Source organism: Eublepharis macularius, chromosome 13 (genome assembly GCF_028583425.1).
Source record: "Eublepharis macularius isolate TG4126 chromosome 13, MPM_Emac_v1.0, whole genome shotgun sequence".
Classification (NCBI taxonomy): Eukaryota; Metazoa; Chordata; class Lepidosauria; order Squamata; family Eublepharidae; genus Eublepharis; species Eublepharis macularius.
In genome coordinates this window covers 68,786,804-69,022,653 of record NC_072802.1, presented here as the reverse complement: position 1 = coordinate 69,022,653, position 235,850 = coordinate 68,786,804, and the positions used below count along the sequence as shown (strand labels likewise).

The 235,850-nt window shown below is 44.6% G+C and overlaps 3 protein-coding genes across 5 annotated transcripts; 2 read left to right on the top strand and 1 right to left on the bottom strand.

Annotated features, from left to right (window-relative positions):
* The first annotated feature begins 2,967 nt into the window (after positions 1-2,967).
* OGFOD2 (2-oxoglutarate and iron dependent oxygenase domain containing 2) lies at positions 2,968-9,280 on the top strand. Its single transcript, XM_054996620.1, has 7 exons — positions 2,968-3,118; positions 4,184-4,240; positions 5,091-5,201; positions 5,405-5,504; positions 6,165-6,289; positions 7,194-7,451; positions 8,954-9,280. Exons 1-7 carry the CDS (start codon positions 2,975-2,977, stop codon positions 9,227-9,229), a joined length of 1,071 nt encoding a protein of 356 aa, XP_054852595.1. The 5' UTR covers positions 2,968-2,974; the 3' UTR covers positions 9,230-9,280.
* Positions 9,281-13,667: 4,387 nt separating this feature from the next.
* Positions 13,668-23,276, top strand: ARL6IP4 (ADP ribosylation factor like GTPase 6 interacting protein 4). The gene is made up of 6 exons (XM_054996412.1): positions 13,668-13,733; positions 16,538-16,746; positions 17,566-17,913; positions 18,775-18,892; positions 19,630-19,699; positions 20,932-23,276. The coding sequence occupies exons 2-6, from the start codon at positions 16,551-16,553 to the stop codon at positions 20,986-20,988; spliced, it is 789 nt and encodes a 262-aa protein (XP_054852387.1). The 5' UTR covers positions 13,668-13,733; positions 16,538-16,550; the 3' UTR covers positions 20,989-23,276.
* An 875-nt stretch (positions 23,277-24,151) lies between these two features.
* On the bottom strand, positions 24,152-124,607 carry PITPNM2 (phosphatidylinositol transfer protein membrane associated 2). 3 transcript variants are annotated; one of them, XM_054996354.1, is made up of 25 exons: positions 124,514-124,607; positions 105,239-105,453; positions 102,997-103,118; positions 97,749-97,982; positions 96,634-96,960; positions 89,828-89,923; positions 79,090-79,194; positions 76,437-76,507; positions 71,977-72,221; positions 67,325-67,514; positions 63,908-64,027; positions 62,418-62,629; positions 57,537-57,712; positions 55,631-55,801; positions 53,669-53,818; positions 49,197-49,361; positions 45,780-45,989; positions 43,187-43,335; positions 41,302-41,418; positions 39,643-39,759; positions 37,770-37,918; positions 34,823-34,972; positions 32,678-32,861; positions 30,661-30,789; positions 24,152-29,709 (listed from the first exon to the last, which is right to left on the bottom strand). In XM_054996354.1, exons 1-25 carry the CDS (start codon positions 124,589-124,591, stop codon positions 29,365-29,367), a joined length of 4,227 nt encoding a protein of 1,408 aa, XP_054852329.1. In that variant the 5' UTR covers positions 124,592-124,607; the 3' UTR covers positions 24,152-29,364. The 3 variants fall into 3 exon arrangements, with proteins under 3 accessions (XP_054852329.1, XP_054852330.1, XP_054852331.1); XM_054996355.1 differs by lacking the exon at positions 45,780-45,989; XM_054996356.1 differs by lacking the exons at positions 45,780-45,989; positions 53,669-53,818.
* Between the last annotated feature and the right edge of the window lie 111,243 nt (positions 124,608-235,850).

The window sequence follows — 235,850 nt, the reverse complement described above, 5'->3', positions numbered from 1 at the left end:
TAAGCTACTTTGGGTCCTCGATGGGGGAGGAAAGTGGAGTATTATTCAAAAAGGCTTTTTACTCAGATAGGAGGGCTGTATTGTAGGGAGGGGCTCTCAGATGCTCCACTAATGTTTTAGGGACCCTAGACTTCACCACTATGTTGCCTTACATATTATCTGTTGCTTTAAATATGTACTCCTATGTGCTATCTGCGCTTCACGTTTTTAGTGTCAGTCCTAGAACAGCTTATGTTCTGTTTCAGCATTTCTTCAACTCTGTATCAAATTCTTGCTAATGCTATGTCTTTGTAAACTTGTATTTATTTACCCTATGCTACGGCATCGCTTATGGAAATGTCCTTGATATTGATTGTACTAATCTTACACTGCGTAATCTGCCTTGAGTCTCAGTGAAAAAGGGGGACTATAAATGATCAATCAATAAATAAACTAAACAAGCAATCAAGCAAGCATATGCAGAATGCCTTTCCCTGCCACTCACAACCCCCCACTGGGACAAAACAGAGATCGGGACTTTCAGAAGGGCAGGTGAGCTCTGGCACTCTCTGGCACTCCTGAGCCGGGGCTGGGGATGCCACCTCCGGGTTGGGAAATTCCTTGAGATTTTGAGGGTGGAGGAGAGGAAGGGCAAGATTTGGGGACCTGACAGGAGTAGAATGCCACCGAGTCCACTTTCTCCAGGGGACTTGATTTCTGTGGCGTGGAGACTAGCTAGAGCTCTCCAGGCACTGCCTGCAGGTTGGCACCCCTGGTTGCCCCGAAGCTGTCAAAGCACTTGGGCGGCTGCCCTGCCCGCAGCACCCGGGGAAGGACCCCAGCCGAACTCCCCGGCCAGCCCCCCTCACCTTCCACCACGAATTTCTGGGCGTAGCGCTTGAGGTTCTTCCTCTTTATGGAGCAGAAGCCGGCGGGGAAGCAGCCCTCGCTGAGCAGGCGGAAGATGTCCTCGAACTTGCTGGGGGGGCTGCTGCAGCTCTCCACCACCTCCTCCTCGGCCACCTGCAGGGCGGCGTCCATGCTCAGCAGCGGGCCGGGCCGGACTTGCATGCGCACACGCCCGGGCTTGCATGCATGCATGCATGCTCGCTCGCATCCTGCTAAGGGGCCGGGGCGAAGCAGCGCGGTGCGGGGCTGCTGCAGAGCCGGGTGGGTGGAGAGCCGAGGCCTCACCCTGGGGCATCTCGGGCCACCGGGAATGGGGTTACCCGGGGAGGGAAAGCGGCAGAAAGCCAGGAGTGTGCGCAAAAGGCAGTTTTACAGTGAAATTCTAAGAAGAGTTACTCCAGTCGAAGCCCATTGAAATCGATGGGTTTAGACTGGAGTAACTCTTCTTAGGATAGTCAAGAGTCCAGTTAGCACCTTTAAGACTAACCAACTTTATTGTAGCATAAGCTTTCGAGAATCACAGCTCTCTTCGTCAGATGTATGATGAAGAGAGCTGTGGTTCTCAGAAGCTTATGCTACAATAAAGTTGGTTAGTCTTAAAGCTGCGACTAGACTCTTTATTAATTCGCAGCTACAGATTAACACGGCTGACTCCTCTGGATCTTTTTAGGATTGCACCATTAGTGGCACAAACGACCCCACCCCCCAGGCACAGAAGGAGATTAGTTTAGGGTAGTTCAGCTCGTTGGGTCATTTGGGGCCAGTCACAGCTTTCAAACTAACCTGCCTTTCAGGGTTGTTGTGAAAATAAAGTGGAAAGGGAGGAGGAAGAATTGTTTAGAGGAATTAGTATTACTGCTGGAGGTGGGATGGGGTAGGGTTGTCAGCTCCTCGTTGGGAAATTCCTGGAGATTTGGGGGTAGAGCCTGGAGAGGGCAGGGTTTGGAGAGGGGTATAATCCCATAAAGTCCACCTTCCAAGGCAGTCATTTTCTCCAGGGGAACTGATCTCTGTCTCCTGGAGACCGAATGTAATGCCAGGAGATCTCCAGCCATTATCAGCAGCAACATCCTTTCTCACTGAGATTCAAGGCGGATTACAACAGTGCGAGTGAAAAAAACAATATAATCAACAACAGCTAGTACATTCACTGAACAAAGTACAGTAATGAACAACAGAACTTTCAATGAAAAGAGAGTAGGGTGGCAGACTCTTCAATGAAAAGAGTATGGTACGGTGGCAGAACATTTGAAAGACAAGCATTAAGCTAAGCAAAGAGATGGCTTCTTTCTGAATCAAAGCATAACTCGTTTACATGGCATGCTTAGCAACGTGGAAACGCCCTAGTAGGCGCATGTCTCCATCAGCAGATAGTACAGCAGACAGCGCCCAACAGAGTAGCATATAGTCCCTGCCAATGCATTTCTCTGAGCTACTTCTTATGACACAGCCCTATAATCTGGGTAAGAAGCCCTTCTGAATAATTCACTTGCATAGTTTGCAAAAAGTGTGAGAAAAACGAGAATCCTTCATACAGAAGGTCACCCACCGACTTGGGGAATTCACTGCCCCAAAATGTGGAGATGATTTTATACATTTAAAATAGAAAAGAATCAAATTCATGGAGGGCTCTAGAAATAGCCAGGATGGAAAAATAGAACCTCCAGTTTCAGGAGCAGTATACCTGCCAATACCACCTGCTGTGGACAAAAGAAGGCTTCTGTGCCCGGCTTGTGAACTTCCAGGAGCATGTGAGGACGTGGTTGTAATCTACGGTGAGGTTATAGCAGAATACAACAAATATTGGATTTGAAAATACTATTTATTTTTGTTGGGGTCAGAACTGGTCATAGTCCAAATGAACGCTTGATGATGATAGTCCGAGGATCATTTGAGGCTAAGACCAAAACCAGAGATTTTTAAGCCTTTCGTCTCCTCCGCGCTGGGTTCTCCGCCCTTCGTGCCATCGTGTAATTTGTTGACGCTCCCTCGCATAGCTCACTTGTTTCCCACCGGAATGGTTTTCCCGACGATCCCACAGCCTGCAGAGCTTGGCTCCTACCCCTTTTAGGGATCGGGTGGAAACATGGAGCCTGGCGAGATGGGGCCGGGCCGGGGTCGCTTCCTGGCTTGCGCCTGCTTCTTCACCGACAACCTCTTCGTGCCTCGCTACGGACTCCACCTGCGCTACTGGGGGGACCCGCAACAGCTGCAGAGGGAGTACGGGCCGGTAAATGGAGGGCGCCGTGGATGCGCCAGGGCAGCGGAGGCTCGTCCCCTTTATCTACTAATAGGACCATATCAGTCCCGAGAACGCAGTTCTCCTGTCCTTGTTTTAATCCTTACAACAACCCTGCGAGGTGGGACGGGGTAGGGTTGCCAACTGGTTGGGAAATTCCTGGAGATTTGAGGGGAGAGGGAAGGAACCTCTGCTGGATATAATTCCATAAAGTCCACCTTCTAAGGTAGTCATTTTCTCCAGGGGAACTGATTCCTGTCTCCCGGAGATCAACTGTAATTCCGGGAGATCTCCAGCCACCACGTGGAAACTGGCAACTCTTATTATAGAGCCCACCCTCCAAAGCTACCATTTTCTCCAGGGAAACTGATTTCTGTGCCCTGGAAATCAGTTGTAATTCCGGGATTGTTCCCATCACCACCTGGAGATTGGCAACCTTACCTGCTGACCAGCCCAAGGGTCACCCGGTATCTGAACCCAGGGACCCCCCCCCCCAGTAAAACACTCTTAACCCCTGCACTACTCTGTGATTCATCTTAAAAGTTGCCAACAAAGGACTTCACTGGGTAACTCGTGTGAAATTGCTGGGTTAGAATCTATCAGGATTGATTGCACAGACAGGGATTTAAGCGATATAGTATTTTCCCACCCACTAAAGGCTTTTAGAAATCTACAGAGTTGATCTGGATTAAGGAGTGCATCAAAGGGTCCTAGGGCAGGTCTGTGAGCCCGTTCTTTGTGGCCACAAAAGAGATCCATGTGTATTTTTTAAAAAGGTATAGCAACAAGTCTTACTCTCCATGCACCCCAGGGTTCTAGCCGCTTTTGTTTCATCTGAGCTGGTGTGATTTTAATAGTTTCAGCTGGAGATTTACACAACCAAAGTCTTCCTCTGATCTTGGGCCTGGGATGAGATCAGAGGAGGGGAGGGTAACCTTGTCTAATACTGGCAGTTTTGCCTGTAGAATGACAATTGACATTGTAAGCGAAGTATGAGTGTGCAATCCATGTATGTATGTGCCACATAAAATCCAGAAGTGACTCTCTCCACTGCAGGCCTTAAGAGAGCGTGGCTGTAAAAGTGAGGAAGACTTTGAAGCTGTAATCCAAGAGGTACGGTCCAGCTAGACAACTAGTTTAAAGGGAAAACAAGATGGGGGGGACACAGACAGACGGGAGGCTTATAAAATCATGTGCAGTGTGCAGAAAGTGGGTCAAGAAGAACTTATTTTCCCTCGCTTATAATGCTGATACTCAGGATCACCCAACAGAATTGGACAAAAGGAAGTTCTTTTTGACACAAGATTTACAGTGAAATCCTAAGCAGCGTTACTCCAGTCTAAGACCATTGAAGTCAATGGGCTTAAACTGAAGTAACTGTGTTTAGGATTTCACTGTTAGTTACCTTATGGAACTCACTGCCGCTGGTTTATAAGGCTTTAAAAGGGGATTAGACCAGTGGTTCCTAAAGTGCGTGGTATTAACTCTGGGGGCCAGAGGGATTACTTAGGGGGGTGTTAAGAGGCAAGAGTTAGCAGGGGGCACTCCGATTATGTTGCTTGCTTATTTACAATTGACCAGGCTAGAGCCTTAAGCAAAACACCTCCCTTGCTTAAAGTTTCTCCCTCTGCATGATGCTGAAATCTGGCGGAAACTATTGTAATTTTTAGTAAACACGTACAGTCCTACAAAGAATCACATGTAGCTCTGCATAGCATCAGGTTGTAAGGCTGTCATGTTAGACACAATTACTTGAGTATAGTTCCCATTGCACTTAGTAGGACTTACTACTGAATTGAAGCGCACAGGATCTGCTGCCCACAGATTAGTTCCAATTATTATACCATGATCAAGGCTTACAGCTTAACTATGAGAGCGAGAGGGTGGTTTGTCCTCAGTCATAATGGATAGGAACAGGGCTGTAAGTCCCCATTTTATTTTCATAACCATGGATTTTTCCCAGGTTGAAAAAGAAGTGCAGAGGAGAAAGGACTTAGATCGCCACTCAAGAGAAAGAAAAACAATCATTTCCCAGAACTATAGACCAAAACATCCAGAAGTGTATACTTTACAGGTAAAGAATTCACTATACCGAGCTGGCATTAAAGCACATTAAAGATGCTTTAACAGCAATCCTAAGAATTCTTTCCTGGGAGTAAGTCTAATTGAATAAAATGGGACATACTCCTGAGTAGACTTTTTTAGGGCTCTCAGAAGCGACTATTTTTGACAGGGCGGTAAGTTCCATGCAGTTTCTCCCTTTCCTTCCCACATTAGGATTCATTTCTGGCTCCAGAATTTGTAGAAACGGTCAAGTACTGCACATCCGAAGGGGCGGATCTCCAGGGTCTGCTGAGCCATGTGGAATCTGTCTCAGGTAAGCAGAGCGGTTTCACATCACGTCTCCACCAGCACAGGGCTTTCAATTGGTTCGAACACTAAATTACTGTTTGAATCCTGACATTTACTTGCCAAGATGGTGTCCTGCTTAGATTCACCAGCTAAGTCACGAATTGGACATTCTTTCCCGTTATTCTTTCCCACATAGTGGGGCTATGTGTAAAAAGGATGCACTGGCATTTTGTGCAGCAATACCTTCATGTCTGAAAAAAGTTCCCCCAGGTCCTTGCTTGCTTGCTTTCAAAACTGAACTGTTACTCAACACATTTTCCCCGAGGCCTCTCTTGTTCTGATCTGGAAAGGGACACAGTGCCCAGCCCCCACTTTACCACAAGCAAAGGGATGCCTCTGCTGCTTTGCAGAACTTGTCACAACAAAAACACGGCTGCTCTTGTGATTTCGGCTGTCTGTAAAACAGCCCACAAAGAGATTTTACTAACCAGCCTGTTTGGCTATCCCATAGGAGTGATTTGTGGTGTAGTAGAAGGACTGAGGTTGCCAGTCGCTTCCAGTTTACAAAAAAACCCACCTTCCGTTACTGGTCACCTGGAGCCTATTTTTGCTCACCAAGAGGAGACCAAGCAGTTAGCATAGCAATATGTCCGCATCTTTTTGTTGCTGTTGTTTCCCACATCAGATAAGAGAATCTATCGACTCCCTGTATTCACTGAGGAATTCTGCCAAGCGTTCATCGAGGAGCTGGAGAACTTTGAACATTCCGAGATGCCCAAAGGGAGGCCCAATAGCATGAATAACTACGGGGTGAGCCTCATGTTCTGTAGACAGAAACGACTTACCAATGAAAAAGGGGACTGGGGCTGTGCTATGGCACCTTTCCCAGCAGGAGGCCCCAGGTGCACACCCCACACCTCAAAGTTAATAGGTGGCAGGAAAGAACTTTGGCTTAGAGACTGGCAGCTGGTCAGAGTAGACGAGGCTGAGCTAGATGGACCAGAGGTCTGGCCCAGCACACACACGACTGCTTCATAGGCCCAGACAGATGACTTAGCCTGCAGCGCTACTGCACAAGAGTATGTCCCACCAAACAGTGGGATTTAACATTCCTGAGGTGGATCTGTTAGGAAGATGCAAAGGAGAACAGTATCTGTTACGCTCTATGACCTGCTTAGCCCCTTGTAGCCACATTATTCTGGTTTTGGCCGGCAACCAATGTGTGCTGGAAAAGTCCTTAAGTTAAAAGGGGGTGGTACTTAGGGGTATACTGTTTTGGTACGTGTGGGTTCGCACTTGACTCTCATGGCTCATTTGGATTTAGCTTCCTTGAGATAGTGAGACTGAGGGAGTCCCCAGTGCGAATCTTACTTCAGCTATGAGCTCTTCAAGTGGCCTCAGGCAAAACATTCTCTCTTGAACTCTGCAGTACAGAGAGAATGACCTACCTTACGGATGGGCTGTAAAGATGAGAATCTACATGTGAAGTATTTGAACTCTCTAAAGCGCTCTGTTATGTTTATGCTCATTTGGATTCAGCCCCAGCACTTGTATCAACTTTTGTTCCCTGGAAAGGCAAGCACAGAACCTGTTAGGAACATGGGGCCATTCCCAGCCATAGGAAGAACCTGTCCAGGGCTAGAAGAGAATGCATCTTTTGCAATGGGGCTAGTTTTGTTACTCCTCTCTCACACCGTTGCACCCTCTTGTGCAGGTTCTCTTAAATGAGCTTGGGATGGACGAGGCTTTCATCACGCCTCTCCGAGAAAAATACCTGCAGCCCATCTCAGCGCTGCTGTACCCAGACTGCGGAGGAAGCTGCTTGGACAGCCACAAAGCTTTTGTCGTGAAGTACGCGTTGCGGGAGGACCTGGATCTGAGCTCCCACTACGACAACGCAGAAGTGACCTTGAACGTATCCCTGGGAAAAGAATTCACTGAAGGCAACCTCTATTTTGCTGAATTCAGACAGGTGCTTCTTTAAAATCAGAGGAGTTTGTGTTAGTCTGTAGTGGCAAAATAGTAAAGAATCCAGTAGCACCTTTAAGAATAACCAACTTTACTGTAGCATAAGCTTTCGAGAACCACAGCTCTCTCTGTCAGATGCTGTAGTTCTTGGAAGCTGATGATACATCTGATGAAGAGAGCTGTGGTTCTCAAAAGCTGACAATACATCTGACGAAGAGAGCGGTGATTCTCGAAAGCTTATGCTACAGTAAAGTTGGTTAGTCTTAAAGGTGCTACTGGACTCTTTACTATTTTGCTTCTTTAAAGTGCAGACCAGGATCCAATAGCCACAAGGCTCCCAGAGCTTTTGGTGGTTATCCGTCTTGCTTCTTCATGTCATATGGAACTAATACAGTTTTCTGGGACCGGAGGTGCAATGGCTGCTAGCTTCAGGGGCTTTAAAAACAGATTAGACAAACTGATGGAGGAGAGATCTATCAACAGCTATTAGCCATGACAGCTAAATAGAACCTCCATGAACAGAAGCAGTACCTCTGATTGTCAGGTGCTGGGGGACAAATGAGGATAGGCCTTTGTTCCTTGTTTATGAACTTCCAGAAGCAGTATTGGAAAAGAAATGCCGGTCTAGGTGGGCCTTCCTCCACAGCTCTGTTTAAATGCGGATGAACTTCTTTCTGGACCTCCATTTAAATGCTGCTGCTGAACCTTAAAACCGTAGGGCCCCCATTTAAATGATGACGACTTTCCTTCTTTGGAGGTTTTTAAGCAGAGGCTAGAGGGCCCTCTGACAGCAGTGCTGGTTCTGTGAACCTGGGCAGATCATGAGAGGGAGGGCAGGGAGGGTTGCATCAGGGCTTAGTTCTCTTGGCTCCTTCTTACATGCCCAGGGTAAGGCTGATTGCCACCATGGGGGTCAGGTAGCAATTTTCCCCAGGCCAGTTTGGCTAGGGATCCTGGAGGTGTTTTGCCATCTTCCGGGCATGGATCAGGGGTCACTGGGAGTGTGTGGGGGAATTCCTGCATTGTGTAGGGGTTGGACTAGATGATCCTGGAAGTTCCTTCCAATCCTATGGTTCTATGACTTAGCACAAATCTATCTGACCTTTTAAAAAGCCAAATATTCTAGCAGCTATTGTCGAAGGCTTTCACGGCTGGAGAACAATGGTTGTTGTGTATTTTCCGGGCTGTATAGCCGTGGTCTTGGCATTGTAGTTCTTGACGTTTCGCCAGCAGCTGTGACTGGCATCTTCAGAGGTGTAGCACCAAAAGACAGAGATCTCTCAGTGTCACAGTCCTGTGACACAGTCCCACTGTGACACTGAGAGATTTCTGTCTTTTGGTGGTACACCTCTAAAGATGCCAGTCAAATTCCATAAGCTGATTCCGTATCATACAAATAAGCGCTCCCTTGGAGGGTCTCACCTCCAGGGGTAGTCTCATCTGGCCATGCTTTGTGCAGCAGACAGTAGCTGCCTAACCTGGCGGTCTGCCTTTATTCTTTTTAAGGATCCAAATCCTGTGCCCCGCTACATCGAACTTGAGCACGTGCCCTGCCATGGACTGTTTCACCGGGGAGGACAGATGCACGGGGCACTCCCCATTGGGTCCGGGGAGCGCTGGAACCTGATTGTCTGGATGCGATCGTCTACTGTCCGAAATCAGCTCTGCCCCATGTGCAACAACAAGCCGGATCTGGTGCAAGCCGAGGGGTTTGGAGATGGGTTCACCAGGAACCCCTGCGACAACCAGCCTGAAACCGTGGATCTGTGCTCCTTAACATAGGGACTGATGACACAGGAACTCGATTTCAATAAAGTGTCGCCAGTAGCAGACAACAGCAGTCACCCCTACTCTCTCTCCCTGGGCAAACCGAGGGGGTTCCCACATGTATGGAACATCAATGCATGACCTAAGTGTGTGCATTTATGATACACAGATTAGCATGCCTGCATACTGAGATTCAGCATCATGCAGGATTTAAGGTATTTGGGCTTGGAGAATTGAAATCTGAGTTCAAATCTCTACTTGGGCCAGGGAACGTTCTGGGAGACTTTGGACTAGTCACATACGCTTAGTCTAGACTAAGTCAAAGAGTTGTCACCAGGGAAAAAGAATCATGGTGTCACCCCATCTGTGGACACCACCCTATAAATGCATGATGATTGAAACGCAGTACCGCCTAACCAGGCACCAATGTCAGCATACAGGCGAATCCTGCAGAAGTTACGCAGAGACTCCACAGCAGCCATCTTTTTGGCTGGCCTCACAATTGACCAGAGTTTTATTGGTGTCAGAAGGGGCACAGATGCCTTCCAAGCACAGAAGCTGGGAGTTTTGAGGCATGCCTGGAAAAGAAGCCTAGCTTGCCTGTGAGTCATCAGAGATCCAGAGGAGTTAGCCGTGTTAGTCTATAGTAGCAATATAGTAAGGAGCCCAGTAGCACCTTTAAGATGAACCAACTTTATTGTAGCATAAGCTTTCGTGAACCACAGCTCTCTTTGTCAGATGCATCATCAGCTTTCAAGAACGGCAGCTCTCATTGTTGGATGTGTCGTCAGCTTTCGAGAACCACCACTCTCTTCATCAGATGCATCTGACGAAGAGAGCTGTAGTTCTTGAAAGCTTATGCTACAATAAAGTTGGTTCATCTTAAAGGTGCTACTGGACTCCTTACTATTTTGTGAGTCATCACGCATTCCTCGAGGATGGTCTCTTTCAGGAGACTCCTATGATACAGACCAGAGTGGCACTATCCTGTGGTGCAGCCCGGGGTGTTAAAACAGCCCTGGAGCAAGCCGAGCCAAGTGGGCTCTGCAGGGAGTCTTAGGCGAAGCTTACGCCTATTGCCCTCAGTGCCAAGGCCCCGCTCTGAGCCAAACACATCCCGCTGGGCTCTGCTTGCTCCCGGCTACCAAGGTCCATCTGGGAACTTCCCTGGTAAATTAATGGGCCATCCTGGCACTTGCCTAAAAGGTTGGTCTCCACTGCCATGGACCTAAGGAAATTCCCAACAGAAGCTGCCCTCTTATGAATCGCTATCAGAACAGCGCCTCAATTCCATCTCAATGTTTAGGACACATTTCCACCACTGCGGCCAATTTGGTGTAGTGGTTAAGAATGACGGGACTCTAATCTGGAGAACCAGGTTCAATTCCCTACTCCTCCGCTTGAAGCCAGCTGAATGTCCTTGGGTCTGTCACAGCTCTCCCAGAGCTCTCTCAGCCCCACCCACCTCACAGGGAGATTGTTGTGGGGATAATAATAACATACTTTGTAAAATGCTCTGAGTGGGTGTTAAACTGTCCTGCAGGGTGGTATATAAATCAAATGTTGTTATTATTTTTAGGAATGATACTTTGTCTGAAAGTAGGCAGTCAAATTCCCCCCACTCAGTGCCAAATGATTTGCTTACCTAGAGAGAGGAAGTGAGATTAATAACAACAACAGTAATAACAGTGTAACAATAAGGAGCTTTACATACCTCTATTCTAGCCCGGGTGCTGAGATTGTGGCACTTGCCTAGTAAACTGTCCCAAGAGCTGCCATTTTTGTAGCTCCCCTTTATGGCCACACAAATACTCCAGCTCCCAATACAGCAAGGCCCAGGGGCTCCATCCAGACCCATACAAACTGAGATGCAAGCAAAGAGCTCTTTAACAGGCACTGCAGCTGCTTTCTGTGCCTTAGTCTGCATGTGCACAAGAGATGCATTTGGGGAGAACTCACAGAACATCTGTTGCCAGGTTGCATGTTGTGAGAGAATATTAACAGTTATTTGCTGGGTTTCAGAGGAGCCAAGGTACAAAACAGTATGTCAGAAGGGGAAGGGAGGGGGAAATCTATGGACTAAGAGCCGATACCAGGGGCTGGGTTTGTTCCCAGACTTCCCTTTGCCTATTTCTATGCTAAAACACCAAGAAGCCTCTCTTCACACTCCCTCAGAGAATCTCCATAAATTTGGTAACTCCAAACTTGAAAAAAAAACCCTCTTCTTTTTAGTTCTAATTGACTCCCAGGCTTGACCTAGTAGAAAACTAATTTAATGTAATTTGCAGGAGGGGGGGAGCTTGCTATTGTCTCATTTAGCACAAGCTTCTGTATGCAATAAACATTCTATTTTTGCTAGTCAATCTGCATGTTTTGCTTGTTTGCATAATTAACCTCTGGATAAAAGGAAGCAAAATCCAAATAACATTAATTTCCTTGGGGAAAGAGGAGAAATGTGTATATGAAAGGACCAGTCATTAATGCTCTGGGTCAATTATCTTTTTATCCATTTTGTATAACTTGTCAAATTTGCATTCTGAAAGCAGAATGGCCATAACAGCTGTACAACGAGCCCTGGGACATTTGGCGGAGTTGCTGATTTCCATAATAATAAGAGTTTCATCTTCTTTGCAATAGGGAAATGGTTGCACATACATTGAATTTTAAAAACCTTTTCATAAAGTTGTGTGTGTGTGTACGCCTGCACACACTTGCAGAATGGAAAGTTGGACCTGCCAAGTTTTGAGCACAGAAAATTAACCCAACCAGGCAGGCAAGACCCAGGGACTCTCTTTTGGTGTAACAGAAGAAAACCTGGAACTGAATCAAGGAAGCCCTATTCCAGTTCCATTTTCAACACCCAGACCCCAGTTCAAAGCAGCCAACCAGAAGATCCAGAGGCATGCCTCCTCCCACATTAACCAGCCTGACTAGCCACTGAGGTCTGCTTCGGAGGCGCTGCTCCTTGCCTGCTCTTTCAATAAGGGATGGGAAACTACTGCATCTATTTGCCTCTTGTCTGATCTTCCGAACAGGTCCCAGGTTCAATTCCCAGCATCTCCGGTTAAAAGGTTTAGGTAGCACATGACATGAAAGACTTCTGCTTGAGACCTCCAAAATGCTGCTCCCAGGTACAGTGGAAAAGGCTCTCGATGTATTGTCGAAGGCTTTCACGGCCGGAGAACGATGGTTGTTGTGGGTTTTCCGGGCTGTATTGCCGTGGTCTTGGCATTGTAGTTCCTGACGTTTCGCCAGCAGCTGTGGCTGGCATCTTCAGAGGTGTAACTGAAATTCACAAGCATAACATAAGCAAAACTTCAACAGGAAAGAAGAAACCTTAAGAATGAACAGAGCATGGTTTCCAGTTCTGAAAAACACCAGGCTAACAAAACACTCTATACCCGACAATAGCCCTGCAGAGTTTAGCACATCAAGCACCAATCCATATGCAAAAGAACCTCCTCAGGATACAGTGAAGCCTCCCGCCATTAGCATTCCACACCCTGGGAAACTCTTACAGGATGACTCAGATCAACCCCACCCCTCCTGAGTAGATACAAATGACCTGCCAACATCTTTTCCACACTGTGACACTGAGAGATCTCTGTCTTTTGGTGCTACACCTCTGAAGATGCCAGCCACAGCTGCTGGCGAAACGTCAGGAACTACAATGCCAAGACCACGAAAAGGCTCTCCTTGATATGCCGATGGTCTGACTCAATATAAGGCATCTTCATGTGTATTTAGCTAGATGGCCAAATTGCCAGACTTGGTGCAAGGCAACTTTTTATGTTTCCGCTTTAAAGCCTCATGTTTTTTGGTGACTTGTTTCTCTAGTTTGGTGGATGCACTCTCTAAATTTGTGGAGTTTATGAAACTGTTGTGAACCATCTTGAGAAAAATATCAAGAGGTGGAATATTAGTTTCCAAAACATTAAATAAGAGCAATGCCTGCATCGGGATCTTTTGCTTTTTTAACAATCACCATTCTGGGTAAAATTAAAGATCCATTTAGTTCAGCCCCCTGCCTTCAATGTGGGCCAGCACGACAGCTTTGAGGAAGCTCACGTGGAAGGCACAACAATGGTAACTATCCTGTATTTTTTGTCCCTACCGCTAGCAATCAGATATATCGTCTCTGAATATGGAAGTTCTATTTTGGCTCCCATTCACAGCAGCATGGGACTAATGCATGTCTCTATTTTGCAGATTTTGTTTGCTCGCTGCCACAATGTTTGATTATTGGAAAATGCCTTTCGGGTGGCAAGTGGTGGGAAATATGCAGCCTGCATTCAGCCTACGTCCCTCTTTCCCCCCTTCCCTTGATCTGATCCACTGCAAAACGACGCGACTGCATGAGTGATTCAACCTGCCAGTCAGTAAGAAACAAAGATACGCGACTTCAAGTTTCCCGCCGGACAGGTTTAACCAACGCACGGGAACAAACCGGAAGTAAGCGAGGAAGCTATCGGAGCGGTTGCTGGGGGGCCTGCTTGGTTTCCGAGGCTCCGGAGTTAAGGTAAGGTGTGTGGGGGGTCTGACCCTCAGAGCCGGGGCCGTTCTTTCCGCCTTCCCTGAGCGGCGAGTCCCTTGACCGGAGTCGAAAGAGGACAGGGCCAAATTGGGTCCACAACGGTTGCAGCCGACACGTCCTCAGTGCGCGTGCGCAAAGACTCCAGCTAGCAAGCCCTCCGTGCGCATGCCAGCTGATCGGCCGGCAAGCGGTGAGGCGGGGCTTACTACAGGGGCAAGAAACGAAACGTTGGGATTGGCCGAGAGGGCTTTGAAGGGCAGCAGAATCTGAGCCCCGCCCCTTAAAGGGCCAGGGAGATGATAATCTTGTGATTTTAAAGGGCAAAACCTCCTGCCACCCTTATCTCAGCCATACCCCACCCTTCCTCCCCAGTTCTTCCTGCACAACAACGCTGTGAGGTAGGCCACGCTGAGCGAGCGAGTTTAGCAGTCTATAGTCTCGAGGGCTGTAGATTAATGGGGATAGAGTTGCCAACCTCTAGGTCTGGAGACCTGGACTTAAAACTGATCTCCAGAACAGAGATCAGTTCCTCTGGAGGAAATGGTTGCTTTGGAGGGTGGAGTCTATGGCATCATATAGCTGCTAAGAGCCATGCCTTCCCCAAACTTTGCTTGCCCCAGGCTTCACCCCCTCCCCAAATCTCCAGGAATACCCCAACCCAGAGTTGGCAACCCTAAGAACGAGCAGGCAGACATCGAGACAGAATAAAAGTCCAGAGGCACCTTAAAAAACGTTTATTTCTATATGAACTTTTTTGAGTCAGAGCTCACTTCATACTTAAAGAAGTGAAACTAAGACGCGGGCTTACGGTGTAGGCATTAGGTTGCCTACTTCCAGGTGATGCCTGGAGATTCCTCAGAATGACAAGTCTCCAGATTACAGCGATCTGTTCCGTTGGAGGGAATGCCCATTTTGGAGGGCAGATTCTGGAATCAAATCCATTCTGAATTCCCTCCCTTCCCCAAACTCTACTCTTTGCAAGCTCCACCTCCAAATGTCCAGAAATTTCCTAAACTGGAGTTGGCAGTCCTAGGTAGTTTACAAAGGGAGGCGAGTTAAGGCAAAGGGTTAATCCAGTCATGAATCTTTCATATATGGGTTCACTGTGGGAAAAGCGATGCTAAAAAGGCTTGGCTCCTGTCAGAAAACTGAAACAGAATGAGCAGTTACAAAAAATGGGTGATGGCCCATAGTGAATCTACACTTAAAAGGCTCAGGATAGAATAACCCCTCTGCCTTAACCCCTCTTCCCCTCCCCCCCCGTAACCTGCGCTACAAGAAGGATTCTCAGTTTGATTTCCGTACGTGACTGAAGAAGTGAGCGCTGACCCACAAAAGCTCATCTTGAAATAAACGTCAGTCTTTAAGGTGCCCCCCGACTCTTGTTTCCTTTTGCTACAACAGACTAGCAAGGCTACTCCTTTGCAATCTGACGCCGAAAGCCTTGTTCACACAAGCAGGTCCCAGAGGCTGTGCTCCTAAGAGAACCCAGAAGCCTCCCCAAGCAAGAAAAGCGCTTTAATTGCACTTACGATTGCCAGCTGTGTTTAACTGGCCATGCAGGACACACCGAAACGAAGTGGGGGTGTGCGTTTCATGGCATGGTGAAAAAGTGATAGAGCTTCATCACCTCCACCCTTCATTTCTGCACATCCCTTCCTTCACATTGACAAGACTGCTAAAATGATGGCAACTTTAATGCCATTAGCCCCGTGGAAGATAATTAAATACATTTTAAAAATCGGTGATGATGTTTCAGAATGTAAAAGATTCTGCTGGCTTTTGAGAGGCGTCAGCAGCTGGGAATGTTTCCCTGTCAGCTGCTCCATTGGTGCGTGTCCTGAGCCTGCTGAAGCAAAAACATTTCCTGCATTTGAAGGGATGGTGGATTGAGTGAGTGTGTGCATTCACACAGCGGAAGAAAGTGTGCCCTGCCAGTGAAGAAAACCCTGGCTGACGGCTTCTGGGTGCTTACCTTTCCACAGGAGGCCAGGGACCATTCCAGAGTAACTGCGTGGATGTGAATGTTTTCCCTGATATGACAGTTCATACATCCAGACAGGGCCTGGGTTATTTCTAAGTCACCACCTAGGACAGTAATTCTGCTGTAGCAGCAGAAATAAACTCTCTTTCTGTTCCCACTACATGACTGTTACGGATCACTGGCATAACCCAGAAGTCAGCCTTTTGTCTCCCAGCAGTGGTTACAGAACCTGTTCCCTCCATCCTACACATGTTTACTTGGAAGTTCAATGAGACTTCACTTCCTTATGAGTATACGTAGGATTGCAGTTTTAGGATTTCCAAAGTGCTTCATATATATTATCTTGAGTCAGCCTTACAAATGTCCTGCACGGTTGGCCAGTCTCGTCATTTCTTACTGCAAACCACAGGGGCTGAGTCCAACATAGTGCATAATTAACCTGTGGGACTCTTTGCCACAGGATGGAATGATAGCCAGTCACTTAGACCACTTTAAAAGGGGCTTAGGCATATTCACAAATGGGAGATCCTTCAGTGTCTCTCAGCTGTGTTGGTTAAATGGAACCTCCGTGTTCAGAAGTAGCATAACTCTGATTACAACTTGTAACAACAAGGTATCTGGACTTCTGGTTGGCCGCTTTGGAAAACAAGATGGCAGACTAGATGAGCTCTTCTTGTGTACCACTGACTGATCGGTCAATTTGATGGTTGCTTTGGCATTCACATAAGACTGGGCCTGATCTTTGAGCACCGGATAGCAATTGATTTACGCTCCTACAAAAATAACCTCCCCTTGTTTGGAACAGGTCCGAAAGGAGAATGGCCCCCAGCCAGGCGAGGAAGAGGTCCAGGAGCAAGAGCAGGAGTAACTCTCGGAGCAGGCAAGACGTGGAAAAGAGGAAGGAGAAGAGGAAGAGGAGCAAAGACTCCCGGGAAAGGAGAAGCCCCTCTCCTGCCTGCAAGAGAGGACTTGAATCTCAAAGGCCCAGGAAGCATTCGGCCTCCTCAAAAGAAGGTAAGGGTGTGCTTGGACGGCACCTCCTGCTGCAACCGCAAGTTCCCTTTTGGAGATTTCCAAGGCTGCTGCATTGTTAATTAAAGGAAGCCTTAAAGGATGTCGTAGGGATGGTATTAATCAATTCAACTTGTGGGCTAAGACTGCCCAGGCTTTGATCTTTCTCCTAGGGGTGGGGGACTGAGTGATGCACCCCCATGGAAGTCAACTTCTTGTACTCCCAAGCGAGTTCTTACGCAATTGATCAGGGTCCCCAATTCATTTAACATGTAGGACACTGGGTATCCGATGTGGAAAAGTGTCTGGGGGGAGACACCCCCCCCCCCGTAGACCCTCCAGCTGTTCTCTCTCAGCATGCAGCCAGTGTGGTGTAAGCATTAGACCTTGTTTCTGCTCCCCACCTGCGGTGAAGCTCACCGATTGTCCGGGGCTAGTTGTTCCCTCTCAGCCTAACCTACTTCACAGAGTTGCTGTGACAAGGCAGAAGAGGGCTGAACCAAGCCTGCAGGAGGAAGAAGGCGAGAGAAAAAACCTGATAGAAGCCTGGAGAACTGTAGTTCTTGGGGCCACTGCATGTTCTCTGCTAGAGTTTCAGCCACCTCCCCTTTCAATTCCGCCATCCAGGATTCCTTAAAGGGGGGGGGGGCTGTGGCAGCTAAGCCCCGTTACACAAGTGCAGATAGACCTGAGCCTCTCTTGGACAAGAGAGAGTTCGCTCACGTTGTCATTGAGGCTGACAATTCTGGATCATTTGAGATTTTAGCATGACAGAATATTTCATGGCTTCCTTGCTGCTGTTAATCAAGTTCTGCCTTCCAGGGAAAAAGAAGAAAAAGGATAAGAAAAGGAGAAAAGCCAGTACTGCTTCTTCCTCGGACACAACCACCTCCTCCTCTTCTTCTGGGTCTTCTTCCTCCTCTGACTCCTCTGTGGAAGAGTCAAGCAATGGTGAGCCAAAGCCCAAGAGAAAGAAGCAGAGCAAGAAGAAACTGGCCAAAGAGAAAGAGAAAAAGAAGAGGAAGAGGAGGAAGAAGAAGAAGAAAGCCAAAAAGAAATCAAACAAGAAACTGAAGGAGAGGGTGAAAGAGGGGAAGCCCAGGGGAGAAGAGCCGCCTGGCCCTTCCCTGGAGCAGTGGCAGAAAGAGACGCCGGTGGAACCTGGCCCAGGTAAGGGTTGCATTTATGGCAGCGAAACCAGTTTAGGATGTGTTTAAAAAGGTAACCTGGCCATAGCCAGGAGAAAGGCGTCCTGCAATTAGTTTCCATTTTAATTTTCGCATCCTGATCTTGCTACATTGCTCACTGGATATCCTGTCTTGTTGACTGTATTGACTTTACACTGTATAATCTGCCTCGAGTCTCAGTGAGAAAGGTGGACTATAAATAAAGTAAATAAATAGATTAGAAAAAAGTTGTGCTTACTGAAGGCCCAGATTTGTTTGGCCAGCTGGCTGCCTTCACATTTGGATTGCTTCCTCTGGCCTCCTTCTCTTGACTTCCTTCCTGGGTGCTGTTTCCTGTCCCGCCTCTCCTCAGCCCCTCTGCTTCCCTGAGGCTGCTGTTCTGCCTGCCCTGCCCCTCTCCAGCATCTGAGCAGCTCAGCCCACGGCAGCCGGAGAACAGCAGCCTGCCTCTCTGTTCAGCTGATCATTTCCAGATGCTTTCTTCTCCTTGGTACCTTAAGCTAGAGATACAAGGTGTGATCTTATAAACCATTTAGGGGGGACCATAGCTTTTGTTTGGTTTTAAGCAGACGTGGAAGTCGTGGCAGGCTGCTGGAATAGTTGAAGGAAGAATGAGATGTGTGGTTTATGGATGGGTGGATATTTGGGGCACACAGAAGTATATGTGAGGCTGTGGAGGGACTGCGGTTCCTGCCTGAAGATCTATGAAGTGTAAACGCTTATAGTGGAAGCTGGCTGGTTCCTGTGTGGGGCAGAGAGGACTGCATTACTGGGAGATCCAGGCCTCCAGGTGGGTGGGTGGGGCCACCTTTTTCTGACAATGCTACTAAGGGTCGCCTTTCAGCCCTGACAGATGAGCAGAAGTCCCGCATCCAGGCCATGAAGCCTATGACAAAAGAGGAATGGGATGCCCGGCAGAGCGTTATAAGAAGAGTTGTTGATCCTGAGACGGGAAGAACAAGGTGTGCTGATGGGGAAGGGGTGTGTGTGAGAATATACCATCCTTACTCATTTTGCAGTCAAGCATGTGGTTTCTCCATGGAAGAATAATCTGAAACCAGATTGGTCTCCTATGCATGCAAGGAGCAGTGTGTGTTTTCCAGTCTGTAACTTGCTAATTAGTTGGAATTTTTAAGGCATATTTAAGATACAGAAGATCTTCACATTTTATCTTGTTCATTCTTGCAACATCTGTGCAATGTTCCATTGTTCCCGTTTTACAGAGAAGACAAACCAGCAAGTCCTTTGCTCAGTAGGCTTTTCAACTTGGAATAGGTCCATGATTCAGCACAGGCAAAAGAAAGTTCTCCTTCAGGTGATTCATAATTAACTTGTGGAACTCCCTGCCACAGCATATAGTGATGACCACTTACTTAGATGGCTTCAAAGGGGATTAAGCACATTCTTGGAGGAGAGGTTCATCAACAGCTGTTAGCCAGGATGGCTAACGGGAACCTTCAAGCTCAGAAGCAGCATATCTGTGAATATTAGTTGCTGAAGGAGGCCGTATGTAGTGTACATGTGGGGGTCTCTGTGCCTAGCTTGTAGGTATTGTGGGAGATGTGATTGGGCATTTTGAGAAACAGGTTGCTTGGTCCGATCCAGCAAACGGATTCGTGTGTTACCCTGTTCTGTTAAGGTATTTGAAGTCCAGTTTCATCAAATTAGGGGATGCTCTATGACTGTGCTTCTCTTACAGACTTATTAAGGGAGATGGTGAAGTCCTAGAGGAGATCGTTACTAAGGAAAAACACAAAGAAATCAACAAGGTAATGTGGCTCTTGATTGTTGCTGAAACTTTCCAGAATTCTCTATGGAACATAATCACTTTAAAGGAATTCTGTTTACTGTTTGGCAGAAATATTCTGGCTCGTAGCTCTCTTTTTTATCACTTATAACAACAGCATTCGATTTATATACCGCCCTTCAGGGACAACTTAATGCCACACTTAGATCGGTTTACAAAGTATGTTGTTATTCCCACAACAAAACACCCTGTGAGGTGGGTGGGGCTGAGAGAGCTCTGAGAGAGCTGTGACTGACCCAAGGTCACCCAGCTGGCTTCAAGCAGAGGAGTGGGGAATCAGGCCCGGTTCTCCAGATAGGCAAGTGCCACAATCTCAGCACCAGGGCTAGAATAGTGGAATGTAAAGCTCTTTATTGTTACACTGTTATTACTGTTGTTACTAATCTCACTTCCTCTCTCTAGGTAAGCAAATCATTTGGCATTGAGTGGGGGGAATTTGACTGCCTACTTTCAGACAGAGAAAGTGTCATTCCTAAAAATAATAACATTTGATTTATATACCGTCCTGCAGGACAACTTAACACCCACTCAGAGCAGTTTACAAAGTATGTCATTATTATCCCCACGATAATCAGCCTGTGAGGTGAGTGGGGCTGAGAGAGCTTCTAGAAGCTGTGACTGACCCAGGGTCACCCAGCTGGCTTCAAGTGGAGGAGTGGGGAATCAAACCTGGCTCTCCAGATTAGAGTCCTGCTGCTCTTAACCACTACATCAAAAGGTTCCTACCCACATGAATAAGGACAGACAAGCTTTGCCAGAGACTTTTCTCCTTTGTCATAACATGCCTTTTACAAAGCCACAGGGAAATTATAGTTAAGAAGTGGATGTGATCAAAGGGCTCTGCAAATGCCTCTATTGCTGCTGACCCTCGCTCTTAACCACTACACCAAACTGGCTCTTACAAAACTGGGCTGTGGGGGAGAAGGGGGCATATGCCGGAATGGCAGCTCCTAGCTGGTAGAAGCTGCCTTCAACCCCGGTCTAGTTGACAGACTTGCAATCTGCTCTTCCTCCATTATCAGCCCACTCCTTTGCATTCACAAGGGCCAGAAGCTTGATTTTTATCAGAGAAAGTGGAGCTTCTCTCTAGATTCTACTCCAGCAAGAGGACAGAGATTCTTCACATCCAAGGCATCCAGTCATGCTGGCTTTGTCTCCCTGTATATGTGACTTGTTTTTCATCTGTCTTCTCAGCAAGCTACCCGGGGAGATGGCCTTTCCTTCCAGATGAAGATGGGGATGCTACAGTAATGGGGTAGCCCTACGACATGCCGAAGACAGCTGCCTTCCCAGACACAAAGGCTTTGGAGCTTGTCTGGAGAGCAACGGGCAGACCACGAGGCTCCAACCTACAGCTGCTGCTCAGATACGTTGCCTGGGAGCAGGCCTCCCCCTCTGAGAAGTTACCTTGGTCCTGCATGATGCTTTCTGCTCACAGCTTGACCCATTGTCCAGCCAGAGTCCCCTTGGTAGCAAACTCGAAGAGTTTGTTCCCCCAAAGGAAAAGGAGAGTGGGGAAAACGGAACAAAAACTAAGGAAGGTTAGTATTGAGAGGGTCTGACAAAATAAGTATTGGAGATCCATGATCTCCAAGGTAGCCAGACAAACCGGAATGGCTGCAGCTAAGCCCTGCCTACTGAGAACGTGGAGGGCGGAGCAAATTCTGCCCGACTTCCTCCTCACACATTGCAGAGGCGACACTTCATTTAGGTAAAAGGAAGGGGGAAAGATGTCCTCCATGCTATGATTGCTACACTACTTAACTCCTGAAACAGCTAAGATTTGGGCTTGGCCCCAGAGCTTGGTTCATCACTGAAATGCGCACCGCTTGGCTTTTGCATGATGGTTGTAGAGCAGTAGGGCTCTGGTTGCTCTTTTGGGATCAGACGTCATCTCAGAGTTGCAGTTGGGGGTGGAGGTGGGGCTGTTGAGTCAGCACAGAATAACCCCCTACAGTCTTTTCTGAATGAAGAAAATCTGGCTAGCATATCAAAAAATATACCAGACTCCCTAGGGCTGTAGGGGAGCAATGAGGAGCGTAGTTGCTTAAGCACCAGCCATACCAAAAATGTGCACTTTTTGTTGTGGAAGGGGTGGGTGGGGACGGGTGTCTCTGTGTATGTGTTGTTAACTCTGGTCTGAATCCAGCCTGTGGTAGGCTGCCCCCTGCCCAATTAAATGCCACAGAACCTGATCAACTGACAGCATCCCTTGCATCTTTCCAACTGGCTTTATGTCAGCACGAAAGAAACATTGTAATATACAAGGGGGAAGGCACAGAGCAGCAGATGCAAAACCGGATGGGTGTTTATTGCTGACCCTGGAGAACAGCAATAATGCTGCAAAAGGCTGCCCCCCCGCCCAAGTCCAGATGTCTGTTAGAAAAGGTTCGATGTTATCAGAGATGCTGGGCTGTGAGTCATTTCCCTTTTACTGCCTGGGCGCTAAAAGTCCACTTCTGTTGCACTCCACCTCTAGCTTGGGTTCAGGCTGAGGCAGTGCCTAAAAATAGCAACTCTGGGCCCGTTTATGTGCTAGTGATGCCCCACTCCAGCTTCCCTGGTTCTTCAGTCGCCACTGCCCTGGACACAGTTCTACCTTATAGCTGAAATCGTCTTCAGCCAAGGCTGATAACGCTTTTGTCACAGGGCTAAACACCAAGTTGTTCTGCAACTCAAGCCTCCTACTTTTAGAGAAACACATGCGTTGAGAACATGACTCCTAAACAGAAGAGTGCATGTTAAAACTTAACATCTGTTTGCTATGCGAGCGTGGCTATGCGTTCAGGTGTCACTCCTGCAAGGAATTCAGACAGCCCCTGAGTTGGTAGGAAATGGGTTTGTGGACTCTTTCACATGCTTTCTCCGTAACATGAGGGGATCGCAGGTGTGGTGTGTGCCAACTTTTTGTGCAGTGGCCAGTTATGATTTATTGAGGGTCTTCTGCTAATTTTTTTTGTTTTGTTACTTCCACACACACACACCATCCCGTTTGGGCAGAACTCTTACCTGAGCAAACCTCTACACCAAAGGAGTGTCTGAACTATCCTTAGAAGGGAGAAGGCGGCTGTCTTAACTGATTGCTCATGACCTCTGCTCCTTTGGGAATCAAACAAGTGTTGAGTGTGTTTGTGTGAACTTCAGCATCGTCTAAAACAACTTAAATAACTTTATCTCTTGTGGATTATTCTCTCTGCAATGAACAGTAACTCATGCTGGCATCGTTCCAAAAGGAAATCTAAAAGAAGAGGGGGGGGGGAAGCATTTAATATTTTAAACAGATCTTGGGTGCATGCTTTGAAAGTTAAACACATTTGAGTTCCATTGATTCTGACCTGAGCAGAACTTTAAAATGCTTAACTTTGGCTAGGTGGTGCTCCTACAGTTTTTGGTTTAGTTTTCGAAAACAAATGCTTTTTGTTCAGGCTTACCTCTAAGCTAATCCAGCTAATGGCACTATTGTAGGGCAGAAACGGCTTGTAGTGTGTTGATACTGCTTGTGCAAAATCTGTCCATTAAAACACCTCCCTTGAAAATTACCTTTAATTTCAGAGAGGTTTTTCTTCAAGAAAGGAACGGGCTGCTCTGTCCTCAAATCCATTGGCCCATTACGGGATGCCTTGTCTCGGTGGTGCCTGATTTAAGAGGCACCGATTCTGTTTTGGGGAAGGTGTCACACTTGAAGTTTTGGCAGAGGGGGAATCTCGTAAATCGGGAAAAGACTGCCGATCCCATAGCTAAGTGGTAGAGCATCTTCTTGGCATACAGAAGGTCCCGGGTTCAATCCCTGGCACCTCCAGTTAGAAGGTAGTAGATGATGTGAAAGACGTCTCCTAAGAGAGCTGCTGTCACTTTGAGTAGACAATAGCTACCCCGAAGTATCAATGGTCTGATTCACATATTCAATTCCACCAGTATTATTTTGTCCATGACATGGGGAAGATCGGTCCTGGGACTAACTGGCTCTGCTCCAATGACTCAGGCTAGGCTAGAGCACATCTTTAACTCACTATAACTTCACACCAACGCTGTGAATTAGGTTTAACTTTGAGAAGCTAGGTCTTGCCTAAGCTAACCGTTTAAGCTTCTTGACTATATGCCGATTTGCACACAGATCTTGCATTCTGCACTTGTATCTCATGTGCAAAAAATTACTTAACGCTGTATTGCAAGCAGTATGTTCCTTTGCCTATTGACCAGCTATTGGACAGGGCGGCCAAATAGGGTGGGAAGGCCTTCGTGCCTTGCTTGTGAGTTCCTTGGAGGCCTTTGACAGCAGGTCTGGAAACAGTATACTGGATTGGCTGGACCTTTGGCCAGGTTCAAAAGGACAATGGCGCATGTTCATAAACACCAGCTCTTTCAACTGACCAAGAGCCCTGCAAAAAAAGCAGACGCAAGGAGCCTTCCCATTTCTTTTAATTGGTGTTAACATACAAGTGATAACCGTATACAAAGCACATCCAGGTAGCGGGATGAGGCGCCAGTAACAGTGAGGAGAAGGAAGTTGTATGTTTAGGTACGGCTGTCACATAGAACAGCAAGGAGATAGACGGCATCGTGCACACACAAACGCAGGAACAGAAAGATGAAACGCCAGCCTCAGCTGGGCTCTGGTTTTCCTCTCATGCCTTCCCCCACTGCAGCGTTTTGAATGTTTCTGTCCTTTCCCCTCTGCCTACTCCAGCTGCGTCCTCAGACTATTTTTCAGTCCAATGGAACAAACATTATTGAGTACAAAATGGACAAATTGGGAATAAAGACTCCTGAGGGCTCAACGACGGAGAGGGGGACAAAACTGTAAGGCTTTTGGAACTAACAAGAAACTGCAGCAACAGTGAAGATACCTGAACAAGTGGGACGACGACTCCGGTTAAGTGCAGGATGACCTGTCGGGATGAGGGGCTGGTTTGTCTGCACCCCCTTTGACAGCCGACTTCCCCTGAACTAGCATTAGGACACTGTAAACATTCTTCAAATTGGGGGCAAAAGGTTTTGTCAAAAAAATCAAACCACCTGACCCAGCATAAGATAACATGATTGGGCAAGAACGTGAAGACCAGGGAGGGTCTCTTTCCCATTAACGTTCAGTCCCATGCGAACTCTCCTTCAGCACTAAGAATTCCACATAGAAATCAAGCCCAGGTACATTATTATTTTGTGAACCTTGTATGACATTTTTGGACTGCAAGTTCTGCAAAAGGGTAGCAAGTATAGACAGCTGTGGAAGAGGGAGTCAGAAGAGCCTCTCTTGACTTTTTGGCAGCGTTAAGCTTTTGGTCTCGGCAGAAATGATGGTTCAAATGGTAAGTTGGGGAACCAAACCGTGTGAGTATGCATGGACCCAAAACAAGATGCTATCCTGCATGTGGCCTTTTGAATTGTTTGAGGGATAACCGTTCAGTAATGCCACCGTAACCATGTTCTTCTGTAGCACTTTCACCCAACTGCAGAAAATCTTGAAAGTATCATCCAATATGCATACAACTCAGGACTGAGGAAAAAAATCCATGCCAAGAAAGCTCAAAATTATGTAATCAGAAAACATGCAAACCACACAATTTTGCATTTATTATTTATAATTCTGTTGTCCATGGGGAGGGGGCAAAAACGGTAGACAAAGCACCCAATTGGTCCTTTGACCAATGATGGTTCTACTCAGATGTCCTAAGTTGTCAAATACCACCCCCCTTACAAGCTCAGTCATCGTAGCCATCTAGAAATTGACTCCTCCTGTGAAAGTGAAGATTCTTACATTGCTAAAATTCTGCGCCTAATAATAATGCTGTGGGATTGTCGCAGAATATACACAACCTTGCCTCCAGCAACAGATGGGGGTTCCTACAGCAAACTTTTCTAAATATTAGCAAAGGGGCTCAAGTATGTTCCTGGGAGAGATCCCAAACACCATTTTGTCCTTCCCCTCCCTGAATTACTTTTCTCTGGGGGGAAAAAAAATCCATGTTTCTTGGAAAACTTACCGGGGAGACTGATAAATGTTGAATTTATGTGATCCAAGCTAGAATAAGAATGCAGGCCTTGTAAAAGATCTACATGTTCTGAAGAATTTCAGAGACACGTCCAGGTGGTTCTAATTTAAAGCACAGTACCAAATCTGCTCTTATGGAACCACTGCCCATTCACACAGCTGATGGACTCTTGCAGGTCAAAAAACAGGCTCAACAATTTGCACAGCTGGGCTTTTCATCATGGACATAAATGGCACTACAGAAACCAGTCAGCCATGAGTCACAAGTGCAAGATGAACACCCTTGTACTATGTGTGTACCATGATGCAGAAGAAAAAATGTGATCTAGGATGTCGGTCCCAAGGAAACAAAGTAAGGAGGCATTCAGTACAATTCTATGCAGAATTACTCCAGGTTAAGCCTGTTTGGCTTTGGTGGTTTTAGCTCAGAGTTTGATTGTACTGTTAACCTCACAAGTGTGCTTATTTTATCAGACAAATGGCTAAAAGGTCCAAATTCCACAGACCAAGCCTGTGCATTTGGCCAAAAGGGATTTAGTTTGCCAGTTTTTTTTTTTTTAAAAGGCAGTTCTCCAAATCTATCCTTGAAAAACACCAACCAAGCCTGCATTCTAAGGGAGCTATTGCTATTGTCAAATGCTATAGAGTAGTAAGTTGATCTTTCAAAATACAGGACAACACAATGCGGAGAAGGATGCCAACAAAGATCACTGACCAGCTATGAAATCCAGGAGGGCTTTTAAAAAAACGAAACAAACAGGCAACCAACCCTGCCCACATATCTTTTGATACATGCTTGCATCATCCAGTATTATTGCAATGGCAAAGAATGGTGCTGAACAGAGATGTTTTTATCTCCTGAAATATGGACCATTGTGTGGAAATCAAAAAGGGAGAATTGGCTGGAAGATTGGCCAATGTTGGGGCCCACACAGGTGTGATTGTCAGTCTTGATGGGTTATTGGTTTCAGACACGGATAGATGTGAGGCGACGACTGCATTTCAGCATCCTTTTGACAATTACATTAAACTTGGTCCATAAAATCATTGTTTTGTACATAATGCCTGAAATCAAGAGGAAAAAAATGCTAGATTTCAAAATATTAATAAACCCTGTTTCTTTCCCTCCAGACATAATTTCTTTACATAAAATAAATAATGTCCACATCATATATACTCCCTTCTTTCCCTCCCCCCCAAACATTTACATTGTCCCTTGCTTTGCACAATCTATACACGCACACACACAATAAAAAGAGGACACTGAACTTCTCTGAAGTTTGAAAATGTTCATGTCACGCCTTGGCTTGTGGACTCTTCGGAGGGAGAGATTGATCTGTTGAAGGCTAAATCCTTTTTATGATTATGGTCTGGATAACTTTTAAGAATGGATTGTGGCTTGTTAGCTGGCTGGCACAACGATGACCCATCGTGAGCTAGCAAAGTTCTGTGATGTAATTCATGTTGATTTATTCCCCCAAGGTTTTGGATGTACATTCACAAAGAACTAGGCTGAGTGAACAGAAAGGGAAGCCAATAGTTTTTTTTTCCAGTAGTAAAAATCTGCCAGAATCTTCTCATTGACTTCATCAGAGACAAGTGGCTTAGAATCTTGGAGTATGGCTACCTAAACCATTGAGATATGTTTGGTGTTGTGAACTTCATTTCAAAACAGACGTGGTTTTTACCTTTTCAGAGAGACACACCTTCCTCAATGGCACACACCATTTAAAATTTGGTGTCGGAACCGAAGTAGCAAAACCAGTTGTGTTTGTTTTTTTGTCCAGATGAATTGTCAAAGCCCCACCGTGGCTTGAAAGAGGCCGCCTTCACAGTGCTGCAAGTCTTAGTATTGAAAAAAAAAGAAACCTAAGAAACAAAGCTGTTGGTTTAGAAAAAATTCTTTTTTTTTTACATAGAAGAGCTTTGTAAAGTAGAAAGTGGTACAAATGGTGAGAGGCAGGAGAGGAAAGGGGACATGGAGCCAGAAGGACGCCTGTGCAAATATAAAAAAATGCCAAAAGCTAGGCAACACAGGGCAACCCTGACATTTGGTGAATGGACCTTCCTTTCTCCCACCATAATGGTGTCCAGGGAAGGAATGGCCCTTGGCAACAGCTAGAAATTCTGAATCTCGACATGGGAGGAATAAGCAGCTTTCAACAGGCCATTCTTTATAGGCACTTTCCCCTTTGTACAGTTCCTCCCTTTCTACAACAGCGGAGAGAGGGCACTGTAAAGTGACTGTCCTCTAAAACTGGGGGAACCCATCACACACTCATACGAGCCCACTTCTCCCAGATGCTACTATCACACCGGAAACACCTGTACAGAGAGAGGCTTGAAGAATTTAAGATGCAAGTCTCTCATTTTAAATTTCCTTTTCCAAGCTGGGCTGCACAGCCTAGTACACTTAATCTTCATACTGTTGGTGGAAAACGGGGGACACCCTCAACCCCTCTACCAATATTCATGTGTGCGTGCATGTGTCATGTATCCTGATTTAGCAACATTTAACTGCCATGCGCTATAAATAGGGAGAGTGCAACTTTATAAAATAGTAACAGGCCTCCTTTTAAAAACATTTTCAGTGCAAACCAAATAAAAATGATGAGGTTTTACAGTTGCATAACTAAAGTTAAAACAAACAAAAAAAAGTTTTATCTTGGTCAAAAGACATTACCAAAGCTGGGAGGAAGGAACTGGTTTCCCATCTACAGGTGGCAGAAAAGAAATAGGGGGAGAATTTGGACTTTGCTTTTTTTTTTTTTTAGGCTGAGAAAATGTCACACTCAGTATGTTGTTTGAAACTTAGCTGTGGCGAGTTTCCAAAAGGCTTCTATACATTAATCATGTTTGGAGAATCTCTCCAAAATTCAGGACAGCTCAAATTGCTTATCTTCTTTTTCTAACCTTGCGCCGGCCATTTTCTGAACTCTTGGTTGAATTTTTTCTTTCCTGTGACTTTAAAAAAAAAAAAAGGAAGAAACTTGCCACCCAACATCAAGGGTTCATCTGATTCCATAGCGATCACATCAATGGCCATGATTGCGTCACTTTGCCCATACGTATCAAATGCTCCTGCATCTCTGAGTCTCCCAGGATTGCAGAAATAGCCCCTCCTTTCCCCTGTACAGTACCAGTGCCCAGTGGCACTCATGCAGTCAGCAAAGGAAACTCACATGAATGCTCCCCCTCGCACTCTTTCAGGGCTGCCCCCCGCCTGGCACCAGAGTGCCTCCCCTTCTATTGCAACTTTCTGACTGATGGCTAAGAAGCTGAGGAGGCACATATTTACAGTCGCTAAACCTCGGTAAGAAAAGGGAGGCAGGAAAGAGCGTGGGCTGCAGCCAGAGACTGTTGAGATTCTCGTTTCCCCTCTCCTAACACCCTTCATCGCAAAAGGCCTCCCTCCTCCTTTAGGATAGTGCTTTGCAAACCTAGCACCCTTGCTGTAAGGCCTGCACATGTTTTGTGTGGGGGGAAAAAACCCCACTCCGATCTCTCTCAAAGTTATCGCTGCTTCGTTGTTAATGAGTAGCACCATTTTTGCCTTTTGTCCCACACCGTAGGCCTCGGTTCTTTCACTGCTTCTGCTTCTGCCACGGGCATCTGTGGCCACCTGTCGCTAGCCCCCTCTACTTTTGCCCTAGGACCCCAGGTTCAAGTCTGGCGGCTGCGCTCCGACCCCAGCACCCCGTGGCCAGGCTCATGCTCCTCTGGCTGCGCTCCCGGTCTCTCTCCCGGTCGCTCTCTGACTGGCTTTGTGTCCGCTCTGGCCTGTGGCTGGTGCTCCCGCTGGCTGTTGCGGGCTGGGATGAGATGGTGCGCAGCAAGTGGTTCCGCTTGCGCAGGAATTCGGTCTGGCCAGGGAGGCCGAAGCTGCCTTTGCGAAGGGCCATCCGGGTGGTATTCTTGGCAGGCCGGGAGCGGTGGGTGTATTCCAGCTGGGCCAGGTGGGCTGCGTATCCCTCGGTAATGAACTGCAATTAAATTTTTAAAAAATTAAGAGAAGTTCACCAGCCTGCTTGCTTTGAAAAAAAAATTGTATTTCATAACTCCAATCTGGTTCTGCTGCTGAAAGTGATTTCACAGCTACTATTTCAGACGTTACTGAAAGTGAATATAAATAATCATTTGCCAAGAGGCAATTTGGCCAAGGATGTGGCCCAGAGAGCGATCGAAGGCATTTTAACTTCTGGAACTGAACAGGTGAGGCCCTGTCACATAATTGTTAGGCAAACCGTCTCACCCTCCTAAGCAGTGGAGAATTTTACCTGACTTCTGCACCTGTTCAGAAATCTGGGAAGGCAGGGATGATGGTGGTGGTTTAAAGTTCTTCACACAGCTCAGCAGGACAGTAGCTACCATATTTTTTATCCCATCCTTTAGATACCCTTTGCAATATTATTTTGGACATCCAGCTCACCCATCCCTACACCTTGGGTGGGGTGGGGTGGGGGGAGGTTACCTCATAAAAAGACATAAAAATTTAGAGAGTAAGCTTAGCTCCAGGAGCTGCAAGGTCTCAGAGTTTACAAAAGACAGGCAGGCTGGCTCGCTGCTGCAGAACTGCCCTTTCCCTTCGTGTTTCAGATCTCCCGGGCCTCTTGCCTGCCTTCAGGAGGCTTTTGGGGGTTGGGGATGCTGGCGTGCCTCTCCAGAGCATCAGGCCTCTCTTCATGTCTCACTGCTCCTCAACAGCAGTAGCACAGACATAAAGAGCACAGGACAGGTAAACATCAGCTCCGTCGAGTTGGTGCTGCAGTAGCAGTCCCTCCACCCTTGAGCTTCTCTAGGCACCCCGCCCCCCTTTCAAGAAGGCACCTGAGGCCCAGTAGCTGCACAGCAACAGGGTTTCCACACACTGCATCCAATAGTCTAGAGCTTCTTTAGGGATTTCCCCACTTGCATTCCGAGGGTTGCACCGTTACCTGACACTGGTTCTGCAGCTTCTTGGTTGGTCGTCCAACAATGTAGATCTGTGAGGGTGGCAGGCTGATCGAGGTGTAGACAGAGATGTCCTTGGTGGACCCGTAGGCAGCATGGATCTTCATGTGGACCTAAGGAGAATCAAATGCAGATTAATCCCAAACAGAACAACAAATGCAGAATGGAACGGCTTTTACTCAAGAACAGAGCCACACAGTACACTGTTTCCCCTTACTGATTACTTCTTTGATTTTGTTTTCATATATATTTTAATGTCATGTAAGCTGCCCTGAATGCCCCCCGCCAGTAGAACAAGGCAGCATCTACATGTCAAAAATAAAAATGAATGGAAAACGAACTTTTAAATGAAGAAATGATTAAAAAAATAAACAATGAGAACAATCCTGGCAAAAGTTACCCAGGATGGTGCTTTCAGTGGGAAAATGAGGGGGCAAAGCCCTGAGGTGGGTGGAATGGGCTGTACCACTACAGACACAGGGGGTAGATCCAGCTTTGATGGTTCCTTCTAAAAAACCCGCAAACAGCTATGCCCATTGTATAGCAGGAACATTTACTTGCTAGTCTGCTATTTACAGGGACTTCTTTTAAGGGTAGACTTCAAAATGGAATCTTCCATGAGCCTTCACTTGCAGTCTGAAGTGGAGCAGTCCATTCTACTACCTCATGTTCTTGCACTCTTGTGGATTGGGTTCAACATCTCAAGTTCAACATATTCTGTAATCTGATTACTCTATATAGTAACAACAGTTTCTTTGATTAAAAATGAAATTTATCCAATGATAAAAGCTATAGTAATACAAACGGATACAGTGATGATCGAAAGTTTCTTCTGTGAAGACAGACGTCACATTTTAAGAGCAGCCGGGGCAGCTGAATACAAGCATTCTGTCTCAAGTAAAACTCAGAAAAAGCACACCTCTGAAAGCACCTCTGGCCATTTTCACACTGCTTACCGGCCACAGAACATTGTGCCGAGCTCCCGGAACGACAGCGTCTTCCTGGTGCAATTTTGCACGAGAACAGCAGTTCTTGTGTGAAATCGCGCCAGGAAGACGCTGTTGTTCCAGGAGCTCGGTGCGATGTTCCGTGAAAACAGCTATATGTGGTCCAGATTGAGCTGCAGAAAACCAACTGTGGGGGCAATTACTGGCTAGTCCCTGTATCTTCATTTTAGGCTTGCCAGGTGCCCGCCAGTGGTGGGCGAACTCCTGGCGATTTGCCTCTTCCTGGCAATTGCTGGCAATCAGTGAGAGGAGGCAGGCGCCTAGACATTGCTCGCCACTGGCAGGCAGCCCAGGTAAATGGCTACGCATGATCCCATGTGGTGACATCACTTCTGGATACACCGGAAGTGATGGCATCATGAGAGGGCCAATTCTTTAAGCATCAGCCTAAAGCTGAATACAGTTTTATTTAGAGCTGGATTCAATCAGTTTGGTATTTGTTGACAGTTTTAGATTCGGATTTTAAATTGAGATCTTCTATGTATTTTTATGCCTGTTGAGTACCATCAGGTAGAAAGGCACTAATAAAATGTTCCAAATAAATAAAATCCTCCGTGCTGAAAAGTTGTAACATCTTTTATGGGGAGATGCCTGCTCAGTTTGGTAGCTGTTGCAGGCAGGCCACCTCCTTAACTATTGCAAGGACTGACTTTTCTTACAAATCACTCAATGACATCTCATCCCTCTTCCTGGAATTTTCATAGTCAGATGTTTTACTCTTTCTGCCCAGCACCAACCCTCATCAATAGATGAGCCGTCTAACAACCCCTCTGGCAGTTCTTTTCCTTTCTGTTCTTGCATCTAACCCTCAGGTGACATATGGCAATAGCATTTCAGAGCTCCCAAGGGAGCTAGCCCAGACCTATTTCCATCTGTTATTCTGACAGTAGCCTGAGTCTGGATGCAAACAGGGCCCGCCCTTGAGAAATTCTGCCCAGACGTGCACATCTTGGCCCATTCTATCTGAATCCCACTCAAGCTCTCCCTTGCTTACATCCGTGATGAGGGATTTCAGAAAATTGGCCTTGTGCCGCAGTGGGTCGTGTACCAGCCCGTCACAGAAAGAGACGATCCCGTGAGGAAAGTTGTGCTGTGCTAACCAAGCCACCACCCTTTGCTTCTGCATGTCGGGTCGGCCTGTGACATAGATGATGAGGTAGCCGAGATCTTGCCAGTGCCTGAGAAAGGAGAGAAAAGGAGGCAGTGGGATTAAACATGTATTGGGTTATGAACTCCTACAGCAGCGGTAGGCAATCTCCAACACGCAGACCCAGACCCTTCTGTTTGGCACTCAGGGCCAAGTCTCCACCCAAACAATCAAAGCATTGGCAGTACAGCTGGGGCCAGTGGTGTGGGAGAAGGCAACAGGCATGCCTTGGGCCTGCCATCACCTCCCAGTCCAGAAGAGCCTGCAGACACGTCTAAGGTGGATCCCTGAGATGGAGGCAGGGCCACTGGGGCACGGCTCGCTCCAAGTGTGTCTGGGCAAGTACAACACTTGTCTTCTCTCCCCACTCCACCCACTTTGTTTGCTGGCACACCACCATCTTCACCAGTAAATGTTGCAACTTTTCAGCACTTGGGCCAAAAAAGGTAGCCCTACTCTTCCCTAAGGAGTCACTTTTTTTTTGTTTTTTGGAAGGACCTTCTACTTCTTGTACACATACGTAACAGAACAAGAGCACTTCTCCTCTTTGCACATACACTAAGAGGAACACCAGGATGGTCATCAGCAATGGAGCGGTCTCTTATGTTGGCATAGGCAGGTTCTTCCCTATGAACTTCTCTCTCCCCTCTGCCTGCCACAGCAAAGCCCAGACACCCTACCCCACCAGCTGGACCTCAAATACTCTGCCTGCAGAACCCCAGCAAGGGAAGTCATCACTTTGGATTTTCCTGTCGCATGGCGTGAGTGACGTAACTGCAATGTCATCCAACTCTCTGTCATGTGCTTGCAACTCAGGGGGTCCCAGGCTGCTTCCCACAATTTAAGGCGTGTCAAAGGTTGACTCTTTTTTTGGTACAGAGATGAGACACAGTATATCAGCTCTAGAAGTCACCATGTTGGAACTTGTGACTGGCCCTGTGCGAACCCATGCTCTGATTAGCTAGAATTTCAATTTGCATTCCAGACCTTTGCCTGTTGAGAAACTTACACTTATAGTTTTGGTTCCTCTTGTTGTTTGGACCCCCATCTTCTGCTTCCTAATCTGTTACGGCCTACCTGCCTTTTTGCCTCTGGAGACATCTTGGCTTTTCAGCTTGGATCTCCCTGCCTTGCTCCTCTAGCACAAGATTTCTGCTTGGCTCTGTTCTTTGTCTGCCTTCCTGGCTGATCCCCTTCTACTGTGCTGGATGTGCTCCTGCCCAGGGTTACAGCTGGCCTTGAAATGGCAGCAAAAGTCCCCAGTCCCAAATTTCATACCGAGTAATAAAGGAACAGAATTTTTTCTCATCTCTATACCTATGGAATTATGAGCAAAACATCCGCAAATCTGCCATTTCAGACCTCAAATCCTGCTTACAACTGATTATAGAAATTAAGCAGATTTGTATCACACGTTTCCCACAATGTGTATGGTTGCATAATCTAATTTACTTTTTAGATGGCGATGATGGTGGTGATGCTTACACAGAATGAGAAATTTTGTGTTTTGTCCTTTTGGAGAAAAAGCGCAGTCTCATCGAAAAGTGGGCTGGGAACAAATGTCTATAAGACAGACTGGTGGCCGGGGTGGGTGGGGGGAGAGCATAAAGCAGGGCTGACAGCTTTGCAGGGCAGAAATTTTCACCTTTGATCCTGCCTCTGTCTCTGCTAGGCCAACCCATCCTTTTCCCAACCCCGTTTTCTATTTTCTATGTTTTTAGCAAAAAATGCCAAAACATGTTTAGGTTTTTCTCTACTTAGATGGGTAGCCATGTTGGTCTGCAGTAGAACAGCAGGATTTGAGTCCAGGGGCACCTTAGAGACGAACAAGATATTCAGAGTGTAAGCTTTTGAGAATTAGAGCTCCCTTCTTCAGACAGGGCTAGAAACTTTAAAAATGACAGAGGAAACTTTTAGGATATCTGCATTTGATGATATACTCAGCACCCCATGGCACAATAGCAGACACAAACATCTCCAAAGTCCTCGTACCTTACTACATCGACAGCTCCAGCTCGGACTTTGGGGTCACTGCCCATGATCGAAACACTGGCTGCGAAGGAACCATCAATGCTGAAGACCACAAATTCAGTCCCCTTGGGCAAAATGGTGATATAGCTGTCAGCAAACGTGTGGTCACCTCTAAAGCAAATGGAAAAGGAATTGTTTTGCTGGATGCTGATGGGGGAGAAAACTGCAACTGCAATAAGTAAGATTTTAGAAGGTCCCTTAACCAAGACTCGGAGTGTAATTCTTACCACTTCTTCCTGCCTCAGTGAAGGGTGTGTGTGTGTGGGGGGGAGAGGCTGTGTGTGGGGAGAGGCAGGCTGTGGCTCTGCTTCCTCCACCATCACATGCATAACCTCTTACCAAAGATTCAAGTACGTTATTCATTTTTGTATTTGAAACATGAATTTTAGCGAGCTTTATTATTTTTTTTAAAGTAATGTTACCAAACATCCAGCAATTGTCTGACTTGGTGGCATCAAAGCGGTTTACCTGCTTAGGACCTCTTATTTCACTAATTTTTTTTATTTTTGTTTTTCCACTTTGAAAAACACTCTTAGAATGCGAGGTGGGGGGCCAGCCAAGCTGCACCATGGAAATCTGGCTTCTGTTGCAACCAGGGCTTTTTTTCAGCTGGAACGTGGTGGAACAGAGTTCTGGAACCTCTTGAAAATGGTCACATGGCTGGTGGCCCCGCCCCCTGATCTCCAGACAGAGGGGAGTTTAGATTGCAATCTAAATTCCCCTCTGTCTGGAGATCAGGGGGCGGGGCCACCAGCCATGTGATTATTTTCACCAAGGGCAACCACCTCTTTACCAAGAAAAAAAGCCCTAGTTGCAACTGAAAAGCCAGTTTTTCCAAAGTGTAATCCAACACGGCACGTCTGTGTCATAACTGTGGTGACGGCAGTTCCACAGAAGGCTCACTGCAAAAACTGGGCATGTCTGGATGCTCCCCGGGTCACCTTCCAAAATAAATCCTGCTGGAGCTTACTTAAGTTACCAACAGCCCTCATTCACACCTACCTATTACAAGCAAAAGAAGAAAGAAAAAATGCGAGTGAAGTATCTTGGCCCAACTCAGAGGGTGCTGTACAGGGCGCGGCCCCTGAGTCTCGCTGAGGCTTAAAGCGAATTTCAACTTGCCTTGGGAAGCTCACCGCTGAGCAGTGGAGGCAAAAACCTTTCTGTGCCATCACTCCTGCTTGGGGCAGCTTGTGAACAGAAATGTGCTCCTATGAGCTACCTGTGCTTCATGTTGTCTAATGTCAGCCCTAGAATTGCTTATGTTGTTTTAGCATTTCTTCAACTCTGTATTGGATTCTTGCTAATGCTACGTCTTTGTAAACTTGCATTTATTTTCCCTATGGCATCATTTATGGAGATGTCCTTGATATTGACTGTGCTAATCTCACACTATGTAATCCGCCTTGAGTCTCAGGGAGAAAGGTGGACTATAAATGTCATATAAATAAATAAATAAAAGCTTTGAAGTCACTGCTGTGTCATTTTCTTTTTGTGTCTATTATACTCTAAAGAAACAGAAGGCAAAGCCAACAGAGCAAAACAAGTGAATTGCTGGGAAGATTTCCAAGTCTTCCCTATTCTGGTAGAGTAGCAGCGTTCCTCTGCCGCATCGAGAACAAAAGGAGTTCTGTGGCACCATGAAGTCTGACAGACTTATTGAGGCTGAAGCGTTCACAGACTAAAGCCCACTTCGTTCATACGATGAAGTGACTCCGTGTGCTGATATATGGAACTAAAGAGAAAAAAACAGTGACATTTCCCAACAGCACTAACTGGGATTAGTGTCTCTCTAGTTGTATTAGGGGAATTCCTTCTTGTTTCCTTCCTCAAGGGAACCTACTAATCAAGGAATTCATTGGTGTGTGTGTGTGTGTGTTGTGTGTGTGTTCTGGTTGTATTAAATTCTGGTGGTACAGAATCCTGCAGGTATGTCCAGGCGTGGCATTGCTGCACGTCCCAGACTCAGTGCCCCTGGCCCCATGGGACCTCCGGCCACCCACCGAGATGCCCACGATGGCACCAACTCACCTCAAGCCACCCACAGTGAGCCACCCTGGTGCAGATGCTCCCCCCACCCCGCCAGCCAGACTTAATTAGCTGCCTTTGCCAGCAGCCCCAAGCAAAACAAGGAAGGCATGCCATCAAGTTACGTGGCAGCCTTGTGTCCAGAGGACAGGGTGAGCATGTGGCCAGCTGGGGGCAGCAGAGAGAACTGCACCACCACTGATGCCAGCGAGAACAAGAGAGCAGGTTGCTCTCACACTCCAGCCTGCCTCAACGCCCTAGTTAAGCAGCAAGAGGCCATGAGAGGAAGGTGTGGGACCTGACTGCCTAAGGGCCCCAGAGAAGGGTGAAGGCCAGGGCTGGGGACAAGGTTTCTCCAGAGGTGTGCTCCAGCCCTGGCCCTTGGGTTGGCTCAGGTGTTGGGGGCAAGGCCAAAGAGGTGGGGCTAGGGATAGGAGAGTTGGATAAAAGGGGATCTGAGAGCCAGCCCAGGGAGGACCATGGAGGAGCTGGGGTGAAAGTGGCAGAGAGAGAGTAGTGTGGGCAGGTGACTGGTGACATAAACCAGCCCCACTTTTCTGCATTTGAGGCCTGGAAGAGCCCTCGAGGGAGAGGGAGCAGGATGGCGGATGGCTGCGAAACGCCCTCTGTGCACACTGGGGCCCACAAGGTATTTCTCCTCTGCTCCCCACCCCTGCAAGCCTGGGTGGGCTGCCTTGGAGAGATCATTCGGAAAGATGTTTACAAACTGAGGTTGCATTATCCCTCTCTGGTTGCTCTTCATAACATGCTCCTCCTTCTGTATGGGAGTAAAGCTTCTCTGTTTGATCTGCTGCTTTCTGACACTGCAGTCTTAGCTCGGTTACTCTAAAGGTCCAAAGCCTTCTGGGACAGAACTCACCTGACCACCATTTTGACAGGATACACACCAATCCCCAGCCGCCTATGCTCAGGGATTACATAGGAAATCCTCCCACTGCTGTTGCTGATTTCTGTGTCAAAGTAAACCCACTCTCCTGAAGGGGGTTGCGTCATGATGTGAATGTCCACCTGGATCACAAATGGGACAAAGCAGAACAACACAAAGTCATCAAAATGCACAGCGATTAACAACTCAGCAAAGTGTATTTCTCTTATTACTCTTGCCTCTCTCTTTCCTCTCTCCCCAACACTTCCTTCGCCCTCTTTGGGAAGGCTTCAGAGGTCAAGTAAGCAGCCTCCCTCTACCTGAGACTTTGGAGAGTCACTGTGGTCAGAACAGAAAACGTGGGGCCAGGTGGATCAGTGGTCTGACCTGGCAATTTCACATGTCTCTCCTATGTTTGACATTTCTGGCATTGTGCAGGGTTTGGACTAGATGACCCTGGAGGTCCCTTCCAACCCTGTGATTCTATGATTTAGAGTAGAGGCTTCTCAAGGGAGGGCCTTTATTACTTGTTGAACACTGATGGTTTAATAACACAACGGAGTATAGATCAGATGCAAGAGTTGCTCCAAATACTCTGAACAAAACTTAAGACAGAACAGACGTGCTATCATCATTCTAGTTAAAGACAGTGCAAAAAGCAATTGTCGTACAAGCAGGGAATTTCTAAGCAGAGTCCAACATTTGTAAAAGGAAGAGGCTGGCGACATTGGATCCCTGCCGGAGTAATCACCAGAACTACTGAGCAGGAGGAGGCGGAGGCGTGGGAGGGTAACAGTAACTGCAATAATGCCATTTTTATAAGAGAAACTGAATAGTGAAGTTCCCAGATCTTTGTGATGGTGTCATGCCAATCCCTGCTATTGATAGTTTACCCTTACCATTTTCTTGCTCTTAGAAAGTTATTTATTTATTTACATTATTTATAGTCCACCTTTCTCACCTCTGAAGCCTTCCCAAAGAGGGCAAAGAAAGTGTTGGGGAGAGAGGAAAGAGAGAGGCAAGAAGCAAGGTAAGACGGACCTATTAAACAGCATACAAACTATCCAATAGGATCATTCGTACTTAAAAGCAACCAACAGTACATAGCAGTACAGTCTATAATCCCTGTCCCTTTACTTGTGCATCTCTCTGAGACCACTTCCCTACAGTACAGCCTTCCTATCTGAGTAAAATGCCCTCTTGATTCAAATGATTCAATTTTGCACCTTCTGTGTCTATTAGGAAAAGGGAAGCCGTATGTTCAGGAGAAGAGCTTAAATATTAGCGGCAAAAAAGATGCATCATAACATGCATCTTTTAACATGCATGGGGGTTCACCAGTCCTCATGAATTAAACAGCCACATTTCCAGGAACTAGCTTTCAGATGAAAAAATTGTTTGCTGAGTTATAGGCCTTGTGAATATTATTGAACTACATTAGAGAGAAAAGTACCCTAGGCTGAAGTGACCACATCAACTCTCCAAGTAGACAGAAACAGACACCATTATTTGGTAAGCGGAATGTTATATAGTTGAACTTTCTTTGTTGGAGGCAATTTAGAGGAAACATGAAAGTCCTGAGTTCTGGTCTTGCTCAGGTCTGATCTGGCTGCGGGCAACTGCTGAATTAATGAAATGCTCATCGGATTATTAGTTTTAAACGGCTATTTAGCACAGATCAAGTGAGGTGTGTCCCTACTATGATTTTATTTGATCCAGACTTTAAAGTGGTAGAAAGTTGGACCATCAACATTTACATGATGCAACACCTATGATGATATTGTCCTAAGAATTTGTAATTATGATTATACAATGGCAGATTTAGATTCTCTTGTGTTTTATATAATCAGATTTGATCTCCGCATACCTTCTCTCCCGTGAGTGTGACCATATCTAAGGGACCGTACATAAACCTTCCATTTAACATTTGGAGACCGTCCTCATTGGCAATAGCATCGTTTATTCGATGGTTGGCTGCAACATTCTACATAAAGAAAGAAAAACAAGTTGAACACCCAAGGTGTGATAGGCAGGAAGATTAAGTCAACGACAGGAGGACTTTATTTAAAATATTTATACCCTGTCTTTCCACAATGCCCAAAGTGGCTTACAAAATATAAACATATACTATCAAAAATGTAACTAAAAACATGAATTAAAACACATCGTTAAAATAGCAACCGTCACTATCAGCTGCCAGAGAAATTCATTAGTTATTTCCAGTAAATGCAAACAGTCCCAATAATTCCGCTTTGCACCTTTTACGGAATGAAGAGTGTCGGAGCTTTCCGTTTCCTGTCTTGCAGGCAGTTCCAAAGTGTGGGCGCAGCCATTGAAAACGAGTGCACACAGGCTGTAGCAGCTCCCAAACAGAAGGGAACATATCAAGCGAGGCACTTGTATGTTCCCATTATGTTGGCATACGGAATCATAAGGGAAAGGCAGTCCCTTTAGCAGGGCTTTTTTTTTCAGCTGGAACGTGGTGGAAGTGAGTTCTGGAAGGTCATATGGCTGGTGGCCCCGCCCCCTGATCTCCGGACAGAGAGGAGTTTAGATTGCCTTCTGCGCCACAGGAGTGGCGTGGAGGGCAATCTAAAGTCCCCTCTGTCAGGAGATCAGGGGGCAGGGCCACCAGCCATGTGACCAGTTTTGCCGAGGGTGATTTAAACTTTTAAAAACTCCCCCCTTGTTCCAGCTGACCCAAAGTGATGTCATTGGCCCTGGGAGCATGCGTGCACTTTGAGCGCACACGTGGTACCAGGGGCACCACCTCCTGCCAAGAGTTGCCCCCTGTGCTGGCAACTCACTGAGTTCTACTACCTCTTTTCCCAGAAAAAAAGCCCTGCCCTTTAGATATGTACGTCCCAGGCCATATCTTGAATTGTGCCCAGAAGCAAACGAGCAACTAATGAAGCTACTGAAGTACAGGTGTGATATAATCATACTGGCATAAACCATTCAGTAACAGAGAGGTAGCATTCTGCGCCAGGTAAAGGTTATGCAAAGTTTTCAAGGGCAGCCCCACTTAAAACGCATTACAATAATCTAGCCTCGAGGTTGCAGTGGCATGGATCAGTAGGGTAAGGTCGGCATCTACCCACTCAGGGCCAAGCTACAAGTGACGAATGACACTTGCCTGGCAAGTGAACAGACTCACGTGTATTCCTCCCAGTTCACTTGCCATTCACTTGCGCTCCAAGTGGAGAGCAAGTGAATGGCAAGTGAACAGGGAGGAATACACGTTGAGTCTTTTCACTTGCCAGGCAAGCGTCATTCGTCACTTGTAGCTTGGCTCTCAGAGTTGCATTCTAGAGATGCTGGGGAGGGAGCTGAGTTTTGAAGAATGCAAACAACTTGCACTTACAAAACACTGACAAAGAAACCCCTCACCTCAGAAGACCAAAATAGGAACAAGACAGGGACAGCCCATCATCAGGACCAGCCTCCCGAAAACAGGGTCTTCTCCTAGAGACTCTCAGAACGAATGTGATAAATAATAGTAATAAAAGAAGAAATGCAGTCATACCCTTAGCTTAACGTGGGTCCTTTTGCGAAGCCACTTCTCTCTGGGCTTGGACGGGGTGAAGACAGAGACCTCCTTCCCATCCAGCTCCAGAATACTGGAGTTTTCATGCCTCATCACCTGAGAAAAAGAGCAGCCCGTTCAGTGATTGCTGCAGCAAACACCTGTTAGAAGAATCTCCAAGGAGTTTGCGAAGTACTTGTTTGCATCTGGGGATACCAGATGTGGTTCTGAGCGGCACTGGCCGTGTTTTCATGTGATGTCGGAAAGCCACTTTCCTGCCTAACTCTGAACCGATGCAGAAACCTGGTGCAAGTGAACGTAGAGCTGATTTTCTGTTTTTCACATGCGCAGAGCAACCGCAGCAGGAGGACTGAAAAGAGCTTTAAGGGGCACGTTTATGACTTTTGGCAAAAGTTTCCCAGACATAGTTCTTCAAGTTTCAACCCCTATTTCCTCACTGATCTACCCTCATCGGTCAAAAATTAACCTAAATGGATCTTCTAACGGATGCTCCAGCTCAAACTTTGGTGAGCCTCTAGGGGCAAGTGAGACATACATGAAACTACTGAAAACACCTCTCTGTAGTTCTTTGGATAGAAAACATGTTGTAATAATAATAACAATAATAACAACATTTGATTTATATACCATCCTTCAGGGCAACTTAATGCCCACTCAGAGTGGTTTACAAAGTGTGTTATTATCCCCACGGCAATCACCCTGTGAGGTGGGTGGGACTGAGAGAGCTCTGAGAGAGCTGTGACTGACCCAAGGTCACCCAGCTAGCTTCAAGTGGAGGAGTGGGGAATCAAACCCGGTTCTCCAGATTAGAGTCCCATGCTCTTAACCACTACACCAAACTTAACCAGAACACCAAACTGACTCTCTTGTAGCAGATACAATGAACATTGCATCTAACTTGGTAGTTAGCCCATAATTGATAGCTGCCCCGTTGAATTCTCTATTTGGGATAGGAACGGTAAAAGCATAGATTTCATGAGCTAAGAATGAGGTGTGTGTGTTGGTAACATTGTAGGCACTAGCCAATAGGCACCTGTCATACTCGGCTTTTTCCTGATTTGCTGGCAACTTGCAAAACAGTTGTCTTGTCTTTTTGCATAGGTTACTTCAGGAAAGTAGAGTACACATGTGCTTTCAAGGCATTGAAGGTGCATTCAAATCACCACCACCACACGTCCATTTTGAGTTTCACACACCTGCTTGCCTCACACAAAGCCCAGTCTTCATTCTGCTATCAGTTTTCTATCTTTCCAATCTCCCTCTATCTATTCTGGCTGTGTTGACTTCGCAGCAAGTGTTCCAGCGCCACTGAGTTCGGATTTAGCTTTGCAGGAGCAGCAGCATACTGGGAAATCTTAAAATCCCAGCAGGTGCTCCAATTTACCTGAAGTCAACTTCAGTTCTGGTGCACTGCATACCCCTGTAAGAACGTATTTCACAAGCTGAACTCCCTCCTACCGTTTGTTCGGCCTCTACTGCATTCTCAAGAAGCAAATATTCTGCAACTGCCATAAATTATACAAAGTAGGGGTTTTTGTCCGAGTAAATTAGCCGTTTTATTTTAGATATTGTTGGTATTTTTATATTTCCTCCAATAGTTTTATCACCTATGATCTGAAAAAAATTGGGATCTGAAAAATGTAAGGGTTATATAGGTTAGGAAGGTGGAGATTCACACACCTCTACTAATCCTCCATTCTTGTCTTTGCTGCTCCATTTCATCCTTTTCCTCTACCAATGTGAGGACCAGAAATTGGAACCCTCCATTGATGATATCAACAGAAGGTTCCAATCGATACCAACGTTTGCTTCAAGCCACATTTTTTATTCTATGAGACCTGCAAGGCACATGAGGAGCACTGACCTGTCTAAGCAGGAAGGAGACCACATCTGTCGATTCCCAGTAGCTTGCATGGAAGAGGTGCGGTAAGGCTACTGTGGGGAAGGCGGTTAGTGCATCAGGGCAGTAGAGAGCATAGTCTATCCTTTTAGCACCCCACCATTTGGCAGCAACTGAAAACAAAACAGAAGATGGCAAACCTCCAAGTTGTTTTTATTTTAAAGAAAAGAAGAAGGACCACCAATTAAAGTCCACGGCTCCTCCAGCAAAAGCATTTGAAGAATCCTCTTTCTAGGCATATCTTCACTGCAAACTTCTCTGTTTTGTACCAGTCAAGGCTTCCCCAGTGAATAAAAAAACCTTGGTGACTGTAGTTTGTTGAGAACTGTTAGAGATTTTCTACCCTTCCTGCCCAGAACTACAGTTCTGCGGGCTTGGTGGGGGAGGGGGGGGTCAGATCTCAAACTAGACAGTGATATTGAGACGCCGTCTGTGTTCTGAAGCCAGGTTTAACGGCAGTCAACCAAGGACAACATGAACTCGAAAGTATGGGTTAAGCCTTTATTAAATCAAGCAGAAGGCGAGAGTGAAAGACAGAGGCAACGAATTCACCCAGAGGATGTACTGAAGCACTCGCAAACGAAAGTTGTATGTTTCTGTACTCAGTATTCGCAACCTTTTTTACATGCCCAAGACGTCTCTCTGGGATACACGGGACAGTAATGAATTGATGAGCCTTTTTTAAAATAACGAGGCCAGATTTAGAGGAGATAAGAACAGTCTGATTGGCAGGAAGATCCTCAAATGAACCTGCCAATTCTCTCTTCATCCACGAGGAGTTAAAAGACTGCCGGCTGCCATTCACTGGGATGGTACGCTGGGTGTGTTTGTGAGTGAGTAAATGTCTCTTTCTCTGTGTGTGGCATTTATTACTGTTCCGATACAAGAAACAGGTGAATACTCAAGCTTTTGGATGACTGAAACCTAACAAGGGTTTTCTAGAGGAAATATATCAAGCTAAAGACTGAAGCCTCAGCAGCCTGCAGGTGGCAACTGTGGAGTGTGAAAGCTTCATGGAACCTGCTTTAAAAGCATGACTCATGCTCCCTTTCCCCAACTCAATTGTTTCATGTCAGAAAAGGCATGTTATTTTGTCATACCTAAAGAACAGTCTGATCCATGAACCTATAGGAGAATGCACACTAGCACTGTTTTTCTTCTGTTACAAAAAACACATTTTTTCCAACACAGAGACAAACTTCCATATGAAGACGATGAATGAGGAGGCAAAGGCCCTCCTTTTCATTATTAATTTAGCTTATGTATATCCCTGCCTTTCAGCAGGGGCTGTGCTGGTGCACTAACTATGCTCTCATAGCAACTTTGAATGGACAGCATTCCACGAGAAACAGCGTGCATGCAAAGTCCCATGGGTGAGTTCTTTTCCCTCGCCAGCAGGATATTTAAATCTGCCCTTAAGCTGGATTAACAATAACTTCCTTTCTCCAAAGAAACCGTGTGTCCTTCTATGCAGAGGGCTAGAGATTTATAACAAAGAGTTCTCAGCCTCCTAAATCAAAGTACAACTGCCAGAATTCTTTAGGAGGATGAATTCTTTCAAACACAAAACTGGAAGAAATTTGGGATAAACAAGCTGCGTGCCCCAATTTGTTCACTACAAATGGGAACTTCTGTAATCCCCCAAGCTCTCTTGTTCAACCTTCACTGCCCCTTCTTCTTGTAGTCTTCCATCCAGGGAGAAGACCATTTCTGTGGCTACTGCCCCACACTTACCTTTTAAGAGCGTCTCATTTTAAAAACACATTCTTGCACAAGCCCTTTCCAAATCAGTGACAGAGCATTGAAAGCAAGCCCAGGAAAAATCTTGATTAGGAAGAAAGCCCTCCCGTTCACTTCCTTATGAGGCCTCTTGCTTTGTGATTTAAATGCAGATACAAGAGGAAGAAGAGAAAATCAAACACTGGCCTGTCAGGAGAATTCTCATTTTATTTGCATGCATGTCACAATTTGGAATTCTGACAGCGAGCTCGGGGGGGGGGGGGGGTCTTGTTTGCTGGATTTCTTAGGTTTGCTTGTTCTTTTTTGCAGCTTTGATGTCTGCATTGAGATCTCCTGCCTTTTTCTTTGTATATGCATGTCCTCTTTTCCTTTGGCTGAAGACAGCCATTTTGGTCCCAGATTTTTGAAATGCAGAACTGCTGCGCTTTTCAGAATAAACTGACCATTATTTTCTGCATTTAAGAAAACAGTCTCCTTGGAAGTACAGGCTTTTCAACTTTGCCCCTTGTGTTCAAGACATGCATGCTCTCAGATTATCTGGGATTCTCCAAACAGGATGGTGAAATTTTACTCCATCCCTCTAAGGAACTGTGGTGAGAATTCTACACATGCTGCACAAAATGGTAAAAGTAACAATAGTGTTCCACAAGTAAAGCAGGCTGTTAGTAGGATGAAGGTTAACCTTCAAAGCAAAGCAAAAGTGTTTGTTAAACTGAATTCTGAAATTGCAAAGTGCCCTGGTGAAAGCAGGCCATTGATTCTGGAGACAGGCAATAGAGATGGTTAGTTAGGTGCTCCCCGTCTCTCTCCAGAATACCTTTCTTGATGTCCAGATCTGGGATCTGTGGAAAGGAATCCACTTCCTGATGGGAGAAGCTCCCAAACCTTCTTCTTACGGGATTCTGGGACTGCTCAGGTTTAGATGCCCTATGTCTTTTGGGCAAGGTTTGGGTGGGGGATTTGTGTGGGAGAGCAAGCTGGGCTAATAAGCTAAAGCCCCTGGAGTAGATGAGATGGTTTTTGTTTTCTAAAAGGAATATTAAAAGATAAAGCAAAACACAAAAGAAACATACCGGTTATCACACATGCACACGTGGGTCATGCAATATACAATTTAAATTTTGTTCTCTAACTACATCATTAGGCTATAAAAGAAATACATTGGCAGTGTGTGAATCAATATTCCCTTCTTGTACATGGGACCTAGCATTTTTACCCAGAACATTTCCATGTGTTGAGCAGCAAATGTACAAAAGTTGGTGACTATTGAGCCACGGGACAAGCAGAGAAGATACAGATCTCCCTCTGGGAGATGCTAAAGACCCCTGAACAGGGACTCTGGCAGGGCTCAGCACTTATACTCTACCCCATTGTGATAGTTTGGGGGGGGAAAGAGTACCTTCTGATTTGTTCTTTGTGGCACCACTGTAGCAAATAGTCAGCCGAGGGTATTGCAGCTACTAGTTTAGAAGGGGTCAGGTGACATGGGAGGCCAGTAGGGTTCCACCAGCTCTTACAAAGCTGCAAACTCAGGCTTGACTCTTCAGTCTATATAATTCGTTGCTCATGTGCAGATTAAGCTGGTCGTGTACTGCCCGTCTCCACTTGCCTGCTTGACCACTTACCTCCCTTTTAGGGTTAGCATGCTCAGATCCTTGAAAATCAGATATGGCTACGTACGGAAGAGGGAAAATGTGGTGGAAAACCTGCTGAAGACTCAGGACCAACCCCCACACGGGCAAGTGCATACTCACAGCATGCCTGCAACACAGCTCTGGGCACGCGGAGGGCACACACATCCTCTTGTATGTACTTTGCACACAATGACACTCCAGCAACTTGCTTGAATCAATAAACATTTGGTCTTTTTAACAGGGCACATTGACTGAACTCAACAAAAAACCAACAGCAGCCTGTATATGGGCTTTCTCTGTGGTTTCCCTGTGGAACGGCATGCCTGAGGAGGTCAGGAGAGCCCCCACCCTCCTGGCTTTCCGCAAATGATGCAAAACCGAAGTATTCAAAAAGGCTTTTGTACTGTAGGGAGGGGCTCTCAGATGCTTCGCTAATGAGTTAAGGACCATAGACTTCACCACTGTGTTGCCTTATGTCTTACAGACCTGTTGTCTTAAATACGTGCTCCTATGAGCTACCTGTGCTTCATGGGGTCTAATGTGAGCCCTAGAATTGCTTATGTTCTGTTTCAACATTTCTTCAACTCTGCATTGGATTCTTACTAATGCTATGTCTTTGTTAAATTGTGTTTATTTACCCTATGGCATTGCTTATGGAAATGTTCTTGAAACTGGCTATACTAATCTCACACTGTGTAATCCGCCTTGAGTCTCAGTGAGAAAGGTGGACTATAAATAACATAAATAAAAAAGACTGGAGGGGCCAGTAGCTCCTACTCAGACATGGAGGAGACAAAATCATGGTCCAGGACTCGAGTCTTTTCAAATGAACTGACCATGAAGACCAAAATCAAATATATGAGTATTCACACCATTCCACCGAATGCAGCATATAGAAATACCATCAGAATGCCGCAGGCACAACTTTTGTTACTGTTGCACAAACAGGACACTGGTGTGTAGGGAGTTCTCTTGCTGAGCATCAATCTCTGTTGGGAACAGGGCTGGAAAAATGCTTAAGTTCCATATAAACATGAAGCTGCCTGATTACTGAGCCAGAGGATGAGTCAACTTGATAGCAGGGCTGTTTCTACATGTTCTAAAAAGAGCGCTCCACTCAACAAACGCTGGTGGTTTTTCACGGGATTTCTGACGTCTCCGTTTCCAAAATGGATGCAGGTTGTTTTTGTGGCACTGCAAAAATGCAAGCAAAACTGCCTGCATCCTTTTTGGAAATGGAGACGTCAGAAATCCCACAGAAAAGTCGCCAGTGCGGCGGTCTTTTTAGGACGTGCGGAAATGGCCCTGGTCTCTAAGGTCACAGGTAGAGATCTTTCCAATATTTTTTACCCGTTTTAACTGAAGAAGTCAGAGACTGACTCTGGGACCATATGCATAGGAGAAAGACAGAACTGAAAACATTTAATCAATTAATTAGTTATGCTTAGATTGTTTTTATTATGTGTTGTTTGCCTCGGGTCTCAGATTTCTGGGGGAAAGATGGGCTTCTAAAAAGTAAAATAAATAATTCAATGCAAAACTGCATACTTCATCGAGAGATATTGATCCTCCCCATATAAAAAGGTGGAAAATTTTAGGCCCTCGGGGCATCTGCTTGCATGCGGAAGGGCTTGGGTTCAATGCTTAGTATCTCCAATGAAAAGAATCAAATAGTGGGTGAAGTGAAACAGCTCTACACCTGAGCCAATGCCAATCAGAGGAGACAAGACTGATCTTGGTTGACTCAGCCAAGGGTCCGACTCAGTAGAAGGCAATTTCAGGTATGTTCAGAAGCATTTTTCCATTCTGCTTGGGAATGAAACATGCGTAGTAACACACAAAGGCCTTTCTTTTCATGCAACTTCATTCCTAGACAGGAAGGAAGGTTACCATGTGGCAGGGATAAATTATTATCCCACCAATATTACTTATAAAAATTAAGACTGCAAGATAACATGCTTTGAGGAGGGTTGCCAACAGCATGAGCAAATAATTCACAATGAAACATTTAGATCAAAGAAAAACAGAAAGAAACTTTAAAAGTCATCTGGTCCAACTCTGTACTCCGTTAGAAGTAATTACAAATACCTACTAACAGAGTTGACAACAACAACTTAGAATTTATATAGAACTTTAAAGTGTTCCAGCCGCTTCACATACATTATCTCAGTCATCCTCACAGCAACCTGGGAAGGCAAGCTCACCTTATCCCAGTGTTGCAGATGCTGCTAAGAATGGAAAAATAGTGACCTGCTTAAAGGCTACCTTGTAAATCTAATATGAAACAAGGACTTCCTGGCTCACAGCACATACTCTTGACTCCCAGGCTGTAGCTTTGCATTGTCTTGACCACTGAGGGGCAAAACAAAATCAGATTTCAAAGGCTGCATTTTCCATGCAGTCTTGCGTCCGAGCACCTCTGTTTTGGAGACTGACTGTGCCTAGAGCCTTACACAGGGCTTGTTGTCTCAGGACTGAGACCTTTGGGTACAGGCAGACCCCAAAGAAGCAGTATTGTAGCTCAATCCCCCCAGCCACCTGGAGACTCGGCACAGGGAACTCAGAGGAAGGTCTTGTCTTGGATGGGGAGGAACACTTACTGTTGGCTATGTTGGAAGCAGTGTAACTGTCTGCCATTCCTGAAACCTGGCTGGCCATGCTTGCCTCGCTGGCTCTCCGGAATCCCCTGAACTGGGGGGCTGAAATGGGAGCAGAAGGGGATGCATTTTCCATGAAGACGCCACCATGAGACTGAACAACATCCGCTACAGAGACGAAACAGGGAAATTGAGAATATTAGACTAAACGGACACATACCACGGGGAGACAAAAAGGATCAAACCAAAGTGTGCACACACGCATACACAAAAAGGCAGAAGATTACGATGCAGACACCAAACCAAACCTTTTGGAAGGAATGAGTGTTTCAAAATCAGCTCCAATTGGAAAATGAAAGACACACCAGTACAGGCAAAACACAAAAAGGGTCAGCAGCTAGGTAGCCATTTCCCAAATGATGAAAGCAAAAGAATCATCTTAAAAAAAAACAGAAATTCAGAGATCTCAGTCTGAGAGCTGGAGGGACACTTGTATAGTTTTCCAACCATGACCTAGGGGAGTCTCGGTTCCCAAGTGAGACCATTAACTGGTGGACAAGCTCAGCTGGTAACACTGATCTTTTCCTCCTCCAAAGTTCACTGGGGGAGTATTCTTGAATTATGCAGTGTGATGGCCAGTTCCCCAAAAATCCTCTGCAATGCATAGGGGTTCTTCAGTGTAACTAGGCAAGGCGGAAAAAGCCCCCCAAATGCAGAAAGTTAAACATTCACGGGTGCAGAGTTAGGTTTAGCCAAGACAGCCGGTAAAAGAGGGTTAATTCTCTGTGCCTGTAGCTACTTGCCAAGGAATGGTCAATCTGCAACAGAACTGCCCAGCAATGCAGAATCGTAAGGAAGACGCTTTGGTGCTTTCTACTACAGGTCTCATGCCTTCACCTTGCAGATGTTTTATGGGAAGAAGGCTTTTGAAAAGGGGATAATTGTACCTTTCTTCCACCCATTAAGATTTTTTTTTTTAAAAAAAATTGGATCGTTAACCTAGTTAGAATTCAAGATGTCTTTTAGATTTGGTTGCTCTGACTAATTCTGATGGAACTACTTTAATTAGCTTAATGGATTCTCTTTGCCAGTGAAAACCCTTCGCAGTTGCTGCCCTTAAACAGCTAGATGGCTTTTCAAATGTGAATATTTCCTTTAATCAGCCACATTTAACTTTCTGTGCCAGAGGGAAGATGAAATTCTTTGAATGATATTGATCACAGAATGCAAGTCATAAAAGCCGCAAAGTGTGGGTTTATTGACAGGCAGGAGAAACAGGACCTGGTTTATCAGCCTATGGACTATGGCAGTTTCTAACTTAGCTGGATTCCGGTCCTGACAAAATGTCCCTTCACGGAGAAAAGGCACCTGCCCTCTGATGCGCCTGTTCTTATCTGCAGCTTGCTTTGATCTGCCAGGCTTCCACAGCTGTGGCCTGCTGCTGAGCTGTCGTGCAGCCTCTTGCTCCACGCCATGAAGCATACCAAGAGCCTATTCACACTGTGACTTCCTTTAGTAGAGAGGAAGTTTAGAGCGAAGTTGCTTAGCGCTGATAAAAAAGGTGTAGGACATCAGGTGTGTGATTCTAGATCGAGGGGGGACTGGGCTAGTGAACCTGCTGCAGAGAAAGTAAGTGGAAGTCATCAAAAAAGGACTCTTTCCAGCTCTGCATGGGACTTAAAAGAGTACATAACTTATGAGACAGATCAAGACGGGTAGCCGCGTTAGTCTGCAGCAGTAGAAAAGAGCAAGAGTCCAACAGCAGATATAAGACTAACAAAATTTGTGGTAGGGTAGGAGCTTTCATGAGTCACAGCTCACTTCCTCAGGTATCTTCAGGTATCTGAAGAAGTGAGCTGTGACTCATGAAAGCTCATACCCTGTCACTAATTTTGTTAGTCTTATAGGTGCTGCTGGACTCTTGCTCTTTTCTATTACTTATGAGGATACCTTTCTATTGTCTCGCATCTCCCCAGTCAACAACGACATGTGACACTCTCCTGTGCAGCATTTCCCCGCCCCTGAAAGCAGCAGCTAATGGGGTAGGGAATGCCCTGATGTCACGTCGTGCACCTTATTTTACTGGCTGTTGCAGGGAAGCTGCAAGCACCCATGCAAAACACATAACGTCTAGTTTGGGTTGCAGGCCTTTCTCTGGCCTCCCAAAGTTTTGCCTTACCAAATCTGAGTGCAAAGTATGAAGAGCAGCAGAAAAAACATAAGAAGCCCTGCTGGATCAGACCAGCGGTCCATCTAGTCTAGCATCCTGACTCACACACTGGTCAACAAGTTACTCTGTGGTGTTGTAAGAGTGTCAGGCAAGGATCTGGGAGACCCAGGTTTGAATCCCTCCCCTGCCATGGAAGTTCACGGGGTGACACTGGGCCAGTCACATACTCTCAGCCTAACCTACCTCACAGGGTTGCTGTGAGGATAAAATGGAGGAGAGGAGACCGATGCAAGTCACTTTGGGTCCTCAATGAGGAGAAAGGTGGGGTATGGATGAAATAAATGAATAAAACAAGGCAAAGGGGCTGAGGCCATTCTCTGATGTTGCGTCCCAGCACTGGTATTCAGAGGTTTACTGCCTCTGAATGTGGAGGTTCTGTTCAGTCACCATGGCTAGCAGCCACTGATAGACACATCCTCCGTGACTCTGTCTAAGCCCCTTTCAAAGCTGTCTGTGCCTGTGGCCACTACTATATCCTCTAGCAGGAGAAGAGGCAATCTGTTTGTATTACTCTCACAGGTCAACCTCAGCATCTTTCTGATGGATGGTTGGAAAAAAGAATGCAGCCATGCAGAACAGCAGCAGCGACGGCAACAAAAAGCAAATCGACTTGGCAAGCAGAAATTGCTAGAGAAACCAGGATCTTGTAAGCTTTCGCATATGAACAACGACTGTTACTCATAAACAGTGCCTGAATGGAATACTAAAGAGATTTGGGTATATTAGAAAGGCTCCAGGTGTCGAGACTGCCAGTGTGGCTCCACTGGCAAGGGAGAGACTCTGTTGTACGCACACAGCGCCACACAAGCAAGAGTCACCTCACTGAAATATGTGCATGCACAGATCAAAGATCTGGATTGGGCCTCATCACTGCAGAAAGTACACTTTGCATTGGTTTTAAGCCTCCCTAGTGCTTTTACTGAGAAACTTGTGATATTTCTGGAGTGTTCTTTCAAACCATGATGTCCCACAGGCCTATTTGAATTTTAAAATCAATTTTGCAAATGGCTGTGCAACTTTCTAGTCTGTATTTTTGCAGATAAATGCTTGAAAGAATATACAGACACTAGAGTATATAACCTGGCAGCTCCATTTTTTAAAAAAAAGCTATTTCACAAGTTACTTAAAAATGGCTTTTCTCCCCAATGTGGTTATAAGAAACTGTGAGCTGGAATCCAGCATGTAAAGTGGGACACAGTAGTGTTAAGTTGAAGATCACTGGCCGCTTTCATGCTTTAAAGTGGCTGTTGAGTGACACTCACAAGAGCCCTTCAGTAGAACAGAAGTGGGGCCTTTCTGTTCAGGGGACAAGGACCAAGAAGCATGCCCTGCTCTACTGCACAGCTTAGCCAGCAGGGAGCACCCCAGGGGCAGTGTCAGGTGCGGAGTACATCCAACATTTACCCAAAGTCAGGCCAACATTTACCCAAAGTCAATAGCTTTCTTTCCTTGCCATAGCAAACAGGTTGTCCAATGCACTCATGGTTGTCAATGAGTTTTGCAAGCTGTCACCCCATCCAGTATGGGAGCTTGTTTGACTGACTGTAGGAGCACGGCTTACACTTAAACTGACAGGTTCAGATGAGCCACTAAAAGGAGCGGCAGATCACAAGCCAATGTCTGTTGTGAAATGAGAATTACACAAGGCTGTTCAGTGCTACCTAAAAAGAAGGGGGGGAAAAACCCCCTTCCAGTGACTCAGCATTTAGCTGAATCACTTCCCAGGCTGCAATGCCAAAGGGTGAAATTCCTCTCTGGAAGCCAAGCCACTTCCACTGTTAAATCACAAAATGTAAAATTCTCCGCAAAGCTGGCATCCCCTCACATACGACCAGAATCCCCAGTCCTACTAAGGGCTTCAGACCAAATACAAATGGCAAAGAAAAGTAAGATATTTGTTTTAACTGATTTCCAGGTATCAGAAGCCAGAGGGAGCAAGCAAGGCGAGGCCTTTGTAACAGACCAGGAGCTTGGAGGCGAGTTTTTGAGTCACGCAGTACTCTTCTATAGTCACAGTGGTTCAGAGCAAAAACAAACAACCCCCCCCCAATCTAACGTAAGTAATTGAGTTAACAGTAATGATCAGATGCAATGCTGCCATTCTTTTATATGTTGACTTGTTTCAGAGAAAGCTTTCAGGACCCTTGGTTCAACCTGGTGCCTTTCAAGCACTGCCTGTGCCCCAAGCACATAGCCAAAAAACCAAAAAAGACAGGGGGAGGGATGAAAAGGGGAGATTACACACACTCAGCAAATCCAGAGTTTTTACTGGAAACATCTTGCCAGTTCAGGATGGGAACAGGGATACTGGTTTCCATGAAGCTGTCTTGGTTCTGGAGAGCAACCAGGGGGCTGCTTTCCACGAGGAGCAGAGGGTTGTTCTGGACTGTCTCGACTGGAAACAGATGGGGAAGAAAAACAAATTGGGGCAAGAACCGCAGACATGCGATTGCACAAACTGTAACGCAGACTTACAAACTGAGGTTAACAATGCCTCGGGGGCTGTTATCAAGGGTTTCAGACACAAGAAATGCTAAGGGTCTAAAGATAGGTCAGGTTGCATTACGAAGGGTATAAGGCAGGGAGGTAGGAGACAGATGAAAGGGGGGAGGGGAGGGGATGGCATGGGGTGCTGACCCTCCTCCCCACAGCTGCCTTTCGCCAGGCTGCTAGGGCAAAAGCAACTGTGCGGATGGGGTTCAGAGAAGAAAGCTGGGTAAGGGAAGAGCTCAGCAGCCCCCCACACTTCTGTCTGACAATGATCCAGGATCTATAACACGGATCTGCTCTTGTCACATCCAGCTAGACCCCAACTCACCTTCAGGATCATCCCACACAGCTGTGTGTGCAACACTTGGCAGCAATCCAGATTTTGGCTTCTTGGAGGTTGTGAGCCTACGCACAGGGCTTACTAGACAAGAATTTGAGACGTTCTCCCAAGCAAACGCTCGGCATGTCAGAATCTTAGCTTGTTCCCCCACTTAACCCCCAACCCAAATTAAACTCCCATACTTCAAGGGTGCAGAGGAATTATGTAGCTGGCGGTCAGCTGAATCCAAAGTGAGCCTTGGGCAGTATGGTACAGTGGTTGGAAGGTGCAGGTTTTGTAACTTAGGCACTCCCGAAGGGGGGAGGGGAAGAGATAAAGAGCCTGTCTGCCCAGACACCCCCACACTGTATGGGACTTGGCCAAGAGCCACCTTCCGCACACTTCGCAGGGCTTGCCCAAGTGCTGCCTCGCCCTTCTCACCACTGGTAGGAAGGCAAGCCACTGGCCCACCAGGGAAAGGCTCAGGGTCCGTAATGGCCAATCCACCCCTGCTTCCCAGGACTGAGCATGTCTCTGAAGCACAGAACCTCCCAACCGCGTCTGTCGACCCCCACCTAGGACCAGACCTGGGAAAAGTATAATGTGCTGTTGGGTCCTGAGACAAAACCGAAACTCTTTCCCTGGAAACTTGCTAAGGGTCCAAAATGCATTGTTTCATCCTTCTCATGTTTAGGACAACATCTGAGCAGGGCAGCAGCAGCGCCAAGGACTGAAACCCAAAAGGCACATGAAGCTTAAAAAGAGTTTGAAGCTGGTTTGCTTTCCTGAGAGCACTCTTGGAATTATTGCTTTGGGTGGGTGTTGACACACCTCTGTATCAGCAGGAGGTATTTTCTCTGCACTTGTATGCGAGCAGAGAAGAAAAAGTACCTCCTTGGAAAACAGCTGTTCAAAAGCATTCAACAGATCTTGCAAACAGTTAAATAAATCAACAATGAAAGCAGCTCTGAAGTTTGCAAAGTATTCTTCTCTCAGCTTCAAGACACTTCCTCCTCCCAGTACTTCCAGGATTAGAATACAGAGTCACAGCAAGGTCAAACTGCTCTTGACCCAGAGCACCTAATTTACCCATTGCTCATCTGCTCAAAGCTCCAGCTGATCTCTGAGCAACATGGAAAACCCCCTACCTTGTCGGTAGGTAGCCTGATTTTATTGCTTTTGTGACTCGCATGAACCACCCACATTACTATTAGATGGGTGCATTTCGTTTTAATGAGACGATTTTATGATCTGTATTGCATACTGGTTATAAACTGCTTTGAAACCACAAGAAACCCCACCTTGCTGCCTGAAGCAGTGTAACCTAAGCAAAGTTTGCCATCTTTGTACCAGCCGGGTCACCGATACTAGGTCTTAGGTGGTGGAAAGCTGACTCACCCAGGAGGGCTGAACTGCCATCCCCAAGAGGGAACCTCTGGTAGCGTGGGATACTAAAAGGTGGCAAAATGTGGAACTTCTTTTCCAAGAGGGGTTCCAAGCGCGAGGCAGATGGGTCTGCAGGGTGGAACAGATTATACACTTGCTGGCAGGCTGGTCTCAGCTGGAAGACTAAAAGGAGTGATGGGTGAGGGATGAAAGAGGAGAAGATATTAAGGCAGCAGTCCAACATGCTACATAAGCTGTAACATTCACTAGGCACAAAGACAATCATTCCTGGTTGCTAGCACTACTGGTCACAACTGCAAGTCAACTAACTTCAGTAAGCTGCAATTTATTTAAGAATGCTATGTTTGTTCAACTGTTTACTGCTACAAAAACAATTAACTCATAAAACCTTAAGGCTGACAAAAAGAGACTTATCTTTCAAGGAGAAATCAAAGTAGGTTCTTCACCCATACTGTGAGCCCAGCGTTGCAATTTGCCCGCAAAGTGTACGTTGTGTCAAGCTGAATGTCATGCCAGCTGCCAGTCTCAACCTTCCCCACATCCTTCAGGCAGGATGCGTGCATATGTGCCCTCAAGCCACAACTGACTTATAGTGTTGACCACTTCAGGTCTCCCTACCTAGCTAGTATTTCTCATTATAACCTCAGAGTCTCTGCTCTGCGCTTTCAGATGATGCAAACAGCTCTCTTGGCAGGGCGTTATTCTCGCATCCCTATGGATCACCGCAGCTGCATTTGTGGATTATCTACAGTGGAGAACCTTCCCCACTACCTACTTCATTGTCCATTATATAGTGTGCCCAGAGCTAAATTCTTGGCCAGAATCCTATCAGTCACAAACACATATTCTGAAATCGAGAAGATTGTGTTTTTGTTATCTGACACTGATAACCACGTGTCCTACAGAGTCTCTCAGTTTGCACTTGCAGCCAAAAAGATAAGATCTAAGGTGGTATTGAATGAGGCTGTTTCGTGATTCCTGGGACAGTGTGGTATACTGTACTGTTTTAATTAATTTTAATTAACCTTTTCAAACTGTGATACTGGATTTAACTATTAGTTGATGTTTGGAAAATTTGTGACGGCCTGTGGCTATAGACAATAAACTCTTTGGACTTATAGTGACCCCATCAAGAGGCTTTCAGGGCTAGAGAGAGGCAGAGGGGGTTGACCATTGCCACCCTCTGCAGAGACCTCCTTGGTGTTTGCCAATCCAATTACTGACCCTGCTTAGCTTCCAAGGTCTGATGAGACTGGGCTATATCATGCCACCTTCCCTCCCGCACATCTTAATTTTTTTTGAAGGATTACATGCATTCATTATTCCATTCATTATTTATTTGGAAATACTTTGAAAATAACATGAGGGAGGGAAATACCTGGGAGGTATCGCAGATGCTAGCCCATTAGCAACAGCCACAGCCAACTCTTGCTGCAAAAGTTTTCAAAACTTGAGAAGACACACTTGCATTGAAAACAGTAAAATCAAAGAGTCCAGTAGCACCTTTAAGACTAACCAACTTTACTGTAGCATAAGCTTTCGAGAATCACCTATATATCTGACCAGTTTCTTCTTACCCTCCACGCATCTGACGAAGAGAACTGTGATTCTCGAAAGCTTATGCTACAGTAAAGTTGGTTAGTCTTAAAGGTGCTACTGGACTCTTTTCGATTTTGCTACTACAGACTAACACGGCTAACTCCTCTGGATCTATTGAAAACAGTGAGAGTAGTTCCTAACTGGCCTCACTCCTGAAGAAATGTTATTCTTGTTTCTGTGTTCTATACTTTTATGAACTTTCTTTATGTGCTTATGGCTTTCTTGTTTAGAACATTCAAAACCTTCAGAAACATAAAAGTATTTTCAAACGCCCCTCGGTCCCATCCCAGAAACCTACTGTCAAGTGTTGGAATGACGGTTTTCCTCAATGCGAGGACCAGCCCCAAAGGAGATCCAAACAGGAAGAAATCAGTGATCTCAAACTCAAATTTCCCAAGGTTCCCACCATCCAGCATGATGGAGCTACTGGATCGCCTTGATCCAGGGTAGTTTCTCAGGATGCTAGAATGTAGACTACAGAGAGAAGGAAGCAGAGTATAAGCAACAATGAAGAAAGCAAGAAGCTGCCAGACAGACAACCATGAAAGGAGATCATGCTGTGGTTAACAGTGCATGCAGTTCTTAAGAGTTTTAATACAAGGGAAGGGCTTATTAGGAAACATACTGGTGATCTACTTAAACAAAATGGATTTCTTTTCTTCCATGGGGTGCACCCTGCCTAAGAGTTCAGTGTATATTTAGAACAATTTGCTTGGATTTAGAGCCTTCCACAAAATCAGGAAACATTTATTGCAGCTATTTTGTATTATCATTTTTCTCCGCTACAAGAGGGACTGGATGGAACCCACATAGTCCGAGAGGGATTCAGAAGTGGTTGAGCCTCGCGCTTCCCCTACCCAACGCACGATCTATTATTATGTAGGGCCGTTTATTGTTTTTGCTTTTAATTGTTCTTAGTTATTTTGAACTACCAGAAAAGTGGTCCACAAATATTCTAAATACATAAATATGTTTTCGAAGCACATCCTTATTATTTCCTTTTGATAACACAGGGAACTGAGACATGAGCAACAGTAACAACTGGCTTAAACAGTGCCTGGGAAGCTCAGAATCAGCCATAGACATTTCCGGTCTGAATGTTCCATAAGAGAATGTTGCTCCTCCAGAACAGATGAGGAAGAGGAAGTAAACACATGTCCTGGAAGCACTGGCCTGGAATGCAGGCTTCTACGAGGCCAACTCAGTTTTCCCGGGTTTTTTTTTTGTTTTTTGTTCCACCCTCCCAGCAGCCCCTGCAAAAATGAAGCAGGAAGATGCTGCCGGCTGGCAGGTGACCAACTCCTTTTAGTGCTTCATTGCAATGCCTCAAGCTGACTGTATTTTCTCCTGCTCCTGGCTGTTTTAGCCCCTGTTGCCACTTAAACTAGCCAAAGCATAATGACACTGTGTTGTTTCATTGTCCTAGATGCCACACAGAATTCAGCATCAAACGTAAAATAATTTCTGGCAGCAAAATAAATACGTTTGTCAAGGCAGCGTTTCCAGGAAAGCAGTCTCCCCACCTTGCCTTTTTAAGAATGCAAGCCTACAGTACTTGCACCTGCCACTCAAGCAAGGAGTCTCTGCTTGCTGATATTAACATTACGGAGTTGCTGCTATACTGGCCCCACAAAATGCAAGACAGGAAAAGTATTTTGGCAGTCCAGCTAGCTTTTTTCCTGGTGTTTATACATTTTGAACTGAACCAGACTTTATTTCAAGGTGAGATATTTTGGAGGAAAGCAGCTTTTGATTTTCATCCATTTTCCTTCAAACATGCATGGCTGAAATAGTGTATATTGGGTCTGAAAGTGTTTTAAGTAATTGGTCAGTCCAAAATGACATACCACCGTATCCTAGTCTATGCCTCAGAAAATGAGGAGGTGCTGTGGCTCAGTGACAGAACATATGCTTGCATGCAGATGGTACCAGATCGAATCTCTGAGATCTCCAGGGAAAGAATCTCATTTAGCCAGGGCCTTTTTTCTGGGGAAAGAGGTGGTGGAACTCAGTGGATTGCCCTCGGAGAAAATGGTCACATGGCTGGTGGCCCCGCCCCCTGATCTCCAGACAGAGGGGAGCTTAGATTGCCCTCCGCGCCGCTCGGCGGTGCGGAGGGCAATCTAAACTCCCCTCTGTCTGGAGATCAGGGGGCGGGGACACCAGCCATGTGACCATTTTCAAGAGGTTCCGGAACTCCGTTCCACCGCGTTCCTGATGAAAAAAAGCCCTGCATTTAGCAGATCTCGGTCCGCTCTCTTCTTGAGGCCCTGGAGAGCTGCTGTCTCCCAGAGCAGACAATCCTAAGAGGTGGATCAAGGGTCTGACTCGGTTATTCTTTTACGTACAGTCCCCCAAACGCTCTACGTGATGGAAAGCTGTGAATGGTGCTTACCTATTTCTTCCTCAAAGAAGTTGTTGGGACAAGTGTTAAGGGGTTAATAAAAGAGAAAAGAGAAGAGAGGAAAGAGAAAATAGAAAGATCACAATAGGCAGGAAGGGAGACTTGCACTTTTGCATGCTGCCGATCTCTTTTTACTAGCATAAAACATTCATACACTCATGCATGTTTGGGTGATATGGCAGGACCTTTCCACACGAGAACTTGTGCATTCAATTATAACGGCGTGACATGTTCTGCTCACTAACTATGCCAATGAACCCTTTTCGCATGAATACGGGCATGCCAAAGTACAAAGCTTGAGACTGCACCATGTCAGCAATACGGCTGAAGTCCACATTTGCCCCCAACTCCCTATGCATTTTTGTGTTTCCTTCCAAGTCAGACAGCAGGCAACTGAAGGAGGAATGATACTATAGCCAGGCCTGTCAATCATCCTGCCTCTGTACAAGAGTGACATAAGCCACTACTGCCCGTGCCACAGGCTGGCCCTTGAAAAATAAACTGGCTTTCAACCTGTTTGCCAGAAAGACCGAGAATTCCTTAAAAGTATATCAGGATTTTTTTCATTGATAAAATCAACATCCCTGAATGGCAGCCTACCCATCACCACCAATGTCTATGATTTGAAGATGCTGAAGAGTGTTGTGTGGCTCCTAAGGAGTACTCTCATTGCATGTGGGGCAATGGAGAATACCAATAGGCTTAACCTCTGTGAACAAAGCATGCGCTCTTACCGCATGCCCCAGGGCCACCTGCAATAAACAGGAAGTCCATGGCAGACACGCAAAGGATCTTCCGCAGAAGGACTTCTAGACTGTTGACAGAGGCTAAGCATTCTGAAGATATCCTCTCAAGGTTCATAACATTACACTGGCTGTCAGTTTGCTTCCATGTTCAATTCATGGTGCTGGTGATAACTTTCAAAGCCATTCATGGCTGGGGGACCTCACAGCTGCAGGACCATCTCCACCCATGTGAGTCCACAAGGCAGCTCCAGTCATCAGGCCAGGGACTATTCAGAGCTGCTGTATTCAGGTCAGCGAGAACTCTCTCATCTTGGGCTCATGCTGTCTCAGGGCCAAGCTACAAGTGATGAATGACACAGGTTGGACACTTGTCAGCTTCCCTCAAGTTTTGATGGGAAATGTAGGCGTCCGGGTCTTGCGGCTTGGGTCTCCGACTGCCGTCCAATGGACTTTTCAACTGTCACTTGTCCAACATTCCGCCAAGCTGCCTACATTTCCCGCCAAAACTTGAGGGAAGCTGACAAGTGTCCAACCTGTGTCATTCGTCACTTGAAGTTTGGCCCTCAGTCGCTGCACCTGTGTGGTTTCCTAAGGATGTAAGGAAAGCCCTAACCTTGCAAAGATTTTTGACACTGAGCAGGAGAAAAGCAGGATACAAATATTTCAGATAAATCAAACAAAATTGAAAGTAAAAAAAAAAAGTCTGTAAACTTGCTTTAATTCATCCCATATTATGTTTCGTTGGCTTTCAGATCTCCACTATTTCTACAGCATCCACCTGACCAGTCCCAGAAGCTCCTTCTAGACTAGGACAGGTGGGAGTTTTCCCGTTTTAATAAGATGCCGCTTCTGTTTATCAGAGTGTGAAATTTTAACATCAGTAGGCCGTTTGTGTGATTTACAAAGAGAGGAGGTAGTTAATAACTATGAGAAGGTTCACATGCAAAGCAGATGTAATTTTCCTGTTCCTCCAAGGCCCAAAGATGACAAGCCTACACTATTATTTAGGGCTGAGAGTAATACAAACAATGGCAGCAAAATCCATTAAATCTTTTTAATATTACCAAGAGAATTCTCCTACAGAATATATGGTGATAAATAAAACATATGGCTGCATGATTGGGAAGGAATGTTTTATGCACATCAGCTTGGAATAGCCTGCAATACAATTCCATAGCGCAGCTACATTTGTCAGTGTTTGAGGGCCTGTTGCGATATCAAGATCTGGGGTTTGGTGAGGCCCAGACTCCCTTACCATACCCTATTGCATCTCTTTTGCTGAATGCCCTAACAGTAGTTCATTATTGTACTTTGCTCAGTGAATGTCCTAGCTGTTGATTATGTTGTATTTTCACTTGTACTGTGTAATCTGCCTTGGATCTCAGTGAGAAAGATGGAATAATAATAATAATAATAATAATAATAATAATTCAAAGAACAAGAACAAGAAAAAATGATTAAATATAGAGATCTGGCAATAGAAACCACCTGACTATGGATGAAGAATACAACAGTAGTCCCCATTGTCATCGGGGCACTGGGAACTATTTCTAAAAGCTTCGTAACTTATATGGAAAAACTGCAGCTTTCTGATATAACACCTACAGAACTGCAAAAGATGGCGTTACTTGGAACAGCATACATTTTACACCGATACCTGGCTGATACTTGTATCAGCTCGGCAAGACCAATCAATGATAACATGTGATCTTTATTTATTACTGATTGTGTTGGGTGAAATAATAATAATTCTTGTAGGCCCCTATGCCCATTATCTCAGGCACTCAGACCGGTATGTTTTTGTGGGCCGTTCCATTATTTCATGGAATAACGGGAGGACTTCGTTCACAAGCCACACAGAAACATCAGAGAGAGTGCCTGCAAAATCAGATCTGAGTCACCCAAATTAAGGATTGCTATTTCGAACTTAAGTCTTTCCCCCTTCTGATCTCGCTCCTTCCTCCAGCCAATAACGTCAAAGGTCAAGACAGAGATTAAAGGGCGGCAGTCTCTTCCTTTGAAGACCTACCTGGAGAGGAAAGCTTGGTGCTGCTTTATTGTGTCCAGCTCGTAGGTGGATGAGTCACTCCTCTTTCGTGGCAGCTGCTTCTTGGAGTCCTCTCCGTTGCTGCGAGGGATGTCAATGTTGCTCCGGCTGAGGTGTCGGCTGGTTTCCAGGTTGGAGCTCCCCGAGCAGTAACTGTTGCTCACAATGATTCCAGGAGACAAGAGGTCAGAGTCCTAGAATTTGAAGGGCAGGCGGCCTAGGCGTCAGGCATCTGACAAGAGGCAACTGAGCTGACACTCAATTAGAATACAGTTATAGACCAGTCGGCCCCACAGCCCAACCACGAGCCCTGTTGGCTGCCACTAGCCTTGCCAGATGCCAGCGTCTCACCCCCAGCGTCTCATTTTGTGGGCTGCTTATCCCGCCGTGGGACCAGTACAGCCAGCATTGTCTGAGCAGTCAATAGGGAGACCACAGGCAGCATCTTCACAGGGATATATTACTATTAGAACAGCACCACTGGATCAAGACCAAGGCCCATCTAGTCTAGCTTTGAGCAGATGCCTCTGGGCGCTCATCAGCAAGGATACCAAGATGATAGAGCTCCGTTATGGTCTCTCTTACAGATGTGCAAACCCAGAATAAAACACACTGCATTCTTTGCTTCCTTCAAATGCATACAGATGTTCTGCTCCAGCAAGATCATCTAAATGCCCCTTGCCTTTTGCTTGTGGTGAGACTGGTGGACCGGGTGGACTGGCAAGTTCCAGCCTCCCCGCAAGAAACTTTGCTCACAGAATTGAAATTCTTCTCATCCCCTTGAAAATCCCGAAGAAGTTCTTCTCAAACTGAGCCTTACCAAGTCTACATAAAACATTACAAGAATAAGCCCTTCCAAGTTGTCGAGCAGCTACTTCCCTATGCTGTTTCTGAAGTGTGCATAGCATAGGGGAAATGCTATTTATGGAAGCACAAAAGGAGTTTTTTCTCTACTGGGAATAGCAACAGGTGTTAAGGAACCCATACCACCATCCTTCTGATCTAACCAGGGCCAAGAGGGAATAGTTTACAGCAGGGAAGTGGGAGGAGTGAAGTAGGATGATTAACTATTCCCCCCAACACACTTGCCCTCCAGCTACTTTTCCCCCAGCCACTTGATCAGATCTGCAGCTCCTGTAGCACAAGCCGCCGCCGTTAAAAACATCAGAGGGGTAGCAGGCAGCATCCCCTGACATGCCTTGTGGGTGGAGCACGTAGTAAAGGACAAGCCAATGCCTACAGGGTGTGCTGGCCTACACTGAAGGGAGAGACATGCTTTCTACTAGGGTAGATTGGGCATAGGAAACATCAGGCAGACTGTCTCTTTCTTCTAGAGCCAGAAGATGCATTTTGTGGACTGGGATTACATGGCAATTTACACCGTGTTTAGATCCCTTGAAATGTGCTAAATATTTATTAAGAATTATTCTATGATAAGCGGCGTTAACTCCTCGCTATCACAGTGTGTTTACCTGCACGCTCACAACACTCCCGCGCCGGCTACTATTTTGGCTCTCTGACATGGACTGATTGCTGTAGCACAGAGCGTCAAACCCCAGGATCCCTCCTACGCAGTCTCCTACCAAACACACCTGTGCAAGGGAAAGCAAAAAATGACGAATCAATCCTTCCAAGGAATACAAAGAGTTAACCTTCCAGGAAAAAAGCAACGTTTAATTTGGGTTTACAGATGTTAAGAACAAGCTAACTTTGTCTCCAGTGGTGTGTGCTTCCTAAAGTGGATGTCTCCAATTATTGGCCAATCACATCTTACTTGATCAACCGTATGTAACATAGAAGGTTTGCTGGAAATCAAGACAAGGGCTGCTAGCTAGGCCTGGGAGAAAAGCCAGCTGTTTATTACCGAGCAGGTTTTTAGCAGGCAGAAACGCCAAACATGGCTGAACAACCTGAGCGCTCTTAAGCTTCTGGAACTTTGGAGGCCCACACTGATGCTGCTTTGGAAAACATGCTGCAACTTCCAAACCAATCCTAGGCAACCCATCAATTAAGAGCAGATGGCACACAGCATCAGGGGATGGGACATGCCCCCAGAGTGCAGCAAATGCTTTGCATGCTAAAGAGTTCCCCCCACATTTCCAGGTAAAGGATCTCAAGTGGTGGGAAACACCCTTCTCCACTTCAGACCATGGAGAAAAGCTGCCAATTTGAGTAGGGTGTAACATATAAAGCATGATTGCTTTATATGAATCCATCGTATACTTTTAGTTTTCACTCTTCTGAGAAAAACTGATTTTACAAAAGCCATTTGTGCTGTGTGATGTCAATTACATGGACTGGGGGGGAGACATTATAATGTGTATATTATACATTATGTAGGTACAGGGCTTTTTTTCAGTGGGAACGTGGTGGAACGGAGTTCCAGCACCTCTTGAAGATATTTGGCAATAATGTGTGAAAATATTATTTCAAAGAATCCCATGTGCTTCTTCCTCATTTCCCTCTTGAGAGTTCCGCCACCTCTTTTCCCAGAAAAACCCCGTGTTGGTACATTATACCTACATTGGCAAACAGCTGGAACTGAAGGGCTCTCAGAGGACTTTATTATAACCCTCCCCCAACTCCTCCAAGGGCAGTTCACAGCTCTTCTGTGAGCCAAGCTATGCCTTACACAGGTTGGACACTTGTCAGCTTACCTCAAGTTTTGATGGGAAATGTAGGCGTCCTGGTTTTACAGCTTGGCTCTCCATTACAGCTGCAAGACCAGGATGCCTACATTTCCCATCAAAACTTGAGGGAAGCTGACAAGTGTCCAACCTGTGTCAGGCGTCACTTGTAGCTTGGCTCTGAGTGATGCCATTCGACTGATGCCACAGCATCCAGCAACTTTCCCTTTTGCAGGGGCCCAGCAGGCGGGGCACTCTCTGCATCCAGCTGCTTGTTGCAGGCATAAAGCTGTGAGGAGGGGAGGGGAGCTGACAGTCAGAAGTGGGAGATTCAGCAATAAGATGTTGGACTGGCCACAACTGACAAGACTTACCAAGGATCAGTGCGCTCAGAAGAGGAGTGGTACATGGAGAGGCAGGTGGGAGCGTGAAGTTATAATAGAGCTCAGTGGGAAGTGTGCTGTACCATGCAATCTGCAAAAGCAAGCACTGAGTGTGTGTCAAAACTCTTTTCTACACAAGGACGAGAGTGCCTTGACACACACGTCTCAATCCAACAAGCAAGCCAGGAGGCTTGTACATGACAAATGGGGGTTGATTTTGTGAAAACAGTGCAGTAGGCAGAATATGTTACAGCCTTCCAAAAGGAAGACAGTGTCTTCCCTCTCTACATATACCTTCATAAAATTGGAGGACGTGACTTGGAGTTTAATGCTACAGATTCCAAGGTCTGGACATGCCCTTACCAGCAGCTTTTCCTTACTGTTAATATTAAACACATACCTGCTTACTATTAAGATCAAATGATACACTTCTCAATCTTCGTTTCAGGTGGATAGCCATGCTAGTCTTTTAGCAGTAGAACAAAGTTCAAGTTCAGTAGCACTTTAAAGACCAACACATTTTCCAGGGTATACATTTTTGAGTCAAACCAAAAGTTGTCAGGTACAAATGATAATGAAGATCCATCGGGCCTGGCTGATCCTTAAGTTGTTGGGTTTTCATTACCATTTGTATCGGACAAAGTGAGCTTTGACTCATGACATTTCCTTGTACCCAGGAAACTTGTTGTTCTTTAGGGTGCTACTGGTCTCAAACTTTGAGGGGACTCGACAATGTAAATATTCAAAACTGTTTCAAATAATCAACAGCAATATGAAGAGATTTTGAATTTATGTGCTGAAGATGGGACAGCAGGATTAATATAAAATTAAGTCTAATTGAGATGGTAAGCAGAACTAATTAGCATCTGTTAAGGATAGGTCATGCTGAGTTATTAGCACCTATAGTGAGTGAGGAAACCGAAGTCCTTGTTCGAGCCTGGGGGAGACGGTGTAGAATCTCTTGATGAATTCTAATTCAGAACTTTCATATTGAACTGAGTCCTATTCCTGCTCCTCTTAAACAGTTAGGAGCAGGCCTCACCCACTCAGAACGGATTGATTTTCTCTCTGACTGGTAATTGTTTCAAACTGGCCTGTCTTTGTAATATCTCCCCACTCCTGATCCTCTGTCGCTTGTAACTTTTAAGTATAAACAACTGCTATGGATGTAGTCTTCATGCATCTGATGAAGTGAGCTGTCACTCACGAAAGCTTATGCTAGAATAAATTTTGTTAGCCTTTAAGTTGTCACTCGATTTATAAGTCTTTAAGGTGCTCTTTGTTGTTGTTTAGACTGGTAGAAGTAGTGGTTGCTTTAAGCAGATTTTTCTCTCAGGGTCCTTCTACCACAGTGCTAACTATCTCCTTTGGTATGATCAACCATCCCCTATGTCCATAAGCAATAAATGAGGCTCAATATTAAGAATAAACTGGTTAGTTAATTAATCAAGTAAAGGCCGTTTTAGCATTTAAAAAGTTCTCCCAATCAATCTGGGTAGCATATTTTTTAAGTTAATGTTTTTAATAACAGTACTTGTGAAAATGTGAGGCATTCTTATCAGAGGCATTCTTCTTCCTCTCTTACATGGGAAGGAATGCCTCTTCTAAGATGCTGGCTGCTGCAACACAGGTATGTGTCATCTAAAAACAAAGCACTCCCCCCTTTCAGAACCATTGTTTAATAACAAGGCAAATACATGAAGTTTTAATCAACGGATTAACCACTTTTCAATCGATTAATACAATTAATAACTTCTTTACTTGCATGACAGCTCTAGCATTAATCAGAAAATGAAATCATTCTGCATGAATTGAATTTTTCTTACAAACTTCCGTGCAGTCTTTGGTTTATCAGTGCCGACCAAGACCCACTGCTAACCTGGCCACTGAATGACATGCCTTCCTGGGACTTGATGAACTCGCTGTACACCTGATTGGCTCTCAAGATCACTGTGGCTACTGCCTCCTGGTACTGTGGGGATGACGTAGCCAGCAGAGGAAGCGCTGCAAGAGGAATGTGATCTTGGCTGTTGGAAAGGCAGCCTTCGTCGTAACTGTAAGGGCTGAGGCTGAAGAGGGGAGAGAAAGAGAAGGATTTTTTTCTTCTCTGTTTACGTATCCTGAGGAAGTGACCATTTACAATTCCAGGAACATCCATCTGACTGGCCAGGTTTGCGCTGTTATGCCCAGGCAGCTGCAGCACCTTCAGCAGATGCTGGACAATGCACAAGAATGCAGTCTGCATGCGTCTAAAGAAAGGCATGTTTTTCCACATCCTTTTCTCTATCATACACATTGCAAAAAGATAATTGGGCACACTGACAAATATAACATTTTACTTGTGCATTCCCATTTTCTCAAAAATATTCCCCCTAAATCTTTTTGTTATACACTACAGCGTACCACGAAGCCTTGGACCACTCTATTTCCCAGCCTAGCCTACCTCACAGGGTTGCTATGAGGATAAAGACAAACATGAGGATAAAAACAAAACAAAACAGCAAGAGCACTGCCCTGGACTTCTTGGAATGGCAGGACACAAACAGAAGTGACTCATCCCTCTGTCTTGCAATTCTCCTTGTGAGATAATTTTTAAGAGGTTACTTAACCACTTATGCATATATTCAACTTTCACCTTACTAATAAAAACAAAAACAAACTGCTCCAAGACTTGGTAAAAGGCTTGTTGGTGATGTCACTGGGACCAAATCAGGACAGAGTCCTCCTGAATAACATGGTTTTTGGTTTTCCATCCTGATCTGGAAAGAGGGATTTTAGGTGCTATATACGGTCTCATCCTCTTTGCCCCTCACTGATATTCCCTTGTCCCAAAGCTGTCCTTCCTCTTCAGCTCTGAGGCGAGGGAGAGAAGCTCTTCTACAGGTAGACTCCTGGAACAGGATGTGCTTATGCGCCACCCCTGAAAACTGTGCCCTGAAGGAATGTCTTGAGATTCCAGTACTGAAGTATGAACACGCTAGTAAAGGTGTGCTGCACCACTGCACCAACCATAAGCCATTTCATTTGTCTTGTAGATGAACCCTATCATAGCTTACCCTTGCACAGCTCAAAGCTGCAAATTTTCTATTTAAATGGCACCACAGGCAAGAGGAGATGAGTAGCTACAAATCAAAAGTCAATCAACCCCACTACGCATTCATGAGCACGGGAAGATTTCCCTGCGCTGAGGAATGATTTTTCATCGCAATACCTGGAACCACAGAGTGCGTGTTATTATCCGAGGGCCACTCACTCACCAAGGAACTCTGAAAATCCATGTTAAAGCTTTTATTTATCTGATTAGTTTGAGCAAATCTATTGCGGCTTTCCAAGTACAGTGTCATTATACTCGTTACAGTCAAGTATAACACTGACTGGATGGCTTACTGGATAATTAAGAAAGCGTGCTCTTGAGGCACACAAAATGGGCCCTTGCTGGAGTCGCAAATGGAGAAAACGGATCTTCGGGGTCTGCCGTTTTAGATATGCTTACTTAAGAGGATGTTCCATTGCTTCCACTGGTGGTTAAGTTTGAGGAACATCGGCATTCACGATCAATTCATGGCAAAGCAGCCTCTTGAGACAACAGAGGTGGCATTTTCACCCTAGTGCCCCCTCTCTAGCTTGCTTGGCCTATCCCTTCTCTGGCAAGCAGTCCTCCTTCTACTTTCTGTCTCTAACTGCAAGAGATGGTGTGGTCTCTGGCAACCATCGGTAGCACAAGGCAACGCTCACCAAAAAAATCTAAGTCCCTCCAATTATGACAGGTGCGAGGGAATGGAAATGCAAAACCTTTAGTCTTAGCCTGCTTGAACCATGCCCTTCTCCCTCTGGTGATAATCGGAGAGGCTCAAGTGTCACTATGTGCTCTTACCATTCTTGCTGAAGACAAAGGAGACAGTCTTTTGTGATTATAGTGGGAGAGAAATGGAGGGGGCAGCTGGGTACTGTTGCCACCTGTGCCCCAAACCGACAGTAGAGGAGCTGGAGCCTGCAAGAGCGGCATGGCAGAAGGAACATCCCCACCTCCTGGACACTGCAGTCCAAGACTGGGTGGGGTGGGCTGGCCCAGCCACATGGGCCTTGGGGCAGCAAAATATACTGAGCTGGCCCTGCTGACATTTGAGACTGGGCACCAATGGGAATCCAGAGGGACTGCTTGGGGACAAGCAGAATAGCTCAGTATGTCCTAGAGGGCTTTAACACAGACTTCAGATAACAAAACCCATGAGCAGGAACAAGGATTCCCAGCTTGCTTCAGCTACCCACCCTCTGACCCAATGTGCCTACATACAGGGTTTAAATGAGCTGAATTCTGAAGCTTGAAAACCTGCAGATCCAGAGCAGTCCCTGTAGACTTCCATTAGTTCCCAGCCCCAAATGCCAGTGCAATCTACATTGAAACTGCAAACAGCATCTCCGGTTCAAATGGACCAAGGTAGTCAGCGATGTGCCGGTCCTTGACCCGAGACCTTGGAGAGCTGCTGCCAGCAGAACAGTAGACGAGACTGACTTTGATAGACCAGTGCTCTGACACCGTCTGGCAGCTTCATGAGCAGGGCTTTTTTTCTGGGAAAAGAGGTGGTGGAACTCAAGACCGCACAATGACGTCACTTTGGGTCAGCTGGAACAAGGGGGAACAATTTAAAATTTAAATTGCTGTCAGTGAAAATGGTCACATGGCTGGTGTCCCCGCCCCCTGATCTCCAGACAGAGGGGAGTTTAGAGTGCCCTCTGAGCCGCCAAGCAGCACTCTCCCCTCTGTCTGGAGATCAGGGGGCGGGGACACCAGCCATGTGACCATTTTTAAGAGGTGACAGAACTCCCTTCCACTGTGTTCCTGCTGAAAAAAAGCCCTGTTCACGAGTATCTACATCTCCCAGCATATTACATAAGAAAGGCTTGTCCAGAGAAGCCTGAGGCGCCAAGTGCGGAATGAGGAAGCAGCTAAAACTCCACAGACATATCTACCCACCCACAACCTTTGAGGAACCAGGAAGGTGCGGCCACCCTAACTGTTGAACAGCCAGAGGCCATACCTAAGGTTCCTGAAGAGGTATGGTTTTGTAAGTCTCTTTAAGAAGATTTCTGTTTTAAAGTTAAAAATCAACCTATAAATATATTTGCTACATCAATCAACAGGACAAACATGCATTGAGTTTATAGCGCTTTTCCTGTCATGGCTTGTCCCAAAGAAGTCAGTTACATGAGTTTAATTGGGTAATGCAGCTGCTTTCACCCAGACTACCCATGAAGCTGTGCTCAATGTACAGACAGGAGATCGCACAGGAGTTTAAGGCTGGTTCCCCACTCCCTTTATGATCTCAGAAAAAGCTGCCCTGGGCGAGACGGAGGGGCTGTGACAGATTCTATAAGGCCTGCAGCTCTCTTACCTCTGGCATTTTTATCTACCTTTCCTCTAAGGAGCTCAGAGAAGCATTAATGGTTTTGCTCTCCTCCATTTTACTCTCACAACCACTCTTATTATCTACTTACTGCAGAATTTGCTAACCCTGCGAGGCTGGTCAGGCTAAGGAAAAGTGACTGGCCCAGGAACACACAGTGACACGTACAGCCAGGGCTTTTTTTCAGCTGGAACGCAGCGGAACAGAGTTCCGGAACCTCCTGAAAATGGTCACATGTCTGGTGGCCCTGCCCCCTGATCTCCAGACAGAGGGGAGTGTAGATTGCCCTCCACGCCGCCGAGCGGCGCGGAGGGCAATCTACACTCCCCTCTGTCTGGAGATCAGGGGGCGGGGCCACCAGACATGTGACCATTTTCTCCGAGGGCAACCCACTGAGTTCCACCACCTCTTTTCCCAGAAAAAAAGCCCTGCGTACAGCTATATAAAGACTGGAGCCCTGGTCCTAGTCTAGCACTCTCACCACTGCGGCGTACCGGCTCTCAGCAGCTGGTCTTTCAGAAAGGCCCTGGTTCAATCTCTGGTGCTTGTAGCTGAACACGCCAGAGAGCCAACGCCAGTCAGGTAAGACACTACTGGGTGAGCTAAGGTCCAATTCAGCAGCAGGCAGCTTCATATGTTCAAGCCCAGTGGGCTTGTGACCATCTGGAAGTTACACACCATCAATAACATTTGCTACAAACTACGTGGATCTTTGTTGTGGGTTTTCCGGGCTGTATTGCCGTGGTCTTGGCATACAGCCCGGAAAACCCACAACAACCATCGTTCTCCGGCCGTGAAAGCCTTCGACAATACGTATGTGGATCTTGTTTCAAAATGCATTTCCTGTTGGGTCTGTCTGGGTGCTATTTCAGATTTCAATGCACACATGTGGGGATGAGGGTGGGTATTACAGGCTCTCAACACAGAATGGCCCCAGAACACGGAACAGTTGCCCACGACATGCATATCCAACACCAAGGCCCATTTCACTCGTCAGCCAATCAGAGAGGAAGTATTCCTGATGGATAACCACACAGATTGACTGAAACACAACTTCCCCGCTATATGCCCTTCGTAAAGGGCGCCCCGCTCTCTCACAGTGTCTTTTTGAAAACCAAGAACTTACTTGGAAACGAGTGAAAAAGCTTCAGAGCAAATGGCTGGGCAAGGAACTAACTTAATGGCCAGGTGTCCAAGGGCCGCTGGGTAATGGACCCTAATGACTGTGTCAAACACGGTGGCGATGGTGTTAACGTCCCCTTGCTTAGAGCTCTGATCACCACTTCCTGTATCCAGAATGTTGCCTCCATGAAGGACCAAGAGCAAGACACGGATTTTGCTGGGCAGCACTAGAGGCGGTGCGACTTCATCCTGAAAGGGCGGGGTGGGGGGGAGGGGATAAAACAGAAATGCAAAATGGAGTTATCGGGATGAATTTGTTTCTGTGTCCCGGAATGTGCCTTCTGATTTAGAACAATTATGATTCTTGGCTATGTACCAGTTGTCTGGAAGCTTTCAGATCACAGAGTATCATATCGGTGAAGCATCTGGTACTTCAGTATCAGAATCCAGTCACCCCCAAAAGAGTTGCATGGCTCCTGCCCAGAAAGTCTGGGTTGGTGGAACATGAGAGGATGGCATATAAACAAAGGGGAGAGAAGGCAGCATGGTGTAGCCAGATCTCAGAAGCTAAGCAGGGTCAGTTCTTGGATTGGGGGGGCCACCAAGGAAGACTCTGCAGAGGAAGGCACTGGCAAACCACCTCTGTTTCTCACTTGCCTTGAAAGCCCTTTGCTGGAGTCACCATAAGTCGGTTACAATGTGACGGTGCATACATACATTCATATAAATGAAAAGACATACACTGGGGGCAGTTCCATAAATTATTGGGCAATTTCCCAGAACCATTTGTGGTGCTTAGGTTTCTCCACCTCCCCTAATTTTTTATTGTTTTTATGTTTCACAAGAAATATTTGCATCTTAATTGTATACTACAATTCTACATGCTTATTCTCATTGTAAGTTAAGCATCAGTGTCGAGTGAAAGTTGACTTTGTCATGCAACATGGGGATATCACTGGGAGGAAGGGAGGGCCAGGTGAAATATTAACTACTTTATAAAACCCAATAAAGTACATATTTTACAAAATTCCTTGTCAGCTCAACATATTTATTGTGCCCTCATCAGTTAAGGAACTTGTATCTCAGCGTGCTCATGTGCAATGGTGGACAACATCTTCTGTACCAAGGAGATTTCCAAAAATGCATTATGATTCCAGATTCTTGGCTCACAAAAATTGATTTCTTTTAACCCTTTTTAGCAACTGGAATGTGAAGCTCTGTGGGAAAATAAAGCAACTCAGGGAGCATCCTTAAGCAGATCTACTCAGAAGTAAGTGTGGGCTGCCCAAAGGAATGAGAGGGTCAGGTTTGTGGTTCTTAAAAAAACCAAACCTCTTCCCAAAAGAAAACATTTCCCTCTCGCTTGTGCTCAGATGGGATACCCCAATAGTTATGGCTCCCAGCAACTGCCTCCCCTCTGTGCTCATTTACTGGGGAAGAGGAAGACAGTGAGTGAGTGAGTGAGTGAGTGAGTGAGTGAGTGAGTGAGTGAGTGAGAGTGAGCGTGTGAGAGAGAGAGAGAGAGAGAGAGAGAAAGAGAGAGAGAGAGAGAGAGATGCAAGCATGAATTTGAGAGCTAAGCTACAAGAGACGAATTACATGAGGAGCACCTGAAGGGAGTCACAATGTCAGCCAGGAAGCTGAATTTTAAAAGAGATCGGAAGGCTTTGTCAATTTCCCCTCTCTACAGAGCCAGGGAGATTACTGCTCAGAGGGCTTGTTAATTTCGCCTCCTAGGAGGGGAGGTGAAACTGACAGAAACTTCAGGAAGCAAAGAGGAAATTAACAAATCCTCTGAGCAGCTATCTCCCTGGTTCTGTAGAGAGGGGAAATTGACAAAGCCTTCCGATCTCTTTTAAAACTCAGCTTCCAGGCTGACATTGTGACTCCCTTCACCTGCTCCTCCTGGTGTAATTTGTCTCTTGTAGCTTGGCTCTGATAGTTTCCCCTCCTTTTATGTCCTTGTTCAGCCAGAGCTGTCCCTTCAGCACTTGGCTCCTGGTCACATAGAGAACCACCAGCTTTTCAGATGAGATTCTAAAGGCAGTCAAATCACACACAAGGTCATTAAAAGAACAGATCTGAAATAACAAAGCATAAATCTTAAATCAAACATAGATAACAGATATTCAATTAAAAGCCAGATCACTAAAAGCAGAACACTAGGCAAAAAGAAAGTGAACAATGTGAGGCTACCTAATTCTCTGCTTAGAACAGGTACGAAGACCTTCCCGTTCCTCTCTTGGGAAAGGGTGTTTGATGAAGCATCCTGCCACAGCTTGCCTCAGAGATCAACACTGTGACACGCACAGAACACCCAACTAACAGTTATATTAGTATCACTGCAGTCTGGATCTTTGTTGACCCACTCAGATTTGGAATGGGTAGGCCCAAAGCCCGCCCCCCGCCCCAGCTGCTCTTGTTCAATCACCTCAAAAGTTTGGATAAGGATTTTAGATCTACAGGACAGGAAATTAAATATTATCCATACTGGCTCCTCTGACAGCTTCACCAAATGGCAAAATGAAGTGAAGTTTCAATTTCCTTCAGTAAGCCCCCTGATAACCATAAAGCTGCCACCCCTTTCCTGGAGTGCAACATTAAGACTTTTATTGTCCATCTTTGCAGATGTCAGTGTTTGTCCTGAGGCCCCTTTCCTTCTCTCACCTCAGGGCTTACTCCCAGGAAAGTGAGCTTCCAAAGCTTCATGACTTTCACTGATTCCATTTGGAGTCTAGCACAGCTGATTACGATTAGTCCATCCCTAGAATTTCTTCTGAATATGTACATTTCTAAAGAAAGGTTTTCACAAAAACCACCATAAGTTTCCAGTGCCCTTTGATTAAAGCAAGCACGGCCAACTTCACCATTCTAGGTGCCCACTGTATTCTGGAGATGCTAGTTTGAGGACAAAGAACAATATGCTCTGCTTAATAGATGACAATACCGTATAATAAAAAATGGCATAATCTAGCTGTAAGGGTTCCCAAGATATGAAACACATGGACTTTGTGTATGAAGTCATCTACAAGGGAGAGAGCAAAGATGAGGAACAAGTAAGATCCCTGAAAGATTCCCTCAAGAGACACCTTGGCAGCAGTCCTTTGCCTCTCCCAAACACTCAAGAGATAGAAGCCCAGCAACATGAGGAGAAGTTGGTTCCCAGTTCCTTTTTCACATTTCCAAATAAAAAACTAGGAACCATAAATAAGAAACTGGGGACCAGTTTCAGCTTCTTCAACAACACTCATGTGAAACATACGTTACTGCTTTTCTTTGCAAGCAAAACTGAGCAAAAAGTCTGTACCCTACCTAAACTAAAGCTAGGTAGGGCTCTCAGAACCCAAACAAAGCTGCTTCAAGCACAGGGATCTAGTATACAGGCCACCAGCTCCAGCCATTCCTTCTCTAAAGAACACTGATCCTGCAGAGGTTGGCCCGAACCTCTCCCTAAGCTGGAAAGATAAAGGGCTACATGCTTGCTCTCATTTTTACAGAATCAGAGGAAAATGGGAAGAGGCAAGGGTGAAGTGATAAAATTGGCTGCGCCATTTACTCACAATATTATACAATAAAGACACATTCATAATGCTGTTGATCATTATGTAATAAGTGGGCACGATGCATACTCCTTCATTGTATACTCTTGTTGAATGAGTGTTTTGTTTTGCTTCATGTGCTCTTGCCGTTCCGAAGATTCCAAGAATCACAAATGGCCCAAGAGATGAGGAGATGCCCAATAAAGTCTTATATGTTCCTCATTATGTTGGATTGCTGTTTCTGCCTGGCAACAGGCACCCCACATGCTGCTCTGGTCAACATTTGATTTTCTTACAGACGACCCTCAGAGCTAAAAGATCCAACCTGCAACTTCCTCACTGTACTCAAGGCTGGAAAGTCTGATGAGGAGGCTGTCTTGTAAGCCAAACAGTAAGAGCCAAGCTACAAGTGACGCCTGACACAGGTTGGACACTTGTCAGTTTCCCTCAAGTTTTGATGGGAAACGTAGGCATCCTGGTTTTATAGCTTGGATCTCCATTACAGCTGCAAGACCAGGATGCCTACATTTCCCATCAAAACTTGAGGGAAGCTGACAAGTGTCCAACCTGTGTCAGGCGTCACTTGTAGCTTGGCTCTAAGTTTCCTGTCTTTCTTCACCTCCTGCCCCTCTGGCTCCAGACCCATTCCCCTCTTCTGGACATCCCCCTCTGCCTCCCCAGTTCCCAGCCAATGGCTATACTGGCAGAATGTAGCTTGCCATCTTTTCTCCAACTGGGTCTATGAATCTGGCTGCAAAAACTGCAGCATTTCCTCTCCAGCTTGGGTTTCATGGCCACCAGGCAACACATCTCATTCGTAAGAGGGCTGGCAAGGTGTTTGTGCTCAAAGAGACCCCATACATGAGGCAAGCTGTTTGTTTCTTTAAATAACGAACAGACGAGGAAAGTTATGGAGATGCTGTACCTCAATGATGCTGAGTCTTTCCACACTGGATCCTACATTGTAATCTGCTGCTGATTCAAGACACGGATCATCTGGAAGGAAAAAAGTTGGCTATGTGAATAATTTATCCTCTCAACTGCTTGTAGGAAAAGATCTAGCTATACCTATCCTTCCATTGACCAGTTTCGTAGGAAAGGGACTACCCTTGAATACCAATTGCTGAGGAGCAACCACATAGTGGATCTGTTATCTTCATATTGTCTTTCATGGAAGCAGGCCACAGTGAGAAACAGAATTCTGGCTTAAATGAGCCTTCGGTCTAATCCAATAGGGCTCTTATGTTTTTAAGACTGCAGATTTGGGATTGTGTTTTATTTAGATGTTTGGGCTGTACCAAAACCTCCACAGAGGGCCAAGCTAGAAGTGACGAATTACACTTGAATGGCAAGTAAACAAACGCACATGTATTCCTCCCTGTTCACCTGCACTCCACGCAATTGCATGGAGTGCAAGTGGAAAGCAGTGGAGCGCAAGTGAACAGGGAGGAATACATGTGAGTGGGTTCACTTGCCATTCAAGTGTAATTCGTCACTTCTAGCTTGGCTCTTAGTTTTCAAAGTTGTTCTCGCTCCTACCAGAGGACAGGCAGGAGAGGAGAAGTCACTTGCTCTCAAGCCTCATTAAAGTACCAACGGTCTGGATCTAAAGTACCAACCATCAATGTTTGGAAATGCTAATGGCCATACTGGCCAGAGGCAATGAAATGGTCAGCTCATGTTTCCAGCTGGAAGCTGACATCTAGAAGGGAAATAGAGACTTGGGAGGTAAGAGACACTAGACTGTGTCTCCATAGAGATTTCAGGAACAGATTTTCTGATCCATAAGGGGATAGGCAAACTGAGAGCTAAGTTACAAGTGACACCAGGAATGTGTTTTTTAATGTGTCAGGGACACAATTTTACCTGGGAACTGTAGTTGAAAACAGCATTAGTGTGGGGAGGCAGGGGAGGGAAAGAGGTTTTGAAAGACCATTTTCAAAGACAGAACCATGTAGGATTGCTGGAGGAGAGGAACTAAAATTGTTTTCTTGCAATCTCAACAGAAAGAGGAATACAGGACCCTGTCCCTAGCGTGGGGAGGCAGGGGAGGGGAAGAGCTGGTAGTTTGTCTGACCATTGAGATTGCAAGGAAACAATTTTAAAATCCCTCTCCTCCAGTGATCGTGTGTGGCTCTGTCTTTGAAAACTGTTGTTGAAAAGTCTTCATCTCCCACCTTCCCACGCTAGGAACATAACACTGTTTTCAACTACAGTTCCCAGGTAAAATTGCATGCTCGACACATTAAAAAACAGATGTCTGGCGTCACTTGTAGCTTAGCCCTGAGATCATACAATTTCCTGGCACAGAGTGAGAGGGGGTCCATTTTGGTGGACTGTTCTGGCTGATTCCATCTGGGGGAAGGAGTTTTCACACCGGAGTTTCAGCTGAAGGTTGCCATTGCCTAGTGAAGCACACAGAGGGCTGGCTGCCTGAACAAAGACACCAAGGTAATGGGAAGCTTTTAGAACTCAGTAACTTCTAAGTTAATGAGCCTGCCTTTCAATAAGATCATATGGGGCATGTACAGAGTGAGGGGCAGAGAAAATACATATTTCCACCTTTCTTTTGTATTCCTTGCTCAATCTGTTGTTGTGGTGAGAAAACATCTGGAGACATTTTACTTTTAATAAATTGTTTACTGTTTTGAATGCTGATTTGTTTTTTCTGTACCACATAAGACTTCCCCACAAGGGGAAGGGAAGTGGTCAATTGGCAAATCCGTATCTCCCTGGGAGTGCATAAGTACAGTAAGCTGCCCCTGTGTAACCAGTCACTGGGTAGCAGGAGACACAGGCATGAAGTGGGGCCTTAGCATGGCAATGCAAGAAGGGAAGTAGGGAGTACGGGCCCTATCAGAGGTAATTCCTAAAATAGCCCGTTGGTATCAAAAGAGGGCAACAAAACCCCTCTGAGGGTCAGGTGGGCTGGGAGAGCAGCACATTGCTGGGCAGAGACTCAAGTGACTACTGGTGCCCCCCCTGGAGGGTCAAACAGAGAGGCATTTATGGGTCAGTGAGACCATTTTGCCACAGGGGCCAGGTGGCACTTGCTTACAGTCTCCAGTTTAGAAGCTCCATGAATCACAGTAGCGCAAAGACTGTGTGCATCGTTCTCCGGCCGTGAAAGCCTTCGACAATACATGTGTGCATAAGCTTAATGTGTACTTATGTAATTTCAACAGGTATTTAAGTTTATCTCATGAAAGTGCTTTTAACTGCCAGCGAGGTAGGGAAGACTACTTCTTTCACCATATTTTTATGACCATCGCTATCAAGATTACAATATAATTCTGGTCTAATGGTCATTACATCTTTGCAAGGAACTCTTGGAGTGTTAGTTCTGAGAAGGGGGCAGATCTCTCTTATGGAGAACTCTCTGCAGACTCACTGAACTACAGTTTGCAGGATTCTATGGGAGACATTAAACGGGTATAAAACCAATATTGGTTTGCAAAGCAGATACAACTTATTGTAGACTTTGAGGACTGTGTGTTCAGCCTATAGTTCGTGTCAGAGACATTTAAGAGAGTAATGGTACATTGTTCTCCAATGGTATCAAATTAAACAAAAATTACCAGGGACATCGTCCGATTCAGGGGTTTCCATCTTATCCATGAGATCATTTGAACTCCATTTAGTGATTTCCTTTGGGAACACCTCTTCATTTTCAGACGGATCCTCTTTAGAAAGAAAGAGCGAGAGAGAGAAAGAGTCATATTGACAAGCACAAATGGAACACAGTGCCAAAAGCTCTTTGTTAGCTTCTAACAAAGCTAGGCTGGCAAGGGGACACATGGAGATCCGGTGCTTGTAAAATCCACAGCAGGACAGGGGGGAAAAATCAAAGCAGCTTTGAAAAAAGAAGCCAACAAAGCCTTTTCAGATCAAACACTGCTCACATAAGGCATAGTAATTCTGAACAAACCTATATTGCCGCTGCAAAGCCTTCTTGCCTTACTCCACCGTAGTAAATGCCACTTGCTTTCTGGAAGCAGAAATGTATTTTCTTGGCTGCTACCAGAAACCCCTCCAACCCCTGATGTAAACATGCAACGGAACGCATACTGATCAACGCTGTACTCGACGTGTGGTTAGGCAAAGGTGTTCAATTTTCAGACTGCGCTCGTTATCAGGGTGCCTTGAACTAAATGTGTAACAAATGTCAGCTTTCTAGTGAAAGTACTCTGATCATTTGGGGGAACAGTTAATGACCCATTTTCAGTGTTTTCTACAATCAGTGTGTATTAAAAATCCCATTTTCCATTGGCAGTATCCTTCCATTACTCTTCAGGCATGCAGGTGGATCAGTTTGAAGAATTTCTATAGAATGCTAGCTTTTGCCGCTGCTCTCTTTGGCTAACCATGTTGGCCAGGAATAAACATTTACTACAGTAAGTTTACAAAATATATCTGTACTCAACTACATCTTCCTTGCTATGCTTGACCACAGTCCAGCAACCCTGCAGTTAATTACAGAAAGCTACATGGCCACAGCACTTCAACAACAGCACATACGTTCGTGTCACGGGGTGGCCTGAGTCACACAGATGGCAAATAATAGAGATGGCACAGGTGAGTGGCTGTTTTCCAGGCTGATTAAGCCTTTTGCTAAATGACAGAGAAATGACATTTTACCTTTGTCTGGGACTCAGCAGACGATTCTGCTTCCAGCAGTAGCATAGATATAGTGCTGCCCATCACTTACCATTGTTAAAGGATTGGGTCATCGGATCACATGCTTCTTCCCCTCACCTTATACGTCCATGAATATCTGTTTTCCATCCTCACCCCAAAAGATTTAACCATGGGCAAGCATTATGTTGGCACTAATGCAGCACTGGCTCAAGTTAACCATGGTTAATGCTAACCAAAGTTCATGGAGAACCAGGATCTGTAACCAGCTTTAATCCCTGCTTAAGAACTCTAGTCAGTTAACCATGGTTAAGAAAGTGGGACACGGGCAGGGCGAATCCACACATTAGAAGAGAGGGCTTGAGGGAGGGAATGTGCAATCCTAACCCTTTATCCCTGGCAAAAGACAGCATTACGGTAGCGTTGTTCTGGAAATCAGATCTGGTCATTTAGCACAACAGAAGAGTTAACATAAGAAAATGCAAAGCAAGCAAGTAATATCAAGGTCACTAGTTATTCTAATCAGCTGACAAGGTTCCTGGAACAGGAGGTAACTAAAGGGGAGAAAAAAGGAAACTTGCTGGCATGTTCCAAACTATCAGACCACAGCAGACTTTTGAAGATAAAAACAATGTCAGATCATGTGCTGGAGAAACAACTATTACTGGGAGTTCTCTTCCCAGTTAACCCAGGTCATTTCTCTCGTTAACTTGGCATATCCTCCACTGTAGCTCAGTCCATGCCCAATATTATTTCAGACCCCTTTGCACATTTGAGGAAATAAATTCCACACGCTTACTCCAGCAAGTCTTAACAGGGGCCAACCTACACAACTTGACAGACATTCAAAACTTTTGGAGGCAAACGGGGCATTTGGGATTTTAGGCAGCCCTCCTCCCCACTAGCAATGGCGTCTGACAATGAGCATATGGAAGTTGTTTTGTACAACTCATCCCACACTGAGAGTAAAATCCAAGATTTCTAACCCTTCGCAGCGCACAGCAAACAGGAATCAAACCTAACATTAAGGAGTTGGTTAATCAAGCACATGCATCTCATCGAATGTGTGGGATCTGAGCATCGTATGAATATATCTCATAGTTATACCTATATAAGTAAAATTGTCTTGTCTGGAGTACTGTTTTTATGTCCTTTTTTAACTTGTGGTTTGGGAAAAGCATTCGAGGATAATTTTGCATACTTGGATTAAAGACCGCTGGGCTAGTCTTTAAGGCAAAACAAGCCTGACTTCTCTGGCTCACCACAGATGCTCCTTGCGATATATTGGCTCTTCGGAGTCCTTTCTATTTACCTCACATTATCGTACCTGCCTGCCTCCAAGGGGCTTAGGGCCGCATGCATGATTCTCCCAACTATGCTGTAGCATCATGGTGAAGTGGTTGGGCTGAGAGTCAGCATTCTGCTTGTTTGAATCCCTCTACTTCCATGAGCTCAGCAAGTAGCCTTGGGTAAGCCACTCCTCTCAGCCCCAGCTCCCCAGCTGGATTGCATGGATAATAATAATACAGACTATGCTCACCACTCTGAGTGGACTCTGATCTATCTAGAAGAGTGGTATATAAACATTCTTTTGTTGTTGTTGTTGTTGTTGTTATTTATTCTCACAAGAACCTTGCGAAGTAGGTTAGCCTGAGAGGGAATGTGACTGGCACAACGTCACCTGCTGAACTTTAAGGCACAATGAGATTTGGCTAACACCACTAGTCCGTACCAGTACTGCCACAAACCAGTTGGTGCTCAGCTTCCTCAGAAATGATTTTCAGCATACTTGATACTGTACAGGGGATCAGGGTAGAAACTGATTTTGACAGGGCTACTGGCTACTTGCACATGAAGATGAGCCATTTGCAGTGGCAATCACATCGTCACCCATACAGCAATTTTTCTTGTAATTTCCTTGCCTGACCACCCTCCATTCCATAGCAGTCATGGGAAATGCTAGATTATAATGTCATAATGCCACAACAATGATACAATGCCACAATCTACTAGTTCCCAGCTTTCATTTTAAAAAGTCTCTACCCCTTTTCACTGTGGAGTTAAAAGAGAAAATGAGCAGTTTGCATCTTGTCCCTAATGCCTCTGCACTAAAATGGGCTAGAGACTGATTGTTTTTAAAATGAGAGGTGGCATCTATTAGATAGGAGCCCCATGGCACAGAGTGGAAAGTTGCAATACTGCAGTCCAAGCTCTGCTCATGACCTGAGTTCGATCCTAGAGGAAGCCGGATTCAAATAGCTGGCTCAAGGTTGACTCAGCCTTCCATCCTTCCAAGAGCAGTAAAATGAGTATCCAGTTTCCTGGAAGTAAAGTGTAGATGACTGGGGAAGGCAATGGCAAACCACCCCGTAAAAGTCTGGCAAGAAAACATTGTGATGTGACGTCCTCCATGGGTCAGTAATGACTCAGTGCTTGCACAGCGATTTACCTTTTTATCTATTAGATAGTGGCAATAGATCATCAATATGTTATAGTGATTTAGCGATCCCTGGATTTTTTAAAAGAGCCCCCCAAACCTCTTCAGTGTAGGAGGAAGGACTAGAAGCCATGGGGGCTGAGGCAAAGAAAATGGCACCAATGGGTGTGTGACCTGCAAAAATGTATGTCTTCTAGTCCATGCAGTGTCCAAAGGTACTTCAACTGCTTTCTTCCCCAAAAGACTGCACCAAACCAGGTTTGAGAAGGATTGCAGAAAAGCAAGGGAAAACATGGAAGCAGTATGAATAGAGAATGTAATATAGATGCTCCTGAAAACAGCGTTGTGGTAAGGAAGTCAAAGTAAACCAAAACATTCATGTGGAAACAGCCTGACTATCTTCTAACCAACCAACTAACCAACTAACCATTGGGCTTGTGAATTAAGACAATGCCCGTTTCCACAACACCACCTTGAGCCCAGTGGCTCTTTTGACTTGGGCCTTCTGAAGGCAGTGCTTGCGTGCATTTACATCGAGGCCTTCCCCTAAACAAACGAGGCAGAGCAAATGTCCATCTGTCCTCGTCATTTTCATCCCAACCAAGTGCATTTCTGAAAAAGAGCTTTATCAGTTATAATTCAGTTTCTCTTAGAGCCAAGCTGCAAGTGATGCCTGACACAGGTTGGACACTTGTCAGCTTCCCTCAAGTTTTGATGGGAAATGTAGGCATCCTGGTCTTGCAGCTGTAATGGAGAGCCAAGCTGACAAGTGTCCAACCTGTGTAAGGCGTCACTTGTAGTTTGGCTCTTACTCTCTCCTTTTCCCTCTCTCTATTGAGGTGCTGAGGTCCATAGAGCAAGAAGGCCTCGTGCAAGAAGAATGGAGGACTCACTACTGACCATCCTGATCAGCCAGCAGCAAAGAAGGGTCCGGGGCACGCCCCACTCATTTTTGGCAGGAAAATGCCATGTGTGCACTTTGGGAGGGGAGGCGCCCCTCTATAGTTCTAATGCTACAAAAAAACACCCTGCAATTGGCAGGCCTGCACATGCACAGTCCCATGTGGGATGACACAAAAAGACTGACAATGAACTATAAATGACAACATTTCAAAGTGCAATCAACATTTTGCGAAGGAAGACATTTATCCAGGATAAATACTATAGATAAAGCATTAATTGGCTCAGATTTTGCGCCTATCAAAAGAAGACTTGGATCTCTAACACTGCTGAGACCGACCACCCTTCTTATAGAGGAAGCAGCTCAGATTAACAATGCATATTTGAAAATCTGCAGTTAATGAATATATCAAACTGATTAATCCAACAAAGCTTTCTGCCCACTGTCTGATAATCTGCCGAGTGGAGCACACTGGGAGAAAGTGTGTTTTGTCAAATCTGTACGGGGAAGAGAAGGGTGAATTTACATTCCAAGCTTGTTCCTATAACTTAATCTAAATATTGAACTCATTTGCCAGGGAGGCTTAATTATAGGTCTTGTTGCTGCTTTCTGGGATTCACGAGCAGGCTTCTGATCCTCTTATTTGCATTTTTTTATAGCATAGGTATTAGGTATTAATAATTCAGTTTGTCAGACTTTGCCAGCAAATGGGAATGTGTGGGAAGGCTTCTAATGTTTTAAAAAATTACCAATTTACTTCCTGATTTCTTCAAAGTATGCTGAAATAATACCTATTTCTGCAGAAAAAAATCAGTTAGGATGTAGATTATTTGTGCCTGGAAGATCTAGGCACAACTGCCTAGTCCTGACGCGGGGATTGCATTGCATTACCCCAGCATAAATGGGCAGGACGTTTCAACTCGTCCTGATTTATACTTTTTATGTGCCTTATGCCCCACTATGACCCAGTGTGGGCTGTGTGGTAGGTGCACCGTTAGCTCCTTGCTCTGATCCACCCAAGGGCCAAAAGGTGGAATGTTGCTGAGAAACGTTCTACAGACAAGGGTTGGGCCATAATTTGCCTGACTTCCAGGGCTTTTTTTCAGCGGGAATGTGGTAGAACGGAATTCTGGCACCGTTTGAAAATGGTCACATGGCCGGTGGCCCCGCCCCCTGATCTCTGTCTGGAGATCAGGGGGCGGGGCCACCAATCATGTGACCATTTTCGCCGAGGGTGATTTAAACTTTACCCCCCCCCCATTCCAGCTGACCCCAAGTGATGTCATTGTGCGGTCCTGAGTTCCACCACCTCTTTTCCCAGAAAAAAAGCCCTGCTGGCTTCTGAGGATATATTATGGCCCAGCCCTTCCTCCACCCCTGGTCTGCAGGAGCTTTTCATTCGGCCTTCACACTGCTTAACAAGCTAGCTTTGAGAAACCACGCTGTGCCATTGGCTCCCCCAAATTATGAAATAGTTCAAGGCCAAGGGTCATTCAGAGCCTTTAAGAGTAGCACAGTGGGAGGGAGGAGGACCACTGCAAAAGGCTTAACTACATGAACCATTCCCCCCCCCCCCCCCGGTACCCCAAGCTGTGATAACAAAGGTGGTCTGAGAGTTCCATGCTTCCCAGGCATTTGGGTTTGGACCATAATGCAGGAGGAGAAGGGGCTTAGACACCCCTCCTCCTAGGCCTTTTCCTCATCCCGAAATGGCCCCGTGGAGCCACCACTGGGGAAACTTCTTAATGCATATCCCATCCAATGCACTGTGTGTCCAAGGTCAGATTTCCACTGGATACTACCTACCATGCCACAGAAATATCTTAATATTTAGAGTCAGGAACAAGGCTAATTGGACCAAAACAAAACAAGCCCAGAAAGTGATGGACATATTTCAAAACAGGCTATACCGAATGCTGCCAGCATTCATTCAGGATGAATATATTTGGCAGGGATATGGGTCAGATGACATTAATTGAATTTCTACGAACAAAGTCAGTCACTGCAGGATTAAAGTATAGAGGCCAGTGGGTGATTTAGATTTCCATTATCTTCTGTTACTGTAAGTACTTACTTTCCATTCAGTGGTTATAGACATTTTTATAACTAACAGCACAGCAAACAGACTGTCTTGCTCTGGTGGAGCACGGAGAGTGAGGTTTTGATTCTGAAAAGACTTCCCTTCCAAGTCTTTGCGCAATTGCAATTGAGGATCCAGTAGCACGGGTCTAATAAATCTCTGAGACATACTCAGGCATCATGACAAACTGCTGCTATGCTTTGCCCACCATGCACAGTTTGGGGGAAGGAAACAAACTTGACTGAAGTTTTTCCAAACCAGGAAGGTTTCAATTACGCTTCTTGCACAAGGGGAAAGGATGGGGGAGTCAGGACAGAGCAAGCAAGCAAGGCAAGAATCTGTGTCTGTACCTGTCATGTACAAATAGGAGTTTGCCACATTATTTGAAAATGGCCTAAAATGCAAAGCTGTCTTATGCATAGCACTTATCATAGCACTGGAAAAAGTACAGAGAAGGGCAACTAAAATGACTAAAGGGTTGGAACACTTTCCCTATGAGGAAAGATTGAGGCGCTTGGGGCTCTTTAGCCTGGAGAAAAGACGACTGAGGGGAGACATGATAGAGGTTTACAAGATAAAGCACGGGTTAGAGAAGGTAGAGAAAGATGTGTTTTTCTCCCTTTCTCACAATACAAGAACTCGTGGGCACTCTATGAAATTATTGAGCAGTCGGGTTAGAACAGATAGAAGAAAATACTACTTTACACAAAGGGTGATAAACACATGGAATTCATTGCCACAGGAGGTGGTGGCAGCTACAAGCATTGCCAGCTTCAAGAGGGGACTGGACAAATATATGGAGCAGAGGTCCATCAGTGGCTATTAGCCACAGGAGATAGATGGTATTCTCTTTGTGGGGAGGTGGTGCTCTGTTGTCTTGGTGCTGGAAGGAAGGCAGTGGGAGGGCTTCTGGTGTCCTGGCCTCACTGACAGTCCTTTAGATGGCACTGGATTTCTAGCCACTGTGTGTGACAGAATGTTGGACTGGATGGGCCACTGGCCTGATCCAACATGGCTTTGCTTATGTTCTTATGTTCTTATGCCAAGTTAGATCACTCACTCATCCAGCTCCACGTAATCTACTCAAGCAATGTTTCAGGCTATAACATAAAAGTACCTCCGAGCTTCAGTTTAGTGCCAAAGCCCAAATGACTGGGCTGGGAACTCACCTGATGTTTCTTTACATTTGCTAGCACCAATCAGATTTAAGACATGGTTTGGTGAACTCTTTCCTCCAACATTGTTCGTTTGTAAAACATTCTCAGCTTCAAAATTAACCTGCTTTGGTGGACTGTCAAGCCAAGAAGCAATGGTCTGATTTAGGAAGCTGATTTATGGACAGCTGGTCCATCCGGATTATTTCTGTTTACTCTGGCATCGGTTCCCTGTGGTCTCAGGTACAGAAAGATCTTTCCCAGCACCTGCTAGCTAAGATCCTTTAAATGGAGTTACCAAGGTCTGAAACCATCACATAGTTCCTCCCTTCCCAGAACTGTTTTTTTAATGTGTTCTTTTGAATTGTAAACCACTTTGAATACGATGGCAGAAACGCAGTATATAAATGTATCAAATAAATAAAAGGCATAATAAAACCTTGAACCTTCTATATGCAAAGCATGTGCTCTGAACCACAGCCTTACAGACAGAGAAGTGTATATGCACAGAGCACATGAAACTGGCTATATGGAATCAGATTATTATTATTGGCTCATCTAGCCCAGTACTGTCTACCCTATTTGGCAATATTTTAATATATATTTAAAATGTATTTCTTTGCAAAATTTATACCCAGCCTTTGAGCTAAAAGCTTCCCATTTTAATGGACAGTTGTCTCTGCTTATTTCAATAAAGCAAGTGCAGGTGTTTCAATTGGTCTATGGCCAAGAGGTTCTGAATAATGGAAGTTCCACCTTCAAAAATATTTGGGTTGGTTTAGAAGCACCCTCACTGCATTCAGCACAAATGTATCTTTCCTCCTTCAGCTTTGAAAAGGGCTCTCAAGGGAAGTTCTGCAAACCTGCAGCAGAACTCAGCTTCCGGGAGCACCTAACAGCCAAGTTCTTTAAATGTTTTCTTTCTTTCAACAAGGTAAAGGATGATCCTATTTATGTACACGTGGCACTTCTAAAAAGGGATGGTGTGTGCAGAAGGGCGCTATTCAACTTGATAAAAACTTGTCCTACCAATTTGCGTGGCTCGGAGGATACTGGGCTTATGCCGCTAGAACCTATCTTTAAATATTACCTCTATCCTCACCCTTGGTTAAGCCATGTGGAAAAAATGTCCAGACCTCAAGCCCTTCTGAGAATTGTCTCTTCGGATACTGATACCTTACTGATTAACTCGCTTAATGCTACTGATTATACTTACATCCAGGGCTTTTTTTCAGGGGGAACGCGGGGGAATGGAGTTCCGGAACCTCTTGAAAATGGTCACATGGCTGGTGACCCCGCCCCCTGATCTCCAGACAGAGGGGAGTTTAGATTGCCCTCCGTGCCGCTTGGTGGCGCGGAGGGCAATCTAAGCTCCCCTCTGTCTGGAGATCAGGGGGCGGGGCCACCAGCCATGTGACCATTTTCGCTGAGGGCAACCCACTGAGTTCCACCACCTCTTTTCCCAGAAAAAAAGCCCTGCTTACATCTTACCTTTCCTCTTAGGGATACAGGCACAAGGAACTTGCCATTTAATCCTCACACTTGCCCTGGGAAACAAGCTGATGCTAAGGTTTGAAACGGCACATGTCACCCTTTCTCCCCCTGTTGGTGTGCATGTATGGAAAATAGAAAGACAGCTCTGAGCAGATAAAGACTGCATTTTGGATGTGTGAATAAAGAAGCGATTTTAAATAAGTTTGGACCAGATTTCTGAACTGACTGGAGGCCATGAAGGAAAGCTGCTTTACAATCACATTTCGGACCTCCTGTGTGGTTTTTGGTCTCGGCCTTCACATCCTAAAACTGTTGAGAGGACTGGATTATTTATTTCTTATGGTTGTACTACAGTGAGTATTTTTAGATATTTCAAAAAATCAAACAGGACGGTGATGAGATGCAATGACTAACCTAGAATTAATTAATTTATTATCATTATTTATTATTTCACATTTATATCCTGCCCTCCCCGCAAGCGGGCTCAGGGCGGCTAACAACATTTTAAAACAATTTAAAACATTACAACTGTATAAATATTAAATATTAAAACACCATTTAAAACAGTGACATTTTGTACTGTGCGGTGGCAGCATCAGGAAGACTTGTAATATTTTGCACGCATACTGTGGTGGGCAGTTTTTCACGGGTGGGGGGAGTTTAAATTTCCTTCCCCCCCAGGCCGGCGGAGGCCCAACCTTAGCCAGGAGCCTGGTGGAACAACTCTGTCTTGCAAGCCTGACGGAAATACAATAAATCCTACCGGGCCCTGGTCTCACTAGACACAGCGTTCCACCAGGTAGGAGCCAGGACCGAGAAAGCCCTGGATCTCGTCGTGGCCAGGTGGGCCTCCTTGGGACCAGGGACCACTAATCGCTGTTTTGCTCCCGATCGGAGAGTCCTCTGGGGAATATATGGGGAGAGACGGTCCCGCAGATACCTAGTTACCTAGTGAATCTAGGCCTGCCTTGTCTAACTATAACATTATAACCAATGCGCAACACTATTTTGGCTCTCAATAATCATATTTTTTGCTAACCTCTCTAAACAGAAAGAGTATTGCAATACCCCAAAGCAGACAAATTGTCACTTTACAGCCACAGCTTTTTTTTTTTTTTTTTGCATTTAACCAACAGAGATCCTCCCATGTTCTGTCCCCTAATGAAACGTATCACGTACTGGCTGCAGGCTCATTGTACCTAAAACAAGATCTGATCCCACCATAAAACAACCTGTTTTGGGATATCATTAAAATGCAGCAATTGTTGATTATTGGTTTTCTATTTCTACCACCAGAGGTTTTTTTGCATCGAACACTGAAATGCTGGGGTCTTCTTCAAAAGGAAAAAACACACACACACACACTTAAATTTGTAGACATAATACTGTGTGCATGAAAAGTCCCCATATTAAGAAGAAAGACCTGCTGAGGGGGGAAAAAAATACACGCAGGCTTTCTATCATGGGCGCAAATCAGTTTCTGCTACCAATGTGACACAGTTTCAAATAAGGAGAATTTTTCTGTCTCACACATACACTCTCGTACGCGCACAGATGTGCATATATGTTCACACCCAACCCAATTTAGCAGCTGCTCTAATTTCGCTCCACCTACCATGTGCGTCGAAAAACTCGTCATCTGAGCTCTCGTCTGAATCTCTGGCGATGCTCTGCATTCTCCACTCCGATATGCTATGGCGCGAGGGGCTTGCTAGGAGAAACAGACAGGATTTAAGCAATAAGCCAGGGACAGAAAGCAAGGCAGTCTGTGTGTACCTTTCGCGACAGAGAGACCGTTGGGCGGTCCCTGCTGGAAATCCATCCCCTAAGTGTTAGCACACAGCATTCCCCGTGATGTCAATGTGATGTCAAACTTTCCTCCAAGCGTTGTTTATTGTTTGAGATGCCAGAGCACTGCGCTCGGCAATCCTCGGCTGCTGTTTCCAAAGGGCAGCTATTTATAAGCATTGAGAGGATGTGTAAAATCATTTCAGTTTTCAGGTTGGCAATTAGGAAAGGAAGTTGCCTGATTCTAAACGTTCCCCTTCCAAAGTCACGGTGACAGTAAAACAGTATGTGACACCAAGAAAACAGACGGCAAGCTTTCGAGTCACCCAGAATTCTTCCTTAGGCTTGAAATGGCCCAGGGGAGACGTTATGTGCCCTATGGCAGAAACTTATGTATACTGAGAGCTATAAGCAAGTTTCCCCAAGCAGAGAAAACAGTGGCTCCCTGTGGCATTTGAGGGCAGTAAAAAGGGTGTGTGGGGAGAGGGAGTCTTAAACTTGCTCTCTCTGTGCACCGCTGTTTGCCAACCCAAATCAGGGGTTCCAAGCCGGGAACTCCTCCACAACATGTGTCAACCAGTCACGTGGATGATGTCACGTGTAAATTGGCTCTCAGTCCAATACATGTGATGGCATCGGTGCCTATCGGATACTGGGTCAGACCACTAGTCCATGGAGCTCAGTGCTGTCACCTTTCTGGCAATGGCTCTTCCAACACCTGCTACTTGAGATACTTTAACTGGAGAGGCCAGTGACTGGACCTGGGGCTTTCTGCATGCAAAGCTGCCGTTGAGCCAGTGTTGGCCACTCAGTTCTGCATGGTAAGAGTCACACTTCTAATTCCAGCTCATCTAGTTGCTTCCTGAGGGGGCTGCCTTCACGTGACCCTCTGCCACCAGGTGGCGAAGTCTCTTGTCTTTGAATTACCATAAACCCACATGTCAATAGCAGGCTGCTTCTCCACATGGGGAGACAACACACAAAGCATGCACAGAACGGCGGCCATTGCTGCGGGGAGAAAATTACAGCACAGCCTCTACAGTTTGTGAGGCATGCTGCACAAAAATCATATGTTGTCCTCCATGGACAATACCTTGTTAAATGGAGGCTCTTGTGGGTCACCAGGCAAGTCACATCTTAACAAGTAAGTGTTATTCACCTTTTAAGTAGGCCCTCTTAATGAGAAGAGGTGGGATAGGCACCTATGGATTCTCTCACACTGTCTCTAACCTTCTTGACCGCGCCATACACTGAGAGGGCCAAACTAAACACTGCATGCAGTGGGCAAGATTCTTTCACCTGATATTTTTAAATTGAAAAGCTGTCCCAAATTCTGCAAATGAGAGCAAAAGAGCGGTGAGAGGAAAAGGGCTGCCTAGACCGATCCCTTGCAGCTAGACTAATAGGCTCAGCCAAAACCACCCTCCGCAACCAGATTTTCTCCACAAGAAGAGGGGCTTTCCCCCCACAGGTAAGAAAGCAGCTTACAAAAACTCTTTTGAACACAGAACCGGAAGGAAGGTTAAAGTTATGGAGTCCTTTACCCCCAATCTTCTGCTCCTGATCTATCAAGTTATCAAACCGGGGGTTGCTTTAAAATTAAAACTAAAACTTTCAAGAGAAAAAAGCATGCAACTGAGCATAGCATATTATTTGGCCTGAAGAATGGTGGCAGTATTGTGCCAATGGGTCCTTGAGAACCCTGCAAATATCTGGCCTCCCCACCTCTAAAGCTGATTTTGATTTTACTTCTTAAGTTTCACTCTCTGATGTCTGGTGCTGGGTAACACACAAGAAAACCCACACAATACCAGCAACCACATCTTTCCTAATCAAGACAGCGCGAAACGGCCAGAGCTTGTTAAATTCACATCAAGTCACTAGAAGACATCCAAGGGCTCCTGTAAACTGACACTGCAGCATGAAAACCTATTTATTATTGTGCCGCCAAAAGAAGGCCAAGCATACCAGCCAACTACTTTGGGATTCTAATTTTACTAATTGTCATGTGAAAGGCCACTGCCTCCCCCACTCCACACCCCCCCCCAATCTGTTGCAAGGCTAATGATGGCTTCAGAATTCTATTCACTCTATAGCTGCCATCTATCCCACCCCATCCCTTTGGTAATAAGGGAGCAGAGTGATTGACAAGACACAGCTAAATCACTCTAGACTGACGTCAAAGGTCCTCACATAATAGATGCTAAAAATAGAGCAGATAATAATACAGGCAAACTTGTCACAAAGGTCCCCACTTACACCAGGGGTCTCACTTAGACAGCATAAGACTGATCAGCCCTCATATAAAAAGGTGGAGCACCCACTTCCCCATCCCAATGAACCAGAAATCAGAGCAGTTCTTTCGGCATCGAGTGCAGCAGTTTTCTAAACCTAGCACAGGAGAAGATTACAATGCCCGTGTGATGTGCTTCCCGGACTTGAATCGCTGCCGTTGGCTTCTCTCACTACCTTCCCTAGTTAAATGGATCCAGCTTGAAACAAAAGGGAGCATCCTCTTAGCTAGAGCACGATGCTGAGGGTCAGGGAGATGCCAATAGTTTCTCACTGGCCACATCAGATGCAGAGCAACGCAGCCACCAGCTATAGCTTCTACACACAGGATGTGGGTTGGAAGAACAGGACGGAATCTCATAGAGGTAGCAGTGGATGTTTCATTGGTTACTTTTGTTATATACCAGATGCCTATGCCAATATATCTATGCTCATGAGACCATGGGAGGTAAATAGCTCTGAGGACGAAGCCAGTGCCCTGACATGCATGGCGCAGGCTAGCCTGATTTTGTCAGCTCTCAGAAGTTAAGATGGGACAAGTACTGGGTTAGTACTTGGATGGGAGACCAGCAAAGAAGTCCAGAGTTGCGACACAGAGGCAAGCGATGGCAACCCACCTGTGTTTCTCTCCCACGGGGTTGCCATAAAATGGCTAAGACTTGACAGCACATTACTCACACGTTGAGCCAACGTTTCTCAAACATTTGAGCACAGGCCATCGTTCTAAAATTATTCTACCTTCCCTGCTCCCCATCCTAGAAGTAAGTAAGAAGCTGGAGTAAGCATGGGGAAAATGAGAAGAGCATTTCTCTATTGATGGCAAGAAGAGTCCTCTGCCAGATGGTCTCAGCCAAATCATGTTTGGGGGTATACAAGGATGAAGGCCCTGCGTGGCTCAGGATCCTGTCCGTCAAATTTTGTGCACCTCCCTCCCAAGGTTCAGCAACATTTATTTATTTCATTTATACCCCACTCTTCTCTCCAATGGGGACCCAAGGTGGCTTACATGATTCTCATCGCCACCCATTTTACCCTCACAACAATATTTTGAGGTAGGCTGGGCTGAGAGTGTGTGACTGGCCCAAGGTCACCTTGCGTGGCAGAGGCGGGATTCAAACTCGGTTCTCCCAGATCTCCCAGATACTCAAACCACTACACCACACTGGCTCCCTCCTGTACTTAGCCACAGTCGTCTGGGGAAAACAGCAAGAACTGCACAACTGGGGGAGGATATTTGTATCATGGTCAGTATATTCCAGAGAGTTCCAAAACAGGAGATTATGAGATTCAAGCATTAATCACACCAGAGCTCCTTAAGCGCTGCTTCTTACGTGTCTAGCATTTCACATCAGATGAGCACATGTCTGGGCACAGCTCGTCACCAGAAGCCATCATGCCACAGTAGAAGTTTCCATGCCTGCAAATCTCAAAGGACTTTTGTTGCTCCTCTCTTGAGCTCCCCCACCCCAGCTGACCTTATGCCTTTTTCCACTGCATCCTTCGATGTTGTCAATACAAGTCCTGCTTTGCTTGCAGGCTAGGGGTTGTGTCGCATCAAGCTCAGGTGCAAAGATACGAGGGCCTTCATCCAATTAAAGGACTCTCCAGCTGATTAATCAAACAAATCTCTTTTTTTTTTAATTTCACATTTCTCTAGAACAAGCCACATCTCAGAAGCTCCACTGTAAGAATTCAACCAGAATTCTCTGTGCTCATACAAATGTTGGTTAACTGATTGATAAATCAATTAAGTCTATACAGGAGAAATAAAATGGTTCAAAAAAGGAAAATAAGGGTTTTTTGGATGAATGTTGAATCACTATAACGAATAGCAAAGCAGCTGACCGACCCACCATGCCAACCATGCCGCAAAAGCAGACCACCCACAGATAAGGTAGAGGTTTCTATACTTCAAACACTTGAAAGGATACTGAAAAATATGACACTGTAAGTTAACCAGAAGAAAAGACCCAGAAACAAACTGGCCTGATGCAGACAGAATATGCTATAGGAGCAAGGAAGGTTGAGCACAGCTGAGTAAAAGGAGAAGAAGCAGGGGAGGAGGAAAATTCAGCCTCCTCAAGTTCCTTAGAATTTCTGAACAAAGATTTGCGGTGGGATTTCTGAATTGTTCCTCCCTCGTGCAATTCTTCACGGATCCCCAGCTTGCTATCTTAGCAGAGGTGTTTCCTCTTCTTTCTCAGTCAAGGGGGAATGGCTGACTCTTCTAAGATGGCATTTGCCATCTGAAATTTTTAATAAATGTTTATAATAAAAATTAATTTTCAAATCAGCTGCCCAATTAAAGCAGGGTAAATTTTTAGCCTTTCCAAATATCTGTAATCGATTAATCTAACCAATCAGATTGACTGCGTGTTGCCACCCTTAACGCCAGCACTTAGGATTCTTCTTTGTTCCCATAATCCTGTCAGCCCTAGCAATTAGGACCCTCTCTACCTGCAGCTATTTGGGAAGAACTAGGGCAAGAGGAAGAGGGTAGTATGATCCAGAGCCACCAACAAACATACTCTGCACACTCATCCCATCAGCATCTTTGTTCATGTGGCGTTTAACTAAGCACCTGGACCAGAGTCTGGGACACCACACACGCACACTACATTGGGTCCACTCTGAAAAATGAACCTTCTTTCAAGTCATAGCTGACTTAGACGACCCCTGGTGGGGTTTTTCAAGGCATGTGGCTAACAGAGGTGGTTTGCCATTGCCTGGCTCTGCTACCCTGTCTTCTTTGGAGGTCTCCCATCCAATTACTAACCAGGGCCAACCCTGCTTAGCTTCTGAGATCTGTTGAGATAAGGCTCACCTGGGCTATTCAGGTCAGGGCTTCACCCTACCCCTGTCACTCCTCTGGAAAAGCTGCTGTTTATCTTCAGCCAAAGAGAGGCCGGAACAAAACACCACAGTTGAGGAAACCCGACCTGTTGAACATTTCCTTGGCCAGTCGTTTTTAAAAGGAACTTAACACCTCCAAGTGGTAGGCCTATTAAAAATGCATCCTCCTGTCCATTAGAGGGAGTATAATGTTCTGCACTGCAGAATCTGCCTTCAAAGCAACAGAACAGGAAGCTTTCAAAGGACTGCTTGCTATCCTCTGTGAGGACTAATCCAGCAGCAGAAACTTTTTTCAGCTGGAACGTGGTGGAACGGAGTTCCGGAACCTCTTGAAAATGGTCACATGGCTCCCCTCTGTCTGGAGATCAGGGGGCGGGGCCACCAGCCATGTGACCATTTTCTCCGAGGGCAACCCACTGAGTTCCACCACCTCTTTCCCCAGAAAAAAAGCCCTGTCCAGCGGTAAGTCAATCTGGAAACTTCTTGCATACTCCAGTTCAACATGTATGGTGTGCAATGCAGCAAGGTTCCTTTTCAGTGTGAGAAACCAACACCTGAAGCCGTCATGAAACACACCTACCATGATGAATACTACAGAGAATCAATGTAGCCCAAAGTGATCTGAGAACTGGAATTTGACGAACTGGGTTTACAACGAGGAACAGAGGGATGGGGAAACGATTTGGAAAATCTCCTCTCCAGTTATCCGGCCGCTCCTCACTTTTCCTTTCATCACTCTCATCACTCCATTACTCCCCAAAATGATTTGGTCTTCCTTAGACGGATTTCTGAAGATTTCTTGCTTTTGTTAATTTGCAAAGTTATGGTTATCTTTTTACCCTGGTGTTCCCTGAGTTGGCAGAGAGTTCTTCCTTGTCTTTGTGTTGCTTGGTTTTCTTGCTTACATCTTCCTCACAAGGGTAAGACATAAACTATCCAGGAAAGAGGGGTTCAAGTCCTTTATCCTCCAGAGGATCTTTTTGCTTGGCCACACTATAAAGGGCATAGCTAAACCTCATACCAGTTGGTTCTGTAGTCCATTTCTTCTCCCCAGGGAACTGTGAGATCTAAACACATTTACTAAGCTACAGTTCTCAAGATTACTTGAGAAAGCTATGACAGTTAAACTAGCACCAAGCCAATATAACCTTTTTCTCTGCATTTAGCTAGCGCTCTTGGCAACTGCATTTGAAGAAAAGCTAAAAATTACTTCTGCAAAGGGAACTGCAGGGGCACAGCTGGATAAGCACAGTGATAGCACATGGAGAGGGAACCGGCCAATGGCAGGCTTTTGCTCAGTTAATGGTGCATTTTAGGGGAGGGGGAGAGAAACATTCCTCCCGCAGACTCGAGACAGCACCCTAGCACTAGCGATCAGAGCACAGTATTGTGTGAGCCCCTCCAGCTTTGTATTATTCCAACATGTCCCAAAACGATTAACAAGATGACGAGACAAAACCAGTCTCACTGAAAGCGAACACAACTCACCTCCTCTTTTCGAAGAGGACTTGGAAGACGTCGACCACTGCTTGGTCAGCACACGCCCTGACAAGGCTTCACCGATATTGCTAGTGGAGTCTGCTGCCTCAGCAGACGGGGATATGGCCTTTATTTCCGTATCGTTGTCACCCGAAGAGTCTTTGGAAAGATGCTGCTCCGACTCACACTCGCTGTAGCTGAACTGGGCCATCTTCTGCGCCAGCATCAGTTGGGCCTCCTTCTCCAGCTGCCGGATGTCCTCGATGGTAAGCCCGTACCATTCGTCCTGCCAGCACCAAGCCTGCCGGTGGGCCCTCACCATCACCTTCCGCAAACCTGCAAAAGGACAGCGGGCCAGCAGTTAGGGTCCATCCAGCCGTTCGCCACATTTCAATTTACTACCACTGCATTCAATTTTTTTACTTTTTTCCCCTCTAGGTATGCGGATTCCTCCTCTCAGAATTGAAGTCTCATTGGCTGTTATTCCCTCATAAGCTCCAAGTGTCACAGAGAGCCTGAACTGTTGTCCAACAGACTAGCCGTTCTAACTTTGTTTTCTTTACCTGGGATTCTAGGGACAACATTCTGCAAGGGCTGTCCAATGTTCTCGAGACTACAAAATTGTGGTGCTGCTGTGTTTTTCCCCCCCGGGAGCAGAGCTTTGGCCTACAGCTACATTCTGATGTAACCACAAACCAAGGTTTATTATCATGGAGTCAAGCCTTGAAAGGGCTGAGCTTGTATCCTCTCTCTTCCGTCTCCCTCTTCCCTCATGTGTCGCTTGGAAATTGAAAATCATTTCTAACAAACCATTTCCCCCCCTATTGCACGCACACCAGTTACAAATCACATTTCAACACTGGTTTGTGAATGAGAGAAGAGGGGCGTAGGTGAGACTGAGAGCTCCCAAGGCTTGTTTCTGGTTTGTCATCGTATTTGAACACAGCCTTTAGCAACGAGGCCAAATCTGCTTTACACAGCAGTTTCCGGGAAGAAGGAGAGGTCTTTGGACCAGCTTCTCAGGACTTTTTTAGGACTGTCTGTCTGGTTGAGCCAGGGTCAAATGACCCTGACCACGGCACAGTGCCTATGCTCAAGAGAAACAACAGGGTGGAAATATTCACCAACGTCATGGATGAAGCGTTCAATTTTGGACTGCATCCCCCAGTATCTGAACTCCACTTTGCACAGCTTGTATGCACACATAATAGGGCTTCTGCCAGGGTTGTTCTTGTGCTCTTTGATCCAGTCTTCTGACAGAGGCCCTCTTTTAGTCTTCGCCGATTGATAAACCTTAGGATCCTCTTCGGACTTGTATTCATGGGGGGGGATGGGATCTTTAACAATGTCAATGGGATCTGAAGGCAGAAGAAATCAGGTTAAAAAACCCCAATAAAATATAAACTCTAAACATCAAAACACTCTTCCAAAGTCTGGTTTTATTCTAGGAACTACAGAAACACAATAGCCACTTAGCCTACTACTATTTAAATGGAAGCATCTGATATTTACACAGTTTGTGCCAGTCAACCCCTGTGTTTACTTTCTCTCCAGCAGCCAGAAATATAACCTCCTCTCAGAGATGGTATTTTCATGCAAAGATGATTTCTCTGTCACATCTGACTGCAGCATCTCTTCTGAACAATGCTACATTCCAGCAGAACTAAATTGGCCATTACAATATCAATCTCCCATTATTTCAAGCGCTGCCAGAGAACACAGATAAAATTCAAGTGAGAGTTCCACAGGAATTGCTACAGTCTGAAGATTAAACAGACAAAACCTGCAAGGAATGTAAATTCTATCACAGCTCCCACTTACAAATCCTTGGCTCTCGTTTACATATTCCAAGAATTATCTGTGGTAGGTGGGGCTTAGAGTGTACAAACAGCAGCTCCAAAGCAAGATTTTATCGCCATGCCCAGAACTGGACCTACCATGGGTTCTTACAGGAACCCCATTCAGGATGCATATTTGTCCAGTGCTGTGCCAGCTGAGTTCCAGATCCAGTTCAAGGTGTTGGTTCTGGGATTCAAAGCCCTCAACAGACTGAGGCTGACATACCTACGGGACTGTCTCTCTCATTATGTCCCCCACAGGGCCTTGCGCTAAGTGGATAAGCAATTACGGGTGGTCCCCAGCCCAAGAGACGTTTTGTACTCGACCAGGGCCGGGGCCTTCTTGGCTCTGGCTCCGGCCTGATAGAACGCACTCCAGTTGGAGATCCGGGCCCTGCAGGATATGTTGCAGTTCCGCAGGGCCTTTAAGATGGTGATGTTACACTGGGCCTTTTGTTGAGAACCGGCATCCATCCCATTTTCCATCTTTTTTCCTGACTGCAATACCCCGTTTTCTGTCCTACTCTGGTACCATTCCACAGCTGATCCTGCAGAATTTGAGTCTATGCCTTTTATAGCGGCCTGTGTATTTTAACAACATCTGGAATTGAATTACTGTGATAGGTGATAACTTTTATAGTTTTATGTGTGTTTAAGACTGTATTTATTGATGGTTTGTTGATGTTGGCAGCCCTGAGCCCATTCTCGGGGAGGGCGAGATATAAATCTAATAAAATTAATAAATAAAACCATAGTAAGGTATGGCAGCTGCCTTAGGTAGGGGGGTTGGCATAAAAAGAGTCCTGATGAATTAACCCCAAAGTCCATCTTGCCTATCAGCCAGTATCCAAATGACTCAGAAAAGTCCACAAGCTGGGCAGGGCATGTTTCTCACCCTAGCAAATGGTATTAATGACAGACTGTCTCAGTGCATTTTTCAAATTTCTGCTACTATACCCTATTGTATCTGTTTCTCTGAATATCCTAACTGTTGTTCATTACTGTACTTTGTTTAATGAATGTCCTAGATGTTGATTATATTATATTTTCACTTGCACTGTGTAATCTGCCTTGGATCAGTGAGAAAGGCAGATTAACAACAACAACAACAAGAACTCAGCATCTGCTTCCAACAGTGGCCAGGCAGATGTTTCTTGGAAGCCCAGAACCTGAAGGCAACATACTTCCCCACCCCTGCTCCCCAGCTACTGAAATGTCCAGCCTTTGAATCTGCGTGCTGCATGTCCAATGAGGCACAAGCAAACCCCAGGGAAGTGAACAAGAACTGCGCAAGCACGGGATAGGTTCCCTTCATTTCAGTAAGGCTTCCTGAGGAGAACTTCTTGCTGGATCTTGCCTCAAGTATTTTGAGGGAGGAAGGAGTGTCATATGAGTTTTCTGCCACAGGCACCAAACCACCCTGGGCTATACCCAGGATTTTGTTTGTTCATTCTTCACCACAAGCCTCACGCAGCCAGAATTCTCCATTCTTTAAGCCTTAGGCCTTAAGAAATGTTTCACAATGAAGGGGAGGGGAAAGAAAGTGGCTGTGCAAATGGAGCAGAACTAATTAATGGCTCTCTTAAAATAAGCCTGTAAGCAGAAATCGGAATCAGGAGGCAGTTAAATCTTAGGTCGAAAGCTTTTTAAATATCTGTGTTTATTTTCTCAGATAATTAGCTGGTCTTTAGGTTCCAAATACAGATATGCCCACCTGCCGTCACCATCCACACTGCACATATGCAGAAGGCATTACAGCACTCTGCTGGTATTAAGGTGCTTTTTGAAATGAGTTACAAGATATCTCTCATCCAGTGTCAGAGATCTGGTTCATTAGCGTGCGTGCGTGCGTGCGTGAGAGAGAGAGAGAGAGTGAGTGAGTGAGTGTGAGTGAGTGAGTGAGTGAAGTCAGGCGCATACATTAAGGTCCCCTCTTCAACTACACATCCAGCAGCATGTGAGTGACTTCCTGTGCTGTGATCTCATACCATTTAGCAGGGCTCATTTCGAGGGGGAACGCACAGGAACGCAGTTCCGGCAGTTCCCCAAAGAGGTCACGTCAGGTGGCCCCGCCCACATGACTCTGAGCCATTTTGGGCCCATTTCGTCCTGGACTGGGACCGAAACAGCCTGGATCAGGCCTCTGACGGGTGGTGGATCACTCTCCTGCTCATCAGTGGCCTGATCCTGCCCATTTTGTGCCCCTTTTCAGCCCCTTTTTGCCATTTTGGGACCAATTTCGGCCCTGAATGGCCAGGATTGGGTCCAAAACAGCCAGAATAGGTGATGCCAGGGGTGTGGCATATGCAAATCAGTTATACTAATGACACACTTCTGGTGATGGCAAGAGGCGTGGTATATGCTAATGAGTTATGCTAATAAGTCCCTCGAGCTCTTTTTCTACAAAATGACCCCTGCCATTTAGGAGTGTGTGTGAACATCATCACCATATGGGGTGGGTCTTTCTAGACAGTGTCATCCAAGGCGGATAGAGGCTTGAACTCAGTGACAGAGTCACTAAGTGGCCTAGAGCAAATCACTTTCCTCTTCTTCCCAGTTCCTTGGCTCCAAAGGGGAAACAGCAGCAACCTACCTCAAAGGGTTGTTGTGAAGACTAATAAGAACTGGAAACTGTTCTTGTTTCTAGGGTTGCTTTGATTCAAGAAATTGGAGGGTTACTTTCAGAGGTGAAAATGATTGCTGCAGATGAAGCACACTGCCAGAAATGCTGGTCCCTAGAACCCTCCACCATCCCAAATATGCATGGCAGTGCAGTGACTCAGATTGAACTCAAGAGCTACGTTTTATCCAAGCATGCACAAGTTTGATTACTAAGCCCTACCCCCAGAAGCCAACAATTTGTAGTAGGCTCCCCATACCAAACCATTGGAAGAGACCATGTGAATTGGCTGTTGGAACACACAAGATGCAGTCACTTGTAGTTTCAGTGTTCTAACACTGGAACCATTCCAACATACAGAACTAGAGGGCCATGAGCTAAAAATTATGCTCAGAGTTTCATGAAGGTGGGGTGATGGTGGTGCAGACTGGTGTGTTTATAAAAGCAGTTCCCCAGGCTGACTCCTCAACCAGTTTTGAAATGGAGAAGCACTTCTAAAATTGTGTTCAATGCAGCGCTTGAGTGGGAGTTTTAAAAAACAACAACACTGGACAAAGCTTAACAAAACACTGAGCACAAGTCCTTCCATGAACCTAAAATAGCTTCAGGGACCCATTTAGAAATACTTTAATGATTAGTCAAGGGAGCTTATATTTTATAAAGCCCAAAGCAAGTCTGTCAGCCCTTCCTTCCCAAATATTGAAATTATAGAAGCCAAAACAAGCCAGCCACACAGCTTGCTCACATCACTGGCTGCTGTACTTCCTCTCCGCCTTGGCCAGCAAGGGCTGGTGTTGGCCCAGCACAGGCAGCATGCAGAACTAATTAAACCATCTGCTGCCACTGGCACACACAAGCGCATAACCCACCCACCCCAAGTCCAGGCCTTGAAGTGAAAGCTGGCACAGTCCCTCTTTCCTGGGTACTCCTGGATGCCATCTCTCCTGGGTCCCACAGATTAAACTCACAGCCCCCAGTTAACAAAGAATATATTCTCATACTCAAGACAGTAGTAATTATTACCCTAGTAATGAAAATTCAGCTTTATTATACAGACATAACAGTGAATGTTCAAAATTTGAGGAACGGTCTCTCTCTCTCTCTCTCTCTCTCTCTCTCTCTCTCTCTCTCTCTGACAATCTTAAATTATTTTATTGAATGCCCCAAAATAGATCCATCACCATTTCCCCCCGATATACAACTATGAATGCTGACAAAAGAATTTATGCGAACGTCAACATTCACGGATGGACTTTTGATGGTTCACAAGATTTGTTTGTTACTGTCAAAATTCTTATCAGGACTCAGATCCAGAGGAGTTAGCTGTGTTAGTCTGTAGTTGCAAAACAGTAAAAAGTCCAGTAGCACCTTTAAGACTAACCAACTTTACTGAGGCATAAGCTTTCGTCAGAAGAGAGCTGTGATTCTCGAAAGCTTATGCCTCAATAAAGCTGGTTAGTCTAAAAGGGTGCTACTGGACTTTTTACTACTTATCAGGACTGTGGTATATGGGAAGAAGGAGCATTAAGGCTTCTCTTCCGCATTATTTTTCTGACCTGAAAAAGCCCTCTTTGTCCCAACTGGAGAATTTCACATGGAACCATTGGTTCCCAACAGATCAAACAGCAGCTCCCTGGGGCATTTCAGGTTGCGGGGGGGGGGGGAGCACAAGGGGAAGGGTGGAAGGAAAGCTTAAGCTCCCTTTCCCCTGTGTGCTGTAATCCTGATTCAACCAGGGCCCCTCATGCTGTCTTCACATTAGGTTCTAAGTTTTCTGGGTAAAGGCCTTGTTAACTTTTATTTGGAAAGGCACCACACACCTGGTTGTCCCACAGATGAGTTAAATAGTGACAAGAACTTACAGATAAACACATGCATTTACAACATCAGTATTTTGGAGAAAGTGATCCTTACCGAGAATAGTCTGCCTTTTCTCTGCAGGGGAAAGGTTGAACACATTGGCTTGCTCTCCTGAGTCAGTTATATAATAGGTTTCAATATCAATAGAGAATTTCTCCACAAATGGGCATGTGTACCTGAGAAAGAAAGCACAACAGAGAAACTCAGCCTAAAGCTGGCTTAGAAAGCATCACACCAGAGTGCTTCTTTTTTTAAAAAAAACCCATTTACCCAGCATGTTATATATACAGCTGCTTTCCAGAGTAGAAGCAAAAAACCTCCAGGACTTGCAGTGTAGCAGAGAATTCATTAACACCTTGTTTTTATAAGATGAAATGCCGATTTTTGCAAATTTACAGCTAGAAAGTGAAACACAGGAGTAGGAAGCAATAGCCAATTAGGCAATAACAAATTTAAGAAGTCAAAGGCATATATTAAATACAAAATATACCTTCATACATAATCAAAATTTCTCACATAGTCAACATAATATTGCAAGGTAAATGTCAAACCATTACAGTATCATGATGGTGCAACACAAATACAGTTAGGAACAACATCCCACAGGTAAGCTTCCACGAAAGATTATAAGGTAAGTTGTAAAAAAGTCCTTTTTATAATAAAGTGCAGTGTTTCTTTTCAGGTGGAGCTGGTGAAAGCCAAAGGCATGTCAGATCACCCTATGCACAGCGCCGGCTTAACTCCGGTGTTTCCTTGCGCAAGAACGCCGACAGCGATTCACTTGACTTCCGCATGGGATAATTGACTAGTTGGTGCTTGAAATTAACATTATTTATTGACTTGTTGTATGGTGGATGTTCTTTCGCCCAATGAGGTCATCTGATGAAACACCCAAGTCAAGCCAGCACTGTGTGTAGGGCGATCTGACATGCCTTTGGTTTTCACCGGCTCCACCTGAAAATAAACACTGCACTTTATTATAAAAAGTACTTTTTATAATAGGGATGTTCTTCCTGACTGTATTTGTGTTGCACCATCATGATATTGTAATTGTCTGACATTTACCTTGACTGTGTGAGAAATTCTGACTATATATGAAGGTATATTTTGTATTTAATATATGCCTTTGACATCTTAAATGTGTTAATTGGCTATTGCTTCCTACTCATGTGTTTCACTTTCTAGCTGTCACTTTTGAGTAGGTACCTCCCTTTGTTGTTTGTTGATTTTTGCAAATTTGGCAGAAATTAGGCATGCTCGAAATGCATGCTGACTCAGAGCTCATGGTTTATTCTCCGAAGGAAACAACTCTAAACTAAATAACTTGAGTTTTCCAAAAATGGCTGGTGTCTAAAAGAAGAAATGGCATTTCCCACTGACAGGTGTTGGACTTCTTCCTCACACAACTCCCGACAGAGTTTTCTGTAGTTTTGCATTGGGTGTTCCCTTCCATTGGTCTGACCCAGCCCTATCATATGTATCTATTCCTTTAGATGTTTAGACCCTGCTTTTCTCCGTAATGGGGACCCAAAATAGCTTAAACATTGTTCTCCCCTCCTCTATTTTAACCTCACAACTATTCTGTGAGTTGGGTTAGATTGAGAGAGACAGACATCAGATGGACATAGACAGTTAAAAGGTACAAGTAGAATTTAGAAGAGAATTAAAAGTCAGTCCCATATTGCAAACTGCAATTAAAGCTGGGATGAAGGACTGGGAATGTTAAATACTACAACTACAGCTCAGAACCTATACGTGTCAAGGTTCTCCTCTCCTGCATATTATCCTCAAAAGAGCTCCCTGTGAGGTAGGCTAGGCTGAGCATGTGTCTGGTCCAAAACTACCTCCAGTCATGGGGACCTGAACTTGGATCACCTGGAGTTCTAATCTAACACTCTAATCACTGTACTACACTGCCTCTCAACCACTGCTACTTCTGGTCAACAGCCATCATGAAGTGCAACACAAGAATCCCACCATTTTGTACAGAATATAACATTTTGGACATCTGTGATTTTGTACACCCCTCACAAACCTCCTAACTGGGGCTTGAGAGAAAGCATTCAAAGTTACTGCTTCTGTTTGTGGTAGATGAAATGATCCCTTTGTCTTGAGAAGAGCACCACCAAATCATGGGCTTCCATGAGAAAAGCAGTAATTCCCCTGCTATGAAATGGGAATCAGCATGTCCTACATCACAAGTCTAATGAGGGGACAAATCAAGGACAACCTTACAAGGCACTCTCTATATTCAATGTATTAGTGTAGCAATAAATGCATTAATGACAAATAATACCTTGTCCTTGTATAAGGATACGCATTCCAGGACTGCTCTTCGACTCTTAATGCTGCCTTTGGCAGTATAGACCGAAACCAACTAGGAATATGCATACCAATATGGTATACTTTATGGGTGTACTGCCCATTACCACCAGGACCATCTGTGTATGGCCTGTTTTCCAAAATCTCTACACCGCTGCCTTCACCACATGTCTCTTCTCGGCTCTTTTTCTGAAACAATAAAAAGATTATTAGCACATTCCGTACTCTCCTTATGATAATGCGCACACATGCGTATCTGTGGGTTTTGGGGAACTAAGGAAATGTGCAATTCAGGAAAAAGCCTCCAGTTCTGTGGTGGAGCATGTGCTCTGAATATAGAAGGTCCCAGATTCAATCTCCTAGAATTCCCAGCTAAAAGAAGAGTAGAACAGTTTACTGGGCTAGGAGGACAAATAGTCGTATCAGTATTGGGCAATGCGGACTAATAGTCTTATCAGTATTCAGGTGTGCAGTCACAGATAAAATGCTCATGTACCTTTCTGATGCACCCAACAGGAAGTATCTCACCCACGAATCACAACAGTACAATCTGTACAAATGTAAACTTTGGTTTAAATGGTTATTCCCTTTCTCCATAGAATTCTGGGAACTGCTGTCCCCCAATTGTTTTTTCCTCATAAAACTAATATTGGCAGCATAGATGGGCCTTGTCTATCAGGTACGAAGCCTTAGCTTATAAGAGAAAATATCCCACAGTACTTGTGGAAATTCTCATCTTTAAATAAGAAGAGTTATAATCAAAGCTTAAAATTAAAACGAAAGACTATTCATTCTTTTCAGTTCACGTGGTATCATCAAGGCTAGGCCAAGAATTTCTCTTTTTTTGTATCCAAACAATGCTCTCAGTGTTTTCTTTGATTCCCCCCCCCCCTTTGGTTTGCATTTTATAAGTGCTTTTGAGAGGCTGACACTTATGGAATTAAAGACACGCTGAGATTAGAGTTATGAATTGACTGTAAAAGACACTTCAGTAATGACCTTTTATTTTTGGCAGGCAAACGAGATGAAAAGAAACTCGTGTTTTAACAAAAAGAATGATTAATAAGATGCAGAAGATCCAAATCTTTGTCTGAGGACGTGATGGCAACAAAAACTGCTAATAAGAAAGGAGGAGAGCACACGTGTTTTTTCTTTCCAGGCAATATATTGTGTGTTTAAAGTTCTACCACATTTTTAAAAAAGAATGTAATAAGTTCAAGCAAGCCCGCATTTGAGCGTGGAATTGCCTTGTCCTCCATTAACAGATTTAGGTATCCTTGAATTAGTCAGTAACATTCAAGTTCAGATGTCTCCTGAACACATCTGAACTTTCAGGACAGGGAGAAAGTCCTGAAAAATGTTCAGGACTGCAAGACAGGAATTCTTGTCCTATAGATCAGCGATTTTAAAAAATTACTGCCTTCAAGAAATCCACGGCTGTTCAATGTAATGGCTAAATAAAACCCCCATTGTCTGATGGTAGTAAATACCAGTTGCTGTTGGGTAATAAATAAATAGCAAGGAGAAAGCCGTGGCTTCGGCATGGTCAGCAGGGAAACAGGTTGCTGGACGAGATGAACTTTTGGTCAGATTTAGCAGGCCACTGTTTATACTTTTCCCAGATGACTTTGCCTGCCACTTTCTTTTATTTACCACAAAATGTATGACGTCTATTTCCAAGTTTTATTTTTCCCTCTCAGGTGGCAAAAACATGTGCCAAGGTGGCGCTAAGGGCAGCAGCTTACAGTTCTCCGTCTTCCATCGATTGTCTACATGTGCAGCGTGGCTCGTAGAGAACTGAAACATTTATACACTTTTAATTTAATAAAAATGTCATAAAGTATAATTTCATATGCTAAATTATAAATGACACATTTTATACCGAAAAAGCAGTAAAACTGGATTGACAAGGAAGTAACAGGCCCATCTGTCCTAAATTGCTTAATTTGGCCAATTTAAGCAGGTCACTGAATTCAGCTTTCTTTGGCCCAGAATACAGCTTGCTGGGCTTTTTAAACACACGCTATCCCCCAGAAAATAAGCACAATGTAGTTATTTAATTTGCCAGTTAAGGAGAGACTGCTTCTTCCCCAATGCCTCTACAGAGGCCCTTCTATTAACTAAAGCCGTATGTGTGGCAGGTGGAACCTTCAGCACCTTGCCTCTCTGTCACACCTCCAGACTCTTCATGGAGACAAAGGTTGATGAGAACCCAAGCGTTAAGCTGAGATCAAGAGCAAGGAGAACATGGCCCCGCTGGAATCCCCAAGGGGAACGATCCCTCCACCAGATTGCAAGAGCAGCTCAAGGCTTTTAGAGGGACATCTAGGCATAATCATGGCAAACCCTCTTACATTGAATTACAAGAGAAAATCCAGTCATCCCCTTAGAACTCTCCCCCTGCGGCCGTCACATTGACTCCCAGCATTCTGAACGGCCCCCGTCAACAGAATTCCAGGGCAGATGGCGACACAGATCCATCCTGGCTAAAGTAATAGCATTAAATTACTAATAACAGGGAACCCGGAGAAGCAGATGCACTATGATTAGCAAGAACGGCAGTTACTAAAAAGCTTTTATTAAAACAAATCTCCCAGCAGAAGAGCATAAACATACATGGAACAGGACACAGCACATGACTTCGACACAGCCGTTATGGAAACAGCCATTGCAATGATACGTAAGGAGAACAACTCCTTACCCCGCCCCAAGCACCCCATTTATCTCAGAGCTGCTGTAGCATAGCAGTTAAGTGGTTGGGTTGTGAATCTGCTCTCTGCTGGTTCGATTCCTGCTACTGACATGAACTCTGTAGGTGGCCTTGGGAGGCCACTCCTCTCAGCCCCAGCTGTGTTGTGGGGATAAAAACAACACTGATTTTGTTCATTGCTCTGAGTGGGGCACTAATTTGTCTAGAAGAGCGGTATAAAAGTGCATTTATTATTATTGTTGTTGTCGTCGTTGTTATTCAAATTATCTGAAACACAATCGACAATAAGCAGAGGTCACATGTTATTATTGCTTGGCCTTGCTAAGCTGATACAAGTTTCCACCGGAGACCTAGGTATCAACCAGATATCGGCGTAATATGTATGCTGTTCCAAGTAGTGCCATCTTTTGCAGTTCTGTAGGTGTTATGTCAGAAAGCTGCAGTTTTTCCACATCAATTTCATCGTTTTTCGAGATCAGTGCCCTGATGACAATGGGGACTACTGTTGCATTCTTCTTCCATAGTTGGGTGGAAAAGTAGTGAAACACACAAACAAAGCACCTCCTGAGCTTCTTGGAGGAAGGGCAGCATACAATATGTGAAGAGGGTGCAGGTTACCAAGGGAAGAGGTGAGCAGGAGCTACATCTAGTGAAGTACGTCCAGATAATAAGAGAACATCTGAACAGCCTGTCCAGCACCTTGTTTTCCAGAGGGGTCAATTCCAAAAAATATAATTATAATCAAAGTTTTAGAATCCACAATGCATTGGGGAGATGGTGGCATTGTAACGAGCTTTTGCTCGTGTCTGAAACTAAGCTTCCACTTAACCAAAAGAAAGATGTATCTTTTCTCTTGGAAAGCTTTAAGCAGTTAGTTTTCAGACCTGTCAAACAGCTAAGTTCTTTGAACCACCTGTTTATCAGTACACTTATTTTATATAGGGTTCAATATTACTTTGCAGCTCCTTATCAAACACACAGACACCTGTCTAGAGTTTATTTCACTTTATTGAAAATACACCCTAGTTTTTTAATGAAACAAGTAATTAAAATATAAATGGTTATTAATATAAATCCTATAAAAACAGAACACAGAAAGGCAAGAAGAAATAAGTTTGCTAACATTTCCTAATAAATTCCAAGTTTAACATAATCAAAGTTTCTATGAAATGCATAGGTAAAGATAAAATCTCACCTAAATTCTCTCAAGAGATTTCTTCCATCAGAGCTCTGACATTCTATCTGAATTTGCATTTTTATAAGTCATCATATGCAAATATCTAAGAGCTTCTCACGTGACAGCACAAACAAATGATAATTGGTCTGATGCTTCATTGAATATTGATAGTTTATATTGTATAACCTTCCAATTAGTAAAAAATGACATTATACTCAAACTTGCAAAACAAAACTATAAATCTCTGAGAAATGTCAGAAAAAGTTGAGAGATCACTATTGGTTGAATCTCTGATAGAGGAACATTAATCTAGATAGAGTCCACTATTTTAATTAACTGTCAAAAGATTAAAGCACACCTGTTAGAATTACCTAACACTTAGGAAAAAAACACAGATGGCTCATGCAAAGTTTGAAAGTTCACCTAGAATACAAGTACATGGCATAGTATTGCTTAGTATTTATTATTGCTGTGCGCTTTTATCTATATTTGTGCAACAGCATGGATTCCACCTAAGGAGGAAGATATTTTTTAAAACTGTTTGCAATGGACCAGGCAACAAAAGTGTAACTGTCATGTTAGAGTGTGTGCGTGCACAACATTTACAGAAAAACCTATTTTTCAGTACAGAACAGCAACAGCTGTGCAAGACTGGGAGGCAATAACTGAGCTCAGTATTACCCTATACTCCTAGCCCAGACGATATTGTTCTCTCATTTACTGTTGATTACAGCTTCCAGATCAATGTTTCACAGTCATCCGAGTTAGACAACATTTGCAAATGCCTTGGCGTGCTTTTGTTTCCATGGATTGCTGAGATGTATTTATATAGCCACCTTACTCTGTTTACTGCAAATGAGAGGGATGGGGCTCATATCAGTATAATACTCCCAAATCTGACAGCATTAGATTTGGTTCTCCCTGTTGTCCATAAAGGGGAAAGCCTCAACACGGGCCACTCTCCAAGAACAAACAGCCAGAGACACATATTTTGCTTCTTAATTTCCAGAGGGACTACTTCATATTGCAGGGATGGAAATACTTCCATTTGGAGGAGATCAACAGATAGTATTTCTAAACATGCTGGAAACAATGCTCATGTTGACACAACGTCAGATGACTTTGACCTTGTGTGCCCCTGCAGCACTTCACTAACTCAGACTAACTCTGTCATTCACTATAATGACCTCTAACTTTCCCGAGGAAGTGCTTCCCAACACTGTACATGTCTTTCATTATTCTCTTCTGTATAGCTTCTTGAATTTTACTTTGCTATTACCCGCCCAGCTCTCCAGCTTATTAAATTCATTCCAGAATTGGAATGTCCTTGTTAGCACCCACAGAGTGGAGCCATGGCTTTTTTTACCCTTGGAAGTTAATTCAGTAAGAACAAAGTCCAAGCTTGACTGTTTCTACATGATGTATTGTCGAAGGCTTTCACGGCCGGAGAACGATGGTTGTTGTGGGTTTTCCGGGCAATACAGCCACGGCAATACAGCCCGGAAAACCCACAACAACCATGTTTCTACATGGTTTCCTTAAAGCCAGGCTGTTTTCTGGAGAATCTCCATGTGTTCTGCTTCAGTGTTCTCCCTTGCTTTGCTGCAATCCTTCTTGGATGCTGTGTGAATGGGAAGGTGTGCATTTATGTAGGTTCCACCCACATTAGTGCCATTTTCTTTACATCACCCCCATGGCTGCCATCCCTCCCTCTGGAGGCTTTTTTGAGGGCTTAAAAAAAAACCTAACTGACAGACCACTGTACTGTTATAAAATTAAAATTTTTGAAGCCCAGGGCTTTTTTTCAGCTGGAACGTGGTGGAATGGAGTTCCAGCACCTCTTGAAAATGGTCACATGGGCTGGTGGCCCCGCCCCCTGATCTCCGGACAGAGGGGAGTTTAGATTGCCCTCCTAAACTTTAAAAAACTCCCCCCTTGTTCCAGCTGACCCAAAGTGACGTCATTGTGCGGTCCTGAGTTCCACCACCTCTTTTCCCAGAAAAAAAGCCCTGTTGAAGCCTATGTTTAAAAACAGAACAAAGCTATCTAGACCCTGTCCTTAGAAACCACTTAGGAACATATGCCCCCAGGAGAGTGGCACAAATGTTGCCTAGGCTCACAAAATTCACGAGACCAGGCCTAACTGCCTACATGCCTGCTTACTCATAAAACTTGAAGATACTGCATTCTCTGTTTCTCCTTCATGCCTATCTAAACCAGATTGTTTCCCTCTCACCTATTTAAATGCAATTGTTGTGTTTTGTCATTGAGTAATAGCAGCATAAGTGAGCAAGTTGACAACATGGCAGGAATTATCATCTATAATAGGTAAAAATGTGCATTTTACAGAATATAGCTCTGTCTTTGGGAGAAAAAGAGCAACAGAAAACACGTGGGCCAATTCACATGTTACAAAGCCTCTGTGTTTTCCATTACTCCCGTCCATCACAGGTGTGTCTGGAATCCCATGTTTGCTACTTAATTCCCAGGCACGTGCTGGTCCAATTCAGACTGGAACCATGACACACAGGAAAAGGGCCCCCTGCACAGCTTTCTTGCCCTGAAAAGCCACTGCTTGTTCCACTGGGGAAGCCTCTATGCACTGATGGCTATACCTAAGTTCCCCATGAGGGCAAACAGCAGCTGTCCAGGGCCCTCATGGTGGGGAAATGGGGTACAGCTCCCTCTTCCTGCATGCTGTGGTCCTTACCCAAACTGGGCCTCCATGTGTCAGGGAATTGTTCTGAATACTGAACTCCCAGACCACATCTGTCAACTGGGCATGGAGGGGACACAAGGACTTCAATTAGCTGTTTAAATCACATTTTTCTCCCCAGAGGTGACCTAAAGCAGCTTATCATCACAACAACCTCATGAGGTAGGCTAGGCTGAGTGTGTCTGGCCTCACCTGGTGAGCTTCCATGACAGAGTGGGAATTTGACCTGGGCCTCTCAGATCCTAGTCACACTCTAACCACTACACCATGTTTCCTCTTTCGGCAAAAAACCTTTCCTTACCACAGAACTGGGAGTCTTTTTTCAGCCATTTATGGCCTCCATTATGGCCAGCCATCTTCAATCTTTCTGGCTTCAGCAAACCTGAAAGCTTTCCCAACTTTGGGGAATCCTTTCTATATCGACTTACATGTGAACATAGAAAGCTGCCTTATACTTGGAGTTTCCCTGAACCTTCTCCCTGAGGGTCAAACCACAAGTGACGAATGACACAGGTTGGACACTTGTCAGCTTCCCTCAAGTTTTGATGGGAAATGTAGGCAGCTTGGTGGAATGTTGGACAAGTGACAGTTGAAAAGTCCATTGGACAGCAGTCGGAGAGCCAAGCTGCAAGACCAGGATGCCTACATTTCCCATCAAAACTTGAGGGAAGCAGACAAGTGTCCAACCTGTATCATTCGTCACTTGTAGCTTGGCCCTCAGATTCTTTAACTGGAGTTTCCAGAGACTTGAACTTAAGACCTGTGTGCAAAAGGAGGCCTATCAGAGCACCACAACCGCTTCTTGTAATGTGGCGCCTCGGCCATTGAACTCTTGAGTGTTCAGAAGATGACTAGGGTACATATTCAATTCCTACAGGATAGTACTCAGGCCTGGAGACCACTGCCCCACACCAATAGACAGTGTGCCCTGGAACTAATCCAACATTCATCTGAAGTTGCACATTTTACAGGACAACCAGCTGTGATCAGCAAACTCTTTCAAGGAAGCTTGCTTACCTATAATGAATGTTCTCACCAGCTAGATTTCCAAGCACCTCCCAGGTTTACAGGAAGTTCTGGAGCAGTTTTCAAACCCAAGAAAAATCTTTCATTTTTTACAAATTCTTCTGTCTATCTGCAGCTGATCTGTATGTGTGGCAAAATCGTAAGATGCATGGGTTGTATCACATCACTACTAAATCAAAAGGCCAGAGAAGTGGAAAGCTGCCATAAGGGAGTGTTGACTCTTGAAATCTCATACCCTGGAAATCGAATTGGTCCTTAAGGTACCATTGCAGCCAGATAAATTGACATAGATTCTCCCTTTCCCTCTCCTTTTTATGGATGCAGAACTGCCTCTGCTCTGGGTGTGTGGATACTCAATACCTTGTAACTTTCTGAAATGCTGCCCAGAGCAAAAAGGAATGCCAACCAGTCAGCCTCAAGCACGCTAGTCTGTGTATTCCTCTTCCAACAATAAAATTTGCAAGGTCTGGCATCTAAGAGCCACAAATAAATGGGACGAAGATAGATGACTAGGCTAGCAGCTTCCTTTGCTTGGAGCTTTAATTAAAACACAACCCTAAAAGTAGAATCTCACAGAATTGGCAGAATTACCTGCAACTAAGCCACAGCCGGTTTTCAGTTAATCTTTCCTGCACAAGACCTCTGCATAACAACCTCCAATGAATATTTCTGTAAGCTGCACGTACACAAGAGAACCAGCTTTAAGACGGGCTGACTTTTTCCAATGGAATGAGTCAGACCACGGTACCATTAACCAATTCTTTTGGATCATTCAATCTGACATCCAATTCATTAGGTAATCTGTTTGCAGTGTTGGCAGCATTCTGATGGGGATATACAGCCATTTATTTAAAAGACCAGGTATTTTATATGTGGCCATGAATGAATTGAAGTCTCCCAGAAGCCACAAGCAGAGAAATCAGTTAGGTAGGTTGTGGGGGGCATTCCTATGCAATTATTTCTCAGAAGCCCCTGTCTTTTTAGTCAATTCTCTGGCTTGATACATGAAATACTGTTAGGAATGATTAAACAGACATAGGTTCTAGACATGAATGCTAAAGACACAAATCCTTTTATTTTTTAAAAAAAGCGACTGGCCTGTTTTGACAACATCGCTGTAAATTTTATGAAGTATAAAAATTAAACCAAAACAAATGGTCTTATAATAAACAACTTTTTAAACAGTTTAATATTTAACATACATAAGAGTGGACCTTGCTTGTAATCTTGTTCCCCTTTGCCCCAAACCAACTGTAATCGGAAAAGGCACCCCTGAGTCAGGGACATAACAGAGAACAACTCCTTAAGCGGCAGGAATATCCATTTTAAAATCTCCCTGTCAGAAGAATTGTTTAGTATGGCCCAGAAAAAACAACCTCCACCACTCATAGCTTTAGGTCACCACCCGTCCCAAGATCTCAGCTTGCAAGAACGTATGCTACAGGCAAGCCTGCGATCGTATCAGATTTTAAGGAATGGAAGTGCTCATACAGCGAGAGAGCAATTAGACAGTGTCCTTTTGGGACAGATATCGATCAAAGGTGATGTGGCAGAGAGGGCAGAGAGTTGGAAGTACCAGGGAAGGCGGAGTTTGAATGTCCACTCAGTGCAGATCACTTCTACTGAATATCCCTGGGAACACGGAGCTACCATATGGAGGGTGCAACTGTACATGGCAACAGTCGGGTTAGGATTCCCTGACTCGCATTCCCACATACATTGGAGGGTGTCACATTAAAAACTGCTCTGTCACTTGGTGCAGCTGGAAGTATTGCAAAGAGGAAGGAGGGGCTTTGTGTCTTCCCTAGTGTGATGTTTTCCCTCGTAGAAAAAGCCACGGTGGGGACTGCTGATCGGGCTACACATATCCGGAGATCATATGACCAAGGACACCTGAAGCCCAAGAAAGGGAAACAGTCCCCCCCATGGCGGTTTCCGTTAGGGAAAACAGAGTGGGAAGAAAGGCACGAAGCCACCCCACCCTCCCCTTTTATTGCTCTGAGTGGCATTGAGGACAGAGGGGATTTTAAGATCAGTCCGCCAATATACGTGCAATTGTGAGTTGGGCTGTAGGATGCTCAATCAACTTGTGTTACAACTTTCATATAATTAGGCTCTGGCCCATCATGCCTCAATATGATCTACTCTGACTGGCTGCGGCTGTCCAGGATCAAGGTCTTTCACATCACCAATTATGTTAGTTGTTCAAACTGACGATGCAGGAGATTGTGTGTGTGTGTGTGTGTGTACACACACACACACACATACACACACATACACACATATATACATATATACATATACATACACATATACATATATAAAAAAGCAGATGTCCTACCACTGAAAGAAACTCACTTTTTCTGATTAACTAGTTAACTCATTGTGAGACTAAAAAGGGATAAACTTGAAGAACACGCAGCTCTGAGCTCCCTAGCATGATCAATGAGGTCAGAAGACAAAACTAGGCCTGATACACAGCTTTGTTTTTATCTGGACCATTTATGTAGAGAGCAAGGGGGTCTTACTCGCACTCCAATCTGATGACATGGGAGAGGGGCACTGAACCCTTCTCCTGCCCACAGCTTGCCTCCTTTCCAGCTACCCTGTTCTAGAATAACTTAGTGCCAGGAGATAAGGCATGGAAAGGTTCAGTGCTCCTTTCCCACATAATCCATTCCCTTTTAAAATAGAACCTCCTCGTTTACATGTAAACAAGTCAGACACATAAAGCAGAAGTTATTTGGCCCTGAGCCTCTTTAAGACACATTGCAAGACCTGTTCATACTGTTCTTAACATGGAATTTAATTTTTTGGGGTGTATTTTTTTATAGTGCTTCCTGTCCCAAGATGACAGGGTTGCCAGTCTCCAGGGGGTGGCTGGAAATCTCCCGGAATTAAGCTGCTCTCCAGGTGACAGAGATCAGTTCCCTTGGAGAAAATGGCTGCTTTGGAGGGTGGCCTCTATGGCATTATACGATGCGGAGGCCCCTCCCCTCCCCAAACCCCGCCCTCTCCAGGCTCCATCCCCCAAATCTCCAGGAATTTCCCAACCTGGACCTGGCAACCCTACAAGACGGAAATAGACTAGATGCACAAATAGACAGATGATACAAAACCAATGCTTTCCAAGGGACAATTTAAGCACTGTTTTATTCATCACTTTTTTACCACTCGTCAGCTCACAAACGCACAGTCTGACCAGCAGGCGCTCAAGTGCAGTTTTAAATCATGCAGCCTATTCCTCCAAAAAAATTAAAGGTATGATGAAAGGGGATTTCCCACTTGCTCGTCTAGCTACCCATATTCTTCTCCTTTTAAGGTTTATCGGCATCCCTAGACTCTTCCATTTTATTTATCCAGCCGGCATCATGTTATAGATACAGGCAGCCTTAAGCTCCAACATCTGTTTCCATGGCAACACAATTGCATCAGCAATCCAATGGATTTGGTTGAGGCTAGCTTTGGTCAGGCTTCTGGGTAGCATGTAAATCATTAGCAATAATGGCAAATCAAATGATGTCACTGGCAGCCACAAATGAGATCTATGCACGCCACTGAGCGAAAGCATGCCTCTTTTAAAAATGATATAATTAGAATATATATAATTATTATGTATTTGAAGATAGAATGAATACAAAGAGGTCACTTTGAGCCAACTGGGGCTGAACTCAATTAAAGGGCTAAGAGGATCTCAGAATGACCTAGTTAAAACCTGGAAAAGTCCTACTAGTCCGATAACAGAAGTTTGATTTTCATGAACGTGGATTATTCTTGAAACGCACCAAAAGAGGATGTTGCATTGAAAACAATGTTTTATGATGCCTGGAATTCCTTTTACATTTTACTGGCATAGTTGATATCCAAGGCGTTGCACTGAATCACACATATTATCTCTACTGTGATCACAGCATTGTTGTTAGTTGTATTAGAATTAGAATGAGTAGCCTTTTTTCTATGTACGTTTGCATAATCTGTCTGTAGAATAATATCAGTTTGTAAAATACAATTAAAAAGCAAAGAACTCTGAATAAACCTGAACCCATGAACAGTTGCAGGGCAGCGCTGACGGGGAGGAGAGAGGCAAGGCACAATACCAGACAACCACGATGGCGCTGAAAGATGCCACAACTTTATTGATTTACAGCTCACAGAACACTGGCAGTGCACAGGACACAGACCCCAGCAGCGGCTGAACCACCTGCCCGCCAATAATCCTCATTGCCCCCTCAGACCACCTGCTGAGGGGGGAGGGGGCAAGGGATGATAGTTAGTGGGATACCATGCGGGCAGATGCCTCTGTGTGGACCCCTTGCCACCTGGGAGTGAGGACGCCCTGAGGATGCCCAATCTGGGCATGCACCTGCCATGCCTCACTCCCTAGATCCTTTAAGGGGGGTCCCCATAATAGGGAAACTGAGCTCGCATGCCTTCTTTCCCCTCAAATGGATCCACGCCCAATGCCCAAACTGCCAGTTCCAAAGTTGGGACAGAAAGAAGGGAAGCACAAGCATTACCCACATGCATCTCCCCGACAAGCCACAACCAACCCGAGTCCCATAACAGTATACTGCGAACAGCATCCCAGCACAAAGGGCCCAATGGAGGGCAGGGTGGGAAAGCCGGCCATAAGCCAAATGGTGCGGGGCAGGACCAGTCCCTCCTAAAGAGGGCTGGTGGTGGACCTGAGAGGGAACTGCGTCTTCCAAGTTTGTCGTCCTTTCCTCCCACCCCCCTGGCCAGCTTGCCCTGATTGGCTGGCGTGGGATTCAAACTGCAGCAGTGTGTGGGCTGCCCCAGCGGAGGCTGCTAGAAGCCTCCCCACATCTCCAGACAATGGCGGCCATGTGCATGCCCTTCCCACCCCTGCAGCCTGCAACCAGGGCCTGCAAGTGAGTCTGTGGGGGGGGGGACTTACAAATCTAAGTATGTAGGTAGGTAGGTAGGTAGGTAGGTAGGTAGGTAGGTAGGTAAAAGGTAAAGGTAGTCCCCTGTGCAAGCACCAAGTCATTACTGACCCATGGGGGGGCGTCACATCACGTTTTTTTGGCAGACTTTTTGTTACAGGGTGGTTTGCCATTGCCTTCCCTAGTCATCTGCACTTTACCCCCAGGAAACTGGGTAATCATTTTACCGACCTGGGAAGGATGGAAGGCTGAGTCAACCTTGAGCCGGCTACCTGAACCCGACTTCCACTGGGATCGAACTCAGGCTGTGAGCAGAGCTTGGACTGCAGTACTGCAGCTTACCACTCTGCGCCACGGGGCCCCTCATGTATGTATGTACGTAATTAAATTTATACCCCACCCTCCCCACGAACGGGCTCAGGGTGGCTAACAACATTAATTAAAACCATATACATATCTAAAAAAACATAAAAACAATACAAACAAACTGGTGCCATGATCACTTCAGGCTATAACAACTATCTAAAAAAAATGTACATAGCTGTGGCACAGCCCAGGGTGGCCGCCAGTGGAGCACGGGATGTGGCAAACAGGAAGGGGACAATTCGCTGGCTCTCAGCCAAAGCCTCTGTGGAACATCTCTGTTTTGCAAGCCCTGAGGAACTGTAACAGGTCTCGCAGGGCCCTTATCTCAAGTACATTTAGCATGGAGGACAATTCTATACCTAGCTGATCCACCACACGGATCCATGCTAGTAATCTCAAGGTTGGACTACCGTAACACAATGGACATGTGGCTATCCTTGAATACAACTCAGAAACGTCAGCAGGTAGTGAACATTGCAACCCAATTGCAACTAGGAGCTACACAGAGCGAGCTTATTATGCCTATTCTACAGTCATTCCATTGGTGACCAGTTAGCTTCTAGATTTAATACAAGGTGAACTTGTATTAAACTTTTCCAGAGGGCATTTTTACAAAGGGGATGCTGCTGTAGTTTTTAAGTTTGTAAATTGTTTTTACTGTATTTATTGGTGGTTTTTAATTTTAGCAATCTGCCCTGAGTTGGGAGGGGGGGGGGAGAGAGACAGAGAGAGAGAGAGAGAGAGAGAAAGGAAGGAAGGAAGGAAGGAAGGAAGGAAGGAAGGAAGGAAGGAAGGAAGGAAGGAAGGAAGAAAGAAAGAAAGAAAGAAAGAAAGAAAGAAAGAAAGAAAGAAAGAAAGAAAGAGAACATAGACCATACAAATATGTGATGTTGAGGTTCTCTTACAGATCTTTGTATCACATTTGAAATTAAAGGGACTGAACTGCAAGCTTAAATGCCCAGAGTTGCCTAATTATAACTGGATTGTGCTTACTATCAAATGTAATGTCATAACTTACTTATTTTTTAACTATATCAGATACTAGGTTTTGCACAAATGTTAAGTAGCCCCAATTATAATTCCTGCTGCTTTACAAATCAGAAAAAAAATGTGCATTCTCCAGATGGCCAGTCACACCAAAAAGACCAACTGCCAGTGTTAAAAAAAAAAAGAAAAAACACACATGAAAAAAGCAGAATGAACTTTTCAAGTCGATGTCAGTCACCAAATGCTCAGAGAAGCAATCCAAGCATAAATTCAAAGGCAGGCAGCAGATGATAATTGTTCCAGAGAGCTGAAGGTGCTTTGATAGAGCAATTGCTGCCCATGCAGTGCACACCTGCTTTTTCTGTCTATCTGTAGTGATCCAACAGCACAGTCCTTAAAGGACTAACGTATTTATTGCGGCATAAGCTTTCATGGACTAAAGCTGCAGCACAGCATGCATCGAATAGCCCCTGAAATTGGCAAGTGAGAGGAAGAAAATTTTGTAAAGAGTGGGCCACAAAGCACAAGGGGATGCAATAGGTCTGTTATATTTATAAGCAGTGCCAAAACACTGATGTGATAGCATATTTTCTTGCTAGGCTAATTGAACACTTAAAAAAGGGACAATTTATGTCTACAGTGGAGCAGATGCCCCAAATAAAGTCCTAGTGAGCCACCTGCAGACCTATCTGCCAGTAAGGAATCTACTGCTTTTCATTCAACGTGTTAAAATTTAATGCTAGGACAGGTCTTATTCATTCATTCATTCATTCATTCATTCATTCATTCATTCATTCATTCATTCATTCATTCTCTCTCTCTCTCACACACACACACACTTTTCTCCCCAACAGGGACCTTAAGCAACTTAAATCATTCTCTTCTCCTCTAGTTTATCGTCACAATAACCCTGTGAGGTGGGATAGGCTGAGAGTATGGGCCTGGCCCAAGGTCATCCAGCAAGCTTCCATGGCAGAGTAGGTATTCGAATCTGGGCCTCCTAGATCCTAGTCCAACACTCAAGCTACTGCGCCATGCTTTCTTGAGGGCTGTTAAAATAAGTTCATCGTTGTGACTTCTGTGCATGTCACATAGGGACTGTGTATGCGCAGGCCAATCTGCGCATGTGCAGTTCCCATATGGGACTGCACAGAACACTCAATGAACAACAGTTACAGGTAGGTGAAACCCTGTTTTCCTTTTTGACTTTTGAACACAATTTAAAACATTGTTTTTCAATTGTTATGCCTCCACTGAATCAGGGAATGCTTACAGACTGTCACTCAGCAGTGGCAAATATCATTCGTGTGTGGAAGAATCTGAGACCTGTCATCTCTGAAGCCAGCCAGACCATTCTCCCTGTAAGTAGCTGCTCAGCCAGGGGGGAAGAGGTGCTTCTGAGTCCAACAAGCAATACCCAAGAAGGCAGCCTCACCCTGTCTAAAATTTTCAGCTTCACCTTCCATCTATAGCTGCTAATGCTTGAATCCAGACGAGCCAAAAACTATTCCCGCTTGTAGCAGCTGAAAGTTCATAAAAGGCAGAATCAGCAAACCAATCCCGCCATTATCATATCTCCTGGTGGTCTCCAAGGTTAATGCAATGATTTCAAATCGCAAGGATTTGCAGGAAGTGGCTGTATCATGGATATGGAATGCTCTCCTTCCAAATATCGTCAAACCATCAGCATTATCTACAGATGATGTGGAGCGTTTTTGTTGTTTCAATGAACAAGGCTTTTTACTAATCCAAAACAAATGTTTCTATCTATTTTAAGTTATTGCTTTAAAATAAGCTTCCATTTTGATTGTATAAGGTCATTGCCTGCCTCAGCCTGTGTTGGTAAGAATGTATTATAAATCTAACCATATCAACATGAAGTAATTGCACCCATTAATCAAGCAAAGCTTTCAGCCCTAGCCTTGTCTCATGTCTTCTTGTGGCTTTTGGCCATCTTTATTACCACAACAATAACATGATGTCTGTAATTACAGATTCATCTTCATGGGAGAGGCAGAAGGCCAAGTAGGTATTAGCCATTATCCTAAATATGCAGCTATCATGAAAAATGGAAGCTGCCCATCTAGTTCTCCCTTTCTCCTCTGAGACATAACACAGAACATCTTGTGTTACGGTGTTCTAGGTTCCGCTGCCCTACACAAGCAGCAACCAATGGTATGAAAAAGCGGAGAACCATATTGGTAGGACATGAGATATTACAGAAAGGTGCTAGATCGGGGTATGTATTTTTTTAACATGGGGGGAGGGTCACATCTGAGCCTCTACCTACTTCAGGGCTCCAAGCTTGATGCCAGCTCTTCTTGTTTCCATCCCCAGCCCTCAAAATTGGGTGGAGATCCAGATGTGGAACACTCTAATTGATCTGGCCCCACAGCTGCCCATCTCTGAGCCAGATGCACTGTGTCTAGCTGCCACCAGCCTCTTGGGGGGGCGGGGGGGCACAGAAGACAAAGATCTCAGCTGGTGAGTTATTACAACAAATGGCACATACAAAATGTCTCCTTTAATGTACATATTGCACTAACAGTGTGACAATAGGAAGGCTCATCTGACACACACACACATGCACGCGCACACAGACACACGCACACGCACACACACAAACAAAACACCTTGTTGTTAGTTTTCAGGCACACGACAAAAACGTATTCCTTTTTACAAGCTTTTCCCCCTACTGCTAGTTCTGGTTCCCTAATTGTGTTTAGAAATGCTAATATTTAAAGTGTTTTGACATATTTGTATTATCCAAGCTTTGGGGGATGTGCATGAAGAACCAGACAGTCAGACAGACAGACAGACAGACAGACAGACAGACAGACAGACAGACAGACAGACAGACAGACAGAGCCAACATGTTCCACTGCTAAGCATGGTCAAAGGCCACCAATCCAAATTCTCTAGCATGCACTTGCAACAGGAAGTTGCAGATGGAAAATGTTGGTATCGACAGAGTCTAAAATCTAATAAAGAAAACCAACTCAAGTTCAGATCTGCAAGCAAGTCCAGGGTACATTAAGTCCACTGCTGTAATGTAATGTAAAATTAATTCTAATTGATGGAAGTTGTTATGTGCTCCTTACAGAACACCAAGCCACGCAGAAGGCAGCCGGCCAAGGTGCTGTGAAGAGAGAAATAAGGGAGGGAGGAGGGGGGAAGTGACAAATCCTGCAGAAGCTACAATTAATCCAACATCAGCATTTGTACACTTTAAACCGCAGCAGGGGATTCCACCGGAGGAGAAACGATGCATGAAAAAGAGATGATTCACTGCAACCTTGCATACCCACTGGAACTGATGAGCAAAGAGCAACACGACAGAGAACTGGTCCTGTACACTTTTATTTATTGCTTCCACCTGGGTTTTAAACCAGAAACTATTTTAGAACAGAAAAGGCTGAGGAAGGCAGCAGCAGCAGCCTCCCCTGGCTCCCAGTAGTGCTATTCAGATTCAAGGTTAAAAGGAGCTGGGGCTAGTATCAAAACTGCCTTGGTGAATTCGTCCAAAGTCAATCAAGTCCAGCACTCTCCTTCCAGACAGCAGCATGCCAGATGTCCTTGGGAACCCACACAGGTCTAGGGCTCAGTGGCCTTTCTCCACCACCCACACTAGACTTCCAAGTCAGCAGCAGACCATCCATCATCCTCCCTGCCGCTGTGGCTTCAGACACGAGACTTGGATCTCCAGCTGGCGTTCAGTTTCTTAGAGCCAAGCTACAAGAATTACACGAGGAGGAGCACGTGACGGGAGTTGCAATGTTAGCTGGGAAGCTGAGTTTTAAAAGAGACTGGAAGGCTTTGTCAATTTCCCCTCTCTACAGAGCCAGGGAGATCCTGCTCAGAGGGTTTGTTAATTTCCTCTTTGCTTCCCTAAGGCTCTGTCAGTTTCACCTTCCCTTCTAAGACAGGAAGAGGAAATGAACCCTCTGAGCAGCATCTCCCTGGCTCCATAGAGAGGGGAAATTAACAAAGCCTTCCCATCTCTTTTAAAACTCAGCTTCCTGGCTAACACTGTGCTCCTCCTCGTGTAATTTGTCTCTTGTAGCTTAGCTCTTAGAGACTTGTAGGCCCAGCAAAACTCATCTCTCTCTCCTTATGCAAGGGCAAGAAGTGTGAAACAGAAAAGTTGAAGGAATAGGTTGTGGAGCTAAACTTTTCCCCTAGCCTGCCATTCCCTGCTCCAAATAGCATCTCCTGGCAGGTTTTCTTTTGTGAATTCACGGTGGAGGGAGCCGCCTGGGACTGATTTGGAGCAGAGAAGCAGTATGTACTCTTCCCTCTCCTCCTAATTTCCTTCTCCTGAAGCTGCTTTACTATGGAATCACGGTTCTGTCACACAGATCCACCTCTGATAGATAGCCCCTGCCTAGAATATATGGGTAGTCACTAGAGGTTGGCCCGAACCGAAACACGAACCAAAATTCGTCACGAACCGAGCCAAATTTGTGGTTCGTGAACTGGCGGTTTGTCAGAGCTCATTTCTAACAAACCACCACGAACGATAGGCTGGTTTGTTTCGTTCGTTTTTCGATTTGTCACTGCAGACAGCCTGGCACCGATCAATCACTTTCCTAGGCAACGGGGCAGATGGGCTTTCTGCAGACCCAGAAGTGACTTTCTGCTGCCCCAGAAGTGACATTTCATAAACCAAATGAACCAGTTTGTGAACCGGGGCAAGTTGGTGAAAGTTCGTAGTACTTGAAATGCGATGAACCTCAAACTGCATAGTTTAGTATTTTCCTGGTTCATGCCCAGTTCTAGTAATCACCTACTATATATTCTATAGTGAAAAGCATGGAACTGGGAATTAAATATGGCTCAGAAGACAGACTACTATAAGAGAAGTCCTTCCCCCACAGCCACCAACTCCATGCTGAATTACTGTCTACTACTGAATGCCTCTCTTTGTATAGGTTTATGAGTCTGCTGATGAATATTTCATAGTTAATGAGCTTCCTCCCCTTCTAGTACATTTTTTTATTATTTAAACATCTAATTTAAATGTGCTAGAAAAGATTAAGAAGAAATAATCATAGCACATTTTTCAGAAACAAATCATTTTTGGTCAAGACCCTGTGAAAATGAACAAGTCCTTCTGAGAAATTACATGCTAACTTAAGAAAAAGTTTCATTTTTTAAAAGCCATTTATTCACTTATACACACAAACATGCACATGCAGTTACTCCTGCTTTGCCAAGAGGTAATAAAGAGTTTTGTGTAACTCTGAAGACGACATATTCTAACGTATGTTGTTCCAAAGGAAAGATATACCTTACTTATCTTTATCTTGTATTCCCTGTTCTTGGGTAAAGAGCATGTCAACAATTGTGTAGGTACCAACCTGTATCATGTACAGCTGGGCAATCCTATACTCATCCACACTCATCGGAAGAGGAATCCGATACTCCTTTATAAGCATCTTGAAGTCCAAGCAGCCCTTTGGTTCAGTCAGAAATGAAAGCCAAAGGTATTTACTGGAGGCTGCTTAAGTAACAAAGCTTGTGCATGGGTGCCCCCTGAAACAAAAGGAAAAGGAAAAAAATATGCATTTAATGTGTTTAAAGTATTTTTTTCTCTAATAACTTAGAGTGCATGATTCTTTCTGAAATTTCACTTTGGAATGATAGTACAGAAGAAGATATTTTTCCTAACATATCACAGAGCCACAGCCTGCATTTAGATGGAGCCCAAATATCGACATGATTCACAAGATAAATCCCCCAAAGGCCCTTCACCAACTACACATGTTCCATTCCAAGAGTCAAATTTCACCAGATTTGAGTCACAAGAGGTCTAGATAGCACCACCATACAAACTGAGTGCAGCCAAGAATACCCTGCAGCATGTAACTGATGAGTCATCCTGGAAAGAGTTCCTGAAGAGGCTAGAAAGACTACTGCCCTAGGGCAAGGGCAAGGGCTTCCAGCATTGCTTCAGCAAATGCTGGGAGATTCTCAGGGCACTGCCTGGGGAAGATGGAGTTTATGGAGGATGTGATTTCACTTCTGGGTGATGCTCTAGGAAATTTTCCATAACCTTTGGATTGTTAGGCCCGCACCTACAATTCTGGTGTGATTTTGGGGGCAAGGCTATCTGTGTCTGATTCCAAAAGTGACACCACTTACAGTTTACACTCTAAGAACTCGACCCCTTTCTCTATGGATAAACCATAAAGACTGGGGGGTGGTTGGGTGCTAGAGCATCACCAAAATAAAATGTCATTTTGGGGGTTGGGTGCCATTCCTCACCCTCTTTTCTCCCACTGTGACCATAAGCAGTAGTGGGCAGGTGAGCACAGCAGTGGGCAAAACCGTGCCAATTGTGGGCAGTTGGCAAGCCTTCCTCATCTCTATGGTAAAGACTGGAGAGATACAGAGAAATTCCTAGAGTATCACAATGGAGTATCACAATGGAGCTGCTGTAGCACAGTTGTTAAGTGGTTCAGCTGCGAATCAGCAGTTTGAATCCCGCTACTGCCATGAGCTCAGTAGGTGGCCTTGGGTCAGCCACTCCTCTCAGCCCCAGCTCCCCAGCTGTATTGTGGGGACAATAACAACACTAACTTGTTCACCGTTTTGGGTGAGGTACTAATCTGTCTAGAAGAGCAGTATATAAGTGCAGTTATTATTATCACTATACGGCCATTTTTTTCTCCCACTCCTCTATTTATCGAGGGAGGGGTTTACCTCCCACAGGCGAGCAAACGGCAAGCCTATCAAGGCCACTAAATCTGTGCTTGCTAGAACAGAACAGTCTGATGTGCTACCATAACAATTGTCAACATCACTGGCAGTGAACTTCACAGCACTGTCTGTAAAGCTTTTACAGGCTTCTCCTCTGTAGCTGAGATGAGACCAAGTTAAAAATGAACAACAAAAGCTTTTATCACAGCTTTACACTCAGTCATGACACCCTCACTCTTAAGGAGGCGAACTGTTTGCCAGCAAGTCACTAGGGAATGAAAGGTAGTCCTTGGTGTCCAATGTTCTTTTCCATTCAACCGCTGAGAAATCAGCAACACTTTTAGTCAGTTGTTTGCCTTTAATCAATCAACCCGTTTTAAATTATTCCATGTTTCCTTCGATATCACATAAAAAAATCCCCTATATGAGATGATGACTCAAGGGCAGAACACGTGCTTTGTGTGCCGATGATTTCAGGTATAATTGCTAGCATCTTCAGCCTGGGAAAGCTGTTGTCAGAACAAAGCTAGACAAAGGGTCTATGGTACAATCAAACGTGCGTTCATAAACGAATGTTCATATTATTAAAAGACTCATCATCGAGGGTTTTTTGAAATGTTAATGTGTGGGGAAACTTGCAATTTAGTTAACAAAAGCAACCGCTCAGTATTAAAAGGAATTGTTTTAATTGCATTTTTCATAACAGTAACACCCCACAGCGCCCCCCAACATGAACCCTTAACTCTGAGACAAGTGTGAATTGATGAGGCTCTTGTTAATTCAAACTGGGCCCTACCAGTTAATCTACTAAAATTTTAGTTAATTAAACTATGATTAAGTCCATTAAAGCAGATCACATCAAGATGTAAAAACAGGTAGCATAATAAAAACAATTCCAATTTATAAAACCCAGTGGCCACTCACATTGTCCCTCCCTCACCAAAACCCATGGAGAAGGTGGCAAACTGACAGATATTATACAGATTGGGGAGACAATGTCCCCCTCCTGGCAAGAGGCCGGTTGAGGGAGAGTCCTCCCACCTCAACCACCATACACCTGGCAGAACATCTCTGTCTTACAGCCTGGTGTAAGTTTTTCTGGGTCCTGTTTCCACAGACAGAGAGTTCCACTAGGTCAGTGCCAGGGCCAAAAAGGCCCTGGCCCTGGTCAACGAGACACGGACCTCCCTATAGAAGACAGGACCTTGCTATACAAGCAGCAGCAATGGATAAGGCTGCCACAAATTCTGGTATGCAAATAGCCCGATCAGCCCTTGTATCAAAGACAGAGTCATGAAAAATGAAGAAGGGGAAAAAAAGAGTTCAAAACCCAGTTGGCCATAACATCTTCAAGGTGAATCCTATTAGCCCCAGAAGGCGACACCCCCGCTTAAAGTAACAATTCATTAACGGATTGTACTTTCTTAAATCCAAAATATTCATCATACTCCCCCCTCTCCCTATTTGTTTCTGCATCCCTGCAAAACGCAATGAGTATTGATTGCCTAGAAGATGTCACAGGACTAGAGTCTTGATCCCGACCAAGCACAACAGGTAGCATCTGAAGAAACGTCCCCACACCCAAACCTTCTTGTTTTAGGGTGCTAGGAAGGCTGCTGGAGGAATAATGAGAGAGAAGACAAAGACTCTTTCTCCAGCAACAATGTCTGAGCCATGTGAAATCATCCCAACACCACATATTTATTAATGCTCAGTTAATGTTTTTGCATCCTGAGGGAAATCTCCTGGGAGAGGCCTAGAAGCTAATCTATAGAATGAGAAATATTGGGAAATTTTGTCCCATTCCAGATAAATGGTCTAGTGGTGAGGGAAATGCAGGTGACACTCAAAGTGCTTCATCAGTAAACTTCACATCACCCCTAAAAGGTAGGTCAGTATTATCTCCTTAATGCAGATGACTGAGGCTGACAGAATGGCTCACCAAAGGCCACCTAGTGAGCTTGGGGCCAAGGAGAGATTTGAATCAGGTCATTTTTTAAAACTAGCTTCCCCAAACCCTTGAGGTAGGCACATGGACCGTCAAAATGTGGAGGACTGAGGTTGCTTGCCAGTGCCCCCAGGCACAAGGAGGCCAGATTTGGTGATGTTACTATGGCGGCAACCACACCAGGAACTCTGGCTGCAAGAGTTTTTTCATTACGGCAGTAATAAAGCAGGCCTATCTTGACTCCTTCAGAAGTTCTAAATAAATTAGCTGTCTAGCGCCGCATGATAAACAACTTTTCCCCTTTCAGTCTCAATTCCTCATTTCATGCCCTTTTACTGCTTTTAAATTGCTATTAGATCTGTCAGCACAAACCCCAGAGGAAATTTCCCTGACACGACAGACCTGAGAGAAGCAGTTCCATCTGGGCTGCCCCCCCCCCCCATTCCCTCAGTCTGACCCAGAGAATTTCTCTGACAGTCCGGAGAACATTCCAGAACAGGGCAGGGATAATCTCATTAAACTGCTCTTAATTAATGTTATTGAACATGCCCATAACGTTAATAAACAGACCTCTAGGCCTCATTCCCCACACTTCATGGACATCGTACAATATTTTCCAGGAATTCTGACTGTTAAGGCCCATAAATCTCTCCTCACTGAGAGGAGGAAGTTTATTCCCTTCAGAAATATCTTTATTTTAAAAGGTTTAATTAAATAGTATCATCCCACTCTGGAGCCTTTTCTAATCTTGTGTGTATCTGTGTTTTTTTTTTAAAAAAACTATACCACTCTAAAACCATCAATTTAAAGGCAATAAACACTGCAGGGAGCAAGATGGGGCGGGGGGGGGGGGAGAGAATGTGTTGATAATGAAGTGAAAAAGATAATCTGTCAAGCAGATATGGGCATTCAAAGTGCAACATTTTACTTCAGACTGAAAAACAGACATTAGACCCAGTACTATTTGGAATCTATATAAATGGCCCTTATGAAACAGGAAAAATCAATTCCATCCACACAGAAGAAGTGAATTTATATTTTAACCATGCTCTAGGCAGAATCCAGTAGGGTTAGGCCTAAAGCCCAACACAATAGTCTGTTGAAGTCTTGCTATTATATTCAGCAAAATTAAGAACTGGTTCTTTCTTGGTGTGATGGCAAAGAACACACATTTTGTTGATGGGTAATTTGGTGGCTTTTATTTTGCCACAAACTGCCCTTAAAACACACCTTCAGATGTCATCCCAGCCAAGGAATTCCATTTTTTTTTTTTGTCTAGCACCAAAGAAATATCTGGCTAGGTTATTCAATCATAGTAGTTTGGGATTATTCAACACTTCAAAAGCATGCAAACCTGAAATGAGGGCAGATACTACGGGTAACGAAGACGATACTATATTATTCCTCCTGTCATGTCCCTAATCGCTCACTGGGAAAAGACACTGAGCAAAGAAGCAGAGGGTTCGAGTCCTGCCACAGGCAATTCAAACAGAACTCACCTGGGGAATTCAAACAGGACTCGCCTGGGGTATTATATGAACCTGTAGCAGAGCACCTTCTTTGACTGTAGAAGATACAATCCCTGCAGTTGCCTATTAATGGATCTTTGGTAGAATGTGGGGACCTGGCCAGCCCCTGCCAGTCAATACTAGGCTATTAAGCAGCTTCAAGAAGCACTATTAAAAATTTAGCATTTATAACTGATGCAGTTATTGATTTCCTCTGGAAATGTTTTTACACAAATGATGAAGAGGAAAAGAGGGAGAAATACTTGCCCTCAGCAACATACCCAAAGTCATATACATTAATAGGAAAGTTGTCTGTAGGGTGTTTACGGTTCTGAATATGATTTGTTCCCCCCAAATAGTAACATGCCGCTGTTCTTACAGGATGGGCCAGTGTTCCATTATGTGAGTCAGCAAAAATGTGCCAAGTCCAACATACACGTGCACACTGTGGTGAAAACTAGCACTGTCACTAAGAAGTCCACTTAGAGAACACAAGAAGAAGCCCATAGGATCAAACTAGAAAGGCCCACATAGTCCAGCATTCCCCTTATTTTATTTTTATTTTATTTGGCTTATACCCTGCCTTTCCCGCAAGTGGGCTCAGGGTGGCTTCTAACAGGATATACAACTAAAAGATACAATAAAAATATTATAACCACTTGACCCAAATAACATAAAAAAGTCCAGGCGCCACTAAGCAAATCAGGCTACTACAGAATCACTGTAAACCACTGCCATGATGCAGTGATGCAGTAGCTTGATGCAAATCAAGCTACTACAGAATCACTGTAAACCACTGCCATGATGCAGTAGGAGGGCATGGTAGTCAGAAGGGAACAAGATGCTGGCCCCTAGTCAAAGGACCTGTGAAACTGTAAAAGGTCCCGCAAGGCCCGGATCTCCATTGGGAGAGTGTTTCACCAGGCAGGGGCCAGGGCAGAAAAGGCCCTGGTCCTAGTCAAAGCCAGCCAAATGTCCTTTGGATCAGGGACCACCAGAAGCTGCTTATCCGCAGAGCACAAGGCCCTGCGGAGACATAATGGAAGAAGGGTCGTTTTCACACTGCTTACCGGCCACAGAACATCGCGCCAAGCTCCTGGAATGACAGCGTCTTTCTGGTGCGATTTTGCACGAGAACAGTAGTTGTTGCGTGAAATCGCACCAGAAAGACGCTGTCGTTCCGGGAGCTTGGCGCAATGTTCTGTGGCCGTTAAGGAGTGTGAAAACGGCCAAGCAGTCCTGTAGGTAACTAGATATTGCTGGGAACTCCACATACAGCGAACTAGTAACAGTTCCAGGTTGGGGGCGGCAGAGTGTGTCCAGGGGCCCCCTGTCCTCTGCTGCCTATGACTAGGTACACTGCTGATGACAACAAGTAATTAAAATGAGGAAGTATAATGATGGCTTTAAAAGGGGATTGGACAAATTCATGGAGGACAGGTCCATCAGTGGCTACTAGCTGTGGTGACGAAAGGGAACCTCAATTTTCTGGGACTGAAAATCTGTGGATGCCAGTGCTCGTAGGAAACACCATGGAAAGTCCTTGGCCTCTATGCCCTGTTTATTGGTTCTTTGGGGCAATTGGTTAGCCAGTGTGAACCAGGATGCTGGACTGGATGGCCTAATCTAGCATGGCTCTTCTCGTATTCTTCTTACTCCCTTCCTACCCACCCTCCCACCTGCCTTGCTATGCATTCTCAAGCTTCCCACAACCTGTGCTCATAACTATTTACTGGCCCTGGGCAATGCACACAGCAGGGAGTGCTGCCACCATGACTAGCAGGAGTACTGCTGCGCACATCCTGCATGCCCTTCCTGAAGACACTGGCATCACAAGCAGTCAAAAGCATGGGTGACAGAATTCACAAGTGAGCAAGTAGAGGACGGACACACAGGTAGGCAGGAAGGGAGGCACAGCAGTGGGCCCTGTGAGAAGCCCTGAGCCCTGGCAGCTGAGCGGAACTACAAGTGACAAAAGGCACAGATTGGACACTTGTCAGCTTCCCTCAGGTTTTGATGGGAAATGTAGGCAGCTTGGCGGAATGTTGGACAAGTGACAGTTGAAAAGTCCATTGGACAGCAGTCAGAGAGCAGTCAGAGAGCCAAGCTGCAAGACTAGGATGCCTACATTTCCCATCAAAACTTGAGGGAAGCTGACAAGTGTCCAATCTGTGCCTTTTGTCACTTGTAGTTCTGCTCTCAGTGTACGCCGACACTGACCCTGTAAGAAACGAACCACCTCTTTGTCCCTCCCACTAGCAAGTTTCCACGAAAGGCACACTTCCTCTGAATATGGAAGATCCAATTTGATGCCAATGCTAATGGAAAGGACCACAGGCCACAATGAACCTGTTATTCTTTAAGACACCACAAATCTTGTATTCGTTTTTTCTGCAACAGACTAAGATGACCACCCAATGGAATTTCTAAACACTACCTACTTTTCTAGACATGATCGTATCTTTAGGCTATGAGGGAAGGAAAAGGGAGATTTAACCCTGAGCAGTTTTTGTTAATTAAATCCAGGTTCCCTGTGCTGTTATTAGCACTTCAAAGGAGCAAGAGGATGGATTTCAAGACGTAGAATCATCCTTTTGATGATAAGTTCAACAGAGGAAAGAGTAAGAATCAGGCATGTGTACTTGCGTGCACACACACAGGGTCAACACAATTTTAAATGCTTCCAGAGGGTATGGTAACAAGGAGGGCTCTTATCTCACTGAGATGAAGCTGCCTTATACTAGGTAGCCATGTTAATCTGTCTGTAGCAGTAGAAAAGAGTAAGAGTCCAGTATCTAAGACTAATGACATTTGTAGTAGGGTATGAGCTTTCGTGAGTCACAGGTCATTTCTTCAGATACCACTTCTGAAGATATCTGAAGAAGTGGGCTGTGGCTCACAAAAGCTCATACCCTACCACAAATTTTGTTAGTTTTATAGGTGCTACTGGACGCTTGCTCTTTTCTACTGCCTTATACTGAATTAGATTATCACTCCATCAACGTCAGTATTGTCTACTGAGACTGGCAGTGACTCTCTAGGGTTTCAGACAAGAGTTCTTTCACATCACTGACTCCCTGGTCCCTGGAGATCCTGGGGATTCAACCTGGGACCTTCTGCATGCACAGCAGAGCCAGCTTGACATAGTGGTTAAGAGCAGCAGGACTCTAATCTGAAGAACCGGGTTTATTCCCTACTCTTCCGCTTGAAAAGTGGCCTTGGGTCAATCACAGCTTCTCAGAGCTCTCTCAGCCCCACCCACCTCACAGGGTGATTGTCATGAGGATAGTAATAACATACTTTGTAAACCGTTTTGAGTTGGCCTTAAGTTGTCCTGAAGAGTGGTATATAAAACAAATGTTGTTGTTGTTGTTGTTATCATTGGAATGGAGAGTGCAATAATTACTGGGGGGGGGGGGAATCCTAGGAGTAAAGTTTAACAGCTAAAAGAATTTTTCAGTCCATAGCAAAAAAATAAATATGGAGGGTTTCTAAACAAGGTATTACAATACAGTCCTTTTTATTTATTGTTCTTTGTGCATCTGAATGGTTTAGATAATCAGGGGTTGAGATAAAAAAGGACATTAAGCAAAAATGAAGCGCAAGAGGTAAAACACATGAAGCTTCTTTGTACAGAGTCAGATCACTGAGCCATAACTCGTCCTTGTCTGAAAGCTCTCTACGGCATAAAGGTCTTTCCCAACAATAGCTGCCCCGGAAACTGGAGACTGAACCTTGGACCTTCTACATACAAAATATGTCTTCTGTCACTGAGCCACAGCTCCCTCTCAAGATTCATAAGTGCTGCCCATTTTCCAAAGACTGGCATTTCCTACTGCTTCCACAGGGCTTCAACTTGACACTTAGCCACCACATGGGACCAGAGTTGTAAATGGACTCAGTCCTGAATTCACAAAGAACTTAATGGGTCTCCTTAACCTGAAAGTGCCAGGGTATGTCAGAGCTTGAAAAATCCCAGGCACCAGGTCACCATGGTGCCTAAAAAGTAAGTATTTTCAGCATTTCTAGATATTTTCAGCAATGGTTGTATTATAGCATTTCTCAGCAATTATCAGAAGTACAAAGTTTATTTATTATTTTGCATCCAAATGTTCTAGTGTATGACATAAAATAAATATGCATGAGATTATAAACGCTTGTTTATACATAAACGTAACTTTACAACATTCAGGGGTGGTAGATTAATCCAAGAATCAAATGAAGCCTTTAAAAATAATAATGGAATTACGAGAAATCAGTCTGGTTAAGTTGGTGTTAGCTTTTTGTGGTGGTAATCTCACAACCCTCTAAAGATAACCCTATAAAGTCCCTATTTTTGTTTACATACTACAATACTTGTTATAGCTTTAATCAAATTATGAGAAACTATGAAGCGGTTAGGAAGGGATTTTGTGCTAACCATAACTAGAAAAAAATGGTAAGTTAAAACACAAATCAGATGAAAAATGAGTTGGTCTTTCAAATTTTAAGGCTAGCTCTTAGGGTCAAAGAAAATTTGTCAGTGCTGCATGGTGATGGGGATGGTATGCAAACTCTCCCATGCTGCCTCTGTCCTTGGGTGCCTGGCATGATGTGAGGGTGGTGGAGCTTTTCTTCACTACCCTCTTTGCTATTACCAGAGCTGGCACTGTGAATCCAGTTTTTAAAACCGAGGCATATGTTTAGAGGTGAGCCAAATTGTGGAGAAAAGCCCACACACAACACAACAAGGTGGGCTTTTATCTCACTGAGCTGAAGCTGCCTTATACTGAATCAGATTATCACTCCATCAAAGTCAGTGCCGTGACTGCCTACGTACTGAGACTGGCAGTGGCTCCCCAAGGCCTCAAGTAGAGTTCTTTCGCATCACCTACTCCCTGGAGATAGGGTTGCCAGCCTCCAGGTAGTGGCTGGAGATCTCCCGGAATTACAACTGGTCTCCAGGCCACAGAGATCAGTTCACTTGGAGAAAATGGCTTCTTTGGGGGAGGACTCTATAGAATTATGTCATGCCAAGGTCCTTTCCCTCCTCAAACCCCGCTTTCTCCAGGTTTCATCCTCAAGATCTCCAGGAATTTCCCAATTTGGAGCTGGCAACCCTACCTGGAGATGATGGGGGATTCAACCGGCGACCTTTTGCACGCAAAGCAGAAGCTCTTCCGCTGAGCCACAGCCCTTCCCTTAAGGCAATTAAAGCTACAGAAGGAAAGCCAATTTGGCTGGGCCTTAGCATAACACATAATCCAGGCCTAGAATAAGAAGCATTTTCCTCATCCAAATTGCCAATTAATGGCCCCTGTGCACAGCATTAGAAAGTAGTAGAGATCACTGTTAACACAGAAAGTTCTGAACAAATATTTGAAGAGACCAAATATTGTAGATACAAACAGAGAGAAAGAGACAGGAGAATGGCCGCTTGAACAGAATACTAAGAGAAACAGCTGCATTTATGGGGTCTTAATCCTTCTGCTATTAGATGAGGTTTGACGTCAACTTGTGAATTTAAAAGCTCATTGGGAAGCCAACAGTTATTACAGAAGAAGGATGGAATCAGTCCAAATGCAATACTGCAGCTATTAAATCTTGTTACAGGTCACAGGGCAGTCAAATACCGACTTCTGGCAGCGGGGAATGAGAAAGGGAAGGGGGAAGCATTTACACACACACACACACACACACACACACACACACACACACACACACACACACACACACACACACACACACACACACACACACACACACACACACACACACACACACACACACACACACACACACACACACACACACACACACACACACACACACGTTTGAAATATGAAGACATGAAAACAAGATCTTATTTCTTCCATAACATTACTGGGAAAAGAATACTGAATTTCAGGTTTTCCTTGAAACATTGTGTGTGTCACCTGAGCATGGCGAGTCCCCACCACAATGTTCTCAGCTCGAAATGGGCATTTTTAAACTTTAATGGCAGCAAAGATTGTACTCCAAATGGCTACTGGAAAATTAGCATATAGAATTATCCCATGCCTGAAAATTGAAACAAAAGTGAAACGACAGGCATTATGAGGCTATTTTGTGTAAGGACAGTCACGAATCAGGTCAAGGAGGGGAGGGGGAAATCAAAGGAGAACTAATCTCCATTTGGAAGAACTCTGGCTATGAAAGAGAGAAGAACAAACCCACTGAGTGGAATGGGATATGGACAGGCAGCAGGCTGTGGCAAAGAGGCTGTCCTACCCCAATGCCCTGCCCTCCTCCCTTGGCACAGAGCACAGTAAAGAAAGCATCCTGCCGAATTATTCTCTCTCTTTGAGCGGGTGTGCTGGAAAAAGGAGGCAGCTCTGCGAGTTCTCCACTTCCCAAAACCCTGTGCAAAGTGAAAGAACTAAACACAGCCAGAAAATACTGTAGCATGCACACTGCCTGTTTACTTTTTGAGTCACAGGAAGTTCTCTGGCAATCCTGTCTGAACTTTTTAAAAAAAGATATTTTGAGAATGGCGTTTTGAGAATTTACACTTGAAGTTAAAGTTCCAGAAGTGCCAAGTTGTCCTTTGTGCCACAGGATATTTGTGACAAAGCTCTGCTTCTGCCCTCATTCTTTCCCCTCCCCTTTCTTCTATCCTTCCTCTCTTTTCTTTTCCTTCTCTTTCTCCCTATCCATAACCCACGCCTGTCTACAACATGATGCTAAAAATAACTGGCTAGAATTGTATGTGAACAACAAAGAAAGCAAAAGGTAGGAAGAGCCGAAAATAGATAGTCCAAAACAAAGCTACAGGGAAATAATCTGCTGGAAAGCCCATAAAATCTCCAAGGGGCGTTTTAAAGAGGATGTTATGGGATGGCAAGCTGTACTACTGAATAATTGCCAAAATGAATGTCATGGAGGAATTGATCCTTGCCAGATTAAATTGGTCAAGAACCACCTGTGGGGAAATGGAAAGATGAATTCTCAGAAATATCAAATTATAACTGAGACCTTGCTGTTCTTAGCTTGAACTTTTCTTAGCTTGAACTTTGGGAGAGCAATTCTGTAGCTATAGTGGTTTTGCCCAGTAACCCAATTCTCTGCTTTCTGTCTCACCCCCTTCAATGTGCCTGCTGACTGGGCTTCTTTGGGTGAGAAAGGCCCATGCAATTTTTCCCCATTGCAATCATGGCATAATTGTGAGATTACGATTTTAAAAGAAAATTAATGAAAAGTGCTTTGCTGCCAAGAAAAAAAAGCAGTAATTAAACACCACCCCCTATCTCCCAACTGAACAAGGACGGAGTAAGGAAAATCACCCCTCATTTAGCAGAAATCTCTAGCTGGATCTAACCACTATACTGTAAATATAATCAATATATAAACTGTGTAAAATCTATAAAATCCATGTGAGAAGAAATGAACCACTTGTATCAACAATTAAAATTGGCAGACTGAGCCAGTTCACAAAGTCAGCATCCAGAGGAAAAAAGGAATCAAAGAGAGGCATATTTGTCTATTCTTACTTTCAAAAGCATTAAAGTAGGAATGGTTTTTATTTATTTATGTTTACATTTTTGCCTTGCCCAGCACCTTTCAAGGTTGATTTCTTCACAAGTCAAATTAAATGCCAAAAAGAAAAAAAAAATCCAATTATTAAATCACCGAGGGTAATGAATCCTCACATAATTTAATTTGCAATGCAATTCTTCGGCCCGATTGCATGGCAATAGTCTAAATGTTTAATATCTGTGACTTCATGCCTGACGCTAATAGATTAGCAACACTGTCTTAACTCTCCGCACAACAGACCCCCAGTTTGTCCTGAAAATAATTATTGCTCATAAGTGTATTTAAACATTATTAGCAAAAATCAAAACAGTGACTTGTAGCAAGTAAAACGAGACTTCCGAATCAATTCGTGATCCAGGTTCTAAATCTTGCAAGTTCTCTGCTCCCTTTTTCACAGACATAGTTAAAAAATAAAATATAAAAGAACTTGGCCCAGTCTTATTGCCGCAGCAAATCACTACTTGTATTGACTGTGACATGAAATCCAGCCTCTAATAACTTATAAATAATTTATTGGCTTGCAGAATATTTCCAGACAAGCCTGATCATGACATGAAACAGGGGCTATGAAGACAGACAACGTAGAGATTTCTGTATCTGATTGACATTCAAATCTGAATGCACTGGTTTGAAAACATGCAAACAGGGAAGCCAGAGTGAAAGCTAATGGGATGAAATGGCTAATGTACTGGACCAGAATTCTTATCTCCACTCAGCCCAGAAGCAAACTGGATGGTCTTTGGGCTCAGTCTCTCCTACTTACTTTGGGCTCAGTCTCTCAGTCTATCCTACTTCCTAGGATTGCTGTGAGGCTAAAAATGGGTGGGGGGAGACCTTCGTACACCACCCTGATGTCCTCAGAAGACAAAGAGGATAAAAATATAAGTTATAAATAAGATTTTGTCTTGATTAACAACCATAACAGCCTTGATTTGGACATAACTTAGGTAAGTCTCCACTTCTAATGGTCTGTCTCCAATGATAATGGGATTTTAAAAAAACCCAAATAATTAAAAAAAATTAAAGAAAACTTTTATAAAATGATGTATCGGTGGTATTTGTCTCCAGATAAATTAGCAAAAATGAGTAAAGGTATGTCAAACAAATGCTGGAAATGTGAGCAACATGAAGGAACATTTCATCACCTTTGGTGGACTTGTCTTAAAGAAAAAAATTCTGGTCACAAATTCATGATAATACAGAAAATTTTGAAAATCAATATACAATTTAAACCAGAAGCCTTTTTGTTGGGACTAATGGACAGAGAGTTGGAAAATAGTTAGCAGAGATGGCTGAACTTACAGCTCTGATCAGAGATAAAACATTGTCTGCTTTTATAGTAAAGTGGAAACCTCTTAAGGACTTTCTGCACGAGACAAAAAAAATAAACTGATGATCTGAGAGTTTGATTTTTAAGAAGATAAATTTGGGAAAACGAAATAGAAGGGGGGCAGATCCATATATAAGTTAGAGTTAAAGAATTGGGAAGGAAAGTCAGAGTATTGAAAAGGTAAATTTTGGAGGTATCATATTCATAACTACAAGCAGGGGTCATGTCGTAGAAAAAGAGCTGGAAGAACTCATTAGCATATGCCATGCTCCCTGCCATCACCAGAAATGTGTCATCAGCATAATTGATTTGCATATGCCACACCCCTGACATCACCTATCCTGGCTGCTTTGGACCTAATCCTGGCCATTCAGGGCTGAAAATGAGCCCAAAATGGCAAAAAGAGGCTGAAAATGGCCGAAAAGGGGCCCAAAATGGTCAGGATCGGGCCGCTGCTGAACAGGAGAGTGATCCACCACCCGTCAGAGGCATGATCTGGGCCGTTTTGGCCCCAATCCAGGACGAAACAGGCCCAAAATGGCCGAGAGTCAGGTGGGCAGGGCACACCTGATAGATATGATATGATAGGTGTTGTAGATATGATAGGTGTTGTTGAGAAGATATGATAGGTGTTGTAGAGAAAAATGGAAAATGGAAATATGTATTATTTTTCTTCATTCTTTTTAATTTTTGTTCTCTTTTATTCTCTCCTTTTTATTTCTTTTTCTTTTCTTTCTCTTTCCTCTTTCCTCTTTATTGGGATTTTAAACTTATCAATAAAATAAAAAGTATTCATTTAAAAAAAAAACCCTCCAGCAGGCAAATGATTCTACAGGGTTGCTGCTGGCTAACAACCAAGCTACACTCCTTTAATAAGTGCCCTAGATGTCCAGAGGTGGCATCCAGATCTATTGCGAGGGGTCAGGAAGGTCTCAACTCATTTCTTTCCCTATTATGGATGAAGCAGCAGGAAAGGTTTAATCTCCAAACGGCTGGCTGCAAGTGACTTTCTATTATATAGCTCGAAACGGTCTCTGTACCTGGCAGGAGCTAGGGTAATGACCGAGTATCTGACTTCGATCTGGTTCCTCCTCCGCCTAACAAGAGCCTGCGACGGGAGATCTACAGCCTCATTTCGATGAGTAGCGTTTTCCTGTCAGATTTCCCAGACAGTCTATCAATAAACAGCCAATGACACAGCTTGGAAAGCAGGCAGAAAATTGGTATTTGACTAAATACAAGAGAAGGTTCCATTTTTGAAAGCCAATTTGCTCATTCCAGAAAGGAGAGAGGAGAGGAGGAAAGTCACATGGGACAAGTGAAGTGCTTGGTTTGACGATAACACGATGCAAACATCTTGCTGAAGCTAAGCAGGCCTGCTGGAGCCCCACAGATGAGAGGTCTCTTGGGAACCCACCCCCATAAGTCACCTTGAAGTAAGGCAATAATATAAGTGAGGTTAAGAACAATAATGGCAGATCATTCTTGCTTCTCAGCCACTTCAATTATGGGTGAGGGCAGGGCTTTTTTTCAGCTGGAACACGGTGGAATGGAGTTCTGGCACCTCTTGAAAATGGTCACATGGCTGGTGGCCCCGCCCCCTGATCTCCAGACAGAGGGGAGTTTCCATTGCCCTCCGCACTGTCTGGAGATCAGGGCCACCGGTCATGTGACCATTTTTGCCAAGGGCGATTTAAACTTTAAAAAACTCCCCCCTTGTTCCAGCTGACCCAAAGTGATACGATTGTGCGGTCTTGAGTTCCTTCACTGAGTTCCACCACCTCTTTTCCAAGAAAAAAAGCCCTGGGTGAGAGACTGAATATTCTTTTTTTAATTATTATTTTCAAAACAAAGAGGGGTATAAAAGAAGGGGGAATAACAGAGTCAGAGGGACATTAAGATTTTGCACTACAAGAGTTGTTATAATAAAATACAGAGTACACAGAACATACCTTAATCAGAGACTGAATATTCTTCCATGCAAAAAAAGACCACTACCATTCATAATTTGGCAGACTGGTTAAACTCATTATATTGCTCGGAACTACAGCTCTATGGAAAGGTGCAGGGATTGCCCCAAACTATAATTCCCCAGAAGACATGACCATTAAAATTTGCACAATGGCATTTTTATTCATTGTACATCCTGCCTTGCCAATTTAAATGTTCATAAAGATTCACTGTAAGAGCTTATAACGACGATTTCTTAAATCCTTTAAAATACAAAATATAAAACTCATCACAAACTTTAAAAACATTAATAAAGAACTATAAGAACCAGTAGGGAAAATCCCTAAAATTAATTAGGACAGGCACAAGAGAACAAAATATCTCTTATTGGGCTCCCAAACAAAACTATGTAGGTGCAGGCTTATTTCCTTGAAGGAAGTGTTCCAAAACTGGGGAACCACAACCAAGAAGGCCCTGCTACCTGTCACTACCTGCATAATTTCTGTAGGCTAGGACATCCAGATCAGAGCCTCCATCTGAAGGTGATCTCAATAACTAGCAAGCTTGTCCAGAAGACCTGGCCAAGCCTTCTCCTAGTTGTGCTAATTTTTCAATAAGCAGTTTTTGGAATTTTTTGTAAATATTAGCATGGTAGAAGTGGAGAGGGACTGGCCACAATTCAAGCCATTGCAGCATTATATGAATTTTAGAACTGAAAGTCTTCAAAAATATCTTTTAGGAGATACTTGGAAATCTGTATCCTATGCAGCAGCAAAATTTTGCACATTAGAAATTAGGAAGCGGAAATGCCTAACTGAGAGAACTCTGAATTAGCGCTCTTTTTTAAAAAGTTCTTAGGTGCACAGTCTAATTTTTATGACTTTTAAATGATTTTTAAATGTGTTTTAAATTTCAATTTCCTGTTGCTATTTTTAATGCTGGTTTCTTGACTGTAATTGACTGTAAACTGAATTGATTGATTGGCCAGTGTGACACTCTCCCCTCTGGGTTGGCAGTGCCCCTGGGTTTGGGGTCAGCCATTGTCCCTTTAATTGCAGTCCCTGCCTTCTCCAGGTACTCTGTCTCTTCCTCGTCTCTCCACACTTATCTGACTCCTTACTCTCCACCCCACTTGTAGGGGGGGGGGACTCCCCTTTTATCCCTTCACCAATCCCAGCCTCCATCTCCTAGCCCTGCCCAGCTGCTGCCTGGGCTACCTTAGGCAGCCACACCTGTGGCTGCTCTGCTGCTGGCTCTTCCAGGCTACTCCCCACCCCTTCTAGCCTGCCTGTTGGTTTGCTCTGTAGCTGCACCTCTCCTGCCAGCCTCTGGGTGGTAGTGTGGCCTAATGCCTCCTTTACTGCCTTTGGCCTGCTGCTTGAGTTGGCGCTGGCTGGCTGCCTCTGTCTCTTCTCCCCTTTGCTGGGCTGTTGTTCTTCCCCTGGGCTGAGGGAAAAGGCTGCCCTGGAGCCCTGACTGGGTAACTGGCACTCATTAGGACCCAGGAGGCGTCACCTAGCCTGCCTCCTGTTGTTGAGGCTTTGCCTAAGCTTCTTGCACCTGGGGCTTCTTTGGCATTCTTGGCCCTTGTTGGTGTCTCTGACGTCTGTCCTCTCCTGGCTGGGTGAGTGTTATGGGTGGTAGGGCTGGACTGGGAGGCTGCAAGCCTAGTTTCTGGGGTGGGTGTCCCTGGGGTGTTCCCTAAGTCCGGCCCCAGCACCGGAGAGCCAGAAATCACGCAGTCATCAAACTGGGCCTTTGTTTCAGCTTGTATCAGCACATATTGTAGGGAATCAGATAAGTCCTCGTAGCTCATTAGAGATCTGGATATGCCTTGAGGCAAAGAGGAGGAGCAACTTAAACTGGGATTGAAGCAACAAGTTTATGAGGTCCTGCTGCTAAAGCCCAGTTTTCATGGTGAGGTTTATGGAATCCGCAGTCCGCAATCATGTAGCAGTTTGGTCTAAGTTTGAGGGGGTTTTCTCTTCTCCCTTTGCTAACCCCATTTTATTTTCTCACTTTAATTTTGCTTTAAAAAAGGTTTTTAAGAATGCAAGTTTAAATACATGGTACAATAAAGTGTGGGAATATATAGCAATGGAAAAAATAACAAATATCATACAACAGATTATGTCAGAATGATAAATTTTACAGAAAAATGGCATCCTTTCTTAGACTATCTTGCCACTAACAATATACAAGGTGCAACAACTTTATATCAGAAATGTTTGAAATTAGAACTTGTATGCAATAGAACTATATTGTATGGATCTATATCACTTTTTAAGCTTTGAATACTCTAGTCTCACAATGATAAAGAAGTATGTACACTTAAGGAAAGAAAAATGTCACAATAATGTAATACTTATGCTGTTCCGGTATAATAATGTTAGTCACATGCATTGTTAAATTATGCTTTGTTATTGTACATATGTTTATTAGATTGCTGAGAATAAAAATTTATTTTTTTAAAAAAAGAATGCCAGTTAGTTCTATGGACTTTGGTAACCACAGTTAACACTCTCCCAAAAACTCATTATCTGATGCTTATCATGTGAGTTATTTTTCCCTGAGTTGATTCTAACTACGTGAGCAACAGAATTAAATGTAGCTGTTTGGAACTGGCAAACAGCATATGGTTCTATATAGCTTCTGATAATGAATATTTCAATATAATTGTATTTGTTCTAGTAAGTTGTTTATAACATGCATGCTTTTGGAAATAGCAACAGAATACAAATTTGTTCACAGTACACACACACAAAAAGGTGATAGCCGCCACACAGCGACGTTTGAAATGTCACTGGGAGGAGGGTGCATTATATATTGCAGAGGAACTGGATTCCCACACCCAGCAACGGGTGAACTTGGAGGTCAGGCACTTTCAAACATCACAGTCTTGCAGCAGCTACAGAAGAGATGTGACTTGAATAAGGGGGTATACACTGGGACAAGTACTGCTAATAAAGAGGCTGAAAGGATACCTCCCATGTTCTTGGAGCCCACCTCCCCTGCAAGAAAGACAGTATGAGTGAGTAAGAAATGCGAGTTACTTTCTCCTCTGGATTTAAGTAAAATAAAAAAAAGATGTTGCGCTGGAAGAATCCCTTGGCAAAAATAAATAAATAAAAAATGGGCACTGCTAGTGGAAAGAAGAAAAGAATTCATACCATCTTGCCTAACTACAGAAAGATACCTTTCAACCAGTTTTCCAGCAGAGCAGGGTCTGCAGTTCAGTGATAAGGTCATTCAGAACACCCCCTACCCTTTACCTGCTCTCAGGAAATGCCTTCATTTCCCCAGGATGAAACGGATATATGCTCCCCTCCCCAAAAGGAGCTACTGTTTTATCTTGCCCTTTCAGCTTCCCGGATGGCCACCCTTTTCCTCGCTCCTATTAGTGGCTGCCGGAAACCCAGCTCTGCTGCTAGAAGTCTGACCTTGCAAGCGAACCCAGCAATTACACGCCCTGCGGTTTAAAAATAAATAAATAATCCTGTTTCTTTTCATGGGCAGGGCGGAGGAAAGTTCCTCACTTTTCTACGTTGGCTTGATCCTTCCCTGAACAGCATGTGCCGTTCCAATATTGTCATCTTCCCCCTTGCGAGATGGGAAAAGGAATATACACAGCAGTGCTGGAAGAGCAACTGAGACAGCAAACTGGAAAGATGCTGGTTCAAATCTTACCGCATAGATATCAGCTCGCTCACAACTGACTTCAGGCAACCTGCTCTCCTTCAGCATCAAAACCCCCTACCTCTCCATTCGCTAACTAAAGGGCAGAACTGCCATTCTGAGATTTTTTCCCCCTGACTTTTTTTTAACAAACACAACACAGCCACGGGAGCTGCAATTTAAAGAGGGAAACCAATACAGAGGGAGAGAGGCTCTTGTGTTGTTTTTCTGCAAAAACTGCCAAACCCCCTCCTTGTTGCTTTTAACAACATGGGGGGATACATGTGCTTCTGTGCTCAGAGATGGTAATTTTTGGCAAGAAAAGGATGAAACAAAAAAAAGTTATATAGCCCATTGCACTTATTTAAGTTGTACTTCTTCTTAAGTTGTACACCCTCTGTATTTAAAAACATAACCACGCATCTACATAGTTTTGGCCCAATACAAGGATATTTCTAAGCTGGAATTGGCTGGAGTATTTTCCTGATTGCTAAAGACTATTTGAAAAACGGGACTGTTGCTCATGAGGTCTATGTACTAGCCTCGAAAGCAGGTTTTGCAATTTTTTGTATTGTTTTAAAACATGCAAAACCTGTTTGACCAGAGGCAGCAGCGGAGCCAAAGCACCACCACTCTCAAACCACTTTCAGTTCTCTTAAAAACTGCCGCCTGTCTCTCAACTCACACACACTACGGGACATGTCACACAGCTCTTCCTGCACAGGAGCAAGGGGTTTAATGCTTGAGCAGAATCTCACCATGCGCCCAAATCTTCCAAGTGACTCACAAAATACTGAAAGAAACATTTAAGCCTTTCAAGGGTTTCTTCCAAGTCTCACCCCACTCCACTGCACAAGCATCCAGCGCGTGCGTTGTGCACGCACACGCACACGCACACACACACACACAGTGAGCTCATACACTGACAAAAGTGTTGCATTTACTGGTTAACTGTTGTTCCTTTAGAGTCTTTTTTGCAGGCGCACATTTGGCCTGCTCAGTCCCCATCTGGGACTGTACAGATGACTCAAAGATTAACCTTTCCTAAGTAGAAGAAAGGGGTGGAGGTAGGTAAGTGTATATATTTAGGGCACTTCTGTGCTGTTTTTCTCCCCCAAAGGGATCCAAGGGTGACAGAGAAGGGAAGGGAGCAGAAAATATTCACCTTCATGTTCTATTTCTTTTTACCATTTCCCCCCCTGTAAGAAACAACTCAGCTTTTTATAAACTCCCATGCCAAAAGTACAAAGGCTTAGTTCTCTCTGCACAAACTTCATCCAGCTTTATATTAAAATACATAAAAATGAGGCTGTACAGCTAGCCAGCTATAACAACATCCTTCGATGTTACTCCATCTGTGATGACTCCCAGGGTGTCCCGGCTGCTGGCTTTAACATTCGGGAATGGGTGTTCCACTGTGACGCCATAATGGATGGGCAAGCGATCTCCTATTCTAAATTCTCCCCATGGTTTAAAATGTTCAAGAAGGACCATGTTAGAGTGCCCTATTTGGTCAACATCCTTCCTCACAACCTCAGAACAGCCCTTAGCTCAATCTGGTTCCAAACTATGCCCACAGCATTGCTAGCTGGGCGCTATGCCAAAACACCTCAAGCCCTCCGCTACTGTATTTGTGGTGCTCACGTTGTGGAGGATTTACCACATTACCGACTATCCTGCCCACTTTATGCAGAGCCAAGGAATAAATTCCTAGAAGAGTTTTTAATCGGTTTAAACTCCTCTTCAGACTCTGAGAAGTTGTTTTTCCTCCTGTCTGGCACTGCTGCATTTGTCTCTTATAGAGTCTCTCTGTTTGCCTTAGCAGCCAAGAAAATCCGGGCTAGAGTTGTGTCCAGAGACAGCAATGGTTTTATCTGACTGGAATTTTCTGCCTAGATCATTTTAATTTTTTTAATATTTGTACATTTGTTTACATGCTAGAGTGTTTTATATGTTATATCTGTATGATTGCGATGGCCTTTGGCCACAAACAATAAATTTATCATTCATTCATTATATTAAAATATGCTCTGGAGCTTTATCATAAAGGAACCAAGTGGTAAAAGGAAGCTGTGGCCACCAATTTCACTGTACTGGGAGCACCAAAATATCATCAAAGACAACACCAGAGAGTTTTCAGGTTTCTGCATCTCACCTCTTCTAGATTAAGATCCTCATCCTTCAAAAAAAAAATCTTGGAGACAGAGAGCTGCTGTAGCACAGTGGCTGTGAATCAGCACTCTGCTGGTTCGAATCCCACTACTGCCATGAGCTCAGTAGGTGGCCTTGGGGAAGCCCCTCCTCTCAGCCTCAGCTCCCCAATTGTATTGTGGGGATAACAACAATAACTTGTTCACTGCTCTGGGTGGGGCACTAATCTGTCTAGAAGAGCAGTTGTTATATTATTATTATGTTATGTTATTATTATGTTATATTATGTTATATTATGTTATTATGTTATATTATTATTATTATTATTATTATTATTATTAGAATTATTTGAAACACAATCAACAATAAGCAGAGGTCACGTTATTATTGATTGGCCTTGCTAAGCTGATACAAGTTTCCACCGGAGACCTAAGTATCAACCAGATATCAGCGTAATATGCACGCTGTTCCAAGTAGCGCCATCTTTTGCAGTTCTATAGATGTTATGTCAGAAAGCTGCAGTTTTTCCATATGAATTGCAAAGTTTTTCGAGATGGTTCCAAGTGCCCTGATGACAATGGGGACTTCTGTTGCATTCTTCTTCCATAGTCGGGTGGTTTCTATTGCCAGATCTCTAAATTTAATCATTTTTTCTTGTTCTTTTTCTTCTACTCTGGCATCCCCAGGCATTGCAAAGTCGATTATCCAGACTTTTCGATTTTCCATGACTGTTATGTCTGGTGTATTATGTTCAAGGTGCCGAACAGTTTGAACCCTGAAATCCCACAAGATCTTGACTCGTTCATTTTCCAGCACCTTTTCCACCTATCATCATCATCATCATCATCAAAAGCAGATGCCTAGGAGCATGGCAGGGACAGCTGGCCAACCCAACAGAGTAATGCAGTTCTACCCTCTAGAAAAGTTATTCATAAATCTTGAAAATGCAGGGACTGTACAGAGTGCATCACAGATTCCAATTCCCTTGGAAAAGTAATTGTTAACACAACAAAATATTACTTGACTCTCCTCTCCCCTCTGATTAAAAAAAGTTCTATTTTGCATGATGACGAAGAGAGGTAGAGCTATTCAGAGCAGCTGGTGCAGAACTGGACATGCATATTCCATTTTAATTTTTGCATAAACAAACAATTTGGAAACGCAAAAGGGAAGAAGGCACAGTGAATATTTTGAGATCTCCGGAGGGAAACATAATCCAAATATAGAAACTGGAGATGCAAATGACAACGCCTGGAGCAATGCTAACCTAAAGTCAGGGTGGGGATCCACAGGCAAATTGAGTTGATTTGAGGATATGAAGGCCCCTTCCACAATCCATGCAGAATGAGGTCATAGTGAGGCAGCGCAGCAATCAGGTGAGAAAGGCCCCATATATGTGGCTGGGGTATGTGCACACATACTATAGCTGCATGGAGGGATAGCACACCATGGAAAGTGGCTTCCGTATATGAATCTGGATTGCCAACCCCAGTTTAGGAAATTCCTGGAGATTTGAAGGTGGTGCCAGGAGATGATGGAGTATGAGAAGAGGATGGAGCTCATCAGGAATGTGATACCATAGACTCTCCCCTCTGAAGTGGCCATTTCCTCTAAGGGGACTGATCTCTGTTGTCTGGTAATCAGTTGTAATCCCAACAGAATACCATGCCACACCAGGAGGCTAAACAGCAAACCAGAAAGGCTCCTCCGGATGCAACTGAGCTTGCAACCAAATAAACAACCAACCGGAGGTAGAACAAATATTCCTACACATTCATAAATTATTTACAAATACATTTTTCTGCAAAGTACAAATATGCTAAAGTGCTTAACTATAAATATGATAATAAATAAGATATATTCAAGAACAATCCTAACATCTACTATATCTAGCAATCAATATTAATCAACCAATATGAATATAATACAATAAATAACATTCATTAAATATCCACAATGGGATATCCCAATCATTGGCATATCAATAGCATCAATGCTTATACTTATCTTTTCTATTTCTTCATTGTGCAAGAGGAATACTGGTCCTCTCCATTTAGAAATATTCTTCACCAGTTGGACATTTGTATGAGTTGGGAGTCTCTACAAAGATCTTATGGATATTTAATTAATGTTATTTATTGTATTATATTCATATTGGTTGATTAATACTGATTGCTTGATATAGTAGACAGTGGATATTAGGATTATTCTCCTTGAATATATATTATTATTATTATATTATTATTATTATCATCATCATCATATTTAGGGTTGAGCACTTTAGTGCATTTGCACTTTGCAGAAAATATATTTGCACACCTGGAGGCTGGGAGCCCTACTCAAGAGGTTTCCTCCCAGAGTCTAAAGCATCGAGAAACGGAGGAGAATGAAGTCAGGCAACCATGAAAATGAAGTCTGGTCAACACATGCTGCAAAACAGGGTGAGAATGGGTGGCAGAACAGGCTGCACCACTTCAGACTTCAAGAGATGAGCCAGAGTTTAATATCTACATGAAATCACTGCGAGAGGTCATCTGGCACCAGCATGCAGCTCTCTCTGTCCTCTTTCCATCTCACTGTTACTTGTCTTGGGCTAAACGTGGAAAAGAAGGCTATAAAAGTTTAATAACTAAATTCAGGTGGGGTTGTATATTAGCCAGATGATGGCTAATAAACAGAAGCTGAATCCAGATAAGACTAAGGGCCAAACTACAAGTGACGGATGACACAGGTTGGACACTTGTCAGCTTCCCTCAAGTTTTGATGGGAAATGTGGGAAGCTTGGTGGAATGTTGGACAAGTGACAGTTGAAAAGTCCATTGGACAGCAGTTGGAGAGCCAAGCTGTAAGACCAGGATGCCTACATCTCCCATCAAAACTTGAGGGAAGCTGACAAGTGCCAAACCTGTGTCATTCATCACTTGTAGCTTGGCCCTTAGGCACTGTTGGTTGAAGAGGTTGCCCATTATGGAAATGAACATCCTTCTCGGGATGGGGTAGCACTCTTCTTGAAAACAGCAGGTTTGCCGCTTGGGGGCGCTCTTAGATCCACATTTATAGACAGCTCACAGTGCCTTTAACCAGCTTACACCTGGCTGCAACCTTTCCTCGAGAAGCATGACCTCGCTGCCGGAAACCACACCCTTGTCACCTCCAGGCTTGGCTGGTGTAATGTGCTTTACATGGGGCTGCCAGTGAAGAGGCAAAACCGAACTATTCAAAAAGGCTTTTTATTCAAATGGGAGGGCTATATTGTAGGGAAGATGCTTCGCTAATGAGTGAGGGACCACAGACTTCATCACTATATTGCCTTACATATTATCTGCTGCTTTAAATATGTATTCCTATGTACTACCAGTGCTCCACGTTGTCTAATGTCAGTCCTAGAATTGATGATGTTCTGCTTCGGTATTTTTTCTACTCTGTATTGGATTCTTGCTAATACTATGTCTTTTAAACTTGTATCTATTTACCCTAGGGCATTGTTTATGGAAATGTCCTTGATACCGTATTAAAATGTACTTGATACTGATTGTACTAATCTCATACTGTGTAATCCGCCTTGATTCTCAGTGAGAAAGGCGGACTATAAATGACATAAATGAAATGAAAATAAATAAATACACGTTGAACCGTCTGCAATGAGTGCCTGTCCCAATCCAAGAAGCTGATTTTGACCGATAAAGACCTACAAGCTAGGTGAAGGGGTGGGTATTTCAAGGACCCCCATACAGTCCTGCCCTGACTCTGCATTCTTTATCCCAACCCCCCCTTTATGAGTCCCCCATCTTCTGAGGAAAATGGCTGTGAACTTTAGGGCCTTTCCAGGAGCGGTCCTCCACCTCTGAAATGCTCTTTCCCCTTCCCTGCACCTGCTATCTTCACTGGGCTTTTTTGGGGGGGGCAAGACCTTTTAAAAAAGAAATTCAATTGGGTTAAAGTGACTGATTTTTACTTTTCTCCCTTGGTTGCTCATATGTCCACATGGACAGGAGGAGCCACGGCTCCGTGCAGTGCATCTGCTTGATATCAGAAGGTCCTGGGTTCAATTCTTAGCGTCTTCAGTTAATGGTAACAAGTGATATGAAAGGCCTATGATCCTGCTGCCTTTCTAAGTAGACAATACTGATCTTGATGGACCAAAAGATCTGTGTGGTCTTGAGGGTGGTTTTTTTTAAGGTTTAATTATCACTGCTGTGTTGTGGTTGTCTTCAAGCGGATCCATGGTCTGAGGTAAATTTCTACCCCAGCTGGATTTTTTTTGGGGGGTGGGGCACAGAATGTATAAAGAAGTGGCTCTACAACTTTTCCCTCTTAGGACAATCTCACCTGCACCTTAAAATCAGTGCAAAATCAGTCAGCACATAAAATCAGTGCGATCCTAAGCAGTTACTCCAGTCTAAGCCTACTGAAATCAATGGGCTTAAACTGGAGTAACTATGCTTAGGATTGTACTGAATGTCCCTCAAGTACAGTCACTTGCTCTTTCGGTATACAAAAAAGCTAATGGGGTACAAAACAACTCTGAAATATAGAGATTTTGATTAGGGTTTGCCAGGTCCAGGTAGGGAAATTCCTGGAGATTTTGGGGGTGGAGCCTGGAGACGGTGGGGTTTGGGGAGGGGCCTCAGAATGGTATAATGCCATAGAGTCCACCCTCCAAAGCAGCCATTTTCTCCAGGGGAACTGATCTCTGTCACCTGGAAATCAGTTGTAATTCCAGGAGATCTCCAGCCACCACCTGAAAGCTGGCAACCCTACTTTTGACCACTGGGGTGTTTGTTTACCCCAGCTAATTAAATGTGATTGTGGTAAAAAAAAAATCTTATGGGGTCTCCCCTCTCCCCGAAAACACCACTGTCCCTCTAATATTCTGGAGAACATTTACCTCACCACAGAGAAATATGTTCCTGGTGTAGAAAAACACCCCAGCCCAGACTAACACCAACCTTTCACCACTTTTACTGTTGTTATTAATGTAGTTATTTTGTGAATGTGTGTTTTCAGGCTTGAGGTTCTTGGATACTGTAAAAAACAAATGACTTCTGCCAGCACAACTTCGTTTACATTGTGGGTCATTTTTTTTACCCACGATACATTGGAATTTGACTAGGGGCAGAAGTATACCTCAGAATACAATTAGTGTACGTTTTTTCAGAGAGTTGCCAATTTTTTTCTTAATAATGTGGGAGATTGTATTTGATTAGTGCTAATACTGGATTTCACTTTGCCACTGGTCTTTTACTGTTGACAACTGCCGTAAGTGTTCTGGTGGAGAGAGTATACACAAGTTTAAGGTAAATAAAATAATAGTTTTGATTGCTTTCCCACACAGAACATGATCAAGCATACTTTTATCCTGCCCTTCCTCCAAGAAGTTCAGGAAATACATAGTTCTCCAATCCTTTATTTTATTCTCTCAAATACCCTTCAAGGTAGGCTGGGCTAAGAAAGTGACCAGGTCATAGGGTTGCCAGCCTCCAGGTAGTGGCTGGAGATCTCCTGGAATTACAACTGGTCTCCAGGCCACAGAGATCAGTTAACCTGGAGAAAATGGCTACTTGGGGGGGGTGTGTGTGGACTCTATGAAATTATGCCATGCCAAGGTCCTTTCCCTCCCCAAACCCACTTTCTCCAGGTTTCTCCAGGTTTTACCCCCTAGATCTCCAGGAATTTCCCAGCTTGGAGCTGGCAACCCTACCAGATCACCTGGTAAGCTTCATGGCAAACCAGCAAGGATTTGAATGAGTCTTCCTGGTCGTACTCTGATACTCCAGCTCTCACAAGGAATTTTCTGAAAGCAGAAATGCTAGCATAGCAAAGCAGCAAGATGGTACATATCCTACTTCCTGGATGTACTAAAGTTTGGGGTAGATTTTTTTTCCTTCTGAGAGAAGCATTTAAAATATCCAGTTTCCTCATCTCACAGTTTGTTCTACCACCCCATTTGGCTTTATGTGCAGACCAAACTGCAACCTGCAAAAGTTCCTAGTCCACAAGCATCTATACCGGCTAGCCTTCAAACACAGACTTGATTGTAAGTCTGAAGGTGTGGAAGGAGAACCTTCCTTTCTGTAAAGGTTCACTACCTGCTCACCAGGAAGGCAATTCTAACTCACCACAGGTGACCAAATGAACAGCTATGTACAATCCTGGGCTCTGCAGGGACTGAATGAAGGCTTTGTTAAAGAAGCGAGTCAAAGGAGAACAGTATTGATAGCAGCAAAGGATGCAGATAACCCAGCACAACAAAGCAAAGACAGCATTTCCCCCCCATGGCCCCAAGATGCACAGGGAGAAAGCTAGGCAGACAATTCAAGCCTATAAGGGAGGCTCCCTCCCTCAACCCACAGCCATAGCGACTGCTGTTCAGAAGAATTATGTCAAGTGGCTCTTATAACTACTAGCGCATCTCTGCAAGGCCAGAACAATTCCCTACAGCCACTTCACCAATTCATTAGAACTAAAGCCAAACATGGAGGGGAGATAACACAGCAGTTTCATATCTTAGAGCACCCAGCCTCCAAACTTTTAACACTGTCATTGTTAGGGGGTGTCTTTTCATGGACTAGTTTTTTCCTCATATTTCCCTGCTCACCAAAAGGCAGGAAGGTCTCTAGGAGAAGAGTTTTTTCGTGGAGGAAAGGGTGCTTTCAGGGTGTTTTCCATGAACTCTCTCTAGTTACACATCAAGGAGGAGGGAAACAAGCAGGCAGCGTTGATTTCATTTACTTTCACAAGCTATCAAGACAGCATCAGCCCCCCCCCCAAAGCCAACAGCAGGCACCTGCCAAGGCTGTTTCCTGTGATCCAGCTCCAAAATGCCTCTGTTCCTGCTCCCCCCACACACACACCTTGCATCACACATGTACGGAGACTGAATGCTGGCCTACACCATCCTAACTGGGAGGCTGCCAGGGAAACTTTGCCAACCACCAAAGGCCATTAAGCAAGCAAGCTCAAGATGGATGTGCCCCTCTTCACAAGACACAACACAATGTGTTGGATGCAACAACTCCCCTTTCCTTTCAAGTCAGGGCCAATTCACACATTATGCATGACTTTGGCTCAGATATTTACACAGAGCTCAATGCTGGGAACACAATTCCCAGGAGCATGGGGTCCCAATTCAGACAGTATGTAGGGCAAAGGGCTCAAGCCTTCTCTTCTGAAGTGTTTTCCCAACCTGAAATGGTCCCAGAAAGCAGTTTGCCACATTGGAGAAATCTAACTGCAGCCATCAGTACAGGTACATTTCCCCAGTGGGACAAGCAGTGACTCCTCGGGGCTGTTTCAGGTCAGGAAAATGGTGCAGGGGCAAGACTTACGTGTCTTCCCTCCAATTCAGTCTCAATTTGAATTGGACCTGTGCACAGGTGATGATCAAGTTCCCAGCACAGAACTCCCAGAATACGTCTGCTGAAAGGTGGCCTTTGTAATGTGTGAACTGGCCTCGCAGCAAGGCTCCTCAATTAGCAGAATGATGGTACTAATTGGATCTAGCCCAGTGGCATTCCCAAATGCCAGGTTATTGCAGTAGCCATTTCAAAACTAAACCCCGTCACATCTTATCTCGCAATACGGGCACCGCCGATGAAAACCCCCACTGCATATCTTGCTTCAGTTTGAATCTATCACTTACCTAAAGGCAAACCAGTCAAATTTTGCCTAAAGCAAAGTTTTGAGATTCCTGCTCAGGTGAAACATCCAAGAATTCTGCAGGATGCCAAAAACGCTTCTTGAAGAACCACTGAATCAAGTTCTGATTTTATGTTTCTAAACACAGAGTGCCATTCCTTTTCTTCTAAAAGCCTTCAGTGCAAGTTAAAACCCATTACAGCCAGCACCAACTACTCCACTTCACCTTACTACACATCCTGCAGTGTTCCATTCTAAGACCCACAACCGGCAGAGCCGAGTCTTTCTACTGTGGCCTCAAACACCTTTTTCTCCTCCCCTCCCCCACTTTTGTTTTTTGATAAACAATCTGACATGATTCAGGAGAACTTGGAAGCTTGCTCACTGTTATGTATTGGGCTGAGTTAGGCCGGACAAGGCCTCTACTGTCTCATATTAAAAATTATGCATTGTGTTGAGCTTCAGTACTTATCAAGGTTCCTAACACACTTCATTCCCATTGGTTACATTGACTGCACTTAACTCTCATTGGGTACATTCACAAGCACATTCATTGGTTACTTTCCAGGGGCAGCAGCCGATCGGTCCTCAAATAAAGACCAATCGGTGGCCTGCCTGCACAATAAATTGTATATAGTTTATGCAAATGATGGTGTTCTAAAGTACACGTTCTTATTGGTTGCTGGCTATTATTGGGGTGGGGTTTCTGTATATATATTGAGGGCTTCTGTTCAGTCTGTGTTGTAGTAGTGTATAGAGTAGAGTAGTGTCTGCTGTTGTCTGCTCTGGCTTGCAATAAAGAACTTGTTTGGCTGAAATCACTCTGGGCTGCAATCGTCCTGAGCTCCAGGCTCAGTATACAATACTTACCATTTTGTGATATTTTGGTGTTCCCAATAAAAAGTATCACGTTACTTTTGTTTTTCAAGTTTTTCAATGTACTAACGCGGATATTCACAATCCTCACCAACTCTGGGGACTAGTTAAATTCTCAGGGGATTCTGCACCTCTCTCTAATGCAGGAATTACAAATTTAGGTCAGGGTAAAAACCAACAGCCCCGTCTCTTCCCTGTAAAACTCAGTAATGCATAAAAATGGCAAGACATTATCGCATTCAATACTCTACCACAATCCCACTTCATTGGCTGCTGGCTGCTGCCTATTGGAATGGGGAAAATGGCAATGCGGTGACATCCCAGGATGTGTTCTGTGTTATAAAATGTTCCTGGGGGAAATCCAGGTTGCTGCTTTCAATGGCAGCTACATGCTAGCTCTTAAGTTAGTCTAGTTCAGGCCTAAGGATGTTTCAGTTAATTTGGATCTAGCAACACTAGGCGATTATTCACCTCAATTTAGGCAGCCTCTGTCTGAGAGAGACGCTGAATTTGCCTCTTGTAACTCACAGTGCGATATCAAATGTAATTAACTTGAAATCCAGGTCAGTCGCATAGCATTAGTAACCTAAGCGTGTCAGCGTGAGTTCTAAAGATGTCAAATCCTCCAGCGCCTTTTTTAGGGAATAAACTGGCAGCTCTGCATGTGTGTGCGTTTGCAAAATACTTTGGGCTGGAAAACACACAACGCTCTGAGACTCACTTAGTACATGGGTCTTGGAGTGAACAGATGGCAGTCTGATAGTCATCGGCCTTTGTGCAGGACTCTGTTGGACTTTGGCCCCCACGGAACCAACTGGCTATATCAGGGAGCTCTCCTGGGTCCTGCAATACCTGAATTGCACGAACAAGATTCGCCCTGTTTCCTGAGACCTGCTTCTTCATCATGCTGCCCCCCTCCGGCTGCCCTCCGTTCCACTCTGACCCCCTTAGGGGAGGAAATCAGCAAGAACCCTTAGAATTCGCTAGCTGCGAACTGTCTACATACACCCTTCCACTGCCTTGGCATCTGGGATGCACAGCTGTCTAAGTCCAGCAGCTTTCCTTCACAGACCGTGATGACGGTAAGAGAAAGCCAAGGCAGAGCCTCCAGAGAGAAATGCAGCAGCCAGTTAGCATTTCCAGAGATGCTGTAAAAACATCAGAAGAAAGGCTCTTGGGGTGATTGGCTCGGGGAGGATTTTGCCCAGATTTCCCCCCCCCCTTCTCCCATCATTCTATTTCCACTCCATCCCCTCCAGGCATGCTGGTTTCTCTGGAGGGTGATGGGGGGAGTGGGAAGCTGTGAAATGACGGCAGGAGTGGAGGAAGGGAGATTTAATAAGGGCCCATGGGTATCCTTAACCCAAGAGCTCACAAATGCCTTCAGCTACTCCGGGGCCTCCCTCACCTCTCCAATGGCCACCTCCTCCCCTGCAGCTGAAGCACTTCCAAGACAGCACAGTGCATTCTGTGCAAAATTCCCCAAAAGGAAGCTGTATGTATGTCTTCTGTCACCCTGGGCAGCGCTTGCACCTACCACCAGCGCCTGATACTGGAGCTGCTACCGCTTGGGCCAAGAACAACGTATTTTGGGCCTGACAAGGCAAAAGGCCAGTCAAGCCAAGAACCATATATATTCATTCATTCGATTTACTTCTCTCTCTCTTTCCCATAAATTCAAGGCAGTTCACCAGCATGCGTGCACGCACAATCCCAGAAAATGCAAGGTTCAGATGATGTTAAAATCTGAGGAAGTGTGAGGATTGGTATGACTAAAGTTAAGGTTTAGTCACAGAATCCAAGCCAGATTTTATGGTGTACCTTATGCACACAAAGACAGATTTCCTGTTCTGCCTTTTTTTAAAAAAAAAAAACCTTAAGGAAGAGCTCTGCAGATATTCCCAGATGAGAAGTCAGAACATGATCAATATCTTGTGGAATATTACCACTGAGAGCTGAAACCCAGACAGAACTGGCAATCTCAGTTGGAGCAGAGGACGTTCATTTACTGCACTGTAGATTTTCTTCCTGTGCGTGTGTATCTGAACTTCTACCATACAGCACTGGTGCAAAGGGAATAGCTTCCAGTATGTGGAGCAATATTAAAAGACAGAACCCAGGGAACCTAAGATACTGCTGTATACAAAGTCAGACCATCAGCTCGTGTAGCTCAGTCTTGCCTATTCTGACGGACAGCTGCTCTCCAGGGCCTCCGGTAGAGAAAGCTCTTTCCAAACACCTATTTCCTGCGATTCTTTAATTGGAGATGATGTGGATGGAACCCGGGGGCTTCTGCATACAAAAGGAGAATGTCTACCCAGACTGCCAACAGTTGTCCAAGGCCTCTGGCGGAAATTTTTTAACTGGAGATGTGGAAGACTGAACACACGTCCTCACATGCAAAGCGTATGCTCTGCCCCTGAGCTGTGGCCGTTCTCCATTCTCCTGTACATTGACAGCCGTATCTGTGGCTCTTAATCATGATAGCTGAAAGGAACCTCCATATTCAGAGGCAATATATATACGAACCAGTTGTTGGGAATGTGGATTGATCGTACCTGATCCTCTTTGTGAGTGTTGCTGGCGGTCCTTCAGGAAACAGAGCGACAGAATATTTGGACCCCAAAGTTCTGCAAGACAGTTCTTCTGTTCTTAAGTTCAGAACTAGAACAGATGTCCAGAGCAATGCTGGCCAGTTTATAAACATAAGGAAGGGGCTTGATGCTGCATAGCTCCAGGGTGCAAAAGTCCTTCCGTCAATTCAACTCTTGCAGACTAAGCTAGAAGGCCCTCAAGTCACATACAGGATAGTGATTTCTCTGTTCCCAGCTGTTCCCAGTAGCTCCCCGTTACTGGCCAAACTGGCTCCTTGCCCTTGCCTCCAGCCCACAGCATTACGAAATCCGTCTCTCTAAAGTGTTTGATCTTTGAGCAGTTGAGTTCCCGAATTCAGAGCTGTCATAAATGCGTGTGAGAAGCTTGGGCACTCACAAATTTCAAAAGGCAAGAGGACGATAAACATGAACTAGCAAGTCATTAATCTGGGCATTTGTTTGACGCTGTAACTTAATTGCACACCATAAAATCGAAAAACCTCTAGAGTAACAGCCCAGTGAGTATTAAAAAAAACTTAGCAGCATATTCAACAATTTTGCACATTAAAAAGGGTGCTACTATCAAAGGCAGTTACTTTGATTTGTACAGGCAATTGCAGATTAGATTCCCCCCTGCCTTTTAAATTAGCAGTGCTAGCATTTTTAAAGGCTGGTTTTTACAGTGGCTCTGTTTTTTTTTATCCCGAAGCATAATATTTAGAATAGTATTTGTTTTTAAATCTCATCGAGTGATTCCGCACACGTTGGATAATGCACTTCCAGTCCTCTTTATAGATCATTTGGAACGGATTTTTTCGTGTGCGGAACAAAAAAATCCACCTCAAACGATTGATAAAGTGCATTGAAAATGCATTATCCAACGTGTGTGGAATCACTCATCATCATATGAGTAATATTTTTTTCCAGAAGCAGATACTGTATAATTGTGATGCAATTTAGTGGCCTTTCTTTCTTGGCTTTTTGCTCACAGGGCATGGTGGGCTCAAGTGTTTCATGTGGAGCTATCCCTGGGGCAAAGGCTTTTGGCATCCATAAGACACAGCTTGAGAAGCTAAAAAGATTTTAGATCCAGGGGAGTTAGCCATGTCAGTCTGTAGTTGCAAAATAGTAAAAGAGTCCAGTAGCACTTTTAAGACTAACCAGCTTTATTGTAGCATAAGCTTCCGAGAACCACAAATCATTTTGAAGTACACCAAGTTGTACAGTACAGGGAAAGTCTGGGCTATATTTAAATATTTGCACTTCAAAAGCCTCTTATCTCTTCAATGCACTCATTGAACTGTGCCAAATTTCAACCCTCTGCAGAATTAATTCATTCAAATCACAGTTGAATGTCAGAAAAGTGAAATATGGTAATTGTTTCTTTCAAACCCCAAGCATGTGACCCTGGCGCAAAGATGCTCACCAACTGTACTAGGATTATCCACATGAAGTGGTAGCATCACAAGTGAGCTGTTCAACTGTATGCATTTCTGAAGAGTTTTCAAGGCCAGAGACCTTCAGAGGTGGTTTGCCATTACCTGCCTCTGCAACTCTGGTCTTCATTGGAGGTCTCCCATCCAAGTACTAGCCAAAGCCGACCCTGCTTAGCTCCTGAGATCTGACGAGACCAGCCTAGCTCCTGGCCCATCCAGGTCAGGGCCCTTACATTGTTCACTAGATGTCTTACGTTGTGCAATTGTATTGTTTTTTATTCTATAATCTGACTTGGATCTCAGCAAGAATTGTGGACTATTAATAAAGGAGGTGAGTAAATAAATCTGCAGATACATAGGCCCTGGACTGATGAGGAGCCTCAGGCTGCAGCCATTGAACTTTAAAAGGCAACACTGAAGCAGTCCTGTGCAGAGGTGATTTGAACTTTAAAAAACTCCCCCCTTGTTCCAGTTGACCCAAAGTGACATCATTGTACAGTCCTGAGTTCCACCACCTCTTTTCCCAGAAAAAAAGCCCTGGTGATGGCTGTCAATACGCTGCAACTGACTCTTATCAGCAGGCATATTTATAAAGACTTCATCATCTAGACTTAGCAAATGGGGAGAGCCTGAAATCAGATTTTCTCTAACACTCAAGATATAGATGATTCTGTATAAAGATCTATGGCCCATCGTATAAAGATCTATGGCCTATCGTATAAAGATCTATGGCTGATGTCTTTGTATTGCCACTTTTTTTTACAGAAATAGATACCATGCATAAATAGTAGTGTGACAAATAGAAATCCAGGTAACAAAGCTTTCCCACCTGCTGAATCTCTGCTCTTGATGCAATGGCTAATGGTGTACAAGCCCAGGCAGGGGGAAAAACAGAGAAGGCTATCAACCGCGGGAGGACAAGCAAGCGGGAATGGATGTGTTGTGTGCAATTATGCATATGCATGTGTGTGCACACACACACACGTGCATGTGCACACACTAGGGTTGCCAACTCCAGCTTGGGAAATTCCTGGAGATTTGGGAGGAAGTGCCTGAAGAGGGGGATCAACAGGAAGGGATATCATGCCAAAGAGTCTATACTCCAAAGCTGCCATTTCCTCTAACAACAACAACTGTGCTTCTATACCACTCTTCTAGACAGCTTAGTGCCTCACCCAGAGCAGGGAACAAGTTAGTGTTGTTTTTATCCCCACAATACAGCTGGGGAACTGGGGCTGAGAGGAGTGGCTGACCCAAGGCCACCTACTGAGTTTGTAGCAGTAGTGGGATTCGAACCAGTAGAGTGCTGATTCACAGCCAAACCATTTAACCACTGTGCTACAGCAGCTCTAGGAGAACTTATCTTTGTTATCTGGAGATAAATTGTAATTGAGGGAGAACTTTTTTTCTCTATAATAAACCTTCTTTCTACAAAGGCATTTTTGGATTCCTTGGTACATTTCTCTGAGATATTTCTCTGACTCTTTTCCCTATGTGCCAGACCATTTGGGGGCTACCTAGCACACACACACAACACTAGGGAGTAAGTGTTGTAGGTTAAGTCACCTTCAAGAGAAAAACAGGCCAAACCTTTTTTTAGGCCTAACTTTTCCAGGACAAAAGCTGACCTAGTTTTGTCTCCTATCAATTAAAAGATGAGAGTTTCAGAAGAGCCTAAGGGGATCAGGCGTCATAAGGCCTGAATTTCAACAGGATTTCGGAGACTTTTTGGAACCTTTAAAGTATCTTGGCTGTGGAAAGTGACTTGCTGATGAGAATTAAACAAAAAAAGACCAAGTAATGACCATGAGTGATTTTTAAAATTCTTCACACTTCTCCAAGTCCTCAAGCTATGAACTGCGGCTACGATATTATATTTTGCTATTATTATCCATCAAATAATTAATACACGCAACAATAGGCCTGATGGAGGTGCAGGTAACTTTCATGGATTTAATTTGATAATTGAAACACCTTGTTGCTATGGTGACGGGTGCTATAAAAAAAATTAAATTAACATCTCCACGCATGCAGTAATGACTCAACCACACGTTCGTGGCCCCCTCCTGTAGCTATGTTGATTTGAGCATCTTGCAAGCCAGAGAGTACACTGGGGGGTAGAATAAGGAAAGGGGGGGGGGCTCCAGTTTACTCAACATCTGCCACGGTCACTGTTCTCCACCCATCCCAAATAACATTGTTTCCATAGTAACTAAAAAACGGAGAAGCATCAGGAATAAAAATAGCCCCGCTGTGCCGAAAATAGCCAGTATGTGTCATCAGCAAGGGATACGCTTTGAGCAGCAAGAGATATTTTTACCACCCCTTGTATTGCAAAGTCCCCACCAGATAGTTGTGATCACGGCGATGCAGCTGTTATAAACTTATATGCCAGGCTCTGGAGCAATACAAACACCATTAAATACCCATTAATACCGTCATGCTGTTCTCTGCGTAAACCCTGCCCTTTACAAGAACAAAGATGCAGAACTGGCAGAGTCCTGTTTTTTAAACCAGTTAAATAGCAGGCAAGATTTCCAGCTGAACAGAAATCTTCATTAGGCAAAATAGTAAAGGGTCCAGCAGCACCTTTAAGACTAACCCACTTTGTAGCGGCATAAGCTTTCGAGAGCCACAGCTCTCTTTGTCAGTTCTCTTCCTCTTCATTAGGCAGAAATGAGTATTTGACTCCTGCTTTACTCAAAAGTTTTATATAATATTTAACCAGGGTTGCTTATTTAGAGATGGGTGGGAGCAGTGCAAATGCCCCCTTTCCTCCATGTGTCGGATCACATGTGATTATTCTTTCAGAGCATCCCCTCTCCTCTGTAAAGAAGTACAAAAAATATACCATTTACAGTTACATCTGCTCAGAGAACTCTGGGAACTGTAGTTCAAGGGTGCACAAGTCAATGATGTCCACTGATGCGCCTCCACACATCCCTTTGCCCCCTTCCTTGATGCTCCCATATACCCACTGCGGTAAATTTGCGGCTCTCACATCAAGGGACTGGCTGCCCTTAGGACATCAGACATCTTACACAATGGAGACTCAATATTAGCCAAGAAGCGCAGTTTAAAAAGATGCAGAGAACAGCACAACAATTTCACCTCTCTACATTGTAAGCTCCTCACGGCAGGAACCTAAGTTTGTTCGTAGAGGTGGGGTTATTCGTTTTCACTTATATCACTACATAAAGCACCATACATGATTACATGGTGTAATCCATGTATTATTTATGTAATAATCCATGTAATGATTTATTTATGTAATAATACATCATGATCATACATGATGGATCATTATTGCCTTCAGCGAGAAACAAAAGCCTGGTTACTTTAACCCAGCAAGCTCTGATGATATAGCTAAAATGTCTTTAATCCAAGGCGACCAGCCCCAAATTGAGCCCTTCCCACAATGCAATGCAATGGCAATCAATTTCAATAAGCAAATCAAACCCAAGTAATGCAGAATGCTGCTTGTAACGGCATCTTTGTTCTGTCTCAGGTAGCTGCTTTGTACAGTTCTAAGGACAATCATTTCTTGCTGGCTGGTGAACTGCAGTAGCCAACAGATGTAAAGGAAAAGAGAATCAAAACCAAAACAGACTCCCAAGCTCTCAGCCAGAGGTATGCTCCTGGTTCCACAAGCTCCTAGTAGTAAACTTCACAATTAGATCACAATTTGCTGAAGTGTATTGACCCACCATCACCCCGCAAAAAAAAAACCCAGGTAGCAAAACACCTGTATTGTTGCAATCAGTTTTAAAAGTATTCATTATTCCCACAATCATGTACAAGGTAAGCTGAGTTCAAAAACACATTTGTAATCCACCAAATGCAGACCATCTAAAAGTTCACAGTTTTAGAAAATTCACTTCTTAAATATATGTCAAAGTGTAGCAAGCAAGGGCTCAATAAATGTCTTTTTTTAAAAAAGAAAGAAAAACTACCTGGGTTCTTTTAACATCATCATCTTTTCTGCCACTCAGAGCACTGAAAAAGCGAGTTTCAGGTAGGTAGCCGTGTCAGTTTGCAGTAGAGCAGCAGAATCTGAGTCTAGTGGTACCCTGTTGGACTCTGAAGTGCCACTGAACTCAAATCATGTTGAAAAAGCTCCCCTCCAGAGAGGAGATACGGACGGCTGCAGTACCTTAAGAGATATGTTGGTGTGTAGTACATTTTGGTACACAAACATACATATACACCAATACCACAAGATCCAGACAGGAAGGAAACACATTATTCTTTGTATTGCTGGGGAAGCAATAATCACAAAAGCAGAGCCGTAGTTGAAAACCTGACCTCTTAAAAACCCATCTTGTCATACTTTCCATTCATTTGTTAAATTTTTCTGCAAAACAAAAAAGCATTCAGATGATCAAACCTGCTTTTTACACAAAACAATCAGTGACGGAGAAAGAAAAAAGAAAACATGTTTCAGGGCAGAGATGAATCCTTCCCTATAATCTCCTTCAAAACATCTGGGAAGTTCTGCCAGGATAAATGATTGTTTAAACCTCCTACATATAACTGACCACAAAAGGATATATTAAAAATAAAACCTCTCCCCTTAACTTGTGCTTTCTCCATGTATTCTCTTATAATAAAGGAACTGGTTTTTTTTTCTTTTAGAGTTTTAACCACCTCTCACTGAGCAGCTTAAAAAAAAGTTTCATTTAAAGGGAAGGTAGATCCTAATTAAAGGCAGAGGAAGGGGGAATACATGCAAGGTTGGTGTTTTTTTTGGTATCTCAATGACCCCAATGAGGTGAAAATTCAAATTAAAACACAATTGCTACTTTACATTGAAGCAACTGTTAAGATATTCTTAACCATTTGGAATGTTTTATTCATGCTTTAGTGTTAAAAGAAAAAAAGGCATGAACCAAGGTGTTGAGGGACCACCAAGGGTTACAGACCCTCACCCATTCCACCCCTCTGTAGTACTTGTTCCATAAAATAAAGAAGCAATCCTTACTTCACAGTTAATATTTTAATACATTAAATTAGAACCACCATCAGATAACTCTTCTTTATTCCAAGTTATGACCTAATTGGGGTCTATTTGACCTCAGCATCAGGTCAGTAAAGTACCAGCTAAATCCAGCCCAAAGCACCAGCGATGTTGCAATCAAACAGGATTTTTTTTTGTTTCTTTTAAAGGGAAGGATGAGCAAAGAGATGCAAAGAAGTAAACATTTTTAAAATCATTATTTAAAAATACAAAAATGTTAAAACATGTTACAAATGTCTGTTAACAAACCTTGACTGTCAAGCTGCAGCGAGAAGCTCTCCATCTGCCCTCCTGGCTATATTTACTTTTCCCCGGCAACAAGTCATTTAAGGATGTACGAAGAATACATCTGATATTTTTCCATTACAAAACAATCTTGTCTTCCTTTCTTGCAGAACTGCCAGGTAACTGTGTGACAAGACCAGCCTTCTTTACAGCATCTTTCCTAAACCAGGTCCTATATGGTACCTGGTTTCCCCCTGGCCTGTGTACATTATGTATTTATGCATTTATTTTTCTCTCTCATTTCGAATCCCATTTGCAGCCAAAAAGACCTCAAGGCAACTCATAAAAAACCATAAAATGCACCTAGACTATGATTACAATAAAAATTCATACAATTTCCCAAACAGGACAACAACAAGTAAAAAGATGACTCAATAGACTAAAATTAAAAATAAAACCACAGCTAGCAGAACAACAGTTAAAACTGAGAGCACTCCAAGGGTTAATACTCAATTGGTGCCAAAGGCCTGCAAGAAGGCCTTTAAAAAAAAACAACTTTATTTATGCTATGGTTGTTTTAGCTGCAACTAAAAGTGGTATAATAGAAGGGCTTTTGTTGAAAGAACAGGTGCCAAGCAAGCACATGCAAGGAAGTAGTTCCACCATCACAGGGCCACCACAAAGAAAGCCCTGCCTCTCATAAACCTATGGTGCACGTGAATGGGTGTTAGAGTTAAAGCCGGGAAGTGTGAATCAAAACCTTGCTAACTATGATAACTATGCGAGGTTCCACTACTCCCTTTATCATTGTGCACTGATAATACACTCCCTAGTTCAGTACATCAACTAGACATATGCACAAAGCAAATGTAACTGTTTGGCTTCAGGGATGCAAGGCATAAATGGAGAAACTGTGGCATACTACCTGATTCTTCGAGATGACAAAGGTCTTCTGCAACCGTCACTACCTTTCAACTCTTGGTGAACCCAGTTCCCCCTAGTGTGCCTTCTTCCTTTCTGATTTCCCTACCAGAGCTTGAACTTTAACATATAGTCATTTAACATATAAAATGCGTAACAATGCAAGCAACATTGCCAGTTTGGTGTAGTGGTTAAGAGCAGCAGGACTCTAATCTGGAGAACCGGGTTTGATTCCCCACTCCTCCGCTTGAAGCCAGCTGGGTGTCCTTGAGTCAGTCACAGCTCTTTAGAGCTCTCTCAGCCCCACCCACCTCACAGGGTGATTGTCATGAGAATAACAACAACATACTTTGTAAACCACTCGGAGTAGGTGTTAAGTTGTCTTGAAGGGTGGTATACAAATTGAATGTTGTTGTTATGCATATAAGGAATAATACCACTGGATGCCGTGCTAATAAGTTCAGGATATTTTCATGGCCAGGGTCCATCCTGAAAAGATATCCCATCAATGATGCATAGTAAAATCTTCTGTGTATTGCTCTCTGTTTTCAAGTTGAATTTTTAGCATTCTTTTTAAGAGAGCTCTTGTAGCATGGCACGATTTGAGTCCTGTAGCATACTGGTTAAGTGGTTGGGGTACAAATCAGCATACTGCTGGTTCGACTCCCATTTATTATTAAGAGGAAAGAGCCATAGCTCCTTGGCAAAACAGGCCTTGCCCAAAGAAAGAAAGGAAGGAAGAAAGGAGTTGGCTGCAACATGTGTGCCTGCCCTTTCAGGGCTCTGGTAGGCAGGGGGGGGTAGCAGCTGGTCAGGCAGCTTTCAAGCACCCCCACCCCCTCTGGGGCACAGGCAGCAGCCTATTCAGTTGCCACTGGGCATGCCTATCCAACTTGCATAGGACAAGGGCTGCCCCTTTGAGTCTGGCTCAGCTAGGGGTGGCCCGTGATTTGGGGGGCCCATCCTTGAATTTTGCCCGAGACCTCAGAATCACTATACCCTTGAGTGGGGATTCGAACTTGGGTCTCTCAGATCTTATTCCGAAAATCTAACTACTACACAACACTGGCTCACACTGTCTGTGGATATAATACAAAATTATTCAGCTTTCACTAATCAAACAGGGGTATTCATATTGTGTGAGCACTTTGTGTTCAGCTAAACCCCTGACATTTGGTAACCATGTAATGCAAGCCAACCCAATATAGATTGCTAAAACCGGCAACCCATCTTGCTTAACACAACAAAAGCACACAAAAGCACAGAAGCTTCTTTCTGGGCTTTGCAAGCACAACTGCCAGAGTCCTACTTACTTAAAACTGAATCCCCAGCCAAATTCCCGCAACCCCTTTGGGGTTTCTACCCCTGTATTGGTATCGGTAGAATTACAGCAGACCCAACTGTGTGACAGTCCTGCTTATAATTCGTCACTGTGATTTCCCCCATTTCCCAGTTGTGAGCCTCCCACCCCACATTTATTTTATTTTATTATTTTTAAAAACATTTTAATGCTGCCTTTCCCCAAAAAGGTCCCCAAGGAGATGAAAACAATTTTTAAATATGCATGTATACAAAACAAAACACAAACGAAATGGAGGGTCAATGAAGGATCTCTACAGCCTCCAAAATAGCAGTTGCGCTACTTCTGACTTCTTTAAGGATGATGCAGCCGCCCGGTTCACAAGTTACAGTGAATGCACCTATAATCCGTGTTCAGGGTACACTTGATATTTCTTTGTACGGGTGTTGAGTAATTCTTATGTTACAGAATGCATGTACAGTTGAACATGTGATACAAATCCCACATTTATCCAGGTACTGGTCTCCAATTTCATTGGTAAAGTGAACAACCATTGGCTTTTTCTTATAAACAGCATGTTCACGCATTCACTGTAACATCTGAAGAGGGATACTGTAAAAAAAAAACTTTACAGATAAAATTATTCTGCCGGTTCATATATTATGCCATTTGGGGGGAAAACCTGAATATAAGCTATACAGTTTGAAGAACATTCAGAATATCTGGGGAAAGAGAAAAGTGCTACTATTAGCACTAACTCTGGGGAATGTGATGAATTTGCGTGACTCCATTTCCAAACACCGAGGTTTTACATGTAAGTACTTTCGATGGGGAAAAAAGTGAATGCCAGTTTCTCTTAAGGTTGAAAATTGGAAATTCGGTATTTTGCAAGATTCCATGCAACAGCCCAACTTTCTGGTTCTGAGACGGTACCATGCCATTTCATCCTTCCTATAGGCAAAGCACACATAAATGGAAAGAACACAAATTCTACCTGTTTATCTTTGCCTGCACCATGTTCCGCAATGCTCGTCTTAACATTTTAGACCGGGACTTATACTTGGCAAAGCACCATTTTTACTTTTCAGATGCAACTCTTTTCTAAGATCTATTTATTTAGGAAATGTTTGTGTCGTCTCTTCAGAGTTCTGCTCAAGGTAAAGTCCTGCTCAAAGTAAAAACTCCATGGTAGGTCACTTGAGAGACAATCATGCCACTACATAAATCACAAAATCCTTCAAACTTTACTTGAAAAGTCCAGAAAAACTGAAAACTCGTATTTTCCAAAACAAATAAAGCATTGAAGTTTTTTATCCTCCCACTTCCCTTAGGCAGACAGCCTTATATCTAACATTCAAGGGTAGCCCCAGCCCCGTATGGACCAAAAATACATAAAATGGAACCCGCCAGGGATACAACATCGATTTCTCCAATCCCAGGGAAACCTCAGATATCTAGAAAATCTAGGGGTTTTCCTGTTTAAAAATCTCCAAAACGATAAGAAATCTACCCATTATACAGAGGTCACCCCCCCCCCCCGCACAACACACACACACTCAAAGGAGATAGATCAAAACGGGTAGCCATGTTAGTCTGTCTGTAGCAGCAGAAAAGAGCAAGAGTTCAGTAGCGCCTGTAAGACTAATAATATTTGTGGTGGAAGTATGAACTTCAGATACCAAGTATCTGAAGAAGTGAGCTGTGACTCACGAAAGCTCATACCCTACCACAAATTTTGTTATAGGTGCTACTGAACTCTTGCTCTTTTCTTCACACCCCAAAGCTGGAGTACATTTTAGGCCACCCAAAAAGGCACCTAAAACTGGATAGTAAAGAGTCCAGTAGCACCTTTAAGACTAACCAACTTTACTGTAGCATAAGCTTTAGAGAACCACAGCTCTCTTCATCAGATGCATCTGACGTCATGCATCTGACAAAGAGAACTGTGGTTCTTGAAAGCTTCTGCTACAGTAAACTGGACTCTTTACTATTTTACAGTGTACTGGACTTTTTACTATTTTGCTAGAACAGACTAGCATGGCTAACTTCTCGGGATCTAAAACTGGATAGACACCATCAGGTAAGGGAGAAGAAGTGGGAGTCAAGGAGAGGACAGGGGTAGGGGAGGACAACTGGGGAAGGTGAGAGGGGAGCTGCTGGAGGGGGGGGGGAGAAGGGGGAAAGAAGCGGAGCTACATGGTAAGCAACAAGAAAAGGGAGCCAGTAGGTTGGATGGAAGGGAGAGACTGTGGAGCTAAAGACAGCAGAGAGGGAGACGGGTGTGGCAAGGGCATGTGGAGAGCAGAGCCAGTACATGGAGAAGAAGAATGGGATCTCCTCCCCCGCCCCCGCCCCACATGCACACTTGCAACATTTAAAAAGCAACCGCAGCAGTTCCCGTGGCAGGAACGTAGCTTCACACCTCATGCAACAAATACGGGATGAACAAATTAGCTTGCTTCCCGTGTCTAGCAGTTGCTTCAGCCGACTTCCACTTCTTGGGGTGGAAAACAGGCTGCTTGCTTGTTCAAACGGCACATATTTTTATTTATTTAAAACATTTATAACCCTGCCTTTCCTACCATTCAGAAGCAGCATGCAAACAGACTAAAATTCTTATTTAATAAAATAATAATAAAGCAACAGAAATTATATTATGCTACATCATATATAAAAGAAACGATTCTATTTGAGTTACTAAAATGCAAATTAAAAAAAACTCATTAGAACATCCTAAAATCCAGACAGAAAGTATAACCCCCATCACAATGGCCAATTTTAAGAATTTTTTTTTAAGGTATTTAAAAAAGAATATTTTTTAAAAGGTTTTTTATCTTGCAGATTCTTTGGGAACTTGAGAAAGAGCTCTCTGATTTCTTTGGGCAAGCTGTTCCATAAAGTTGAACCAACAACTGAAATGCTGAGTCTTCAGCGGTGGAATAAAGCAATTAAATAAATTAAAAGAGCAGCAGCTAAGAACTAACACAAAAATTTAGCTGCAACTGAAGTCTCAAAACTCAGCATGAAGGAATCAACAATCAGAAAAACGTCAAAAACAGAAAAGAGTCCAGTAGCACCTTTAAGACTAACCAACTTTACTATAGCACAAGCTTTCGAGAACCACAGTTCTCTTTGTCAGATGCACTGTCAGCTTTTGAGATCCACAGCTCTCTTCATCAGATGCATCTGACGAAGAGAACTGTGGTTCTCAAAAGCTTATGCTACAGTAAAGTTGGTTAGTCTTAAAGGTGCTACTGGACTCTTTACTATTTTGCTACTACAGACTAACACGGCTAACTCCTCTGGTTCAAAAACAGAGTGGAACAACATAGTCTTCAACTGGCTCCTGAACATACACAAAGAAAGTCCTGAGTGAACCTCAAGGAAGAATTCCACATATATAGGGCTACCACCGAGAAGACCTGAATAATGCATATCAATTTGGAAGGTGAGGCATCTGGAGAAAGGTTTTTCTGGACGATTACAAAAGACTGGGCAGAGTCATTTACAGGTGTTCATACATTCAGCCTTCTAACTGCAACCCTCCCAACCCCAAATTCACAAACCTTTTCAAAAACTGTTCCAGTGATGGACAAGCCAATATGCACCTATCACAGCTGATTTCTCCCCAGTTCAAACTGAACCAGTCATACTGGAAACCTGCAATGCTAATATTTCCCCCCGTGCTCATCCTGGAAAAAGAAATGCATGCAAGTCAAGGGCATCTACAGTGCTACCTGAAGGACTTCAGAAGCCTGAAAATGCAATGTACATTTTCACAATGAGGTACAGCAGATTTACAGACTTCAGCATCAACTACTCATCCTCGACTTTCTATATTGCAATGCATCCGAAGCAAGAACGGAATTACACAAGAGTCTCTTGGTTCCCAACGCTTCACCTGCTGGACAGGATGAACAATACAAGCCCATTCAGAAGTCTCTTTACAAAAAGCCACAGAGTTCTTGTATTGTTCCCTTTCCAACTCAGGTGTGTATATTTAGGATCAGAACGGCAGCTGATCTGAAAAAGAAAACAAGCCGGCATAGCCAACCCTTGCCTGACGAGATGACAAAAGCTACCGTATCATTATTCTGAATTTGCAAATTACCTTTTAAAATAATCCACCGAGAGCGTTGGCTGATCTTGTTTCTCGTCCTTGCCGGCTCCTGAGCGTCCCCTCGTTTTAGCATCAGTCAACAGCCACCAGCCTCCCCAGACCACAGCGGGCACCGGTTCTTTCATTCCACACCTTGGAAACCAACGAAGCCCGGCAACGCACCCATATCTCTCAGACAGAAAAGCCCCGTTGAACAGAAGGGGCGGGAAAACACACACACAAAGAAAACAGATTCTCTCCCCGGCAGGGAACACTAAGCTATGTTGCCATGGAGAAATAGGGAGGATGTACAAAATGCACCGAGGTACTTGCTGAAGAGAGCAGGATCGGCCCTGCCGTTGAACAGGCTGAGGCAGCTAGCAAAGATGCCACATCAGGGCGCCATCTCCACTGAGACACAGGCAACAAACTCCCATCAGAAACTAAAACTGTCCCAGCCTGTCAAGCATGTGGGCATAGGCAGCCAAGCACAAGCCCCAGTGGAATGGGACCAGAGCTAGGCAGAGGCAAGAAGCCCACGCAAGACAGAACAGCGAGGCAGGCAGGCAGAGGGACTCGGGCATAGACAGAAACAACAGGGAGCACTGGACAGTATTTGGAGGGCCAAACAGCCCCAAGACGGCATGATAGCCAGGCTAGACCAGGTGGAACCAATGGGCTGGCAGGGGATTGGGGCCTGGCACTTACCTGTTTTGGTGGGGGCTGCGGAGCGCGGAAGCGCTCCTGCGTTCCACAATGGCCCGAAACGGGCCTGATTCAGGCAAAAATGGGCACGTTTTGGGCTGCTGCGGAGCGCAGGAGGGCTCCCGCGCTCCACAGCGGCTCAAAACGGGCCTGATCCATGTCAAAATGGGCCCGAAAGAAGCCCAGTCTGGGCCAAAACGGGTGCATTTTGGGCCCCCGCGGAGGGGCCCAAAAACCAGGCCTGATCTGGGCAGCAGCAGAACATGGGAGTGCGCAGCACCGCAGGGGAGCTTGCACAGAAGGCACGCTCCCCCCCGCTAGCCAGGAAAGCAGGGGGCAGGGGGCGGGGGATCCCCCACCCCCAGTGGGGGTCTTGCATCCATTGCTCGGGTGGGAGGAACTATGTTGGAACCTCAGAGAACAGACGTAGTGCAAGAGGCAATGCAAAGCAACCCCAGAGTTATCCAGAAAATGGCAAGAAAACCAGCAGCTTAAGACAAGAGAACAAGTTTCACTTCACCACACTTTCACCTTCTTTGCAATTTTTGATCAAAGTCAAGCTATCTTAGAACACCTGCATTGATCAGATGCAATGGTTCTTTTCCTGCAAGGAATATGAAAGCAATGAACACATTTTACAAAGGAAAATAGATTCGCAGTGCAATCCTAAGAAGAGTTACTCTAGTCTAATCCCACTGATTAGACTGGAGTAATTTAGATTGGAGTAGTCTACAGAAAAAAGTCACATCAACAGATGAGTCAATGCAAGAGAATAATATGCTTACATCTCTTCAGTAGGGAACCCCAAAGAATGACAGGGGCCAGACCCCTCCCCTTCCCAGCACTGCTTTGTGGTACTAGTCTAGGCTGAAGTTCAACTCTCTGAGCTATTCCCTAGGCCTTTATACATTTAACTACAGGGATTAGTCATATTGATCTTGGCAAGAGTGAAACATTTCAGACTCTCCCAAGCTAACTAATAGGAAGTGGCGAGCATCCAATATAGACAGGGATGCCACCCTCTCTTCTACTGTCCTTTCAGGAAGAACACAGTTTAACACAGGAAAAAATACAATATAAAAAGACCAAAAAGAAAACAGGAAAAAATGCTCAGTCCTGGCCAGCTACAGCTGCATTACTGGGAGGCGGGAGGCAATACGGAGAAAAATCTACACACCATCCTAAACGAGATCAGAAGGGCTTTTAACATTGGTAGAGGGCTGTACTGTAAGGAAATGGTTCAAAGAGATGCTCTGGTAAAGAGAGAGGGACTTTAGATTATACTACTGTATACTGTCTGTAGCTGTAAGCATGTTCCTACTGGGTAAATTCTGCACCGTTTAATATGTCATGCTTAATTCCTTATGCTTTATTTCATCATTGTTGCAGCTCTAAACTGGATTTCTGCTCGTTTTCAAATCACTGCAAATTTTGCATTTGCCCACCCTATTGCACTGTTTATTGAATGTCCCAGCTGTTGATCGTATCAGCTTACACTGTGTAATCTGCCTTGAGTCTCAGTGAGAAAGGCAGACTATAAATAACATAAATAAAATTACAACTGTCTTCTTTGAATGCCACGTCAACGCCATCTCAATGGGAGATTCTTTAACGAAACCACATCACCGCTTTCATGCAGGTATGTGTGCGTGTGTGTGTGTGTGTGTAGAGACACTGAATATACAAAAGAGCTGGAATCCTGAACAAAAGACAACACAACAGTGAAGTCCCTTTGCTTGAGATGCCTTAGCCAGTCTCTTTTGACACAACTGGGTAAGACAGAGCTGGAATGGATCATCGTCATACTTTTCGCTCCCAAGCCTGCTCAATTTTCTTTTCTCAGCTGTGAGGGTGGTTGGATCTGAGGTCAAAGAGCTCTAGAGGACTGAAGTTGAAAGACACCTAGGAAGGGAATGTTCATTTTCTTCCAGCTGGTGGGAATTTTTCAAATAAAAAGCCAACACACACACACACAGAGCTAGAATAGCAGGGATGCTGTGCAGCCGAAAAGGTTATTCAGTTCAACGCTTTTAAAGATTTCTTCATCAGCCAAGTCAGCTCCGCCAACTGTTACCAGAAAGCCCATAAAATATTTTATTACTCTGCCTATATGGATCGTTGAGACATTCATTCCCGTCCTGGAAATTTCAACCGATGGCGTTTCTATTCTCTCCTTCCAGATTCTTGCCTCCATTTTATACTCACAACAGCCCTGTGTGGTAACTTGGCCCAGTCACTCTCTCCCAGCCAAGAGATAAGTGCTGATTTTAACTCCCCTCTTCTAGTACAACATTTAAACTAGTTTAGTAGCCACTTTTCTTTCCCGAGGGAACCATCACTCTGCTGTCTCATAACACAGAACTCTCAACCCTTTGAACAAATGACAATTCCCAGGGTCACTGGGGGGGGGGCTGAAAGTAAACTTTGATTTTATCATTAATTAACTTGACATTAACCACTAGACCTCACTGGCTCTGTTTTTAGAGACACATCATATTGGTTTCTTTAGAAGGAGGAGGGCAGCCAGTATAGGAAGGAGATGGCATGAAATGAGTATGGCCCAAAGAGGTGTTTGAACTACATCACCAAGAGTGGGGAGAGGCCATGGCTGAATGGTAAAGCATCTGGCTGGTATGCGGAAGGTCCTAGGTTCAATCCCCAACTGAATTCTCCAACTGAAAAAAGAGAGAATGTTAGGTGAAGGTATGTGAAAGCCCTTGGGGTGACTAACAATGAGATGGCTTGGATGAGAGAGGAGAAAGAAATTTCTGAGGTAATTGCTCTCTGGACTTATGGATGTCTGCTGCCAGTCTCTAGTCCCTTTTGTTTAAACCCCAGCCACCCACAATCAGTAAAATGGGGGACACAAGCTTTGATTAACTGGTTGGTAGCACGGTTGCTAAGCTTTATACTCCCTAAAGGGCTCTCATTTGGGAGCCTATTAGAGTAATGTACTTCATTGTGAAGTAAATTTAACCCTCCCCTTCACAGAAATTTTGACTGGACAGACAAGACACAGGTGGCGATGATGAACAACAAAGATGTATCTGTGGTTGTTGTGGATTTTCCGGGCTGTATAGCTGTGGTCTTGGCATTGTAGGGAACTACAATGCCAAGACCACGGCTATACAGCCCGGAAAATCCACAACAACCATCGTTCTCCGGCCGTGAAAGCCTTCGACAATACAAAGATGTATCTATTTATTGACTTTATTTATATGCCACCTTCCTCCCCCCCAATGGGGACGAGAAGTGGCTCACATCATTCTCCTCTCCTCCATTTTATTCTCACAACAACCCTGTGAGGTAGGTTAGGCTGAGAGGGTGAGACTGGCCCAAGGCCATCCACTGTACTTCCATGGCAGAGTGCGGATTCGAACCTGTGTCTTCCAGATCCTAGTCCAGCACTCTAATCACTACACCACCCTGGTTGAAAATGAGGTGTATAAGAAGTTAAAGGTTTTGTGTGAAATATTTCAGTATAGAATGTACAACTGGCTCTCAACTTCACTCTCCAGAGATTATAAATTTTCTTAACAGGAATTAACATGCTGAAACTGAGCCTCAGTTAATATACACAAACACTGAAGGGAGATTGGATTCCCCTTTCTTCAGACAGGTTATCTCAAAGGTGTACGTTTGCCCTTTTACCTCAGAGTCTCTAGTTCTCCGAAACTGTCCAGGTAGACTTGGTATTTCTGACTTTTACCAAGGTAAAAGTTTTATCACCTAAAAATAAGCTTTCTCCTCTATGCCTACAACAAATCCTACCTAAAAGCCAAATTAAAAGCCTGGCTAAACTGATGTTCTTATCCAGAGCCACAATATCCCCTAGTTTCTTCTCCCTCTTCTTAACCATGGCTGGCTCAACCAGAGGAGTTCCATAGACTCTCAGGGGCTGACAGTACTTAGATTTGCATGAGGCCAAAATCAAAAGTATTGGTTCTGAGCCCTGGGGAATAGGTGGATGATTGCCACAGACCTATACCTGAGACCCTCGAGAACCACTGCCACTGAGTAGACAATACCACCCTTGATTAAAAAATGAAATCCTGCCCTCAAGTCATAGTTGATTTATATGGTCTAATTCCGTATAAGGCAACTTCATGTGTCCAGTAACTGTCAGAGACTAGACATTACCAATCAAAAACTAGAAAGAATGTTCTAAGTACACAAAGCCTGTTGAACAATTTGTTTATATTCCAAACCCTGCAAATAAAAATATTCTTCCCCTCCAACAATAAACAGATTAACAAAGAATACAACCACAAACGCAGAAACAGGCAACAGAGACCAAACATCTGGATTGTATTCTCCCAGTAATTAGATGGCTGACAACAAGACAGGGCCTTGTCAAACAAGTTGCAGTTTATCCCATTCACAGGACAAGTCATCAGCCCAGCCGTTTAATTTTTAACACTGATTTGTGCACTCAAATAAACATGCTGTCTTCACAGAGAGAAGATGAAAAACACAAACCAGATGACAATCTAGTCTCGTTTCCTTTGATTCGGCATTCTGGGATTAAAACTGAATTTCAGTAATCACTTCAGTGGTTGATTTCAGAAGACATTGTAGCCATTTTCCAAATACAAAGTCCAAGGCAATCTTATCTTCTTCATAGATCCAGAGGAGTTAACCGTGTTAGTCTGTAGTAGCAAAATAGTAGAGTCCAGCACTTTAAAGACTAATCAACTTTATTGTAGCATAAACTTTCGAGAGTCATGGTTCTCTTTGTCAGATGCATCTGACGAAGAGAACCGCGATTCTCGAAAGTTTATGCTATAATCAAGTTGATTAGTCTTTAAAGTGCTACTGGACTCTTTACTATTTTATCTTGTTCAGTCTCTGGATGACCAGAATGCAATATAGAAAGAAGACAGTTGTACCTTTTAACAGCTGTGTAGAAGTAGGAATTGCAGTCTTGGCAGTTTATCACAGTCACAGTGCCATTGGGAAGAGAAAAGGTGAGCCAGCCAAAATTCCTTCTTCGTCACAATCACTCTCCACAAAAGCCCTCTTCTCTATTGCAATTGGTTAATTCTATCAACCACTGTTATTCTAACAAGAAACTGTTTGGTAATTGGGATCGTCCATCAGCACAAACCGGGGCTTGCCAATCCACAATTTCCAATTCTGGTTTACAGACTAATCACAAACTGTGGTTGGTCAGTTTGGGTGTAATGTCTCAGTATGGTTAAGCTATACAAACCACCATGTCCAACGTTGCCTTATGAGGGCCTATAAACGGTGTAGGGAGTTGAACACTCCCACATCCCTGCATAACGCTTCGCCCTTCCAGTTTCATGTCTTTTCTAAGCCTTTCCTCAAACACAACCTTGTTCACTAATGTCTTCCTGGCCACATAGACCCCTGGCTAATCATTTGTGGTCATAAAGAAGAGGTGGTAGGCAAAAGAACCAAGGTTTGTAAAAATGTCCCTCTACCTGGAGGCAATACTAGCTCACCAGAGGTGACAGTTCTTGAAGGGCTGTGACTCCATGGAACAACACCTGCTCTACTGTTCAACCCCCAGTATCTCAGGGCCAAGCTACAAGTGATGAATGACACAGGTTGGACACTTGTCAGCTTCTCTCAAGTTTTGATGGGAAATGTAGGCGTCCTGGTCTTGCAGCTTGGCTCTCCAACTGCTGTCCAATGGACTTTTCAACTGTCACTTGTCCAACATTCTGCCAAGCTTCCCACATTCCCCATTAAAACTTGAGGGAAGCTGGCAAGTGTCCAACCTGTGTCATTCGTCACTTGTGGTTTGGCCCTCAGTGTCTGGGATCCTGGACCGCAGTCAGTCACAGTATACACTACTGACTTAGATGGACCAATGATATGACTTCCATATAAGGCTATTTAAAATATTCAGGTTAATGTAACTATTTACAGTTTTTTGTTCTTTGGGGCATGTTACAGAGCCCTGTGGCGCAGAGTGGTAAGCTGCAGAACTGCAGCCCAAGCTCTGCTCATGACCTGAGTTCGATCCTGGCGGAAGCCGGGTTCAGACAGCCGGCTCAAGGTTGACTCAGCCTTCCATCCTTCCGAGGTCAGTAAAATGAGTACGCAGTTTCCTGGGGGTAAAGTGTAGATGACTGGGGAAGGCAATGGCAAACCACCCCCTAACGAAAAGTCTACCAAGAAAACATCGTGATGCAACGTCTCCCCATGGGTCAGTAATGACTCGGTGCTTGCACAGGGGACTACCTTTACCTTTAGGGCATGTTAACAGAAGGAGTTAACTGTCAAGCTGTTCAATAACAACATTTAGGGGGGAAACCCTCTTTGCAGCAAGAAGTGGTCATTTTATTTAGGAGTTCATCCAACATGGCAATAATGTTTTCCAAAATGGCAGCACTGCACTTAAAAGATCTGATGCATGAAATATTGTTCCAGGATTGCATGACATTGCGCCACCTGCAAATTTCTACAGCAAGTTAAACAGCATGACAACTGCTGTTTGCATGCGCGAGAGAGAAATTTCAGAAGGTGCAAATCCGAGTGGGTGAACACTGGCATGGATTGTGCCATCTGCAGCTAAGATTAGGGCTACCAAGCTGCAAGGCCCCATAACAACTTCAGCAGAGTATATAGTTCAGAACATCTTCAGCCCAAACATGCTATTAATTACTAGGGAGGCATATATAACAACACACAGATGGTCTTCCTCCTCTACCTCCATCAGATGTGGCAGCACGGCTAAATATGTATTTCTCCATCCTCCAGAAGTGACAGCTCAGAATCCCAAAATTCTCACACGCAGGCAAATATAAACCCTCATTTTAAAACACGGCATCTGCTTTGTAAAATTCAATTTAAGTCAATGGTTGTTTCCCAAATTCAGCTACCCTTCTCCATACCACGTTCAGGTCCAGTGTAATAATATACACTGCCAGAGCCCTACCAGATTAGCCTTGGTGGTCCATCAAGTCCAGAATTGTGACTCCAACACGGACCAGCAGAACAATTTTGAGAAGCCCAAAAGTGGGACATGGTAGGGACAACTGCTGTCCTCTGTTGTTTGGCCCCCATAAGTGTTATTCAGAGAGGAACACGATCTCTGCAGATGGCTGTTCAGTGACCTATCTGGGTGTGGTCTGAAGGCACATGATTTAGCAACCATGTTGATGATAAACTGATCCAGGTCTAGCCAATGCCTGGAAGGGAGATTGCCTAGGAACCTTCTAGTCCGATGTGTCCAACAAGATTACAAACAGAGCATTAATTCAACAGACCCCGCCCCCCAGTTGTTTGGCAACCAGCATTTAGAGATACACTGCCTTGACATCCAGAGGCTCCCTTTAGCTACCACGGCTGAGAGCCATTAGAATTCCTCCATCGATCCGTCTCACTCCCTTCTAAAACTATCACTACATTTTGTGGCAGTAAGAATTATGAGTAGCCTGAATGTATAGCCCATCAGTTTCACAGGATTCTAGAATTACATGAGAGGGAGAAAAAAAAATCATTCTATTCATTTTCTCCACAGGAAGTATCATTTTATAAAGTTCATCTTCCCTGGCAACTTTTTCTAAGCTAAAAATCCCGTAGCACTATATCCTTTCTTGCATGGAAGGCACTCCAACCATTTCAGTATTGTGTAGACATGTTTTGAAAGCTGGGAGACAGCCTCAAGACCACAAATCCTCTGACTGGGATGAATTTCCCTGTACCTCACCCCAGGGTTGAATCAAGACATAGGGTTTTTCTCATGTTACAGATGCTAATTTTCCACATTTCCCACCCATGCTCTATCAAACTCACTACACGTATTGTAGATAGTCTCCCAACACTCTAATTTACAATATCCCTCCCACTCTGGACTTGGCTTATAAAGACTCCTTCCTTTTTCCATTCCTTGTATCTGATGAAGGGACTTTGACTCTCAAAAGCTCATATTATGGAAATATGGTTGGTCTTTAAGGTGTTACTGGACCCAAATCTTGCTCATCAACTGAAGACTGTTAAGCTGAATAAACTTGAAAACTTTATTTAAATTTTTATTTAAACTAAGCTTTATCTGCTTTTATACTCCGTTACACCTTTTCATTGAGCCTCATAAAAAGGAAAAGCAAGACATAAACACTGAAATTAAACAAGCCAACAGGTGAACGGAACAAAGCAGTTTCCATCTTTACAAGGGCTTGGAAGCCGCTGACAAACTGGTAAATCCTTAGGATGGGTACCATGTTTGGAGTTAACCATTGTTACAAGTGGCGCTATGCCGCCATGATTAAGGCAGAAAGGAAAGGTGGACATTTGTGTTGCACGAGGGAAGGGAAAAAAGGATGGATGCGGATCCCAGAATCGCAAGCTGCTGTTCGCAGGGTCAGGATTGTACCTGCAACAAAAATAAGCCTTCCTCTTTATTGATACTACTTGCAAATGCCAAGAAAAAAGCCCAATTTAATGAGGGAAGTATATTATGAAAAAGACAAGGTACAACCACACACTCTCAATAGGACATGCATTATTAATAATACAGAATTGGACCAGAATATCAACGACTCTTTTAATTAAGGACTTTTCTTGCACAATAAACGTTTTGAGAAAAGCAAGGGCAAAAAAGAAGAAGGGAAAATCAGAAGAGTCACAGCACAGGAGCATAAAAGAGACTTGAAGTACTGCGTGACGTTCTTTCATTAGATTTTTACCTTGCCTTTTAATTATTCATTTCCCGCCTTACATTTACAGAGAGAGTGCCTTCACTGTGGACAGCTCCTTGCAGCGTAAGCACAAAAAGACAGGGCCCAGCTTGTAATCAAACATTTGACATTCAGCAGAGAGGAAAAGAGCACTAACCGGGAGGTAAAAGGACATCAATCAGCAGGGTTGGCTCTGCTGACCAAGCAAGGGCAGAATGCCAGGTTCCACCAGGCCCGGCCGATCCAGAAGCTTCATACTGCCAGTCAACCACGAGGGCCAACTTGGCATACTTTTATTGCATCTTGTGACTGAACATGCTCAATCTTAAGAATCTCACTAAACTCAGGGAGGAGATAGGAAGATCAGCATAAGAACGTGCGTTTTCTGCTCAAGTTACAGGAGTTGTCATAATTAAAACAGAGGGCACAAGCAGAGGAATTAATTGCTTTGCCTGAAAAACCAATAAACCCTTCACAAAGGTGGCAGATGCCACTGGGGGTAGGAAGGAGGGCTGCAACTGGTCTGGATATGCTCCAACAACCACTGTTTGCAAACAAAGGAGAGACCTTTTCCAGGCTGCAATCCAGAAATGGAGCGTGACCTTTTAACTCAGACAACAAAGGCTTGAAAGGAACAACATTTTTCCTTGCTGCTGGCTGTCAATTGAGTACACAATCGGAAGGGCACGCAGCCTTGTCCAAGGCAGGGCTGTGTGCCTTCAGCAACTCTGGCACGATGCAAGCATCTCTGATGTGTAGAATTTGGAATCCAGTAGAGAATGAGCGCCAGTTTGGTGTAGTGGTTAAGAGCGGCAGGACTCTAATCTGGAGAACCGGGTTTGATTCCCCCACTCCTCCGCTTGAAGCCAGCTGGGTGACCCTGGGTCAGTTACAGCTCTTTGGAGCTCACTCAACCTCACCCATCTCACAGGGTGATTTTTGTGAGGATAACCACCAGGGCTTTTTTTCAGCTGGAATGCAGTGGAATGGAGTTCCAGAACCTCTTGAAACTGGTCACATGGCTGGTGGCCCCGCCCCCTGATCTCCAGACAGAGGTGAGTTTAGACGTGGCGTGTAGGGCAATCTCAACTCCCCTCTGTCTGGAGATCAGGGGGTGGGGCCACCGGCCATGTGACCATTTTCTCCGAGGGCAACGCACTGAGTTCCACCACCTCTTTTCACAGAAAAAAGCCCTGATAACAATACACTTTGTAAACTGCTCTGAGTGGACCTTAAGTTGTCCTGAAGGGCAGTATATAAATCGAATGTTGTCATAATTCAGCATCCCAAGAATTTCAGTGGTTACCTGCCCCGACTTGAAAAAACAAGTTTCTAATGTTTCTAGCAGCAAAGAACAACCTGCCATTGTAGCTTAAGAAGAGCCCTGTTGGTTCAGACCAATGGTCCATCGAGACCAAGATCCTTTCTTAAAATGGCCAACTAGACTGCCCACAAACTGGGGCACAGGGGGCAAATCTCCCATTGCTAGGCCCCCGCCTCTAACAAGCAGCATTCAGAAGATTCTAATTTGCACCACAGATAACAGCCCTTGATCGACATCTCGTCCATGAATTTATCTAGTCTTCTTTTAAAGACAACTAAACTAGTAGTCATTGCTACCTCCTGTGGCAGTGAGTTCCACCAGTTAATAATGTATTGTGTGGATTAATACTTCCTTTTTGTCTGTCTTGAGTCTACTCATCATCCACTGAGTCCATTCCCCTCAACCCTCATATTCCAGTACTTTGGGAGAAGGAAAAAGTTATCTCTATGCAGTTTCTTGACACCATGCATGGTTTTATAAGCACCTATCACGCCCTCTCGTCTTCTTCCCCAAATTGTGCATTATACCTACCAAGTGCTTAAGCCATAGCAGAGACCCAACAAACTGCAGGTCTATGATAGTCTTTGTTTGGCTTGGTGTATATTGTGAGTTGTGCAGGCCTCTGCGAGACCAAGTTCAAAGAAAAGGAGAGGTAGACCTCCTTTACCTGAAACAAACCCTCCGCTCCCTGGACTGAAATAAAGAGCAATATTGCTCTCTCATTGCTAGGTTTTTCCATTAAAATACTTTTATTGCCTCCTTCGGCCTTGTGACTCCAACATCCTCATGGGAGCTCTACTCAGGCAACCACAGAAAAGTTGGTTGTGATTGAGGAAAAATGTGGACCTAATACACTTTTAAGGGGGAGGACACAATTCATCCAACATTTATGCTATCCGAAATAAACACTTCAAATATACTTAACCTTGAAACAGAAAAGAGTTATCTTGGGTCAGGAGAAATTTCAGAAAGTTGTGGCAATTCAAACCATCTCATTGGGCCCCTGGCACTTTAATCATGAACATACACATACAGGGAAGTTTATATTTCACTTTTTTAAAAGGGAGCACGCCCATTTATTTTCACAAGGTAGATACCTTCGAAGCATTCCCCCCACAGATCCATGTTGATAACCAATTCATTAGTAGGAGAATTGTTGCCTGCTTTGTTTTAGATTCATCTGGATTTTAGTGTTTTTTTCACATCTTCTGTAAATTGCCTAAGCAACAGGCAAGGCAACATAACGTGGCGAAAAAATGATTGAAAGATGATTTATTGCTGGCTGGTTTTATAAGCGTGGGGCTTTGTTTCAACATTTATTTTTGTTAGTATTTTATTTCTTTTTGATACTGGAAGATGCCTTGGAAGTATTTATACTGAGAAGACGGAAATAAGTATCCTACTATATAAAAGGCAAACCGTATTGCCGACGACTCACTTTTTATCCTCGCGCAGGCACATTGCCGACAACTCTGGTCTCAAGGCCGCTGTGAAGCACCTGCTTGCCACCAGGAGGAGGCCTACTGAATCAGTTTTCTAGAGCCTGTTCTACTTTTTCACAGAATGGGTGTTGTATCTAGTCTTCAATAAATGTGAATATTTGTGTGAGTGCATTAGCGTGTGTGTGTGTGTGTGTGTGTGTATTCGGCAGAGCTGGGAAATCAGGTGATTCACGGGATCCAATGGTATCTCTCTACCCTAAGTGACTTCTTGATCTCAGGATGACAAATGGAGATTACACTGGCCTCAAAGATTGGTATCCCCAAAGCGTATGTCCTACCACCAAACACACTTACTCACAGGTGTATCGAGAACTAAGCAAGGTGAATTTGGGCTGTCAGATAAGAATTCCCCACCACCCTGATCCAAATCAATGACTACTAGTGGTGGATTGAGGGAGTTACCTCATGAAGACCATCATTCATGGTGCAAGGATAAATCAGGAAATGGGAGTATGGAGGGGAGTGAATGAGAAATATGCTATGGACTTGCTAGTCCTTGAACCAAATGTAATTTACAGGCCAGTTATAGTTCTCTGTGCCAGTAAATAAATATAGATATACATCCCATGATGGTCTGACACACACCAAATTTGTATCTACTCAGATGAATGTTGAAAATTTCATTTGTAATACAACATTTATCACTTAAACTATTGCTACTTTCCTTGAGTCTTTGGAGAATAGGGAAAGCTTTTTTTTCTTCAATCCATTAAATATCTTTAGGGTATAATTTAGCCCCATTATAACTAATGGTCGTTTTGCCATTTACTTCAGTGGGAGGCAAATTACATTGTTTAGTCATTAAAATTTTTATTTGAAGAGGCAGCCTCATCTTCTCAGTCTGCACGTGATTTGACATACAGAGAACGCTTCCGGAACACAGACAATAATGCAAAGAAAAGGCATTTTGACTAATTGCACACATACGCAAGGACATTTTTATATGGAAAAATATTAACCTACATGCCTTTTGTATGTTTATTTTTATGCCAAAATAGCCTGTGGTGCATTTTGTAATAACCTTGCCAGTACCGGAACAAACCAACAATCCCATAAGAGGACTATTCACCAAATGTGGTGGTGAAAAAAAACAGTGCTCAAATATTCAGTGCTGAAAAGCTGGTCTGAACTTACAGGTGTTCACTGGCGGCTTTATCACTCTCAATTTAGCAAAAAGCACGCCATTGTCCTTTTGGCTAAAGACATGGGCAGGTATTCAAACAAGATGTTGTGTACTCTCCCTCGGTCTATTGGCTGACTTGTTTAGCTTAGCCACAAGCTGAGGACGTCTGCAAGGTTAGTTCTGCTGGAGGGGGTGAGCTGGATTTGTTCCTGGACCAAGATCTTACTCTATGCCCAACGGTAGAACCTTTGATAAAAGGATACTAATATGCCTTAAGCATTGCAGCATTTTTCTCAATCAGTCAAAAAGTCAGCAGAAGAAAGTTGTGAGTTGGCTGAAAATAAGGCACTTTGGGATTTATCTTTGCTTCTGGTTGTCTGGCATTGGTTTCTTCAGCAACGATGACCGGGACAACTGGCAGGGAGCATGAAGTTTCTGAATCAGCCAGGCCTGGCATAAGCTTGTCTTCTGTTCATACTTGATCAGCAGAGCTGGAGCATCGGCTTGTGGTTCCAATTGAAGCTCCAGGACCTGAGTTCAGATTCCCCCAAGTTGGAGAATACACAGTTCAGATCTGGATCCAGCTATGGGCACCAACAGTCCTGGCCTGGCCCTGACAGAGAGTGTATACACTTGTGTTCTTGTGATTAAATGCCTCATTTGACTACTGGTTCTCTTCCCATAAATATCCTACTCCCACCCACCAACTCTAGTATTGATAAATACTTCAATAATCTTTTCCACTTCAGGATTACCTTACAAACCAATGCCTTTCTGCCGCTTCTGAGCTACATAAAGAATATTACCATCATCTGTGGTGGGTAGCATAACCATGTATTTCTTTCCTTTAAAGTTTAATTCACAGATGCAGGCTTGGCTAATGCTTTTGTTGCCATTACCATTTATATTTATATTTTAAGCCCATTTATATTTCTCTCTCCAAACACTTTTGGTTCAGACTTTTAAGTGCATCTGTACTGTATACCATAGCAAAAACAGAAGACAATTTTAATGAAAGCAAGTGGAATTAAATTAATTATGTGGATCCTAAAGTCCACAGAGACTGTCCAAATGGTTCATTCAGGGAATCTATTTTTCTGAGAGCTTGTTTGCTTTATGATAAAGTGCATATCAAATTTCCTTCTTGTTTAAAACAAGAGTTTATTCATCCAAGGCATCCAGACATATTAAAAATCACGGAAGTGCCGTCAAGTTTTCCACTCTCTGTAATACTGTATTTGTAGCAACAGAAATTAAGAACAGTGTACAAGAAGGGGAGACAATTAAATTCAAAAACGGTCTGCCCAGAGTTTTCTGTGCAAGTTACTAACCTGAGAATACTTCCCAGAGCAGTAACTCAGGCACAACACACATCTTTTTCTGAAAGTAGGTTATGCTGCTGCCTCCAGTGATAGTGAACTGAACAGAAAATCACACAGTCACAGCAAAAAGCTCCCAGGAGCCTTTGATTTTTTTTATTTACTACTCTTTCATGGCACGGTTTGGAAATTTCCAGTCTAAAAATCTAGCTTCCTATTACTACAAATGCATGCTGCTGGCATTTAAAACATGTCTTAATTTTGAAGTTTAGAATTGTTAGGTCTGCCACAGTTAGCATATTTTGTGGAGTTTTATACTGCACTTTTGTAAGGACAGATATTGTCATCCACATTTAAATAGAGTTTGTGGGCCCTTGAGTATAACTTGCTTGAGCCACTGGAGGGAGCAGTGAAAAGCGCTTTGGGGTTCGGATATGTGCTATGGGCTACCAGTCCACCATAGAAATACAGTACAACAAACCAGGGCTGGAGGCAGAGACAATAGCTTTTTCATAGAGTTTCAGGTGGGTAGCCATGTTGGACTATAGTAGAAGAATAAGGTTTGGGTCCAGTAGCACCTTAGGGGCCAACTAGATTTACTACTACTACTACTACTACTACTACTACTACTACTACTACTACTACTACTACTACTATACTACTAGATTTTTATCCTGCCCTCCACGCAAGTGGGCTCAGGGCGGGTTACATCAAAAAGATACAAGTTAAAATCCAGCTAAAAACATACAATTATAAAATACAGGTTTCAATCCCCAAGATGATGCTCTTCACCAAACAAAAGTTCCCTTCCCCTCCCTCCGCCTTCACAGGGGGGTGAGAGGGGAAGGGGAGGGGGACAACATTCCAACAAGAGACTGGAGGGGAGGCTCAGCAGATAGCATAGAAATGGCCTCAATCATATGCCTGGTGGAACATCTCCATCTTATGGGCCCGCTGAAAAGATAAGACGTCTTGGCAGGCCCGTGTGTCAGCAGACAGAGAGTTCCACCGAGTGGGAGCCCGGACTGAAAAGGCCCTGGCTCTGGTTGCGGCCAGTCGAGCCTCCCTGGGGCCGGGGACCACCAGCAGATGTTTATCCACAGATCTAAGTGCTCTCCGAGGCGCATACAGCGAGAGGTGGTCCCGCAGGTGTGCTGGTCCCAGTCTGCTCACGGCTTTATAGGTCAGAACCAGCACCTTGAATTTGACCTGCAATTCCACGGGGAGCCAGTGAAGCTGCTGCAAGATGGGAGTAATGTGTCAATGACTCTCGAAAGCTCACACCCAGAAAATCTAATTGACCCCTATGGTGCTATTGGGTCCAAACCTTGCCTTTTCAGACAGTTACAGGTTATTCAATGGAGGCCCCATGGCCCATGACACACATGAAAAGTTCTTAAAAACCAGCAACAAACTACATAATAAAGGGAAGAAACCCACACATAAACATAGCCCACCGTGCTGCCTATTCATCAACCAGGCTAGCAAAAAGTCCACTCAAAGGCCAAAAGATGAACAGAATTTCCTATGTGAATGTACAACAAGCAAAGAGTCAAATGACTAAGACCTTCAGATAACACCATCAAGAGGACTGGTCACCTCACAGGGCAGTGATGCCTCATGGCCACATTTTTCAGTAGCCAGGTTTTTCTTCCATTTGTCTCCGGCCAGAGACCTAGTTGCAGACACAGAAAAATGAAATGGAATTTCAATACCTGGAGCATGATAAAGACGATCCTGGCTATGCCTATTGTCAATTCCTACCCTGGTCGCAACAGAACGATTCGCTTGTCAATTATGCTTGCAGGCAATAATTGAAAGCTGACTAGGATGGTTGCCAAATTTGGTTGGCTGGCATACTGAATTAGGGAAGAGACAAAGAAGTACAGATAGGGTCATTTGGCCTTTGATTTTAACATTCATTTTTAGAATTTTTAAACTCTTATGTATAATTTTAGATGGCGTCCTATTTTATAACTGTATTGCTTTTTTATTCATCATTTAATAGTGTTATTGAATTGAACTACTGAACTGTTTGCTGGCCTTTGTAACAATAAATCGAATCGAATAAAGATGATGATAAAAGGAGGCATGGAAATAGCTCCTCACTCACTTACGTGTGGTGAGTAAAAACCACCTCCAGGGGGAAAAAAGAGGGAAGGGACATAAGGTCAGTGCTAGAGCACTCACTTTGTATGCTGGAGGGCTCAGATTCGGTCCCTGCAATCTCCAGTTAAGGTAAGTGCTGTGGAGATAAGTGGAGGAGGTAAGTGCTGTGAAAGCCCTTCCTTTTCTTGCAAGAGCTGCTGCCGGTCAGAGTACGTAGACAATGGCCTGATTCCGTCTGAGGAAGCTTCACCTGTTTGCTTCTTTCTTCATTATTTTAATAAACTTTCAGGTTGCAGAGCAGCTCCAATGACAGGTGTATTTACCCTGCTGCAGGCGGGCCAGTTGAGAAAGTTATGGAGTCTCCTAGCATTTGTAGACTTGCTTGTGAAGTGGCTGTAATGTGTTTATCAAATTCAAAGGAAAACTTAGTAAACAAGAGTCTTATTTAAAAGACTTCGCATAATAAATTTAAAGCTGTCGTTTAAAGAAATAACCAAAAAAAAAAATATCCGCTGGAGGCAGAACAAACCCCTGAAGATTCTTTTTCCATAATATTGAGAGGTTTTCCCCCACAACTCCTCAAAACTGTTTTGTTTACATTCCTCTCCCTTCTTGGAGACGCCACAACCTAAGAGTGGGGAGGACGTGTGACCCCCACAGAGGTTTTATTTACAGTGAAGCCGACCGCAAGGGAAGGAGCTGTCCAAGTTTCCCGTCTGGCTTAGGCACAGCAGAAGAGAACGTGCTCATACATCCAGAGGCCTTGATATTTTACACATAGCTGGGGAAGGAGAGGGGTTCTGTCGCACTGTTGGATTCCAAGGCCCTCATCTGGCAAGTTACATAATCCTTCCAGCTTCCAGATCTGTTCTCGTATTTAGCATAGCTATTTTCGTTCCAACAACAGTGAGCCAGTCTCTGAATACCCCAAAAGAAGCAAGCATAAGGAAGGAAGCCATCGTATCTCAAAAGAGTGCCAGGTATCTCAAAAAAGTCACTGCTGCTCGTGATGTGAATACCCATCTCATTTTGCACCTCTGGTCACCAGTTGCACAGGGTTTTGTGTTTAAAAACCTACAACGCCTGTTTGAACCAGAGGTGACAGTGAGACCCAATAGAGAGAAATGAAACCCCTCTGAAATGACTCGTGGAAAGGGTGGGACGCAGTGGGAATGCACCTGCTTTGCCTTCAGGGGAGAGGCAATGCAGAGAGGTGTTTCAGCCATCACCAAGATGCAGCGGGAACAGGAAGTACGCCTGCCTCATCTTCCCTGCCGCTGTCAATCTCCAAAAACATACAGATGAGGGTTTTTTTAATCACACCCAGCAGTGGAAAATCATGCCTACAGCAGTTCCAAAAGACCTTTTCTCATTTCTCACATTGCTTAGGGCAGGTCACTATCTCTCAGCCTCAGTTTTCCTATCTGTGATATAGCAACAGTGGTTGTCAATCTCACTGGCAGCCTAACAGTGCAATCCTATGCAGAAATGCTCCAGTTTAAAACACAAAGCCTGAAGTAACTCGACATAGGATTACATTGTAAGATTGCAAAGCACTTTGACAATCAAACATGGTGGTTATGATTAAACTGATCCAGGTCCATCAAGCAAGCAAACTGCTGCTATTCACCACAAAAGCAAATAACAAGCCCACCCAGGATTACCAGCTAACACTGCCTAGGAAATTCATTCCCAATGAACGAGAGAATGAGATCGAGAGTGCTATCAAACACTGCATTTTCTTCGCCCTAAAAGTCTACCTGGATGCCTAGCAAAATCAGTAGGGCTTTTCAGCATCTACAGTTCTGATTAAAAAACCAGATCCTTTGCAATTAAGCACAGAGCCTCGGCATTTCATTTCAGAGTGAGCGAGATATTTTTTTTTTTTAAAAGTTACCAACTATATAATTGGGCCTGTATCTCTCTCCCCCCTCCTCCCACCACAACAGACATTCCAGATGCCTGTTTTCAGAAGGCAACAGAGAACTTCAGACTAAAGGCAAATCAAAAGCCCACAGGCAGAAGGAGCCAAAGTATGCTGGCAACGTTCCTCCGCTGCTGGCAACAGGAAGCATAGTCCGTTGACTTCATGGTTAGGAGCCCACAAGCAACACCCACGCTTTCCTCCTCGTTGTTAACTGTGTGCCTCAGCAATACACAGACCTTGTACACGCAGCTGACAGAGAAAGGAACAACCTCAAACTGCCCTTTCATTGCAAGATATATTTAGGCTCAATTCATGCATTACTGAAGGAGGTGGAGAAAGCTACTTCCTCAAGGAGAACTCCCTTGGAGTTCTGGAGAAGTCTGTAGAGGAGAACTGCAAAGCTCAGTTCCCTCCCATGCCAGCACTGCTGACTTCTTAGGACAGCAGCCATTTACGTTGCAAGGAATCACACGACCAGCCGAGCCCAGCAATTTTTGTCCACAGATGCTGCTCAAAGGCCATTCTGGGAATGTACAACCTTAGCAACACCAGCCTTCCAGAACGTTCCTGCAAAAATACTTATTTAGAAAATTCCTATGCCACCTCTCCTGGGACCCTGCTCGAGGTCAAATTAAAATAAGCCAGTGATGGTAAAGCCATGAAACACCACAGAAGCTATTAATACTTTAAAAAACTAGCCAGAGCATGAAAAAAAATACATGCCATTGAGTCCCAATCAGCTCATGGAGAAAAGCAGAGGTGGTTTGCCATTGCCCTCCTCTGGTGAAAGCCAGTTTGGTGTAGTGGCTAAGAGCAGCAGGACTCTAATCTGGAGAGCCAGGTTTGATTCCTCACTCCTCCACTTAAGGTCAGCGGGGTGACCTTGGGTCAGTCACAGCTCTCTCAGAGCTCTCTCAACCCTACCCACCTCACAAGGGTATTTGTTGTGGGGATAATAAGATACTTTGTAAACCACTCTGAGTGGGCATTAAGTTCTCCTGAAGGACGGTATATAAATCGATTGTTGTTGTCTTTCACGGTGAGTCTCCCATCCAAGCACGGACCTCGGCCAGTCCTGCTTAGCTCCCAAGCTCTGATGAGCCCAAGATAAGCCGGGCTATTTGGACTGCTAGTCAGAGTGATAAAATGACATAAATCAAGTTCAATGGTCAGAGAGGTGAGCAAATAGCACTTCCCATGGACAGAGGACTGGACTTTAAATGCCAAGCCTGTCTCCTTGATTCTGCAAAAGTTTACATATTAACATTCATATGGTTTCTATTGGCTGCAGAACCCTAATCTTGAAGCAGAGTTTTAAATACTTATAGTCAATCAACATTCATTCATTCATTCATCCATCCATCCATCCATTCACTCATTCATTCATAGTTTGCCTTTCTCACTAAGACTCTAGGTGATTACACAGTGTGAGATTAGTACAGTCAATATCAAGGACATTTCCATAAGCAATGCCATAGGGTAAATAAACACAAGTTTACAAAGACATAGCATTAGCAGGAATCCAATACAGAGCTGAAGAAATATTGAAAGAGAACATAAGCAATTCCAAGGCTTAAATTCCATAATAAAAAGCATAGCCATACATAGTCTGTCCTGCTCTTTTTACGATTTTAACTAGTTTAATGTCAATGTTTTAAATATTAGAATTACTGCGGTTCCCAGAGAACTATATACATTTTAAGATAAGATTTTAAATGCTAAATGTATTTTTCTATGTCCTTTACATTTTTACGCTGGATTTAACTATTCTATTGATTACTATGGATGTATTGCCATTGTCATTGTCTCCGACCGCAAATAAATTCATTCAAGGCTGACAGTAGACCACACGAAACACAGGTAGCTCATAGGAGCACATATTTAAGACAACAGATAGTATGTAAAGAAACGTAGTGGTGAAGTGCTGAAGCTGCATCGAACGAAGAGAGCAGTGGTTCTCAAAAGCTTATGCTACAATAAAGTTAGACTTAAAGGTGCTACTGGACTCTTTACTATTCTGTAACTACAGACTAACACGGCTAACTCCTCTGGATCTGGTGAAGTCTATGGTCCCTCCATAGCAAAGCATCTGAGAGCCCCTCCTTACAATACAAAAGCCTTTTTAAAATATGTATTGTCGAAGGCTTTCACGGCCGCAGAACGATGGTTGTTGTGGGTTTTCTGGGCTGTATTGCCATGGTCTTGACATTGTAGTTCCTGACGTTTCGCCAGCAGCTGTGGCTGGCATCTTCAGAGGTGTAGCACCAAAAGACAGAGATCTCTCAGTGTCACAGTGTGGAAACGATGTTGGCAGCACCAGACCCTGAATATCCTAGAGGAACACCAAGAGACACGGGCTTAAGAAAGAAGCTGGGAGAGCAAGCAGTGAAGCCTCCGTTTTCTAATGACACGCACCATGCTAACAGTTCCTGTGCAAACAAATTCGAGGTTTCAGAATTGCACATCATCCAAGAGTCTCTGCTGACATTCGCCTGCTACGCTGGAAATGCAATACGTGACGGGAGGCGGTCAGAGAAGCACCTTAGGGATTTCGACTTGCTTCAAGCTGTGAGTCATCGCCATCTCCGACTCATGGAAACTTGAGGGGGGGGGAATAGGGACCAGCACAGCGTGCTGACCACTGCCCCATGATCCCTGTCTTTGGTCAAGATCTCCAGTGTCCCTGTCCATACACAAGCCTTTCCAACTCAATTCACAGGCACAGACAATTTAAAACATGCAGCAGATGCAAAAGGGCTCTATTCTACCGAATCTTTTGCTCTGATAAACCAGTTAGTCTTTAACGTATAAGACTCCAGTTTGTTTTAAAATGTGAAGACCTTTTTTTTTTCTTTTAACACTGTAGGGCAGCTTTGGAATTTGGCCACGAGCATCTAAATTCACCATTAAACTGAGGGACAGACAAGTCTCGTGGGCTTCCTGCTACCCAAAGTGGCTAGCACCTTTTCTGATGACCCATCAGTTGATTCTTGCTAATGTCTTTGTAGGTAAAGGTACAACTTGGATTTATTTACCTTATGGCATTGTTTATGGAAATGTCCTTGAAAATGACTGTTTGGTATAGTGGTTAAGAGTGTGGAGAACCGGGTTTGCTTCCCCACTTGTCCGCTTGAAGTCAGCAAGGTGACCTTAGGTCAGTCACAGCTTCTAGGAGCTCTCTCAGCCCCACCCACCTCCCAGGGCATTTGTTGTTGTGAGGATAATAATGACATACTTTGTAAACCACTCTGAGTGGGTTTTAAGTCATCCTGAAGGGCAGTATATAAATGAATGTTGTTGTTGTTGTTGTTGTTGTTGTTGTTGTTGTTACTACTACTAGTACTACTAAGAACAACAACAACATTTGATTTATATACCACCCTTCAGGGCAACTTAATACGCACTTAGAGCGGTTTACAAAGTATGTTATTATTATCTCCACAACAACAAACACCCTGTGAGGTGAGTGGGGCTGAGAGAGCTCCAAGAAACTGTGACTGACCCAAGGTCACCCAGCTGGCTTCAAGTGGAGGAGTGGGGAATCAAACCCGGTTCTCCAGATTAGAGTCTTACTTGGGGCTTTTTTTCTGGGAAAAGAAGTGGTGGAACTCAGTGGTGGAACTCAAGACCGCACAATGACGTCACTTTGGGTCAGCTGGTACAAGGGGGGAGTTTTTTAAAGTTTAAATTGCCCTTGGCGAAAATGGTCACATGGCTGGTAGCCCCGCCCCCTGATCTCCAGAAAGAGGAGAGTTTAGATTGCCCTCCACGCCGCCAAGCGGCGCGGAGGGCAATCTAAACTGAGATCAGGGGGCAGGGCTACCGGCCATGTGACCATTTTTAAGAAGTGCCAGAACTCCGTTCCACCACGTTCCCGCTGAAAAAAAGCCCTGGTCCTACTGCTCTTAACTACTACACCAAACTGGCTCTCACACTGTGTAATCCACCTTGAGTATCATTGAAAAAGGCAGACTATAAATGATGCAGACAGACAGACAGACAGACTCCATTCAAAAATATATGAACAGGCCATTTGTGGTCTAAAAGAGAAAGAGCCAAGCTTTGGTGAAGCCTCCTTATCTGCTTGTCCATAAGAGACACTTGCTCACCACGGCTGACCAAATGAGCTGCAACTTTGCACGGAGGGCTGGGTCACGTGTTTCCAGCTCAGGCTGTGCTGGGTCCACCTACCCAACAGCTGGCCAGCTCCAAATTCAAATGCATTTTCCAAAGCGCTGCTCCAAATCAGAAGCCTGTTTAACAAGTAAATCCCAGCCAGCCGGCCCCAACCTGGAGGATGTTTGCAGTTGAGGAGAGGGTTCAAAGGCACAGCACATGTTTTGCACGCTGGAAATTGTGGGTTCAGCCCCTGGCATTAAAGGGCTTTAGGCAGCAGGTGGCCGAGAAAGACCTTTCTCTGGCAGAGACTCCAGTGAGACTCCTGTTCCATACAAATCCAATTTATCTAAGAAGAACCTGACAGATAATTTTAATGTATTGTCGAAGGCTTTCACGGCCGGAGAACGATGGTTGTTGGGGGTTTTCCGGGCTGTATTGCCGTGGTCTTGGCATTGTAGTTCCTGACGTTTCGCCAGCAGCTGTGGCTGGCATCTTCAGAGGTGTAGCACCAAAAGTCTTTTGGTGCTACACCTCTGAAGATGCCAGCCACAGCTGCTGGCGAAACGTCAGGAACTACAATGCCAAGACCACGGCAATACAGCCCGGAAAACCCCCAACAGATAATTTTAACTCTGAATGAAAATGGGGGGAAAAAAGAAAAAGCTCTTTTTCATACTCAGCTGTAAAATGCATCTTTCTTCCTGGAGGGCTATAAGAAACCAATCAATATGAAGGCCACAAGCAAGAGAGTATGTTTGTTCTCTCTCATTTTTCCTATTCTTAAGACAGCATCATGAACTTAACAATAAAACATTCTACATCTAGGACAGATTGCTATCACAAGGTACTTTTCTAAGGTGAAGAAACCCAATCTTGTCTCTTCTGTTAAGAGATGATGCATGCCTTAATCCAGGACAAATTTTTAAAAACCCTCTCCTGCATTTTCGAACTGAACGAGGCAGAAGGAATGACGGAACATGGGAAGCCATTTGAAACTTCTATTTGTTATTATAGCAACAAAAGAATTTACATAGCTATTTAAAAATGTTCAAAGCGCTGTGCATACATTACCTTTCCAGACACCTGCAGGGCAGGCGGGCATTATTATTCCCCTTTAACAGATGGGAGCCTGAGAGACACTGGCTAGCTCTGGGCTACCTGTATTCATCACATGCTTACCGAAAAGCATAATTGGCTATGTTTTTTTCCTGAGAGCTTTGAAAGTGAAACAGTTGTGATCTCTTTGCTTTGGATCCTAGCAAGCAATAGAGACATCTTTCATCTCCAGTAGCTGCTACTTACAGCAAGCAAAGAGCCATGCAAGCTTTTTTTTTTTTTAAACTAACCCCCCATTTAAAAACAAAAATGTCCATATAATCGAAGGGGAGTTTGAGGTATCTTAGGGCCAAACCAGGTATGACGTGATTAGGAGCCTGGTCAGTGGAGCTCTCAGCTCTTTTTTCTTTAAACAGCCAGGCACTTGAGATGGGGGCTAATTCAGACTAGAGCTACAGAATGAGGGAAGGGGAATTAAGCCTTGCCCTTTGCACTATGTAGTCCCACCTCCTTTAAGGCCCTTTTCAGGGGCCTTGATTCAATGCTCCTGCCTGTTACATGAAGGTAATCACTTGAGCCTTCTCAATGACCATGATTATGGACCAGGCTTCCTCAAGAGACTTGCCTCCTTTCAGTTTGGTGTAGTAGTTAAGAGCGGCAGGACTGTAATCTGGAGAGCCAGGTTTGACTCCCCATTCTTCCACCTGAAGCCGGCTGGGTGACCTTGGGTCAGTCACAGCTTCTCGGAGCTCTCTCAGCCCCACCCACCTCACAGGTCGATTGTCATGAAGACAATAACACACTTTGTAAACTGCTCTGAGTGGGCGTTAATTTGTCCTGAAGGGCAGTATATAAATCAAATGTTGTTGTTATTATCAGTGTCAGATGAAGATGTTTTTATTTCAGTTAATTTTTGGTTGATGATAGGTGCTCTGGTGGATACGAGTGGGTTTAGTTAGAGCCACTATGATGTGATTCGGCTACAGGAACCTATTCATAGGTTACAATAATTTAACAGCGGCTACCGTTTTAATGTCTTTATTTTGCTGTATTATTATTGTTGCAACCAGTTTCAACGTACATTATAATCTGTAAAAATACTCCCTGTGGTTTTTCAATCTAAGGATGCATCAAAAATGATATTTATTGTACTATGTTATGCCGTGTTTTCTGACAGCTTCCTTAACCATTTGAATGAAAGGGTAAGGTTGAATTGTTAAAAAAAAGTACATAATCCTGACCTGAAAAAACTCATTTTAGGTCCTTCCTCTTTCCTACTGCCTTCCACTTTTCCTAGCATTACTGACTTTTCCAGAGAGCCAACCAAGTATTTCTTCCACTACAGAAACATTCAGGTTCGGATATGAATATGGCTTCATTGACTACATTCCAGTTTGCAAGGAAGGCACAGAAAACACATGTTTAAAAGTACAGAAGCAGGGCATGCTATCCTGTTTCCTCTTTTAATCATACTTGATTTTTCTGTCAATTTGTTGAATCATTCAACACTACCCCTGGAAGGGGGGCGGGGGGGGGCTTTTAAAAATAAGGGAAAAAAAGAACTGGCCCTTGAGTTTTTTTGGAAGCCTAGCATACTATAACTTTGGTAAACGCCCCCGCTCAATACAGAGAAAAATGAGAAGTACAATATTTGATAATTTCATTTATAAGAGGTGTGTGTGTGTGTGTGTGTGTGTGTGTGTGTGTGATGAGCTGTCAAGTCACCTCTAACCTATGGCGACCCTATGAACGAAAGCCCTTCAGAACGTTCTCTCATTAACAGACTTGCTCAGATCTTGCAAACTGGAGGCCGTGGTTTCCTTTACCGAGTCCTTCTCTGCAGATTCCTGGGATGATCATAGCTGTCAGATAGTCAATCAGATTCGGAGATTGTATTCAAGTGTGGAAGATCATTGGGGCAAATGCAACCGTTTGCTACAGCTTGAGGAATAAGTCCAGAAGGAAGAGACTTCGGATGCTCCTGGGAGGATGGAACAACCCGAGCTTCCAACGTGGATCTGCCCAGCTCCATTAGTAGGACTTCGGAGTCCGCCGAATCCGCCCCTCTTGGTAACGGGGCGGGGTCTTCGCACACTATCTGCATAGAAGGATTAGATGGAATAGTCTCCGTAATCACTTTAATTGGATCTACTAAGGATGTTGGGTGGGATATACTCTTAGCGTTGGTATCCAAACATAGAGCAGAGTCTTTAACCTCTTTGAGTTTGTTACTAATAGAATTTAATCTATCTAAGACAGATTGCTACTGAGTCAAGCCATCTCACTTTGGGACTTCCTCTTTCCTACTGCCTTCCACTTTTCCTAGCATAATTGACTTTTCCAGAGAGTCTAGTCTTCTCATGATGTGACCAAAGTACCACAGTCTCAGTTTTGTCACTTTAGCTTCTAGGGAGAATCCAGGCTTGATGTGAACTAGAACCCACTTATTTGTCTTTTTGGCCTTCCATGGTATCCACAAAACTCTCCTCCAGCACCACGTTTCAAATGAACCAATTTTCTTCCTGTCAGCTTTCTTCACTCTCCAGTTTTCATGGGGAATACTGTAGCGTGGATTATCTTGATCTTGCTCCCCTGAGAGACGCCCTTATCCTTAAGGATCTTTTCTAGTTCTCTCGCGGCTGTTCTTCCAAGTCTCAATCTTCTTTTGATTTCTTATAATTTTTTTAAAACAGAGACAACGATTCATTTCCATCTAATCTGGCACATTCTGTACCGCCTGCCCCCACCCCAACCAAGGCAAAGCCAGAGAAATGAACCATATAAAGATGTAGCAGTCAACTTTTTCTGTAGGCTGATACTATGGGCTCACGGGAGATTTTCGTTCATTAATCGATCTACTGACTGATTCCTCACAGCAAATTAGCAGTTCTCTCAAGGTACACACTTTGGAGTCTTACCTTAAAATTACATTTTTTTCTTAAAGACAAGGCTAAGAAATAGGACATTTAAAATAAACTGAGCCTGGACATTTAAGCAAAACGACACAACAAAAGCTGTCACGTCTGGCCAAAGTTGTGACAAAGCTGCTTCATGAGATGGAAGCACGCTGAGTTGGATGGAAGGCCACAGTCAGAAACCGAGCTGCTCCAACAGGCAGAATGAAACCTTGCTTTACAACGTCTATGTTTTGTAAAACTCAAAATGTCCAGAACAGCCTTTTGGTTTTGAAAATTTTAATAACCTCTTTTCCTCTAGTGCTCTGCAACAGAAATCATTATTGTCTGAGTCCAACATATAAAAATGAGCAAACTTCTCTGCATTACAGCAAGTGTAATTAAGCATTGGTGTAAAAACCCAAAATTTCAATCTCTCCCCATCTTTCTGTTGAAGACCTTTATTTGCACCTCTGATTATTTCTGCGTTAATGTGCCAATTTTATCTTATTTGTGATAAACTCCACCTGTTTTCCAACATGTTCTGCCTCCTGGTTCCCGGGGGGGGGGGGGGGAAGAGAGGCTGTGTTCTCTTTTTTCCCTTCATATTACACTAAAAGAATGAAGTTCTGGCAGGAATTTTAACCAATTAGTGTTGACTACAGAGCTAAAGCAAACTGGCAAATAAACACTGGTTACCAATAGCAAGTTAACAGTTTTCTCCAGGTGAGAAGAAAATGAAGCTTTTCTTTAAAAAGAGGCTGTAGCTGCATAGTGGAGTACTTGTTTGGCATTTTTAATGATTTTTTAAAAAACATTTTAAAATGATTTTAAGGTTGTTATCTGCCCTGATCCCGCTTGCAGGGAGGGCGGAATACAAATATGATATAAATAAAAAGAAATAATAATAAATTCCCTGGCATTTCCAACTGTAAGATTCCAGGTGACAATTATTGGGACAGAAGCCTCTCTGCTAAAAACCCTTGAGAGCTGCTACCAGTCAAAGCAGGCAGTATTGAGCTGTACAAGTAGGCACAAAGATAAAACAACTCAATTTTATAAGCTAGTTATTTTACGGCTTTATTAGTGATTGTAAATATTTATATCTACAATCAGACACCAAAGGCAAATTCCAAAAGAAAAATAATAAAATTCATCAAAACAGCAGTCTGCAATAAACCAGCACTAAAACTATCAGTATGACTAGCAGCAATAAAACCAACAACAAATAAAAAACCACAGCAATAAGAGCAATAAAAACCAGTCAAGAGAAACCAAATGAAGAACAAGAAACACACACAAACACACCATGAGAAAACCCAAACCTCACAAATCAACAGAAAGCCAGAGGGGAATAAATGATTTTACCTAAAGTTCAACAAGCCAGTTGCCTGAGGAATTTCTGTGCAAGCCTGAAGCGTGTTACAGAATATCTAAAACCTATTAAGTAATCTTTAGTGGGGGGGGGGAGGTGTTCAAACCACTACAGCTTGTGAGTGACCATGTGTAAACACAGCAAACCTTTGTAGGTGTGTATGCACATACATTTTATAACTTGTGTTAACTGATCAGTGGTAACTCGTGCCAAATAAACAATCGGGAGCCATCATTTGCTCTCAACTCCCATGCTTACATTACACTATGCCTGTTCCTATGTCAGAAAGTTACAAATTTCTGTGGGCACCACTGAAATGTGCAACCCAGAAATTAGGGGTGGGAGTTGTGAGCAAAGAATGCCTTATTTGGGAGGCACTAATCCTATACACTGCAGTGTTGGAAGGGAAAGAGTCCCTTTTCCCCATTGCCCTCCTTCTTGCTTATAGATGGGTTGCACAATGCAATGTTTTCCCATCAGCAAGTCCCATTCCCGTCAACGAGAAATATCCGTTCTCAATGACCAGACTGCGTCCAGTTACACTTCTTTTCAAGCAGCTTCTAGCTCTTAACATTTATGAAGCCTTGTAAGCAGAGATTAGTTCATGCGCTAACAATTCTAGGCTTGGTGGCAGTTATATGGTTAGTTTAGCTATCCTGACACAATCACGTGTTCTATGAATAGCCAGGCTGGAAGGGGGAAAAGGGACAGAACAGAGAACTGGGACCAGTGTCCCCCATCAACATTCTGGGTAGTTTTCCAAATCCACCATTTTGGAGTGAAGGTTAGTGGGTACTAGTTCAGTAGAATGGGGTGATAATTAAGAGATGCGGGCTAGCGAGTCCTCGGGCACAGAATCTTGGGAGTACCATGCAAAGATAAATTGTTGAATAAGAAGTATTCCTTATCTCATGTCTAGTCTCAATAATGTGGCAAATTTGTCCTTCACAGTGACATCCTCAAGTCTCCCCAGAAGGTTCGTAGGGGCTGCTCGGTGAGAAGAGCAATAACAACAGACACGCTTCCTTGAAAAACAGCTAGCCTATCTCTATCAATCTTTCTCATACAATGAAGTCAAAGCATTGGTTGTGACTCCCAGCACCCACGGGGCAGCAACAAAGAGGCCTAGTTGACCTGACTTCAACCTGCATGGACTGAGAGCCAAACTAGATGATACCGGGTCCCTGAGTCCATCACAGGGATACAGCCCCATTATAGAACCTTTAAAAAATGTTTTTAAATTGCCACAGTCCCAGGGACTGCAGTGTGTGGGCGTAGGGTTGCCTGCTCTGGGCTGAGAAATTCCTGGAGATTTGGGGGCGGGGGGTAGAGCCTGGAAAGGGTGGGGTTTGGGAAGGGGAGGGGTCTCAGCAAGATATAAAGCAATTGAGTTCACCCTCCAAAGCAGCCATTTTTTCCAGGGGAACTGATCTTTGTTGCCTGGATATCTGTTGTAATTTCAGGAGATATCCAGCTACCACCTGGAGGCTGGAAACCCTATGAGGATGAGGGACCTATCTACACCTCCATGTCATTTTCAAGAGCCAGGTCACATGGGTCTTGAAAATTGTGCGTGGTGGTGGGGAGATAGGAGTCCCTCACGCCTAAGGTTGCCAGCCTCCAGGTGGCGGCTAGAGATCTCCTGGAATTACAACTGATCTCCAGGTCATAGAGATCAATTCCCCTGGAGAAAATGGCTGCTTGGGGGTGGGGGGAGGCTGATCTCTAAGGAATTATATCCTGCTAAGCTCCCTCCCCTCCCCAAACCCTGCCCTCTCCAGGCTCCCCCCCCCCCATATCTCCAGGAATTTCATACCTGAAGCTGGCAACCCTACTCATGCCCCTTCTACTGCAGTTCCTGGCAGGATTGGGCCTCAGCTGCAATTTTGAAAGTTTTAAAAAGCTATAAAATGGCACTGCGTCCCATGGCAAATTCAAGGACATGATATCTAGTTTATCCCTGACAAGCATGCGTGTAACAGAAACTTCTTCAATGATGGTAAACATGCAAGGGATCCTCAACAGACAAGAAGATGTGGAAAGGATATCCCCCTCCCCATGCACGCACACGCACACACACACACACACACACACACACACTGTGTTCGCTTAAACATCCTCCAGCAGTGACACTTTTGATACTTCCCTGGGACAGCTCAGATAAAAATGAAGCACAAGACATCCACTGGGCAGACAGACCTTCAGATGGCAGCTAAAGACGGCTCTAATTAATCTCCTCCAAGACATGATAAATGCCAACTCTGTTGGTGAGGCATGGCATATTGGACATTTTCTGATTTTAAAAAATGAACCCCCTGCTGCCTGTTGTCAGCCGAGAGAAAAATGACATTTACGCGTGATGATGCTCTGATTTGTTACATGTCGGCACACATGGGTCTTCAACATGTTCCTCCAAAGGTCTTGTTTTCCTCAGGAGTGGCAGGATTTCAGGTTTCCCTTGAGGGCTTTGTTCACACAGCACACAATGGGCTTAAACTGGAATAACACTGTTTAGGATACAAAACAGTATCTGACGAAGAGAGCTGTGGCTCTTGAAAGCTTGTGTAAGTACTTACACAAAAACTCCAATCACCACCCCCGACAGAAAAGAGGCATAATGAAAACATTAGTGGATCGTGCAAGACGGATATGTGAGCCACACTTTCTCAATGAGGAAATTAATCATCTAAATCACGCACTTCAGGCAAATGGCTACTCCAGAAATGAAATCCGAAGAGCAATCAAACCCAGGATGAATCAAACAACCAAGGAAAAACAGTCTTCTACAGGAAAAGTGTTTTTGCCATATATCAAAGGAATTACTGATCAGATGGGAAAGCTTATGAAAAAGCATAACCTCCAAGCAGTATTCAGACCCACCCGAAAAATACAACAGATGCTACGATCAGCAAAAGACAGTAGAGACCCCCTCACCTCTGCAGGAGTATACCGTATACCCTGCAGCTGTGGACAAGTTTACATCGGAACCACAAAGTGTAGCATCCAGACAAGAATAAAAGAACATGAAAGACACTGCAGACTTGGACAACTGGAAAAATCAGCAGTGGCTGAACATAGCCTAACTCAAACAGGGCACAGTATCTTATTCCAGGACACCAAAATACTGGACAACACTTCCAACTACTTTGTCAGACTGCACAGGGAAGCCATTGAAATTCACAAGCATAAGCAAAACTTCAACAGGAAAGAAGAAACCTTAAGAATGAACAGAGCATGGTTTCCAGTTCTGAAAAACACCAGGCTAACAAAACACTCCACACCCGACAATAGCCCTGCAGAGAAGATTAGCACATGAAGCACCAATCCATATGCAAAAGAACCTCCTCAGGATACAGTGAAGCCTCCCGCTATTAGCATTCCACACCCTGGGAAACTCCTACAGGATGACTCAGCTCAGTCCCACCCCTCCTGAGTAGATATAAATGACCTGCCACATCTTTTCCACACTCTGACACTGAGAGATCTCTATCTTTTGGTGCTACACCTCTGAAGATGCCAGCCACAGCTGCTGGCAAAACGTCAGGAACTACAATGCCAAGACCACGGCAATACAGCCCGGAAAACCCACAACAACCATCGTTCTCCGGCCGTGAAAGCCTTCGACAATTCTCCGGATCTGTTTAGGATTTCACTAATACTAAGTATGCACCAGATGGTGTCTAATTATTTTCCCACAGCATCCACACATCACAAGACCAACGGGGCCAGAACCACAAACACCTCTGCAAGGCTGCCCTGGAATTAGAACCATAAACTTTACTTAAGGCTGTAAAGTTTTATGTAAAGTGAGACTCACTAAGTAACCTCACTGGTCCACAACTTTGAAAAGCAAAAGCCACATATGACCTGAGGAACCTAAGAGCAGTTAAGGTGGATCAAAGCAGCAGTCCAGCTAGTTCAACATTCTATTTCAAACGGATATCCCTGGAAGTTCAGAACTGAGCCCTCAACCCTTAGCACCGGTATTCACACAGCCAGTTTGGTGTAGCGGTTAAGAGCGGGGGGCCTCTAATCTGGAGAACCGGGTTTGATTCCCCACTCCTCCACTAGGTAACCTTGGGTCAGTCACAGCTTCTTGGAGCTCTCTCAGCCCCATCCACCTCACAGGGTGATTGTCGTGGGGATAATAATGACATACTTTGTAAACCGCTCTGAGTGGGCATCAAGTTGTCCTAAAGAGCAGTTTATAAATCGAATGTTGTTATTGTTGTTATTTACTGACTATGAACATGGAGGTGCCACTTAACATCCCAGACCTTAATGATCCTCTCCTCCAGGAATATATCCGTTCTCTTTTAAGCCAACTAAACTTGTGGCCCTTACTATATACCCTCGGCAAGTGAATCCCCAAAATTAATTATTCCTTAGGTAAAGAATAAACCTGCTCATACCCTGCTTTGTGATATCTGGGGTGCTTACTAAAACAATTTTTGCAACATAGATGAACAAGTCCCTCAAATAACATATTGGGAGTAACGTATTGGAATCTCAGTAAACAAAACAAAGCGAATTGTAAGAAAATGGCACAGACAGAACTTTCTTGGCTTTCTGATAGCCTAGCATTGCAACTAGACACAATTTTCCCAGCTCTACTTCCCTCCACTGACTGTCCCCTTTGTCTCAAATAATATATTGAAAAAGAAGAGGGGGGGGGCGGTGCACCAAGTCAAAATGAAGAAGGAACAGCAATGGTGCAGGAAAAGAATTTTTTTAAAATACTGAGTAACCCCTATGCATTTTGCCTCAGCTTTATCAGGGGGATCTATCAGTAAAACAATATATGAGAAGCAATTAATGCAACATTCCAAAAATGATAAAACACATTTTAAAAAAATAAGACCAATATACAGAGCATGTGCAAAGTGCAATACATTTTTCGCTATCTAGAAACCTGCACCAACATAGGCTTAAATATATTAACAAACATTCCATAACTTATATTCACAAAAGATGTTTTATGAAAGTTCTTTAAAAGTTAACATAGTGAAAACTTACTGACCTTCAGAATTCTTATGGACGTCTATTTCGTGTGTGCAGTGGTTGTAAAGTGGGAGTACAGGCTAACCTATAAGCTCCTTAGAGCAGAGACTTTTATTTGGTAAAGTGCCACATCATATTGTAGAGCCAAAGTAGGGTTGTGGTTAGAGTCTGAGACTAGGATACGGAAGGCCTGGGGTCACGGCTAGTTCAAAGTCTTAGGGAGGTCCTGGTCAGAGAGTGTCCAGGAGCCCCCTCTTCTGCCCACCAGCCCCCACACTTGTGCCTCCCCACACACCCACTCATGTGACCCCTCACCCGTGCATCCTTCCTACACCCACTCAGAAGCCCTCCATTTCCCAGGCTGCTCACACATCCTGCATGCCCTTTCTTCTGCAACTGTGCTCGACAGTCTGTGGGGCTTGGCAGTGCCACAGTAGCCACCTGGGCACCTTTGCTGGGCAGCATATGCAGCCAGGAATGTTGGTGGAAACACAAGTGAACAGGCTGGGGAAGGGCACACGGTGGGGGCAGTGGGCCCTACCTGGAGCGCCAGGCCTGGCAGCAGCCCCACCTCAGGGAAAGCTGACACTGGCTCTGGCCTGGGTTAATAACAACATTCAATTTATATACCTCCCTTCAGGACAACTTAACGCCCATTCAGAGCAGTTTACAAAGTGTGTTATTACTATCCTCATGACAATCACCCCGTGAGGTGGGTGAGCAGGGCTGAGAGAGCTCTGAGAAGCTGTGACTGTCCCAATGTCACCAATAATAACAACAATAACAACATTTGATTTATACCCTGCCCTTCAGGACACCTTAACCACTCAGAGTGGTTTACAAAGTATGTTATTATTATCCCCCACAACAATCACCCTGTGAGGTGGGTGGGCCTGAGAGAGCTCTGAGAGAGCTGTGACTGGCCCAAGGTCACGCAGCTGGCTTCAAGTGGAGGAGTGAGGACTCAAACCTGGCTCTCCAGATTAGAGTCCTGCTGTTCTTAACCACTACACCAACCTGGCTATCCCTATTCTGCCATGAAGGTCAGTAGATGATCACGGGCAAGTCATTCTATCTAAGCCTCGCCTTCCTCGCAGAGCTGTTGTGAGGGTACAATGGGGAAAGTGAAAACAATACATGTTGTTTTAAGCTTCTTGGAAGCAGGGTGAGGTAAGTATTTTGTAAGAATAAATTAATAACTCCATACCATGGAGCTACATATTAAAAGAGAAATGTGGTGGTGGGCATTTGCAGGGCAGAATCAGCAAGTGGGAATGGGTGGCTTAGCTCTCCACTCCCCCCTCCCCAGCCATTTTAACCCATTTCCCTCTCCCAGTTATTTGGGACCCTTTGTGAGGGGAGGGGCTTTGTGAGGAAAAAATGGGCGAGAAGAACTGGCAAGCCCAGGAGAGGTTACACACCCTCTGTCTTACCCCCTACAAATGCACATATACACCACTTCCACATTTGTGTTACCGTGGGGACCTGCTTTTACCAAGGTGACATCTACGGCTGAATCCACACTTACCGGCATAGCGCTAAACAGTCGGAATGATAGCGTCTTCCTGGCATGTTTTATGACGTCATCGCACCACGATGCCGCTCTCATGGCGCGATGACGTCAGAAAAAGCACCAGGAAGACCCTATCATTCCGACTGTTTAGCGCTATGCCGGTAAGTGTAGATTCAGCCTATTTCTACCCTAAGAGAGCAATGCTCTGCACCATTTTATAGCTTGCAAAAAACCTGTCACTGCCATTATTGACCAATTACAACTTGAATGGGAACTTGTCCTTCAGGTTCCAGACAGTTGTTCATTTTTTAGTACCTCAGGAAACATCATTATGTTTTACAGGGGCTTCTTCACACACACTGAGAACTCCAAGGTCCCTCTGCTCTGTCAGGAACCAAAAAGAACTGAACAAAGATTTCGGTTTCCTACCTCCCAGCAGCACCAGTCAAAGAACAAAACCGTATGAACAACTAACATCCCCAACTGTTTTATCCTTGGGAACAGAATGATCCTTGAAACCCAAGGCCACATCTGACTCTAAACTATACTGCCCTCCTCAGCGGAGCAACTGAGGGAATCCATTGCTCTGTACCTCCCAGGCCATTTCTCCACAGCCCACGTATCTGACATCTTTCCAGATAGGAAGGGCTAAACCTTGCTGGCATTTGGACCTGCGTGTGTCTGTATTAAAGACAATTCAAAAATCAGCATAATAAATCCAACCGGAGGCAGCGCCTCCATTCAATGTGTTCCCCTGAGGGAACCATGTCAATGGGATACAAAGGTCAGGTTTGCCTCTCTCAGTCACGGTGATAATGTAAGCGAAGCGCTGTGCACACTGAAACACAAAGGCTAAATACTATTATTATCAACATCCAACAGGGCTGCTACAATGCTGAGATGGAACGCATGCTACCATTGCCACAGGAATACCACTGGAAGCGCCCAGTGGTGAGTCACAGCCTCTAATACTTGCTACATGGATTAGTGTCATCAGGGTAAAGTCTCCACTCCCTTCTCTGTGGCCACCAGGAATATGCAATTTTAATTCAGCAAGGAAAGTGGATTCACACTGGTTGCCTGGCATTTGCAGCCAGTATTCTTACATAGCTGTGTTGCACAACACAGTGGCAAGCAGTTGTGAGCCATAAAGATCTCCGGTTCCAACCTCACTCTACCATGAACTCACTAGCTGTCTTAAAACAAGCCATGAATCTCTCAGCCTCAGTTCTCATTTTGCAAAAAAAGGGGTTAATAGAGACCTACAATACAGGGTTGCTATAGGAATTACTACAAGCTCAAAGTGGCATTCTTTTCCTCTCCTTTTTCTCCACAACAACCTTGTGAGGTAGATTAGGCTGAGAGAAACAATGACAGGTAGGAGAGTCTGGATTTGACCCTAATCTAAATCTGTAACCATTACACAACGCTGCCTCACCATAACAGCAAAGTACTTTGAACACTCCAAAACACTACCATTTTGTTATTATTACCGCTAAATCATGTGAGGGATGTAACAAGAGCAGGGCCCTTGACATGAGGGGAACTAGACATTTGAACAATCTGTATTTTGGCATAGTCATCTGGTCCCATCCATTGCTACAAAAGCACTAATTAATAAAGAAGAGCAGGGGACCTAGAAATGTCTAAAGAACAATTCAGTGATGAAAACACAAGCCTGCTTGCCAAGGCAGTTACGGGGAGGGGTTGCATGAGAAAGTTTCACCCCTTTTCACTATCCTTCCACCACCAGTTAGCTACTCGCTTGAATGTTCCATGCAGTTCCACAGACTGCTGGATTCGTTCTGTTTGTAAAATGCATTAACATCCGTCACAACAGAAGCGGGATCACAGGCAGTCATCAATTATTTTGTTTAAGTGGAAAATTCTGAAAATCTTATCTGAGTTTTGCAAAGTACAAGCTAAGTCACCCGCTGTTCCCTGCGTGGGAGTCAAAGGAACAGCAACCTCTCTGGCCCAGTGGGCCCTCTCAGATTGTGGCTGGTTTGCACAAACTTCAGAAGAAATGTAGCGTGGTATAAGGTTACAACCAGAGCTGCAAGCAGTCTGTGACATGCATGAATATTAAAATTCTGCACCCAGCCAATCCAAATTGTGATGAGAAAAAGCTAAGTTCTGCAATCTACATACATTAGGAAGGAAGTCCTGCCTTTTTGTATTTTGCATAATTTATTTTGCTATTTTTCATAATTTATTCTGGATTCAGTAATCGTGGAAGGAAGCACTGAGTTATCCAGAAAGGAGTAGAAATCTCTCCCCTACGTCATGGAAATTTTCAGCCATCTCTTCAGCTAATGAGGTTCCAGTAGATATTGTTCCATACAAAGGGTGAAAGTAAGTTAAATTGTCTTGTTTCAGAGGGCTCTACACATAAGCTGGATGGAATCACTTCAGCCACTTTCTTACTGGTACTTGGTACCAGCCCATACCTTCACCTCTGCCTCACACACATCTTTGTGACAATATGGGCTAGATACTTGACTTTTTAAAGAAAATAAAACTATGCCTGGCTTTATGCTTGAGAGTAACTATACACTCACACAAATCATGCAATGTTTTTTGCAAAAATAACTATACTGGAAATTTAGTTGACAAAGGGTTTGACAACCAAATTTTGTTCTTTTTGAAAACAATCTTTAGAAGCAAAGCAATAAAGTGTGATTCAGGCACACAGCAGGAAAACGTGGTCTTCATGAACCAAATAGCAGCCACGTTTAAAAACAGCCTGTGTTTCTCGTTTGAGACACTGCAGCGACGCTGCTATTTTTAAGAACTACTTATACAGCATGGGCTGGCTGTGTAATACAAAAAGCAGCCACATTTAAAAGCATACATTTCATTTTATTTATTTTTTAAGAAGATTAGAAATGCTACACTTTGTGCAGAAAGAAAAGTGAGGAATGTTCTTGCAAGCTGTGTATGGATTAAGATGACCTAGTATGCACTCTACTCAAATTATCCTGTATTGGAGCTCAAGAGAATTCTGCTTGCAGAAAAAAAGAAATCTGTAAAGTAAAAAAAAAAATCTGCAACAAAACTAAACAACATAATTGTTGGGTAGGGTGGGATGAAAGTGGATTGTCTTTAACTTTTTCTCCCTCCCCAGTGATGCTAGAACTCACCCAATGAAGTTAATGGCAACAGAGTCAGAACAGAAAAAAGGCAGTTCCTCATTAATCAACAACAATAAATAAATTGTGTAATTCACTGCCAATGACAGCCACAAGCAGAGACGACTTTCAAAGGTAAGTAGCCAGCTCCATGGAGGACAGGTCCATCGATGGCTACGGAGCCAGGGTGACTAAACAGAGCTTCCAAATTCATGGTGTGTGACCAGGAGACATAATAATGGGAACCAGTTATTCTATGGATATTACAGACATGGGGAGACAGGTGCCGATGTTAAGGAAAATACTGGCTTATGCCATCTGAATGACAGACCCCCGATAGAACTCCCAGGGCTGGATTTAGAGGCAGGCAGTGCTTGTGGAGCACTTCTCACAGGCTCTGTTCAGAGGTTGAACAAATGGGGGCGGGGGGGGGGGGGGCACGAGGTGCTATTGAGAGCAGGGCTTTTTTTCTGGCCAAAGAGGTGGTGGAACTCAGGGCCGCACAATGATGTCACTTTGGGTCAGCTGGAACAAGGGGGGAGTTTTTTAAAGTTTAAATCGCCCTCGGCGAAAATGGTCACATGGCCGGTGGCCCCATCCCCTGATCTCCAGACAGAGGGGAGTTTAGATTGCCAGGGGAACAATCTAATCTCCCCTCTGTCTGGAGATCAGGGGGTGGGGCCACCGGCCATGTGACCATTTTCAAGAGGTGCCGGAACTCCGTTCCACTGCGTTCCAGCTGAAAAAAAGCCCTGATTGAGAGACTCCTTGCCTAGAACACCATTTGGTCAAGGGCTGGCCCCACCTTCCACATCACTTCACGAGGTGTCTCGTGTAGAGAGACTCTAACAATTTGGTCTGTTGAGGTCAGTCTTGTCTACTCAAACTAGCAGCAGCTCTCTAGGGTCTCAGGCAGAGGTCTTTCACATCACCTGCTACCTGGTCCTTATCTAGAGATGCCGGGGATCAAAGCTGGGACCTTCTGCAAGCAAAGCCCCACCCACTATTAAGACTGTAATCTCCTTGGGGCACGACCTGTCCCCATCCGCTCACGCTGCCCTTTACGGGGTCATATATGCGGATGATGCATTGAAAATCTACCCCATCTTCAGCAGCTGAACAGGAGGGCCTTTGGCCGGCGCCGTTTCTCTGCCTCCTGCAGCTCTGCAACAGGACATGCTGCCCCTGTCAAATTTCTTCGGCCCAAAACTGGGAGGCACAGTCTGGGACCCCTATTTTTTTGCAGCCAACCGCCTCCCCTCCCCTGCAAACTTTAAAAACAGAAAAAGGAACCGCCGCCATTCAGAAGACTCTTTAAGACGCCTACAACCAATTGTAAGCCAGAGAGGCAGCCTGAAGATAGAAAATATTTGGATTTCAAATTTCATCTGCCATAAACATGAAGCCACGTCTATTTATACAAGGGGGGAAGAGAAGAGATGAAACCAAAAAGTAACATTAAGATAAGTAAGCCGCCCACACACAGTCACCAATTCCATGTTGTGTCAGTTCCTTCTGAAATCAGGATACTAAAAATTGCCTTGAACAACAGAAAGGCTACACAGGGAAGGGGGGGGGGGGAATCAACCACTAGGATTTTCATATCTCCCATTTCAATAATCATGCCATGTTGAAGGAGCTGTGGGATGGCACACTGAAATCCCCCACAGTGGCAACAGCCCTTGCACTGGGTGCCCATGTGACCTTGTTTGGGCACCCAATTGCTTGGCTGCTTCTCCCAGCAAAACTTCTAACAGCTGGATTACACGAGGAAAAGCAATGGCAAAGTTTCACCTGCACCCCAGCAAACCCAATGCTTATACTGGAGAGTTTCAGCCCCTTTCATAGCAGTTAGGCGTGCTAGAAGAAAAAGGCACAGCCACAGACCATGGGGGTAAGTGGAGCAGGACCTCAACAGAAGAGTTAGTAGCATCCCAGGTTCGATCCGTGCTATCTCCAGGGAAGGAGCAGGCCCTTTCTGCCCTGTAAAACTCCTGCCAATCAGAGGAGACAATACTGAACTAGACAGCCCAATGGTCACACTCAGAAAGAGGCTGCCTAGGCAGCCAATCAGTTGCCCCCAACGCAGACACCACAGGAGGAGTCTCACCCTTTGGAAGAGGCTACCCCTTGGGCCTCTGCCTGAGTCAGTTCTTAGCTACCTTCAAATAGAGGCTGATTCCACACATGTTGGATAATGCACTTTCAATGCAGCTATCGTTTGGAAGTGGATTTTTTTGTTTCACACTCGAAAAATTCAGTTCCAAATGATCTCTAAAGAGGATTGGAAGTGCATTATCCAACGTGTGCGGAATTGTCCAGAGTCAAAATGCACGGGGTGGGCTCCTCTGAGGGCGGATCAGTTTTACTCGTTTCAGCCTCTAAATGGAAACTTCTGGTGTATGAGCCAAGCGCTCCCATTTCAGTTCCGGAAGGCATATTTCCTCAGTCACACCTGGAACTCTGCTCCGATGTCTAACTTGAATGTCTAACTCAACTGCTGAGGAGAATTTCTAGAGTTGGCCTTCCCATTAAGTTGGGAGGGGCAGCTTGCCTCAGGAAGAAAATTTTGGAGTGCTAGTAAATGACAGCCTATCAGTTATTTAAATTTACAAGGAATCCAGTTTCCATATCTCCACACCATTTGCTATCCTGGGCACGCTCCCAAAGGTGGGTAATTCAGCTGCGTCTCTGCATCAGAAGTGATTACCCAATGTAGAAATGGGACAGAATGATCAGTCTTTGGAAGATAAAACCAAAAACAGCGTGACTCATGTAGAGACTCCACACACAACTACCTCTGAGAGTAAAGAATTCTGCCAGGTCTTTACATTGGGAGTAATTCAATGATGCGGAATTATGTGCCTCTAACATTGAATGACTGGAAGAAGGAATACCACAGTATGGAGGTGTCCAGAGTTACAACAGCACCCCTCTTCCATGGGTGGATACTTTGGGCTTATATAAGACTTCAATTTCTCACAGCATGTTAGCATGACCTTGCACGGAGTTTGGGAACCACTGCTAGAGAGCCTGGATAGGAAAGCAATTTCACCTGTTGGTAGAGAGAAGAGATTTCGGCAGCTGATCTCCTCTAAACCCTGGCTCCAGACGATGCCAGGCAAACCTAAGCAAAAGTCATCACTCATCAGCATCAACATAAATCACCAGACGAGCGTGACTCACCGGCAGGCCCCGAAAACCAGATTTTCCAGCGATGACTAACCGCTTCAAAAGGCACGCGGCTGTAAACCGACCCCTGGCTTGGCTAGGCTGCAAAATATATGTAAAAAAAAAACCCACCAAGTCCTCCCATTACCCTTTGTTAAGGCACATAATGGGATTAAAGCTCTTCTGACACATTCTGAGGTTTAAAGGTCTCCCAAAGGCCTTCATAATGTCCTTCCACAGGCCAACCGGTTCCCTGACTAGGCCACTGGAAGGTCAAAGAGGGGCAAAAGAGGGCTGCAGCAATTTGCAAGCATGCCAGTGGCCCGAATTACCTCAACCTGCCCGAGGGCAGAGCCAAGTGGAGTTGGCAATGAGGGGGGCGCTGTAAAACGTATTAATTATGTACGACAACCTGCCTCCAACACAGCCTGCCAAGTGAAACGCTCACTTCCAAATAAATTGCATTTATTCAAATATGATGCATGTTGAATTAAGTGGGCACCCCCTTCCCCACCCAGGATATAGTCAGCCGACAGTTAAGGGCCAATTTAGGGCACAGCACTGGGACAGAGCCCCTTTCTCCTTTCCTACTCAGAAACAACTGCATTTTAGTCACACTTCTGTCTATGGCTATGCAGAATTCCACACTGGAAGGGGGGGGGGTCAGAATTCTGCACCCAGGTAATCCAGATTCCTGTTCCAGAGATGACTCAATTCTGCAACCTGCATAAATGATACCAGTTGATAAATCTGCATAATTATATCTTATTCTGTAAAACTATATATCTAAGAGTAAACTGGCTGACCTCTGTGGGATGCCCAAATCTGCAAAAGCAGGCAATATGCAGACTAGATCCAAGTCTCTGCCTACATGGGACACTTCCTAAGTATGCAGGAAAAGATTCTGTTAACATATCAAAATAAAAAAGGGGGGGGGGTAAAACTAGAGTTGCCAGCCTCCAGATGGTAGCTGGAGATCTCCCGGAATTACAACTGATCTCCAGACAACAGAGATCAGTTCCCCTGGAGAAAATGGCAGCTTTGGAGGGTGGACTCTATGGTATTATACTCCACTGAGGCCCCTCCCCTTCACAAACCCTGCCCTCTCCAGGCTCCACCCCCAAAATCTCCAGGAATTTCCCAACATGGACCTGGCAACCCTAGTTAAAACCCTCAAAATAGCCTGACTAGGAATGAAAATACTACAGAACAGGGAAATTATAGAGAACAGCTGAGTGCGGAAAAAGGAAGGAGAGGGATAAATCAGCCTGCTTCTAGTCCCTAAGTTTTTAGGAAACCCTGGAGATGGAGCTTTCAGAGGTGTGTGTGGGATTTCCAAATTGCCCCCCCACACACACACACACAATTCCTCCTCTGTTCCCAGCCTGGTTTTCAATTTATTTATTGCATCATTCTGGTATTGCAAATCATAGAGGGGCACAGCCAAAGAGTTACACTAGGCTCAGAAGTTCTACCTTGTGACCACCAGGAACCTCTCTGAGCTACCTCTCTGGCACCCACACCCTTTCAAGCCTATTTTCACAAACCAAGAACTGGAAACGTACTTCGTTAAGAGAAAGCTGGAATTTCCTAGTGGACGCATTTTGCAGCCAGTGCCACATTCCTGGCTTGTTCTGCCCTTGCACACACTCACAGAACGAACGCGCACCCCCTTGGAGAGGGGTCTTGATTCAGCGGTACAGCCCAATGTTTGCAAGAACCCTTTTCAACCCCTGACATCTCCCCGGAGCACAGGCAGCAGCTGCTGGGAAAGATTTTTCCCTGCCTGAGACACAAGAGAGTCCCCACCAGTTGAAGAAGACAGTACAGGAGGTCGAAAAGAGCTTCACGCATTCATCTGTTCTTGCCTTTTAAAAACCCCAAATGGCTTGAAGTCATCTCCCATCCATGCTCTGCTTAGTGTCAACAATGGAAAATCATGCGATGCTAGCAGACATCCACTGGGCTCCCAGCAGCGCCTGCATAGCTGTCTGGCATTTGGTTTATGAGGGAAGAGGATACTTTAGGAAACACAAGGGGAGCAAGCAATACGTCTCTGCTAATTTCCCTTTCCTCCTAACTGACACAAGACAGAACAAGAATCTCCATTGACAAGCTAAGAAACTAGCCCACTGGCCAGGCAGAAGGAATCTTAAATTCAGTTTTAGTTTATGGGCGTCAGTGTTACATACTGAGAGAATACAGGTCCCTGTTCACGCTCTTCCGTTTTCATTGAATCATCGAGTTGGAAGGGACCTTCAGGGTCATCTAGTCCAACCCCCTGCACAGTGCAGGAAATTCACAACTACCCCCCTCACACACTCCCAGTGATCCCTGCTCCATGCCCAGAAGATGGCAAAAGACTGTCAGGATCTCTAGCCAAACTGGCCTGGAGAAAATTGCTTCCTGACCCCAAAATTTTAATCCCCCACCACAGCCAAATAAGACCCACTGTCTGAAAAAGCATTTACATGTTTCCGCTTGAAGCTCAGAGACAACATTTGTGGAGTTCTTAGTTAGAAGATCAAGCTTGCTAGTACAGGGCATGCAGTTCTCAAGTTGGTGCATGGTGGGATAGACATGGTGGGATCGTAGAAAAAAGATAACCTCTCATCTACTGCTGGTGATAGGACATGCTCTTAGCCTCGTTCTTTCTCTGTTGATATGAACTCTTCCAGAGACACCATAGCAATTTCCAAACCCAGCTGTCTAAACATTACAAGACAAAAATAAAAAAAACCCCGCAAAATGCAGTACATTGACCTAATGGAAAATATCTCTTTATATAAGAAAATACAGGAAGGGGGAAAGGAGAGATTTATTGAGAACTGGTATCTTTTTATAGTATATTGGAATAGAAATAAATTTCACAAGCAGGCAAAGGAAGTCATATTAAAATACATAAAGAACTCATTCTCTAGGTTAGAACCTTTTAAAATAAGTTGTGCTTAGTAGAGAGTAGAACCAGGAAAATGGCGGTTCGTTGTGGTTTGTTGCATTCCATTAACTTGGCCAGTTTGCAAACCAGTTCATTTGGTTTGTCGGTTCATCACTTCTGGGACTGTAGAAGGTCTGCAGAAAGTCCATCCCCCTCGTTGCCTAGCTAACAGATTGACCGGTGCCAGGCTGTCTGCAGTGATAAACCGAAAAACGAACCCAACAAACCGCTCTAAACATCATAGCAGCTCATCGCGGTTTGTCAGAAATGAGCTGTTGGTTCACGAACCAAAAACCGGCCCAGTTTGTGACGAACTTTGGTTCGTGTTTCGGTTCATGCTCATCTCTACCACTTAAAATGGTATAGTAGTTATAATAGCATGGTGGTTGTAGGAAGGCAAGAGGACAGGGTTGCACATAACTGTTCATAGATCCAGAGGAGTTAGCCGTGTTAGTCTGTAGTAGCAAAATCAAAAAGAGTCCAGTAGCACCTTTAAGACTAACCAATTTTATTGTAGCATAAACTTTCAAGAATCACAGTTCTCTTTGTCAGATGCATGGAGGGCAAAAAGAAACTGGTCAGATATAGAGGAGTAGAGGGGAGGGCGGAGTAGATGCAAACAGCTCCTTCTGACCAGTTTCTTTTTGCCCTCCATGCATCTGACGAAGAGAACTGTGCTTCTCGAAAGCTTATGCTACAATAAAATTGGTTAGTCTTAAAGGTGCTACTGGACTCATTTTGGTTTTGCACATAACTGTTGTTGTTGTTATTTATTGGATTTATTATCCGCTCCCCACCGTGAACAAGAGCAGAGCGGATCACAGTAAAATCAGCATTAAAAGCATAAAGAGTTTACACAATAAAATTGGGTGGCCTGTAACTGTTGTTCATCGAATGGTCTTCTGTGCAGTCCCTGCCTGCCCATGCGTAATACCCATGTGGGACCGCACAGAATACACGATGATGAACAGGGAGGGCCTGTTGCTGCAGTGGCACCTGCCGACAACACTCCAGCAGCACCAGAAGCCTTGGTGGCATAGGCACTAGGTCTCCGCCAGCCAGGACGGGAGGAACCTAGGCCTGTAGTCTGGCAAACCAGCTCCCACTCAGCCAGAACCGCGAGGGGGAAAGGCCTGGGCGGAGACAGCACAAAGGAGGCCAAGTGCCAGAATGGCTGCATGCAATCCCAGCCTGGCTCCAGAACAGCGCTCTGAGAGTTGCACTGCTTCGCAGGATCCTGTCCGAGGTGCAGCCCGGTCTCGGGAGGCCCCACACCTGCCAGCAAGTGCAGCACTCCAGCTCTCCGTCTTCAGCTCCAGGCTACGCTCCCAAGTCTAGCCAGCCACGCCTGAGCCCTTACTCCAGAGAAGCCTAGACACAGCCCACTTGCATCGCACAGTGCAGGACAATATCAGGGCTGCAATGTCTGCAACCTAAAGGAGACGTATTTATTTGTTTGGGTGATTTGTCCCTCCCTTTTTCACTAAAAGAATAGCCATGGGCTCCCAACAATGTATGAATCCAAAATATGGGGACGGTCTCCATGTTGCTCCAACAGCCAGCCTTTTACAGGATTCGGTCACTTGTGGGGAGTGAGACTTAACTGGGCTGTTGCATTATCAATTTAATATCATCAACTAGGGAAACAGGCAGCTATCCAGGCAATCGATTCAGAGGAGTTAGCCGTCTTAGTCTGTAGTTGCAAAATAATAGAGTCCAGAAGCACCTTTAAGACTAACTAACTTATCTGTAGCATAAGCTTTTGAGAACCACAGCTCTCTTCGTCAGATGCATCTGACAAAGAGAGCTGTGGTTTTCAAAAGCTTATGCTACTAACAATTTGGTTAGTCTTAAAGGTGCTACTGGACTCTCTACTATCCAGGCAATGTTACCCTATACAACTCTACTGGTTGCTCCAAAAGCAAAGAGCATAACCAGCCCACCTCCCGAAGTTGCTTCTTCCTGCCACCAGCAAAGCTCAGGCTTCTGTTTCCTTTGCTGGCTATGTTCCAACTGCCAACCGTTTTCTTTCCAGCCCCAAGCCAAGCGGGCATAGTGCAGGCATTCAGGAGTTAGTCGCCATCGGTCATTCAAGGCAGAGCGGGCAGGTCCTACTTTAGAAGTCTCAGTGCCCATTAGTAAGCAATAAAGCTATACAAAAAAAAAAAAACAGTGCAAATGCCGTCTCTTTACCTGATGTAAATCAACAACATTCCCCGTTGCACTATTTTAGTAACGGCGCCAGCCAGTGTTATACAACCAGAATAAAGGTTACGCGTTTCTGACCAACCCTGAAGAACTTCACAAAACCAGAACACACCAACCGTGTAACAGCAGCATCTGATGTCCTGCCAAACGGGAGAACATTCTGGGCCAAATCAGAAGCATCCGTACCACGTAACGATCAAGGCATTCATATTCTGCTCTTTTTTCAAAGAGCTCAGATGGCACTAGATGGAAGGGGTGGGAGTTTTCCATTTTATTGACAACCATCTTCTTTGCAAATCATAGATCCAGAGGAGTTAGCCGTGTTAGTCTGCAGTAGCAAATTAGCAAAGAATCCAGTAGCACCTTTAAGACTAACCAACTTTATTGCAGCATAAGCTTTTGAGAGCCACAGCTCTCTTCGTCAGATGCATCATCAGCTTTTGAGAGCCACAGCTCTCTTCGTCAGATGCATCTGACGAAGAGAGCAAAGCTTATGCTGCAATAAAGTTGGTTAGTCTTAAAGGTGCTACTGGATTCTTTGCTTCTTTGCAAGGTAAATTAAGCTGAGGAATCTGGTATCAGATGAAGTGAGCACTGACCAGCAAAAGATTATACCCTGGAAACTTTTACTGGCCTCTAAGGCAGGGTGGATTTGATTTAAATCAAATCGATTGAAATCATGAATGAAATCACAAGTCAGTAAGACTAGATTTAAATCATGATTTTCTACATAAAGACTCATTCGTGCTGGTATTTACAACCAGATGAAGAAGGTTTCATTTTTAGAATAACAACTTTTCAGATTAGTTTTACAGTTATATTTTAAAAAATTAATGATTTGGTTATACTATTAGAAACACATCCTAGATAGATAATTATGAAATTACTGCGAAGTGAACTATCTCCAGTTTAATAGGTTAATCATTCATATTTGGACAACTTTTCTGCTGTCCTTTATTGGAAGGGAAAAAAATCATTACCTTAATAATAACAATTTAAATCGTTTTATTTAACTAAAACAATAACATTATAGCACATGTATTCTTGTCTTTGCTTAAACATCCAGGTTTGTTAACTGATGTGGTTAAACAAAATATGTTAAATATGTTTTAGACTATCAGCCTAAAAAAAAGTAGACTTTTCCTCAAAAAATATTTTATTTAAAAAATCCAATTTAAAATTTTAAAAATCCAATTTAAATAAAAGAAATTCCAATGTTTAAATTTGTTTTTAAAAAATCATTGATTTTTATCCACCCTGCTCTAAGGTGCTATTGGACTCAATTTTTTTTCTGCTATTACAGACAAATATGGCTTTCCGCCTGAAATTCAGCTGAGGGAGAGATGCCGGCCCAAGGACAGAGAACTTGAGCACAGGATTGGACTCGGGCTTGGCAAACCTCTATGCCACACAAGCTGTTTAAAGTAATTTTTATGAAGGCCTCGATCCAGCCAACATTAAGCATTTTAAAGTCCTATCAATTTCAACAGGAACATCTTAAACACACTATGAACCCTACACTGAAATCAGTGCCTGTCTTTCATTGGCTCGTAGTGAAAGCTTTTGCACCGGCTGCTATTTTTATAACTATTTCTTGCTGTTTATTAGTTAGAGTTAATGGTTTAATTATCATCTGTTTTTATCTATTGTTTGGCGCACTGCTTTGCATGTTATGTTACAATAGAAAAGCGTGACATGTAAGCGTTCTAAAATGAAACTGGTTTTTGAAAGTTCAAAGTGCTTCACGTACATTATCTCCTCAGAAATCTTTGCAGCCATTCTGTAAAAGAGACTATTATCTCAAATTATTAGACGTATGGGGGTGGATGGGCTTAAGCTAAGGAACGATCACCTCCAGGTACTCAATGAATTTACTTTCCAATGTTAGGCGTGAACCAGAGAAGGTATTAAGCACAGGAGTCTGCACCACTCACGATGCTTCCCTGGTGTCTAAAACATCTTTATGATGTCACAAAATAAGCCAAATTGCCATTGAGGACAGATGGAGGGAAAGGTGGGCCTGGAAGCGAAAAACAAAAACAGCCCTATATATCTGATGGCCAGGGCTCATTTCGAGGGGGAACGCGCCAGAACGCAGTTCCAGTAGTTCCCCAAAGAGGTCACATGTCAGGTGGCCCCACCCACCTGACTCTCTCGGCCATTTTGGGCCTGTTTCAGCCTGGATTGGGGCTGAAACGGCCCGGATCGGGCCTCTGACAGGTGGTGGGTCATTCTCCCACTCAGCAGTGGCCTGATCCTGACCATTTTGGGCTCCTTTTTGGCCATTTTCAACCCCTTTTTGCCATTTTGGGCCCAATTTCGGCCCTGAATGGCCAGGATTGGGTCCAAAACAGCCAGGATAGGTGATGTCAGGGGGTGTGGCATATGCAAATCAGCTATGCCAATGACACACTTCCGGTGATGTCAAGGGGCATGGCATATTCTAATGAGTTATGCTAATGAGTTCCTCCAGCTCTTTTTCTACGAAATTACCCCTGCTGATGGCTAATCAACTCAACAGATCAGCCATCTACTATGGCTTTGAAGAGAAAACTATGGAAGATAACCAGTACATGGAACGCAGTGGAAAGACAGAGTGTGCGTGTTGTTCAGTGTTTCCATTTTTCTGCTCCTCCATTTCTGCTGGCCAAGGCAGTGAAACCAGGTTTGTCGAGCCCCCTGGTGGGTTGCTGAGCCATGTTTGGCTCAGTGGGTCTCAAGTCATGCCACACGGGCTCACCACAGGGGAGCGGACGGTTGCTGAGGAGAACGCCACATTTACAAAAGCTGAAGAAATGAAAGCTTGGGAGGTTTCTGAATGCAAAAATGTTTTAAGATTTGCCCAGTGAGAAGAATTATAATACATTCCCTCACTACTCCCTGCAAAGAGAAAGATGGTTAACATGAAGCACGGGGCTTCCGAACAGCCTTTCTGCAAGGAGCTGCATTGTTTCTAGTACAAAATAATTATTAGGAAGGAATTCAAGAACAATGTTTTTAAAAAATCCTACTGGTAGCACCAAACTGAGCAGCAGTTACCATGCATGATGCAGCGTGGAAAAAGAGACCGACCGCTGTCACACGTTGCAATGTAGATGGCTTACAAGAAATGACAATGAGGGTACAAGTGTCACACCATGAGGAACGGGTGGGGGCAAAGATACTCCTTCCTCCACGGCAATAGCGTCGCTTGACAGTAAAGACAAAACATGGTGGCGAGGGGGGGGGTAGAATAATAATGATTTAAAGTAACCTCCTTCATTGGAGGTTTTTAAGCAGAGGCTAGAGGGCCCTCTGACACCAATGCTGATTCTGTGAATGTGGGCAGATCATGAGAGGGAGGGCAGGAAGGGTTACATCAGTGCTTAGTTCTCGTGGCCCCTTCTTACATGTCCAGGGTAATGCCAATCGCCACTCTGGAGTCAAGAAGCAATTTTCCCTAGGCCAGTTTGGCCAGGGATCCTGACAGTGGTGTGGTTAGGGGAGAGGGTAGTTGTGAATTTTCCGCATTGTGCAGGGGGTTGGACTAGATGACCCTGAAAGTTCCTACCAACCTTGTGATTCTGTGATTCTAACAGGGGGTTGGCAGTTACCTAATTGCTGTTAAAACAAAATATTCCGATAAACAGCCACCAGATTTTCTGTGCATTATTTTAAAAAAATACTAATATTTAAAGGTTTCTTTGTACTACTGGCAGAAGTTAAAAAACTCTTGTAGTGACTATTGATAATAGCCTTGTAGCCCCCACCCGTGGTGCCTTAGGCCCCTTTACCAAACACCCCTTCCCTTCCTGTGGCCACACCCATTTTGTAAAAGCAGGAAGCAACAGTCTACAAGAAGGGAGCCTCTGAATATGCTCAGAGTCCCTTCCCTTAAGCACCGAGCAACATCCGTTTTTCTCCACGTATGTGCAATGAAGAGGGAGGGCTGCCAGGAAATCCTTTGCCCTACCACCTCTTTTCTTTTAATAACGCACTGCCCCCAACCACAACATGGCAGCCTTCCGAGAGCAACCCCCCCCCTCCATGGTTTCAAACCTCACAAGCTTAGACATGAACTCCACTTATGCATACCTCTCATTTTCTGGTCTCTGTCACTGCAAAATCACCAGCTCTATTTTGAGCTTATGGGGATGTGTTTTCCAATGTGCTTCTAGTGTGAATTGCTAGAAATGTCGCATACTTCCCTTGGTCTCTAAAACTTAAATCTTGAGAAAGGGGAGGGGGAATGCATCTCATTTCTAGTATGCATGAATTTCACACACTGTAGTTACTAAGGTCTGAACTACGGACAATTGTTCAACAATATTACATCTTCCTTTAAGCAAAGCCACCTAGGCTTTGAAATCAGCAGAGAGCAGACAGGCACAATGTAAACCAATGAGATAAAGAACAGGTGGGAAATAATACATGAAGGGGATTTGGGCCAGTGGTTTGTGATATGAAAATCAGGATAAGGACCAACATGCCCCTATTTAGTAAAGAGTCCAGCCGCATCTTTAAGACTAACCAAGTTTATTGTGGCATAAGCTTTCGAGAATCACAGCTCTCTTTGTCAGATGCATCGTCAGCTTTTGAGAACCACAGCTCTCTTTGTCAGATGAAGTTGGTTAGTCTTAAAGGTGCTACTGGACTCTTTACTATTTTGTAACTACAGAATACTTGCAATGAACACAGCTAACTCCTCTGGATCTATGCCCCTATTTGTTTACCTATGAAATGTGGAGGGGACAAGCTTAGTTCTTTCAACACTTTAAACCAGTGCTTTGGACCTGAATGTGCCTGCTTCTTTCTAACCAATTAATTGCACAAAAAGGTTTCTACAAATTGCATTTCTCTGCTTCCTTTGTTTAGAATTCTTAGTGCTCAGTCCCTTTGGGATGCTCTGCCTATAGGAATGAGGATAAATCGGTACACTGGCCCGTGACCCACACGCCACTTTCTGCTCACAGGTAACTCCCCCCACCCCGCACAAACCTCTTAATAGTTGAATATTAAATCTCCCCCACCACCACCTTCCTAAGGCAGTTGCTATTGGCTAAAATTAGGAAGCGAATAAGAACACCCACATACCAGATGGCAAGAAATCACAGTAAACGTTTGGGCTGTTAGATGCACAGCCTTGGTGAACACATGAAAACATGCTGTGCGAAGCAGCACCCAAAATACATTTGAAATTGTGTGATCAAAAAACCCCACGTTTCAGTCAAAAGGTGTTTCTGCTCAAAGACCTCCATCTTGGAGAAGGAAAAAAACAGAATAGAGCCCCTTGTGCATCTGCTTGCTCTTTCTGTAAGCTGACATACATTTCATGGTACTGACTTATGGGGCTTCCAAAATGTGTTCAGATACTCCCAACCATCTAGAACCTGAAATCTGGTGGGACACATGCAGCAGAAGTTATCCTGGATTCCGAAATTATAAACGACGTTAATCCCAAATTACAATGCTGAAAGAGGCTTGCTGTTGTATCTCTGAATGATTTCTGCCACACACTTTCCTTCCAATCTGCCTCCTCTGGGAGCAAGTAATGCAACTGTCACTCTGTATCAGATGTGACTTGATCACTGGATAATTCCCAATGCAGAAACACCGCAGATTCATCAGAGAGGGTATGCTGAGATCAGTGACACACAGATATGCAAGAGGATGGGGCAGTCTGAGAACCTGCCGTCTTTCCTCTTGCACACTGTAAAAGCAAACCTTTTGGGGCGCAGGAGTGAAGCAGACCCCGCATTTTAGTTCAGGGGAGGGAGTATCTCTTTCACTCCCAACAATCCGAAGTTTGGGGAATTTCGCAATCACCAGTTGGGCAGCCACATTAATCTACTGCACTATAAACAAAAGAATACTAACGCATTCAATGTAGCAGAAGCTGCTGTGGGCTTAGCCTACTTTGTCAAATGAATGCATCTGGCAAGGAAGGCTCAAGCCCTCAGAAAGATTAATAGAAGAAAAATACATGTCTCAGTCTCTAAGATATCATAAACAAGACAAGACACTTCACGGGGGTTCGCAGTAATGTACCAAAAGCCCCGAGAAAGCAAATATGCAGCACAGAAGCGTGCAAATATTAATCACCCCCAAAGTATGAATCAAAAAGTCCCCGACCACAGCAATCAACAAAACACTTCTTTTTTTGTACTCAGCGAGGAGCAGCAGGAGCATAAATTTGCTTACGAGCAGCCCTCACCATAAAACTGACTAATTCAGATAAAGGCTCCCTTCAACACCTCCTCGGACATTTAAAAATTACCACCTCTGAGATGCCCAGTTTCGGGGTAATAATCCCACAGCATTTCCTGCAAACGTAGCCTTCGCTTGACAGCACGTGGCCCTCATTTGGTTCTTAGCAAAGGGAGTTTGTTCATAACACAATTCTTAATTCTCATACTCAGACTGGGTGGGGAGGGGAATGAGTTACAATTATCCCCCTTCCCCACCCCCCACACACAAAAGAGTCATCCAAGCAAACAGTTGTTCCTGAGCTCTGTTCAGAACGGGCCACAGAAGCAAAGACGGATCGTAAAGGGAATCGTGCCAGAATCAAAACACATTTTTATTCCCAAAGACAGCCGAGCACACGCATGTTAGCTAGAGCGGCATCAATCAGGCATTTAATTAAAAAGTTATGAAATCTTAAAATATGATTAATGAAAACTAATAGGATGCCGCTTCGATCTTTCACAGGGGAGGCATGTGAATGAGTGAAATGCCGACCCTCGGGGCTCTGTTGTTTGCCTTCCCCACCCTTTCGGGGTTTTCCCCCCCTACCCGTAGGCTGCCTCGCAGCACACACCGTTTCTCAAAGGTGGGAAATGCATCAAACTCAGTAGCGGGGTCCTAAAGAAAGGATGCTGGAGCTCAAGCAGGTATTTTGTCAGCCCCTCACCTCCTGGGCCTGCAACCCAGCTAGCTGGCTCTCAGACGAGCTCCTGCAGCATTGCCACACCTGTGAGTAGCCCGGGCACCAATGCCAGCCACCTCCTACACGATCCCAGGAGCTTTATTTTCCCGCACCTAAATTCCTCCCATCTCTTCCTGGGAAGCTCAAGGTGGCATACGCGGCAATGATAATTACAACAATCCTGTGAGGTAGGCTTTGTTGATAGTCAACGGCCCATGATTATCCACTGAGCTTTTATAGCTAAGTGGTGGGTCAAGCCAGGCTACGGTCCAAATCGGACGGTCTTACCGCTATGTTACCCTCAGGCACTTCAAGTTCCATTCCATTCCTACTCTACAATTCTAAACGGAACTGAAATCTCCCAGAGCCCAACGCGGCTGTCAGCCGTAATAAGAGAGCAAAGCTTTTCTCTCTCAGCCAGACACATCCAGGCATCAAGTCAATTTCCAAGCAGCAGTCTATGGCTCTGAAAGGCAGGGCTTTGTCCTAAGAGGCGGCAGTCAAGTGGGCCCACAAAATTACCATTCACACAAGATTCGGTGGCCAGTTATCCCGAAGGGAGCATCTCTTAGCAACGCACAAAGCTGCTTTCCCCTGGCCGCCTTGTTTCCATCTTGTTAATAAAAAGGGAGCCAACAAAGCAGAAAGTTTGGGAACAAAGAGAAGCAGTTGAAGGGCCTTCGATCTGTAATTCTCTCACCCTTCCCATGGGAGAAAAAGATTAAGAATCCTAAACTTGCCAAAAATATATCTATAGAACTTTTGAATGGAGCAGCGTGCAACACAAGAGAGAAAGGCAAAGAGAGGGAAAGGTATTGATAGACTGTACTCTCAACCTTGCCCCTCTACTGATCTCCCCCCCAACAGCAGACCACCACTGCACACGCCACGCAAGGGAGACTGAGGCTTGCTGTTGAAACAGCGGAACACAGAATGCCAAAACCAGCCCTGGCTCTCAAGAACACCTGTTGTTTGCAAGCTCAAGATTGCAAATCTGGAAAATGTAAGGAGCCCGACATTTTCCAGATTAGGGCCGCAACACTAAACTGGTTGATGGAAAGGTCACCCTGGGCAATCCAGACTGCCTATTTGCATTCTTTTTAATCCAAGTACCTGTTTATTCACTTTATCTATAGTCCACCTTTCTCACTGACACTCAAGGCAGATTACAGGATACCAACAATGCAACCGGGCAGCATAAAATGGCCAATGAGCATTGCAATAGGACAAGGATTACAGAATCAGAGAATAATGAGGAGAGCAATCTAAACAATACAGAGATTACAAGGTAAACACAATTCAGTAACAGCATCACTGCAGTTGACAACAATCCTATTTTGTTATAAAAGTGTTCTGCTGGTGAGTTTCTTATACTACAATTCTAACCTCTTTTTAAAAATGCTCTCTTGAACGTTATGGTTTTGTGTGGTCTGAAGAATGGGAGAAGCGTGGGAACCTTTCTGACTTCCTCAGGCAGGCAGTTCTACAAGGTGGGAGGGGAGAGTGCCCTCAAGTCATACCTGACTTATGGCAACCCTGCTGAGATTTTCATGGCAAGAGACTAACAGAGGTGGTTTGCCATTGCCTGCCTCTGCAAACCTGGCCTTCGTTGGAGGTCTCCCATCCAATTACTAGCCAAGGCCAACCCAGCTTAGTTTCTGAGATCTGTTAAGATCAGGCTCACCTGGGCTATCCAGGTCAAGGTGGGAACCACCACTGAAAGAGGATGCCACTGAAGAGGATGCCTCTTCAATGAAATCTTCAGCTACATCATATGTATGCCTTTTTTTAAAAGCATTTTTTTCTTTAGCACTACTGTATTCTCATATAAAATAGTAAAAAGTCCAATAGTACCTTTAAGACTAACCATCTTTACCATAGCATAAACTTTCGAGAACCACAGCTCTCTTCGTCAGATGCATGATGAAGAGAGCTGTGGTTCTCGAAAGCTTATGCTACAATCAAGTTGGTTAGTCTTAAAGGTGCTACTGGACTTTTTACTATTTTGTAACTACAGACTAACATGCCTAACTACTCTAGATCTGTATTCTCATGAGAAATGCAAATTTAATTGGTTAACAAAAGAGATTTGTTTAATCACTGAAAACCTCTTAGTTGCATACCTTTTTTAAAAAGGTAACATATGGTGTGGTCTCTGGGACCACAGGTTTACAAACTTGCTAGGTTAGCCACAAACTTGCCTGGCCTACCTTACAGGGCTGGTGCAAGGATGACTGGATGGGATAACAAATGTGAAAAGCCTTGAATACAAATAAATGCAGTGCTGTATTACTTCACTGCTTGCAAAATGCGCTTCTCCTTTCAACTCAAGGTAGTTTCTGCAAATAAAAGCCTTTAAGGTCTCTGTTGGGTCCCTCAGGGTATAACTATACATCATGACAACAGTTTCAGATTGGAAGAACAGCAGGATTTGTGTCCAATGGCGCCTTATACCAACAAGATTTTTCAAGGGTATAATCTTTCAAAAGTGAAAACTCCCTTCTTCAGATATATGAAGATCTTTGACTCTCAAAAGATTAAACCCTTGAAAAATCTTGTGGGTCTCTTAAGGCGCCACTGGACTCAAATCCTGCTGTTCTTCCTATCTGATGGCAAAATGATGTAACCAGATTCTGGCAAATCCCTAAAGAGGACAGCAATTTAAAGCCCAGCATGGTTAGGCAGAGGGGAAAGCTGAACCTGTCCTACCTGGGTTCTTCCTGTCTCTTCCTCGCCACCCACCTTCAAATCAGTCTGTCCCCACCCCGTTTGGTTGGATTTGGTGCAAGTTAGCTGCGACACACAGACTTGCCACAGACCTCTCTATTTCAACCCAACTGAATACTGAAGAATATTCAATAGCTCCTGAATCTTCGGTGCACATAAACCAGAATACCAAGAAACCAGCCTCCCCAGATGGGACTTGACCAGGGAGGCTTCCGTACCCTCTCACCATTTCCAGCACAATGCGTTTCAGTTCAGCCATTCCATGCATTTAGTGGTCAGTAAAAACATAGGGAAATCTGAAGGCTTCCGCGCATGTGTGCACTAGACAGAATCCCGAGCTCGTGTTGCATCTCTCAAGTACCTGATGACTCACTGATAAACGTGCAAACAGGAGAGTTGTGCAATATGAAGAGAACAGGGGTGTGTGTGTGGAGGGGTTTGTGGTGATGTACCTATAGATTATTTACACAACGTGCATAAGGTATGTGGCAAGAACCCCTCACCCCAAGGAGCTCACAATATGAACATATCCGCAACGGCTCATTCTCATACACAAGGCACCTCCAAATACTACAAGGTGTGTGTCTCCTCTTCGGAGCAAGATCACGCATGTCTCAGAGAGCCAAAGACATGTGTGAACCTGTGCAAAAAGGCACTCCTTGCGGGCCGCTTCTAGCACTAAAAGTGGGCATTCTGATAACCACCTCCACTGAGCTTTCACACAGGATGTTGCCTCGGCTAGCATAAGCAGCCCAAGCGTGCCCCCCGAAAGGGGCACATCCTTCCTCACAACATGCTTGGCCTGGGTTCGAGACCAGAGCCGCAACCCCAAACCAGCCCTCCAGGCTACCCCAGCAGCTGGCTGGCAGCCACTCCAATCTTTTCCAGCGAAACACGCTCCCACCAAGATTCCTGACAGCACTGCAGAGATTTCCAGGGTGCCAGTTCCTCAAGGGCTAAGCAGGGCAGCAGTCAACGGACTGCAATGCTCGCTCGGGTTCTCCCTGGCACCAGGGACACAGCTGGGGTGCACCTCTCTTTCGAGGCAAGAGCCTTTTCCAATGTCACGTTGGAGGCTGCAGCGCAAAATGACCCGGCTGGAGGGCTAAGAAGAGAATGAGCCACTCTGGTCCTCAGCTTGAGTCTCATTTCTGTCACTTGCTAGCCTCAAGCAAGCCTCTCTCTCAGCCTCAGCCTACCTTACAGGGCTGCTCATAACTAGCACACACGAAGACAGTTTCAGGAGGGTGGCTGTGTTGGTCTGCAGCAGAACAGCAGGATTCGAACCCAGGGGCACCTTAAAGACCGACAAGATGTTTAGCGTATAAGCTTTGGAGAGTCAGAGCTCCCTTCTTCGGAGGCAGGGAGGAGTGGAGACCCCCGGGCGTCTCTACCCTGGTCCATATGCCTCCCCTGTATGTGACCAAGGGAGCTGTGACTCTGGGAGGCTTACGCCCTTGGAAAAACATCTTGTGGGTCTCTAAGGCGCCACTGGACTCCAAACGCGCACGAAGGGCTCGGAAGGCTAGAAATGCTCCGTAAGTGCCAACGATGCCCCTTTGCCAGGGGAGGGGCAGTTCTCAGCCCCCCAGAAGACCCTGCAACAGCACGGCCAGCCCCGCCGGGAAGCGCCAAGCGCGCTCCGGCCCGTCCGCGCTCGGGCGGCGCTAGGCAGGCAGGTGCCGGGCGACCCGCGTCTCGGCCGCGTAACGTGCGAAAGCTCCTCCCCAGGTCGCGCGTCGGGGCTCCCACTTGGGAAGCGCGCGGCGGCGGCGGCCCGGCCCTGCGCCCTGCGCCCGGGGCTGCTGACTCACCTCACCGCGGGGCTTTCCCTCGCCTGCCGGCGCGACCTCGGGCTCCGAGCCAGGCAAGTGCGGCGGCGGCGGCGGCCGGGGGGCTCCCTGCCCGGCCCCGCTCCATGCGCCGCGGGCGGCAGCGGCGGCCGGAGGAGGAGGACGAGGCGGGCTGCGGCTCGCGCCACGCGGGGCCGGGCTGGGCTGGGCCGGCCAAGGGCGCCCCGGAGCCCCTACGGCGGCAGCCCCCGCGCGGCCTCTCGGGCTGGGACTCCGGCGGCGGCGGCGGCGGCGGCGGCGGCGGCGGCGCCCACTTCCTTCTCCGCTGCGCGCATTCCCGCACTGCCAGCGCCGCCGCCGCCGCTCGGAGCCCGCGGAGCCGGCCGGCCGGCCTCGGCGCGCCCCCTGCCGGCAGCCCGCGGGACTACTTGCGGCCCCGCGGCCAAGGACGGAGCCGCCGGGCGCCGCTGCGCGCGGTCTGCGCTAAGGAACGGGAAGGTGGCGAGGGGGCCGCCGCCAGATGGGCCTTCGCGTTTAGCGTTAAGTTTTCAAAGGGTGTTACCGTAGGGTTGCCAGCTCCAAGGTGGGAAATTCCTGGAGATCTGGGGGGTGAAACCTGGAGAAACCTGGAAAAAGTGGGGTGTGGGGAGGGAAAGGGCCTTGGCATGGCATAATTCCATACAAGTCCATCCCCCAAAGTAGCCATATTCTCCAGGTGAACTGATCTCTGTGGCCTGGAGACCAGTTGTAATTCCGGGAGATCTCCAGCCACTACCTGGAGGCTGGCAACCCTATGTTACCGTCATCTATCTATCTATCTATCTATCTATCTATCTATCTATCTATCTATCTATCTCCCTGAGACTCAAGGCATCTCACAACAGTGAGATTAATACAGTCAATATCAAGGACATTTCCATAAAGAATGCCCTAGGGTAAATAACCATAAGTTTGCAAAGCAGAGTTGCCAACTCAAGGTAGGGAAATACCTGGCGATTTGGGGGGTGGACCTTAGAGAGGGTGGGTTTGGGGAGGGGCTGGAGCTCAGCAGGTTATAATTCTGCTGACTCCACTGTCCAAAGCAGCCATTTTCTCCAGGGGAACTGATCTCTGTCACCTGGAGATCAATTGTCATTCCAGGAGATCTCCAGCCACCACCTGGAGGTTGGCAACAAAGACACAGCATTAGGAATCCAATACAGAGTTGAAGAAATGCTGAAACAGAACATAAGCAGTTCTAGGACTGACATTAAACGACATGAAGCACAGGTTTTCTTAAGGTTTTCGTTTAGAGGGGTCTGTTTTGTTTTTTAACTGGAAACCAACTCATACTTCTTGGAGGACATGGCAGGCTCTATTTCAGCAGTGTTTTCGTTTCATATTGGATCTTCGTTGATTTTCAAATCTCAACATTTGTATACCCTGTTGCATTATTTATTGAATGTCACTGCTGTTGATTTTATTGACTTCTACTGTGTAATCCGCCTTGAGTCCCAATGAGAAAGGCGGACTATAAATAATGCAAATCAAATCACAGTAGGGTAAATTTCCCTATTCCCTAATGCTGCAACCGATATTTAAATACTCATATATTACTTTTATGTGAGGTAGTGGTTACAACGTGGGACTAGGATGTGGGAGATCCAGGTTCAAATTTCCAGTCTGTGATGGAAGCTCACTGGGTGATCTGGGGCCAGTCATACCTACCTGAGCCTTACCTACCTCACAGGGTTATTGTGAATATAAAACAGAGGAGAGGAGAAGGATATAAGACGCTCTGAGGCCATTGGGAAGATGGAAGTGATGCTGGCTATAGATCCAGAGGAGTTAGCCGTGTTAGTCTGTAGTTGCAAAATAGTAACGAGCCCAGTAGCACCTTTAAGACTAACCAACTTGATTGTGGCATAAGCTTTCGAGAACCACAACTCTCTTTGTCAGAGAGACTAAAGTTGGTTAGTCTTAAAGGTGCTACTGGACTCTTTACTGATGTAGGATCGTAAGTAAATAAATAAATAAATAAAACATGTTACAATATATTAAAACATATTTAAAGTATTTTAAATGTTTATTCTTAATTTTAAAAAAACATTCTACTCTTCACTTTTTAAAAAAACCTTCAGATTGGCTCATATGCAAAATGAAAATAATAATTCAAACTAAACATGTCACATGTGTGTTTCATTCCATTTCCCCTCAGTCATACATGAGGAAGGGGTCTGGCATTTAAAACAAAGCCCAGGTGCGGAGGGGCAGCCCCGGCTCCCAGCATTTGCCAATCTCATTTATTCCTTATACTCAGGGCTTTTTTTCAGGGGGACCTTGGGGGAACAGAGTTCCAGAACCTCTTGAAAATGGTCACATGGCTGGTGGCCCCGCCCCCTGATCTCCAGACAGAGGGCAATCTAAACTCCCCTCTGTCTGGAGAGCAGGGGGCGGGGCCACCAGCCATGTGACCATTTTCTCCGAGGGCAACCCACTGAGTTCCACCACCTCTTTTCCCAGAAAAAAAGCCCTGCTTATACTGCTGCTGTTTTTCCCCCACAAAATAAAACAGGTCTCTTTGGTTTTAAAGCAGCAGCACAATAAAATAATCATTTCAAAAACAGATGAAAATCTTCAATCATACAAAATTATTAACTTTTGGTATTTGACCCCACATAAATTATCCAAAATATATTCTAGGAAACCACCTTTATGCTGGAAACAATGTGGGAAAGTGGGCGATTATGCACACTGCTGGTGGAAATGCCAATATGGAACAAAATTTTAAGCCAGATAGAGCTAATAACATCATGTAAGATACCTCTAAAACCAGAAATTATTTTTCTCGATATTTGGAAAGACCAAAACATACCATCTATTAGAAAGGATCTGATAACAACATTCTTTTTTGCAGCCAAAACTTCACTAGCACTATACTGGAAATCAAAAAGAATACCTACAATTAACACATGGTACAATAAAATTTGGGATCTCCTCCTAATGGAAAAAATAACAGAAAAGTTATATGTACAAACCAACCCTGCAGGTACCTCTAATTTTTATGCTAAATGGGAACCTTCCTTAAACTTTTTATCTAAAAATGATTTGTTACTAACGAAATTACCGTTATCAAGAAGTCATGGATACGGAAATGTGGGGATTATGGTAAATATATTTTGTAAAAGAAAAAAAGTTGAGATTATCATTGTTATATAGACACTCCATGTATTTTTATGTTTAAACGTAGTTTAATAACTATTTGCATAGATAAGGACATATTTGTATTAAGAACTGATTGAAATTTAGTAATGTTTTGCAATGTTCTGTAAGTTATAAATTGTAATAAAAATTTAAAATTAAAAAAAACCCATGAAAATAGAGAGGAGCCATGGCATGAGATATTAAGGAAAGGTTTTAGTGATTCTGGCCTGGACCAGGATGGGGCCCGGAATCTATGCCACCCTCACCACTAGTGCTCCCAACCAGCACCAAGCAAAGTATGGTTGCCAACTCTAGGTTGAGAAATTCCTGGAGATTTTGGGGGTGGAGCCTGGCAAGGGAGAGGTTTGGGGAGGGGAGGGGCCTCGGTGGAATATAATGCCACAAAGTCCACCCTCCAAAGCAGCCATTTTTTTCAGGGAAACTGATCTCTGTAGTCTGGAGATCAGCTGTAAGTGTGGGAGAACCCCAGTTAAGAGCAGCCCTTGCCCTGTGTGAGATGGTTGGGAGCTGGCACTTCAAGCTGTCTGAGCTTCTGATGGAACAGCCACTGCTAATCCAACTGGTCAAGCCCTTTGAGGGGAGTGAGTGGCTGTTGGCCAAGCCCCAGACAGCATGGGTGCAAGTGGCAGCAGTAGCAGCCTGCTGTTTTTTCTTCTCCCTACCCCATGTCGAGGGGGGCCTCACAGCTGCCCCTGTTGGCTAAAGACTGGCCATAGGAACCATAACTCAGTAATTTTGGACGCTCCTCTTGTACACTGCCCGTTTAACACTCCCTCTCTCATTCATGCCCCTTCCTTAAGGAAACAGATAATGCTTTCAAATGCCTTGGAGGGAAGGCAGAGTACATTTCACTCCCCACTGAACAGCTGCACCAAGAAGTTTTTGAACTGAAGAGCTAAGCCGTGGAGGGAAAACCATCAGGAGCAACTTTGGTTTCCTTCCTGGGTACAATGGCAGGCACCTCCTAAGCCTCAGATAGCTCCTTTTGGAATCAGAGTGTGTGTCCCCAACTACTTTCATGACCCCTGTGATCCCTCTCCCAAATATTTTGAAAATACATTTGACAAAGAGCTGTGGTTCTCGAAAGCTTACGCTACAATAAAGTTGGTTAGTCTTAAAGGTGGCACTGGACTCTTTACTATTTTGCAACTAGAGATTAACACAGCTAACTCCTCTGGACCGAATATTTTAAGACTTCTAAAATGCACAGGTGATGGTTTTATTCCCATTCCGGCCCACTCATGCTTAGCTTCTCCACAATCTTAAAACCAAAATGGTTTTACTTGTCCCACTTTGAAAAGGCTCCCCTAATGAAAAAACTGCATAGTATGAAAGAGTGCCCAAAGGGCATTGCCGTGCTAAGTGTTCATCCCTCGGGGCAGCCTTAGCCCACACAGCCGGCACCAGAAGGGCCTCCTTTGCCTTCCCTTAAACAGTCCAGCTGTTGCTCAAGAGACTGAAGAATTAGAGGATGCCTCAAAATCCTTCCTCCAGGCATCCCAAGAAGACGCCGCAGGCGAAAGGAGGAGCCGCCCAAAGGTAGGTCCAGCTAATTAACACACCAAACTGAATTTGTCAAGGGAGAATGTAGCAAATTAGAGCCAACCCAAAAGGGCAACACGGAAGGGATAAAAACAGCTTAACTTTGGAGAATGTGCTGAATAGCAAAGTCTTGTCTAAGCAAGTCCATTTCTTTGTTGAGTTTGCCACAAAAAGGAGCTGTTCTTCATGAGTGTTCCTTCCCTGGGAGATAGCTACGCGCCAGAAGCAAAAGCAGAGGGCCCCGTGCAAAAGGGAGCAGGGCTTCAATCTGATTTGGGGGTTCAGAAAGCAGACTTCTCAATATAAATAACATTTTATCATCCATTTGATCATTACAACCACCCTGTGAAGTAGATCAGGCTGAGGGAGCGACTGGCCCAGCAAGCTTCCCGTGACATTTGAACTTTGGTGTCCCACATCGAGTCCAACATACAAGCCACACTGCAGCAGTAGCCCTCTGTAGTAGAGATGGGCACGAACTGAAAAAAAAACACCCGTGTGGTTCGTGGTTCGTCGCATTTCACGAACCACGAACTTTCACAAACCTGCCCCCAGTTCGCAAACCGGTTCGTTTGGTTCATGAAAACGTCACATTCAGGTCAGCAAATCATCACTTCCAGGTCAGCAGAAGGCCATTTCCGGGTCAGCAGAAGGTCTTCAGGAAGTCCATCCCCTGTTGCCTGGGAAACTGACTGATTGGCGCCAGGCTGTCTACAGTGACGAACCAAAAAATGAACCAAACAAACCAGCCTAAAGTTCGTGGCGGTTCATAAGAAATGGGCTCTGATGAACTTCTGGTTCGCGAACCACGAACCGGCCTAGTTCATCATGAACTTTGGTTCGTATTTCGGTTCGTGCCCATCTCTACTCTGTAGAGATCCAGACTTGGTATTTATTGAATTTTAACAGAGCCCATGTTTGACTAGAGTATTGTATCAACAGTAGAGCTGCAGCAAGCACCAGCTGTCTGGAAGACGAGCTACAATCAGTCCAGGCAAAATTAATGGAGAAGGTTTATCAACCATTATTAACCACAACAGCTTGATGAAACCTCTACGTGCCTTGGACAAATGGACTTCTGAACATCAGTTGATGACAGTAGAACTGTAAGAGGCCAGTTAACTTCATGGCCTGTTTATGGGCTTCTAAGAGGTGGCAAGTGGGTCATTGGGAGAAACAGAGCAGATGGAGTCTTGGCCCAATTCAGATAGGCTTTCATAGCTCTGCTCTTCCTTGTGGGAAGAGCCAGCATGGTGTAGAATTAGAGTATCCCTGTTCACATGTTATGTGAATGCATGTACATCCTGGCTTGTATATGCATATCTGTAAGAAACAGCCAACATGTGTTCCCTTTAGGAATGAAAAGAGATCAGGTAACTAGATAAATGTATCACATGTTTGGCAGCACATGCATTGACTATAACATAAATTTTAGTCAACACACCTATAAAGAAGAATCAAGTACACACTACACACAAATTGTGTCTTTGCTGTAATTTGTGAACAGACGAGGATTGGAAGAATCTAGGGCCTTTAAGACCGTTGGATGACGTTGGGCGTTATTTTCTCCTTAAGCTACCACGCAGGATTACTGAGAGAATAAAATGGGAAATGGAAAATAAAGTACATCGGAAGGGTGGGGGTGGGGGGCACTAGAAAGATTTAGGGCATCACAAGTCAGCAGGTGACTTTATTCTTGGCACCAAAGCTTTTTGCTTTCTCAGCCCTGAAGCCCAGATATTTATTGTGTATCATTTGATCAGCAAATTCCCCTACAAATTATAAACAATCCTAATTGCTTTTTAAATCTGAGAATAGAAGCCGTTCTACTAGTCATGATCATGTGAAAGCAGATCAAGAGGGGACAAAGACCTTCAGGATTCAGCATTCTGGACGTTAACAAGTTACACTCATAAAAAGCAAAGGAACAGTTGGGTGGAGGTAAATTTAGACCTGAAATGAAGGGCAAGCCAGAAGTAATGTGGCATCTCTGAAACTGGAAAGCAGCAGACGTATCAATTATCCAAGGAAGATTGCAGTGGCACAGAATAGAGGGAAGTGAACAAGGCTGCAATAATCAAGGAAGCGGTACTTGGCTGCAATGGAAGGCCAGCCAACCCAAGATAGATTCCTTGGGGCTGAAGTCCCTTGAGATGGACTTTCAAGGTCTCAGGGCAGGTCTAACCCTCATGCACTGAGTGAGCTTTGGGCTGTGCCCAGCCGGGCAGCTATGCAACAACATCATTCCATGAGAACATTTGGGCTAAATTAGTCCATCATACTTCCTTTTCTGGTTATATTTAGGATTGGTTACCCATCCTTCAGCTTTCCAAACCTGCTTTTGATCTGGTGGGATTCACTTGTGGGGCAATTTCCCTGCCAATGCCATTCTTAATTGCCCAATGAATTATAAAGTTAGAAAGGGCCGGAAAGGCTATCCAGTCCAACCTCCTGTACCATCCAGGGAATCCAAGGAATGGAGTCCTCCAGAAAGGGAGGGGTACCTCTCCCCAGCAATAGATTCTGTTATCCGATTGCACTTATTGTTAGGTTGCTAAGAGTTGAGCAGAGTTTGAAAGCAAAGCATTTGGTGAACAACCACCTCATTCTCCTCTTCCACGGCCACAAAGAAGTCTGAGGAAAGTTGGTTCTCGGACATGTGTTGCTCCAGGAACTTACCTTTATCACGTCTGGAACCCTGCAGATGTGGCTGGCCGGAGTGGCCCTGTGCTGTGTACAATTGCCCTGTCCCTACATTAGATTAGCAGTAGAGGTCGGCATGAACCAAAATACAAACCAAAGTTCATCACAAACTGGGCTGTTTTTTGGTTCGCAAACCAGTGGTTCATCGGAGGGTATTTCTGACGAACCGCAACAATTTTTAGGCCAGTTTGTTTGGTTTGTGTTTCGGTTCGTCACTGCAGACAGCCTGGTGCCTATCGAACAGTTTCCTAGGCAACGGGGGATGGGCTTTCTACAGATCTGCTGCCCCAGAAGTGACATATTCACGAACCAAACAAACTGGTTCGCAAACTGGGCAGTTTCATGCTGTTTCGTGGTTCATGAAACGTGACGAACCACAAACTGCAACAAACCGCTGTTTCCCCAGTTCGTGCCCATCTCTAATTAGCAGTCATGGAAGAAGAAGCTTAAAAGGAAGTGGGTCACAACAAACAGTTTGTGAATGGCCCCAGAACCACTTTGTAAGAGGCAATTAAGAAGTGGCGGAAGAAAAAAAAATACTGTTGATTTTTTTATAAGAGGCTGATTTGCAATCATCTTCTCTGTGGGGAAGAAACAAATTACAATGTACATAAAATGTGTTTTTCACGCATGAAAATAGACACTCTCCTGAGAATAGAGACAAGCCTTTACTCAGGACTTAGCTCCGATCCAGCACCCAGTTCCAGCCAAACTGTGAACACACATAATTGATGCTTCATCCTTAAGCATTTGTATTTCATTAACAAAGCGTGAGTGAACCTTTGCCTAGAGGGACTTGGATATCAGTGTTCCACTTCCAGTCCTCCTGAA

What these genes read in the sequence shown, in the direction of transcription:
- OGFOD2 (XM_054996620.1), top strand. Translation starts at nt 2,975, where the DNA reads ATGGAGCCTGGCGAGATGGGGCCGGGCCGGGGTCGCTTCCTGGCTTGC. An exon ending in CAGAAGTGTATACTTTACAG is followed by an intron (nt 5,202 to 5,404) that starts GTAAAGAATTCA and finishes TTCCCACATTAG; the next exon opens with GATTCATTTCTGGCTCCAGA. An exon ending in ATAGCATGAATAACTACGGG is followed by an intron (nt 6,290 to 7,193) that starts GTGAGCCTCATG and finishes CCTCTTGTGCAG; the next exon opens with GTTCTCTTAAATGAGCTTGG.
- ARL6IP4 (XM_054996412.1), top strand. Translation starts at nt 16,551, where the DNA reads ATGGCCCCCAGCCAGGCGAGGAAGAGGTCCAGGAGCAAGAGCAGGAGT. An exon ending in CCTGAGACGGGAAGAACAAG is followed by an intron (nt 18,893 to 19,629) that starts GTGTGCTGATGG and finishes CTTCTCTTACAG; the next exon opens with ACTTATTAAGGGAGATGGTG. An exon ending in AACACAAAGAAATCAACAAG is followed by an intron (nt 19,700 to 20,931) that starts GTAATGTGGCTC and finishes CTGTCTTCTCAG; the next exon opens with CAAGCTACCCGGGGAGATGG.
- PITPNM2 (XM_054996354.1), bottom strand. Translation starts at nt 124,591, where the DNA reads ATGCTTATAAAGGAGTATCGGATTCCTCTTCCGATGAGTGTGGATGAG. An exon ending in AGATCTGGACATCAAGAAAG is followed by an intron (nt 43,336 to 45,779) that starts GTATTCTGGAGA and finishes TTTTGTTTTCAG; the next exon opens with TTGCTGCCAAATGGTGGGGT. An exon ending in TCACACTCACGGGAGAGAAG is followed by an intron (nt 37,919 to 39,642) that starts GTATGCGGAGAT and finishes TTTGTGATCCAG; the next exon opens with GTGGACATTCACATCATGAC.